Source organism: Phalacrocorax carbo, chromosome 1 (assembly GCF_963921805.1).
Source record: "Phalacrocorax carbo chromosome 1, bPhaCar2.1, whole genome shotgun sequence".
In the NCBI taxonomy this organism is placed as follows: Eukaryota; Metazoa; Chordata; class Aves; order Suliformes; family Phalacrocoracidae; genus Phalacrocorax; species Phalacrocorax carbo.
Window position 1 is genome coordinate 1,016,034 of NC_087513.1, and position 272,508 is coordinate 1,288,541.

At 67.0% G+C, this 272,508-nt stretch overlaps 10 protein-coding genes across 10 annotated transcripts in view; 4 read left to right on the forward strand and 6 right to left on the reverse strand.

Moving 5' to 3' along the window:
- Positions 1-9,402: 9,402 nt before the first annotated feature.
- GCC1 (GRIP and coiled-coil domain containing 1) lies at positions 9,403-17,442 on the reverse strand. The gene is made up of 3 exons (XM_064441482.1): positions 17,357-17,442; positions 14,695-15,753; positions 9,403-13,334 (listed from the first exon to the last, which is right to left on the reverse strand). The coding sequence occupies exons 2-3, from the start codon at positions 15,739-15,741 to the stop codon at positions 12,030-12,032; spliced, it is 2,352 nt and encodes a 783-aa protein (XP_064297552.1). The 5' UTR covers positions 15,742-15,753; positions 17,357-17,442; the 3' UTR covers positions 9,403-12,029.
- Positions 17,443-17,754: 312 nt separating this feature from the next.
- ARF5 (ADP ribosylation factor 5) lies at positions 17,755-21,727 on the forward strand. Its single transcript, XM_064441494.1, has 6 exons — positions 17,755-17,955; positions 18,061-18,141; positions 19,505-19,614; positions 20,023-20,094; positions 20,916-21,041; positions 21,155-21,727. The coding sequence occupies exons 1-6, from the start codon at positions 17,889-17,891 to the stop codon at positions 21,239-21,241; spliced, it is 543 nt and encodes a 180-aa protein (XP_064297564.1). The 5' UTR covers positions 17,755-17,888; the 3' UTR covers positions 21,242-21,727.
- Positions 21,728-23,768: 2,041 nt separating this feature from the next.
- Positions 23,769-26,759, forward strand: LOC135311644 (uncharacterized). The gene is made up of 2 exons (XM_064441700.1): positions 23,769-24,967; positions 25,940-26,759. The coding sequence occupies exons 1-2, from the start codon at positions 23,769-23,771 to the stop codon at positions 26,757-26,759; spliced, it is 2,019 nt and encodes a 672-aa protein (XP_064297770.1).
- A 979-nt stretch (positions 26,760-27,738) lies between these two features.
- PAX4 (paired box 4) lies at positions 27,739-35,298 on the reverse strand. The gene is made up of 8 exons (XM_064441701.1): positions 35,286-35,298; positions 34,553-34,683; positions 34,264-34,479; positions 33,474-33,537; positions 32,932-33,063; positions 32,552-32,634; positions 31,264-31,333; positions 27,739-27,854 (listed from the first exon to the last, which is right to left on the reverse strand). Exons 1-8 carry the CDS (start codon positions 35,296-35,298, stop codon positions 27,739-27,741), a joined length of 825 nt encoding a protein of 274 aa, XP_064297771.1.
- Positions 35,299-49,734: 14,436 nt separating this feature from the next.
- Positions 49,735-198,263, forward strand: SND1 (staphylococcal nuclease and tudor domain containing 1). Its single transcript, XM_064441520.1, has 24 exons — positions 49,735-49,898; positions 54,206-54,355; positions 55,678-55,798; positions 59,050-59,128; positions 62,979-63,139; positions 63,356-63,447; positions 64,243-64,401; positions 64,811-64,917; positions 65,202-65,292; positions 71,161-71,274; positions 98,361-98,450; positions 117,589-117,689; positions 131,135-131,245; positions 136,261-136,333; positions 143,189-143,330; positions 161,829-161,938; positions 194,352-194,540; positions 194,782-194,923; positions 195,397-195,520; positions 195,631-195,700; positions 196,472-196,585; positions 196,685-196,888; positions 197,351-197,395; positions 197,883-198,263. Exons 1-24 carry the CDS (start codon positions 49,824-49,826, stop codon positions 197,946-197,948), a joined length of 2,730 nt encoding a protein of 909 aa, XP_064297590.1. The 5' UTR covers positions 49,735-49,823; the 3' UTR covers positions 197,949-198,263.
- On the reverse strand, positions 182,723-185,337 carry LRRC4 (leucine rich repeat containing 4). Its single transcript, XM_009508644.2, has one exon. It carries the CDS (start codon positions 185,198-185,200, stop codon positions 183,242-183,244), a length of 1,959 nt encoding a protein of 652 aa, XP_009506939.2. The 5' UTR covers positions 185,201-185,337; the 3' UTR covers positions 182,723-183,241.
- Positions 198,264-230,670: 32,407 nt separating the features above from the next.
- On the forward strand, positions 230,671-231,914 carry LEP (leptin). The gene is made up of 2 exons (XM_064452859.1): positions 230,671-230,815; positions 231,558-231,914. The coding sequence occupies exons 1-2, from the start codon at positions 230,672-230,674 to the stop codon at positions 231,912-231,914; spliced, it is 501 nt and encodes a 166-aa protein (XP_064308929.1). The 5' UTR covers position 230,671.
- Positions 231,915-233,106: 1,192 nt separating this feature from the next.
- RBM28 (RNA binding motif protein 28) lies at positions 233,107-240,746 on the reverse strand. Its single transcript, XM_064441530.1, has 18 exons — positions 240,582-240,746; positions 239,176-239,492; positions 238,990-239,065; positions 238,784-238,876; positions 238,596-238,667; positions 238,181-238,427; positions 237,844-237,974; positions 237,562-237,643; positions 237,276-237,385; positions 237,113-237,186; positions 236,518-236,653; positions 236,357-236,421; positions 236,097-236,255; positions 235,197-235,331; positions 234,437-234,511; positions 234,056-234,348; positions 233,786-233,882; positions 233,107-233,579 (listed from the first exon to the last, which is right to left on the reverse strand). Exons 1-18 carry the CDS (start codon positions 240,706-240,708, stop codon positions 233,445-233,447), a joined length of 2,424 nt encoding a protein of 807 aa, XP_064297600.1. The 5' UTR covers positions 240,709-240,746; the 3' UTR covers positions 233,107-233,444.
- Positions 240,747-242,417: 1,671 nt separating this feature from the next.
- PRRT4 (proline rich transmembrane protein 4) lies at positions 242,418-249,148 on the reverse strand. The gene is made up of 5 exons (XM_064441702.1): positions 249,105-249,148; positions 244,977-245,638; positions 244,779-244,877; positions 243,383-244,554; positions 242,418-243,299 (listed from the first exon to the last, which is right to left on the reverse strand). Exons 2-5 carry the CDS (start codon positions 245,608-245,610, stop codon positions 242,418-242,420), a joined length of 2,787 nt encoding a protein of 928 aa, XP_064297772.1. The 5' UTR covers positions 245,611-245,638; positions 249,105-249,148.
- Positions 249,149-253,346: 4,198 nt separating this feature from the next.
- IMPDH1 (inosine monophosphate dehydrogenase 1) overlaps positions 253,347-272,508 on the reverse strand; it is a 21,435-nt gene continuing 2,273 nt past the window's right edge. The window contains 15 exon segments of the mRNA XM_064441540.1: positions 253,347-253,494; positions 260,687-260,709; positions 260,711-260,771; positions 261,863-262,006; positions 262,080-262,224; positions 264,358-264,501; positions 265,479-265,574; positions 267,030-267,120; positions 268,468-268,602; positions 268,604-268,668; positions 270,475-270,562; positions 271,490-271,566; positions 271,569-271,680; positions 271,776-271,850; positions 272,492-272,508. The exon segment at positions 272,492-272,508 is cut by the window's right edge and continues 85 nt beyond it. Coding sequence (XP_064297610.1) covers positions 253,473-253,494; positions 260,687-260,709; positions 260,711-260,771; positions 261,863-262,006; positions 262,080-262,224; positions 264,358-264,501; positions 265,479-265,574; positions 267,030-267,120; positions 268,468-268,602; positions 268,604-268,668; positions 270,475-270,562; positions 271,490-271,566; positions 271,569-271,680; positions 271,776-271,850; positions 272,492-272,508 — 1,295 coding nt within the window. The 3' untranslated portion in view covers positions 253,347-253,472.

Here is a 272,508-nt window from a genome sequence, read left to right on the forward strand (position 1 = left end):
ACGGCCCCACCACCCCCCGCCGAGGGTTGGTCTGCACACAGGTGACGGTGCTTGAGCACTCCCAGCCCTCAAGTCGAGGGGGTACGAGCGAGTGTTTGGGCTGACTTTAACTTGATGGTGAAGCTGGGGCCTGGCGGGAGGCGGAATCACCCCCAGCCACGGCTCCTACATCTCCGCTGGCACGGCCTTGGCCGGGAACCTTCCCCCAGAGCAGGAAGGAGGCACGAGCCGCCTGGCTCCCCGCCTGTTTCTGTTACTTATCTGACAGCAGCAAAGCCCAGGAGCACCTCAGCCATAGCACCTTTATTTGTAAGCACCTTCTCCCGAGCCCTGCGGAGGGATTTGGATTGCTCTCTGGCAGAAAGCATAACACTGAAACAAGACCGAAAAAATAGAGCTGCCACCTTCCCCGGGGTAGTCGCTGTCGATGTTGAGTTGCTGGAAGCTCTAGGGGTTGCCAAACGGTGTGCGTGGCACCAGCCCCCTCCCACAGCACGCCGATGCTCAGGAGCCTGCAGGGCCCTGCTGCTGCCAACAGCCGAGCCGTTCGTGCTGCAGAACAGGGGCATCCTTCTTCCAGAGAGCTCCTGTCCCGCCTCCCATGGTCCATCTCCTGTGCAGCATCCGCCTGTGGTTGTGCTGCCTGCATGGTGCAGGCGGCGGGAAGTCAGGCTGCCTCCAGCAGCGAGGGGCTTCTGGTGGGCTTCCCACCGGGGCAGAGCCACTGCAGCCCCCCGCCGCGTCGGAAACCTGCCCAGCGCTGCCTGCGCCTTGCTCGAACCTTTCCGGGCACGAAGGGCCAAGTCCAGAGGGATCCTGCCTGGCTACGGACGGGCTGCGGGGAACTGCCGGGGATGCGCAGATCCTGCTGAGGCTTTGGCAGCCCCGAGGCACCAGGACGAGGTGGCAGCCTAGGGAACGGCCCCCAGGGACTCGTCGTAGAAAGCCTTGAGGCCCCGGGGGTGCTGCAGGGAAGGTCTCTTGCCCACCGCCTCCTGACGGAAGTTTTGCCTCAGCCAGCCGTAGACCAAACTGTGCAGGAAGCCCTGGAGGGAGACGGTGAGGGCCTGCGAGAGAGAGGGCAGCGGCGAGGGCTGCCTTTACCTGCCCCTGGGCCGCCCTGCGCTGCAGGAGCGCGGCAAACCCCGTCCGTGCCAGAGAGGAGCCGCGTGGGATCAGCCCGCGTGTGCGCGCAGGCAGGGCGACGCCGGGGCACAGGCGCTGCCCGTCCTCTTGGCACGGTCAGCTAAAACTAGGGAGGCACCTGGGCAGAGCCGAGGAGCGAAACACCAACCACCAAACCGGGGGGAAAGAGCCCCGGCAGAGCCGGGCTGGGACCAGGAGGGGCCTTTGCCCCGTGTCCGTCCCGGGTGGCACCTGGCCGGGTGTCAGCGGCGCGGTGGCAGCACCCGCAGAGCTCACCCTGCCCAGGGAGGCATCACGCTGGTTTGCGGGGAGCGGTGTGCTCCCAGTCCCCTCGCCCAGCACGGCGGCAGCACAGCTCTCCCAGCACCCCCGTTGCAGAGGGGCCCCCCCCATCACTGCTCACACATCTGGTGGGGACAAACGTCCCAGCTCCGGAGCCCGGGAAACAGGTTTTTACTTACTGTAGCAACATAGAGGATGAAAACCGAGGCAGGTTTGATGCTGGTGAAGGAGAGGAGGGTGAGGAGGAAGGCTGCAGATGGAAGACAAAAGGGCAGCCCTTGGTCTCCCTCTCTCTGATAATGCTTCATTTGCAGTTTCCCTCTCCAAGCGGCAAATGCCCTTGCCCTGTCACAGCCTAGCTCCCATGGCACAGGGGCCACGAAGGACAAGCACGTGTGTGTACGACGAGGTCATAGAATCACTAAGGTTGGAAAAGACCTCTAGGATCATCAAGCCCTTCCCAACGCACTCCCTCGGGGAGCATGAGAATGCCACAGGTTTCTGTAAGGCTGAAAGCCCAAATGGGCCCCCAAGGGCATGAACTATTGCTAAAAAGCGGGTCCACTGAACACGATCCACCCTCCAGCTCAGGATATACCGCTGGGAAAAAAAACTCATTCTATGAGCAGGGTGGGCTAAGCCAGCCGCTGGTCGGACTCGGTGGCGGTGATCGGGGCTGGCTCTCCTCTCGTTCTGGGTCTGCCCAGCCACGGGGTCCTGCAGACACCCGGAGGCTTTGCAGTTATTCAGTCTAAGCCTCTTGTCTTGGACCTGGGTGCTGCCTCAGCCCGGGGACGAAGGGGCTGGAGCAGGAGTTGTGGCAGCTCCTGCCTGCCTGGGCTGCGGGGCATCCCCACGCTGACTTGCCTGGTGCCCAGCAGAGCAGGAAAACCAGCTGGAAGTAGTGAGAGACTTTGCTGACGCTGCGGATGCTCCTGCCGGCAAAGCCGTCCTTCTCCAGGGTCAGCAAGGGCGCCGCGGCATTCCTCTGGCACCAGAGCTTCACCCTGCGGTAGAGGAGCTGAGCGGCGGGGAGCAGCGTCAGCCGGGGCGCGCTGGCTGCTGCGGCTGGACCCGCTGGCCGTGCCGCGCCGTGCCGTGCCGCCGGCTTACCGTGCAGCAGCTGAGCACCAGCAGCAGGTAGACGAAGAAGATGATTTTCCCCTCCAGGCCCACGTCCTTCCTACCTACATACTGAGAGGCGAGGGGAAATCAGCGGGGCCACGGGCCAGCCCTGCCCCGAGCGGATCCTTCCGCAGGGCCAAGCTGTGCCACAAGCCCCGGGGTGTGGGAGCAGCAGCGCCGGGGCACTGCCAGAGCTGGGAGCTGCCCCTCTGGCTTTGCTCGAGCAGGGACACCCCTGCCCCGTGCCCCTGGCGGCATCTGCCCACGCACCGCGGACCCGCTGCCTTCCCAGTGTCCTTCCAAGCCCACCCGCCCTTGGCAGCGCCGGGCAGCGGCGTCTGCTAGATGGGGAAAGGGAGCAGTGGGACGGACAGGCACCGGCAGCGCTCACCTTGTAGCAGATGTCCTGGGCACGGTGGATGAGGAGCAGGCAGCTGAAAGGACAGAGGGTGCTGGTGGCGGTCCCCTAATGGCCCAGCATCGTCCCTGGGGCATTTTTTGATTTCTTCCCCCACGCCAAAGCCTCCACCACACAGAGGTGACCCTTGCAGGGCTGCGGCGTGCCCAAGCCCGTTGGGAAGGGAGGGGATTGCCCACGGCCGGCTCCCCTCCCGGGGTCGGGGTGGCAGGACGGCGGCGTACCTGGAGCAGTAAAGGCTGTAGGTCTCGTGGGAGCCGTTTCCTTTCCACGGCACGACGGGCTCGATGGGCCTCGGCGCAATGTCGGTGAGGGACGTGCCACGGGCGATCAGCTGTCCCAGGAGCGTGAGCACCGGCACCAGCCTTGCAGGGAGAGGCGGAGGTGAGCGCATCCATCCCACCCTGGAGAGCTGCCGCTGTGCCGCAGCCCTGCTCAGGGTGGAGGGGGGCCGGGGCCGGTGGCTGGCACCTACCAGGCCAGGATGTAGGGCAGCCCCTGCCACGCGCTCTCCAGGCACCCGCTCCTCTCCTGCAGGGAGCAAACCGCCGGTGACCCGGGGCTGCAGGTCTCACAGCCGCTCGAGGCTCCAGCCCTGCTCCGCCAGGACACGGGGTGCAGGGGAAGGCACCAAGGCCCAGGGAAAGGGGTCGGCCGCTGTTCCCCGGGTCCTCACAGGGCTGGCATGGCTGTGCGTGGGAAGGGCGATGCTCGGCATCACCACATCTGGGGGTCACCCACCTGCAGAGCTGCCACGTGCCAGGCTCTCCAGCCGTGGACAGTGCGGTAAGCTTCATACGCATAGACCACAACCATCAGGAACGAGACCGCGTAGAAGGTCTGGGAGAGGAGAGGAGAGCAGGATCCTGCTGTGCCCAGTGCCCCAAAGGCACCTTCTCCCCTCCCTCCTCGTGCTCTGCACCCTGACATCCTGCTGTGCCCGCAGCAGCCACGCAGCAAGGGAACGGCTCTGAGACACACAGCAAACGGCCTCGTGCTCTCCCTGCGCCCACCCCGGGGAGGGGGACCAGGCGGCCTCTGTCCGGTGGCTTTAGCAGGGCAGGCGGCACCGACCACCCGGGTCCATCTGTCCGTGCTGGGCTCGAGGTGGCACAGACAGGGCTCTGCCCCTGCGTCTGCTCAGCAGACCTGCGACCGCGGTGATGGCTGCCCTGTGTGCTGTGCAACCAGGCTGGCGCAGAGCTGGCCCCGCGACGCTGAGCCCCTCCTGGTCCCTGTCCCTGTGCGTGGCTGAGGCAAAGGCCCTGTGACCCGCAGGATGAGCCTGGGGCAGGAGGGAGGCGGCACTGCCCGCTGCGGGGTTTGTGCACCAGGCAGGGCGGGGAGGAGCCGGTGGAGCCGCAGGTGCCGGGTGAGTTTGGGTACGACGGCGAGAGCAGATCCGCACCGGTGAGAGCCGTGCTCTGCTTTGCTCTGGCACACGTGAGCGGCTGCATTTGGGTTCACCCTCCCAGAGCTGGCAGCAGGGCACGGCGGGGTGAGTGGATGCTGCTGGGGGGATGCGGCACTTGCCTCACCGGGGCTGGGGAGAAACACTGGGCATGTTTCCCCAAGGAACCAGCCGTGGTGGCTCAGGGCAGTGATGGGGAACAGGAGCCATTTCTTGGCAGGAAAAATTGTTCCTCACCCAGGGGCTTCCCCAGGGACACTCCAGCCCACAGGAGGGTCTCAGCTCTCATGTGAGCCATGGTGCGAGCTGACTCTCTTACCGTGGCCAGCATCAGTCCGTAAGGGCAGGCAGCGTACGCTGGGATGAAGAGCGGGGCTGGCAGCAGCTGGATGGTGGCTGTGCTCAGCACCACAGCAGCGGCCAGGAAATCTGCCAGGGCGAGGAGGAAAAGGGGGCGAAGCTGGGGGACGGGACACAGCGTTAGCTCTGACTGGCAGCATCACCCCGGCAGCAGCAGCCCCCCCCCAGCTCTGCAGAGCTGCCGTGGCCCTCCCCAGACCGTCCGAGAGCAGAGCTGGGACCGGCTGCTCTCAGGGGAGGCTGGTGCGAGTGTCCTGCATCTCCTGCCCCCTCCCCGAGTCCCACTGCGCATTAAGCCCTGCTGCGGCGGCTCTGCCTCCAGCTTAGCTGGGGCCCAGACCTGTCCCTGCCCCCTGGGAGCTGGCTGTGCTCACCTGGATGTGGCAGCATCGCCTCCGCCGGGAGGTGACAGCGAGGACTGATCCACTGCCCAGGAGGCTGGAAGAGACCAGGCTGCCAGTTAACGTCCCGGCAGAGCAGTTGGTGCCTCAGCACAGCAGCTTCCCACTGAACCCATCCCGGCGGGGATCCTGTGCTCAGCCTCCCCTGAGACAGGCAGGGGCTGGCAGGGGGAGGGGGTGGGTGGGCAAGGGGGGTCCCCTCCCTACAGAGGCAATGGGGTGGGGCAGAGACCCGGGCTGGTGCGACGCCAGAGCCCCACGTCCCAGCGTTGGGGTCCAAGCAGCTGCAAGTGCGACAAGAGGCCACGTGCAGGCAGGGCTACGGCTGCTGCTGCCCCCCAGCACTGCAGGGCTCAGCCGTGGCCACAGGGCCGGGGGGCACGACCCACCTCAGCAGCGAGGCCGGCAGGTAGATGCACGTCAGCACGAAGACCTGAGGGAGAGAGACGGAGAGAAGTGTGGGCTCCGGCGTCCTGCGGCGGGGCCACAGCGGGAGCCTCGGCTGCCCCACGGCGTGGGAGGACGTGGAGCCCCAGGCATGGCCAACTCACTCCCACCAAAGCAGCAGCGGGCGGCTGGTGCCATGTGTCACTGTGGCACGGGCAGAGCCGAGGCAAAAAAGGTGTCTTCCCCGAGAGGCTGTGCCCAGGGGCCGGAGCCCTTCACTGGTGGTGGGCAACCGGAGGGGCCAGTGGCTTGTTCCCTGCCAGCCCCACGGTGCTGCTGCATGGGGCAGGCCCGGCGGCGGCGGCTGCGTGAGCAGGTTTCCCTGCTGCATCCTCCTGAGCTCGCCTCACCGCAGCACCTGGGTTTCCCTCGCCCAGGGCTGGGGAGCGCCAAGAAGCTGCGTCCCGCTCCGGGCCGTGCTGCTGAGATCAGCTCCCCGAGAGCCCAGCGTGGGGCTGCCGTGGAGGGACTGGTGAGAATGCCGGCGCCGGACGGCTCCCAGGGCCCGGTGAGTCACGCAGAGGCAGGCGAGCAGGAGCAGCCGCCCCGGGAAGCGTCGCTCAGGCACCAGCAAGCACAAGCCTGCAAAGCCCCGGGCCGGGCAGCTGGAACCCCTTTGCTGGCAGCTGTGGCTGCCTTTTGCGGCACCCCCAGAGTGCTGCCCCCCATCTCTGGCGTGAGTGAAGCCCCCTTGGCCAGAGCTCGCAGGGGAGGCCTGAACAGGGTCTGCAGCATTTTGCAGCAGCTCTCCCTGGTCTCCGCAGAGGGTTTCCCGCACGCAAACCCCTTTACCTGGTTATCTGAGAGAGCCGACGGGTGCTCCTCGTCGTTCGCCATGGCCGGGCAGCTCGGAGCCGGGCACCTTCCCGCCTCCCCTCTGCCACCAGGCACAGCCTGGAGCCCGGCCGGCTGCACCGGAGCAGCTCCCGCAGCCGCTGCCGGCTGGGTTCCCTCCGCACCCCGTCTGCGAGGCCACGGCGGCGGCTCTGCCTGCACGGCGCAGCCGGAGGAACCTGCCTGGCTGGGGCGGCAGGAGCTTCCCCACCGACGCGCGGGCTGCTGCCTGCAAGCCCTGCGAGCAGGGATCAGCCCCTCGTGCTCACGGAGCCCAGGCAGACACGCGGCAGCCTCCTTCGCACCTCCCTCCCGCGCTCTGCGGGGTGTGAACGCAAGAGGCTCGGCTCCCGGTGGGTGCCGGGGTGCAGGCGTGAGCCTGGCCCTTCTCCGTCCCCTGCGCCTCGCGGCTGCCTCGTCTGCTGCCAACCAGCACGTGGAGCCAGGGACAGGCATCCCCTCATCTGCTGCTACAGGCGCGGGCAGGCTTCTCCTTGCTAAAAGGATAAACTGAGGCACAGAAAAGGGCTCCGCCAACACCAGGTCAGGCACGAGCAGGGAGCGGGCGACAGGAGGGCTCGGCGCAGGTGCCTCCGCAGGATGCGGCCGTGACGCAGCCCCGCTGGTTGCTTGCGGCAGGCAGCTCTGCGAGGGAAAGCCCACATGCACACAGGAGGTGCTGCCGAGAGCAGCAGAAAGGCTGCTGGAAGGGGGAAAGGTGCCGGCTGGGCCAGCTGCCCCGCAGGCCACCGCCACGCCGGGGAGGGCAACCGCAGCCGTGGTGGCCCCCGACAACACAAGGGGCTCAGATGTGGTACGAAGGAACTTGCTGCGCCTTTATCCAGAGGGATGCCATCAGCAGGAGCTGGCACACAGCTGTGCAGACACATGAAATACTGGTAAAAACGTTCCCAGCGTGGGGAAAGGGCGCTCGCGTGGCGCCGAGGTGAGCTGGGGTGTGCAGGGAGTGGGGCCGAGCTCGCAGCAGGGCTGAGCTCGCTGCCCCCAGCGCCACAGCCCCGCCACCTCCTTCCACCCCGGGGCAGCTCATCAAACCCCCTCAGAGGGAGAGGGAAAGGCATTTCTTACAGCCCAGCAGCAAATGTAACACGCTGCTGCTTGCACCGTGCTTTGAGGGCGCAGCAGGACCCCGAGAGAAGGGGGTCAGGCCCCCGGGGCAGCCGGTTGCGGCGGCGTGCCGAGGGAAGCCGAGGGCAAAGCTGCGTGAGCACACGCCGGCAGCCAGCCCACGCGCGGCTCAGCTCTGAAACCGCAGGGCACCAAACAGCAGACTTACCCTTCAAAGAGGTTTTTTTTTTTGTTTTATTTTGAATGGTATTGGCTGGATGAAGAAAGAGGGAGGGATGTGGGGGAAGGTCTGAGGGAAGAAGGAGTCGGGAGAGGGGCTGCAGGGGAACAGAGAAAGGAATTGCACCGGGGGAGCTGCACAAGGTCGACAGCAACACAGAGGACCTCCCTTCGGCAGCGCACGGAGGTGTTCCCCCACAGCTCCCAGCTGCCTCCTTTGTAGCTGCTCCCTTTTTCCTCCATCAGGTGAGGAAATGCTCCTCAGGCCCTGGTGGCCACTGAGCAGCGGCTCGCGTGGCCCCAGCTGGACCCGTTTGCTCCCTCCTCATCCTCCCCGCCGCGGCTGCAACCTCCCTGCCGGCCCGTCTCTCTCCAGCTTGGCTCGCAGTTTTTCCTGCCCAGGACCACAGAAGGACCCCAGACCTGCGGGTGGGCAAGAGCCACCTCACAGTGCTCCTGGGACAGCAGGGTGGGTCCCGCTGCATCCGACGACCACCAGAAAACCCAGCGCCGCTGGGGATCCCTTCTGGGTTGCTTCATTCTCCGGGCAGAGGCTCTTCCAGAGAGCACAAGGCAAAGGGGGGGCAGGGATCCCCTCAGCCTGTGCAGCGAAGCCGAAGCAGGAGGAAGCACCATCATCCTCAGCCGTTGTGGGAATGGCTCCCACTCCTGAGCAACGCCTGCGGTTTCAGAGGCACCACTTGAGTTGAGCTTTTCAAACCGGGGCCAGAGACCGGGCTCTTCTCAGCAGATCTCGGCTGAGCCAACGCACGCGTCATTGACAACTGCTCAGAAGCCGAGGAGCCCAAAACCAAACACTCCCTGGAACAAACTCTCCAATTTCTATCCAGTTGCCTTCATCAGAGCAGCACGTGGAGCCTGCGCGGGACCAAGCGCTGATGCTCTCAGCCTGGCCTCTGCGCAGAGGCGAAGTCCACGCCAGCACGAGGAACTGCTGGCTTTGCCATCCCCTCCCGAGACCTCCGGCAGGCGCAGCTCCTGCCTGGGGCATGCCTCCCCTGAGGAGTTTTTGAGGAGAAATTGGCACCAGGGTTGCGCTAGCCGGAGCGCTGCCCTCGCCTCCAGCGAGGTGGGATTTGTGGAGCGGCCTCCAGGGAACTCGGCCACTGACAGGACAGGGAAAGGACCGCTGGCACAGCACTGAGAGGGGAAAAGACTCCGTCCTGCTCAGCTGCTAAAGCTCTCCGCGCATCCCAGGCACTTGAATTGCAGAGGCACTCGCAGGCTCCCTGTGCCGAGATGCTGCGAGGCGGAGAAGGGTGCAGCGGCTGGGGACCCCCGCTCGCTCCCGCGGCCTCTCGGAGCCCACTTCCTCTGCGAGAGAACCAGCGCACGCCGTGCCGGCCTCGCCACGTGTGCCGGGGCACGCGCCGGTAAAACGGCAGCCGCTGCAGCCGTGCAAGGACCGTGCGCTCAGGAGCGAGCAGCACGTACCCCTGCTGAGCAGCGGGGCTCGTCCGGCCGGAGCAGCGACAGCTCATCGACCCGGTTAGGCTGGTGTGAGCTGCCGACGGCGCTGCCCGGAGGCGCAGCAGCTCCCTCCCAAAGAGCTGCCCAGGCTGCGCCAAGGCCTCCCCGGGCAGCTCGGCATCGAGAGCTGCTAAATCAACCTGTTTAACTCGGCTCTGGGACCTGGGAGAAGCCTGGGGATTGTTATAACAAGATTTAATGTCAGTGTTTACAAACACTCTCCCTGTACTCTGGGACTGGGAAGTTGTGCTTCAGCAGCCAAGCTTTAATTAAAAACAAAGCAGGTGCATGAAAAAAAACCTGAGGTGAGATTTTGCCTACGCAGATGAGAAAGCTCTCGAAGCTTTGGTACAAGCACAGCTGGGAGTAGCCAGTTGCAAGGGCTGCAGGCAACCGCCCAGCATCTCTGGGAGCAAAACATCCCTCCCAGGTTTTCAGAGAGTAGTGACCATCTAAATACCAGCACAAACGCTTCCCAACGGGCGCTTCTCCAGGAGATCCAGTCAGCACGGCTCTTCCGGCCTCACAGAGATGCTCCTTCCCATTTCGGGTGACTTAATGCCCACAGGCAGCACTGGACACACAATAGCTGCTGTGCTCATTTCAATTCCTCCCAACCTTGCAAGACCTTTGTTACAGAAAGCCTCGGCGCCCTCCCCCAGACCTCCGGAGCAGCCAACAGCGTTTGGGACAGAGAGACCCGCCCCGCTGACCCCACAGAATCTCTCCCACCTGCGGGAGCCGAAGCCCCCGCGCGAGCTGCCCTGAGATGCAGCGTTGCCCCCCGGCCATGTGGACCAGGCAGGACCCAGCCTCGGCGGCGGTCGCTGAGCCTCCGCGTGCCACCTGCTGCTCTCCCTGTGCGCCACTTCGCAGAGGCAGGTCCCGTCCCGGGGGAGCAGGCCCTGGCAGCGCCCGGGCTGGCTGCAGCGGGAGGGATGCTGCACCCTAGGGTCCCTCTCCCTGAGGACTGGGCAACTGGTGGGTGCCCTCTAGCGGCCCCGGTACCCAGGGGACCGGCTGGGGAGATCCCCAGGGACTCAGCCTGTCCCTCCAGACAGGGGGCTGCTTCCCTTGTCTCAACCCTCAGCCTGGCAGAGGGGAGACGGAAGGCGAAGGGAAGGCACCAGGGTAAAGCCGGCGGCTGCCCTAGCCCTGCGACCGGTGAAAACACGGGCTTTGAGGGGGAAACAGCACGTTCCCCCTTCTCAGCCTGTCGGCCCTCAAGGCACCCGAGCACAGAGCTCAAACCACAAAAGGAAAGTCAGATTCCTGCCCCAGCAGAGCAGAGAGGAGTCTGCTCATGCCAGCGCTGGCCTTGCACGGAGCCCGCCAGCTGCCCTCCCCAGCTCAGGGGCAGGAGCTGGCAGCTCCGCCAGCACACCCACAGCTGCACGCCGCAGCCCCCCGAGGCCCTGACCCTTCTCTCACAGTCCACTGATATTCAAAACACACGGTCTGGTTTTAAGTCTTGCAACCATTCCCAAAACAGCTGTTACAGCCACCTCGCCACCGAGCCGGGGCTTCCAGCCCAGTCATTCCGGGTCTAAGGCGTCGGGAGCCGGCAGATCCGGAGCACCACCGCACAAGGCAGGCGTGCCAGCGCGGAGCTGACGGCGGTCCCTCAAAGCCTGAGGTGTTTCAAAATATTTTGGCTTCCTTCCTGCCGTGCTCACCAATTCGCAAGGGTTACGCAAAACCCTCAAGGTCTGCGCAGCAGCAGGCCCGATCTTCGCCCTCACGCAGTGTTTACTGCAAGCCCAGGGCACACGCCGCCCCCAGAGCTGTTCGCTTCTGCCCCTCGCTGCTGCTTGCTGCTTCTATCCCAGCAGGGGCAATGCCTCGCTCCCAAAATGCTCCCAAAAACACCACTGCAGAATATCCAAAACCTCACCAAAACTCCCACATGCTCAGAAAATGGCTGCTGAAGGGTCAACGTGCCTATTCCAGCCTTTCCTCTGTTTTCTGCAGCACCATGGTTCCCGCCTCAAAGAGGGTCAGAAGGCTCCGGTGTCTGCTCTAAAGAACTGCTACAGAGCGCCTGCTGGTTTGACCCCGCTGGGGAATCGCTGCTTGCACCACTGCAGTTACAAGGGCTCAGGCTGTTAAACTCTTCGGAGATCTTTCCTCCTTCCCGGGACACCGGTAGCTGCAGAGAGAATCCCCGGTCAACACCGAGGGCACGCCGTAACACGCAGTGCCATCGGATGGTCCCCGGTGCTACGAGGAGCTGCTGTATCCACTGGTATAAATTTGGCTCTAAGTTAAAAAACCCCAAACTTTTGAGAAATTGTTCAAGGTTTTCTGCATTTGGATGATGCTGGTAGTTAAGACTCATCCTTCTTGCGGGGTTTCAGCTCTTTGTCTTATTTTAGCACCATGTTAAGTGCTTCCCCCCTCCCCTTTACATCTTTTGAATCACAAGCCTGTCTGGTGTTTGAAGATACGAGCAAGTTCCACTCTAACCGAGCTCCTCACCCCATGCCTGACAGGTAGGGATCTTTTAAAAATTGTGTTTAAAAAAAAGCATCAGTATCTTCAAATTATTATTTTTTTTAAATCAAGTTCCAACTCAGAGCAAATTCTCCCACCAGAGAGCAAGAGAGCGCTGTGGTCCTACCGGAACAGTTGGCACAATTCTACTTCCAATTAGTGCCAAGAGCACTAGTTTAAGCCCAATTCTTTGCTGAAAGCTCCCTGCTCCATCGCCCGGCTGGAAAGAGGTTACACCACAAGTGAAGCGGTCTTAGTTAATCATCAGAAACGTGTTACTGTGCAAAAGCAGTTTGGAATAAAAGCTACCATCTCATCTCTTCCCAGAAAGCCACCAGCTGCTGTAAGTCGACTGTTTTGTAATAGTCTGCTTTTCTTCTGGGCTGAAATGCAGAATAGTCAATATGGCAGTTAGAGTCTGCTGGCGGCCAAGGGAATCTGGCAGTGTCAAAAATCTATAGACGATGTTCTTGAGGTACTCCAGGTTGGCTCCCTCCCTGCTCTTATCTCTGAAATTCTTCTCAATTTCGCTTTGAAGTGCAGATACCTCTTCCCGGTGCTTCTCCTCCTCAACCAAGATTTTCTCCTGGAGCTGGTGAACTTGCATTTCCAGCTTGTGCTTCTGCTTCCTCAGCGCTACAATCTCCACTTCTTTGCGAGCCAGCTGCTCCGCGTACAAGAAGAAGGTGGGCTCGCTGGTGGCGGAGAGGTGAAGAGCCTGGGGGAGAATCTCCGAAGAATCGTTACCCGATGAGTCGTTGCTAGTAACGTCGGTCCCTGACAGTAGGTAGTTTTTGGATCCTTGAAGCCCGTAAGGCAACATGACAGATCTCAGCTGCTCCAGCTCTTGGTCCTTTTCTGCCAGCACCGCCAGTGCTCGGTCCCGCTGCTTGTGCATCTCCTCCTCCAGCTTCAGTGCCCGCTCCCTGTAGTCCAGCTGACATCGCTCTAACTCCTGCCTATGAATTTGCTGCAGCTGGGACAACTCTTGCTTCTTGGCTTCCATGTCTTGCCGGTGCTGCTTCTCCATTTCATCAGAGGACAGCTGAAGCACAACGTATTTCTCTTTCAGGTCAGCCAGCTGCTCTTGAGCTTCCTCCAGTTCTTTCGCCAGATTGCAGTCTTTGGCCGACTTGTTCTTGAGAACCACTTGTGCCCTCATCTTGTACCTTTCAAACTCTTCCTTCAGCTGCTTCAGCTCCTGCTGATAGTACAAAGCAGTGGCCTTCTCACCATCCCCAGCCTCAGTGCCCTTCGGCAGTTCCAGCTCACACAGCTTCTCGATGTCCAGAGCGGGCTGGCTCTTCTTAGCTGCCGCCTGCAAGAGCTTCTTCAGCTTCTCCATTTTATCCTTTAGAACATTAACGTCAAGATTGGCTTCTTCCACGTGGATATCAACAGGGGATCGGCTGGAGGCAGCGATGGCCAGGGTTTTGTTCTCCAGGTCCAACTGTACAATGCGGTCCTTCAGCTTCTGAATGACCGCTTGGTCTTTCTGCTTGGCTTTTTCGTAAGTCCCGAGTAGTTCTGACACTTCGGAGACTTGGCCCTCCAGGTCGGCCACTCGCCGCTCCTCCATCTGGGCGTGCTGGCGGAGCTGCTCCTCTGCCTGTGCGGTCTGCGGGCAGAGAGACACGGCGGGGTTAGATTAGATTAGCTCAGCGCTCTGGGCGGGAGGGCTGCGGTTTACAGGGGGCTTAATTCCGCTCTGCTGAACTCCAAGTGCAGGGGCAGCCTTTCCCCAGAGTCCCGTACAAGCCACCACACTGGCTTGGCCCTTTTGGATATTTGTTTATTTTGGGATAAAGTGAACGAAAAGCATTTCTGCTTTTGTTCCCTGCTCTGCAGAGTTCCCGTTACCAGCATTCTCTGCAGGGCTGTAGGTGTGCCGGGGGGTGGGAAGCAGCAAACTCACGTCACAATCTGCTACGGGGTTTTTTTAAAACACGTGTGCGCTCTAAAAGCCTTCATACATCTAACTGCAATTTACTTAAATGCCACTTTTTGTTGCACTGATATTAATATAATTCATTGGTTTCTGAGCAGCTACAGCAAACACCTGGCATTCAGTTTTTACAGCTACTTAGTGACTGACTAATAAGAACCCTGGACAACGACAGCACTTGACAATCACCATCGTGAACTAAAACGCAGCCAGAGTCGGGTCACCGTGGCCTCTGTCAGAGAGAGGCTGTTAGCGACCACTTTCAAAAAAGAGGCATTAAATTGCATTAAATCAGCCTGACGCTTCAGATTAGAAAGAAGAAACCTTGCTCCAGAGTGCAAGGAGATGAGGAAGATCCCCATTCCAGAGCGTTTCCAGATGCAAGTTCAGTTACTGGTGCCTCACCCCCGATGCCAGCCCCGGAGCACGTTGCCCCACAACCCACAGAGTTACAAAGGTTCCTCTTTTCCACCACATCCCTCCTTCCTGCTCTTCACTCTCCCCCTGCACGCACACAGGCTAGAGCCTTTCTCCTGTATTTACCCTTCTTCCTTCCCTAGCGCACGCTGAGCTTCACTGGAGAAGGTTAGTTCGAAGGTATTTCCTTTCTATGAGCTCCGGGAATTGTACCTTGCATTGCACTTACGTACTTTACGAGACAAGACCACCCGTAGAGGGTCAGAGGAATGGTCTCTCCTCCCAAGCCCAGGCACTGTCAGGCCGCACGTTAACACGTTCGGAACCAAATGACACCGTGGAGGACAGTCACCACGTAATCACCTCAAAGGCTGCTCCCAGATCCACTGGCCACCGCCCCCTGACTAATGATTTATTTGCTGTATCACAAACAGCTTTTATTTTCCTCAGGGACTATCATCCCATCAAAGCCATGATGCTCTCATTTGTTTCAAATCTCTTGGACTCCGCAGGACCGGAAAGGGGAATTTGTGCTCCTCCAGCCTCAAACCCTGCCCCAATCGCTGCTGATACATCGCACAGAGCAAGCTGCTCCAGGGCCTGGGCAGGGAATTACCTTCCTCATCTCCTGCAGCAGCTGCACTTGGAAGTGGTTTTTAAGGCTGGCCATCTCCTCCTGCAGATCCTGTACCCGGGGGTCCGGCTTGTTGCTCTCCTCCTGAACAGCTTGCAGCTTTCTCTTCAGGTCTTCCACCTCCTGGCTCAGCTGCTTGATCTGCAGCTCGTACCCCTCCGCGCGGTCAGCCATGCACGCCCTGCCGGCCAACGTCTCCCTGGTCTCCTCCAGCTTCAGCTCCGCGTCCTGGCGCAAAGCCCTCTCGTTCTGCAGCAGCTTCTGTAGCTCTCGCAGCATGACGGCGTGGTCGCTCTGTTCTTGGGCTCGGTCATGCTGCTGCGTGATCAGACGGGCTTTGGTCTCGGCTAGCTGTTCCTGGACAGACTTCAGCTCTGCCTCCAGCTTCTCGGTCTCACCCTCTGCTTTCTTAATGGCGTCATCCAGGTCCTGCTTCATCTTCTTCTTGTCTGCTTGGTAGGAGGCTTCCATGCGGGACTTCTCCTGCGTGACTGTTGACAGAGCACTGGTCAAAGTGGCCAGCTGGGTCTTCAGCTGGAGCACTCTTTTATCAGCCTCGCTAGCAGCAGATGGCACATCCCCGCTGCTCGTGCTGACGCCGCTCTCTGAACCGCTCGTCTCTTCTGATTTAAGAGAGGAAGTGGCGGCCGTGGGCTTGTCATCCTCGGGCCCTGGTTCGCCCTTGGTACTGGCCAGACTGGCAGCAGTGTCTGCACTGGTAGCCGTCCCCACGCTATCTTCGCTGTGAACCGAGCTCCTGTCATCAGCGGAATCGGCAAAGGAAGAGCTGGAGCTGGCCACAGATGCAGGCTGAGCACCGCTCAAGCCAATGTCTGCCTCGTGAGACACGGACAGTACTTTCAAGCTGGCTTCCAAGGCTTCCTTCTCTTTAAGCAGGCTCTTGTAGGCTCTGACGACATCCTTCAGCCGAACCTGGTACTGAAGAAGCTGCTTCTTCTGTGATTCAATAGTCTCTAGAAGATCTTTTTTACTCGGGCCACCTCCAAAGTTCATGCCAAACTTCTCCATGATTCAGGCAATCTGAAAGGAGAAAAACAGCACAAAGGCTAAATGAGCAGCAAAGGCACATGTATCAGCACTGGTGTGGCCAGCAGGAGCAGGGCAGGGATGGGGCCCCTGTGCTGGGCCCTGGGGAGGCCCCACCTCGAATGCTGGGCTCAGGTTTGGGCCCCTTGGGACAAGAAGGGCCTTGAGGGGCTGGAGCGTGTCCAGAGAAGGGCAGCGGAGCTGGGGCAGGGTCTGGAGCACAAGTGTGCTGGGGGGCGGCTGAGGGGGCTGGGGGGGTTTAGCCTGGAGAAGGGGGGGCTGAGGGGAGCCCTTCTCGCTCTCTGCAGCTGCCTGAGAGGGGCTGGAGTGAGGGGGGGGTCGGTCTCTGCTCCCAAGTCACCAGTGATGGGACGAGAGGGAACGGCCTCAAGCTGCATCAGGGGAGGTTTAGGTTGGAGATGAGGGAAAATGCCTTCCCTGCCAGAGGGGTCAGGCCCTGGCACAGGCTGCCCAGAGAGGTGGGGGAGTCACCGTCCCAGGTGGGGTTCAAAGGACATGCAGACGTGGCACTTGGGGACATGGCTTAGGTGGCCTGGGGGTGTTGGGTTGTCGGTTGGCCTTGATCCTAGAGGTCTTTTCCAACCTTAATGATTCTATGATCTGCCACTGGCAGAAGTACACAGGTAAGCAGGACCCTCACCCCAACCCCCCCAGGACACCACACAGTTAACGACTCTGCAATGCCGTCACCATGCCTTGAACCCCGCAAAGCGCCCATGTGCCCCAGGTGCCGCAGTGCTTCGTGTGCAGGTAGCGAGGGGAAACGTGCTCCTGCCACAACTCGGATGCTCAACCTTCCCAGCCAAAGCCAGAGAAAACACTTTAACGCCTCGTACAACAATATCTGACCCCACAGCCGCTCCCCCTCCCATCAGTCGGGGGGGGTTTTACATCCTTCAACGGCTCCATTTCTACTTTTCAAGAGAAACAACCTCTTGGCCCGTCCCTCGGCAGCGCAGCTGCGAAGGTCACCCACCCGCTGCCAGCTCCGGGTGCGGGGCTCCGGCTCGCGGGGGTCCCCACGGCAGCTCACGGGGCGGGTGGGGGTGTGTGTCCCACTGCAGGGGGGCTGCCGTGGGGTGCCGGGGTAGGGGCATCCGGGGCCAGAGAAGTCGCAGGAGGAGGGGACACGGTGGGATGGGGACACCGGAGGGGGGGGGGGTTGCTGGGGGTAGCCGTTGAGGTGAAGAGGCTGCGGGACGGTGGGAGAGAGACCTCTGGGGGCAGGAGGGGCTGCGGGGCGTGGACTGGAGGGGCCCGGGGGAGGAGTGGGTGACACTAGTGGACATCGGGGGTCCGTGGGTCAGAGGGGACACTGTAGCTCTCTGCAGTGGCAGAGAGGCCGGCGGGGCAGGGAAGGCTGCGGGGCCGTGGCGGGGACCCGGGGGGAAGAATCACGGGTGGCCGTGGGGGCCCGAGGGGCGGGGAGGGGGTCCAGGGCAGGGCCCTAGGGACTTTGTGCAGTTGCGGAGAGGCCGGCGGGGCAGGGGAGTCGGCGGGGCCGGGGCGGGGGCTGGAGGGTGCGGGGTGTGTCACGAGTGGCCGTGGGGAGCCGCGGCGGTACCGGAAGCCTTACCTCCGGCCAGCAGCTGCAGCCGCCGCCGCGCACGCGCAGAGCGCCGCGCAGCCACTTCCGCCAGACGTCACTTCCACCCGACACCGCCCCCACCACCGCCGGACAGGCACCGCACATGCGCGGGCACAGAGAGGGCGGAGGGAAGCTGGGAAGGGGTGTGGTCAAAGGGGAGGGGCGGGGCTATTAATGATGAAGGCGTGGTCAGGCGACAGAGGGTGTGTCGGAGGGGCAGGGCGGGCAGAGGGGCGTGGCTTACCACTGAGGGGCGTGGTTTGACAACGCAGTAACAGGCGCTGCGCTCGTGTAGGCGGGGCTTGTCCGTGAGGGGCGTGGCTTGATAACGGGGATCCGGGGCGGTGGCCGTGGGGGCGGGCCGTGGGCGGGGCCCGGTGCGCGGGGGCGGGGCCCGGTGCGCGGGGGCGGGGCCCGGTGCGCGGCGGAGCGCGGAGGTAGCGGGGTGGCGGCGCGGCCGTCCCGTCCCGTCCCGTCCCGTCCCGTCCCTCCCGCCGCCGCCGCCGCCGCCGCCGCCGCCATGGGCCTCACGGTCTCCGCCATCTTCTCCCGCATCTTCGGCAAGAAGCAGATGCGGATCCTGATGGGTGAGGGCGGGGGCGGCGGAGCGGGGCCGGGCGGGGGATGGGGGTGGGGATGGGGCCCGGGCACGTACCGGTACCGGAGCCGGTGACACCGCCTCTTCCTCGCAGTGGGGCTGGACGCCGCCGGTAAGACCACAATCCTCTACAAGCTGAAGCTGGGTGAGATCGTCACCACCATCCCCACCATCGGTGAGTGCGTCGGCACCGGGCAGGGTCCCCGTCGAGCACCGGCTACCGGGCAGGGCCCCCCCACCCCGCCTCTGACCGCCGGCACCGGGCAGGGCCCCTCCGACACATGGTGCAGCCTGTGCCGCCCACCCGGGTACCGTTTTCCCGTGGGTCCCCCCGGGCCGAGCCCCGGTGCACCCCGCGCAGCCGGGGGCCGTGAGATGTGCCGCACGACACCCCGGTGCCCCGTCTGCCCAGCTGTCACCCTCCCGCTATCCCCTGCCCATCGGGTGCTGGGGCGCGGCCGCGGGTGGTGCGCGGTGGGGAGCCCAGCTCGCACCCCAAAATGCACCTTGTGGACCCCGGCGTGGGCGTCGGCACAGACCAGCCACCCCGACCTGTGCAGACGGTGCCCAATTTGCCGCCCTGGTTTGCTGCCCTCGGCCTGCCCCACGGCGGCGGATCTCGCTCGATCCGGAGAGTGCAAAGGTGCCTTCGTGGGCAGGAGGTCGCTCAGCCCGTGCCCGAGCCGGGCAGGCTGCTGTCCTGCCAGATCCTGGGTGCGAAGCCTCCGGCGGGGCGCTCGGCACCATCTTCCGCAGCATCTCCCACGAGCCGATGGAGGTGGATTGGGAACGGGCTGAGCGGGTGGGTCGGGGAGGCTGGTCACCCGTGGTGCACCACGCTGGCCAGTGCTGCTGGACGTCTTCGTTAGTGCTGGGTGATGGTGGGGAGCACCCTTGGCAATCTTGCGGATGGTCCCGAGCTAGGAGGAGTGGTTATAGACCAGTGGGTCGTGCCCCATCCAGTGGGATCTGGGCAGGCTGGAGAAATGAGCAGAGGAACCTCATAGAGTTCAACCAGGGGAATGCCAAGTCGTGCCCTTGGAGAGGAACAAGCCCAGGCGTTGGTACCGGTTGGAGAGCAGCTCCGGGGAGAAGGTCCTGGCAGTCCTGGTGGGGAGCAACCCGAGCAAGCACTGGGCATGGGCCCTTGTGGCTCAGGGCCACCAGACCCTAGGCTGCGCTGGGCAGAGCGTGGGTCGGGAAAGGAGCTCCTGCCCCTCTGCTCAGCTCTGCTGAGACACCTCGGGGTGCTGGGGCCGGTGCTGGGCTCCCCGGCGCAGGAGAGATGGGGACATACTGGGGTAAGTCCAGTGCAGGGCCATCATGATGATGATGATGAAGGGACTGGAGCATCTCTCATACGAGGAGAGGCTGGGAGAGCTGGGGCTGCTCAGCCTGGAGAAGAGATGGCTCGGGGGGATGTCATCTGTGTGTTAAAACCTTCATGGGGGGAGTAAAGAAGAGGGAGCCAGGATCTCCTCAGCTGTACCCAGAGGCCGTGGACAGCCTCTCCTCATGCCCCTCCTGCCCCCACGCAGGGTTCAACGTAGAGACGGTGGAGTACAAGAACATTTGCTTCACCGTCTGGGATGTGGGTGGCCAGGACAAAATCCGACCCCTCTGGAGGCACTACTTCCAAAACACACAGGTACGTGGAGGTGGACGTGGGCAGGGCAGGGGTAACCTTCATCAGCTGCGGTGGGGCTGGCCCGGGGTTCCCCAGGGCTTGTGGCCTGATCCTGCGTGAACGGGGCGTGTGAGTGGCAGCAGGGAACGCGTCCCGGTCCCCAGTGTGGTGACCCCACTGGGAGTGCTGGGACCTTGCGTGGGCGTTTGCCCCGTCGTCCCATCAGAGGCAGAGGGGTCTGGCGAAGGAGCAGGTGGGGGGGGGGCAGCACCCTTGCTGGGGTGCTCTGGCTCTGCAGGGGGTGCACGGGGGGGCCCAGGGAGGCAACAGGGCTGCTGTCCCCCTTGTTTGGGAGGTGCTTGCAGCCCGCCTGGGATGCCCCCCTCTTCTCCGTGCAAGCTGCCTGCTGCAGCCTGGTCTCTCCGGCAGGGTCTCATCTTTGTGGTGGACAGCAACGACCGAGAGCGAGTGCAGGAGTCTGCTGACGAGCTGCAGAAGATGGTGAGTGATGGGGGGATTTGGTCTGGCAGGGAAGTGGGCATCCCCCAGCCCTCCTCCTGCTCACCCGGCTCTGCAGCAGCGCTTGGGTGGGTGTGAGGTGAGACCCGGCTCTGCTCTGCCTGCGATGCAGAACTGGGGGCATCCAGCCAGGGACAAGCTTGGGGTCCGACAGCAACTTGTCTGCCAGGCAGAGGCTGGACCTGCAGGGATCACGAGCAATTGTAAGGGGGAAAAATAGCCAAGAAAATGCGGTTCTAGGCTTTACTGAGTCAGGGCTTTGCTAGTGGAGGCCCCAGAGCACGCAGGGAGGAGAGGCAGCGTCCAGAGACAACGTCCAAAAGCCATGGGGGGTCATTAACTCCCTGGCACGGCTGCCTGGGGGTGGACAGAGCATCCTTGGGGAGGGAAGCTGGCACAGAGCGGAGCGTGCCGCAGCCTGAGAGCAGAGAGGAGGGACAGACCGATGCCCACTGCCTGCTTGGTGTTGTTTGGAGAGCATCGTGCCCGCGCTCTTGTGCTGCCCCATGGTGGTCGCTATGCCCTCCCCTCCCCTGCAGTCCCACACTCCAACGCAGGCGTCCCCTCTGTGAAGGTCACGGGTGCTCCTGGAAGAGCATCCGGTGCCACGGACACCTCTGGGCAATGGTGGGGCCAGAAGGGCAGCCTGGAGGTGAGTGGAAGAGCTGGAGAGCCCTCCCGGCTCTTTGGGTCTGTCCAAGCTGGGTCTTGCTGGGGTGCCGGCGCTGCGGAGGCTCATCGAGGGCTCACCGAGAGCTGCCCTCTGGCAGCGCCCGGCTCAGCCGTCCCTGCTCTCCCTGCAGCTGCAGGAGGATGAGCTGCGGGATGCCGTCTTGCTGGTGTTTGCCAACAAGCAGGACATGCCCAACGCCATGGCAGTGAGCGAGCTGACCGACAAGCTGGGGCTGCAGACGCTGCGCAGCAGGACCGTGAGTGGCCGGGGTCTGCTGCGGGAGGGACCCGTGGGGCTGCTCCTGGGCAGCACCGGGCTGGCGACCTGCAGAGCCCGAAGCCCTTTTCTCCATCTCCCTCTGTTTTGCAGTGGTACGTGCAGGCAACGTGTGCGACCCAGGGCACGGGGCTCTACGACGGGCTGGACTGGCTATCACACGAGCTCTCCAAGCGCTAGCTGGGCCAGCAGCACAGGGACTGGATGAGCTGGGGACGTCTCTTCCAACTGCTGTTTTGTTTGGTTTTCGTTGTTTTATTTGGGGGGTGGGTGGTTCCTTTCTCCCCCGAGTGGCCTCGTCTCTGTGTTTATCTGGTAGGACTCGAAAACCTCACGGACTCTTCACGCAGCTCCACTTTGCGGTGTCCTGCCTTCGCCCCGGCAGTGCTGCGTGCTGGCCGTCCTCCCCACCTGCATGTGCCGTCTGCGAGAGCTTGCCCGGACCTGCTGGGGTGGCATGTCCCCAGGCGTCCCCGCTCCTCGCCCGGAGCCGGCGGTGCGGGCTGAGCTTGCCTGGGAGGCAGCCCTGCCACTGCGGGGCAGGAAGGATCCTCCTTTTTATCCTTCGATAAACTTTATAGTTCTTTTTCTCTCGGGGAGGGGGCGTATGGCTGCGTAACGTGCTGTTATATATCGAGTAATTAAACACCACCACTTTGTACCCTGCGCCCGGCGCGGTTCTGGCTGGCTGCGGGTGCCACCTTAGAGCCCCACTCCCCGGCGTGCGTCTTCCACGAGCATCTCTGGGCACGGGGATTTGGGCCTTAATAAAACCCTGCGTGTGCTATGCTGGGACGCAGAGGAGGTGGGCAGGGATTCCGAGATGCATTTGCAAGCTCATTTCCTCGTCCCTTGGTGCCAGGAGGGGGTCTGACCTCTTTTATAGCTGCCGTGGGGTGCTGTCGGGGTCAGTGCTGCCTCCGCATGGTGCTGGTTGCCGGCCCCAGGGGGCTGGGGTCATGCAGGCGGAAAGCCCTGCAGGGTCGGCTCAGGCCACATGCTGCAGGAGTGCTAATTGGGTTGTAATTAGAGTGACTGGGCAAAGCCAAATCCAACAGCGGCTGCGCTCTGGCAGCGAGGGGCTGAGCCGTGGGCGCTGGGAGAAGGGGGAGCAGACTGGTCCTGGGTGCTGCCTCCGAAAGGCCCGAGGCTGGCTGGTGGGAGGCAGCAGGACAGGCGCATCCCGAGGGGACTGGCAGCAGCAGTGCCACGTGTGGCTGGGGTCCGACGTCTCCCAGCAAGGTGCACCGGCAAGCTGCATGCCCTGCAGAAACGTGCTCCCTGTGTGGAGCTGAGCTGTGTGCTGGCTGTCCCTGCAGGGGTGCGCCGCTGTCCCCCCCAGGGCTGTCCCCCCAGGGCTGTCCCTGCAGGGGTGCGCCGCTGTCCCCCCCAGGGCTGTCCCCCCAGGGCTGTCCCTGCAGGGGTGCACCGCTGACCCCCCCAGGGCTGTCCCCCCAGGGCTGTCCCTGCAGGGGTGCGCCGCTGTCCCCCCCAGGGCTGTCCCCCCAGGGCTGTCCCTGCAGGGGTGCACCGCTGACCCCCCCAGGGCTGTCCCCCCAGGGCTGTCCCTGCAGGGATGCGCCGCTGTCCCCCCCAGGGCTGTCCCCCCAGGGCTGTCCCTGCAGGGGTGCGCTGCTGTCCCTCCTAGGGCTGTCCTTGTGGGGTTGTGGGGTTGCCCTAGCTGTCCCCAAGGCTGTCCCTGCAGGGGTGCACTGGCTGTGCCCCCAGGCTGTCCCCTTCAGGCTGTTCCCCCAGGGCTGTCCTTGTGGGGTTGCCCTGGCTGTCCCCCTGCAATGGCTCAGGTGGATGCTCAGTGCACCAGCACCCATCCTGCTGGGGGGCTTCCCTCCACCCCAGGGGTGCCTGGCCAGGGAGTGAGGGGGCAGTGGGGGCTGGGCCAGGGAGATGGGAGCCTGGGGAGCCAAGGGGGGGGACACCCAGACCCACTCCCCTTGGTGGCAGACTTGGGGCTGGCTCTCTGCATGCCCCTTCCCGCCGGGGGCAGCTGGGGGGCAGCCGGAGCCTGAGGACAGAGCTTGCAGGCTGCCAGGGCTCAGCAGCGCTGCCCCAGGGCTCCAGCTCTGCCAGAGGAGCTGATGTAGGTTGATGCCTTTGGTAGAGAAAAGTTGGGGAACAATATGGGATGGGGGGTTCCCCAGTGCTTTGGTGCAAGGTTTCCCCTGAGCACTTGGCTCTGGGGGGCAGTACCGGGGTCCGGACTGGTGCTGGCTTGGCGCGAGGATTGCTCATGGCGCAGAGGCATGAGAGCGGGGCTGCGGGCAGAGCACGGGGGCCCTGGGCTGGGCAAGAGGGAGGTGCACCCGAGCTGGCCCGGTGGTGGAAGGTGGCGGTTAAGCCATCGCCTCTGTAGCACACATCCATCCCACCCGATGTGGGGCACCAGATTTGATTTACAGCACAACTAGACAACCCTTGGGGACTGAGAAAGGGCCGGGAGAAGCCATATCCCAGCTGGTGGTGCATCAGCCGCTGGGCTGCTCAGCTGGGCAGCCTCCCCACGACTGCAGCAGCCTCCAGCCTCAGAAGCCCCTTTGCAGCAGAGGACAAGGTGATGCCGGTGCCTTCGCTTGCTGCCATGGCTCCTGGGGGATGGTTAATCCCTGCAAGGTGGGTGATGTTTCACAGTGGTGTTGGATCACCCGTGCCCGTCAGCTCCCGGTGCCCAACTCCCTCCCCTGGGTCGTGGATGGTCCTGCCAGCACTGGGGGCAGCTGTGTCCCCCCATCTCCCTGGGGACAGCCAGAGCAGCAGCCTGGGGGACACTCAGCTCTACGTCCAACATGCCCAACGCTCCTGCGCCCGGCAGTGTGGTGCGCTGGGACTGGAGCCCGGCTCGCCCCCACCCTCACAGAGCCAGGGAACAAAAGGACAGCCACTCACTGTGAATAATTTAATGCCCCATTTAGCACCAGTCCCTCCAGCCCGGCCTGGACATCACCCTCAGGCTGAGATGAAGCGCCCTGAAAATGCCAGCTGTACAGCCGCGGGGCATCCCTTTGACACCGACCACCTCCAAGGCAGCAGCCCAGGAGTGAACGTGCCATTACGCCCTTTGCAGTCCCGTGGGTTTGCTGACGGCTCTGCCCTGGCTGCCTCCAGCCCTGCCGGTTCCCCACGGCCCCGGCCGCCGGCGGGTGCCCAGCTGGGCCGGAGTCCCCTCTCCTCCAGCGGTGTGGCCAGGACACGTCCCCCTGGCCATGCTGAGGCCCCCGGTTCGCTCAGCGCTGTGGGCGCTGCAGGAGCCTGGGGGCAGGAGAGCGGGCAGGAGAGTGGGCAGGAGAGCGGGCAGGAGAGCGGGCGGGAGAGCAGGCAGGAGAGCGGGCAGGAGAGCGGGCAGGAGAGCGGGCAGGAAAGCGGGCAGGAGAGTGGGCAGGAAAGCGGGCAGGAGAGCGGGCAGGAAAGCGGGCAGGAGAGCAGGCAGGAGAGCGGGCAGGAAAGCGGGCAGGAAAGCGGGCAGGAGAGCGGGCAGGAAAGCAGGCAGGAGAGTGGGCAGGAAAGCGGGCAGGAGAGCGGGCAGGAAAGCGGGCAGGAGAGCGGGCAGGAAAGCGGGCAGGAGAGTGGGCAGGAAAGCGGGCAGGAAAGCGGGCAGGAAAGCGGGCAGGAGAGCGGGCAGGAGAGTGGGCAGGAAAGCGGGCAGGAGAGCGGGCAGGAAAGCGGGCAGGAGAGCGGGCAGGAGAGCGGGCAGGAAAGCGGGCAGGAGAGTGGGCAGGAGAGTGGGCAGGAGAGCGGGCAGGAAAGCGGGCAGGAGAGCGGGCAGGAAAGCGGGCAGGAAAGCGGGCAGGAGAGTGGGCAGGAGAGTGGGCAGGAGAGCGGGCAGGAAAGCGGGCAGGAAAGCGGGCAGGAAAGCGGGCAGGAGAGCGGGCAGGAGAGTGGGCAGGAGAGCAGGCAGGAGAGCGGGCAGGAAAGCGGGCAGGAGAGCGGGCAGGAAAGCGGGCAGGAGAGCAGGCAGGAGAGCGGGCAGGAGAGTGGGCAGGAGAGCGGGCAGGAGAGCGGGCAGGAGAGCGGGCAGGAAAGCAGGCAGGAGAGCGGGCAGGAGAGCGGGCAGGAAAGCGGGCAGGAGAGCGGGCAGGAAAGCGGGCAGGAGAGCGGGCAGGAGAGTGGGCAGGAGAGCGGGCAGGAGAGCGGGCAGGAGAGCGGGCAGGAAAGCGGGCAGGAGAGCGGGCAGGAGAGCAGGCAGGAGAGCGGGCAGGAGAGTGGGCAGGAGAGCGGGCAGGAAAGCGGGCAGGAGAGCGGGCAGGAGAGCGGGCAGGAGAGCGGGCAGGAGAGTGGGCAGGAGAGCGGGCAGGAAAGCGGGCAGGAGAGCGGGCAGGAAAGCGGGCAGGAAAGCGGGCAGGAGAGTGGGCAGGAGAGTGGGCAGGAGAGTGGGCAGGAGAGCGGGCAGGAGAGCGGGCAGGAGAGCGGGCAGGAAAGCGGGCAGGAGAGCGGGCAGGAGAGCAGGCAGGAGAGTGGGCAGGAGAGCAGGCAGGAGAGCAGGCAGGAAAGCGGGCAGGAGAGCGGGCAGGAGAGCAGGCAGGAGAGCGGGCAGGAGAGTGGGCAGGAGAGCGGGCAGGAAAGCGGGCAGGAGAGCGGGCAGGAGAGCGGGCAGGAGAGCGGGCAGGAGAGCAGGCAGGAGAGCGGGCAGGAGAGTGGGCAGGAGAGCGGGCAGGAAAGCGGGCAGGAGAGCGGGCAGGAGAGCAGGCAGGAGAGCGGGCAGGAGAGTGGGCAGGAGAGCGGGCAGGAAAGCGGGCAGGAGAGCGGGCAGGAGAGCGGGCAGGAGAGCGGGCAGGAGAGCAGGCAGGAGAGCGGGCAGGAGAGTGGGCAGGAGAGCGGGCAGGAAAGCGGGCAGGAGAGCGGGCAGGAGAGCGGGCAGGAGAGCAGGCAGGAGAGCGGGCAGGAGAGTGGGCAGGAGAGCGGGCAGGAAAGCGGGCAGGAGAGCGGGCAGGAAAGCGGGCAGGAAAGCGGGCAGGAGAGTGGGCAGGAGAGTGGGCAGGAGAGCGGGCAGGAAAGCGGGCAGGAGAGCGGGCAGGAGAGCAGGCAGGAGAGCAGGCAGGAGAGCGGGCAGGAGAGCGGGCAGGAAAGCGGGCAGGAAAGCGGGCAGGAGAGCGGGCAGGAAAGCGGGCAGGAAAGCGGGCAGGAGAGCAGGCAGGAGAGCGGGCAGGAGAGCGGGCAGGAGAGCGGGCAGGAAAGCGGGCAGGAGAGTGGGCAGGAAAGCGGGCAGGAGAGCGGGCAGGAGAGCAGGCAGGAGAGCGGGCAGGAAAGCGGGCAGGAGAGCGGGCAGGAAAGCGGGCAGGAGAGTGGGCAGGAGAGCGGGCAGGAGAGCGGGCAGGAAAGCGGGCAGGAGAGTGGGCAGGAGAGCGGGCAGGAAAGCGGGCAGGAGAGCGGGCAGGAAAGCGGGCAGGAAAGCGGGCAGGAGAGCGGGCAGGAGAGTGGGCAGGAGAGCGGGCAGGAGAGCGGGCAGGAGAGTGGGCAGGAGAGCGGGCAGGAAAGCGGGCAGGAGAGCGGGCAGGAAAGCGGGCAGGAGAGCGGGCAGGAGAGCGGGCAGGAGAGCTTGCTGCTCGCTTGCTTCTCCAGGAGGGCTTTGCAAAAGTTCCCTGTGCCCCAGTCATTGCACAGTCACAGCAAAGGGAGGGGGAGCGAACGCCTCGGCTGCACCCCGAGCCGGGGAAGGAGCCCCCCACCACGCCACGGCTGCCGGTGAGGGCTCTCTGTGGGACCGCGCCTTTGTATGAGCTGCCGAAGGGCTGGGGGGAGCTGCTGCCCTGCACCCCGTCCCCACAGCCAGGCACCCCGAGGACTGGGTCCTGCAGGCTCCCAGCACCCCACAGCAATTTGGGTGCCCCAGGAGGGCACCTGCCTGACCAGCCCCTGCAAAAAAGGTCCCACAACCTGTAAACAGGCATGTTGGCAGCAGCATCCCTCGCCGGCCGCCAGCCTCTCCTGAGGCCTCTTCTAGTGGGTCCAGCAATTCTGGTTTCAAATGTTTTTGACGGGCTGGGTATCTCGCGGCTCTGCTGCCGAGCGGTGCTGCAGGGCCTGGGTACCGGTGACCGCGGCAGCTCGCCTCCTGCGGCCCCTGGAAAATACACCCAAATCCGGTCAAGTCACTCCAAGTTTCTGGAAGAAAAAGGCTCCTTTGGAGCCACCATGGGACGTTTGGAGGTTTGGGACTCGAGCAGCCGTTTCGCAGCCCCACACCGCCCGCCGCAGCAGGGAGCGGCTGCAGCTTCGGGTATTGCCAGGGCACAGCGGTGGCTGCTGTGCACAGCCCTGGTCTGCTGCCACGGCAGCAGTACCACCCATCCCGTCCCCATCCCCGCTCCTGCGGCTGAACGTGGCTGGAATCCCACTGCCGTGGGCTCCATGTGTGTCGTGGAGCTGCCTGGAGCTGTGCCGGCTGTTCGCAGCCCCGGCTGTGCTGGGTGCGCGGCAGCCCGCAGCATTGCCCGGGCAGAGGGAGCTGCTCGGTGGAGCTGCAGCCCGAGGGTGCCGGGGGCTCGGGGTGGCCCAGGGCATCCTTGCTCACCTCCATCTTATGAGTCTGCTCGGACATCACCGGTGCCCCCATTCCCATGAGGCTTTCCCCATAAGCTGGTCAGTTACACATGCCATGAGTTTGGCAGGTCTCAGCCCAACTCTCCATGGGCAGCAGTGCACTGCCCTAGTCCCGGGATGCTGCCTCAGCTCAGCTGGGTGGCCAGGACAGACAGACGGCCAAAACAGGGCTGGGGCTGGTGCAGCCGCTGTGTCATGGGCGCAGGCGAGTCCTCAGAGATGCCACCAGCATCCCCCAAGACTGAACAATCGGGAGAACACGGCTGCGTGCTCCTGGGACGGCTTTTTTCACTTAGAAAAACCCAGAGATCACTTTTCTCTTACAGAAATTATTTTTTCTTGCTTAAAAAGGCACAAACTAAGCTGGAGCCTGATGTTGTCCTGGGGGAGAGAGGGTCCCCCTGGGGCTGCCCTCAGAGTGGTCTGCTGAGGGTGGGCTCCCAGCCAGGGGCTGTGGGCGCGTGGGGACGGTGACCACTGCGCAGTGTCCCTGCCCAGGCCCTGCAAACGGGGAAAGCCCTCACCTCAGGCCAAGCCCCCCCAGCCAGTTTCCCTTGGCTGAAGAAAACAATAATTTTCCATCAAATAAAACCTGTTCTTCAGCCTGCAGCGGTGCTCTGTGCCAGCAAAGGGTGCCTTTACTCCAGCTCCACTGTTAAATTCCATTTCTAAACAAACAGAAACCCAAAACTTTTTATTTAGACCAAGGATCTGCCACGTGGCCGGGGCTGTCGGCTCTACAAGGTCACGGTGGAGGGACCGGTGTGGGATCTGGGACGACTGGAGCTGCTCCTGGCTGTGCCGCACGGTCCTGCCCGCCAACGTCCCGTCTCTGCACCAGGGTGTGCCGAGGCGATGCCGCGGCTCGGGGGCTCGCCAGCCACTACGGGCAATCACCAGGGGGGCACAAAAGCCACAGCGTGTTTTTTTCCCTCTTGCCCATCCCACGTATCCCCTGTTCCCCCACTCTGGAGACTCTCCAGAGGGCTCCCTCTGGGCTAGAGGTTTCTCCAGAGGTGCCAGGAGAAATCCCCATTTAACAGTGGGGTGCCCCCTGTTCCCACCACCCCCCATCCCAGAGCCAGCGATTCATGGCGCCGCAGCAGGGGCGCAGCGTGAGCCTGGCAGGAGAAAGGGTCCCCCGCATCCCCCCGCGCATCCCCCCGCGCATCCCCCCACGCATCCCCCCGCGCATCCCCCCGCGCATCCCCCCACGCATCCCCCCGCGCATCCCCCGCAGAGCAGCACCCCGGCGCCCGGAGCCGTCACACCCCACGTGTCGGCAGTGGGGAACCGGAGGCTCTGCTGGGAAGAGGGTCTCGGGGGCTGCTCTGGCCAGCTGCCGCGGGGTGGGGGGGGGCCAGGCAACACCTGCCTGGGGCCGAGCCCCAGCTCCGCTCAGCAGTGCTGCCCCGACACCTGGGCAGATGGGCAGAAGCGCCCAGCAGCCGCACCGGTGCCGGTTGCGATGTCGTGCGCTCGCGGCGGGGTGGATGGGACCATGGGCGTTAATTATCCCTCTTCACACGCAGCTAATTACCTTTTCCCCGGGTAATTTAATAGTATTATAAATAGGAGGAGGGGAAAGCTTGAAGTGGATGGAGGGATGCTAACTGAGGTGTGCAGCAGCGAAGTGGGCAGTGACACTGCCCATCCTCCTGCTCTGTCCCAGGGACAGGGACACAGCACTGGGGATGGTGACAAATGCTCCAGCCTGACAAGGGGTCCCCGAGGCGCTCGGCTTCCACTGCCTGACCCCCAACCACAGCTCGAGGGATGCGGTTGTGGTCCTGCTCCCCACAAGCCACCCAAGGCAGCTGAGGAAGAGGCTGGTGGCCGGGCAAAGCCCACCGTGAAGCTTTCCTGCCTTGGGGTAGGCATCACCCCACTGCGGGGAGGGGGTGACACAGTTTGGGGAGCTGCCGGGGGCTGTCCCGGCCGTGCTGTGTCCCAGCCGGGGCTGGGCTGGGATCAGAGTGGGTCTGGGGTGGGGGAGAGGGGAGGGGGGCTGCAGGGTCTGCGGGATGTGTTGAGATGGGGGTGGCCCAGGGGAAGCAGCCAGCTGGACAACGAGTGCGTGGAGGGGCTGTGGGGACGCTGCAGTGCAGACAGCAGGACGCTGGCTGTCCAGCAGCTCCTGGGCGAGCGGCAAGGCATCGTCCCACGCAAAGCCTTGCAGGGCAAGTCCCAGCTCTGCGGGCTGGCAGGGCTGTGCTGCCGCCAGTAGCACCAGGATAAACCCCTCGCCCAGCTGGGAAGAAGCACACTCATCCCCCCAGGTGCCCGCAAGGGTCTGAGCCCAGATAACCCGAGCCTGGGTGGCACGGCAGGACGCTTTCCCCGAGCACCCACCCCTCTGCTGCCCCGCTGGACCCTGCGGGGGTGGGCTCCCGGGAGGGTGACAGGGAGTCCCAGTTTGGAGGGGGGCAGGCAGCGAGGTGTCGGTGACCCAGCTGTCACCAGCACGCACCCGTGCATGGGCGTCCTCAACTCACTGCACCGGAGGGTGTGTCAGAGCCCCCCACCTCACCGGGGACCCTCAGAGCCAGGGGCACCCTGGTGCGTGGAGGTGAGCGAGGGGCTCCGTCGAGCTGGCGTGGAGCGGCAGCGCTGGGGGGCTCAGCGGGGGTCCGGGCAGCAGGCTGGCAGCGGGGTGCAGGTGAGCGCGGGGAGGCAGCAGGGCAAAGGGGGGGCCCTCCAGGGGCTGCCAGGGGACCGGAGGGGGGCTGCTGCAGGGGGCCAAGCCTGCAGGATGGAAATGTGGCTCAGGCAGCGCATGGAGCTGGGGAGCATCGCCCTCGCCCCCAGCCCCACTCTGCCATGGGACAGGGAACACCCACCCCACAGCAACCACCCCCCATCACTGCAGGGCTGGGGCCAGGCAGGGAGGGTGACCGGCTCCCCTCACCCTCCAGCACCCCATGGGCTCCTGCACCCTGCCGCTGCCTCCCACCCTGGCTGTGCCCAGGGGTCCCAGCCACCCTCCTGGCCCTTTTACCACAGCAAGCATCATCCCAGGCGCAGGGGCCGGAGGTGCAGAGGTGCAGCGGGGCCGGGGTGCCGGGGAAGGTGGTGAGGACGTGGCTGTGACCGTGAACACGACCATGGAGGGGCTGCGGCGAGCCGGTAGGGGCGGCCGGGAGGTGCTGTGCAGGGAACAGAGAGCAGGATGTCACGGGGCATCCGTGGGGTTGCACTGGGACCAGACCACCCCAAAGGGGACCCAAAAAGTGTCACCCTCTGGGGTGGCTCCAGAAGCAGCTCCCTGGGGAGGGCAGTGCCTGGAGAGCTCAGAGCAGCCGGGCAGTGGAAGCACAGGCTCCAGAGGGTGTCTAGAGCCCATTGGGGTGCCGGTGAGGCCTCCCCATCACCCCCGGCCACCTCCTACCTGTGTGGAGCCAGCGGTTGTTACAGAGTGGGGAAGAAAAGCAGCCGTGGCCGCCCCACAGGGCAGCATCCAGTCGCACCAGGAGCCTGGGTGGTGAGAGATGGGGAGGGCAGTGCTCCGGGTCAGGACCACGCTGGTCCCCAGCCTTGATTTTGGGGAACTGTACCCTGGCGTCCCCATGCTCAGTGCCAAATTTCAGCCTCACTCCCTCCCAGCGTGGTCCCTTGACCCCATCCCGTTCCCTCCACCCCTGGGCTGTCACCTGCACCGCCAGCCTCCAGCTTCTGCTTGGCCTCACGTCTCCATTTCGCTCGTCGGTTTGAGAACCAGACCTGGGGAGGAGGGAAGGGGCTGAGGCTGCTGGCCCCCACCTCGCAGCCCCCTCACCCCAGGGGGTGCTCCGGCTCCTTGGCACCGCTCCTCCCTCGGGGTCGCGGACTCTTCACACGCCCCCGGGCATGGGCATGGGCACGGGCAGAGGAAGGGGTTTGATCCTGTGTCTTCTCCACTTCGTCAGGCTGCAAGCACGTGCTGGGCTCCAGGGTGCTTCTCCAGCACCAGGCACGGGAGACACGTGCGTGCCTTGCCATGGCGTGGGGTGACCATGTGCGCGGGCAGCCCTGCCCTGGCAGAGGTGGGGACTCGCTGCGGCCACCACCTGGGGCACCGAGATGGCCAGTGATGGTCTGAGGCTGGGACGGGAAGGGCTTGCCACGAGCCTGTGGAGGTTTGCCAGCAGCACAGGGGTGGCTGCTGAGAGCTACCGATGTGCCCTGGGTACGTGTTCAAGGGTGCACGCCGGGGAGCGTGCCGGGGAGTGTGTCGTGGTGCGTGCCACAGAGCATGCCACGCAGTGTGCCACCGAGCACGCCACGGGGCGTGCCACGGCTCTGCCGCGCTGTGCGGTCCTCTCCTGCACCCCTGCCCTGTGGCACCATCCTGGGGTCCAGCAGTGTCCCCACACCCTCCCGGGCCCTGCGCTGGCCCCATGGCGGGGCAGAGCCAGGGAGGACAGAGGCCGGGAGCAGGGCTGGAGCGGTGGCTGCATGGGGACGGGACACGCAGCCGCTCGTGGCTGTGCAGCGCAGGCACGCGTCGTCTCCGACAGAGGTGCTGGGCACAGGGGCTGCTGCCGAGGAGCAGCCTGAGGGTCCCGCTCCCCCGGCCCCAGCCTTGCCCCGGCAGGCAGGAGGGATCAAGAGAGACTGGCATGTCTCGACAGAGCCAGTGCTGTCCCACTCCTGCCTGTGCCCAGCTGTCAGAGGGTAGAGACGCCCGAGCTGGGGATGAAACCTGCTCTCAGGGCTCACCCCCCTTGTCTGCCACATGCATGCTGCCCACCTGAGCCCGTTCCCACCTCTGCCACCACCACCAGCAGCAGTGTCGCGGTTTGGAGATGTCCCTGCATGCCGGGACGGAGCCCTGTCCCTGCCGGTGCTGGCAGGCTGGGCAGCCCCGAGCCCAGCGCCCCCGCTGGGGTGCTTTGGCGGACAGAATCAGGCCAGGCGTGCTCCCGGCGGGCAGCGGCAGCGTGGCGGGTCTCCTCTTACCCTGATGGTTGCGTCGGGCAGCTGGGTGGCCACGGCCAGTCTCTCCCGGGTGACAGTATCCGGGTACTGTCCCCTCTGAAACTCTGCAAGAGGGACTGGGGTGAGATCAGCCTGTCCGGCGCAGCCACCCCCAGCGCCTTGGTGGGCAACGCCAGGATGCACGGCCGCAGCCGGTCCATCGCCGGGCCCCAGTGCCCACAATTCGGAGCGGTTTGGGGCACCGCAGCGATGGCCGTGCCGTGCAGAGGGGCAGGAGCCCATCCAGAGAGTGGCAAAGTCCTCCCCCAGGAATGGCTCTGATCCATCCCGGCACCCTGCGGTAGCGCGGGGCAGGCACACCGAATGCCCCGGCCTCGGCCGGTGTCCTGTGGGAGCCGCACCTTTCTCCAGGGCCTCCGACTGCTGGCTGGAGAAGACCGTCCTGTTCCTGTGCTGGGTGCTCAGCGGGAGCCGCCGGCTGGATGCAGAGCCCTGTGGAGGGTGCTGGGTCCCCGGGGAGACAGCGGCACCGGCTTCGGCAGGTGAGCAGCAGCCCGGGGGGTGCGGGGTGGAGGGGGAGGCGAGAGGGGACGCTGCGGGGACAGAAAGGTAGAATGGGGGGGGGGGGCAGCCCTGGGGGCTCCCCAGGAGGGGCTGGGAAGGGGCAAGGAGGGTCGATGAGCCCCCTTGCTTTGGGGGGCACAGAGTGAGTGCAGGAGTGTGCAGAGGAGCTGTGTGCAGGCACATGCATGGCTGTGCATGCATGTGCACATGTGTGCATGCACACATGGATGTGCATGCAGCCGGGAGGCCGGCGGTGGCAGGAGCTCTCTGCCCGCTCGGAGCAGGTCTCTCCCATGGGGTGCACCCACCCCCAGCCCCTGCTCCCCAGGCCGTTGCCCCCAGCAAGGCTCACCCCGTGGCAGCGGGTCCCTCGCCAGACCCCGCTCAGCCGCCAGCCGCAGGTCGCTGGGCAGGTTCCTCAGCACCCGGTTGATGGAGGAGACCTGGGCAGGGAAGAGATGGGGCTGTGCCACGGGTGCAGGGCCCCGTAAGGGTGGAAGCAAGGGGGGCTGAGCAAAGCCCCCGCCTGTGGTGGGCAGCCCTCCGCTCCCTGCAGGAGCCAGGGACGTGCTCAGGCAGCAGCGAGGTGGGGAGGAATCGAGGCTGATGCCCCAAAGCTCGTCCCCGAGGTGCTCTCCTGCAGCCGCACCTGAGCACATGCCAGGGATTCTCTGCGCCGGGGCCATGCCCATCTGCTCCGCTGTTTGTTGATACAGGCAACCCTTTAACTTCGGTGGACTAACAATATCTGATGTAAGGCAATCTGTACCCTGAGGCTGGAGACTGTGAGATTTATAGGGGTGGGTCTGTCATTAGGAAGCACAGCTCTCCGCACTGACACTGCAGGTTGCATTTTATTGTCCCTGCCGACCAGTGGCACTTGTAACAGACCCACCACAAGTGTCCCAACGCCTGACATGACGACCAGGCTTGCTGGGGATGGCTGGCAGGACTCTGCTTTAGCTGGGAGGGAGCGATTTGTCTTCCCTTCCCTGCCTGCTTCTCCCTCTGCCATCTCACATCCCTGAGCATCCCTGAGCATCCTTCCCATTGCCCACCCCAGCGAGGGACTCCCCCCACAGCACCCCAGCCGAGGGGTCGAACCCCTGTGCAGTGCCTGGCCCCGGCGTCCCCGCAGCCCCCCGCGGCTCTCCCCAGCAGGGACTCACGCTGGGGGTCTTGTTGCCGGCGCAGATGCCCTCGGCGTGCAGCTGCCGACGGATCTCCCAGGCGAAGAGGGAGGGCTGCTCCAGCTTCAGCTGGGCGATCCTGGCCACCACCTCGGGGGTGGCCATGCGGGGCTTGCTCCCCCCGATAGCCTTGGGCTCCACGGCCCCCGTCCGGTAGTAGTGGCCCAGGATCTTGCTGACACAGCCGTTGGACACCTGCGGATGGGGCAGTTGGGGCAGAGGCTCAGCGGGAAAAGGACTTGGAGGAGAATCCCCGACCCAGGCACACCTTGAGGCTGCGGGAGATGTCCGAGGTCCGGACGCCGCATGCCGCCAGCTCGATGATCTTCTTCCTCTTGCAGGTGGGGAGGGGGCGGCCATTCACAAAGAGCCCCCCCAGCTGGTTCACGCCGTTGGGCCCTGGGGAGAGGCCAGGCAGCCGGTGACGGGGGACAGGGCTTGCTGCAAGGGGGGATGCTGCCTGCCCGTCCCTCCCCGGCTCTCCTGGAGGACACCAGGGCCTGAGGCTTTGCAGGGTGAAGGACCGGTGGCATTGGGGACCCCTGTGCATTGTGTGGGGGTTTGGAAGGGGCTGGGCAAGAGGACTTGGAGCTTGGAGCCATGTGGGGCTCATTTGCTGGGGTGTGGGTGCAGGCAGCGTGCGGCAGAAGCAGGCAGGGAACAGGGGGACCAGCCCAGGTGATGCTGGCAGAAAAAAATACCCCATGGAGGAACATGGGGAGGAGGTTCCTCCAGGCAGAGGCAGCAGGGGAAGGCAGCTGCAAAGTGGGGGTGACAGGCTGGGGGGGATGAGGAAGCACTGGACATCATCGGGGGGGCTGGGAGGACTCTGTGGAGCCACAAGCGTAACAGCTACCAGCACCCAATGCAGGCTTTGTGGGGGAAAAGCAGCCTCATTTGTGATGGAGCAGGGACTGACACGGCACCTCCCCAATTCCCCCAGGACCACAGACGCCGGGATGGTGCTCCCTGAGCCGCCCCGGTGCAGCAGCATCGCTCACCTTGGTGTTGCATAGCGAGGCTTCACAGGGATTTCGGGGCCTGGGAATTGCCAAGAGGAGACGGCTGCTGTCGTGAGGCCAGATAAATCAGTGACGGTGCCCAGGGCTCAGCCACGTCCCCTGCCCACCCTCCTGCGAGAGGAAGGGGGAGCAAGGGCAGAAATACCAAGCAGCAGATGGAAACGCTTGAGGGCATCTGACTGCTTGGGAAATCACTGCAGTGGCTCAAAGGGAGCCAGGCTTCAAGGTGCTCACACGGCTGCAAGAGGCACTGGGGCTCTGAAGTGTCTGGGGAGATGCTGGGAATGCTGCCTGTCCTGCCTGTACCCAGCAGCCACTGGTGTGCGCCGGAGCTGGCTTGGCTGAGCCGTGTCCCAGTGCCCGCATGCGCTGCCTTGGACGAGCCACGGGGAAAGGAGGGCTTCCCAGTGCCCACCCTGCCACGGTGGAGCGCCAGCATCCTGCAGGGTGTTGGGGGGCCGGGGGGCAGGAGGTGGTGGGAGCAGAGACAACAGGATCGGGAGCTCTGGGTTTGCGTACAACAGCTTCGGTGCCGGTTCGTGGGCCATTTATCACCTGCTTTAACCCTTCCCTGCTGCCTCTCCAGTGGCTGCAAGCACAAGCACCTGTCCATGGGATCACCGCTTCCCCCTCGTGTCCTTGCCAGCAGCATTGCTGTCTCTGGGTGTATTTATTTATTTCAGAGGGAGCGTCTGGCCCCACACTCCCGTTGCCCCGCTATAAATCCGGAGCACCTCAGCTGCAGCCGATGGCGTGGGGCTGGGTTTGCAGCACCAAGAGCCTAACCCAGCCAAGGAGAAATTGGCAAGCGATAACTAGGTTAGCAGGAGCCTCCCCTCCTTTGGCTGGAGACGCTCCACCGCTCTGCCACCTCCTCTGCCAGCTCAGAAGATCAAGGCTGGGATTCCCCACATGCACGCACACACACGCCAGAGCCCCTGCACTTCTCCCCGTCCCCAGCACCCCACACACCTTCCCTCGCTCCAGATCCTGACCTAAGGCAGCCCCACAGATTTAGCCACCGATGCCTCAACTATGGGACACCACCAGCACCCCTGGAGCGAGCACTGTCCCCCATTCCTGCTGCCATGTCCGTCCTGCCCCCCAGCCCTCCCGCTGCTCTGCTGGGGTCTGCAGGGTGAATGCCACCTCCTCCCACCCTGGGGATTTACCGGCAGCCAGGAACACAACGGCAGCAGGTCCCACAGGACACCTGGAGAGAGACGAGTCCCGGTGGTGCCTCTGAGGCCACCTGGGACCGCGACGGGGTGAGAGCAGCAGTTCCTCCCAGAGGAGATGGCCCTGGCAGGAACCAGGGCAGGAGGGGCTGGTCACCACCGGCTCGTCCCTGGAGTCACCAGAGACATGGGAGGTTTCAGCCCCGTGGAAGCAGGAGGAAAGGCAGCTCCAAGCGCCAGGCATCAGCAAGGGGTGCTGCGGCACCCGGGGCAGCACCCTGCCCCATGAAACAGGGCAGAGGGGACATTTCCCCAGGGGTGCTGGTGCCAGCCCTTCTCTCACGGAAAACCCCGCTCCCCCTGCTGCCTGCTCAGGCAGAAACACTCGTGGTAATTAATGAGCAGCACGCCGAGCCGCAGAGGTGCCACGCAGCCTGAGGGCTGCTGCTGCCACCGCTGCCTTGCCAGAGCCCAGGCAGCCTGGCTGGCACCCCTGGTTACCCTGGGATTTCAGCTGAAACACCCTAAAAACCCCTGGGCACCCCCAGGGTGGGGCTTTCCCTGCTGCAGCCCCCAAATCCCACTGCAGCCTTGGCGCTGCTTCCCTGCACACCTTGAGAATGTCGTTTGGAGACACTGACCCTGATTACGAAAGTCAAGAAAAGCAAAATAAACCCAACGGGACCAACGTGGCGGATTTTGCGCAGGTGAGAAGCGAACGTGTGGTGCCTGCAGTCTCCCTCTGGAGAGGAAAGGGACGGATTGCCCTGGAGCAAAGCCCCCAAGGCTGCGCTGGGAAGGAGGGAACAAGCAGGGCAGGCAGGACGCCTGTCCCCTCGGGGGCCAGCACAGCCCCCACCAGCATTCCCTGGCTTTGCCCCAGCCGAGGGCTTGGCCTGTGCTGTGCTGGGAGGCGGCACGGGCATTTCTTTCCCCACGGAGTGGGGAAAGCCAAGTGAGTTGGGAGCCCATGGTCCCTCTCGGGTCCTGCTGGGGGATCTCGGAGGTGGGGTGAGCTTGGTCTTTGTGCAGGACGCAAGGAAAGGAGTAAACGTGATGGGACTCGACTAGGCTAGACCAGAGCAGCTCATCCCTGGAGGAAGTCTGAAGCCTTCCCTGTGTTAAGGCACCTTCACTGCCCAATTCCTACTGGGAATTGCTTCCCGTGGCTGCGCAGGACAAGAAATCACACACCCCCCTGCCCCAGAGCAGCCCTCCCGCGCCTGAGGTTGCGACGCACCAAGCGTGCACGGATGCCTGCGCACACGTATCCGTGCGTGCACGCACATGCTCCTTCCTCCGCGTGCCCACCTGCACACACGTGTGCGCGCACGCTTTTGCACGCGCCCACGCCGCCGCGTGCCCATACACACGTGTGTATCTGTGCACGTGTGTCTATACGCATGGGACTGAGAGCAGGGGTGCCCGGAGGGGTGCGAGGGGGTACCTGTGGAGCCACGAAGGAGCTGAACCGGATCGTCCTCGGAGCCAACCGGGTGCTGCCGTGCCAGCGTCGTGCGGGGCGGTTGATGAGGGAGCGGGGCCGTGATGTCACGGGGCAGGAGGAAGAGGAGGATGGGGTGGAAGGGGCGGCCTGATAGGGAACGAGCTGCCGCGCCCAGCACACGCCCTGCCCCGGGGGGCTCTGTCGGGGATGGGAACCGGCACCGAGCCCGACGGAGCCACCCCTGGGCCGGGCGGGGAGTCGGTACCGGTGTTGCCTCCGGTATCTCAGCACCGGCGCCCGGCGGAGAGCACGGGCATCCCCGGGATCCCCGGCGGAGCCTCCCGGGGGGCTTCGCTCCCGCGTCCCCGCAGAGCAAACAGGGGCAGGCACGGCTGCCAGATGGTGAAGCGCTTGGGATTCAGTCATACATCCAGATTCGGTTTTATTACATCGATTTAATTTTTTTGTTGTTGTTGTTGTCGTCGGGTGTTGAACAAATAGAAGGCGGCCCGGGGTGGATGTGCGCCGCGGGGACTGCCCCGGTGTGCCACCCGAGGGCCCGGCACAGATGGCCCCCCTCTTCGGAGATAAAAAAAAAAAAAAAAAAGATAAAAAAAATAAAACACCACGTTGTAAACCTTTCAAGTAAAATATTTGACGAGCAAACATTAGCCAGCGGGGAGCCCAGCACCGCGGCCCTCCGCGCCCGGCCCCGCGAGTAATTGAGCGTTATTGGCACCCCGCTGCCGGCCCCCGCGCTCCGCGCGCAACCGCCCGCCTTTGCAAAATACCATATGCTCCGAATTACACATTAACCACAGCCCCGCGGGGCCCGGCCCCGGCCCCCGGGGAGCCGCCGCGCCGCCCCCCGCCGCCCCCGGGGCGCCCCGGCCCCGTGTGTGTCCCCCCCCGTGGAAGCGGGGCCGGGCTCCCGGCGGTGCGGGGAGCGCTGGCAGCCGGGGCCGGGACCCCCCCCAGCTCCTCCCCGGCCGCCGGGGAGCCCCGAGGGAGCCCCCGGGGCGGGCGGGCCCCGTGCGTAACGCGGCACCGGCGAGCGGGGCGCGGGGCGCGGGGCGCGGGGCCGGGGGGGGGGGCCCGGCGGCGGCCGGCCGGTCCCGCCGCTCCCCCCGCCCCGGGCCGGGCGGCGGGGGGGGCGCGGGGGCGGGCGCGCGGGGCCGGGCGGGCCCGGGGCCGGCCAGCGCGGCCCCCCGGGGCTGTGCGCACCGGGAGCGGGCGCGCCGCGGCGGGCGGGGAGCGGCGCTCGGGGCGGCGGGGCGGGGGGAGAGCGGGCCCGGCCGGGCCCCCGGCGGCGGGGGTGGGAGGCCCGCGGAGCCGCCCGGGGCCCGGGGAGGCCGGCGGAGCCCTGTGCGCCCCGGGGAAGCGGGAGCGGCGGGCGGCGGGTCGTGCGTCCCCGGCGCGGCACCGGAGAGACAACGGGGAGCGGGGAGCGGGCGGGCACGGCGGGGAGGCGGGGGAGGGGAGGTGGGGAGACGGGGAGTTGAGGAGGTGGGGAGGTGGAGAGGTGGGGAGCAGGAGAGATGGAGAGGTGAGGAGTTGGGAAGATGGGGAATTGGGGACGTGGAGAGGTGGAGAGCTGGGGAGGTGGGGAGGTGGGGAGGTGGAGGGGTGGAGAGGTGGGGAGTTGGGGGGGTGGAGAGGTGGGGAGTTGGGGGGGTGGAGAGGTGGGGAGTTGGGGGGGTGGAGAGGTGGGGAGTTGGGGAGGTGGACAGGTGGAGAGACAGGGAGATGGGGAGTGGAGGGATAGAGGGATGGAGCCATGGAGAGGTGGAGAAATGGAGAGACGGAGAGCTGGAGAGCTGGAGGGCTGTGGTCATGGCGATATGGAGGCAGGGAGATGGAGGCATGGAGACATGGAGAGATGGAGAGGTGGAGACAGAGATATGGAGAGGTGGAGAGATGCTCCAGGTCCCATCGTACCTGCATTCCATGCTTGCTTGCACGTCTCCTCCCACCCACCTTCCTCCACACCTCAGAGAAGAGCTTTTTGCAGATATTTTTTCGCGGTGGGAAGTGCAGCCGGTGCCAGCGTGCAGCACGGCGGAGCAGCCTGGGCAGGGACGGGACCTGACAGGATGGGGCCGGGCAGGAGCTGGTGAGGGGTGATGCCAGTCCCTCCTCTCCTGCCTTTCCCTGGGGCTGGTCAGGCACCTCCTGTGCTGGGATTTGATGGTGCACAGGGGCCCTGGGTCAGGTTCTCCATGTCCCCTGCTCCAGGACCCCACAGGCCTCCCCACGCTGTGACCAGAGCTCAGGAAGCGCCACACAAATGCCCAGTGAGGCCCCACACCTCAGGGACCCACTCCAGAAAGCCAGGGGTGGCTTTTCTGTCTTCGTGCCTCCGTGTTAGCCGTGGGTGGTGGGATGAAGGACTTATTCCTGGTGAGTTTGGCTGTGCCATGGGCTCTGCTGTTCATCATCGTGGTGTAATTACTGTTTCTCCAAGCTGGTGCTTCATTTCAAAGCAGAAAACGGCTCACTTCAGCCTGGCCCCCGATGCTGATCCCAGGACCTCGGCTTTGGTTTGGATCTGTCTTCACGAATTTGCCCCTACACGGTGGGCAGGGAGCGGCCGGGGAGGGAGAGGGTTTAAGGGTGCTGCCTGTGGCTGCTCAGCGGATGCATCGCTGCCGGCACAGGTATGGCAGCAGGAGGGCAGCTCCCTCCCTGCCCGTCCTCACCTGCCCGAAGGACCAGGCGGTGCCTCCCTGCCGAATGACAGAGTCATAGAATCATGTAATGCCCTGAGCTGGGAGGGACCCACACGGACCATCGAGCCCAGCTCCTGTCCCTGCACAGGACACCCCAAATTCACACCGTGTCTCTGAGGGCCTTGTCCAAGTGCTTCTGGAATATCGCCAGCCTTGGTGCCGTGATGCCTCCCTGGGGAGCCTGTGCCAGGGCCCCACCACCCTCGGGGGGAAGGACCTTTCCCTAATGCCCAGCCTAACCCTCCCCTGGCACATCTCCCTGCCATTCCCTCGGGTCCCATCACTGGTCACCAGAGAGCAGAGACCAGCCCTGCCCCTCCTCCTGCCCTCGGGAGGGGGCTGCAGAGCGCCATGAGGCTGCCCTCGGCCTCCTCTGCTCCAGCTGAACAAACCCAGGGACTCCAGCCGCTCCTCGTACGGTTTCCCCTCTAAACCCCTCACCAACTCCATGGCCCTGCTCTGGCCACTCTCCAGTAGCTTTATACCCCCAATGTCCTGCGGCGCCCAACGCTGCCCGCAGCACTCGGGGTGAGGCCGCCCCAGCGCGGGGCAGAGCGGGACAATCCCCCCCCTCGCCCGGCTGCGATGCAGGGCGTGACTTGAAGAGCAAGTGGAAGATGCCCTGGCAGCCCCACTGGCGACGGGTGCTGTGAGCCACTGAGCCGGGCTCCCGCTCTCCCGGACTCTCGCTGCCGTGACCATGTCACCGGCCCTCGCTGCAGCCAGCACCAGCAGCCTTTGGGCAGCACCTTCACCCCACGGGGAGTGTAAATGCAAACGCCTGGGGGGGCTGGAGGAGGGGTGGTGGGGCAGGGGGATGAGATGTTGGGGTGTCCTGGGGAAGGTTGGGGATGCTGTGCTGCCCTCAGGCAGGAGGGGGACTCTGCTGTTCTGGGACAGGACAGGGAAGCTGAGCATCCCAGGGGCAGGGTGGGGATGCTGAGCATGCTGGGGGCAGAATGGGGGTGCTGTGCTTCCCAGGAGTGCTGAGCATCCCAGGGGAAGTATGCTGTGCTTCCCAGGAGCAGGACAGGGATGCTGGGCTGCCTGCATTTTCAGCAGCTGGCACATGGTGGTACTGGCCCTGTGGCCTGGGGACCTTGCTGGCTGATCCCCTCCTGACCGTATGTGCCATCATACACTGTGGTGGCTGGTGGGCACCAAAGTCTCCCCTCTCCAGCTCCTGATCATCCCAGCTGCCAGGAGAGCTCTGTCCCTGGAATGCAGGAGTCCCAGGGCAGAGCTGCATCAGCCAGGCCAGCCAGCCAGGAGCACAGAACCCCCTTCCCCGCCTTCGTTTTGGGCCTCGCTGCAGGGAGGAGGGATGTGGGGTGGGTGCAGGACGGGACTGGGTGCAGCAGCGAGGGCGTGCAGGGGCTGGCCAGCATCGGCGGGCAGGGCTGAGACGTGGATGGGGGTGGAGAGGGGGCCGGGGGATTTGCTGCTGCTTCTCACCATGTATGAGCATGGCACGAGCGTGGCATGAGCGTGGCACGAGCGTGGCACAAGTGTGGCACTAGTGTGTGGCATGAGCGTGGTGAGGCACTCCCTGTGCCCAAGGAGACCCTGTCCCTTGCAGGCAAATACTGCAGGTATTCAGGGTGAGCAGTGCCCAAGGTGCTGCTTAGTGCAGAGGGAGAGGGAGGCAGAGGGAAGGGAAGGCAAGGCAAGGCAAAAGGCAGGGAGTCAGATGTAGGAAACCCAGGCGAGAGGGTTTTGCTGGGTGTTCTGGGCTTTCCTCTGCTGCAGGCTCTGTCCCAACCTTTGCTCAGACACGCGGGCAAGGGTGTTTGGAAGAGCAGCAGCTGCTCAGGCCTCCAAAATCCGTCATGGAGTCCCTGAAGCCTCAGTCCTTCCCTGCAGCTGCCCCTGGTGACACCCTCCCCAGCCTCCTGCTGCGTGGCTGGAGGAATAAATCCAAACACATGAAAAAAACAGAAAATTAAATACCTGGCCCCAGGAGAAGCATCCCTTTGCCAGGGATAGATTGTTTCCCACCTCTCTGATAACAGACAATTTTCTGCCTGCAGCGTTTGCCCAGTGCAAGGGTTTTGTTGCCGGAGGCTACTGGTGCTGCCAGCTCCGGGCTGGGGCACGGGAAGGGGCATGGGGGCTGTGCTGGGGGGGCAACCGGCTGCCCTGGGGGATCGCCACCCTGCCATGAGGCTCTCCAGGAGTTGCCTCCTTCCTCCTGCATCCCAGTGGCTTACAAGGACCAGCACGCAGGGAGCCTGCGCTGCCGCAGCCCTCCCTGTGCCCCCAGGTTTTTCCAGCTTCCCCAGCTCTGGCGTTATCCGAGGCAGCCCCAGCACACGTAGTCTGGGGCAGAGAAGGGGTAATTCCTGCTCGCTGGCAGTCATGCCCCATCCCTGCAAGCTGCTGCACCCTGGAGCAGACCTCGGGTCTCCCCAGGGCCCTGAGGTAGAAGAGCAGCTCCGGGTCTGTGCTGGGACGCTGCCGGACACGGGGCGACGCTGAGCGCCCTTGCAGGCAGGAGACCTGCCCAGGCTGCACAGGAGCTGCTGGGGAGCTCTTGGCTGCCCACAGTCCCACCGGAGACCCTGCTAGCTCACCAGGCTGCGGGCCTCTTCCCAAAGCCGCCATCTCCCCAGCAGCCCCCCTCCAGCCCCCCGGGGCTGTCAGAGCCTCTGGGGGTGCCGCGTCCCAAGGGGTCCCCTCTCAGAGGTTGCACGGGGCAGGGTCTGGCTCGCTCGCACGCAGGATGGCTCCGCTGCCTGCAGCAAGCCAGTGCCTGGCTCTCCTGTCCCAGGGGAGCACCCACGGGCACCCAGGTCCCCACTGCCACCACCGGCAGAAGGAGGGATATGTCGGGGGCACTGGGGGCTGCGGAGGTGGGTGCAGTATTTCGGATGTCCCAAAGGGAGGGTGGGTCCCAGGAAAGGTGTTGAGGTGCTGGTTTGGCACCATCTCAGCAGCGAGGTGGTGCCTACCACGGCTGCTGGTGTGTTGGGGTGTTTGCATGGGACAGGCGTCCAAGCGATCTGTTGTCTTCATCTCCATCTCCTTTTTTAAGTAGATTTCAGGTCTGTCTGATAAAGACACCCGTGTCGATAGAGGGCAATTGGATTTCTGCAAGGCATTTCACTTAGCTCAGCACGACGGTTTGATTAAAGCCCTCTTGCCATGTGAAATAAAGCGAGCATGTGTTAGGCAGACGAGAAGCTGGCTCCCGACTAACGGGGAATGCTGTTCGTGGGGAGCCAGCCCGCAGCGGAGCAGCACAGCAGGACCCTGGGGACCGGCTGCAGCCACCGACACCGTATTTTCTGAGCGGTGGCATTCCCAGGTGACACCAGTGGCCCATGTGGCAAAGCGGGATGAGGACAGGCGGGTGCACCTGGGACCAGGGCTGTTGGTGACTGCCACGGGCCAGGGGATGTCTGGGAAAGCAGAGCCCCAAGGCTCACCCCAAAGCCTGAGCTCTCTGGGCAGACACGAGCTCTGATGAGCCGTCATTAACCCATAGTTGCAATCACACATAATTGCAGGTAGCTGGGTGTTACTGAGCTCTTTCTACCTGGGGCAAGAGACCCCTCTGTGCCCCTGCCAGCCGGATTTGGGGAGTTTAACCGGAGGATGCTCAGCAGCTGGAGCACGGGGCTGGAGTGAGGGTTCTGCCCTGTCCTGGGACCAGCCTGGGGCTTGGGGAGCTCCCTGGGGAGATGCAGCCTGCGAGCAAAGTGGGTGATGGTGGGGCCCTGAGGATGTGCTTTCAGGGCCCTCTGCTCCCTGCGTCTGCCATGCTGTGCCGGTGGGAGGAACGGGGGCAGACAGCCCTGCCCAGCACGGCTGTGGCTTGGGGCAGAGCAGCTCTGCATGGCGGGTCTGAGCCTCTGTCAGTGGGTCTGGGGCTGAACAGAGACATAGGGACCCGTTGCCCTCCCAAAGTCCCATCCTTGATCCCACTGGAGACGTCTGGAAGGTTTTTCCTCCTTTGGGAGCTGGCAGCGGGCTGGAGACAGCCTCAGTCCGGGGAGGGAATGATGAGCGGCTTCCCTGTGCCTGGGAGCGTGGGTGATGCTCGTCAGTGCTGAGCCAGGGCAGGGAGCAACGGCCCCTTGGCCCCCACCCTGGGAGGTCTGTGCTGGTGACAGGTGCCTGGGCTCGCAGCGAGGGAATGGGAACGTGTTGGGTTTGGGGTCTCAGAGCATGCGCTGGGAAGGGACATGGGAAAGTAAACAGGACCCTGCGGGGACAAGGGATGAGGAGGTGGGAGGACGGAGGGGACCAGCTCCCTGCAAGCAGAGCTCGCAGTCATTAATAGTGCCACGGGCACTGCACGGGAGCAGGGACGCAGAGGGAGGGGAGCAGGGAATGCAATTATTACACGAGATTTTTAGCAGCAAGACGTTCCCTCGCCATTGCTTGTACCTGGGGTTTTGTCTGGCTTCCTGCCCAGGTACCACCGCCAGGAGAAGGAGCAGGAGGGGCAGAGCCCCCGCCCCACGCAGACCGTCCGCCGCCCGTTCGAACCAACGAAGCACCAGGAGACGATTAGCGCTGTCGCGAGGCTGCACCCAGGGTACCGGGGCTCGAGCACAGCATGCTTCGGAGTGCGCTTGGGGACTACTTACCACCCCTGGCAAGAGGAGACCAGGTCGCTAAGGTGTTCCAACACCTAGTTACGGATTTTCCCCCTCCTCACCCTGGCTGAAAGCCACCTCCATGCTGGTCCCGGGGGACGTGGCCGGGAGGGGCCGAGCATCACCCACCACAGTGGGTGCTCTGCAGCCAAGCAGGTGGTGGCACCAGTGGGATCCTGTGCAAAGCGCTGGGATGCTCCGAGGTGGGGCAGAGGGGCAGGGGGGTGAAGCGCAGCTCCCCCGGGATGGCTGGGCCAGGGGGGCATGTTGAGCCACCAGGCATTTCCAGGAGATGAGGGTGGACTGGAAAGCCCTGGTGGGAAAAGTGGCCCTGGTAGGGGAGGGAGAAGAGGACAAGCCTCGCATCCAGCCCTGCTGATGGCTGGCTGCGATGTTGGGTTGGCTGGGGAGTTGGTGCACTGCAGGGTTGTCCTGGAGGTCAGCATGGGGCCCCTGGCACTGCCGGGGGCAGTGGGACACCCCACTTCACCAGCAGCAGAGCAACCTTTGGCTGTACAGCCCCTCCTGGAGCCAGGGACGTGCCCACAAACCTCATTGTGCACACAAGGGGGTGCATTTCAGATCACCGATGTGCTTGTGCAGGAGGCTGGAAACCCTTGGGGCTCTTCAGGGAGCTCATGTGTGGTGCCCACTCCTGCACAGCCGCACGGTCCCCGGCCAGGTCCCTTCTGGCACCCGGTGTCACAGCGATGCGCCCAGCCCGTGAACTGCTGGGCTCCCCGGGGGGCTCGGCTGGGCTTCGCACGCAGGACCCTGGGGAAGCAACCAGCCCTTTCCCACAGCGTTATTTCCCCCCCACACTGGCCAGCCCTGCTCTGGCACCCGTGGTGCCGACCTGCTCTGCCGGCACGGCCGTCCCAGGGCTCGGTGCCTCTCAGCCATGCCACCTCCACCCCAGTTACTTGCAAAACGCATCACTCTGCGTTGTATTGAAATGTCAGCGCTTGACATGAAATATTTACGGGGTCTGCATTGAAATACAGCCTGGGCGCTCCCCCGCTGTGCAAAGGACACGGTGACGGCACCGGGAAGCCATGGGGCACGGAGCAGGGCTGGGGCATCGGTGCGGTGCTGCAGCAGCATTGGGATGGCCGGGCAGGAGCGATGAGGGCAGGTCCCTCCCCGGGGACCCTAATTGCCACCCAGGCTGAGTGACAGTGAGAGCGGGTCCCAGGTCTCATCTGACTGTGGTGGCAGTTCAGTGAGGTGGTACAGAGACCCTGCAGCGATGGATGGGACCTCCCATCCCATGCCGGGACTGAAGCTGGGAGCTGGGGCAGGTTGGGGTTGGTTCAGTTACCCCAGAGCCAACCCCGGGCATGGAGAGGTGCTTTCCCCTCCTCTTCATAGCTCCTTTCTACGTGTCTGGGGCTGTTTTGCATTTTGCTGGGCTTTCTCTCTGCAGCAGGTGACCCTGTTCCTCACTTAGCACTGGGGATGGCTGGAAAAAAATCCTTTCTTTTCTCCTCCAGAAAGCACACATGGAAGTTAAAAGCCCAGATGACTCAGCCAACCAAGAAAACCTAATTTATCTAAGTATTTCCACCTACATTTTAACTTTTCTTTCGATCAAAAAGATGATTATTAAAATATTCTGGCTAAAAGAGGCAATCTTGGGGCTTGAAGACGCCTTCACCGGAGCCGGTGCTGGAGCACACGCTGTGCTCCTTCGCCTCCCTGGTACAGCCTGGTGGGATGCAGCTGCAAGCTGGGACAACAGCACAGTGAGCAGCGGCCCCAGAAATGCCATAAATCAGGCTAACAGAGAAGCTCTGCCAGGATTTTGGGCAGAGGAAGAGATTTCCTGCCCTTCGTGCATGAGCTCTTGCCCCAGTGCTCATGAATCACAGTGCAAAACATTAAAAAGGAAAAGGGGGAGAAAACAAATAAATAGTCTTAAAATGAGGTGGAGCAAGAAAATATAAAGCAGTGGAGGGCTGCCGCAGGTGGGGAGCGAGCCAGATGGAGGATCCTGCTCAGCCCAGCCGGGGTGGGAGACCTTGGCAAGGGCAGTGTTGGGGTGAAATGTGGGGAGCAGGACCTTGGGGACACCCCAGCAGAGGGGCCAAAGGCTGCGCCGCTGCCAGGCTTCGCCTGTAAGAGCCAAACCCTGCATTACAGGAACACCAACAGGAGGGTTGCAAAATGTGCCCTGAACAGGTAGAAGTTGCCAGCAGGGTGGCACAGCCCTGATCCCCGGCGGGACGGCCCCGACACCCAGGCAGGAGCCAGGCTCCTCCGCAGAGCCCCGATGCATTCGGTGCAGCCGCGGGGGGCAACGCCGGGACCGGCAGACCCTGGCAGGGCACCCGGGCAGTGGCGCCCGTGCCATCGGCATCGCCTGCCCGGCACACCCCTGCTCCCGAGGCAGGAGCGCCGGGGTGCCGTGGCGCCGCCCAAGCTGGGAGCTCGCAGCTGGAGGCAGGATGGAGGGACGAGCTGACACCGCTGCTGGGGGGCTGCCCCGCAGCACCGAGGTGGCCCCCGCGGCACCCAGGGGCCGGTGCCCGCTCCCCAGGGGCCGGCAGGGAGACGCTTCCAAAGAGCAGCTCGGACATCCTGGCCAGGCAGCGCGGGTGTGCCCCCTCCCACGCTCGGGGGGCTTCGGCACATGGTGCAATGAGGTCCAGCTGCCCAGTGGAACCGGGACCACCCTCACAGCAGCAGCAACGCCTGCAGCCGCTCCCGCCAGGCCGGTGAGGGGGCCCGGTGCCGCTCCGCTCCCCGGCGCGGGGATTGCGGAGAGATGCAATTGCCTGGATTCCCTACGTGACCACTCAAAAAGAGGATAATCATTTTCTACCACCCACAAATGACACGACTCAGTACCGGGCTGGCAGTTCCTGAGCTGGCAGAGGCAAGCGCTGAGCTGCGCGGCGGCTGCGGCAGGGTGTGAGGAGCCACCCCTGCCCCACACCGTGCCCCGACACCGCGGTGAGGGGCACAACGCAGGGCTGCCACCGAACGCCGCAGCGGGCACGCTGGGGAACGGCCACGGATGGCATCTCCGTCCAGGTAAGCACTGGGGGCAACTCCGAATCGCCTCCCAGGAGGGGCAGAGCGTTTGTCCGTGCATGGACCACCAGCCAGACCATCGCTTGCCGGCTTGGGTGCCGTGCCAGCAACGCGGCACGCTGGGGCAGAGCAGGAGCGACCCCAGGTCCCAGCCCGGCACTCACTCCCTGGGCCCCTCCGCTCCGGATGGGGAATTTGGGGGTCACCTGAAGACGTGAGGTCTGTACCCACAGCCTCGTCTGAGAGAAGGGCGGCCGCACCGTGCCGGTGTTCCCGGTGGGACGACAACCCGGAGCCACCGGCGGACCACAAGGCCCCACTGCCAGGACACGATGGCGATGGGTGACCTCGGACGGTGGCCGACGCCACGGGGCTGAGGGACCCTGCCGTGCGGTGCCGGTGCCCCCGGTCGCCTCGCAGGACGTGGGCACCGCAGGAGCTGTGGCCTCTTGGTAGGGCGTGGGTGTCCGTGGGTGGCCTTGGGGGTGGGGTGAGCCATGCATGCTTATAGCCAGCCCATGGGGTGCGGGGACTGGCCCTGCTGCTGCGCACCCCAAAACTGGCCGAAAGCACCCCTGGGGGAGCGGCTGAGCAGGGGAGCAGGTGGGGGGCTCCGTTCTCCTCCCATTTTACCCCAAAACTGCTGCTCGGGAGATGGCATGAGCTGCTGGGGGACGTGGCTGGGCTGTGTGCGGGGCCTGGAGCCTCCAGCAGCCCCGTGGGTCTGCCCCGGCATGGGGGGATCCTGTGACCCCCTCTGTGGGGCTGTGCCGTGGGTCCCCCTCCCGATTCCCCCGTGGGGCTGTGCCGTGGAATCCCCCACCTCTCCTGAACCGCCCCCCGCCGTGGGGCTGTGCCGTGGGCCACCCCTCCCGACTTCCCCGTGGGGCTGTGCCATGGGTCCCCCGCCCCTGACCCCCCCCCGTAGGACTGTGCCGTGGGATGTCCCCCGATACTCTCGTAGGGCTGTGCTGTGAACACCCCCCTGCCCTCCCCCGACCCCCCGTGGGGCTGTGCTGTGAGACCCCTTCCCTCTCCCGTCCGCCCCCCCCACCCGTGGGTGTCCCCGGCGCTCGGCGCTGCACGCACGGCGGCGTGGGTGCTGACGTAAGGGGCGTGTCCCCGCCCGGCCCCGCCCCCTCGCGGCGGGAGGCCACGCGGGAGTGCGGGCGGCCCTTTGCCGACGTGTCCCTGGCGCCGCGTGCCCCGGAAGTCCCGCCCCCCCTCCGCGGGGCGGGGACTCCCGTGACGTCACCCCCCCGCAACGGCCTCTCGGGCCGGTTCTGCGGCTCCGCGCGTCGCTATTGGACGGGGCGCGGCGGGGCGGGGCGGAGCGGGCGGCGGGACCGGCCTCTCGTTGGCCGTTAGCCGGGCGGCTGGGCGGGGCGGCGGCGAGGCCCCGCCTCTCCCCGGGCGCGGCCACGCCCCTTGCTCCGCCCCGCCCCGCGGCTCCCTTCCGCGCTCGCGCCGGGCAACCTCCGCTCGCTCCGCGCTCGCCCCGTCCGTCCCCCCCCGACCCCGCCATGGCCTCCGCGGCCGCCCCCGGGCCGGGCGGCTCCGCGCCGCCTCTCACCGTGCAGCGCGGCATCGTCAAGATGGTAAGGGCTGTACCCGCCGGCCTGCCTCCGCCCGACGGCCCGGGACCCCCCCCCTCCGCTCCCCGGGACCCCTTCTCCGGCCCTCGCCTCCCGCCCCGGTAACAGGGATCCCCCCTCTCCCCCGGTGCAATCCCCGCTCCGGGCTCGGGACCCTCCCTTCCCTTTCCGCCTCCCCGTCCCGGGACCTCCCCGCCGCCCCGTGACCCTCCCCCCCGCCACCCCCCGTGCTTCCAAATCCGACCCCGCGGCCCGGCCCCGCACCCCCGGTGCTGCTCCCCAGCTGCTGCTCTTCCCGCCCCCTCCTCGGTAGCCTGGGGACCCCTCGCTGCACCCCAGGACCCTCCCCGGGATGGGGTGTTGGGGGGGGCTGTGCCCAGGGCTCCTTGTCCCCTCCTGGGGCCGGGGGCGAGGGTGGCCCGGGGGCCATTTCGGGCTTTTGGGCCCCCCCGCACGTCCCGGGGCTGGCCCGTGTCCCGGGGAGCCGGTGGTTGTGCTCTGCTGCTGTCCCCGAAGCCCCCGCGGCCCAGGGGAAGCCCGGGATTCCGCGGGACCGTGGGCTGGGACATCCCTCGGGGTGCCCCATCTGCTCCTCTCCCTCCTCTTCCTCCTGCACCCGTGGTGTCCCCACGGGAAGGAGTGGGGGGGGACGGGGTCCCTGAGCCCCACCGCATCTGACCCCCACGTGTGTCAGCAGCGGAGACCTGGAGGGCAAAGGTCGGGATCCGGCGGCTGCCGCTGGGATCGGGCCCTGGCACCGCGTCCAGGCCGTCCCAGTGCCTTTTTGGCCCCTCCTGGTTACCTGCCGTGTCCCCCCCCCGCCACCGCCTCGGTGAGGATTTGGCTGCAGGCTGCTGCTCCTGCCGCCCGTGGGAGAGGACGGGCCAGTGGGATCCAGCCGTGCTCCCCACGTGTCTGCGTCGAGCTGGGCTCGTGCGCCACGGCCCCGGCTCCCTTCTGCAAGCCCGTTGGCCACTAAAGGCTCCTTGTAGTGCCGAGTTGCCCAAACACAAGTTTTTCTTGTGCCCAAATACATTTTTTTTCTCGAGGTTGCAGGTGACCCCCACCCCTGGCAGGCGACAGGGCTGGTCGCAAACCCCACCGCTGCCTTCAGAACGTGACCTTCGCTCAGGGCATCGCTTCACCGCAGAGCCCGATGTGGTGGTGGGGATGGGGCTGGGTGCTGCTGGAGGTTTGGGGCTGGGGCTGGAGGTCTGGGGGCGCTGCCTTCCCTGTGCTTTAGCTCGCCAGTGGTGTGGGGAGCCATTCCTGGAACCTCCTGCCATTTCGTGCCCAATAAGTGAGATCTTGGGATGCTGAGGAAAATCCTCGTCTGGCGGCTCGTGCCGGCCTGGCTCCGTGCGAGGGGATGCGGATCCGGAGCGTGACTTTGGGCAGGACGGTTGGTGTCTGCCGGCTGCGAGGCGGCCGTGCATGGCAGGCACCGGCTCCTGGGGGCTACATGCTGCCTCGGTGCCCTGGACTGGTGGGTGGGTGCTGTGGGATTGCTGGCTGGGCACCCCAGCTGCTTCCCAGGGTGTGCCCCGTGGTCCCCCTTTCCAGCCCAAAATCCCTGGCCGGGGGGGCACCCCAGAGAGGTGGGGGTCCCTGGCTCTCCGCGGTCGCTGCTCTGCTTCATGGTGGTACCACAGAGCCGAGAGCTGCCAGGGCCAGCCGGAGCGGTGCCGGCTGTGTGCTTCGCTGCGGCAGCACAACTTTTTGAACTCGAAAGTTTGGGGTTTTTTTTTTGCACCTTCCTGATGCACAGTAGCCCCTGAAATCACAGCAGGGATGCAAGGTTTGGGAGCGGGGTGGGGGCTCTGGGTGCAGCAGAGCAGGAATGGGGGGGAAGAGCGGGAGCAGGGAGGTGATGGGGGCTGGGGCCCTGCAGCCCCTGGGTGCCCCCGGCTGAGAGAGGCACCAGGAGCCAGGCTGGGGCTCTGCCCTGTGGGGTGGGATGGGGTGGCAGCAGGCTCCTTTTTGGGGGTCTTGAGGAGCTGGGGGAGCATGCGGGGTCCTGGGGGGAGGTAAGGTATGGTTGGGCTCAGGGCAGCTGGGCATGCTGGGGTCTGGCTCTGCTCTGGGGTGCCGGTGGCTGGGATGGAAGGAGCATGGTGCAGCATGGCACAGCCCTGGCTGGCAGCACGGGGACCCCCAGCTTGGAGCCGAGCTGGGGCTCTGCGTTGGTGAGTCTCCGGGTAAAGAGCTGGGACACTGGCTGCCCTTCTTGCTGCTGCCTTGGGACCCTGCCTGTGCTTTTTGTCACCTTCCTCCCTGTTCCTGCAATGTTCCCCGCGACGCTCGGGGGACCTCTCTGCCACAGGACCTGGGTCTGTCTGACGCGCGTCCCGGTGCCGTGCCCTGGCCTTGGTGTGTCTGTCGCGCTCGGCTCTGAGCCCACGCTAACTCCTGTGTCAGCAATACAGCTCTTGTGGCCCAGTTTAAGCCTGGGTTCCTCCATCCGGAGCACGAGGCAGGGCTGTTGGGGTGCCGGGGTTCCTCTGTCCGGAGCACGAGGCCAGGGTACGGGGTGCATGCACCCATGGAGCACAAAGCAGCTCTGCTAAGGAATCTGTCCCCTTCCCAGGACCCAGGGTTTGTATTGGTAATTGGATAAAAGTTACAGCATCTGACTTGTTTCTCCATGCCCTATAAATTAAAGATTAAGGTTAATTACAGCGATGAAACCTCTAAGTCCTTAAGTATCGAGCACTGAGCCTTTGCTGGGGGATCGCTCTCTGTGCGGCTCAGGCTTAATTTGAAGCTCAATTCCCAGTAGCTCACGGAGCATGCCAGTCTCTGCCGTGGGGCCGGGCATGCAGGAGGCGGCGTGGAGCAGCGAGCGTGATGCTGTGGTGCAACCAGACCCTCGGGGGTCAGCACGGTGGGGCTCGTCAGTGCAAGCTGGTGTCCCTGGCGCTGGGTACCCTGTGACAGGGTACGAGTCCTCTGCCTTTGGGATGTGCTGTGAGCATCCGTGGGGGATTTCAGGTGGGCAGAAAGCCAGGGCATGTGCTGAAATCCAACCTGGAGGTTTTTTTGCAAGCGCTTCAGCAGCATCAATCCCACGTGCAGGGAGCCAATGCCGATTAAAACGGGAACAGGGTGATCCCCGGCACGCTTGCTCTGCCTGGCCAGGGCCCAGCTTGGTGGCTGGAGCTGGCCCTGCTGATGCTGTGGCTGGCGGGCGGGTGGCCTTGGGTCTTGTACGGAGCCGCCGAGAAACCTTGGGGTTTTTGCAGAGCACGATGATGCTGGTTACTGTAATCGAGTTGGGTGCAAGGAGGAGAGGTCCAGTTAGGGTCTCTGGTTTCTGGGGATTCTCCCAGCAGTTTTCCCCGTAAGAGTTTGTCTGACCTCAACGCAGTCTCTTGGCTGGGATGACCAGCTGTGGGGGCAGGGTGCGGCCAGCCCATTGATGGTGCCCATGGCCCCTTTGCTCCTAGCGGGTCAAATCCCCCGGTAAAAGGTCTTACAAGCACCTTCTCCGAGCCTGCTCCTCGCTCCTGTAAGCCTCGCCGAGGCCGTGCTGCACAGCCCAGGTGGTCAAAGCCCTCGTGCCGAGAGCAGTGTCCCTCCGGGCTGGCTGGCTGTGGGCATGTTCCCCCTCTGCGTGCCCTGTCGGGGAGGCTTCCCTGGGGCAGTGGCGGTGGCAGCTTTTCCCCGCCTGCACCCTCCTGTGCTGCGCCAGCAGCTGCACGGAGCCCCTCGGGGTGCTGTGGGCACAGTGCCCTCCTGAACACGGGGGTCCCCCTGCAGCAGTGGGGAGCGATGGGGCTGCCGGAGCCCTGGGAGGTGGGTGGGATGGGACAGGACTGCCCAGCGTGGCCGTGTCCTGCCTCGGAGCACTCAGCAGCCAAAGCAGCAGGGGTGATGGCATGGCTGGGCTCATCTGATGGGTCGGCACAGGGAGTAAAATCCCGATCTGCCAAGCCCTTTGTGTTATCCGCCACACTTGTCGCCTCGCATGCCCTTGTGCTGCACTCTGAAGGAGGGGTGGGATGTTTGACATGTACGCCGTGAAGGTGCGGGGTGCAGAGCCCAGCTCCATCCCACATGTCCGAGCAGGAAACCTGGGGCCGTGCCTGACTTTTCCAGGGCCATGAGAAATTGTGCCCTGTGGTGCCAAGATTCCCATGCCCTGCCTGGGGCAGGATCCATCCCTGGAAGTCTCTCCTCACAGCATCACCTGCCTGCCTGCCAAGCTCTGTCACCTCTTGCCTCCCCAGCCTCCTGGCTGCTCTCCTTTGCCACCTGCTACCGAGGGGCTGCTGCCGGGGACCCCCTGTAACCCCTCTACCTCCCTGCAGGTGCTGTCGGGCTGCGCCATCATCGTCCGTGGGCAGCCCCGAGGTGGGCCACCCCCCGAGCGCCAGATCAACCTCAGCAACATCCGTGCCGGGAACCTCGCCCGTCGCGCTGCTGCAGGCCAGCCGGATGCCAAGGACACCCCAGATGAGGTGGGTGCCTCCCGTGAGCGGTGCCATGGGACCCTCGTGCCCCGATCTCGCAGGCTAAGCTGGGCAGGATGCCTCCAGGCTGCTGCCCCAGCCCTGCGGGCTGCAGCACCCTCAGCTCGGCCGTAGCAAGAGGCATTGCCCATTCCCAAACCTGCTGCTGCGGTACGCAGGCAGCTCCCTCCTCGCCAGTGTTGCCCCCCTCCCCGGCTCGGGGGCACGCAGGGTGCTGCAGCTGCAGGATGCAGAATGAAACAGCCCTTTCGATCATCCTTTAAGAGATCCTTTCCCAGCTCCAGCCCTGCAGTGTGGGTTTTGGGGCAGAATTCTTCCTCGCCCTGCTCCCCAGGTGGGATGGGGATCATCTGCTGGTGAGGGCCAGGCGTGGCTGGGCAAGGTCCGCAGGACCAGGGGAAGCTGGCGGTGCCTCCAGGCTTCTTCTGCGGGGCTTTGCCTGCTCCGGAGCTGGGGGCACGGGGGGCAACGGAGGTGTTGCTTTGGCAGATTAGGTGCAGGCAGGGCTGCCTGTACCGGCAGCGGGGTGCCGTGGTTGGGAGCGCGGTGGGTTTGTATCGGGGAGGGGAACCCAGCACCGGCCACCCATCCTCCCAGCCCTGGGGGTGGTGCAGAGCATTAGCAGCTAATTGCTCTCCCTGGGGAGTTTGTCTTCTAAACACTGCTTCAGCCTTTAAATGTCAGTCTTTTAAAAAATTATGCCTGTCAGGTTTGCTAATTGTTTATGAGCACGTCATGTTCTCTCCTCCGGACCGCGTTCCCCACCCACCCGCTGCGGTGGAGTGGGGCTGAGCTCGCCGGGGCTCCGGTGCGTTCGTGCTGCGGTGCAGGGGGGTGTCGGGAGGGACGCGAGAGCCCGCTTCTCCCAGCCGGGCACGGCCGCTGCGCTGGTCCCGCTCTGCTCCTTCACCACGGACACCTGCACGGCCTCGGGCAGGAGCCGGAGGAGCCCCCGCCGTGTCCCTGGGAGCTGGGGCTGCTCCAGCCCGCGATGTTGCTGCAGCTCCAGCCCTGCTCCCTCTGTGCCAGGAGCCTTCCTGGGCTCGGCCGGCTGAGGTCTGGCTGTGCTCGGGGAGCACGAGGCTGGCTGGAAAACCAACCATGACCCCTTTTTGGGGGACGGAGGGGGAGAGAAGGAGTGGTACTCCTGCAGAGTAAAAGGGTTGATTCCTCTGCAAGTTTGTGGGCTGCAAATGGACTCCATCACGTCCCTGGGCTAATGGAGAGCACGAGTCCCCTGGGGTGGGGAGGCTCTGGGCTTCCCCAGCTACGTTTGACCCATCGCCTCATGCCGACTTCTTTCCCTCCAGCCCTGGGGGTTCCCAGCTCGCGAGTTCCTGCGGAAGAAGCTGATCGGGAAGGAGGTCTGCTTTACCGTGGAGTACAAGACCCCGCAGGGCCGGGAGTACGGGATGGTGTACTTGGGCAAAGGTGAGCGCAAAGGGGTCCGTTGGGAGCCTAAAGGGCTGGCGGGGAGCGTGTGTTGCTCCTAGCGAGAGCGTGCGGTGCTCGCAGCCAGAGCTACTGTCCCGAGAGGGTGGGCTGGGAAGCAGCAGAAGGATGCGTGCCCACTTTTTGGTGGAGCACCAGCTTTTGGAGGGCAGTGATGCCCAGTGGTGGTCCCGGCTGGCTGCGGGGCTGTGCAGAGCTGGAGCACAGCTGCGCTCTCTGGAGCTGCAGCTGCTGGTTGATGCACCGCAGCACACAGATGCAGGCTGTGGCGTTAGGTGAATTCTCACAAGTTTCCCCTTGCCATCCTCTTTGTTATAAATCTCTCGCTCATATCTGGCTGAAATCTCCCAAAAGAAACCAGCTTACCGGTGGCCTCTGAGGATGTGGCGGGGTGCCGGGAGCGAAGCTGCTCAGCCCAAATGCTGCGCAGTGCCTGCAGGCAGCGCTTTCCCTGGCTCAGAGCAGCTTGGGGCAGGGCAGCCTTTTTGGTGCTGGTGCAGGTGGGCTTTGGCTCCGCTTAGGTCCCCACATGGTGAGCACCACACCGGACTGCGCTCTGCCGGGTGCTGTGTTCCCTCTGCCTTCAGCCCTGGCTGATTTTTGGTTCCAGCCATGCTGGTGGATGAGTTTTTGGGCTCTTGCTCCCCATGGTTAGCCCTCAGTCGTTGCCCGGTCTGGTGAGAGTAACAGAAAGCGGCTGAGAGGTGACCGCATCCTGCTGCCGGCTTCTGGGCTGCGCCGCTCTGCCGGGCTCGGCTCCTCGTTAGACTTCCCATGCCCTCGGGTTTCAGGAAGGGGGACGAGACCCGCTCGGTGCAGGTGGGCTCCTGGGAAGCGGCTGCTCACCAGGACCCAGTTTGTCCTCCGGTGCCGCCCAGCTCAGGGTTACCGGGGCAGATGGATGCGCTGGCTCGGCACGGGGCAGGAGATGCGCTGGGTGAGCAGTGCACCTCTGTGCTCGCCGGGGAGTCGGTGCGGGGCCAGGGTGGCCCCATGGCTGGGGTGTGTGAGATACGACCAGTGTGTAGGTCGGGCTCAGCCACAGCTCCCTGGCAGCCTCCTCTCCCATGGGAGGCTCAGCGGGGTGACTCGTTGCAGGTGGGGCAAGGAAGGAAGGAAGGACGAGGTGCGTGCAACGGGCTGTAAAGGAGCTCAGGGGCTGCTGAATTTTGGGTGTGCGTCCCCTGGGGTAGCTCCAGCACAGGCTGGGGTGTTGGGTGCCCTTGGCCCCGTGTCCCTGCAGACTTCGCTGCCGGTGACTTTGCCATGCAGGGTCAGGATGGAGAGTGTGAGCTGGTGCTGTGGGGCATCCTTGTCTCTAGACCCACACCCTGGCATTGCTGTGGGGCTCAGGGCCTGTCCTGCGGCGGAAGCGGGAGGTTGGTTTGAGCAGCAGAAGGCCAGGACTTGCTCGCCACCGCAGATGGGGTTTGTCACGAGCCAGCGTGGCACAAACGGAGCAAGCGGGGTTTGCACGGAGGCACAGGGAGAAAGGAGGTGGCCCATGATTTGGGGGTGAGGCTCCCTCTGGGTCTGTGGCAGGAGTTGCCCATGTCTGTGGCTGGGCAGGGCGAGGACTGCCGGCCATCAGCTCTGCTGGGTGGCCAGAAAGCCCAGCATCGCTGCTGGCTCCTGATTGTCTGCTGCAGAGGATCGGCGGGTGCATTCACAGCCATGCAGCATCCCGGGGAGGCTGGAGCTCTCTCGCCAGAGAGAGCGTGGCCTGGAGTGGGCAATAAGCCCTGCCTGGAGCCCCTTTTCATCACCTTGTTGCTGCTACGGGGGAAACCCAGGGCTGGCTTCCCATCACCACCCGTCCCAGCACGCTCCAGGCAGCATCTCCCACACCCCTGTGGGGGTTCCCCTTCAGCACGGGAATGCAAGACCCCCATGGTCCCCAGGCTGCGAGAAAGGGGAGCGGGGCCCTGCGTGCTGCCAGGATGAGCCTGGACCCTGAGACCACGAGTAACTGGATATCGAAGTTACCTCCATGCTCGTTCCTGAGCTTCCAGTTTGCTCATGGGCTGGGGGACTGGGAAGCCCTTTGAGATGAGGATCCCCTCCTGCAGAGTGGGGGGATGATCGTTTTGGAGAACTGCAGCTCTCTGCTTTCCCACCCCGTGGGCTGCCCGTCAGCGGGAATCCTGGCAGGTCCCGACAGTGTTGTCTGCAACAAATAAACCTTGAAAGGGGTTTTGTTGTTCGGTGACACCGCGATCAGTAGAGTGCTCTCTTTCAGTCATCTGCAGCCTTGTTGTCTGCCACATTAAGGACTTTTTTGCGTGCCTCCCGCGTAGCTGTCGTCCTTATTGTTAAATCCCAGCCTGTCACACCGCGGAGGTGAGAAATGAAGCATAAAATGTTTCCTGATGAAGTTTGTCAAGGTTTAAATACTATTAATATGGAAACGCTGCGACAGCTTCCCTGGCAGCGATGCAGCAGCTGTCTGCGCCTCCGGGCTTTGGAGGGGTGGGGGTTTGCCATCGCTCGCCCGTGGTGGCAGAGCTGGAGCAGAGGTGCTGGGGAAGGGTGGGGGTCCTGGCAGTGCCCTACACCCCCTCCCTGGCTACCCCCTGCTGCTGCTTGGGGCCGTGCAACCCTGCGTCCTCCCTTCTGTGTGGGCAGCTGAGGGTTTCTCCTGGGGGATTCTGCCCAAATCCTCCTGCTTATTGGCTCTCCCTGGCCGGAGATCCCCCCTGGACCGTGGTGTTTGGCCCCCACCTCCCTGTGGGCTCCAGCTCCCGGTAGCCATGAACCCCCCCCACATTTCTGCAGGGGCAGGTTGTCTTGTGCAGAGGTGGCCTTTGCGGGTCATGCTGGTACTGCAGCCTCTGCTGGAAATCCAGAGAGCCCCTTTGGTGCTGGGGAGGGTGTTACCTGTCTCCCGTGGGTGCTGAGGATGTCCCCTTCCCACGGAGGTGGTTCTGGGTGACAGCAAGCCTTGCAGCCCAGGGGTGCATCGGCGCAACATGCCACCTTCCCACTTGCCCCTTGGTCTGGGGGAAATGGTGTCCCCAGGAGAGCCCTGGGCTGCTCTGCTCGATGCATCACGATGGCCATGTGCTGCCGGGACACCGGGCCGGTGACGGGAGCCTTTCGCTCCCGGATTGCTCTGGCTTTTGTTAGCTGGAATTGTCTTGGGAGTGTCCAGGGCTGAGGTCTGTGTCCCTCCAGGCTGCCCCACACGCTGGCGGCTTGTCTCACTGACTCCTCTCCTCTTCTCTCCGCAGACACGAGTGGCGAGAACATTGCTGAGTCCCTCGTGGCCGAAGGGCTGGCCTCCCGCCGGGAAGGGATCCGAGCCAACAAGTACGTATGCGGCGGCGCTCCTGCGCTGCCCCGGTGAGCCCACGCTGCGTGGCTTTGCCGGTCCTCTGTGTTTATTTACTTGGGCGCAGAGCCGTTGGGTTCCTGGGCTTTGGCCAGGCACCCATCCCTCCTCCAGGGCTCTCTGCGGTGCCCAGGTTTCGCAGACATCGGTATCCCAGCACGGCGACCCCTTGTCTTTAGGGTTGGGGTGGTGAGGGGTTGCGGAGGGGGAGCTGGGTGTCTCTTTGCCCTGGATGCTGAAGCACCAGAGCTGTGGCCCTGGGCTGCAGAGCAGAAAATCTTCTGAAGCTCTTGGTCGCTGGAAAATAATGTGTGGTGTGTAGTTGAGGGGCTTTAATTCATGCTAGAGAGGTGGTGATGTTATGTTCCTGCCCCTCGTCCTACGTCCGGGCGGTGCGATGCCCGTGCCAGTGCCATTGGAATCGATGCCGATGCTTTGCCCTGGCCCTGTTGCATCCCGGAGCAAGGGAGAAGCCTGGCCTTGGCTGCCGTGTGCCGGCGTCCCTGTGTGCATCCCTGGACGCCAGCTATCCTGTTCTGGGGGTGCGAGTTGGTTCTGTGGCGCTGCTGTAAATACCGGTCAGACGCTATTTCCATCACGGCGCCCGCTGGGCTGGAAGCTTGCCCGTGTCGCTTCCTAAAACTGTTCCTGGCACACTTGGATGCTTTCCAGCCAGTGTTTTCGGTAGTGCAGCCTGTAAACAGGTATGTTGAGTAAATAGAGCGTGCATTGCCAAGGGCGTGGACGGGTTATTTTATGCCTGGGCTTGCCAGTGCTGAAGCCTCTAGTGCCGGCGGGTCCTGCCTGCTGCCCTCCCGGAGATGCAGTCCCTGTCCCGAGCCCTTGGGGAATGTGCTGCCTGCCTGGTGCCGGTGGGCTCTGGGTGCTGTTGACAGAGTTCAGCGGCTCTGCTTTGGCACAGCTGGGGACCACCGCAGGGCGATAATGCCTGGGAGAGGCACGAAAGCTGCTGCGCCCAGGCTGGAGGGGCTGCAGAAGCTGTCACCCTGCAGGGCTGCTGGGACTGGGGGCGAGGAGCTGCCGGGACAGCGGGGGCAGCACCGGCGGTGGAGCCTGGCGAGGACCAGCAGCATTCGTAGGGTGAATGGGGTTCAGCTGGGGTCGGTTCTTGCTGCTCCGTTCTGGTTCTGCACCTCCTGCATAGCTCTTGAGCTGCGGAGGTGGAGTGAAGGAGGAAAGCCTCCGCCTGCTCGTCTGCTGGGGTTTTTGCACTGACTTTCTCCTGCTTCCCGCTGGAAGTGTCCCCCGGGAGCCCTGCAAAGGGGACCGCGAGCCCACGCAGGGCTGGCCGCGAGCAGCCGTGCTGTGCCGGCTGTCACCGCTGGTGGCTGTGTGACACCCACGGGAGGCTGTGCTCGCACGGTGGAGGGGCGGCGTTGGAGACCGCCGGGGCTGGTGCTGCCCCAGGCGGCTGGAAGCCAGGGTGATGGGCCAGGCAGGACCTTGGCTCTGACCTGGCTCCTGTTGTGCTTTAACCCCCCACCCCAGCGGGATGGGGAGAGAAGAGGGAGAGCAGAAGTAAGAAAACTTGTGGGTTTGGATAAGAACAGTTTATTATTACTATTTTATTTTAATTACTAATGATACTAGTAATAATAATATAATGAAAAGGAGAGTAACGAGAGGCAAAACCCAGGGAAAAAAAAACCCAAGTGATGCAACCATTCACCACCCGCCGACTGATGCCACTGGTCACTGAGCTGTGATCACTGCTTCACCAGGCCAGCTCCCCCCAGTTCATATACTGGGCATGATGTCATATGATATGGAATATCCCTTTGGCCCATTTGGATCAGGTGTCTTGGCCGTGCCCCCTCCCCTCCCGGCTTCTTGTGCACCCGGCAGAGCCTGGGAGGCTGGAAAAGTCCTTGACTAGAGTAAGTGCTGCTCGGCAACAGCTAAACCAGCTCCATGTTATCAGCGGTGGTTTTAGCACAAATCCAAAACACAGCCCCGTGCTAGCTACTGTGAAGAAAATTAACTCTATCTCATCCAAAACCATTAGAACCACACAGCTGCTCGCTCACCCCCCCCCCCCGCCCCGGGATGGGGGAGAGAATCAGAGGGGCGAAAGTAAGAGAACTTGTGGGATGAGAGAAAAAACAGTTGCGTAATTAAAATAAAATAATAATGATGATTTTAATGAAAAGCAAAACAACGAGAGAGAGGTGAAACCCAGGGAAAAAACAAGTGATGCAACCACTCACCGCCTGCTGACCGATGCCACCAGTCCCTGAGCCCCAGTCGTGGCTCCCCGTGGCCAACCTCCCACCGTTAATGTACTGGGCATGACGTCATACGCTCCAGAAGGGTCCTTGGGCCAGTTCGCATCAGCTGTCTTGGCTCCGGGCTTCTTGTGCACCTGGCAGAGCATGGGAGGCTGGAAAATTTGACTAGTGTAAGCGCTGCTCAGCAACAATTAAAACAACACTGTGTTATCAACATTATTCTCACGCTAGATCCAAAAGCCAGCACTACACCAGCTGCTAGAAAATTAACTCAATCCCAGCCAAAACCAGGACAGTTCCTCTGCTCATCGCTGCTTTCCAGCCTTCCCTGCCGAAGCCCCCTCCCCTGGCTCCAGCGCAGGAGCCCCTCGCCGCGGCCGTGCCGCTGATCTCGCCGGCGGACGGTTGCGTGGTGGCTCAGCTCGGGGAGCCCCTCGCTCCGGCCAGAGAGGTGACCGAGATCCCCCGTGCGTTTGCTCTCCGGGACTTTTCAGGTGCTTTTGGACTGGCTTGTGCTGCAGGGAAGGAAATCAGGGCACAGGTTGGGTTTTGTTGTCCACTGCTTGTGCTGGGGGGACCTAGGCAGCCCCTTGGGGACTTCCTAGTGGCTTTGGGCTTGCGGGATCTGCTGCTCCGGTCCTTCAACCTCTTCCTGCAAGCGCAGCCAGCAGGCAGCATGCCTGGTGAGGCCGGTCACCCTGACCCCCGTAACGACAGTGTGGGAGCAGGACACGCAGCCCCCCGGGCTGGGCGATGCCGCTGCCGCGAGCTCCATCACCCGCGCAGCTGGGGCTGGTGCAGCGCAGTTAGCGCAGGCCTGAGCGTCCCGCAATTAGATATCGCCTGGAGCGCGTTGCTGCTCTGCGTTTGCTCTCCTAATTCAAAGGGTGGGTTAATTAACGGGTGCGCGAGGTGGCTCTCGGCCGCGCGCTCGTCACCGGCTCAGAACTCGGGATTCATCGCGTTGCAGCTTTGCCCTGAGTTGAAGAGTGCTAAAACACAAACGTGACCGCGTTCGCCTACCGGGTTAGGAGAGCGCGTGGCGGGGCTGGCCGCCGGCGCTGGGAGGGGGCTGCCGCTGTGCCCTGCGTGTGCAGGGCCGGGGACGGTCTGTGGTTTGGTACGGCACGTGAGCGGCGCCCCTGGCCGCGCCCTCCCTCCCCTCCCAAAGCGTGCTCTGCCACGCCGGGAGCGGGGGCTGCCGCTGCCCGGCTCCCCGGGGCTGCCTTTCCATCGCGGTGCGCAGAGCAGCCTCTGAAAGGGTCGCGTGGCCTAAACCTCCCCGGTCTGTCAGAAGCGGGGCTTCCAGCGGCGGGTATCCGGACCTCGATGGTGCAGCCTCCGTGCCGTGATGCCGGAGAAACTTACTTTGATTTACTGCGCGTTGCTGTCAGCGGCACAAAGCATCGCTCACCAGCTCACCCAGGCGGTGCCTTTTCTAGACGTGAGCGGTCGAATTGCTAAAGCATCCAGAGAAGTGCCTGGAAGATGGATGTTCTCGGTAATAAAACATGCAGGGCCCGGCAGCGTCCTGCCTGCCCCAGACCTGGCCTCACCCCGTCTCGTCCTGTCCTTGCAGCCCCGAGCAGAGCAGGCTGGCGGAGCTGGAGGAGCAGGCCAAGAGTGCCAAGAAGGGGATGTGGAGTGAGGGGACGGGCTCCCACACCATCCGGGATCTCAAGTACACAATCGAAAACCCCCGGCATTTCGTGGACTCCATGCACCAGAAGCCAGTCAACGGTAAGCTGGCACCAGCTCTGGCCCTCGCTGCGGGGCCCTGGGGTCACCCCTGCCCTCTGCTGCCTGCCTGCCCGCGGCCCCGGGCCCTGGCTGCCTGCACTGCACTGCCTGGGTGCTGTTCCCGGCACCCTCTCGCTGCAGAGAGCTGGCTCCGGCTCTGCGGCTCCCGCCGAGCCCCTCCACAGCAGCACCAACCTCTCTGCTTTTGCTCTGCAGCCATCATAGAGCACGTCCGCGACGGCAGCGTGGTGAGAGCCCTCCTCCTCCCTGATTACTACCTGGTCACCGTCATGCTTTCGGGGATCAAGGTGAGGCTCAGCTCCTGGCCACATCCCCAGCAGGCTCAGCAGTCCTCTTTGCAGCGAGTTCCCTCCTGATTTTGCACTGTCATTCACTGTGCATGCTCCTGGGCGCCTTTCGGCACCGGTGCAAGCGTGCAGGGCTTGCACGCCTACCTGCCTGCTGCCCTGGCCCCTGGGCTCGTGGGCAGGCAGGGATGCAGCTGCCTTGCTGCCCACTGTGTCATCCTGTGTGCGCCTTCCAGTAACAGGCTGCTGGCAGCCCGTGGTTGCGTGCATGCTGGCGCGGGGTGTCGCTGCCAGGGATGGGGACGGGTCTGGGTCAGGTGGGTACCAGCCACGCGCTGCCGGGCCTGACAGCTGCCCGAGCTCTGGGCTGTCAGACACCCTGCAAGGATCCCCTGGTTGCTGGGTGGGTGGTCGTCCCCGCTCTGCTGGCATCCGCGTGGCTGCTGGTGCATGGGCTGGAGAGCTCGGCCACCCAGCGTGGCAGGAGGCTGATGTGGAGGGTGGCTCGTGGGCTGGGGCTCCTGGGGCGGCTGGGATCCACCCTGGACTACACTGGGGGTTGGTCCCCACACCCAGGTTTGCTCCCAGCGGTGTTTGCTGGGGCGGGTAACGGGCTGTGTCAGTGCAAAATGGCATGAAAGCATCGGTACGTGCAGCCCCCCAGCCTGTCTCTCCCACAAGCTACAGCCGGAGCACGGGGGCTGTGTGCAGCCTTCCTCCCTGAGGAGGTTTCCCCCCCGCTTGCCAAGGTTTTAGGGGCCAGCACGTGCCCTGACCATCCCCTCTCTGCCGCAGTGCCCCACGTTCAAGCGGGAGGCGGATGCCCCCGAAGTCCCTGAGCCGTTTGCAGCTGAAGCCAAGTTCTTCACGGAGTCGCGGCTGCTGCAGAGGGACGTGCAGATCGTCCTGGAGAGCTGCCACAACCAGAACATCCTGGGCACCATCCTGCACCCGGCAAGTGGGGCTGGCAGCGGCAAGGGTGGGAGAGGGTCCTGGCAGGCTGTCGGACTGTTGGTCATCGCTTGCTGGAGATGCTGAAGGTGGTTGCAAGGTCCAGGTGCTGCCGGTGGGGGCTCAGTGCAGCTGGGAGTCATGGGCTCTTTACCGGTGGTTGTGGGAGACCATGGTCCATCCGAGGAGAGCAGAGCCCCGTGGGTATCAGTGGGGTGGTCCCTGAAAACCCTGGGGGCAGCAGGTGCTGTGGCCAGGCCTTGCAGGGCTCTTTTGGGACCTGCGACATCTCGGGGGCTGAGCAGGGCGAGCGAGCTCCAGGGGGAGGCCAGCTCCTCTCGGGGGTGCAGGGGTAGGTGTCGATGCCGCGTCCCCCACAGCTGAGCGCGCGCCTCCCTCCCCTTCTCCGCAGAACGGGAACATCACCGAGCTCTTGCTGAAGGAGGGCTTTGCCCGCTGCGTGGACTGGTCCATCGCCGTCTACACCCGCGGCGCTGACAAGCTGCGCGCGGCCGAAAGGTGAGTCTGGCGCCGGGAGCCGCAGGGCTGGGTGCCGGGGCGGGCGCGCTCCAAGCCGCAGCCACGGGGTGCCCGGGCTGACTCCGGCCCCATCCCCCCATCCACGTGTGGGGTACCCCCAGTGCCCTCCCAGGTGGGACGTAGATGCGATCTCTCCTTGCGAGTCTGCGCCAGCCTCGCTGCCTCTGCCGGGGTTTTGCTGGATGATTTAATTGGCGGCAGGTCCGTCCCTGCTGGGGATGCCTGCCTGGGCATCGCGCCTGACCGTGTGTCCCCCCCGCCAGGTTTGCCAAGGAGCGCAAGCTGAGGATCTGGAGGGACTACGTGGCCCCCACGGCAAACCTGGATCAGAAGGACAAGCAGTTCGTAGCCAAGGTGAGTGGTTGGCAGAGCAAAGGAAGGGGCAAGCAGGGTCTGCGGGTGCAGGGGTGGAGGGCAGGGTGCCTGGCTGCCCTTAGCTCACCTCTTGGACAAAACCCCAGAGGGTTTTCCCTCTTCTACATCCTCACCACGGACCACAGTGCACGAGCGCCCAGGCACACGCTGGGAATCTCGGGCAGGCCTGGGGTGGGAAGAGGTGAAACAAAGCGGAGGGCAGGGGAGGGGCCCACGGTGCGTGGGGAAGGGCTGGTGGATGCCCTGGAGCTTCCCCCCAGCTGGCCAAGTCCAGAGATGCTCTGACCCTGCCTGCCGCTCTCCTGCCTGCAGAGGGCTCCTTGGGCTCAGCAGAGTTCTCTTTCCCTCTCCTGCCTGCGTTTCCAGCGTGGTGTCACTGTCCCCATCCCGGGGGTTGCTGGTGTGGAGCCGTGGGGCTGACACCTCCCTGCAGCTCTGGCCCAGCTCTGGGGCCGCGTTAGCCCCACGCACGCGAGAGCAGCTCCAGGGCTGCCCCACAGCAGCGGTGCCCACGTTCCTGCTGCACAGAAACCATGCCCGGCGCTGCCCTGGCGCGGTTTGGAGAGCCCAGGTGATGCAGAAGGCGAGCGGGGCTGACCTGGTGCTGCCGCTGCCCTGGGTGGCGGATGGCCCTGCGGAGGAGCATCTTGCCCGGGAGCGTGGCGGTGGGCTGCGGCAGGGCTCGGGGGTCCGGGCACAGCTCAGGGGGAGCAGCCCACTAGATGGTGCTGCCGGCTCGCCCGGCGCAGGCAGCCGGGGGCTCCGGTTCTGGTGGGCACCCTGGGAAATGTGCAGCAGCCGGATTTCTTGGAAATTCAGCTTAACCCCTGTGCTCACCCCGTGCCCGGGTTGGGTCCTGCCCTGGAGCATCCTTGCAGCTGCTCCATCCCTGCCGCGGAGAAAGCCGGGGTTGTGCCTGGGCACCTCTGCCTGCGAGCCCGGCTGCTCCTGGGGGGCTGCTCCTTCCCTGGCTGCCCCGGTGCTGCCGGCTGCGGGGTAGAGCGGGGCGGCAGCGGCAGGGCTTGCGGCAGAGCACGCCTGACCCAGGCGCTGGCTGGGGGAGCTCTGGTGCTGCCGGGCAGGGCAAAGCCAGGAGCTCTTACAGCCAGTCCGGTCTCAGCCGTGCGGTGCAACCGGCTTCATTAGCTCATCCGCGCGGTGCTGTCGGCGGGGTCTGCGTGGCAGCCCCTGTCCTGTGGGGTGAGGCTGGGGAGGTGCTGGCTCCTGCATTAACTCTGAGATTATGCCCTTCTCTGCAACTGCCTGTTTGTCCGCTCAGATGGGGCTGGTAGTAGCGGCAGCGGAGGTCCCCCAAAACCCCCCAGGCAGTGGAGGGTTTGCTGGGCTTTTCCTTGTCGAGTGGCTTATGAACACAGCCCAGATGCCAAGCCCAGAGGGTCTCTGAGAAGGCCAGAGGTGAGAACACATCCCCGGGGAGAAGGGCCGTGTTCGGTCCCTACCCAAGATGCTGCCGCTACGGTGACAAATAACACCTGGGCAGATGCCCCTGCGGGCATGGGGATGGCCGTGCGAAGGAGCTGGCGTGCTGGGAAGCGCCATCCTGCTGCTGGCAGAGGCTGCCACCGGAGACCGCGCCAGGAGCCGGCACGGGGGCTGTTAGTCATGCTTTGCTCAGCAGCTTGCGGAGGTCTGGTGGAGGGGGTGGGTGGACGCTCCTGGCATTTCAAAGATGCCCGTTATTTTGCTGAATAGCTCGTGTGCGGGGCTGGGATGCTGGCGGAGAGCTGCGGCAGGCAGGGCTCTCATCCTGAGCACCCCCCGGCAAGGCAGCAAAGGTGGTCTGTGGTGGGTTTGGGGCTCAGCGGCGTCTCCAGCCCTTGTGCTGCGCGTTGCCGTGGGGCAGCCGTCCCCCTGGGAGCGGTGGGAATCCACCCGGGTGCCGTGGAGCGGAGGGGACCCCGATGTGGAGGCTGCAACCCACTTAGGGCTCCAGGGCAGAGCATGCAGGATGGCTCCCTGGATCTGGGCGCAGCCCCTCGCCCTGCTGGGCTCACCCCAGGACTGGGAGCGCTCAGTCCCCTGGCTTGTTGCAGTCGGGGTCCGCTCCGGCATGGTTTGGCTGCCCTGGCTCTGCAGTAAGAGCCCCCAAACGCAGTGAACGCTATGGTGTTGTCCTGCTTCCTGGGGAGGAGACGCAGAATTTCTCTGCCTTCAGTTAAAACCTGCTTTTTATGCAGGCTCGTGCAAATCAGCATTTAGGGAGCTGTCAGCCGAAGCCCCCCCGGGCGCTGTTGGTTTTGCAGTGTCAATTTTTGGTCTTTTTCCCTTGCCAGGAATAGTAAGTGACAGGGAAAATCAGGACAAATGCCCGCACGCCTTGGAGTGCCGGAGCTGAACTCAGAGCTGGGCACGTGCCCGGCTTCCCCGAGGGGCCCTGTGAGCCCCCATCCGTCCTCCCAGTGCCCTGCAGAGGGGTCTGAGCACCTGCAGGCAGGCAGGCAGCAGGCAGGCAGCGATTGCTCCAGCGCTGAAGCCGCCTCCGTGCTCGGCAGAACGCCGAGGTGCTCGTTTGCAGCGGCAGAGCTGACGTAGGAGCTGCCAGGGGGCGGCGGGAGGGGGGGAGGAGGAGGAGGAGGAGGAAGATCCCAACCTGTCTTTGCACCGTTGAGCAACCGCAGCAAATCGGCTCCGGCTAATTTTGGATCCCGCTGCTGTCGTGGTCAGCTGCCGGTGCTTTGAGCGGAGGTGTTGGTTTGGGGAGAAATTAAGGCTTGGCCTCGATTGTGGATTTGATGCCTGTGAGTGGCAAGAAGAAAAGCGGTGGAATAAAAATGTGAAGAGGCTGGAGGCTTTCTCCTGAATTCCCTATGTCAGCTTGTCTTAGAGCACCCAGGAATTTGGGACAGCGCTGCTTAGAGCTGAATACATTATGCTGAAAGCTATCCTCTGCCAAAAGCTGTTTATAATACAGCTTTGTATGTGGGGCTCGGAGGGCTGTGCGAGGCTGTGTCGTCCCGTCTCCCTGCTGTGGGGCAGGATCAACCCCCTCGGGGCCGGGGGGAGCGGGTGAGGGCAGCAGCTCGCTTGGGGTGCATCCCGGCTCGCTGCCTGGGCTGTGCGTCGCCTGCTGCCACGCACCGGCTCCAGCGCTTTGCAGGCTGGAGGAGGCGGTTGTGGATGAGCTGTGCCCATGTCTTTTTATTTTTTTTTTTGTTGTTTCCCCTTTTGCAAAATGCTCGGAGCCTTTGTCATGGCCAAGTCATCTCAGATCTCAGTGGGATCTGCCAGCACCAGCCCAGGAGCTGCTCTTCTGCTGAGCTGAGTGTCAGACCCTGCCAAAACCCCTCAAAAAGCAGTTTTTCTTTTGTGGGCAGCACCAACCCCTCTCTCAGCGCTGGCCGCCAGCTCCCAACGCGCCACCGTCCCTGCCTTGCAAGGTCGGGGTGCAGGAGGTCGCTGCCTTCGGGGGTGCTCCCCGTGCAGCAGCCTGTCCCTGAGCCCTCCCCCAGGAGATCTGACGAGCTGCCCTCGTTACCACCAGGCAGGGAGCGCAAGGGCGGCGGGGGCAGGCGCGTGGGGCGAGCAAAGCCCTGGGGTGGAAAATTGGAAACCTCGTTGGGATCAACGTCCTCAGTGAGAAAAAGTTATCGCGTGAAAAATACCGACAAGGCACCGCTCTGACCTTCTTGTCCCTGGGGAGCAGTGATGGGGTGAGGGTGGCAAGCCTGGCCGGGGCTCGGCTGCGGGTTGCTGGAGCCCATCTGCCCGCAAGGGCATCATGCAGCCCTCCCATCACGCACCCCAGCTGGCAGAGCCCGGGGCGAAGGCCGAGTCCCCGGAGGGGTTTTGGGGAAGCGGCACCAGAGCACGCAGGCTCTGCAAGAAGCAGCTGCAGAGATTTTGTAAAAAAAAAAAAATCCTTTCAATCCGTTTATCAAAGTGCCTTTCTGAGGCAGGTGAAGCCACCATAAATATTGGATAAAGGAAGCTGCCCACAGCAAGCTGAGAAATTGTTAGTAAGAAAAATGGCACAGCCTCTGAGGCTGCGCTGTCTCCGGTTTTGCTGCCGCTGTCCCCTCTGTCGCCGTGCCCACCTCCTGCCCGCAGGGTCCTGGGGAAGGGGCTGCAAAGCGCCTTCTGCTGCGTCCCTGCGTGGGGCGATGCTGCCGAGCTGGGGCTGCGGCTCCTGCCTGGAGGAGGGGAGTGGGTGCCCGAGGAGGGGTGGGCACCCGATAATCACCCTTGGCTCCTGCTGCCGCCCTGCCCTGTCCTGCCTGGGACTTGCAGCCCCCCGGGTGCCCCGTCCCCAGGACCATGTCCTGCAGCATCCCATGGCCCTGCAGAGACCCATTGCAGGCGGGTCAGTCTGGCGAAGGGCTCTGCAAGGTAATTCCTGCCAGGAAAGGGGATGCTCAGGGCCGGGGGGGCTTGGTGAGTCCCTGGCGCCAGTCGTCGGCTCCTGCACGAAGCCGGGCTGTGCCAGAGGCCGGGGTGCCAGGAGCTCGTGGCTGCCGGCTGGCAGGAGCCTGCCCTGCTGCTGCCTCCTGCCAGAGAACAAATGAGATCTGACCGCAGCTCCTGCAGCTCCAACATGGAAGCGCGGAGTGCGCGTGATGGATGCGTAATGTAGCGCGGGATTCGCCCCCGGGTCCGACCCGCAGCTCCCCTGGCTGCAGTATCTTATCTTCGCATCTTGCCTTTTTTGAAGCCTTCTGCAAGAGGGAAGGGATGGATGCCCACCGTGCTGCTGGGGTCCCGTCCTGACCCCTCCAGCGGTGAGGATGCCCTGAAGCATGAGATTTGATTACTCCATTTAGCATGCAAACTGCTTTGGGCTCGGTTCTGCCTATGAAAAACAAAGGATCTGGGTCCCGGGAGAGGCCAAGTCTGTGGGTAGGGATGTCCCCTGGGGGGGTTTGCTGTGCCGAGAGGATCCCCGACAATCCTCAGTGTCTGCTTTAATTTTAATTCCTATAATCCTGTTATCCCTTTGGCTAAGCACGTTTCGAGGGACTGATGTGCTTGCTGGGGCAAAAAGTGCTGCAAGGGGAGCAAGTCTGTGCCCCCCTGCCTCCGCTTTCCCCGAGCTCTGGCTTGGCTCTTGCGGGGATGTGTAGGGCTGTGCTTCCCAGGATCTTCATGGTTGAGCAGCAATGGGGACCTTTTGCCCTGGTGTGACTGGGGGGACTGGTTTTGTGCTGGGAGCAGGCAGGGGAAGGTCTGTGCCCTGCCAGTGGGAATACCTGGGTGCCTTGTCCGGCTCTGCCGCTCGATCTGGGCTGGAGAGCAGCATCTAATGAAAACTGAGAAGATTAAAACAGCGTGCCCTGAGCCCTGCTGTCCTCCGCCTGCCTGCACAGCCCTGCCTGCCTTTGCCACCAGTTTTTCTAATTAATTTGCTCCCTGGGTGTGTGGAGAGCCACCAGCGAGGGCATGCTGTGTGGGGTGGAAGACTCCACTGCAGGCTTCGCTCGCTCCCTCCTCTTTGCGTGCTTGTCCATCATCTGGTATCGATGCCTGTGGTCCAGACCCCTCTCTGGTTTTGTTTCTGGAGTGAAACCCGGGGGGCTGAGCCCTAGTGCAGGACGCCGGGCAGCCGGTGATGTACTCATGTGCGGTGGCATTGCCGTCCAGGGACCTTGGAGGGCTCTGACCAGCGCTGAGCTCCTTGGGCTTGGTGAGCAGGACCGTGGATATGCCAGCAAGCCACATTTGCTCCAGTGCCCCACTGGGCACCTGGCATGGGCTTGGAGCCACTCGCTCTGTGCCGGGAGCCGGAGCCGGGGTGGGTTAGGGTGTGTGCCAGAGCTTGGGCAGCGTCGTGGTGGTGCCTGGCCCTGGGGCTTGGTGGGCATGGTGTTCATCTCGGCCTCTTTCCCTCCCCAGGTGATGCAGGTGCTGAACGCAGACGCCATCGTGGTGAAGCTGAACTCTGGGGACCACAAAACCATTCACCTCTCCAGCATCCGACCCCCCCGGCTGGAGGGGGACAGCACGCAGGTGACCGTGGGGACGTGTGGCGGGGAGGTGACCATGGGACAGGGAGGGTGCTCTGCTGTGCTCCCCAGCAGCCCGGGCAGCAATCGCTGGCATCTGTAACCATCCCTGGATGGAGCCCCTTCCTTATGAGGCTCCTCTTCTACCTGCCCTGGCCTCCTCTGGCCAAGTACCCCCTCTTTCTTCCTGGGGGAGCCCCATCTTGCGGGCTGCAGGAGGCTTTGCGGGGAGGGTTTGGGCGTGCACTCTGATGGCTGCAGGGAGACCGATGCCTGCCTCAGTTTCCCCCTCGGTAGTGCGGGTGCCATGGCGGCTCTGTGCTCTGGGGAGGTGGGAGAGCCCCGTTCCCAGGGCGTGGAGCGTGTGCGGTGGGATGCTGCTCCGGCACGTGCTGGCGGATGGGTGACCCGTCCCTGCGGACTCGTGCCCCTCGTTGGCCGGGCACACAGGCGGCGGGGGAGCTGCTGCTCGGCGTCCTCTGGTCCTTTGCCAGCCGCAGGCTGGGGGCAGGGGCTGTTCCTTTGCTTGCGCGGCGCAGCAGCAGCTCTGCTCTCCCCTTCCCCTGCGCCCGATGTTTGCCCATCGCTGGGGGGAGAAGCAGGAGGCTGCGGGGCCGCTGGAGATGATGTGAAACCCTTTGGCTTTCCTTTTCCTCCCTGCTGTGCTGTTCAGCGAGGTGCTCGGCCATGCTGCCCTGAGCATCCCTCCCCTCTGCAGTGGGGCTGTCTGGGGTTGGGGAGTGCTTCCCTCCTTCCTCCTCGCCTCTTGGAGGAGCGGGCTTCTGTTCTCTGGCTTGAAGGGATGCTGGGGTCTGGCTCGCGGTGACCTGCAGTGTCGGGATCTGATGGAGAAATCCCAGGGACTGAAGTCTTCGGAAAGTGCCGCATTGTTCGTGCACAGTTTGGTCTCTGCTGTGCTTGGTTTGAACGTCTTGCAAGCCGACATGTGATGGACCTTGAGCCCTGCACTCGGCAATGACATGAAAGTGCTGAAAATAAGCTCTGCCGCGCGGCTGCAGGTCGCATGCCGAGTCCCCTTCACCTCTGCTCAAAGCGGCTCTGCTGGGCCAGGAGCCGGGGCGCCGGTTTGATCCCCGTGCCCCTCTCTCGGCGTGGGGCGGGTGGCAGCAGGGGCAGCCGGTACCTGCCGGCAGGGCTGCGACCTGCGGCGTGGGCACACGAGCCAGCACTGCCCGGCTTCACCTGGCAGCAGCTGATGTGAAACCATCCAAAAGCTCCTTAGGGCAGGGATTTATCTGCTTGCTGCTTTTCTTTCTTTTATTTTTCCCACCCCACAATGGTTGATCCGCTCGAGAGCTGCTGAGACACCCGCCGAGCCCCCACATTGCTCCTAGCGGAAACCTCCTCCTCATCCAGTGCCTCTCGAGATGGCGAGGAGCGCTCCCGCCTGCGAGCGAGAGGAGGGCTTTCCAGCCTGGACCAGAAAGCCAGCCTTCACCCAGGATTACACAAAAACCGCCTTTTCCAGGGCTGGTTTTTGGTTTGTTTTTCTTTTTTGCCGTACGGCACCGATGCACCGAGTGCCGGCTTGGCCTGGCCTCGCCGCGCTGGCGGGCGACAGCACCGCGTGCCACGACTCCCCGAGCTGTCGGTGCGCGCAGGGGCCGAGCCCGGGGTTGCTGTGGGAACGGTAATTCGGAAATTCCTCCCTCCTAGGATGCCGCCTTGTTTTGTACACACTGAATTATGAATAACTTCCCAGATTAGCCTCTTCCTCCCGCTGTTTCTCTGGCGTCAGCGCCGGGGGGACGGGAGCTGCCGCGAGCTGAGCGGCACGCTGGCACGGCGGGGAGGGCACGGGGCGGCTGCAAAGCGGCCACCGGTGCCGGCGGGGGGGACCTGCTCCCTCGTGCCCCGCCGGCACTGTGCGGCGCTGCCGGGAGGAGCGTGGTTTCTTTGCCGAGCGGTCGTAGTCTCCAAGGAGACTGCAGAAAGGCGGCTGCCCCCCGCCGCGCTGCCGGCTCCCCTGGCAAAATCCTTTGCTTGCTTTGGCACTGCAGCCCCGGCGCGCGGGCGGTTGCCTTCTCGCTGCCGGCCCCGCTGCCGTGCGCGGTGCTGCTGGGGGATGCCCTGAACGCGGGCTCTTCCCCGCACCGAGCCTGGGGCCTCGCCGCAGCCCCTCGCCGTGTTTCCCCTCCTGTTTCCCCACACTTCAGCATGTTTACCGCGTCGGGGGGCGCGCTCGCAAGCGCGCTGCAGATGCGCCGGCGCCCCGAAGGATTGCAGCCACATCACTAATCCGCGGTGGGCTTCTCGTTTCGGGAGCTCGCTCTATGGAGTGGGCTTGGTATTTGGAAACATCTGCACCTTTACGTTGCATCCAGGGTTTGCAGGTGCCAGGTCCTGCTGCCAGACCCTCTGGTGATGTGAAGTTAGCTGTCCTCACGAGCGTGGCCTGGCCAGCGCGACGCCGGGCCATGCAGCACCGCTGCAGAGCAGGAGCTGCTTCCATCTTCCTCCTCTCCTTCCTTCTACGAGAGCTGGGGGGGCAGCCGGTGCGCCAGAGCCCATCCTGCCCCGGGCTAGGGGGGAGCCTGCGTGGCTGTGACGGCTGTAGTGATGAGATTCAGAAAATAACCCATTTGGGCATCCCCAAACCAGGAGGGTTTTGGGCCCCGGCGCCGGTGTGAGCTCTCCTGCCCTTCGTGGTCTCCCCAGCGCTGCTTGTGGGTGCCTTCGCCCCGTGCGGGAGCGAGTTCGGCCACCCTGGCTTGTGGATGCCTCAGTTAAACCTCCTTTATTTCTCTTTGGCTTTTATCCTTCTTTAGGTCCTTCTGCATTTTCATCTCCGGCTCTGCTTATGCATTTGCTTAATTACCTGTGAAGGCAATTAATGAAATGTTAACCCCCCATTCCAGATCATTAGTTGAAAATAAAATAAAATAAAAAGAAACCCCAACGACCAACCAAAAAAGCCCCATCCAGACAAACTGGGCACCTAGCTCAGCTCTGTGCCCCTCTCGCCCATCCCTGACTCGGTGCTTTGCTGCTTGCAGGGGGATGCTCTCTGCCCCCCGAGCTCCCCCAGCCCCGCAGGGGACCCTTGGATGCTGCTGCTCCCTGTTAATCCCCGCTCCAGTGCCTACGATCTGGAGCCTTCTGCGCTGGGGGGCTCAGTGTGGGAGACCCCGATCGTAGGTGCCCTTGCAAAGGTGCAGTCTGAGCTCGAGGTATGCGCACACACACACATATATATATATATATCTAGGGTCGTTTGGGGCTGGGGGCTGTTCTGGACGGCTTTACCCGCGAGGTGCTGCGTGTGGCTCTGGCAGCGCCGCGGCAGAGCGCTGGGGCTCGGCAGCTCAGGTGAGCTGCTCTGCCTGCGGTTGGGGCTAGACGTGTACCCACCGTAGTAAGTAGCACATAGTTAGCGCGGCTCTGCTGGGGAGATCCATCTCCATCCCGCTGAGTGCAAATTGGTCCCAAGGCACCTGATCGAGTAGATGGGAAATGACAAACTGAAAATTCAGCATAATAAAATCCTACAGCCTTTCATCTCCCGCCTTCATCACCCAGCGCGAAATGAATCCTGAGAGCAGGAGCTGATAGCATTTAATATCTCTATTGCTTGTCTCTGTCGAGGAACACAGCGTATTCAGATGAAGATACATCTCCTGACGCTGCCCAGGTGCTGGGTCTGCAGGTGCAGTGCTGGTGCTGGCCGGAGCCCCTCACCGGGCCGGCTGGAGCCCCTCGGCGGGCCGACCCCCTTGGTTCGGGGGCAGCATCTCTGGAGCAGGATGCAGCATGGCTCCTTCTAGCTGTGGAGCCTCAAAAGCCAAACGTTCCCGGCAGTCCTTCCCCAGGCCGTGTCCTGCCACCACCGTGGGCGTCGTGGCTCGCCGGGACGGAGGCTGAGCTCTACCACCATGCTCACCGCGGCCGGTGCTGTGCTCGGCTCCGGTGAAATGGTCCGGTCCTTGCTTGGCCGGGCTGGAGCCAGGCCCGGTTTCTGCCGTGTTTAACCCGCCCCAGCCTTGAAGCACAAGCCTGTTTTGCAGCAGGACCTCATTTCACAACTGTGGTCCATGTGTGGGGCTTGAAACGTGGGGTGCTCCAACCTTTGGGGTGAGCGAGGCGTCTCCGGGCACAGGGAAGCCCTTCCCCACCGCTGCAGCTGCTGCCCATCGCTCCGGCGTCCCGCACCCCTCGTACCCCGTGGTGGGGTTTGTTCTCCGTCCGTCTCAGTGACGGATCTGGCCCTGCTGGAGCAGGTCACGGTGCGTCGGGTCCCACCAGAGGCAGAGCAGCCGCACACCGGTGAGCGTGGGAGCAGAGCCCTGTCTGGCAGCGCCGCTGGCGTGTGTTTCCATGGGATGGGAGGAAGAGGAGACCCCTGGGGGGCGACGAGCGGTGGCTGCGAGGGGCTCTGACCCGCCGGATCCACTGCCCCATGCGCTGCCTGCTGCGGGCAGCAAGCGGTGGCTCTGGCTTGGGGGCCGGGGCTTTCCTGGGTGTCGGTGTCACCACCGTTCCCAGCGTTCGGGAGGTTTCAGCTTTGCTTTTTTGATCAGAAATTCACTCCCTCGGACAGCTAAATTACAGAATCTCGTTAGCGGTTCTGTGCTCTAGCAAGCTGTATTTGCCTTGTTGATGTAACGGCAGTACAAATCTGTTCCGATCCCGCAATTATCTAAATTGATATCTTAATTGGTAATACTCTCGGAGTGGGGGTGTCAAACACATGGACCCTGATTCAAAGAGAAAAAAAAACAGGGAAAAAGCCATCCTGCTGGTGGTGGGTTGGGTTTTTTTTGAAGTCTCAAAGTGGGGCAGTGTCTCCCCCGGCCGGAGCGGGGCTGTGGGGAGGGATGCGATCGCTGCCGGGGGGCTTGGGGTTTTGGCAGCGCTGGGGCCCCTCCTCGGCCCTGGGAGCCGGAGGGAGGAGGTGGAAGGGGAATCGGGGAGCAGAGACGTCCCAGCTCCTTTCCTGGCTGTGCCGCTGCTCCGGGTCTCGATGGTCCCTGCTCCTGCCTGCGCAGCAGAGATAAGGCTGACATTGGCGGTGTCAAAGACATCCTTTCTTCAAGGATTGTCTGGACGGCCCTGGGGCACCCTCCAGCTGTATTTTCTGAGGACACAAAGCCAAGGCTGGCTGGTTTTCCTTGTTTATCCTGGGCACTGGCTCACGCCTGTCCACCCGCCCTGCACTGGTGCCTGCGGTGGGGTCCTGGGGGCTCTTGGGCACCTTTGGGTGCCTCCAGCCCCGTCGGGCCGGCGTTGCAGGGTGGTGGGTCTCTGCAGGAGCAGGACCCCGGTGCTGTGTCCGGGGCGCGCCGGCCGCCAGCGTGCTGCTGGAGCGATGGCAAGCCTCGCGTCTGCTGGCAGTGCCTTTGGCACGGCGGCAGCTGATTGCGAAGCTGACACGAGCGTCGAGGCTGTTGCCGCACCGGGCAAAGTTAGAGGAGCAGGCGCTGCTGCAAACAGAAAGCAGTGAAACACAGGGAAGCTGGAAATGGCTTCAGAAGGAAAAACAGATGGATTTGGGCTTGGATGTTTTTTACCCCCCTCTTCAAACGGGTTTGTGCACAGGTTCCTTGGCTTTCTGATGTGTTTCCAAAAGCAGATGAGGGATTAGCCAGCCCCCTCGCCCACCAGCCTCTGGAGAGCGGGAGCTGGCACCTGCAAGGGGTCCGTGTTCCCGGCCGGTGGGGACCCTCGCAGCCAGGGATCAGCCCTGCAGGGAGGATGAGCCCACGGCCCCCGGCTTGACCCACCGGGCGGTCTCAGCATCTCTGCTCAGCTGGGATGCAGGGTCCCGCTTCCCGTCTGGTCCAATGGAGATGCTGGGCAAAACGCACGCGGCCCTGTCCCTCTGTCCGTCCAGCCGGGCACGACGTGTCCTGCCGCAGAGAGCGATGATGCCGGAAGGTTGGTGCCGGGGCAGCCGGGTGGCTCTGCGGGGCTTCGGCTCCTCACGTGGTGTTTGACTGCAAACCGCCGGCTCCCAGGGGTGCCGATATTTAAGTCCTGACAAGGATTTTCCTCTGCCTTGAATCTCACGTCCGATCTGTCTTCCAGCGGCGTGCCCCGGTGACCTTCGTCACCGCCTCGCCGCCGGCGGTGAGGAGGAGTGCCTGGATGAAGGCAGAGCATCGGCCGTGTGGCTTGAGAGGGGGTGATGGACGGCGGCCCCCGGCAGCACCGCTGCTCCCGCTCCTCATCATTCTGCCCCGCAGACGCTCTGCCACGCTCCAAGCAGACTTTAGAAAGAGCCATATTTTACCCAAACCCCATCAAAGCGCAGTACTTTCTCTCTGCTCCTTTCTCTGATACTCGCTGATTGCGGGGATATTTACGTGAAAATGGAAGCCCGTTGTAAGAATGACTTGCCCAGCTTGCACCCAGCCCTGGCCGGCGCTGCCGGAGCTGCCAGGGGCTTGGGAAGGGCAGGGGATGGACCTCAGGGTCAAGGGCAGCCCGCCCCCCCCTCCCAAGCTGCTGGTTTTTGCTGTTTGAGATGGATTTAAAACCCTGTTTGAGATCTGGGGAACGAGCTGTTCAGGAGGGATCCCGCCACACCTGTTTTTAGCAATCGCAGCTGCTTTATCCCTGGAAATGAGCTTTTTCTTCCAATGTTGTGACACTTCGGGGTACCCGATGGCGCGCGGGTCTCGCTGGCAGAGCCTCGGGCGCCTGTGGGCGCCGTGTCCCGCTCGGCCCCTCTCGGTGGGAGCCGCCCGCGGTCGGTGCCGCGCTCAGCGAGGCGAGGGCTGCTCGACAGATGGTTTGCAGGTGTCTGCCTGGTGCTTTTCTGCATCAAGCCGGATTTTGGAGAGAGGGCGGCTGCGCTCGGCTTGGCAGAAGTTTGAACGTTAGCTGTGAATGCGGATCGGTTCCTCCTGTCCCTGCAGAGGCTCTTCTGGCATCCTCGGCTCGGCAGGCTCTGGGGAGCGCGGGCTGGGGACCGTGGCCCCTGCCAGGAGAGGCGGCGTTGCGGCACGGCGCGGCTGCCTGCACCCGCGCCGCGCTGCCGGGCCGCTTGGGAGTTCGGCAGAGGCTGCTTGGGGGTGGCACGTTGGCCGGCGAGCAAAGCGCTCGGGTTGCTTTCCAAAGCCCCTCCGGAGCTGTTTGGGTGACGGCCCAAATAACGGTGGTTATGATGCCGATGGCACGGCAGCCCAGCCTTGTTCAGTGCCGAAAACAGGGGAGCCGCTCGCTACCCCGGCTTGTCGCCTCCGGCCCCTCTCCGGTTCGGTCCTGGTAGCAGCTCTGCCACCAAGCTCCGGCTTTCCTGGGGCAGCACCGGAGCTGGGGTGCAGGGGTGCTTTTCCTCTGCGGCTCCCACATGCCTGCCAACGCGCACCCCTCGCAGGCAGCTCCTGGGAGCTGGGCTGTGCCGGCAGGGCCATCTCCTCCTGCCCTGCTCTGCCTGCTCGGGGGCTCCCCATCGCTGCCAAAACCCTTGGACACAGCTTGGGGTCCCCCTGGGCTTCTCCAGTAGCTTTCTGCAGGTTATTTCGTGCCTCCCTCCTTCCCCCCCTTGCCCGTGAGCCCCTGGGCGCGGCGGTGGCAGCTCACACCGGTGTCCCCGGTGCAGCGATGTGTCCGTTGCCGCAGCCTGCCCAGGCTGTCAGCGTGGTCTCTGAAGGCGTTTCGGTGGCTGGGAAGGAAAGAGGAGCGCCTGGATCTGCCAGCCTGGCGGGAGGCTCGTTGGTGGGCTCCCTGGAAATCCCCCTGGTAGCCAGAGCCGAGGGCTGAGATGGGAGCGCGGGGAAGGGGAGCTGCGCTGGGACTCCCCGAGGCACTGATGACACGGGACGTGCGCCCTCGACTTTCCCTTCTGGGCGATTTTAGGGCAGCCGCGATGTGTCCGGGCTGATGCTATCGGACGTCCGCTCTCTGTTGTTTTTAAAGTCTCTGGTACCAAACTCACCTCCTGTTGTCCATCCCAGGGAGGCATTCAGGCTGCTCCCAAACTCGGCAGGGGTTTCCATCCCTTCCCCAGGAGGATCCCTTGTTCCCTTGGCTTGTCGCCCGTCTGCTGGCGTCTCCCCTTGCTTTGGGCTGTTCTTGGCACCTTCACCCTTCTAGTAATGGGTGGCTCAAGGCGACCAGCCTTGGAGGAACCTGGGGGTCCCTCAGCTCAGCCAAGCTCCCCCGGGACATCCAGCTTGTCACCATGAGGACGGTCCCTGTCCGCAGCAGCTCAGAGCCTGCGGGGGGTGCCCGGCTGGCCAGGGTCTCTGCGCCGGAGCTGAATTAGTTGAATTCAAGGCCCTGCCTGGTGAGGGATGCCGTACGGCCCCGTGGCGGCAGGCAGATCGCCTGCGAGGGCAGCGGGGTCCGCGTGGAGGGAGGATCTTGTTTCCCTATTTGTTGAGCAGGGTTTGTACTACAAAAAGCGCGCCGCACTCAACAAGCATAAAAGATTAATGAGGAACAAACCCATGAACCCATCAGTGTCTCATCTCCGCTAAATTACAGTTACAAGGATCATCGTAGCTCATCCATGTATTGTGTAACAGAACTGATTGCCGGCGTGGATGGGGCACGCGGCGAGCCCTGCCGCGCCGGCGGAGCAGCGCGGCGTAAAACGCTAAGTGCTCGGGCATATGGCCTTAATGCATTCTAAATATTGGCAGAGGAGAGGTGCATCTGAGGAGAGGCGGGAGCACAAAGTGGGGGCACTGGAGTTCCCTGATCAATATTTAATAGGGGCTGCAATAGCTTCCAGGGAGAAGACATATGAAGTCAGCATGTTCTTGCAACCTGTTTTCTGCCCTCTGGGTAGTGTGTTTTTTCTAGTGTAAAAATGATTATCTTGCATCTCTCCCCACTGTTCCTCTCTCCTTTCTCCCTAAGTCTTTCCACAGTGGGAAAGCAATTGTTTGGCATTTGATCCGGGACTCCAGATTGCTGAGATACAGCTCCCGGCAGCGCAGGGTGCTAAATTCTGGGCTCAGGGCTTTTGGGAGGCTTTGGGCTGATCCAGACTCCTGGTAAAATACCGCTGCTTTATCGCAGGAGGGTTTTCCTGCCCCGGCTGAAAGCAAACGTGCAAATACGCGACGGCAGAGCCGGAGCCTGGCTCCCGGGGGATCTGTCGGGGCCAGGTACGAGGCCTGATCCAGGTTGGATTACTTTGTGAGCCTGCACAGCTGGGTTCCTGCATGGATTACAGCTTCTCGCATCCCAGGAAATTGCTCGTGGCTTAGACAGGAAAAGCTTAACAGCGAAAAAGAAAAGAAAAAAAACCCCAAGCAGTAAAGCAGCAGCGTGGAGGAGCAGAGGCCGGGCCGGTGGCGGGCTGCGGGCAGCCGGCCAGCCCTGGAGCCGTGGCTGATGCTGGTTTGGGGAGATGGGCAGGAGCTCGCAGGCAGTTACGGAGCAGCCTCTCTACGAGGCAGTGGCTCCGTGACCGCAGGCAATAGCTAACTCGCGCTGCGTGGCTCCAGGGCCCGTGTCGCCAGGAGGAAGATGCAGCTCCAGACCATATGCTCTGTGAATCTCAGCGGCGCTGAAGTGCTTGGTCTTACTGATGCCGTGTAAGTAATAAGCCCCAAAGATTCGGCTGTGCTAAAATACTTCCCAAACAACTTACATTTAAGTGTTGTAATTCTTCTGACCCAGCAGAAGTGCCTGGTGTTTTGACACTGATGCTTTGAGGAGGATCCAGGCACCTGCCAGCTCGCATTTAGGAGGACGACACTCCAGCCGGGCTTTGCATCGTGCTCTCTGGGAGCTGCTCTGCTCAGAAGAGGCTTAATCATCTCCAGTGCCTGCAGTCCAGAAGCGTTAAAGCAGAAACGGGCTGACCTGGTGTCCTCTGCGCGCGGCCGCCCGGCTTCTAGGGATGGCTGGGTCTGACGCCGTGCGAAGGCTGTGGCAAATGCTTCTTTGTCTGCTGGGTGAGGGTGAAAACAGTGATGGGAGAATGAAGCTTTGACCTTTTGATCTCATCAGGAAGCTACTGCGAATCCTCTATTGACGGTTAAATTGCACTAAATTAGAGAGGAGCTGTGCAATTCTGCCACATTGCTGAACTGTGCAATTAACGTCCTGCCTAGCAACAGCACCCTTGTGTCTCGGGAAACTTAAGCCCGTGATTTTAGGTATGTGATGAACCTGCCTTGGCACAGGCTTGATTTTTTTTTCCCAGCAGCGTATGGCTTTAGGAGCCTGTCTGCTCCATCTGGGGGCAGCCAAAGCCACCCCTGCCGTGCTGCCGCGTCCTGCACGGAGGGTGAGTTTGGTGCTTGGCACGGCTGCAGCGAGGCTCTGCCTCCGCACCCGGCATCACCCCGGATCCTGGCCTGTGACCAGTGGGATCGCCCCTTGGATCCCTCAGGGTGACCGAGGGGACGCTGGAGGGCTCGGCTGGGGCACACATTGGCTCAAGGGCACTGCCACGGAGCTGGCATCGCCTTTGCTGGCTTGCTCCGGCCGGCTGATGGGGTACCCCCACCCCAGCTCCCTGGGGCGGTGAGGGGTACCGGGAGCTCCGTCACCGCATGGACCCGCTGCGGCGTTGGGCTGGAGGCAGGAGGGGGAGTCTCCCCTGCCGAGAGCCGACCCAGGCTCATGTCCTCGTCCCACCGCCTCGCTCCTCCTCCTGCACTCAGCTTGCTTTAGAGCTGGTTACTGCAAAGCACGCTGCTGCCTGCGGGTCAGGGCTCGGCTTTTATACCTCCAGCCGGGAGCATGACAAAGGCATCCCTCTCCGCAGAGGAGGGGGATTGCTGGAGCGGGGAGCTCGGTGCCTCCCCCAGCCCCCCTTGCATCACTTGAGCATTTCAGCTGTGTTAACACCTCCCTCCACGCACCTCTCCCAGCGCTGCGCGACGCTCTCCTGGCTCAGAGTAATCATGAATATTCCCCCTACCATTAGCACCGGCTGCTGGAGATCTCTATTTAGCCGCTAGACATTTGAAGATGTGCCGCAAGGGATGGTGCATGTCCCTCGCTGGCACCTGCAGCTCACCCAGCTCCGTTGCCTGCGGGTGGGCTGCAGGGAGGGGATGTTTCTGCACATGTTCGTGGACCCTTGCTGGCACTGGTCATCCACGGAGACTCCTGGTCCCACGCCACAGAGCAGAGGGGACAAAGCTTTGCCCCTGCACCGAGCTCCTTTTGGTGCAGCCCCAGGCTGGCTCTCGCCTCCGGACACTGCCGTGTGGGCAGGCTTTGCTGGCGCCCGGCTGCGGCAGGAGCGCTCGGGTAGTTGTCACCACCCCGCCACGTCGTACGTGAGCAGCTCCTGCCTTGGCGCCTCCTGAAATCCCCGGTGCAAAGGGCAAAGCCCTTTGGAAACAAGCTTCCCGTGGAGGAGCTGCCCTGGATCCGCAGGTGCCGGCGAAGGGCTCGTCCCGTCCGGGTGCAGGGCTGCCTTGGCACGGCGTAGCCCGGGTGTCACCCGTGGGCGCGCTGGCGGGGACACGCGACGTGGACCGCACGCGATTTGCTGCCTCTCGGGCTCCACGGAAGGATAAACCTGCTAAATTTTATGGAGGCTCCGTCTGCCGGGCCGGGGGCTGCCGGGGCTGCGCTCGGTGTGCCGGGTGAAGGGCAGCAGCCGGGCGGGACGGACGTCTCTGCCCGCACCAGCCCCGGTGCCTCGGCTCCGCAGCCTCCCCCCACTGCTAAAGGTCCTGGGCGCGGGACAGCGAGAGAGGATGAGGGATGGTGCAGGACAACCCCCTCGGGCACTTTCCTACCCCGACCCTCTGCTGTAGGGTCTGAGGACAGACCCTGCCAGCGCCACGGACCCTTAAGGCAGCAGGCGGCTTCCCCGGGGCTGGCGAGGGGGTCGCAGGATGGCCTGCGAGCAGGACAGGGTGGCGGTGGTGCTGGGGACAGTGACAGCTCAAGACGTCCCCTCTCCCGGGCCCCGCGGAGGGGATGGCAGCTCCATCCTTAAAAGCTTTTTGCCTCCCTCCCCTGTCCTAGTTTTCGCTGGCTGCTATTCTTCCCCTCCGTCACGTGCGGGTTCGGCACGGTGCGCTCGAATACAGCTTCATCTTCTGCTGGCTTCTGCGGGTGGCTCTGAGCTGGGCTCTGAGCTGCTCCCACGGCTTAAAACACCCCTCAGCCTGGCACCCGGGGCTGCCGGTGCATCGTGGGGCTGTGCTTCACAGGCTGGAGGATCAGCAGAAATTAAATCCCCCAGGACCAGGGATGCTGTCAAAAGGGGATACGTGCGTGTCCCCTCCCATGCTCCGAAAGGGGCTGCGACCCCGAAGCCAGGGCAGTGAGGTCCATCGAGTGAGAGCCCCGGGACTCGTCCCTTGTGGCTTGCAGTTATCATCTGAAATTTGGGTTAACGGTGTCGAAAGGGTGGAGGTTTTTCCTTAAGTCCTGAAATGGCTGCCACCGCCCGAGACGGGGAGCCTGCCAGCAGCTGCTGGCTCTTTCCCTCTGAGCAGAGCCCATCCCCGTTCCCTCAGGGACGGTTTTAGGGCTGTGCTGAAAGGAGGCAGACGCATCTCCTGGCTTTGCAGAGTCCCGTGGCCACGCTTTGGGTCTGAATCAGCCCCATTCTGAGACCAGTGACCCTGTTTTCACTCTCCTTGTGAGCAGATCAGCCAAAATGCTGCTCGAGACCTAAAAGCCGCATGACCCCTTGCTTGATGCCCCACGGTGTGGGTGCCCGCAGTGGTGCCCCATCCCAACGCCTGTGCGGCTGGATTTCAAGCTGCTGAGCCTCCCATACCCGCTGCCGGCTGTTCTGTCCCCGGCTGCTGGTGCGGCATCACACCCGCTGCACCCAAAATGCCGGGGAAGGTGTGAAATGCCAGCGCTGAGCCTTGGGGAGCTGCCACGACAGCGGAGCTGGAGGAGAGGCGGGTTTGGCTGGGAGCTCCGGGGAGCTTGGGGACACATGGGCAGCACCGGGGACCCCGCAGGGCTGCCCGGCTTCAGTCAGGGGTAGCCCAAAACCACCATCTCTTAACCGACGTGGGTTTTGCCCGTTATCTGTCAAACTCTGCTCAGTCCTCAGCCCTGCCTGCAATAAGCTCGATGCTCCGGGGTAGCCCCAGGCTTTGGCTGGGGCATCGGGGGAAATGCAGCGTGGGGACGTCCCCACGTGGGGTCTGCAGCATCAGCGGTCGGGGGGTGCAAGCGTTTTCCAGGCTGGGGGTGTCCGTCCTTCACTCTCCCTCCCCTTCCCACGAGGGCTGCAGGGAATAATCCCTCCTCCGGCAGAGTTAGCTGTGCCAGCTGCCGGCGCTCGTACTGGTTGGGACAGTTAGCATATTGAATCACTTTCCTCTGAGATTTTAGAAGATTAATTACTTTTTGGTCAAAAATAATAAGTCCCATTACACGTGGATGGAGAGGTTTGCGGAGCCGGGGCTGCTGCTCTGCCGGGGTTCTGGGTGGCTTAATGCATTTGGGAGCGGCTGGGTGGGATGGGTGCTGGGGGTCTGTGCCTGTGCCAGCCACCTCCCGTCAGCGCTTTGGGGACAGAGGGGTGACAGAAGGGACCCCCAGGGTCCCCCACTGCGACTCGTGGCAGGGATGGGTGCTGCAGCGAGGAGGGAGCCGGCTTGGTCTCGCAGAGCCCACCGGTGAGGGGCAGCTTTGCACGAGGCTGCTCTGGGCTCTGCTGCCCAGCACGGTGTCGGGGGGTGCCCAGGGTTAGTGGGGTGCTCTACGGCGCACCAAGGCGTGGGTCTCTTTCTGGAAAAGTGCCGTGTTTAGGTGATTTTTGCAGCAGGCGTTCTCTCGTGCTCTGTCCTGCAGAGGGGACCCCGCGGCTGGCTCAGACCCCCGCTGCCAGGGCCGGCAACGCGGCGCAGGGTGCCGCTGCCGCCGTCCTCCCCTGCAAATCCCCAGGGATGGCTGACGTGAGTCAGGCTGGCGAGAATCCTCCTCCAGCACCGCAAGCTCCCTTCCTTCGTTTCCCTCTGGCTTGGAGAGCAGTGTGGGAAGCACTGGAGTCAGTGTGGTCTGGCAGGGCGCGCTGTCCCAGAGCCCTCCTCCAGCAGGCAGCGGGGACGGGGACGTTGCCTCGTCTGCCCTGATCGAGCCTTGCTGACAGTTTGTGGGCGGGCAGGGGCAGGGCTGGCCCCCTTTGGGGCAGGAGCCGTGCCGTGCCGTGATTTTGTCTCCTCCCGCGTCGGGTCCCTCCTGCAGCCCCGTGCTCCGAGCATCACCCTCTGCTTGGGGCTGGGTCATGGCAGGGCTTGACTTTGGCGTTGCTGAGGGTGGGGACCCCCCCCCGGGGTCTGTTCCCGGGGGTCTGTCTCCTGGGGGCTCCCTGGATGGGGAGCAGCCCCGATGGCCCCCCAGGATGGTGTGGGCATGCTGCTGGGCGGGGGGGCTGGTCCTTGGCTGGCATGGCGGAGCCCCCGGGGCTGCGCGGGGCGATGCTCGGACCAGCCCCGTTCCCTGCTGCCATCCTGCGTGGGGCGTGCTGGGGTCTCCGCCGCCACGTCCCACCGTGGGAGCTGCGCAGGCCAGGGACCCGGGGACGGATCGATCCCCCCGTGCCGCAGGAGGGGATGGCTTGGGGCATGTGCGGGATTTGCCCTGCCTCGGATGAGGCGCACGGTCCCTGGAGCAGCAGCTGGGCAGAGCGCGGTTTCTGTCCCCTCAGGGAGCGTAAGTTCTCCATTTTTTCGGACAAAAGCACACCTGGGGAAGACACACGAGCTGTGGGTGGACTAAATCTGGTGTTGGAAGGAAGAACGCTTTGAAACCCAACGCCTTGTCTCCTGTTTCACTGTCCCTTTCAGGGAAAACCTGGGCTGGTCCGGCGTGCGCTGGGAGGGATGCTCCTGGCTGCCCTTGACCGTGCTCGGGGCTGTCAGCTCCCCGAGGGCCGCTGATGCCGCTGGTGCGTCTCCAGCACGTAACGGTGCAGCCGGTAATGGGCTAGATCAGCTTTCCCAGTGGTCTTGGCTGGGAGACGTTCAGAGCGTCTCACACTGGGCTGCTTTTCTGGTGCTCTCGGGAAAGTCAGGGTCATTTAAGATAGAATTCAAACATTGCGGTGTTGTAAAATTAAAGAAAAAAAGAACCAACCTTCTGAAATTACCAAGTAATTTAATACATCTCAATTTCCTCATTAGCAGCGACATTACCTCCTCGACCGCAGAGAGGGGGCTCTTTGTGCGCGTTGCCAAAGCGCCGCCGGTTAATGAATTCCCCACTGACGGGTAACGTCGTGCTCGGGTGGTTTCCCCGATTCGTTCCTAGGAAAGGGCGCTGCCTTCCCTGCCGCTACCTGAAGACGCTTGTAGCCAGGCAGAGGTTACAGCAGAGCCGTGAGACGGCCCTTCAGACGCTCTCGCTCCAGCACCAAAGCCTGAATCTGGGAGTTACTCCCCAAATATTCCTCAGCCAGAAATAGTCTCCAGTGCCGGCGAAACAAAAACTTCAGTTGCTCAGAAATTACTTTTTCCAAGGATCTTGATGGGTTTAAGCAGAGGCTTTCCTTACAAAGGGTAATCCCTTTTTTAACGAGGTAATTTATAGTTGCTGATTACAGCCCCGAACGGTCCTGCGTGAGCAAACACGCTGGAGCAGTGCACGCGCTATCTGCTGGCGACAGGCTCCCGCGGGTCGAGAGTTGAGAGGGAGATATCCGAAGGATGCCTGTAATTAGCCCGAGCGTTTAATTTAATAAAACAAGTGACTAAAAACATAAGCGTGCTGTATTCTAAAAGCGTTGCACATAATTACAAATTATCTTAATTCCGCGCTGGCACAGCCAACTTGGTAATCACCTCATAAATAACTTTCATTAGCTGATTTCAGCATCCGCGATCGGCGCTACCTCCGAGGGTACCGGTGATTTGGGGGGGATTCAGGGAAGGAGGGGGCTCTGTGGGGCTGGTGTCGGGAGCACGGCTGCGTGGCATCCGTCTGCAGGGCCGGCACCGCCGCGCTTTGGCCGCGGCACCCGCCGGTGATGCCCCTCCAGGCTCAGGTCTGGGAGATCGCAAGGGGATGCTGCCGCGGGAGCCCCGGGGCATCGCTGGGCGCGTGTCCCCAGCCCGCAGGGCACCACCTCTGCCTTCCCAAAAGCGCCCGTGTCACCCCCGAGCCCTGCGCGCCGGTGCCCATCTGCTGATATCTTGTGCTGAAACGACGTCTGCAGCTTCGCCTTTTATTTTCATGCCGGGAGAGAGATGATGATTGTTATCGATCGCGCCGTTTCCATTTGTCCTGTGGCTTTTCTGCTGGGGCTGTTTTATTTCTCCGCGAACAGGAGCAGCAAAGGCTTCACCGTGGCTGCGTGCCATGAGCTTTCTGCTGCCCTTGTCCCCGGCCCTGATGTTGCCCGGCCCTCCTTCGCCGGCCAGGCTGACGGCTGCGTGAGCGCTGCCTCGGAGCGAGCGGGGAGCGAGCGCCTGCCACGAGAGCACCAGCCCCTCGAGGAACCGAGGGCGAACCGCTCCGGGGTGCCGCGGGGGGAGCATGTCCCTGTATTGGTGTCTTCCAGCTGGGGGCTGTGGCTGCGTGATGCTGAAGACATCGAGCTCCTCCCCGGGGATGAGGAGGGTCGCTTACGGCAGCGGGGATGCTGTAGTGGGGCAGCACCAGCGGCAGAGCCGGCTCGTCCTGGGCAGGATCCGGCTTGTGGCTGTGCCGCGGGACCGCGGCTCCCGAGGGGGTGCTTGTTCAACGCGTAGCACATGCTGACAAGACAAACAACTTTATTAATTTAAGCCCGCAGCTAATGCGATTGCAAGCAGCCGTGCAAAGGAGGGTTGCGGGGGCACGGAGCATCCTCCGCCTGGAGCGGCTGCGGCCAGCGTGGCCACCCCGGCAGAGGAGCCAGCGGGCACGGCGGGTTTTCTTCCTCTGTAAAACCACGTTCTTGTGGGTGACGAGCAAAGCCCCGGTGCGGAGCCTTCAGAGAATTAGGGCCACAAACAAAATGTGCTTTCTGTACCTGATTTTGAGGAGTTAGAGGCACTGAGCATGGGGGGAACTGGAGATACGGGCTCTGCTCTCGCCAAGCAATTAGAAGTACGGCGGCCTTGGTCTTGGCTGTGCCTGGGCTTGGTTGTGAGCCCAAAGAGGGAGTGGGGAGAGTTTCCCGGTGCAGGCGGGAGTTGCCGGTGTTGCACACGCCGTTTGCCCCAGGGATGCTGCGGCGTTGGCTGCTGAGCTGCTGTGTACTCCTCGTGTCAGCATGTGCCCCGGCTGCATCCCTCTGGGGTGCAGAAGATGGAGGAACAAGGCTGGGGACCGCCGGGGACCCGCTGCAGGTGCAGAGCAGCACGTGCTGGGTGGAAGGCGCTAACTGCAGCGATGGAAATTCCTGCAGAAAATGCTGTGTCCCGCTTCATCTGCTGCTCCATCAGGCGAGAGGAGCCCCAAGGTGACTGGTTATGTCACCGTGCTTGTCCTGTGCGCACCTGGGACGGGCTGTGCCGTGCTCTGAGCGCCGCGGTGGGTAAGCCTCTCTGCTGCTGAAAGCCGCCCCGCGGTGCTGCCTGCATCCCAAGAGCCACCTGCGTCGTGCGGCACCGTAAGCCCCGCTCCGCTCCGGGACCGGACCCACCGTGGCAGCCTCGGGTGCCTCTTGCAGGTGGTGGGTTCCTGGAGGGAGACCTGGAGGGTTTTGGGTGAGATCCAGCCTGCCACCAACTTCTGCTCTGGTCAAGGAGCTCCCAGCTCAAACAGCTGCTGGTGCATCCAGAGAGGATGGAAACCTTTCCTTTCCTCCTTTGGGATCCTGTTAACCTGGGGTGAGGGTCCCTCCGGGGATGCCCGTGGCTTGGCATGACTCTGCTTTTGGGGTCACCTCTTGTCAGCACCTTCCTGGTGCTGCCACTCGTCCGTGGTGTCCTCCAGGGGTGGCGACTCCCCCACCTCTCTGGGCAGCCTGTTCCAATGCCTGACCTCTCTTGCAGTAAAGATATTTTCCCTAATATCCAATCAGCCTCAGCCCATCGATCCAGCCTGCCCGGGTCCCTCTGCAGAGCCTTCCTGCCCTCCAGCAGATCGACACTCCCGCCCAGCTTGGTGTCACCTGCAAACTCACCGAGGGCGCACTCGATCCCCTCACCCAGACCATGGATAAAGACATTAAACAAGGCTGGCCCCAGCACTGAGCCCTGGGGAGCCCCGCTGTGACCGGCCGCCAGCTGGATTTAGCTCCGATCACCCCAACTCTCTGGGCTCGGCCACCAGCTGGTTTTTTACCCAGCCAAGAGTCCAGCCGTCCAAGCCATGAGCCGCCAGCTTCTCCGGGAGGATGCCGCGATGAAACGGGCTGGCAGAGGGAGACGAGCAGGCAGCGTGTGGCAGCAGGCAGAAGGTTTAAATTAGGGCCTCTCTCTAACGTGATTAATAGGTGCCTTCAGGCTTGATGGAGATTGATGGCTGCTGGCGAGGCTGCAGGAGCGAGCCCAGGCGCGCGGTGAGCGCAGCCCCGATGCCCTGGGGAGGAGGCCGGGGCGGTGTGCGCCAGCAACACCATCAATACCGGCGTTGGGATCTGACGGGTTTTATGGAGAAGGCGGAGGATGGATACAGGATAAGGCAGCAAAAGACAGCGGCTGGGATGGAGCCGCCTTTCCCCCTCCTGGCAGCACTCCCACAGTTGTTCTTGTGCCCTGGGCTGGTTTTGGGAAGGGGACTTGAGGATGCAGGAAACTTGCTCCGTGCTGTAGGTGGTTCAGCCTGGCTCCGTGTCCAGCTGCGGGCCCGGCTCCGCGTTGAGGGGGATGGTGGAGAAAAGCGAAGGGCGACTGCCGGCGAGCTCAGCCGTGGCTGGGGCTGCCGCCACCGTGCAAGGTCCCTGCTCCCGAGGGGGTCAGCGCTGTACCCACAGTGCTGAGCAGGTGCCGGGGTGCGGGGGCACCTCGGGCTCCCCCCGCCCTGGGTCGCGGGGCCGGGGCCGGGGACCCGAGGGAAGCGTTCCTGTGAGCCTCTCAATACGCTTTGATAAAATGCAAATCGCATTAAAATGGTCGACTTCCAATTACAAGGCTCCAGCGGGGAGCCTGTTTTGATAATGAAAGTGATTAAAATGGGGGCCTCTCTTTCTTGTTTGGGTATGGATGCTCAGCTCAGGAGGAGTTTGTTTTTCTGTCTTTAATTGGACTCTGCTAATGATGTTTGAGTAATTCCTGGGCCTGAGATGCTCTGATACCACCCAGGGGCTGTGCAGGACTTTGGGGAAAGCCTTCTACCCCTGGGGTGCCGGGACGGGGTCAGTGCAGCCGCCGCGCTCGCTCCTTGGGGCATCTTCCCACAGCTCCAGCACAGTTGGTGCCGGCAGCACCGCACCGGCGCTGCTGCCCTCCTGCCTCACCGTGCTCTCCGCCGGCAGTGTGCATTAACATCCCCGTGGGTGCCCGTGCCATCCCCGTGGCACCCCCGGGCAGCGCTGCCTTGGGCCGAGCTGGCCCAAAAGGACGACTCGGGTGGGTGCAGGGTGACCTGGGCTGGCACCGGGGTGAGCACCCGTATTGCTGAGCTCGGGTGGGGGGAGCGACCAGCCGGGGCTTTTGAAGCTGCCTGCTCTCACTGCAGGCGGGTGATACAGAAGGAGGTGGGAGCCGTCCTGTAGCAGCAGCCGCAGGATAATGGGCTTCCAGGGGGAGCTTCTTCCTGACCCCCATTAGTTCGGAGGCATCCTTCTGTGTGAGTATCAGAGAGCTCGTGTTAATCCTCTTAGGGCTGTAACTCTGGCCGGTCTCGTTAGCTGAAGCGGTGGCCGCTGAGATGCTCTGATCTTCCCTGTGCCCTCCCTAAGCACAGCTGGAAAAGAGCAGCTCTCCCAGCCTGGCGGGGGGCTACCAGGGGGCTGCCAGGGGGCTGCCAGACCTGCCTGTGCCCCTCAAACTCGTCAGCCCTCGGCCGCTGCCGCAAACGACTCTGCTCCTGCGCGGCCCCTGCCTGAGACCAGGCTGCGACTGATCCCCGCAGACTGACTGCTGCGGCTGGGGGTGCAACCAGGAGGGGCCGGCGACCCCCTGGGGTTGCCCGCGGGCTCGCTGGCAGCAGGGCAAGGCAGGGCAGGGCAGGGCAGGGCAGCCCTCCCCTTTCAGCCAGCACTCGGTCACTCCGGCGAGCTCTCTGGGCACGCACTTTCTCCCTTATTGCCATTTAAAAATGCTCTCCAGCTCTGCCGTGGCCAGCCGGCATTTATCACTCAAGTGGTTCAGGTGCGCGCAGTGCCTTGGTATCAAGTGCCTGCTGCCAGAGAGGTGCTCTGCAGGCAATGAGGGAGCGGAGAGCACTTCTGCAGGAGAGCAGGCAAGCGGCAGAGCAGGCAGAGCGCTGGAGAAGCTGAATGCACACTTCACGCTTTGCATCCAGGCATTGGCACCTGCTTGCGTGAGACGGGGCTGCCCGAGCAGAGGCGCTGCTTAATTCCCTGGTGCGGTGGGAGCCCCTCGTCCTTGTTTCCTCGCTGCAGCACGTGCCTGTCATCCTCAGGGCTGTTGCTTTCCTGTAGCTGTTTCTGCTCCCGGTGTCATCCTTTTCCTTGCAGAAGCGCTGCCCGGCTCCTGGGACAGGCCCGTGAGCGAGCTGATGCTGTTTGTAAGATCATCGCCCACGTGCGTGCCGTTAAACCAGATGCGTGCCTTGCCATTTTTCACAGAGCAGGGCTTCGATGCGCTACGGAGGCTTTGATATGGAAAAGCCTGTCCCCAAACGCTCGGCAGCAGCACGCTTCTGCTCGCCAGCTGCAGGCTGCTCTTGGAGCCCTGCGCCGGGTCTGCTTGTTACACCAGCACGGAGCGAGCCACCGTGTTTGCTGTCACCGCCTCACCGGCCTCTGTGATGGATTTCCCACTCGGCACATCCCCTGGCGAGCCGAGCGTGCCGGGTTCAGCCGAGGATGCGCCGGGGTGGGAGGGCTGGGAACCGCGGGCGCGACACTGCTAACGAACCGTCTCCCCTTCCCTCCTTCGCCTTCCCCCTCGCCGCGCAGGGGGGCAGCGGGAGCTGACTCCCGGCGTTTGCCACGCAGCCCAGCTCGCCCCCGCTGCCGCCCCGAGGATTCCCCTGCCTGCGGGAGGGAGTCCCGCTCGCTCCAGGTCGGATCCTTCCCCCGCTCAGCCTCGGAAAGGGGCAGGTTCCCCCCACTCCGGGGTCCCTGTGGGGCTGCTGCGTCCCCGAGCAGCCCCACGGCCGCCGTGCCCCAGGGATGCCGGGCACGCTGCTGGCGCTGTGTTCGGTGGCAGCTGGTAATCTCCACCTCGGCTTAGTCTCGCACGTCGCTTCGAGTTGATTTGCTATGCTAATGGCTTTACAAATAATAAGCTTCCCTAATAGCGCTGGCAGGGAAGGGGAGAGCTCTCCCCACCTGCAGTCCTGCGGCACCGCTGGGCTGCAGGTCCCGGCCCCTCGGCTCTTTTGGGGTCCCCTGTGAGCGCAGGCACCCACAGCATCCCACACCAGGATTCTTGGGAGAAACCCCAAAATCCTGCGCTCGGGGAGCTGGGACCCCCCGCTCGTCCCTGGCGGGTTGGGCCGACCTCCCCTGCTCTGCGAGCCGGCGAGCGCCCTGGGACCGATGGGGTGTCGGGAGGTGCTGCCGGCACACCGGGCTGCGTTTCGCCAGCTAGGGTCTCGGAGCATTTCCAGCTGCCCTGAATGTGCCCACATCCATCGTCATCCCCATCTTCTGCCCCTGGGAAGGGGGCCAGGGGGTGGAGCGGGACCCCTGGGCAGTGGGGAACTGAGGGGACCCGGTGTTTAACACCCCCCCCACGCAGCCTTCACGGCAGATATGGGCTGCTGCTTTCCTGAAAATAGACCTTAATTGGCTGCGGTACGACATAATGATGTTAATTTGACAGGAGAGCTGTAATTCACTCAGCCTGTTAGGTATTTAAAGCCACACAGGGGTTATTTAAGGAGGAGGGAGGTTGGGGCTGCCGGCGCCGGCACTCACCGCCCTTTGCCGGGGAGCGCAGCCAGCGCCGGCCCCGGGAGCAGCACCCTCTTCCGAGATGCTCCGCTTTTCATTTTAAACAAAAAGCTGGCTTCTTTCCCCGGGCTCCCCGGCACGTATCTGTGGGCAGCCCGCGAGGAAGCAGGACGTTCCCATCGATCTCTGGATTGAAATCCCCGTCTCCGCGTCCCAGGAGGGAGGGCGAGCAGTTCACCCTTCCCCTCCTCCGGCAACTCTCCGAAGATGAAGCTCCACACATTGACTTTCTTGCTAATAAATGACTTCCCCGTCGCACACCTTTAATTGAATGAGGGTAACACGCTGCTTTTTTTTTTTTTTTAATTATTTTTTGAGTGGCTGATGGCTCTCCCCGGCAGCCGGGGAAAGCCGGGGCTGGCGCTGCAGCACCCGCAGCTCCCGCGGAGCGATGCCATCCCTCTCGCCCGTCCCGCTCCCGCGGCAGGGCGCGGCCGAGGACGTCGCTTCTCCGTGCACCGTGAAATGCTGTGTCCGGGAAGGCCATGGGAAAGACGGCTTAGAGGGATGCTGCTGCGGTTCGAGCTCTCGGCTTGAAAAGCAGTTTAAAAAAAGCAATATCTTTCTATGTGCCTGTAATCGCTGGGTGTTTGACGGTCGTAGAATTTAGTTAACAACCTTACCGTTATATTGATTTTTAATGTTTATTTGCAAAACCTCAAACGTGTGTCCAAGCTCTTGAATGGCTTCCCAGAGTGATCTGCCGGGCCACTTCCCCTCCGATACGAAATACCATTTTTACAGGCCAGCAAAACGGTATTTAATGGTGGCTGACAGGGCAGTGGTTAAGGGCGATATGTATTGGACACTTACATGTTTCTATTTTCTGACTCCTGGCACAGCCCATTGCATTTTACTTGTGCTGGGAATTGCAGAAGGGTTTGCATTTTTCATCAGCATCACGACGACGACGCGGCCTCGGTGAGGACTCGGCCCCCGCCTCTCCGGCTCCTCCGGGGCCCGCGTGATGGCACGGCACGGGGAGGGCGGCTGCTCCGGTGGCGGGGACGGTGCCATCGCTGGGGCGCCTGTGCCCCTGGGCCCCTTTTTGGGGTGGTCCCACGTGGCTGCAGACCTGGGAGATGCTCTGAGGTGGCTGCGTTGGTTTTTTTTAAGGCAAACATTTGCTTTTGTGCGATGTCGGGGCCGCTGCCGCTGCGCTCGGAGAAGAGGCTTTTAAGCGCTTGAGTGCTGCTTCCAGGGCAGGCATTTCCCCTCTTCTCATTAATGCAGCCGCAGGGTTTTACACAAACCGGGTAAATCCCTGGCTAAGCGGCGGCAGAGGAGCCTGCCCAGAGCACCAGCCCCACGCCAGCGCCGTGCCGGGACCCCCGGCTGCACCTTGCCAGCGCCGTGCTGGCTGGGATGGAGGGTGCATCCCGTGGGAGCTTTGAAAGCGAAGGTGGGGCATCTTGGGGAGCAGCTCCCGGACCCTCCTCGTGCCGAGGCTGCCGAGCTGCTCTCGGGTCACTTCTCCACCGATGTGATCGCTGCTGGCACTTGAGCCTGCCGGCACTGCACCGTGGGCTGGGTGATGCCGGGGCCGCCCAGGGCTTTGCCGCTTGCTCCCGCCATCCCCCTTCCCGTGCTCCAGCGCTGTGCAGGACGGGACTAGGGACTTAACAGCCTGTGCCAGATAGACACTTAAATAAGCAATAAATTTGGAGTTTGTTAGTGAGGATTAATTAGTGTTTGCACAGGGCTTTGCCCCTGCAAAGCAGCAGACAGGAGCCTGAGCAGCGTTATTTATCTTGAAGCTTCACCGTGACCTTGTCGAGGTTGGGAGAGACTCGTGGCCCAGGTCCCATCAGATCCCACCGTGGCTGTGCTGCGAAGGCGAGCGGAGGAAAGCCCAGCGTGCTCCCGGCTGCGGGATCCGGGGCTGCGAGCCAGCCCCCGGACCTGGGGCCAGGGGATGCTCCGGGAGCCCGGCAGGCAGAGCAGGCAGCCGGGTGCAGGCAGCAGCCGGCTGCGGGGCGTCCTTGCATCGCAGAGCTGCTCAGAAGCAGCAATCCCAGGATCGGCTGCAGGGGAAAGGCAGTGTTCGAGTGCAAGCGTTTATTTTGGGGGCTCTCCTGGGCTTTCGGGGGCTGTCCTGGCCCCGCAGGGAGCAGGGGTTGGCAGTCAGGAAGAGGAGCTGGTGTTGGGCTTCGGCTGTGTTTGGGAAGGGGCGGAGGGGGAGGCCGGTGGGTGGCCCAGCCTGCTCTCTGCTTTGGGGTGCAGGCAGGGGGGCAGGAGGTGACAAAGCGGGGAGCATCGGTACGCGCGGTGTCGGAGGGCTGAGCCCACCCTGTGTCTCAGCCCCTTGGCTTATTTCTCCGTCTTCACACGGTGATTTTTAAGCGAAGCAACGGCCGTGGCTGTACGGCACCGCTTTGCAGCACTGGACTGTGAAATGAGGAGTTAGTCATCCCTGCTCCTCCGGCTCCGCGCTGCCGGGGCCCTGCCGCGAGGGGACGGGGAGGGGGTCATGCGTGCTGCTGCGGGGATGCCCCGGGGGTCCATGGGGGGATGCCCCAGGAGGAGCAGGCAGCCCCCCCGCCGGCAGCCCCGCTCAGACCCCGCTCCCGGCGCTACAGGGTTTAATCACACGGCTTGACTCCAGCCGTGGCGCGGGGCCAGGAGTTTTTCTGGCACCAGCTAAATAACAGAGCCACCTCCGTCCCCACGCACCTCACCGGAGAGGGGAGCGGCGTGAATAACGCGTCGTCCCGCGGCGCAGCCGGGCCTGGCTGCGGGGCTGAGACGGGGCCAGCAGCAGCGCCGGCGTTTCCCAGGGCGGCAGCACGTTCGCCGAGCCCTTTGCTGGGGCATCCCTCGGGCCACCCGCCAGCTGCGCGGTCCCCATGCACTCAGCCGCAGCTTTATTTTATATGGGGCGAGGAAAAAGCTCTCTCCATGCCAGAAAACTGGCTTCGGGGCCGGCTAGCTGGCACCGTGTCCCGCGCCGGCCTCGTCAAGCCCACCTCATTAGGTGCCAGGAAGCTTTTCTGTGCCACGAGTGATAGCAGGGTGATGCCTGGTGGGCGTAAAAGCACTTTTCCAGAAGAAATGCCATCTCTGCCAGTCCCGCACCCTGCCAGGCTCAGGACTTGCTCTCGCCCTGCCTGCAAAGGGGTTTTTGGCCACTGCAGGGAGCAGGCGCCTCCTCCGGCGATGGTTTTGGCGCTGGGGGCAGCACCGGCTCGCTGCCGCGGGTGGGGATGCCCTCGCGGGATCTGGCCCGCTCCCATCGCCGGCGCTGGGCAAGCGGCGTTGCGGGTGGAGGAGGGAACGGCTCCAAGGAGCAGCCTGGGAACGGCGTCGAGGACATAATAAACGCTATCAAAGCCTCATTCATTACAGGAGAACATGGAGCACAAGTGCCGGCGTGTCTTTGTTCGCTCGCTCCCTCTCCGATCTGATTCCTCGCCTTCATTTCCTGCTGCTTTTGCCTTATCTCCCTCTTTTCGGTGTATTCCTCCCCGGCTCGGCGGGGCATGCAGGGCGCCGTGCCCCACAGCACCACGCCGGCGAGCAGAGCCGTGTGCCAAGGGCTGTCCTCCACCGGCGTGGGCTGCGATGCTCCCAGGGCTGGGTTGGCTTCTCCCTCCCTCCCCTCGCATGCTGGCAGGGCCCGAAGGTGCCGTGTCCGTAACGGTGTGGGCGCATCCAACCGCAAAGTGTTCCCGAAGCCCAGCGAGGGAGCAGGGTGTGCCGGGGGAAGCCGCGCCGCACCCTCTGGGGACGGTGCCGAGCCGCGGCAGCTTTCAAAGCCACGTTCACCCTGCCCCCACACCGCGTGCCGTGTCCGGGGGTGGTGGTGGAGGGGGACAAGCCCCTTGGGGTTGGTGGCTCCGAAACCACCGTCTCTGGCCCGGGGATTGCTCGGTCCCCAAAGCCTCGTCACAGGGAGGGTGACCAGGGACGCTGCTGCGCGCTGCCCCGTGCTCCCGCAAGGCACCTGCTTCGGCCGCTCTCGGGGAGGGACCCCAAGAGCAAAGCCAGGGGTTGGGGGACGCTGTTCCTACCGCTGGCACTCCTCGGGGGGGGGATTGCCAGCCTCGCTGGCAGCGCAGTCCCCACCCTGGCTCTCTTCTGGCTGGCATGTGAGCCCCTTCCCGTGCCGTCGGGCGATGCACTGCCGTGCCGTGCCACGGAGCCCATCGGCGTGCCGCGGGGCGCTGGGGGCTCGCAGGGGCGGAGGGTGGCCCGGGGAGGGTGAGCAGCACCCCGTCTCATATATGGATTATCTTACACGTCTTATATATGATCTTATCTAGCTCACCGGGCTCGCTGCTGCCAATCCTCCTCCACGAAACCCGCCGCAAAGCTCATGCGGGCGCAGCCGCACCGTGCGGTGCGGTGCAGCTCGAGCCCTTCCCCGGCCCCGCGTCATCCCCAAATCCTCACTGCCATTTCCACTGGAAAAATCCCCTTTTTGCTCAGCCTTTGAAGGGGTTTTATCACTGCGACAGACCCCGAGCAGCTGACGGGCAGCGAGCAGCCAGATGTCCTCTGGTTCCCTTTCCTGGGCATCTCGTCCTGCAAGTGCCGTTAATCACTGGCTGATAACGAGCGTGTCTATAATGAGCAACTTCTGTGCAGGAGCCTGCGTGAGCAGAGGCCGCGTACCTGGCTTGCACAGCTCTCTTAATTACAGAGCTTCTTGAGCTTTATTTTCCCCTCCCGCGGGCAGGGCAGGCAGCGGGTGCGTGGGGAGAGGGTGCTGTGCGCAATGTTTTGGGGAGATGAGACAGAGATCCCCAGCACTGAGCTGCCTGGCACGGTGTGAGTGGGGCTGGGGGGCTGGCGAGAGGGGCTGGGGTGCTCGGTGGGGGCGGGCGGCTTGTTGGAGGGACCCTGGCCATCTCCCCCCACCCCAAATTCCCCTCCACCCCTTCCCCTTATAGAGCTGCCACTTAACCTCGGAGGAGATGCTCGGCCTGGCGCTGTGAGGTGACTGCTGGCACAGCCCCGTGGGAGGGTGTGCGTGTCTGCCGGGGGCTCCCCTCAGGGTTTCGGCAGAGCCGGGGCTGCGGCGATGCTCGGGGAGCCCACCCTGGGGTGCAGGAGTGGGAGGGCACCCATGGGAGCGGGCGAGGGGTGCTGGGTGCGCTAGCTTTGGGGTGTCCACTCCGGAGCGGGAAGCAGGCTGCCTGCCCATAGGGATGCTCATCACTGGGGGGTTTTGGGGCGCTCCCCTGACCTGTGCCCCCCCTCTGCCCCCGCTGCAGGACAAGAACAGGAAGCTGAGGCCCCTCTACGACATTCCCTACATGTTCGAGGCCCGGGAGTTCCTGCGCAAGAAGCTCATCGGGAAGAAGGTATGGAGGGGACGGGGCTGGTGGCGAGGTCCCCGCTTGTCCCCGGTGCGGGTGGGTGCTAAGGAGGGGCTGGGAGGCGGCGTTGTGGGGTGCACCCGAAGCTGGAGCACCCTTTGACCTGGGCCCTCCGAGGGGTTGCTTTCAGCTGCGCCCATTTCCCAGGAGTGCTGTGTACCTGCGTCGCTTTATATTTCCCTTTGTTTCCCCGGCATATTTTTCTAGGCTGGTTTAGAGCAATTCAGGGGAATGAAGAATATAATGTGCACTTAACTACTGAAGCACATGCTCAGGATGCAATTTTCAAATGCTCATAAAATGGTCAAATAAAATCAATTTCCCTCATAGCGAGGCTGCTCGCTGCTGCTCATTGAGGACTATTTCCATGCCTAATTGCATCTTTCCATTTCAGAGCCCTGTTTATATATTTAAAAAAAAAAAAAAGAAAAAAAGAAAAGGAAAAAAATAGCAGCTTGCGAGACTTTTCTAATGGGAAGCCTGTCACTTTGTGTAGTCAAAAGCAGCTGCGAGGATGTTGCTGGGACTTGTGAAAAGAGCTCCGCTCTCTGAAATGGAAACCCAGTTGTTTCCAGGAGGGTCCTGGCCAGGCTGCACCATGGCAGGGTCCCAGTCTGAGAGCTGCCGGCCACCCCGGGGGTTACTGGCACCGGTTTTCCTCCAGCCACTGTTGCTCTGCAGTGCAGTGGAGTGGGGTTTGCTGTCTCCCACCCTGCCATGCTTGGCTGTTGCTGGAAACCACCCTTTTCCTCCCCAAACCCATTCATGTTCACCCTTGCATGCTCGCAGGCAGGAGCCGAGGCACGGCTGGCCGAAGCCCCGGCTCCGGTCACCGGATCCCCACTGCGGGAAGGGCTGTGGCACTGCCGGAGCCCCTGGTGCTCGTGGTGCTGCCTGCACCGGCCCCGTGACCCCCGTGCCCAGCCCCGAGGCGCTGGGGGAGCCGGCCCCACGCGGGGCGGCCCCAGCCTCCAGCCACCCCCGAGGCTGGCGGCCGCTCTCTGCATCCCCCGTGTCCCCACAACCACATCCAAGCGGTGCCGGCGGGGAGGGTGAGGGTCCTGCCTTCCTCCCAGGACCCCCAGCACGGTGCTGCGGCATGAGGCACCATGCTCCAGGCGCCCAGAGGTGTGGGCAGCAGGATGATCCCGTCCGGAGGGACCGGCAGGAGCGGGCGGCGGCGCACCCTCGCTGCTCTGCTGCCGCTGGACGGCCGTCAGCAGCAGGAGGAGGGGAGCGGGACGGCAGCCAGCTGCCGCCGTCCCCGTGCCCGGAGTGTCTGGTCGGGAGCCAGTGACCCCCAGAAATAGAAGCAAGAAGCCGTTTGGCTGCGAATGCCGCCAGCCTCCACACTTAAAGCTCCCCATAACCTTGCGGCGCGCTGCTGGGGCTCCTGCCTTCGTCGTTTCGGTAACCTTGGGAGCTGGGCGCCCGCTTGCCTTTCATGTTGCCTCGTTTGCTTTATAAATATTTCCTTTGTCAGCTCCACGTTTTTCACTTCAGATTAATTTGATTGAGGAAAGCGATGAAAAAATCCTTTCCGTTAATGATCAAAACAGTCCCTCGAGGTTGGTGGCGCGTTCTGATTTGAAATGACAGCCTTGCACGGGGTGGCTCGCCCTTGCCTTCTCGCGGCTCGCTGTCAGCATCAATCTTTGCGGCAAAATCCCTCTTTTCCCACCCCCTTTTTTAATATACTTTTAAAGCCCACCCCGGCGGGGAGCTAGCGACTTCTGAGAGCTGTCTGCTCGCGGGGAGATCAAACGGGGTGGGCTGGGACCGATGCGCAGCACTGCCCGCGGCGTCGGCGCGGCTCCAGCTCCCTGCGTGTTTGCAGGGGTGCCGCGGGGGAGCCCTGCCTGCCCGCCCGGGGGGAGCCCTGCAGAGCCCAGCCCGATCCGGGGAGCCCAGCCGTCCTCCGAAGGGTGTCCCTTCCTGCAGAGCCCCGGGTTCGGCTGATCTCCCGGGTCCTCGGCAGATGGGGATCTCCCGGATCCCCGGGCGGGTCCAGCAGTCAGACCGGTGCCGACTGCTCCGGCCTCGCTCCTGGCGTCCGCGGCGCAAGCGCCCGTGGGCTGCGGTGGCCCCTTGAGCTGCTGCCCCACCACCAAGCACCCTCTGGGCCCCTTCTCCGCCCCTCTCCTGCGTGGGCCTGAGGGCGCTGAGCATCTGTGGCCGTGCGAGCGTGTCCCCGAGGTGCGGTGGATGTGGGGACCCTCCCCATTGCGGGGGACTCGAGGTTTGGGGTCTGCCCCGTGCACCCCCAGTGCTCACCCCAGCCTGTCCCCCAGGGCCGGGGCTCCCCTGCCCGGCTCGGAGCTGCCTCCTCCCTTCCCGCTGCCTTTCGTTTGCCTGGGAAGAGCTGGCATGGCTCAGCGGCGTGACAAGCCCCGGGAGGGATCGCCGCTGGCAGCTGCTCCGGCAGAGCGTGATCATCCCCTTCAAGATTGATGAATTGAATATTAGGAATAATTAGGCCAGGATGAGTTTTTGGTCTTGCTGCCGGTGCTTCATCAGCTGCCTCCTCGGCCGCAAGCACCGTGTGCCTGTCGGGCTTGGCCGTGCCGTGGCCGCTGCCTGCGGGGACGTGGCTTCAGGCTTGCCTCATGGGTGCTGTCCCTGTGCCGTGGGGACCCTCCTCGTGGGTGCTGTCCCTGCACCTTGGGGACCCTCCTCGTGGGTGCTGTCCCTGCACCTTGGGGACCCTTGTCATGGATGCTGTCCTTGCACAGCAGTGACCTTGCCTCATGGGTGCTGTCCCTGCACCTTGGGGACCCTCGTCGTGGGTGCTGTCCCTGCACCTTAAGGACCCTTGTCATGGGTGCTGTCCTTGCACTGCGCCGTGGAGGCCCTCCTCGTGGCTGCTGTCCCTGTGCCCTGGGGACCCTCGTCGTGGGTGCTGTCCTTGCACAGCGGTGACCTTGCCTTGTGGGTGCGCGGTGGCAGCTCTGGAGGGTCGGTGTGACACTAGAGGGAGCTGCACTGTAGGAATTACGGAGCTGGATGTACCCCCGTCCCACCCCACCCCATCCCACCCCATCCCAAGGGAAGCGGCACCCACCCTCGGGGAGCAGGACCTGCTCCCGGCAGCCTTGTCACCCCCCGCCGGGGATGGCCACTCACACCCCATCGCTGTCCCCTGCCCCCCGGCGGGCAGCACAGTCCCTTTGCCACCCGGGGACACGGAGCGGGGTCACAACAAGCCGTCCCTCGCCCACGGGGGTGTGTGCTCGGGCAGGGACCTGCTGGGCTTTGCACGCGCGTGTGTAAGAGACAAAGCGGGGGCTGCTGGGGCGCTGGCTCCCGAGGTATCGGCAACCCCGACTCCCCTGGGCCGGGCAGCTGGGGCACCCCGGGACCGTTGCCTGCCCGTGCCCGGCGCCGCAGGAGGGCACCCCCTGCCCAGCCCCTGCCCAGCCCCTGCCCAGCCCCGGCTGCTCTGCTCCCGGCACGGCAGGGGGGACGCGTATTTTGCCAGCAAGGACAAAAAGTCCTCTGGCTGCAGCGAGCCGTCTGTCCTCAGCTGCCCTCCTGTCCTCGTCCTGACACCTCCCGGTGCACGTGCTCCGGCTGTGCCGCAGGCAGCCTGCGGTCCGGCGCAGGCAGGAGGGCTGATGCCGTCAGTGCAGGCAGGAGCGCTGATGGTGCCTGGCGCAGGCAGGAGGGCTGATGGTGCCCGGTGCAGGCAGGAGGGCTGATGGTGCCCGGCGCAGGCAGGAGGGCTGATGGTGCCCGGTGCAGGCAGGAGGGCTGATGGTGCCCGGCGCAGGCAGGAGGGCTGATGGTGCCCGGCGCAGGCAGGAGGGCTGATGCCGTCAGTGCAGGCAGGAGCGCTGATGGTGCCTGGCGCAGGCAGGAGGGCTGATGGTGCCCGGCGCAGGCAGGAGGGCTGATGGTGCCCGGCGCAGGCAGGAGGGCTGATGCCGTCAGTGCAGGCAGGAGCGCTGATGGTGCCCGGCGCAGGCAGGAGGGCCGATGCCATCGGTGCAGGCAGGAGGGCTGATGGTGCCCGGCGCAGGCAGGAGGGCTGATGCCGTCGGTGCAGGCAGGAGGGCTGATGGTGCCCGGCGCAGGCAGGAGGGCCGATGCCGTCGGCGCAGGCAGGAGCGCTGATGGTGCCCGGCGCAGGCAGGAGGGCTGATGGTGCCCGGCGCAGGCAGGAGGGCCGATGCCATCGGTGCAGGCAGGAGGGCTGATGGTGCCCGGCGCAGGCAGGAGGGCTGATGCCGTCGGTGCAGGCAGGAGGGCTGATGGTGCCCGGCGCAGGCAGGAGGGCCGATGCCGTCGGCGCAGGCAGGAGCGCTGATGGTGCCCGGCGCAGGCAGGAGGGCCGATGCCGTCGGCGCAGGCAGGAACGCTGATGGTGCCCGGCGCAGGCAGGAGGGCTGATGCCATCAGTGCAGGCAGGAGGGCTGATGGTGCCCGGCGCAGGCAGGAGGGCTGATGGTGCCCGGCGCAGGCAGGAGGGCTGATGCCATCAGTGCAGGCAGGAGCGCTGATGGTGCCTGGCGCAGGCAGGAGGGCTGATGGTGCCCGGTGCAGGCAGGAGGGCTGATGGTGCCCGGCGCAGGCAGGAGGGCTGATGGTGCCCGGCGCAGGCAGGAGGGCTGATGCCGTCAGTGCAGGCAGGAGCGCTGATGGTGCCTGGCGCAGGCAGGAGGGCCGATGCCATCGGTGCAGGCAGGAGGGCTGATGGTGCCCGGCGCAGGCAGGAGGGCCGATGCCATCGGTGCAGGCAGGAGGGCTGATGGTGCCCGGCGCAGGCAGGAGGGCTGATGCCGTCGGTGCAGGCAGGAGGGCTGATGGTGCCCGGCGCAGGCAGGAGGGCCGATGCCGTCGGCGCAGGCAGGAGCGCTGATGGTGCCCGGCGCAGGCAGGAGGGCCGATGCCGTCGGCGCAGGCAGGAACGCTGATGGTGCCCGGCGCAGGCAGGAGGGCTGATGCCATCAGTGCAGGCAGGAGGGCTGATGGTGCCCGGCGCAGGCAGGAGGGCTGATGGTGCCCGGCGCAGGCAGGAGGGCTGATGCCATCAGTGCAGGCAGGAGGGCTGATGGTGCCCGGCGCAGGCAGGAGGGCTGATGCCGTCAGTGCAGGCAGGAGGGCTGATGGTGCCCGGCGCAGGCAGGAGGGCTGATGCCATCGGTGCAGGCAGGAGCGCTGATGGTGCCCGGCGCAGGCAGGAGGGCCGATGCCGTCGGCGCAGGCAGGAACGCTGATGGTGCCCGGCGCAGGCAGGAGGGCTGATGCCATCAGTGCAGGCAGGAGGGCTGATGGTGCCCGGCGCAGGCAGGAGGGCTGATGGTGCCCGGCGCAGGCAGGAGGGCTGATGCCATCAGTGCAGGCAGGAGGGCTGATGGTGCCCGGCGCAGGCAGGAGGGCTGATGCCATCAGTGCAGGCAGGAGGGCTGATGGTGCCCGGCGCAGGCAGGAGGGCTGATGCCATCGGTGCAGGCAGGAGGGCTGATGCCATCAGTGCAGGCAGGAGGGCTGATGGTGCCCGGCGCAGGCAGGAGGGCTGATGGTGCCCGGCGCAGGCAGGAGGGCTGATGCCATCGGTGCAGGCAGGAGGGCTGATGGTGCCCGGCGCAGGCAGGAGGGCTGATGGTGCCCGGCGCAGGCAGGAGGGCTGATGGTGCCCGGCGCAGGCAGGAGGGCTGATGGTGCCCGGCGCAGGCAGGAGGGCTGATGCCATCGGTGCAGGCAGGAGCGCTGATGGTGCCCGGCGCAGGCAGGAGGGCCGATGCCATCGGTGCAGGCAGGAGGGCTGATGGTGCCCGGCGCAGGCAGGAGGGCCGATGCCATCGGTGCAGGCAGGAGCGCTGATGGTGCCCGGCGCAGGCAGGAGGGCCGATGCCATCGGTGCAGGCAGGAGGGCTGATGGTGCCCGGCGCAGGCAGGAGGGCTGATGCCATCAGTGCAGGCAGGAGGGCTGATGGTGCCCGGCGCAGGCAGGAGGGCCGATGCCATCGGTGCAGGCAGGAGTGCCAATGCCATCAGCGCAGGCAGGAGTGCTGTGAAGTCAGCAGGGGCTGTGTTTGGGGTCAGACACCTCAAAGGCACCCTCTTGGCATGATCCATGAGATCCCATGATCCTCCTCTCCGGTTTGGGGGTCATCGCCCCTAGTAGCTCCAGGCGGATTAAATTAATTGGAAATTAATAAATCCTCCTGCTGCATACTGCTCTCCCAGTATATCACGCTCCTGGCTGAGTGGTGGCTCCCATGGGATGTCCCTCTCGTTGCTGGGCCCACAGGGAAGCCCGCACTGGTGCATGGTGCTGTGCCCAGCCCTGGCTCCGGGTGGGCAGTGGGAGCCTGGAGCTGTGGGATGGGCTTTGTCACGACTGCTTTTGTGGGTGTCTGCGGGCATTCGAGGGGAACAGGGGCTCGGGGACCCGGAGGCCGCTTGGCCGGGGGGTGGCTGTGGTGCCGACGGTGAGCGCGGCAGGGCTGCGGTGAGCAGGCAGGCAGGCAGCAGCCCGGGTCTCCCGCCCCACGGTCGTGCCCCACTCTCACCGATGCCCGTGTGTGCTGGCCCTGGGCAGCAGCCTTGGGGGCGGCAGGTTTGCTGGGGTGGGGGAGCAGCCAGCCCTCCTGGTGCTCCCAGGCACCCTGCTGCCTGTCCCACCACCTGTCCATCTGTCCCACCATCCCTAAGGGCTTTGCAGCTCCGGCTGCTTCCAGCACAAACCCCAGTTCATGGCCGGGAGAGCCTGAAACCCAGTCAGGGGCACTGGGCTGCCGGACGCTGCCAGCCCGGCGCAGCGGACAGACGCCTTTGCTCTCGCCACCCGTTTTCTGCCTTTTCTGCCTCCTTCCCGGCCGCTCGCCCCCCACTCCCTGCCCTGCAGCCCTGCTGCATCCCCCGCCGATGCGCCGCCTCCCCGCGCCGCGGCACGGAGCTGCCCGCGCCGCCTGTCCCGCAGAAACGCAGGGGCAGCGCGATAGCTTCCCGTGGGCCCCGGCGGTAAAAATAAACCGCGATTGCTTCCAGAAATAGTCCCCCCTCCCTCTGGAGAAAGCACCGAAAGGAGAAGAGGCACAAACATCCCCACGGCCGCGGTGGCCCCTTCGCTTTCGGTTCGTGCAGCACTTATCACGTTAGGAGGGGGGCCAGCCCGCGGGGAACCGCATCTGAATTCCCAGCGCCCCGGAGGTAGATGGAGTATAATATATTTTCTCTCCTGCCCTTCCATCAAAGCACCGTGAAGTTTCTGAAGCTGGGATTTTTATGGCGCTTTGCTTCTCCCTTTAACAGACCCGATTTGTTTTCTTCGACTCTTCCGCCAGCTTTCGCTGTGCCCGTGCCGGCTCCCTGCGCTGCCGCGGCACGTGCCCGGTGCAAGAGCTGCCGTGGCTCCTGCAAGGGAGCTGCACCCTCCCGGCAGCCGCGGGACTGACCCAGGACGGTGGAATTTGCCCGGTGGCACGGGATGAACCGGCTGCTGCGACCCCGGCCCCGCTGCAGCGCCCGCCGGCGTTTGGCTGCTGTGCCCCGGTATGGATTTGTCTCCCGCGGTGGAGCGGGGCACATCGGGGCAGGGACGGCTCCCTCCGCACAGACGCTGCCCATCGATTTCAGCGCCGGGCATGCATTGCCGTTAAGCCGCTTTTTTTAATTATGCCATCGTGCAGGCAATTCAATCGAGCCTAAATGGGTGCTCTTGGCCCTTTCCTCTAATTAGCTGAGGGGGATTAATCATTCGGATGGAGGGAGACGGCACGAGATAACTCAGGGAAAAATATCCCCTGTGCATGGAGGCGATTCAGTCCCTTGCTTAAGCCTGCTCTGCAGCCGGTGGGGGGACGGTGGGCAGAGGGGCGGCTCTCCCTGGGGTGCCCGAGCACCCACGGGTGCCCGATGGGCTGCAGCCGTACGGATGCAGGGCTCCGTGGTGCAGCAGAGTCCTCCCATCCCTGGCACCGCCGCACTCATCCCCTCCTCGGGGTCCAGTCCTGCTGCTGGGGGCTGTGAGTTTGGTGGGCACCCAGTAAGGTCTGTGGGGGTGCTGAGAGGTGGTGACACTGGGGTGAGCCCCATTGCCTCCCCAGGCACCGGGCGGGAGGGCAGCAGGCCCCCCCCCGATGCCAGGCTAGAGGTGGGGGTGCCCCTTTCTCACCCCCCTGCCCCCCATCAACCATGTGGCTGCGAGGGGAGGCTTGTGCGTGGCCAGGGCGAACCCCCAAAGCTGCACCGTGCTGGTCCTTTATTTTTTATGCCTCTGGCCCCGGGGATAATTCCACCCGTTGAGCCAGCCCCGGTGAGACGTGTGTTCCCAGCGGTGCTGCCCGATCCCCCGGCCCCAGCCCCGCACCCCGGCCCCGCGGGCGCGAGCACCCCGCTCCCGCCACGGCAGAGGGGCTGGCGCAGAGAGCCCCGGCGCTGCCGCGGCGCAAGGGCCGGCGGTGCGCGGTGTCCCGGTGCGTGCCGTAGCCAGGCCCTGGATTGGCAGGGGGTGCAGTCGTGCCGTGGTGCCGTGCACGGTTGTCCCCGGGTCGATGGGGCGGTCGATAACTGGAGACCGGCGGGCTGCGCGTGGCCGGTGCCAAGGGACGCGAGGAGGAGTGTGTCTCAACCGCGGCCGTGCCTCGTCTTCCCCGCTCCCGGGCAGGGGGGCGCGCGGGTGGCCTGCCCTCGCCTCCTGACGCCTGTGCTCATTTATCTGCAAAGCTTCAGCTTATTTTTAATGCCTGGGGATTTGTTAGCGATGCAGCTCAGGGACGGAGGCTCATCAAAGGGAAGGGCTGACAGCGAGCTGATAACACCTCTCGTCCGCGAGAGCCTGCGAGTACGAACCCGAGCCCCCAGCGTACCTGGAAAGCAGCAGCTGGGGGTTTCCCTGCAGTTTTCCAGTGCGTCCGGTCAGAGCGCGTGGCTCAGAGGACTGGGGCGCTTCCCAGGATGCTCCTTTTGGGGTTACCCAAAGCAGCGTTCCCAGTGCCCGCACCGGCGGCAGACCTGGGAGAAACGGGGTTTGACTGGGGGAAACGTTTCCCCGCTGAACATCATCCCTCTCCCCGGATGAGGGAAGGCTTTTGCAGACCTTTGCAGATTTTTGTGCTGATGGGCAATTTTCAGCGCGTGCTACCGGCAGCCTGCAAACTCGGGGGGAGCCGGCGGCGCGGCGCGGCGCGGCGTGGCAGCAGTCGCCTAGCGCGGCGACGGTCGGGGCGCAGCCGGGGGTTTTTTAAGAAGGTCCCGCTTTCTGCAGGGCGGCGCGGCCGGGAGGGGTGGGGACGGTGCATGGTGAGGGGATGCTGGCCACGTGCCGGAGCCGGGACCCTGTGCCGAGCAGCGTGCCGGTGCCTGCGAGGCTTTGCAGAGCGCCGGCTCCCGAGCTTCGCGGGAACGCGCTGCGTCATCACCGCTGCTTTCCGGCATGTGAAGTTGGGGAGGATTTTGCTGTTCAAAGCCTTCTGGAGAGCTGGCTGCTCCCCAGTGCCGAACTCGGGAGGGATCTTCTCCCGACTGTGTTCTGCTTGGAATAAACAGTGCACGCAGATGCAGATGAGCAGGAGGGGAGAAGTCTGCTGGCGTGCTCAGCTCCGGTCGCTGCAGCGGCCTGAAATGGCTCCCTGACAGCAGGGGAGGGTGAAGAGAGCAAATGTGGTGGTTCCTGGCATAATGACCAGAAATTCAGGGCCATTTCCTCTCTGTGCATCTATTTTCCTCCTTCCAACACTTCTTCAAAGGTCTCTGCTGGGCACTTCCATTGCCAGGCTGCAGCCCTGAGTTATTCCTGGCTCCGGCAGAAGCTGCCCCAGCAAGGTCAGTCCTACCCCGGGGCTGCTCGTTCGGCTCGGCTGGGCTCGGCTTGGCTGGGCTGAGCTCAGCTGCCCCAAGGCTGCAACCCAAGGGGGGCTCGGTAGCCCCGCTGCTGCCGGAGCCCGTGGGGAGGAGGGAACGCGGGGCCCCTCGGCCACCGCAGGCTTCGCTTTCGGCAAGGATTGAGGCTCTGCGGGCTCCGCGGGGGCTGCTCTGCAGCGTGGGGGCTTGGAGCATCCCCCGTGCCACATCCCGGGCTCTTTACACGCCTTCCTAGGAGGGACCGTGGTGGGAGGGTCTGATGAGGAGAGGCAGAGGGGGTTAACAAAGAGCTTGGTGAAGCTGAAGGCAAACTGAGCTGGCTCCTGCTTGCTGTTCCCAGCAAAGCACCCCTCCTGCGGCCGACGGGTGCTGAGGCTGGGCTGAGCCGGCTCACAGGGCGTCCAGGCACGTAGGACCCGCTCTCCAGCCCCGTCCTTCCCCGCTTGCTCTGTTTCATCTCTCGCTTCACTTGCAGCAGATGCCGTCACCGCTCTGCTCCGGGACCCCGCGTGCCGGAGCGTGGCGCGTCGAGAGTCCGCCGGTGCCTCTCCGCGGTGTCCTGCGGTGCAGAGCATTCCTCTAACGGCACCCTCCCCGGGGCAGCACCCCGCGGTGGGTCCCGGGGCCAGGCTGGGGGGCTCAGAGGGGACTCTCCCCTGCCGCGGGGACAGAGGGCGCAGCAGGGAGGAGGGGGCCTGGCTGCGGCGGGTGGGCGCAGGGTGGGTGCATATGGCAGGGGTGGGTGGCAGACCAGACTTGCTCTGCTATAATTACTGTCTGAAACGCCTGCGGATCTCCCAGCCCTTCTTCGTCACAAACTCACAGGGACTATTTTTACCACCCCAAGAGCTCGTGCCGCGTGTCAGGGCCGTGAAGGGGAGCTGGCTGCCCCCCACCCCCGCCTCTGAGGCCAGGAGGATGCTCCCAAAGCATCCTCCTGCGAGCGGCAGCCCGGCACCATGTGCTGGGGGACCACATTGCTGGGACCGTGATGGTGGGGACAGTGTGCCGGGGACCACGTGCCGGTGACCACACGCTGGGGACGCTGCACCCGTCACCACGTGCCGGGGACGCGGTGCTCGGCACCCCAGGCACCGATCCTCCTCCTGCCGTGAGCGTGAGCGCGGGTTTTTGGCACCGACGGCCCCGCAGCTCCCAGGGGCCGTGTCCTCCCCGCACACCCTCGCACGAGAGCCGGTGGCGAGGCGTGGGGCACGTGGGGATGGGGATGGGGACAGGGATGCGGCTCGCCAGCCTTTCCCCTCGCCCCGCGCCAGGCTGCCGGGCACTGAGCTACGGGCGAGCGCGGGCCGGCAGCTCCGGTGCAGCCCCGGCTGGTGGCGGCGGAGCCGGGGTGGGTGACATTGAACGCGTTGGCTGCACAAAGGCATGTGAGTCTCTGTAGTGCCATTCTTCTCGGGGCTGGATCTCCTCCAGGGAGGAGAGCTGGCGGAGTGATTTAATTCATACTGACTGCAGCTGACCTTGGAAACCCACCGATAGATGGCCGCCATCGATGCTGGCTGGCGTTGGGAGGGAGCGAGAGGCCGCTGCGGGTCCCATGGGTGCGGGAGGGATGGAGGGAGCCAGGCGGGGACCCCGCACCATCGGCCGGGCACCCCACGTCCCACCCTGGCGCCGGCCACCCCCTGCCCTCCTGGCCCCTCAGCGGTGCTGGCAGGCACTGGGAGCTCTGCACGTCGCGCTCTCTGCTCAGGGACCTCTTTGCTTTTCGTACCCCTGTGGAACAGTGACTGAGCTGCAGGTCTGCGGGGTGCCGGCGGCGGCCGCTCTCGCGTGCGCCCGGTGCCGGGTGGACCTGGCTCACGGCCACCCGCGTGGGACCGTGGTGGGTCTGTGGCCGGGTGCCCCGGGGCGCTTTCCCTGCAGCTTCAGGTCCCTGCGGGTGGCAGATGGGCGAAGCCGGGCTCGGCACAGCTCGGCGGGAGCCCGGAGCAGAGCCCCCAGCGCTGGGCGCTGCTGCTCGCAGTGTCCCCTCGTGCTTCTGGGCTGGGGGTCTGGGTCTGTCGCAGCTGAAAGCGGTCAGGTGGGGCTGGGCTGGGCTGAGCAGCTCCCCGAGTTTGGGTGTACAGCTGCAGGAGGTGCCTGACCCCGGGCTGGGGGTGCAGGAGGTGCCCGACCTGGGGCTGGGGGTGCAGGAGGTGCCCAGGAGAGGACTGGGGGTGCAAGAGGTGCCCAGGATGGCACTGGGGGTGCAGGAGGTGCCTAGGAGAGGACTGGGGGTGCAGGAGGTGCCCAGGATGGGGCTGGGGGTGCAGGAGGTGCCTGAGCCAGGGCTGGGGGTGCAGGAGGTTCCCAGGAGGGGACTGGGGGTGCAGGAGGTGCCTGAGCCAGGGCTGGGGGTGCGGGAGGTGATGGAGGTGCCTGAGATGTGGCTGGGGGTGCAGGAGGTGCCCAGGAGGGGGCTGGGGGAGCAGGAGGTGCCTGAGCCAGGGCTGGGGGTGCGGGAGGTGCAGGAGGTGCCTGAGCTGGGGCTGGGGCTGCAGGGGTTGCCCGAGCCAGGGCTGTGGATACTCTCAGGAGTTGATTCTCCACTGGTGAAAACAACATGCCCGAGGTGAGCGTTGTCCCTCCAAGAGCATGCACGGGGGAAGGGGAGCACCTCTGCATGCACCAAACCGCCTTCCCAGTGTCGTTAGCTCCGTCGAGGCGCTGCAAACTACAGCGGGGACCTGCGCCGGGCGGGGGGAAGCTGCCCAGCAAGGTGGGATCGCGCCGTGCTCCCTGCCTGTCCCTTCCGCGCCCAGGGCCGGCGCGCGAAGCTGCTGCCAGCGGGTGCTGGGACGGCAACAGGGGTTGGCACAGCAGGGGCGTCCCTTTTCTTGCTGGGACGTGAGGAGCAGGGAAGCAGGACGCACCGCGGGTGCGCGCTCCTGCCTCTTCGCTGCCTTTAACTGCTCCGAGGTGGCAGCCGGGGAGGGGACGCTGAGGGGGCAGCTCTGCCCCGGGGCCTGGGGTACACGGAGGAGAGGGATCGAGGTGCTAATTATGGGAAGGTTTTAATTCCTGGTTTGCAGCTGGAACCGGCTGCTGTTGTGCTGCTGGCGGCGGCTCCGGGAGCCCCGTTTGGGTGTTTCGATGCCCCGCGGCTCGGTCAGGGTGCCATGGGCGCTTTCACGGCACCTTTCATCTCAGGAGCACCCGGGGAGGTGGGCGAATGCTGCGGCCGGGGCTCGGCGCCCCACGGAGCCAGGAGTACGGGAGGCTGAGCCCCGGCGCGACCCGGCGTGCCGTGCCGCGCCACGCTGTGCCGTGGGTCTCCTTGGGTGGGTCTGTGGGACCGGCTCCTGCCAGCCCTCCCCCGTGGGCACCGGCCCTGGGGGGGGACCTGGCGTTCGCTGGCGCTGCTGGGGCCGGGCTGCTGGGGAGGGTGGGGACGGGGCTGTCACATCCCGGCCTCCCGCAGTCCCGCTCGGCCCAAGTGGTGGCAGCGGCGACGCGGCAGGTTGGAGTCCTTTCCTGCTGAATCCATCGGGTGCTGCGAGTGTGCTTGTTCCTGCCCCGGGAAAGGGAGTTCTGCGTTTGCGACTTGTCAGGTGCAGCGGTGCTGGCATCACCTAGCGGGGGACGTGCCAGCTCTGTCACCGCAACTAGCCTCAGCTGCATCTGTCCTGGGGACGCAACGCTTCGCAGCGCAACACTTGGCGATGCGATGCGATGCGATGCGTCACGGTGCAACGCAATGCAACGCTGCCGTGCAGTGCGACACAACGCGACACTTTGTGATGCAACGCAGCACAAGGCAACACTTTGCAGTGCAATGCAGCACAAAGCAACACTTTGCAGTGCAATGCAGCACAAAGCAACACTTTGCAGTGCAATGCAATGCAACAAAACACTCTGTGATGCCATGCAACACAATGCAACGCAACGCAACGCAACGCAATGCAACACTGCAGCGCAACATTTCACAACACTGATGCAACGCAGCACAAAGCGACACTTTGCAGCGCAACACAACACTTTGCAGTGCAACGCAACACTTTGCAATGCAATGCAACACTGCAGTGCAGCGCAATGCAACACAACACTGGTGCAATGCAGCACAAAGCTACACTTCGCAGTGCAACACAGCACTTTGCAACGCAATGCAAAGCGATGCTATGCAATGCAACATGATGCAACGCAACTTTGCAGTGCAATGCAGCACAAAGCGACACTTTGCAGTGCAGTGCAATGCAACAAAACACTCTGTGATGCCATGCAACATATGCAACGCAATGCAATGCAACGCAATGCAACACCGCAGCGCAACATTTCACAACACTGGTGCAATGCAGCACAAAGCGACACTTTGCAGTGCAACACAGCACTTTGCAACGCAATGCAAAGCGATGCTATGCAATGCAACATGATGCAACGCAACTTTGCAGTGCAATGCAGCACAAAGCAACACTTTGCAGTGCAATGCAATGCAACAAAACACTCTGTGATGCCATGCAACACAATGCAACGCAACGCAACGCAACGCAATGCAACACTGCAGCGCAACATTTCACAACACTGATGCAACGCAGCACAAAGCAACACTTTGCAGTGCAACACAACACTTTGCAATGCAATGCAACACTGCAGTGCAGCGCAATGCAACGCAACACTGGTGCAACGCAGCACAAAGCTACACTTTGCAATGCAACACAGCACTTTGCAACGCAATGCAAAGCGATGCTATGCAATGCAACATGATGCAACGCAACTTTGCAGTGAAATGCAGCACAAAGCAACACTTTGCAGTGCAATGCAATGCAACAAAACACTCTGTGATGCCATGCAACATATGCAACGCAATGCAACGCAACGCAATGCAACACCGCAGCGCAACATTTCACAACACTGGTGCAATGCAGCACAAAGCGACACTTTGCAGTGCAACGCAGCACTTTGCAACGCAATGCAAAGCGATGCTATGCAATGCAACATGATGCTATGCGATGCAACGCTGCAGTGCAATACAGCACAAAGCACCACTTTGCAATGCAACGCAACACTGGTGCAACGCAGCGCAAAGCTACGCTTCGCAGTGCAGCGCAGCACTCTGCAACGCAATGCAAAGCGATGCTATGCAACGCAACATGATGCAACGCAACTTTGCAGTGCAATGCAGCACGGTGCAAGGCAGTGCAACACAGCACATCGCTTCCCCGCTGCAGGCCTACGTGTGACGCCCAGCCCGACCCCTCCGCGCTCTTCCCCTGCCCGTGACGCTGCAGGGTCCGAGCCGGGGCTGCGGGGTGCCCCGCGCCCCGTCCCCCCCCGCCTCCGTGCGAGCTCCTCGCCAGCCCTTTTGCCCACGCTTTGCCTAATTCCAGGCAAGGTGTTCCCGAGTGGAGCCCTGCCTCGCTGCTGAGCCAGATGACATTTCAAAAGCCCTGTAGTAGCTTGAATTTCCTAACTTGCCTCTTGGAGTAATCCTTGTCTTTTTTCCCCCTATAGTTGTTATGACAATACTTTCGCTGGGAGGAATTGCTTTAACCTCTCCCCTTCATTGGCTCTTTGCTGCCAGGGCCCCCCTCTTTTGCTGCTGCAAACCTTGAGTAGCTCGGCCGTACGCGGGAGCGAGCTGACGGCGGGGGTTTGCCAGGCAATCGTACCTTTTTTGCATTTTTATGCTCATTTTAAAAAAGCCAGGCTTGGGAAGAGCCGGCAGTCGGAGAGGGTTTGCCTTTGCTGCCTCGCACCGCGCGAGCTGGGAGCCTGTCCGTCTCCCTTCGGCTCAAGGAGCGGGCACGGCGCGGTGCGGCGGCACACCTGGAAAAGAGTCTGTAGCGCCTAAATACAGCCCCGTGGCTGGGCCAGGGCGGGGGGAGGCAGCGCCAGGACTTCCCTGGGGACCCCCGTGTCACCCCCACGTCCCCCTGTGCCTCCTCCAGCCCAGGGCAGCCGCAGCCTCCCCCGGCTGACGCGAGGAAGGTGCTTTTCTAGGGGAAGCAAGGCGGCGGAATTGGGTTGGATTTGCATAGAAATGGCGCGTACAGATGTGGGATCGCATTAAGTGTTTGAGCGCTCGGGCTTTAACTCCCGATTTCTTTTCCCCCGCTGTTTATTGCATGGCCGTGGCCGGGGGTTGCAGCTCCGTGTTGCTGTGCCGGCGGGTGCCGGTGCTGCCGGTGCTGCTGAGGCTTGCAGGGGCAGCGCTCCCAGCCCCGCATGCGGCCGCCCCACAGCCCACAGCCGTCCCTACCCCTGCCCCACACACACCCGCCCCGCAGCCGTCCCTACCCCTGCCCCACACACACCCGCCCCGCAGCCATCCCTGTTCCTGCCCCGCACGCGGCCGCCCCACAGCCGTCCCTACCCCTGCCCCACACACACCCGCCCCGCAGCCGTCCCTACCCCTGCCCCGCACACACCCGCCCCGCAGCCGTCCCTACCCCAGCCCCACACACACCCGCCCCGCAGCCGTCCCTACCCCTGCCCCACACACACCCGCCCCGCAGCCGTCCCTACCCCTGCCCCGCACGCGGCCGCCCCACAGCCGTCCCTACCCCAGCCCCGCACACACCCGCCCCGCAGCCGTCCCTACCCCTGCCCCACACACACCCGCCCCGCAGCCGTCCCTACCCCTGCCCCGCACACACCCGCCCCGCAGCCGTCCCTACCCCTGCCCCACACACACCCGCCCCGCAGCCGTCCCTACCCCTGCCCCGCACACACCCGCCCCGCAGCCGTCCCTACCCCTGCCCCACACACACCCGCCCCGCAGCCGTCCCTACCCCTGCCCCGCACACACCCGCCCCGCAGCCGTCCCTACCCCTGCCCCACACACACCCGCCCCGCAGCCGTCCCTGTTCCTGCCCCGCACACACCCACCCCGCAGCCGTCCCTACCCCTGCCCCGCACGCGGCCGCCCCACAGCCGTCCCTACCCCTGCCCCACACACACCCGCCCCGCAGCCGTCCCTGCCCCTGCCCCACACACACCCGCCCCGCAGCCGTCCCTGTTCCTGCCCCGCACACACCCACCCCGCAGCCGTCCCTACCCCTGCCCCACACACACCCGCCCCGCAGCCGTCCCTGTTCCTGCCCCGCACACACCCGCCCCGCAGCCGTCCCTACCCCAGCCCCACACACACCCGCCCCGCAGCCGTCCCTACCCCAGCCCCACACACACCCGCCCCGCAGCCATCCCTACCCCTGCCCCGCACACACCCGCCCCGCAGCCGTCCCTACCCCAGCCCCACACACACCCGCCCCGCAGCCGTCCCTACCCCTGCCCCGCACACACCCGCCCCGCAGCCGTCCCTACCCCAGCCCCACACACACCCGCCCCGCAGCTGTCCCTACCCCAGCCCCACACACACCCGCCCCGCAGCCGTCCCTACCCCAGCCCCACACACACCCGCCCCGCAGCCGTCCCCACCCCAGCCCGGGGGGCGAAGCTGCGAGAGCGGCCGCAGGTTCGGGCGGCGCTGCAGGACGTGCGCCGGAGCCGGGGCCCCCCGATCCCGGGAGCGGGGAGGAGGGTGGGCAGCGCGGGTGGGATGGGAGCGGTGCCGAGGACCGGGATGTGCGGGTGGAGCAGCGCTGCTTTTCCAACCCCGCCGGGGAACTGCGGCTCTCCGGAGGGGACGCTGATGGCTTTTCCAGCCCTCCTGCCCCACACGTGCTGGGACAGAGCCCCCGACACAGCCTCCTGCGACCTTCGCTGGCCTCGTCACCGAGCCCTGCTCATGGGGATGAGAGGGCTGGGGAGGGGGCAGGTATGGCAGCACCTGGTCCGGTCCGGTCCGGGGGTCTGGGCTGGAAATGATCCTATTAGTGCGGCCAGCAGGGGCCGGGCAGGGATGGGGCCCCTGTGCTCGGCCCTGGGGAGGCCCCACCTCGAGTGCTGGGCTCAGGTTTGGGCCCCTCGGGACAAGAAGGGCCTGGAGGGGCTGGAGCGTGTCCAGAGAAGGGCAGCGGGGCTGGGGCAGGGTCTGGAGCACAAGCGTGCTGGGGGGCGGCTGGGGGGGCTGGGGGGGTTTAGCCTGGAGAAGGGGGGGCTGAGGGGAGCCCTTCTCGCTCTCTGCAGCTGCCTGAGAGGGGCTGGAGTGAGGGGGGGGCTGGTCTCTGCTCCCAAGTCACCAGTGATGGGACGAGAGGGAACGGCCTCAAGCTGCGTCAGGGGAGGTTTAGGTTGGATGTGAGGGAAAATGCCTTCCCTGCCAGAGGGGTCAGGGATTGGCACAGGCTGCCCAGAGAGGTGGGGGAGTCCCCGTCCCTGGGGGGGTTCAAAGGACATGCAGACGTGGCACGTGGGGCCATGGTTTGGGAGGCCTGGGGGTGTTGGGTTGGCGGTTGGACTTGGTGATCCCAGAGGTCTTTTCCAACCTCAGTGATTCTGTGATTCTATAAATGGATGGAAATTCTGCTCGCTCATAATGGGCACTGGGATGTGATGCCCGGGAGCTGCTGGGGGGTGACGGCCAAGAGCTGCTGGGAGGGTGATGCCTGGGGGCTGCTGTGCCAGGAACGCGAGCCACGGTCTCACCCACGCGCATCTCTGCACCCGCCAGCTCATCCCAAGCCCTGGTGCGCTGGGAGGTGCAGTTACCCTGCAAAAGTTGACCCCCCCAAGGTGGACCCCCACTAGGTGACGTGCACGAACGCCCCTGTCTGTGGGAGGACGGGGGCGGTGGCGGTGCTTGTTGCCGGCACAGCTGCGTGCCGGGTGGGTGATGCGGGGCGGGCGGGTGGCGGTGGCATGGGGGCAGCACGCCCGGGGGCAGCGCAGCTCCGCGCCGGGTGCACGGCCGGGTTTCTGGGGTGCCCGGGGGCTGCTCTCTGCCTCACCAAAGCGTTTTGCAAACCGGCCTCCGCGTCCCGCTCGGCACGGTGCCGGCGACACTGATGCCAGCTGACAGCTACAGCTTAGCAGGGAGCTGTGCTTTCATCTACCTGCAGGTACAGACAAGCTCTCTTAGCAGAGGCCAAAACGTGATTACCCATAAACAAGGAGGCATCGGGGCTGGCTGCACGCTCGGGATCCCTGCCACGGCTCTCCGGCAGATGGGGAGCTCGCCGGCGTGCCTGGCAGGAGCCGGGGTGCCGCCGGCAGCACGAGTGCCCGTACCAGGAGCCCGGGGCGGCAGCTCATCTGCCATGGGAAGCTCCTGGTTTAACATGCCCAGCCCTGGCTCACGCGCTGGCAGTGCCATCGGCGCCAGCAGCTGGCTGGCAAACGGCTCCTTCACCTGGGCACGGGGAGGCGTGGGGCCTGGCCGGCCGACAGCGGGGGCTCTGGGGCAGGGGGGGATGGGGGTATGCAGGGGAGCCCCTGGGCTGGACTGACCCCCGTGTCCGTCTGTCTTGCCCAGGTGAACGTGACGGTGGACTACATCCGACCGGCCAGCAGCGCCACCGAGACCGTGCCCGCCTTCTCCGAGCGCACGTGTGCCACCGTCTCCATCGGAGGAATGTAAGTGTGGAAGCGGGGAACGGGGCGCGGCGCCCCGGCCTGGCGCTCGCCGGGGCTTCGCGGGGCTCTGCCGTGCGCCGCGGGGGCGCCGGGGGGCCGAGGGCGGCTCACCCTCGCTGTGGGGCTCGGTGCCGGCGGCTGGGCGCTGCTGTCCCGCTCCACCCGCGGCCCTGCGCTTGCTGCCCCCAGCTCCGGCAGTTTGGGGGTGCTGGGCTGGAGGACCCCGCCGCAAGCCGGTCGCCTTGGGGAGCAGCGTGGCTGGCGGTTTGCTTGGGAGGAACCATCTCTCTGCTGTATGTCCCTGGGATGTCTGTCCTTTCCCAGGGGACATCGCCCTCCCCGTGACGCGGCGCAGCGGTGCGGGGTCTGCCGGAGCAGCCCCCCCTCTCCAGCCCTGCCCCCCGTTTTCCTGCCACGGGCAGGATCGGTGGCTTTACCCCAGGACCCAGGGGTGTCGGGCTCCTCCAGCGCGGCCCTACGGAGCGGTTGTGCCGACGAGGCGCGCGTCCGGATGGCAGCACCTCCAGGAGCTGCGTAGGGATGATTTGTCATAGGCCATTTGCTTGCTTTTTCCTTTTTTTTTTTTCCCCTGTAGCAGCTATATTGGAAAGCAACCAAAGTGCTGCAGCGCTGCGCTTTCCTTCCCCTTAATCCAAGGTCTGGGAAAGCTGCGGAGCTTCGCGCTGCACGGGGAGACACGGCTCCGTGACACCTGGGAAGCCGGAAAGCTCCCTGTCACCCCACTCCCCTCTGATTAAGGCACTCGTGGAGTGACCTTCGGCGATGCTTATCTCATGAGTGGGATTGATTTCCACTCCGGTGGCAAAGGGGATCCAGCCCTGCCTGTGACGGGGCTGGGGCTGCTCCACGCCCGCTGCCAGGCCGTGCCAGGGTGCTGCTCCCGGGATGAAACCGCGGCAGCGGGAGCCTAAAGGGCTTTCCTGGATGGAGACGCTGGGTGCGGCGGAGCCCAGCGGAGCAGCCCTGCTCTCCTGCGCTGCCTGCACCAGCTTTAAACCCACCCGGTTTATTCAGTGGGTCCCCAGGGAGTTAATTCTCCAGCTGAGTGTGTCTCACCAGGTTTTTAGGAGGGACAGCCCGGTCGTTGTGGTTTTGGGGCTGTTTGTAGGAGGATGAGGTCTTGGGTCATTGGCAATGCACGAGGAGGGGAACGTGCGGTGCAAAACCCGCCGGCCTCTCCCCGTGCCCGGTGGCCGCAGTGCTGCCAGCCCCGGGAGGCTCCCGGCAGCTCTTGTGCCGTGCCCGGCACGCTGGAGGGGCAGGATTTCCCATCTCAGGGGCATCTCGCCGAGCGCTGCCGCCTGCTCTTAACGTCTCCAGCTGCAAATTGCTTTCAAATAGCTCCTGAGTCGCATCCCTGTTTTGGGAGGAAACCTGACGTGAATTTGCAGGGCAGCTGCTCGCGTTGACTTCATTGCCATAATCAGGCATCAGCGGAGCGAGCCGAGCGAGCGCCGGAGCGTCTCTGCGGCGTGCAAGCCTCGGGGGCACGGCGTGGGGCAGCCCCCTTGCTCCTGGCCGCCCACAGCCCCGCGGTGCGGGTCGGCGCTGGGCACGGGGTCCTTCGGCTGCCCCGGCGAAGGTGTGGGCGTAACAGAGCAGGGTCTGTGCCGTCCGGCCCGCGCCGCGCTGGGGACAGAGCGGGGAAGAAAGCCTGGCTTGTCCGCCTGGCATCTGGGCTGGGCTGAGCCTGCTTGGCAGGCTGAGCACGCCGGCAGCTCGCTGGGGCGGCCAGCCCAGGCAGGGGGCTGACCCCCGCCTGCCTCCTGGAGCTCCAGGGCCCTGGTTCCTGCCTAGCTGCTGTTGCACTTGGTGCAGGCAGGCGGTGGTCCTTCAGCCCCCTGGCCGTGCTGGTTACCCGTCCCCTTGCATCTGCTCGCCTCGAGGCGCTGGGTGGGTTTGCGGAGGGCAGCAGAGCAGCTTCTCCTGCTTCCAGCTCAGAGCAGACACCGTGCCACGTGTCCCCCTGCGCTGCAAGCTTGGGGAGCTGGAGCACAAACCCATCTTCACCTGCCTGTACCCCCGTCCGTACCCCTGCCCGACCCCCACCTGCGCTGCCTCACTCGGTGTCTCCCGCAGGGGGGCTCTGAGCTGGCAGCGCCAGCTGCCCTCGCTGGGTCCATCACGCTTCCCCCTTCCAGCTCCCCAGCATTTTCAGCTTGATTTGTGCCCGGGGAACGCCAGTGCCGCTGCCTGGCAAGGCTCTGCCCGGTGCCGGCATGCCGCAGCCCCCCCATCCCGCTCCGCCGGTGCTGGTGCACCGCGTGCCTTGTCAGCGTTTACCGCCGCTGCCGGCACTGCTCTTCCCAGCTCGTGTTTTCCTGCTGAGCACAGGTAAGGCCAGAGGTTTGTGCTCGGCTGTCACAACAAAGCCGTGCTGACATGGAGAGCAGGGTGGAGGGGCAGCTGCCGGGACACCGGGAGCCCCGCAGGCACCTCCTGTGCCGCTCTGGGCTCGCAGGGCTGGCTCATCCCACCACGGATGCTGTTGGGAGGGTGCCCCCGCACCTCGGGCACGATTAGTGTGGAGACACCCGCAAAGTGGTGGTGGCAGGACCTGGAGACGGTGAGGAAGGTCTGCTGTGACCACCGGGAGCGGGTGCAGATGAGGGCACTGGGTTCTCATCAGCCTTTGCTCTTTGGGAAGCTCCTGGCATCCCGCGGCATCCCATAGCATCCTACAGCATCCCATAGCATCCCTCAGCATCCGGCAGCATCCCATAGCATCCCTCAGCATCCTACAGCATCTCATAGCATCCCTCAGCATCCGGCAGCATCCCATAGCATCCCTCAGCATCCTACAGCATCTCATAGCATCCCTCAGCATCCGGCAGCATCCCATAGCATCCCTCAGCATCCTACAGCATCTCATAGCATCCCTCAGCATCTGGCAGCATCCCATAGCATCGCTCAGCATCCCACAGCATCCTAGAGTATCCCACAGCATCCTATAGCCTCCCATGACATCCCACAGCATCCCATAGCATTCCTCAGCATCCTACAGCATCCCACAGCATCCCATAGCATCCCTCAGCATCCGGCAGCATCCCATAGCATCTATCACCATCCTACAGCATCCCATAGCATCCCTCAGCATCCTACAGAATCCCATAGCAACCCTCAGCATCCCACAGCATCCCAGAGTATCCCACAGCATCCCATAGCCTCCCATGACATCCCACAGCATCCCATAGCATCCCTCAGCATCCCATAACATCCTACAGCCTCCCATGACATCCCGCAGCATCCCACAGAGGCTGGCAGCAAACTGCAGCATCCCACAGCTTCCCGTCACATCCCACAGCATCCCCTCGTGGGCAGCAGGCGCAGCGGGTGTGGGCTGCGGGGTGGGAGCCCCGGGGTGCCCGGCTGCAGGGCTCGGGGCTCCCCAGGAGCCCGGCTCCCTCCTGGGGAACGCGTTGGGATGCAGGGAGGGGATGCAGTCCCCAGCCCACCAGCGAGGCTGTAACTGGGGAGCCGGGGCACCCCATAAATCAGCCTCCTCGGGTCGGCCGCGGGCGCCGATGCAGGGCCGGCGGCTCCTGGCAGGAGCCCACTGCTGCCGCGGGGACGTCCCATGGGGTGGCCCCGGACCCCCTTTGCCTACACCTGGATTTTCAGCCGGTTCGTGGGCAGAGCCTGGCTGTCACCGTGCGGCGAGGGGTCCCTTACTGTTCTGTTAGGGGTCCTGGGGGGGCTGGGTCCCGCTGACACCCCAGAGGGGACTTGCTCCGGGGGTCCCGTCCCCGCAGCCCTTCCCCGGGGGGACTCAGGCTGCCGCGATGCCAATCGAACAAATGCGTGGAAGAAAAAGCTACTAAAAATCATTAAAAACAAACTTAAGGAAAGCCCCGAGCTATAAATCCATGCCGGGGAGGGAGGGCGGTGCTTCCCCTGCAGGCAGCAGGGCCGGGATGCTGCGTTTTTGGGGCTAATTTGGCACAAATGGCGAGTTTTGGTGATGCCACCTCTGGGCGCGGCGGGGGGTCTCATGCGGGGCTGCTTTTGGCAATGCCAATCTGTGCCAGGCAGCGGGAGCCTGAGAGGTTTCGGTGGGTGAAAACACAGCTGAAAAACCTCCTTTCTGGATTTTCGGGGGGGTGAGGGGAGGGTGGAGAAACTGTGAAATGAGTTTCGGTGCTGCCGGGGGAGCGGGCGGGCGGGGCGGGGGGAAGCTTGCAAATAGCCATTTTTCACTCCGCCGTTCTTTTAAGTGGCAAAAACTGTATTTCACGGCCTAATAAGATTTTTTTCCACAGCGAAGAGCTTTTCATCTGCGTTTTCATATTCCCATTCTTTAATCTGGGTTTAACTGGGGGGTGCGTCTTCCCTCCGTGCAGCAGCTCCAGCTCTTCTCCCCAGATGCTTTTATTTGAAGTGGGGGGGCTGCGGTTCCCCCCCTTCGCCATGCAGGGGCTGCGGGGAGAGGAGCAGGGAGCAGGGCTGGAGCACGATATTTAATTCAGAGTCAGGAAATTTCTTCTTTAAGCGGTTATCCCTGCTCCCCTCTTCCTTGTCCTTTCCTAGCGGCAGGAGGGGGGGTCGGTGTGGGTGCAGCGCACCCGCTGCAGCACGTGCACTGCAGCGGGTGCGCTGCAGCGGGTGCATTGCAGCCAAACCGGTCATCGCTGAACCCTCCTCGGTGCACCCGCTGCGATGCACCCGCTGCAGCGAACCCGTCACGGTGCGCCCGGCGCGCTTCGCTGGCTGCTCAGCACCCAGCCGAGCGCCAGGATCAGCCCCCGGCGGCAGTGCTGCCATGTCTGGGCCTTAAAAGCTCTAAACCTGGAAAGAATTGGGGGTTCTCCCAGGATTTGAAGCCCTGGGAGGGTTTTTTTTTTGCACTTAAGCAGCAGGATTTCATGCTGGTGTGGTTGGTGGTGCCGGGATGCCGGCACGGCTCAGGGTGTCGTGACTGGGGTGGTTGGCGGTGCCGGGATGCCGGCACGGCTCAGGGTGTCGTGGCTGGGGTGGTTGGCGGTGCCGGGATGCCGGCACGGCTCAGGGTGTCGTGGCTGGTGTGGTTGGTGGTGCCGGGATGCCGGCACGGCTCAGGGTGTCGTGGCTGGTGTGGTTGGCGGTGCCGGGATGCCGGCACGGCTCAGGGTGTCGTGGCTGGGGTGGTTGGCGGTGCCGGGATGCCGGCACGGCTCAGGGTGTCGTGGCTGGTGTGGTTGGTGGTGCCGGGATGCCGGCACGGCTCAGGGTGTCGTGGCTGGTGTGGTTGGCGGTGCCGGGATGCCGGCACGGCTCAGGGTGTCGTGGCTGGGGTGGTTGGCGGTGCCGGGATGCCGGCACGGCTCAGGGTGTCGTGGCTGGTGTGGTTGGCGGTGCCAGGATGCCGGCACGGCTCAGGGTGTCGTGGCTGGTGTGGTTGGCGGTGCCGGGATGCCGGCACGGCTCAGGGTGTCGTGGCTGGGGTGGTTGGCGGTGCCGGGATGCCGGCACGGCTCAGGATGTCGTGGCTGGGGTGGTTGGTGGTGCCGGGATGCCGGCACGGCTCAGGGTGTCGTGGCTGGGGTTGTTGGCGGTGCCGGGATGCCGGCACGGCTCAGGGTGTCGTGGCTGGTGTGGTTGGCGGTGCCGGGATGCCGGCACGGCTCAGGGTGTCGTGGCTGGGGTGGTTGGCGGTGCCGGGATGCCGGCACGGCTCAGGATGTCGTGGCTGGGGTGGTTGGTGGTGCCGGGATGCCGGCACGGCTCAGGGTGTCGTGGCTGGGGTTGTTGGTGGTGCCGGCACAGCTCTGCAAGCCCCAGCAGCTGCTCTCAGAGCATCCAGCGTCTCCGGTGGCCCAGGGAGGGTGATAAGGGGATGCTTTTTCACTCCCCTTTCCAGGAATGAAGTAGGAGCATCCAGGGAAGCTGCTCAGAGTTGGGATCAAAGCACGGGAGGGTGGATCTGGGGTTGTTTTCGACGCAGTCTGTGGCACTGCTTCCCCTGGCCGTGTGTCGGGGTTCCGGGGGTGCTGGAGGCTGGAGGCAGCCTGCCCAAGGTGGGAAGCAGCGTGGGCTGGTCCTGCTCCGTGCTGCCGCTGGGAACGGGGCGCTGGGCAAGGTGCTCCCACCCGCCGCGGCTGCTCCAGTGTCCCGGCGCTCGGAGGCTTTGCAGCATCGTGGCCGCGCACGTCCCTGGTCGTGGGTGGGAGGTTTCGGTGCTGGCAGGGGAAGGCAGGGAGCTGCTCGCATGAGGATGTGCGGGGACAGCCTCCTGCTGCAGGGTGTGGGACAGGCACCCGCTGCAGCCACGCGAGAAGCATGAGCTGAGCCCGTGGGAGCATTTTGGGCAGGAGCCGGGCGTGGAGGCGATGCTCTGAGCTGGGGGGCACTGGGGGCTGTGGATGTTTCCCTGCCTGGTGCAACCTCAGGGTTTTTTGCTGTGCAGTGGATGGTGCTCAGCTCACCGAAGCTCAAGCCGCTCCGGTTTGGGTGTCTGAACGTTTCCAGGACATGCATACAGAAATGTGAAGTATAAAAAGTTTAAAAATATGCACAATCCCATCTCCCCGAGTCCCCTAACAGCACTCGGACCCATCTCTGCAGGGCCGGACTCTGCCCTTCTCCTGGATGGGGTTGTGCGGAGCAAGGCTGCGTGCTGGAGGGCTGCGGCGTTCCTTGCCCACGCAGAGCCGGGGCCGTGCGAGCACCGGGAGGAAGAGGCAGGATGAAGGGCTGGTTGCAGCCGTGGAGGCGGGCGCGGGGCTGCTGTTCCTCCCCGGTGTCTCTCTCCTCACCCAAAAAGCCGGGTGATGATCCTGACCTTTGCAAAGTGCTCTTTGGTGCAGAGCTCGGGAGAGGACCCGGCGAGCGGTGGGGAGAGGACCCAGCCGGGGGCTGCTGGTGCGGGTGACGGGGAGGTGAACGCATTTGCAAAGCAGAGGGGCGAGCGGGAGCCCCCGGGGGACCGCTGGTGCTGGGTGACGCTGGTGGCCACGCCACCAGCTCCACGCTGTCCCCAGGCTGGGTGGCAGCCAAAAGCCGTGGGATGCATGCTTTCCCTTCCACGAGGAAACCCAGCCCGGCTTCCCGGGGCGAGGGGCAGCTGCGAGCCCGAGGCGGCTCCACCGCCAGACGTGCCGGGCGAGCCGGCGGCGCGGCACAGGGTATTTACCCACCCCGGGGTCCCGCGGGGCCGGAGCGGGGACCAGCTGCCAGCACTTTGCTGTTCGCAGCGGAGCCATGTGCGCAGCGAGCTACCTGCGTGGGCTGCGGTGCCAGGGTAAAGCTGGGCTCGCGCCCAGGAGCTGTGTAGGTTTTTGCAGCCCGAGCCTCTGGAAAGGAACCAGATTTTGCTGCTGCTTTGCAAGCTGCTCCCTCCTACGGGGAGGAGGTGTCCGCCGCCAGCCTCGTCCCCAGGAGCTCGGCCGTGAGGATGAGCTCGGCGAGGTTGGCAGCGGCTGGCTGCGGGCTGGCAGAGCTCGGCGCCCGGCCTGGTGCTGGCAGGGGCCCGGCTGGGCACGGAGCGGGGCGGCTGCAAGCTCGGGGACTTGGAGTAAAGCCACTCGCACCCTTAAATGGTGCAACCATGTGCTGCTGTCCCCGAGCCCCTCTCCCGGCTTCGATGCGATACGGTCAGCCCTGGGGAGGAGAATTCTCCCCGGTACTGTCGTTCCTGCAGGCAGGAGGCGGCCGGACGCTGCGGTGCGTGGCGGGGGTTTGCTCCCGGTCACGCTGGGGGTCCCCCAGCACTGAAGTGCCTTCTGAGGGCACCGGTGCCGAGATGGCATGAACCAGCGCCGGAGCTGGCTCTGCCGGGGCCCTGGTCGCACCGAGGGGTTGAAGGACGTCGTGCTCCGCGCTGGCAAAGCACCGTCCCGCGGTTCTGTTGCTGCAGAAGCTGCTGAGGGTGGCACAGCCTGGGGCGGAGGGGTCTGAAGCGCTGCAGGAGGGAAGGGCCGTGGGGAGCTCCCCGTCCTCCTCGGGGCTCTCCCTTCTCCCCAAAGCACCCGTGGCTGTTGCAGGCTGCAGCCAGGTCCGGGCTGAGCCGTTCCGCTCTTCCGAGACTGGCCCTTTCGCCCTGCCTGCAGCGGCCAAGCAGAGCCAGCACCTTCCTGGCCTCGGCTGCACCCAGCCCGGTCGTTGCACGTTTGCTCCTTGACCGGATCAGAGCAAGCTGCCAGGGCGTTTCGCTGCCGCTGGGAGCAGCCCGGGGCGGTGGGAAGATCGCCTCGCCGGTGCTGTGCGGCTGCCAGGGATCTGCAGGCAGCAGGCACCGATTGTGTGTCAAACCCGGGGGAGGAGGAGAAGCTCCCTCTCTTATCTCGCCCGCGCGTGCTAGAGCCGAGCTGCTTGTGCGTGCGACCAGAAGGAGCTGGCATCCTTTCAGGAGCGGGGCTCAGCATGTCGGGGGGACACGAGCGCCGTGCCAGCCGGCTCCTGTGCCAGGAGAGGCTCACAGAGCATCCCACGAGGGTTCGGAGGGATGCAGGGCACCGGTTCAGCCCGCCTCTGGTCCCTTGCGGTGGCTGGGCTGTGCTGGGGAAGGGCTGCCGTGGTGCCGGGCAGCGGACGCCGTGGTGCGGGGGACCTCAGCAGCGGGCGAGCCCCCGGGTGGCAGCCCGGCCCCTCTGCTTCGGGGTGGTGGGTTTGATTAGAAATCGCACAGGTTTACATAACGCCGCGTAAAAACCTCATCTTTGCGTGATTTAGCCAAACTTCCCAAATAAAGTCCTGTCAGCGTCGTGATACGCTCCCATCCGCCCAGCAAGGAGGATGAGGGGTGGATGAAGGAGCAGAGCCTGGTGCCTCCGCCGCCCTCCCCATGGCGGCTCAGCTAACCCCCTCTGAAATTGGGATTTGTTTCCTTCTAATCAGGCTGTGATATATGACAGGCTCACCCGGCGCTGTGGTTGCAGAGGTGGTTTAACATTAGATTTTTAATGATCCCTCCATTAATCCCGGTATTCTGGGATTTAATGCTCGCTGCCCTTTGACCACTGGAAATGATGAAAACTTTGATTTCATGCATATTGGATACTTTTGGAGTCTGGTGCCAGGAATAGCTGCTTATCTGCTCCGAGCGGAGGGGATTAAAGCGCTGGGGGATGGGGCAGGGGTGGGCATGGGTGGCTGGGACGGGGAGCGGGATGCGGCTGGGATGGGGAGTGGGATGCGCTGGGATGGGGAGTGGGATGCGCTGCGATGGGGAGAGGGTTGCAGCTGGGATGGGGAGTGGGATGCGGCTGGGATAGGGAGTGGGATGCGCTGGGATGGGGAGTGGGATGCGGCTGGGATGGGGAGTGGGATGCCCTGGGATGGGGAGTGGGATGCGCTGGGATGGGGAGTGGGATGCGGCTGGGATGGGGAGTGGGATGCCCTGGGATGGGGAGTGGGATGCGCTGGGATGGGGAGTGGGATGCTGCTGGGATAGGGAGTGGGATGCGCTGGGATGGGGAGTGGGATGCTGCTGGGATGGGGAGTGGGATGCGCTGGGATGGGGAGTGGGATGCGGCTGGGATGGGGAGTGGGATGCGCTGGGATGGGGAGTGGGATGCGGCTGGGATGGGGAGTGGGATGCCCTGGGATGGGGAGTGGGATACGGCTGGGATGGGGAGTGGGATGCCCTGGGATAGGGAGTGGGATGCACTGGGATGGGGAGCGGGATGCTGCTGGGCTGGGGAGCGGGATGCCCTGGGATGGGGAGTGGGATGCGCTGGGATAGGGAGTGGGATGCGCTGGGATGGGGAGTGGGATGCGGCTGGGATGGGGAGTGGGATGCTGCTGGGATGGGGAGGGACACGGCTGGGATGGGGAGTGGGATGTAGCTGGGATGGGGAGGGACACGGCTGGGATGGGGAGTGGGATGTGGCTGGGATGGGGAGTGGGACACAGGTCTCTGGGCTTGGTGGGTGTGTGAAGGAGGGGGCTGATGCCCTTGGGGGGACAGGCCCCATGGGGTCTGTCGCCCCCATCCTCCTCTCTAGCAGGTGAACGTGAGGGCCTGGGTCACGCTGCCCAGCGCAGCCGGGTGCAGGGAGGGTGCCCTCGCCCCGTGGGTGGGGGATGCAGGCGGCTTTTCTCCTCCCCATCACCCCACAAAGCAGAGTTGCCGGGTGCCTCTGACCCTCCCAGACCCATTTGGGCTCTCGGGTTAGGGAGGATGGAGGCAGGGATGGGGGGGTCTCCCTGCAGCCCCATGCCGGGATGGGGTTCCAGCCCGGCTGGCTGCGGGCTGCGTCGCACCGGGGAGCCCATGTGCTCGCTCCAGGTTTAGCGTTCCTGGGGTGGAGGCGGCTTTTCCTTTTGCTGGAGGAGCCCAAACCAGGGCGAGAGCTGGTCCTGGGCTGCGGGACCCCCTGCCCGGGGGAACGAGGGGGTCTGGGCACCCAGCACGGGCAGCGCCGGGGCAGGCGGGGTGCCTGGGGGGTTCACCCCTGCTGACAGCACGGGGTTAGATAACCCCTCGTTGGGCTCATTCTGCTCTGCAGATGGTACAGGGCTCTGCGGCGGAGCAGACGCATTTGCTGGGGGGAACGGCTGGTGCTGGAGCCGTGCAGCGCCCCGGCACAGCCCGAGAGGCTGCTCAGGGAAGGGAAACTGAGGCAGCCGGGTGCAGCAGCATCCCCGCAAGCCCTGCGGCCAGCTGGCACCTCCCGCTTGCTCTCGGTCCCCACCAGCCACGGGAACGCTGTCTCTGAAACCTTAACTGGAGCCAGGCTGCGGCAGAGCGGGAGCTGGTGCCGAGGAGGGGTCCCCCTGCTCGGGGGGGGGGGGCAGCAGCCCGGACCAGCACCTTTTGGGTCCGAATCGGTGGTCGGGTGTCTCCGTCCCCTCTTGCAGAGCCCGTTGGGGACCGAAAAGCCGGGGGGAGCACAGCTGCCCTCCCTGCGCACAGCCCCGTCCCGTCCCGGCTCCTTTAGGACCCAGCGGCGCGGCGGGAGCAAACGCTGGCAATTTTGCTTGTCTTCTAAAAAGCCATAACCATGATATTGCTGAATAAATGAAGCCATCAAACAGAGGTGGCAACAAGATTACAACACTTCACGAGTGCTGGGGGCAGAATAAAATTGTCCGTTTAGTGAGCAGAGGGAGCGCTCGCTGGCACAGTTGCTTCCTGATGCTTTTCATGTTGGGTTTTAACCTCCTTTGCTCTTCCCAGATCCTGTCCCCCCACCCTGCCTTGCTCCGTTCCCCAGAACTCAGGGGCTCGGGCGATGGCTGGGGATGGAGCAGCCCGGCCGGCGCAGGGTGCAGGGCAGGCAGGGCTGGGCATCTCCTCTGGAGGCTGCAAATGGGGGGCTGATGGGACCCCCAGCCCAGATGCGGCCGGGCTTTGCATGAGCATGGAAACCGCGCCAGGGCTGGAGGGCTGCCTGCTCCGGAGCCCCGGGGTGGGGTCGTGGGACACAAAGGGGTGCCCCAGGCTGTCTGCCCGTGCTCGGGGGGGATGTGACCATAGGGGAAGGAGCTGTCCTGCCCCAGGGCTGGTGGTGGTTGTGTCTGGGGCTCGTCCTCGTGGTGGGTCGGGTTGGGGACATGCTGCAGATGTGCTGCTCCGGGGGTGCAGCTGCAGCTCCCCGGTGTGGGGGTGGGATGGAGGCGGCGTTTCTGGGCGCACCACCCGCTGAGCAGCAGGGGCCAGGTGGGCAGCTCTCCCCAGCGCGCCCATCACCAGAGTCTCTGGCCTCAGGTTCGCTCGAGCATCTTCCCCCGGCGTGTGTTGGGCAAAGCTCCTGGTGACGCATGTCCCCGCTCGTGCGCTGAGCGATGCTCGGGGCCGTGGGGCGGCGCAGAGGCACGATGGCGAGTGGGAAGCACAGTGGCACACAACAGCTCGCCCACCCCAACCCCCATGGAGCCAGGGCCACCCCACGCTCGCCGGCGAGGACGTGTGCGTGGCTGGAAGTGTCCATGTGGGAGCAAAGCCAGCTCCCGTTGGAGGCAGCCGCCACCGGCTCGTCCCTCGCGTGCTCCCCCCGTGCCAGCCCTCGCACAGCTGCTCCCGTCCCCGCTCCGGTGCTGTGCGCGCTGCCAGCCCCGGCGCTTCGCTCTTGGGAGGGGCTGCGGCTGCCCCCCCACGTCCCGCAGCTCCTCGCCACTTCGGCTTGGCCGCAGACGGCTGCGGGGCCGCAAACTCCATCCCAGCTGGGGGGGCTCCCTCCGGCAGCAGCCTCGGCTGCTCGTCCCGGCACGGGGCACCGTGTCCTCCCTGGCAGAGCCGGGCTGGCACCGAGCTGCTGGGGACGTCCGGATCTACCAGCACCCATCAGCAGGCAGGAGCCCACCGGTTTTGGGGTGCTGCTGCCTCTCACCTCCAAACGGCCCCGTGGCTTTGCAGCTGTACCCCAGGGAACGGATGGATAGGGACCGGGGCAGGTGTCCCTGCAGCTCATCCCTACCGGGGTCACCTCCTGCCCGTGGCCGTCAGGCTGTGCCCCACTGCTCCCGAGGCGCTGGGGACCCGGGGACGGAGCCTCGCCCCCAGCCCTGCCCAGCCCCAAACCTTGCCCTCCCCCGTCGGGGCAGACCGCGGTGTCGGGGGGCCGCTGGGACGCCGCGGGTGCCACCAGCCCTGCGCTCGCCTCCCCCCGGCGCAGCCTCCTGTTCGTGCCCAAAATAGCTGTAGGTGCTTATTCCTGGTTGCTTGGCATTTCAAGCACTACCTCTGCAGCTGCCTCCTGCTGCAGCTTATTTCCTCGTTTACGAATCCTTATTTTTCTTTTTTTTTTTCTCCCCCTGCTCCGAGGCGAGACCTATTTTCAGCTCCCGGTGCTGGCTCTGCCCTTCCCCCTCTCCAGGGCAGGGGGTGCTCCCGGGGCTTGCGAATGGATCAGGCCCCCCTCCATACATATATATATATATATATGCTTTTTTTTTTTTTTTATTAAGTAGTGAATTAGCAGTCCATGCCCTGCCTGTGTAATTGGAGGAGAATTACAGATGCGCTCAGCGAAGTAGAATTTATGAATTTGTTTAAAGCAGCAGAGTGTAATGGCAGCCAATTTGCTGCGCCGCCTCGGCACGTGGCGCCCGTTGGCAGCCGGCCCCCGCGCCCGGCCAGCGCCCACCTCCCCTCTCCGACGAGGGGATGGCAGCGATAAAAAAAGCAATAGGAAGGTAAAAAGCAAGGAGGTTCCCAACAGCCCAGGGGCGCTGACCCTTCTGGTTTTGGGGAGTAGTGGCGGGGGTTTTGGGGTGCTGCCGGGAGGCCCCTCGCCGCAGAGGTCTGGCTCCTGCACGCTCACGCGGGGACCCCCTCGGCTGTGCCCAGAAGTCCCCGTTAATTGTGAAACGTTGCTCCAAGCACCGTCCCATGGCCAGCGGCGGGAAACGGAGTGGGGGTCTCCTCTCGCCCACCCCGGCAGGTCTGACCCCCTCCGGCGTCAGGGACCAGCGCGATGCAGGGGGTCGGCCGCGGTGGGTGATGGGGGAGATGGGCCCCTCCGCCCCGCCACCGGTGCTGAGCCCCCCGCTCCTCTCTCTTGCAGCAACATCGCCGAAGCGCTGGTGAGCAAAGGCCTGGCCACCGTCATCCGCTACCGGCAAGACGACGACCAAAGATCCTCGCACTACGACGAGCTCTTGGCGGCGGAGGCTCGGTGAGTGCCGTGCCGGGGCGGTGGTGCTCCCGCAGCCGCGCGGTGCCCGTGCCGCCTCTCAGGGTGTCTCGCGGGGAGGTGCAGGGCTGCACCGCATCCCCCCCCATCCCATCCCTGCCGCGTCCCCATCCATCCGTCCGTCCCCGCTGCTCGGCGCGGCCTTCCTGCCCCGCATCCCTCCTGCCCGGGGCGAGCGTCCTTTCCCCTCCGCAGGCTCTGCAAGGTCCCTGCTCCTGCCTCCAGCTCCCCCTGACTCCCCGGCAGCCAAAATCCTCCCCGAGTAGGGCCCGGCTGCGTGTGCCCGCCTCAGCCCCGACCTCCTCCATGCTGCCGGCGCAGCGCTGGTGCCGCAGACGGGCTCGGGCTCAGCGCTGGCGGAGGGCCAGGCGTGCCGTGAGTCAGTGGGAAGCATCTCGCTGCGTGGCGGGTTCTCCATGTTAATGCCGGAGCTGCCTGTAGGCAGCTGAAGGCAGATAACATTTGCAAAAAGCCTGGGAGGTTGTTTGGAGTCTCACGGCCCATTGCGTGCATCACGCCGGGGTTCAAAGGGCCCCGCGCCGCTCCTCGGGGCGGCGAAGCCCGGCAGGGCGCTGCCGCAGCCTTCCTGCCCCGGCCTGTCTGCCAGAGAAGTAATTGCATTTAAACCCTGTGACGTCCGAGCCGATCCGAAGGACTTGAGGCACTTGAGGCCTCCTGTAATTAGGTTGAGGTTATCGTGGTGAGAAAAATGCGTGCGGATGCTTCCCCGCGCCGTGTCCTCGGCGGAGGCAGCAGAAACGCTGATGCAGGCAGGGGCGCTGATGCCTGCCTTCTCCTCTGCCAGCTGGGAGGAGCGGGAAGGGCTACTCTTTCTGCCTGACCGGGCAGCCCTGCCTGCTCTGCTGCCTGCCTGCACCTCGCGCGCGGGCAGGGGATGCTCCCGGGCGCGTTGTGTCGGTGCCCGCAGCCGGGCGGCGCTTGTACGTCGCTCGGGCGGGAGGGAAGCGCAAAGCTTCCTCGGGCGCCCGACTTCCCGAGCGCCTCTCCTGGGGCGCACGGACCCGGGGTGCACGGTCCAGGTGTGCTCCGTCGAGGTTGCACGGTCCAGGTGTGCACAGTCGAGGTTGCACAGTCCAGGTGTGCACAGTTGAGGTTGCACGGTCCAGGTGTGCACAGTCGAGGTTGCACAGTCCAGGTGTGCTCGGTCAAGGTTGCACGGTCCAGGTGTGCACAGTCGAGGTTGCACGGTCCAGGTGTGCTCGGTCGAGGTTGCACGGTCCAGGTGCGCACAGTCGAGGTTGCACGGTCCAGGTGTGCACAGTCGAGGTTGCACGGTCCAGGTGTGCTCCGTCGAGGTTGCACGGTCCAGGTGTGCACAGTCGAGGTTGCACAGTCCAGGTGCGCTCGGTCGAGGTTGCACAGTCCAGGTGTGCTCAGTTGAGGTTGCACGGTCCAGGTGTGCTCAGTCGAGGTTGCACGGTCCAGGTGTGCTCGGTCGAGGTTGCACGGTCCAGGTGCGCACAGTCGAGGTTGCACAGTCCAGGTGCGCACAGTCGAGGTTGCACGGTCCAGGTGTGCTCAGTCGAGGTTGCACAGTCCAGGTGTGCTCGGTCGAGGTTGCACGGTCCAGGTGTGCACGGTCGAGGTTGCACAGTCCAGGTGTGCTCGGTCGAGGTTGCACGGTCCAGGTGTGCTCGGTCGAGGTTGCACGGTCCAGGTGTGCACGGTCGAGGTTGCACAGTCCAGGTGTGCTCGGTCAAGGTTGCACGGTCCAGGTGTGCACAGTCGAGGTTGCACGGTCCAGGTGTGCACGGTCGAGGTTGCACAGTCCAGGTGTGCACAGTCGAGGTTGCACGGTCCAGGTGTGCACGGTCGAGGTTGCACAGTCCAGGTGTGCTCGGTCGAGGTTGCACGGTCCAGGTGTGCACAGTCGAGGTTGCACAGTCCAGGTGTGCTCGGTCAAGGTTGCACGGTCCAGGTGCGCACAGTCGAGGTTGCACGGTCCAGGTGTGCTCGGTCGAGGTTGCACGGTCCAGGTGTGCACAGTCGAGGTTGCACGGTCCAGGTGTGCTCGGTCGAGGTTGCACGGTCCAGGTGCGCACAGTCGAGGTTGCACGGTCCAGGTGTGCTCGGTCGAGGTTGCACGGTCCAGGCATGTGTGACCCAGCTGTGCATGGTCCAGGTGTGCATGATCCAGCTGTGCACGGTCCAGGCATTCGTGGTCCAGGGTTCATGGTCCACGCATGCGCAGTGCAGCTGTGCACGGTCCGGGGTGCACGGTTCAGACATGCAGGGGCCAGCTCCCTGCAGGAGGTGACCGCGTTGCTCAGCCCCCCTTGCGGCCCAGTGCCCCCTGCACCAGGGCTGCGTCCCTGCGCCCCGTCTCTGCACGGAGAGCTGCGCCCGAGCCTTGCAGCTCCGCGGGGAGGGGAAGCCCGGAGCAGGCTGCACCCCATCCACCTCCTGCGTCCCGTCCTACCCAAGGGTCGCATGGCGTTGAGCAACGGGCACCCCTTTCCCGGCGCCGCTCCCCTCCGGCTGAGCTGCCGCCCACCCTGCGGTTCCCCCCGGCGCTGCTCCCGTGCCCCCGCGGGCGCTGGCCCGGCTCTGGCTGCACCGGAGGCGGTGGCACGGCTGGGCCCAGCGGGGCGGTGGGATTTCAGCTCCTCCTCGGCAGCAAATCTGGCAGCAGCTGACGGCGCTGTGCCGACAGCAGAGGAGAGCAGCTTTGAGGGGGTTGCGGCGTGGTTTCTGCCAGCCCGCTGTGCAAGACTGTGCTCAGTTTTACTGCAAGCCTCTCGCTTTTGAGGGGGAAGGTTGATAAATGGGCTCTCGCGCTCCCTTTCCCCACACACCCCCACCACCACCCCGCATGGCGTGGGATCGGCGGCCGGCAGCTTGCTTGGGGCCTCATTGCCGAGCCATGGGGACGTACCTTGTCGAAAGCCGAGGTGCCTGGTGTTAAATCGGCATCTCGGAGGGCTCCGATGTCGGCGATCCTGCAGCCGGGCACCAGGATACCTGGGGTTGGATGAGGCGGATGGAGCCCACAGCCGCGCTCCGGGCATGGAGGGGGGTGGTTTCGAGCTCAGATGTCCCAAATATCAGGGTGCTCGGATGTCCCTGCTCGCTCCCCGGTAATGCCGGGGGCAGAAACAAGCTCCCAAGGGGAACGGGAGGTTTGGGGTGAGATCGGGGTGCGGGCCCCGAGATCCCCCTGGAGGTGGGCTTTGGGCAGTCTGGAGATGATGGCTGCTCGGGGTTTGCAAAACCCCTTTAACCCTCCCAGCTCCTTAGCAAAGGCCGGAGTCGGCGTTGCCTGCTTGGTCCCTCCCTGGGGTATTTAGAAAGGAGGTGATGAGTTTTCCCATCCCACCAGGTTTTCCTGGGGGGGGGGGTGGGGGGGTGGGGTGGGTGCCCCCCCTGCATCCCCCAGCCTTCCTTTCCAGCACGGGGCTGCCCCAGGCCCACGCACCGATGCCGTGCCGCCCTGTGAGCCTGCTGTGGGCAGGGCTGCCTGCTTCTGCCCCGGGCTCTGCCGGCGTCCCTGCCTGCCCCAGCCTCGCAGGGGAAGGTGCCCTTTCCTACTCCCCGTGGGAAGCCCTGCGGCAGGGAGGAGAAGCTCTGGAGCTGGCCGGGGGTGACTGCGGGGACACAGAGCTCGTGCATGGGGTGGCCTCATCCCGGGGGGAACCACCACACTGGGGGTGAAAGGTGGTGAAAGGAGGCTGGACCGTTGCCGGCTGCCATCCTGCTTGGGGACGGGGAACCAGGGCTCTGGGCATCCTTCGGGATGAGCCGAAGGCTCCGCCTGGCCTGGCTGCAGGCGCTGGCAAGCCCGAGCTGTGGGCACAGCATCCTCCGGGAGATGTGGGGCAGGGACCTGGTTTCCAGCCCTGCTTGGGCTGCTGGATTCTCTAAAAAAAGCCCCAACCCAAAAAAACGCCGGGCAGCGGGCTGGGGGCGGCCTCGGGGGCTGGCGCCGGCTGTGCCAAGCGTGCTCGCCCTCGGCGCGGCACAGGCAGGGCGGCAGCGGGCGGCAGCTCCCCGCTCGCTTCTGCGCTGTGCCGCTAACACCTGGAAAATAAGCTTGGCCTTTGGAAGCTGGAAAAGGACAAACCTGTCAGGGGAAGGAGCTCTAATGAATGTCTGCTGCCCTTTCACCCGCCGCTGCCAGCCCTTCCCACTCAGCCTGGCCGAGGGCAGCGCTGCCGCCGCTCCCTCCCGCACCCGGCAATAAGCCAGCCCGGCCGTGAACTGCATGAAAACCCAATAAATCTGCCGCCGGATCACCGGTGCGGCTGCCCTCGCCGTCCACCCACCGAGGCGACAAGCCCAACGCCGGGGCAGCGCGCACCCGGGTTCTGCCCGTGCCGCTCGGCTGCGCGCCGGGTGCCGGGGCGGTGAGGGCCGGCAGCGCTGCGGTCCCGGGCTCTGCTTTGGGGCGCTCGGTCCCAAACCGACGGCCGCAGCTCTGCTGGAGAGCGGTGTCCCTAACCCCCTCCCGGTTGATGCCATCCCGGTGCTGCACCCTCCCGCGCAGGCAGAGCCGGCTCGGCACCGCGCCGCAGAACCGGCTCCGGCATCAGTTCTGGGGAACCCACTCATTTTTCAGCCACGAAGTGCCCTCCTTGGTGGCTTCATTCAGGCTTCTCATCACCTCGGTATTATTTTAACCTGGTAGGAACTTATTTCCATTAAAATTGGAGCGTTCGCCGCGTATTTTGCATTTAAAATGCTCCATGTGATGAAGCGCTGAGAGAAACACGTATTAATTTTGCATCTTGCCGGGGCACTCGCCTTCCTCTTGATCCCTCCGTTTGTGCGGGGAACAAAATAATTTAATTTGGTAACGGGGGCGAGCGGCCCCGCTGATCAGGCACGTGCTGAGCTCAGGTGAGCCGCCCAAGGATGCTCATTGGGATTAGCAGGCCAACGAGTCGGCCGCTCTCTCGCCGGGCGGGCGCGGGGGGCAACGCCGGCCCTTCCAGCCGCCGCGGCGGGCGCTGACGGCTCGTGCCACCTCTCTTTTGCAGGGCCATCAAGAACGGCAAGGGGCTGCACAGCAAGAAGGAGGTGCCGATTCACCGGGTGGCTGACATCTCCGGGGTAAGGACCTTCTGGGGCGCGGCGTGGGGCGCGGCCGCGCCGGCTGTGCCACGGGCCGGGTTGTTTGCCGGGATGGGGTGCGTGGAGCGGAGCCGGGGAGGTGCCGGGTGCTGGCGCACCTGCGCGGCCCGTGATCCTGCTCGTTGCATGAGGGAATTCTGCAGCTCTGCCGGGGTCTGCCGGAGCAGCCGGGACCCCCAGCTGGGGATGGCACGAGGGAGTATTGCAGCCCATCATCATCCTCCGACGGGGCTGGCGGCCCCCCAAGTGCCGCTGCAGAAGGCGTTTGTCACCACCCGGCGCACCCCGAAAGGGTGAAATGAGATTTCTCCCGGGGTTTCTCTTCTCCGGGGAGCAGCGGGGTGGTCTCACCGCATGCCTCGTGCTGGCGTCACCCCAAGCACCGGCGGCGACGGTGACCCCGCGGTGCCGCAGGGTTTTGCAGCGCGGGGCTCCCGCGGCAGCGCCGGAGCTGCGTCCGTGCGTCCATCCTGGGTTTGATGGCCTGGCTCTCGAGAAGGTCCTTTGTGCCCTCGGGGGGGTCGGAGCTCTGCCTTGGGCACCCCAATTCCCGCCTGCACAAGCCTCCCGCCCTGCTTTTCATTGCTGGGGTGGGGTCTGCTGCTCGTACAAGACGGAGACGTCTGATCCTCCCCAGGTGAACCCCTCGCGGGGTCCCTGCGGATCGGGCGCGGCGAAGGGTGCCAGGGGCACCCCCGCGGCACGGCCGCCGGCTCCCCAGGGCTCGGTTACCTTTTAGGCTTCTGAAAAACACAGGCTGGTGTGATTGCCCTCGCAGAGCGAGACGAACCGGCGGCGACGGCGGCGGGGTGTGGGGACGCCCCCACTCCAAGCCCCCCAGCCCCAACCCCGGCAGGGTCCTTGCGCCGGGACCGTGCTGCTGCCGGGATCCTTAGGAGCCCCCGTAACTCAATCAGGGCAGCGAGGAAAAGGTTTGGAGCCGGATGGGAGGGCCCCTGCAAACAAAATTAGGCTAATACATCATGGCTTTTATGAAGATTTGTTAATCTTTTTAAATCTTTAATAGTTTTCTGTAAATTGATCCCGGCCTTAGTTAGCCGTGTGTCAGCAGTTGTGCGGCGTGATGGATGCGGGCGCGCGCCGAACTGACAGCGGGTGCTTTACCACTGCCAAAATAATTCAATGCGAATTGGCGGCGCCGCGCTCCTCCCGCTGCCTGGGCGTGCGCCAGGCTCGGCGAGCACCCATGCCCGGGGTCCCACGGGGCCCAGGGCAGCGGCGGGGTGTGCTTTGCGATTCCCCGGGCTCTGCTGTCCCTCCCGGCCGTCGGTCCCAGCTCCCCAGCACCAAACTGGAGCCGCTGCGGTGCCATGCCACAACGGGAGGCAGGAGCCAGGCGGGGTGGGGGGTGGCGGCGATATATTGGGGTGCCGGTGACGCCAACGGCAAGATTTGGCCGGTGATGCTGTGGCAGTGAGCCACCAGGCAGCAGTGGCTGTGCGCGGCGTGGCACCGTGTCCGTCCGTCCCCTCCCAGCCGTGTCCCCGCAGCCCCCGTGCTGCTGGTGCCATGTGTGCAGGAGCGGCGCTCAGCCCGGCCCCCCGGGACCTGGGGCGCCTGTCGCGGTGCGGTCGGCCCCACGTGCCGCAGCGGGGTGACCGGGACCCCTGCAGCGGTTTGGGCTGGGGCTGGGCAGGAGGAGGAGCGGTGCCTCTCCCGCTCCGCACCCGGGCGGCACCCGAGGTGGAGGGCTCGGACCCCCTGCGCGCTGCCGGCCGCGGCGCCGGTTTGCCCGGCAGAGAGCAGGCGGCATCGCTGCTGAGCTCCGCGTCGCTCTGGCAGAGCAGCACCGGCGCTGGCACGGCACTAGCGCCGGAGTGGCTCGGGTGGCGTTGCTCTGGGTCCCTCGAGCGCTGGAGACATCCCCGTCCCCGGGCTCGTCGGTACCCGATGCGCCTGCGGTTTTGCCCAGCTGTGCCCGCTGCCCTTTCCCGGCGCGGCACCTCCCCGCGCCCCGGCACTCTGTGGGGAAACGGTGTCGGGAAAACACAGGCTTTGGGGTGTTTTGCCTTTCAGATCATGGGGACAGGGTGACAGGACCCTCGGTGCATCCCATGGGGCGGTGGCAGCACACCCCTCGCCCATGGATGTCAACCTGTGCCATCCACCAGCATGGCACCATCACTGTGTCCTTGTCCCTGGGTCGTCATCTCTGCCCCCACCCTGCCAAGCTGCCGGGGCCCAGCTCTGCCTTACCCCGCCTCCCCATTCCTGAGCCCCCCGGCCGGCTTGGCAACTGGGATGCGAAAGGCGGGGAATTAGCTCAAACACAAGATTCAGCCCAGTTTTCCTGGCTCCGCCGCAGCCTCCTGTCCTCCCGCCCAGGCTTGTGCTGGGAAACGTCCCTTCCCTGTGGTTCGAGCCATCCGACGGTGGCTGCCCTGGCATCCCTCCAGGGCCCGGGGACACCAGGGCATCCCAGGAGCATCCTGCTCCTCTCCGACACCCCAAACCCTCCCCGGTCCCTCGCCTGCGCTGCCCACAGACGGGCATTCCCTGCGCGCCGGGAGCTGCAAAGGGAAGCAGCATCCCTCCTCGTGGACCTGCGATGCTGCAGGCAAGAAAAAATCCCCCCCCCCCCGAAAACAGAGGAAAAGCAAAGAGGGGAGCGCAGCCGCAATCCAAAGCCACGCTAGCTCGCTTCTCCCATTCGCGTGCGCTCCGGCACGGGAGCGCGGGCAGGCGCGCGGCAGCCCAGCCGCCAGAAAGCCTCCTGTCCTTGTGGAAAGACCTTGAATAATTTTGCATAATTGGCAGAGCTTCACATAAAAGTGGAGTTAGGAGGATATTTTTTTCCTCGCCGTATTTATGCATAATTTTCCTTCAATTCCCAGCTAATTAGATGCTCGAAGTGTTAAAATAATAGTAACAGGGGTGGTACCACCTGGGTGGGAGGGGTGGGCAAGGAGCAGGGCGGGCAGAGCCGGCAGCACCCTGGTGGGGTGCCCCGGTCTGTTGTGAATTGGGGAGCCCTGAAAAGGGGTGGGATGGGGGTGCCGGGGGGGTTTGCACCCCCCACGAGGTCAGTGCATGAAATAGGGTGGGTGGGTCGTGCCCTGGAAGCGCCTGTTTCTCCCCAGAGGCAGCGAAAGGCGCCTGAGCTGCCAGCTCGGTGGCAGGGGATGAATCCTGCGCGAGCCTGGGCACCGCTGAAGGTGGGAACCAAGGCTCAGCGCAGCTGGGATGGGGAGGGGGAGTTGCCAGCATGGTGGGGATCCCCCACATCCCTGCCCCGTCTGGGTTTAGCTGCTGATGCCTCCCCCACGCCCGGCAGATCCAAGAGCCTCTGTCACCACGTCCCTGCGCAGGCACGTCCGATTACATCCCTCCCCAACCCTTGATGGGATAAGCTGGGTGGGCTGGGAGCATCCCAACCCGGCACCCACCACCACAGAGCTGGTGCTCCGCCACGCTCCCGGTGCCATGGCCCCTCCGGAGGCTGCCAGGCCGGCTCCTGCAGCGGGATCGGTGCGGGCTGGGGGCCGTTTGTCTGTCCCAGGCTGCTCGTGGGGCGGCCGGGACCTCGCTGTCCTGTGCCCGAGCATGGGGTCGCTGGCCCTGGAGAGCAGACCCAGGGTAGGCGGGTCTGGGAGCTCCTCGTCTCCATCCCCTCCAAACCACAGCGCCCATGTCCGTCTGTCCCCAGGGCACCCGCTGGGTCCCTGCCAGAGCTGGGGACAGCGGCATGGCACGCTCGGCTCCTTCCCACCGCAGAACCCCGGAGCCGGAGCCGGCCCCGGCAGCGAAGGGCGTCTGCGCGTGTCCTGCAGCACGAAGGCAAAGGCCGGACGCGGCGGCAGCGCCGGCTAATCTGGGCGGCCGCCAGCTCTCCGCACCGGCTGCCGGCCACCCCTAAGGCCGCCCGCCCTGTAGCCACGCACCGTGTGCCAGGCTGGCACAGCAGCTCGGACCTGTGCCGGGCAGCGGCGGCTGCCCCGACCACTCCCAAAATTCACTCCCAGAAGTTGCTCCCGGCATCGGCACAGCCATCCCTTCCGCCAGGATCGGCTCCCCCTGCTCCTGCCCCGTCCCGCCGGCTGCTCGGCACCGCAGCTCCCGGCCCCTCGGCGGGCGATGCCCGGCACGTGCCATCCCAGGGGATCCCGTATCCCCAGCGTTAAACGCTGCAACCCAGCATCTGAGCCCGACCTCTCCCCGCTGCCACCGTCTCTGTTTCGGTGGGCGCCGTCCCCTCGCCGTGCACCGCGGGGCGGCCGCCGAACACCCTCGGTGGGGTCTGGGTCAGACCCGGCGGTGGCTGTGAGGGGGAGCAGAGGCCGGCGTGGCCCCGTTTTGAGGAGGGTCCAAAGGGACCAAGGCGTCAAACCCCCAGCCCTTGCATCGTGCCCAGCTTTTCCTGGCGCCCATGGCGAGCGGGAGACCTGTGCCCCCACCACCACGGCAGAGGCGGCGGTGCTGCACCGGGGAGCAAGGGCGCTTTGCCAGGCAAGGGAGCAGGAAAGGCTCGAAGCAACCCAGAGCATCCTCCCAGCAGCGCGGCTCCCCTCCGCCTTAATGCCAAAACCCCAAATAAACCTGCCCTAACAGGGACTTGGGGAGCGAGCGGACGCCTGTCCCCGCCGTGCCGGGCCGCCTCGGCTGCCGGCGCACCTCGCCGTGCAGGAATCGCCGCTCTCCGCTTATCATTCCACGGTGCCGGTGGGCGCTGGCACGTCTCTGCCCCTCGTGCGGAGGAGCTGCTTTGTCTCGTGCAAATCCCGGTGGATTTTTAAGGTCATTCTCCAGCATGTTGGAACGTCGCCGCCTCCTTCCAATGCTGACGGCAGCCGGCTCGCGGGGTTGGTCTTCGGCGCCCAGCTCTTCCTGGCTGCCTCCCCCACCCGCTCGGGGCAGCTGGGGGGTCTCCCCGAGCACCCACTTTTGGGCTGGAGCACAGAAGCCCACCCTACGGTGGGCTCCTTCTTGCAGCTCTTTTTTTTTTTCCTTAAGCTAATCAAATCGAGACTGTACAGCGATTACCACTAATTAGTAGCCTTCATTAACGGCTCCCATTTTAGATTTGCATATGTTAGACCTAAGTGGTTAACGCCGGGTAATGTGGTTTTTCTTTGCATGCAGATTGCACTTACATGTGTTGTATTAACTTCTTGACTGCACATCTGCTAAAAAACCCTCCCCGGGTTGCTTTGCGCGCGGAGCACACGCGGCGGCGAGCGATCCAGCGGCGAGCGCGGCGGGGGGTGATGCGGCGGGATTTGAGGGGGGTCTTCGTTTGCCAGCCCTGCCCCGGGCAAGCTGCTGGGGGGCGTTGGGTTTGCCTGGGACCCCTTGGCGGCTGGGCGGGGTGGGTGCCTGCAGCGAAGGGAGCTGGGATGGCGGTGTGAAGGTGCTGGTTGAGGCCGTGCTGCTGGGTGGGCGTGCTGCCGCCCCGAGCCTTGGGGCACCCCCCAGGCGCTGGGAGGAAGATGCCGAAGCACCGGCGTGGCGGATGACGGTGTCCTTCCCTGTGCCGAAGCCGGAGGGTGGCAGCGCTGGCACTCGGGGACCGCTGAGACCTGCGCCCGCTCGATGCACGGAGTGGCTCCAGGTTGGGCACCGGCAGCACCTGGGGCCGCCGCTGCGGCACGGGCCGGCTCCGCGCAGCCGGCGGCTGCGGGTCGCACACGTGAGCAAGCCAGCAGCCGCCCGCTGCCCCGGAGCAGGTTAAAATGGGGGTGCACACAAAACACCGGCCCCCCCTTGCTCGTGCCGGTCCGCGAGCTGCTCGTGCCGCCGGCACTGATACCTGCCGGAGCTAAGGGGCAGAGCCGCAGCTCCTGCTCCTTCGGCTCCCCATGCTCGTGCCGCGGCTCCCCCGTCCCCGGAGGGGCACTGGGATTTGCCTCTTCTGCCGCTGCCATCTTACAGCCTGCTCTGGAAGCAGCTCCGTCTCCTCTGCCAGCAGATGCCAGCGCCTTCCCCCTCCCGCCCTGGCTCCCAGCCTCTGCTCCAGAGATTTACAGCCGCCTCCGCTTGCCTGCCTTCCCCGGCCGAGCCCCTTCCCTCCCCGCGCCGCTGCCTTTCCAACGCCAGCGGCTTCCATTGAGCTTAATAAAAGTTATTAAGCCCCGCTCCGGCCCTGCTGCCACGGACCAGCTCCTGCCTCCGGCCCTGCCTGGGGGAGCCGGCTCCAGGTCCTGCGAGAGCCGCCTGGTTTTGGCCGTGCCACGCTCCCCTCTGCACCTCATTTTTCTAAATTAAGGCCAGAGTGAGATTAAAAAGCCACCTGGCCGCCTTTTATTTGGGGAGCTGCTTTTTTTTATTCCCCTTTCTTCCTTGGGTAAATACATTGGGAGGTTGCGACACGGACCCCGACACCCCCTTGGAGCCCCGGCCTCCTGAGCTACTTGGCAGCTCGTTAAGTTTTTATTAATGAACGTGCCTGGATTTATTCGCAGAGGCTCGCGGCTGGGGAGGGAGCAGGTGGCGTGCGAAGGGGGGTTTCCCGGGAGTCACGGACTGCTCCGTTATGGAAGGGAGGGACGGGGCAGGAGCCGGCCTGCCTGCTGCTGCCTGCTCCTGCCTGCTCCTGCCTGCACCCAGGCAGCTGTGCCCACACCGGAGCAGCCCCTGCCCCTGGGATGTGGGTGCAGGCGTGGGGTGCTCAGTCCATCCCGAGCTGGGAGAAGTCGGGTCCCTGCCCGCATCCCGCATCCCACCCCAGCGGCACGGGGCAGGCGAGACCCATCCGAGCCTGCAGCGAGGAGCAGCCGCTGTCCCCACCGTGAGGGACGTCGCGGTGCCGGCGGGTCGCCGGACATCGAGGGGGGTGGTCAGAGCCCCCACCCTGACCCCCCGTTTCCCTCCCTGCAGGACACCCAGAAGGCGAAGCAGTTCCTGCCCTTCCTGCAGCGCGCCGGCCGCTCCGAGGCCGTGGTGGAGTACGTCTTCAGCGGCTCCCGGCTGAAGCTCTTCATGCCAAAGGAGACCTGCCTCATCACCTTCCTGCTCGCAGGTGAGCCCCCGCCGCGATGGGGGGGATCCTCGCCCCGCTCGGGTGCACGGTCCTCCCTCACCCCCGCGGGGCTGCGGGTGAGGTTAACGCCGGTGCTGCCGACGGGTCAGGATCGGGGGGGTGGGGGTGGGGGGGCGTTCATTGAGCTGGGGAGCACTAATTGGAGCTGACCAGAGGTTTTGGGGCACCCGTCCCGCGCGTGGCGATGCCCTGTGCTGTGGCTGCTCGCCCCCTCTTCCCTGCGGGCAGAGTGCTTGGCTGCAGCGGGGGGGCGGGGGGCTGCTCTGAGGGGCAGCAATGGGGGGCCTGGGAAGGCCCCCTCTCCTCCGCCCAACCCGGGAGGAGGTGGTGGGGCTGTGGGACCCCCCACGGGGCGACACGTGGGGACGGGGACGAGCACGAGCGTCTCTTGCATCACCCCAGGGGCTTGCCCGTGCAGCAGGACGAGGGCGCGCATCCCCGCACGCACGCGGCGCTCGTTTTGGTAGGTCCTACAAAAACCGAAGCGTTCCCCAACTAAAGCAGCGCTTGCGGCGCCTATTTCAGCCGAGGCTTCGCCGCGGAGCGGAGCGCGGCAGGGGCATCGTTTCAAGGTGCCACCTCCTAGGCTGGCGGCGGGACGGGCGGACGGTGCCGGGACAGGGAGGCCCGTCGCCGGCGAGAGCGGTGGCTCGCAGAGCCTCTGCCGGCGCTGCCGGATCCCTCGATGGGAGAGGATGTGGGGCGGCTCATCTCTCGCTCCCGTTTCTATGGCAATAACCGTGTATAAAGGATGACCCTGAACGCTGATCGTTCACAACTTGGTTATGAAAAATTCAATAAGCATATAAATAGATCTTATACGGGGATAAAAACACCAAGGTTTCTGTAAGCAACAGCTCTTGCCGCTCCCACCGAAGGAATATTTATCCTGGGGGGGAGCGTGGGGGCCGGGGTGGAGTCGGGAAGTCTTTGTCCGCCCCTTTGTTCCCGCAGCCGGGGACCAGCGCGTTGAGCTCGCAAAGCCAGCGCGCAGCTTACCTGCCCCCGGTGCCTGCGCCCGCGCGCCGCGGAGCGGCCCTTCGCCGTGCCCCGAGGCCACCGGCCCCCCGGCTGGGGAGCACCGGGGGCTCTGGGGAGCGGGAGGGACCGCGCCTGCTCCCGGCGAGACTCCAACTGCTGACCCAGGGAACGACGCCGCGGTGCCCCCCTTGCCCACCGGCTCGCTCTGGCGAGCAAACCCCAGCCCCTCGCACCCCGCAGCCCTTTCCCGTGGCACCCAAAGGCGCAGATCCCTGCCGGAGCTCTGGGTGCCGGCAGACCGCTCGCTCCGGCCACCTGCTCCTCGTGGTCTGTGGGACACGGCCAGCCTGGCCGGAGACCCCCGGTCCCACCGGTGACCGTCACCGTCACCCTCCAGTGACCAGACCCCCCCAGAGCGATGCTCTTGCCTGGGGATGTCCCGTCCCCACGGCCGGCCGGAGCACGAGCATCCCCAGCCCCGCTCCAGGCTGGCTCCTGCCATGCGGGAAGCGTGTCCTAAACCTGTCCTTCTCCGCGTGCTTGTGCGTATAAATAGTCACAGAGTCTTATTTATAATTAACCATTCTTAAAGTCAGCTGCAAAAGACGGGGAAACGAGACTCCCCCTTGCCTGCGACTGAGACATTAAAATTTTAAGAAGCGATAAAACTCCCACGTGCTCGGGAGGAGGAATTTAGATGTATTTAAATATTTCTGGTTTAAGAGGCTGCCGCTGGGTTCAGCTGTGTTTCACACACAAGAATCCTGCCGGCTCCTCCGAGCGCTCCCTGCGAGAGGAGCTGGCGGCAAAGCGCCGTCCCGCTGGGTCCGGCATCGGCCCCGGCTCCCGCCGCCACGCTCCGAAACGTGCTCCCCGCTTTCGGGTGGGACTTGCTCCGCTCCCGCCGGTTGAGCGGCCGCTTCCCAGCGTTGGCGGCGGCGGCCCTGCGTGACCCCATCCTCTTCCTCGCCAGTGGGACGCCCGTGGCTGGGGACGTGCAGCCCAGGTCCCACGGGGCCTCCACGGGGTCGGGGGCGATGAGTCCCCTTCCCACGGCGGGATGAGCAGGCTCCCGCCGTCCCTCCCCGGGGACCGGTGGTTAAACACACCCGTCCCTGCCGGTGACGGTGGTTCTCGGCCGCTGCCGGTGACTCGGGGGGGCTCTGGCTCGGCCTTTCCGCTTAGTCGGATAATTTTTAAATTAAAGGGGAGGGGGCGGGGAGGGCACTGGGGTGGCCTGGAAATGGATGCTCCGGGGGGAGCGCGCTTGCTGCAAGTTATATTTAATCCCCGTTGCTGTGGAGACCGACTGGCTGTCGTCCGCTTCCAGGGGCTGATTTGGCTCCAAAAAGTTCCCCAAAGTGGTGAATAACCCCCCAACCCCGGCCGCCGCAGGGTGCCCCGGGGGGACCCAGAGCTATTGGGGGTCCCTGGAGCAACTGAGGACCCGCTGCGCCCACAGGGTGCCGGGGGGTGCAGCGGGCACCGACGGTCTGAGTCACGCCGGCCGCCTCCTTCGCCACCCCCGCGCTGCCCTGGAAATAGCGAGGGGGCGACTCCCCGCCTGCCGCGGAGCGGCCCTGGGGCCGTGCTCCGGAGCGAAGATTTTGGGGTGTCTGGTGCCAGGGGACTGGCGTGCCCGTGGGCAGCTGCGGCCCCCCAGGAAACGCAGCTGCACCCCTTTGCAGCAGCCTCTGCATCACCTGGGGTGTCCCGCATTGCGCAGGAGCATCCTGCATTGCGCAGGAGCATCCCGCATTGCACAGGACAATCCCACATTGCACAGGAGCATCCCGCATTGCACAGGACAATCCCACATTGCACAGGAGCATCCCGCATTGCACAGGACAATCCCACATTGCACAGGAGCATCCCGCATTGCACGGGAGCATCCCGCATTGCGCAGGAGCATCCCGCATTGCACGGGAGCATCCCGCATTGCACAGGAGCATCCTGCATTGCACAGGAGCATCCCGCATTGCACGGGAGCATCCCGCATTGCACAGGAGCATCCCGCATTGCACAGGAGCATCCTGCATTGCACAGGAGCATCCCGCATTGCACGGGAGCATCCCGCATTGCACAGGAGCATCCTGCATTGCACAGGAGCATCCCGCATTGCACAGGAGCATCCCGCATTGAACAGGAACATCCCACATTGCACAGGAGCATCCTGCATTGCACAGGAGCATCCCGCATTGCACAGGAGCATCCCGCATTGAACAGGAACATCCCACATTGCACAGGAGCATCCCGCATTGCACAGGAGCATCCCGCATTGCACAGGAACATCCCACATTGCACAGGAGCATCCCGCATTGCACAGGAGCATCCCGCATTGCACAGGAGCATCCCGCATTGCACAGGAGCATCCCGCATTGCACAGGAGAATCCCGCATTGCACAGGAGAATCCCGCATTGCACAGGAGAATCCCGCATTGCACAGGAGCATCCCGCATTGCACAGGAGCATCCTGCATTGCACAGGAGAATCCCGCATTGCACAGGAGAATCCCGCATTGCACAGGAGCATCCCGCATTGCACAGGAGCATCCTGCATTGCACAGGAGAATCCCGCATTGCACAGGAGAATCCCGCATTGCACAGGAGCATCCCGCATTGCACAGGAGCATCCTGCATTGGACAGGAGAATCCCGCATTGCACAGGAACATCCCGCATTGCACAGGAGAATCCCGCATTGCACAGGAGCATCCCGCATTACACAGGAGCATCCCGCATTGCACAGGAGCATCCTGCATTGCACAGGACAATCCCACATTGCACAGGACAATCCCACATTGCACAGGAGCATCCCGCATTGCACAGGAGCATCCCGCATTGCACAGGAACATCCCACATTGCACAGGAGCATCCCGCATTGCACAGGAGCATCCCACATTGCACAGGACAATCCCGCATTGCACAGGAGCATCCCGCATTGCACAGGAGCATCCCGCATTGCATAGGACCATCCCGCATTGCACAGGAACATCCCACATTGCACAGGAACATCCCGCATTGCACAGGAGCATCCCGCATTGCACAGGAGCATCCTGCATTGCACAGGAACATCCCGCATTGCACAGGAGCATCCCGCATTGCACAGGAGCATCCCGCATTGCACAGGAACATCCCGCATTGCACAGGACCATCCCACATTGCACAGGACAATCCCACATTGCACAGGAGCATCCCGCATTGCACAGGAGCATCCTGCATTGCACAGGAGAATCCCGCATTGCACAGGAGCATCCTGCATTGCACAGGACCATCCCGCATTGCACAGGAGCATCCTGCATTGCACAGGAGCATCCTGCATTGCACAGGAACATCCCGCATTGCACAGGAGCATCCTGCATTGCACAGGAACATCCCGCATTGCACAGGAGCATCCCGCATTGCACAGGACAATCCCACATTGCACAGGAGCATCCCGCATTGCACAGGAGCATCCTGCATTGCACAGGACCATCCCGCATTGCACAGGAGCATCCCGCATTGCACAGGACAATCCCGCATTGCACAGGAACATCCCGCATTGCACAGGAGCATCCCGCATTGCACAGGAGCATCCCGCATTGCACAGGAACATCCCACATTGCACAGGAGCATCCCGCATTGCACAGGAGCATCCCGCATTGCACAGGAGCATCCCGCATTGCACAGGAACATCCCACATTGCACAGGAGCATCCCGCATTGCACAGGACCATCCCGCATTGCACAGGAGCATCCCGCATTGCACAGGACAATCCCGCATTGCACAGGAACATCCCGCATTGCACAGGAGCATCCCGCATTGCACAGGAGCATCCCGCATTGCACAGGAACATCCCACATTGCACAGGAGCATCCCGCATTGCACAGGAGCATCCCGCATTGCACAGGAACATCCCACATTGCACAGGAGCATCCTGCATTGCACAGGAGCATCCCGCATTGCACAGGAGCATCCCGCATTGCGCAGGAGCATCCCGCATTGCACAGGAGCATCCCGCATTGCACAGGAACATCCCACATTGCACAGGAGCATCCCGCATTGCACAGGAGCATCCCGCATTGCACAGGAGCATCCTGCATTGCACAGGAACATCCCACATTGCACAGGAACATCCCACATTGCACAGGAGCATCCCGCATTGCGCAGGAACATCCCGCATTGCACAGGAGCATCCTGCATTGCACAGGACAATCCCGCATTGCACAGGAGCATCCCACATTGCACAGGAGCATCCCGCATTGCACAGGAGCATCCTGCATTGCACAGGACAATCCCGCATTGCACAGGACCATCCCACATTGCACAGGAGCATCCTGCATTGCACAGGAGCATCCCGCATTGCACAGGAACATCCCGCATTGCACAGGAGCATCCTGCATTGCACAGGAGCATCCCGCATTGCACAGGAGCATCCTGCATTGCACAGGACAATCCCGCATTGCACAGGAGCATCCCGCATTGCACAGGAACATCCCACATTGCACAGGAGCATCCTGCATTGCACAGGAGCATCCTGCATTGCACAGGAGCATCCCGCATTGCACAGGACAATCCCGCATTGCACAGGAACATCCTGCATTGCACAGGACAATCCCGCATTGCACAGGAACATCCTGCATTGCACAGGAGCATCCTGCATTGCACAGGAGCATCCCGCATTGCACAGGAACATCCCGCATTGCACAGGAACATCCCGCATTGCACAGGAGCATCCCGCATTGCACAGGAACATCCCGCATTGCACAGGAGCATCCCGCATTGCACAGGACAATCCCGCATTGCACAGGAACATCCCGCATTGCACAGGAGCATCCCGCATTGCACAGGAGCATCCCGCATTGCACAGGAGCATCCCGCATTGCACAGGACAATCCCGCATTGCACAGGAACATCCTGCATTGCACAGGAGCATCCTGCATTGCACAGGAGCATCCCGCATTGCACAGGAGCATCCTGCATTGCACAGGAGCATCCTGCATTGCACAGGACAATCCCGCATTGCACAGGAGCATCCCGCATTGCACAGGAGCATCCCGCATTGCACAGGAGCATCCCACATTGCACAGGAACATCCCGCATTGCACAGGAGCATCCCGCATTGCACAGGAACATCCCGCATTGCACAGGAGCATCCTGCATTGCACAGGAGCATCCTGCATTGCACAGGAACATCCCGCATTGCACAGGAGCATCCCGCATTGCACGGGAGCATCCTGCATTGCACAGGAGCATCCTGCATTGCACAGGAGCATCCCGCATTGCGCAGGAGCATCCCACATTGCACCAAATCATCCTGACTTGCACAGAATCACCCTGCATTGCACAGGAGCATCCCGCATTGCACAGGAGCATCCCGCATTGCACAGGACCATCCCACATTGCACCAAATCATCCTGACTTGCACAGAATCACCCTGCATTGCACAGGAGCATCCCGCATTGCACAGGAGCATCCCGCATTGCACAGGACCATCCCACATTGCACCAAATCATCCTGACTTGCACAGAATCACCCTGCATTGCACAGGAGCATCCCGCATTGCACAGGAGCATCCCGCATTGCACAGGACCATCCCACATTGCACCAAATCATCCTGACTTGCACAGAATCACCCTGCATTGCACAGGAGCATCCCGCATTGCACAGGAGCGTCCTGCATTGCACAGGACCATCCCACATTGCACCAAATCATCCTGACTTGCACAGAATCACCCTGCATTGCACAGGATTGTCCCACGGTGCACGTCCCAGAGCAGCGGCATGCTGAGCTGGGCTAACAGTGCTGCTGGAGATGCTTCTTTGTTGTTGGAGCAAACTGTCCCACTCCCTTCCCGGTCCCCTTAGCACCAGGAGCATAGGCGGCTGCTGCTCTCCCTCCCTGGCTCTTCTCCAGGGAGACCTTCCCCAGCTGAGGCTCTCTAATCAAGTTGTACACATTAATTACGGGCTAAAAAGGCAGGTAACATGCCAGTTAGCGTGGAAGATGACGCGCGCCTTCTGTCTTCCCCTGCTGCAGACCCCGCACATCTGCCAGCGTGGGTATTCCTGGGCTTCGGCCGGATTCCTCCCCTCTCCTGCCGGCAGCGCCGGGAGCCGGCACGGCCAATGCCGGCGAGCTCGGTGCGCCAGCCCCATGCCACCTCGGCCCGGCATGTGGGGTGATTCGCCCCCAGTTGCTCCGGCCGGCGGCAAACCGTGAAGCAAGAGTCAGGCTGGCCCCTTCCCCTGGGGGGTGGGGGTGCCGGGGATGGAGGTTTTGGGGTGCCCCCGAGCCCAGCAGGGCTGTGCAGGCAGGGCTGGCCGGAGTGGAAGCCGGGCGGCAGCGGCACGGTGGGATGCGGCGCGGGAGGGACGGGGTGGGAACGGCGCTGGACTCCCCGGCTCTCCTCGCTGGGAGCCAGCACCTGGTGTTACCACCCTGCTGCTGCGTTACCTCTTAACTGGGGTGCTGGTCATGCTGGCAACTCGAACACCTCCCCAGCCCCTGCCGCCTCCCCCGGCTGCGCCGCAGGGGCGGTGGGTGCCCGGCCGGGCGCTGCCCTTTGGCGGCAGGGCCGGTATGCCGGGCACCGCCACGTCCCGCTGCGCGACAGAGGCGGGCGGTTTTGGGATCCCACCCGCATCCCCAGCCGCCCCCACGGCTCTCGGGAAAGCTGCGGGGGAGCTGCCGGCACGCACCGGTGCGCCGTGCCCGCCGCCGTGCCCGCGGGAGCTGCCGGGGGAGCCTGGCACCCCTCCCGGCGCTGGGAAATTACACTTTTACCCTGAGTAAGGCAAACTTGGTTATTGAAGCAGCTCCACCTCTAACGAGCCCCGCGCAGCCCTGATCAATTATTCAGGGAAAGAGCTAATGAGAGGTCAGGTGGCTGGGGGGACTCTGTGGCTTCCCACACCTCGGGGGTTTTTGGGGGGGGTCTCTGCGGTGAGCTGCTGGTTGCGCCAGGAGGGTGAAATGGGGGTGAGAGGAGAGGGGGGGCTCCTGCTTGGGGGGACGCCCTGTGCATCAAGCTGAGCTTACGGGCAGATCAGCCAGGTTGTCCCCCACCTCCGAGCGTCGGCACCCTGGGGGGTCGCCAGCCCCTCAGTGGCGGAGCCTGCGTCTGGCTGAGCCCTGCTCCGTGGGGTCCTGGCTCCATGGGGTCCTGGCTCCGTGGGGTCCCTGCTCTGTGGGGTCCTGGCTCCATGGGGTCCCTGCTCTGTGGGGTCCTGGCTTCGTGGGTGTTCCTGCTCCGTGGGGTCCTGGCTCCGTGGGGTCCCTGCTCTGTGGGGTCCTGGCTCCGTGGGGTCCCTGCTCCGTGGGGTCCCTGCTCTGTGGGGTCCTGGCTCCGTGGGGTCCCTGCTCCGTGGGGTCCCTGCTCCGTGGGGTCCCTGCTCTGTGGGGTCCTGGCTCCGTGGGGTCCCTGCTCCATGTGGTCCCTGCTCTATGGGTGTTCCTGCTCTGTGGGGTCCTGGCTCTGTGGGGTCCCTGCTCCGTGGGGTCCTGGCAATGTGGGGTCCCTGCTCCATGTGGTCCCTGCTCTGTGGGGTCCCTGCTCTGTGGGGTCCCTGCTCCATGGGGTCCTAGCTCTGTGGGTGTTCCTGCTGTGTGGGCTCCCGGCTCCGTGGGGTTTCAGCTTCACGGGTGGTCCTGCTCGGTGGTCCTGCTCCATGCAGGTCACTCCTCTGTGGAGGTCCCTGCTTCTGGTACCATGGTCCTCTGTGAGGGTTCCTGCTCTGTGGTCCTGCTCCCTGCTCCTGCTCCGTGAGGGTCCCTGCTCCAGCTCCGACCCTGCTCCTGCTCCGTGAGGGTCCCTGCTCCAGCTCCGACCCTGCTCCTGCTCCGTGAGGGTCCTGCTCCAGCTCCGACCCTGCTCCTGCTCCGTGAGGGTCCTGCTCCAGCTCCGACCCTGCTCCTGCTCCGTGAGGGTCCTGTTCCAGCTCCGACCCTGCTCCTGCTCCGTGAGGGTCCCTGCTCCAGCTCCGACCCTGCTCCTGCTCCGTGAGGGTCCTGTTCCAGCTCCGACCCTGCTCCTGCTCCGTGAGGGTCCTGCTCCAGCTCCGACCCTGCTCCTGCTCCGTGAGGGTCCTGTTCCAGCTCCGACCCTGCTCCTGCTCCGTGAGGGTCCCTGCTCCAGCTCCGACCCTGCTCCTGCTCCGTGAGGGTCCTGTTCCAGCTCCGACCCTGCTCCTGCTCCGTGAGGGTCCTGCTCCAGCTCCGACCCTGCTCCTGCTCCGTGAGGGTCCTGTTCCAGCTCCGACCCTGCTCCTGCTCCGTGAGGGTCCCTGCTCCAGCTCCGACCCTGCTCCTGCTCCGTGAGGGTCCTGTTCCAGCTCCGACCCTGCTCCTGCTCCGTGAGGGTCCCTGCTCCAGCTCCGACCCTGCTCCTGCTCCGTGAGGGTCCTGTTCCAGCTCCGACCCTGCTCCTGCTCCGTGAGGGTCCCTGCTCCAGCTCCGACCCTGCTCCTGCTCCGTGAGGGTCCTGTTCCAGCTCCGACCCTGCTCCTGCTCCGTGAGGGTCCCTGCTCCAGCTCCGACCCTGCTCCTGCTCCGTGAGGGTCCTGTTCCAGCTCCGACCCTGCTCCTGCTCCGTGAGGGTCCTGCTCCAGCTCCGACCCTGCTCCTGCTCCGTGAGGGTCCCTGCTCCAGCTCCGACCCTGCTCCTGCTCCGTGAGGGTCCTGCTCCAGCTCCGACCCTGCTCCTGCTCCGTGAGGGTCCCTGCTCCAGCTCCGACCCTGCTCCTGCTGCCTGAGGGTCCCTGCTCCAGCTCCGACCCTGCTCCTGCTCCGTGAGGGTCCCTGCTCCAGCTCCGACCCTGCTCCTGCTCCGTGAGGGTCCCTGCTCTGTGACACCCCAGTGTCATCGTCCCCCCCTGGAGCTTCCCCCAAGCCTCCAGCCCTCCTCCCAGCCTCTGCTCACTCCCAGCAGCTGGATTTTGGGGTGGCCTCTTGGCTCCCCCCTGCTCCCCACCCAGCGTAGTCCCAGCGTGTGGGGGGTGGTCTTGTGGGGTGGGGGGGAAGGCGCCTTCCTCCCCCCACGGCAGCTTGCTTCGCCCCCCCCCCAGCACTCCTCATCCTCCCCGTACACATCCTTCTGCGCTCCCTTGGTTTCACGGGGCGGACGGGGACCTGCCCGGGGGTGGGGGGACCTGCCCGGGGGTGGGGGGGACCCGGCCGGGGGGGGGTGGGAGCTGCCGGGGGGGGCTCCTGCGCCGCACCCCAGGGGGAGGTTATTCCTCAGCTAATTGATTAACTGCCAAAGTATTTACGTCCTATAAAATCACGCGGGCGGATGCTGGGAGGTGGCGGGGGGCCACGGCGCGGTGGTGGCACCGAGCCCGGCGTGGGCTTCAGGGCCGGGGGAGGTTTCACCCTCTGCTCACACTCTCTTTTTTTTATTTTTTCCTACTCTTTTTTTTATTTCTTCAGTTTTCCAGCCAGTGCCATTCCCGGCAGCCGCTTTCGGTGCTCGTGAGCGGAGCAGCACCGTGGCGGCCGCTGCTCCCCATTCCCTCTGCCCGCGCCGCACGGTGCCACCACCCATCGCTTAGAGCCAGGAATATGATAAATATCTGCATTTTATCAATGCCGCCTTTTTTTTAAAATATATATATCGAATGCAAATGAGCATCATAAAGAGAAGACAGGTCCCTTGTAAATGTGACTTCAGGGATGCTCTCCAGGGAGCCTCATCCCGTCTTCCCAGCTAAAATATATATGTTTGAGTGCTATAAATATGTGCAAATAGAGAGGCGCTAATTTAATCCCGGGTTCCTCTTTCCCGGCGAGACGCTGCAGCCTGACGCCTTCTCGGTGCGGGGGCCGGCGGCAGCGTTAGCAGGATCCCAGGGGAGAGCACGCCCCGAGGGGCGAGGGGGGCCGTGGTGCTGCACCCCCGGTGCTGCTGGGGTGCGGGTGCCGCCTGCCCCCGGGGGTTGGGTGCCCCTAAATCTCTCAGAGACGGCGGAGCTGTGTATTTATGAGGCGGGGCTGGCGATATCGACATTTATCTGCGTGCGCCCGCGAGGAGGCTGATGTATATCCGAGGAGGCTGATGTATATCGGCGTGTGCGGGCTGCGAGCGGCTCCCCGGGGAGCGGCCGTAACTCACCGCCGCCTCGCGAGCAGGCGAGACCGGGGGGAAGGGGCTGCCCGTGTCCGGGGTGGGGGGGATGCCACGAGGAGCCGTGCAGCCCCAGGGTGCCAAGATGGGGCGTACTGCCTGCTTTTGGGGGAAAAGGAGGTGAAAATGAGGTTGCAGGGTATGGCTGCAGCCCCCCGGGGTTGTACCCGCTCCATCCCATGCTCCCACCCCACAGCCCACCCTGAGCGACCTCCCAAAGCCCTTTCCAGCCTGAGTTACCCTACGATGCCTCAGCTTTTGGGAACTGATGTATTTTTTAGGGTGATTTTTGTGTTTTGCATCATTTTTTCACCCCGGCTTCGTGCAGGGGGATCGCAGCCTCGCCGACTGCCCGGGCTGTCACCGGAGCTGGGGTCTGTCCCCATGGGAGCCGTGCCGGCGGGGTGCTGCTCCCCACCTGCTGCCCACGGCAGAGGGGCCGCTGCGCGGGCAGCGGTGCCTCGCGGTCCCCGGCGCGGGTTCCCCCCGTCACGGCTGAGCTCGGCGGCGGCGGCGGCGGCGGCCTGGCCTGTCCCGCTGCAGGAGGCACCAGGGTGGTGCCGTCGGGGACCCCCTTCCCCCCGTGGGGGCACGTCCTGGGGACATGGGGCTCTGCTCGGGTGCCCGGGCGCTGCTGCTTGGCCGTGGGGCGGAGCATCCCTGCCGGCGGGGGGGCGTTGTTGGGGTGCGGGGACCCCAAATGCTGCGGGGGGATGGTGTTGGGGTGTGGGGACCCCAAGTGCAGCGGGTGTGCAGTGTTGGGACACGGTGACCCCAAAGGCTGCAGCATCTGGGATACAGGGACCCCAAATGCTGTGGGTGTGCAGTGTTGGGGTGCGGTGTTGGGGTGTGGGGACCCCAAGTGCTGCGGGTGTGCAGTGTTGGGGTGTGGGGACCCAAAATGCTGCGGATGGGTGGTGCTGGGACACGGTGACCCCAAAATCTGTGGCCCCATGCAGCAGAACGGCCGGTCCCCGCGTCCGTAAGTCCCTCTGTCCCAAGGCCCTGGGCAGCCGGGGCTGTGACGAGCTGAGCGTCGCCGCTGGGAGCTGCGCCCCTCCGCCGGCGTCCCGGCAGCGCGGTGCTGGGCCGGGGGTCCCCGGGCAGCCCCCGGCTCCGGGCTGCGTTACAGGAGCCGGCGTGGTTCGGCAGCGCCCGGCCACCTCCCGCCTCCCCGCTGCCGTCTGTTTCCCTGTTCCCGACGGCCTCTATTTTGGTAGGGACTAGTGTTAAAAATACGCCGCGCTCCCACACGGGCTCCGCGGCAGCAGCCAAGTTGCCATCACGACTCGGAGGCCCGCCGGCGGCCAGGGAAGGAGGGGACGGCAGCGGCAGCCCCCCGGCATCACCACCAGCGCCGGCTCGACTCCCCTGGGGACGGCGGCATCGTCCTGCCCGGCGCTGCTGCTTGCAAGGGCGGGATCCGGCCCGAGGCCTTTGGGCCGGTGCCGCGGCAGCGACTCGCACCCCGCTCGCGGCGCAGCCGCCGGCATCTGGCGCGGGTCCTCGGCGTCCGGGTCTCGCTCCGGCGTGCTGCCCGCAATTATCGGGCGGCTTCGTTCCGGTGACTGATGCTACCGCGCGGCTCTTCTCCTCCCTTCTGCTCGCCTCCTATTTCTCCCGAAGTCCATCAATCCTCCCGGAGATCGATCTCGGGCGTTCGGCGCCCGCGCAGGCGCTCCCGGGCAGGCGAGCCTCGCGTGGTGCCGTCCCCGCTCCCCGGCTCACCGCGCCGGTCACGGCACAGCAAGGGGGGAAGAAGGTGTTTAGAGCCCAGAAATGAGGGCTGGAAAAGCCCCCGCTCCGGGAGTGATGGGAGGTCAATGGTAAATCAGGGAAATTTTCCCTGGAGAAATAGGAGAGAGGTTTTATTTACGAGCTCCCGGAGGGAGGGGCGATGCCGGTGCCGTGCCGTGCACGATGGCTGCCCCCGGCTGCCGGGGGTGCCCAGTGAGGCCGTGAAGTTGGCGAGGTCAGACTTTTATTAGCAGCTTCGTGGCTGTTTATCCGCTGACAGTCAGTGCTCTTGTGTGTATAGACATATATATAAAATATTATATCTATGGAATAATATATAGATACAGTTTATTATCCATATTATCTATACCAGACCCAGCGTGGCGTGGGAGCACCGAACCCCCTTTATTACCCGTTGTGAAAGCCTCGGCACAGTTCCCCGCTCGCCCCACGGCGCCCGGGTGCTGCCGTTACCGGGGCGGAGCCGCATCAATACGCCCCAGAAACGTAAAGGTGCCGGGACGGCGCGAGGCTGAACTGAATCCCGGGCTGCCGGCGACCTGCCTCGTGGGGGGATCCCCAGCTGGGGGGTGCCCTGGGATGCTGTGGGGTACCCCAGGGTGCTGTGGGGTGCCCGGGGATCCTGTGGGATGCTGCGGGGTGCCCCGGGATGCTGCGGGGTGCCCCTGGATGCCGTGGGGTGCCCCAGGATGCTGTGGGACATCCTGGGATGCTGTGGGGTGCCCCAGGATGCTGGGGGGTATCCCGGAATGCTGTGGGGTGCCCTGGGATGCCCCAGGATGCTGTAGGGCACCCTGGGATGCTGTGGGACACGCTGGGATGCTGTAGGGTGCCCCAGAATGCTGTGGGATACCCTGGGGTGCTGTAGGGTGCCCCGGGATGCTGTGAGATACCCTGGGATGCTGCGCGGTGCCCCGGGATGCTGTGGGGTATCCCAGGATGCTGTGGGGTGCCCTGGCATGCTGTGGGGTGCTGTGGGGTGCCCCAGGATGCTGTGGGAAACCCTGGGGTGCTGTTGGGTGCCCCGGGATGCTACGAGATGTTTGTCCCCAGCCCTCACCCTCCCTCCGTCCCCACGCGCTGGAACAGGGACGGGGCCAAGGTCGGAGCACCCTCCGCAGCGCCGGCAGCCGCCCCCCTCCGTCCCCGCCGCGCTGCCGGCCCCGGGGCTCGCTGCCCGGCAAGAAAACGTTTAGCACCAGTGATTTGTAGCGGAGCTCTTCCGAGACCCCAGGGGAGAGCGGTGGCAGCCGCACGCTGCAGCATTTTAAACCGCATCCCTCATCTGCGCAGATTAATACATTACGGCTTCCCGGGAAGAGCAGCGGAGCCGCGGCTTCGGGTTTAGTTATTTTATGGTTTTTTAAAGTGCTGGGTAAGTTTGCCGGGCTCGCTTAGCTCCCGGTGAGGGCCGAGCGGCCCCCGCCTCGCCGGACGGCAGCCGGCGCCTTTCCGAGGCCAAGCGCGCTCATCCCATCCCTTTTAGGCTTTCCTTTTCCAAAAGCAGGCTCGGCTCCTGTGGGTTTAGGAGGCGTCACATGCAGGGAGAGGAGCCGAGGTGGCATCCTGAGCTGCCGCGCAGCCCGTCCCGGGTCGCAGCGGGCCCGTGGGCCAGGGTCCCCCGGCAGCGCGGGGCCGGCAGCCCTTCGCCGCACTGTAAAAGCGCTGCGCTTTGCTTTTTTAATTTTATTTTATTTTATTTAAGGACTCGGACACTTCCTCAGCTGCTTCTTCCAATTATTTTCTGTAGAGAAACGTTGCCGTCGTGGTGCATAAGCCCTCGCGGCGGCTCCCTTCCCCCAGCTCGCTCTGCGGAGGAGGAGGAGGAGGAAGGGAAGACACGCTCTTGGCAGCTCTGGCTCCTCGGTTCCCCCTCCCCGCGCGGTGCTGGAGGATGCGCCTCGCCGGAGCCGCTGGCAGCGCTTTCGCACGGGATCCGCGGCGCGGCCGGGATGCGTGCCATGGCCTGGCCGCAGCGCTGGCGGAGCCGTGCCGGAGCCGTGCCCGCCTGCTGCCGCCCGCTGCCAGCGTGCCGGGAGGAGGAGGAGGAGGAGATGTGTCTCTGCTCCTTCCTCCCACTCACAACCCGGGTCTGCCTGTCCGCTCTGTGCACGGCGCCGGGCCGGTTTCGGGGTCTGGGAGCTGGGGGGGGCCCGTCCCCCCCCTCCCCTGCCTGCAGCCCCCAGGCTGGAGGGGGGTCCCCTGTCCCCAGGGACCTGCCCAGGGTCCCCCTGGCTGCACCGCGGGAGGGTCTGGGTGCTCCTGGGGTGGTTCTGGGTGGGGGGAGCCTCCCGGCCGCCGGCGAGCTTCGTTACCAGGCTGCCGGTTTCACGCTCGGTAACGAAGGTCATGGGATTGCCCACGCTCCCCACCCCCCATTTTCCCAAGTTTCCAAAATTCTTCCTTCCTCACCCCGAGGATGGGGTGAGGATGAGGATGGGGACTGGGATGGGGATGGGGATGGGGATGGGGATGGGGATAGGATGGGGACAGGGATGGGGATTGGGATGGGGATGAGGATGAGGATGAGGATGGGACAGGGATTGGGATGGGGATTGGGATGGGGATGAGGATGAGGATGGGGATAGGACAGGGACAGGGATGGGGATTGGGATGGGGATGAGGATGAGGATGAGGATGGGGATAGGACAGGGACAGGGATGGGGATTGGGATGGGGATGAGGATGAGGATGGGACAGGGACAGGGATGGGGATTGGGATGGGGATGAGGATGAGAATGGGGATAGGACAGGGACAGGGATGGGGATTGGGATGGGGATGAGGATGAGGATGAGGATGGGACGGGGATTGGGATGGGGATGAGGATGAGGATGGGGATAGGACAGGGACAGGGATGGGGATTGGGATGGGGATGAGGATGAGGACGGGGATAGGACAGGGACAGGGATGGGGATTGGGATGGGGATGAGGATGAGGATGGGACGGGGATTGGGATGGGATGAGGATGAGGACGGGGATAGGACAGGGGCAGGGACGTGTCCTGCGTTGCAGCCTGGCTCCTGCACCCCCGGCCAGGCTGCAGCCACGGCACCACCTCGGTGGGGTCCCGTGGGGAGCCGGAGCAGAGCCGGGGGCGGAGGGCAGCGGGGCAGCTTCCCAAAGCACCAGGCTCCTTCTCTGGGTGCTCCATGGTGCTGAAGTGGGGGGTGTCACCCCCTCTCTGGTGTTTTGGGGCCTGTGAGCACCCAGGGATGCCGCTGGTCCCTGCAGTGGGGCTGGGGACCCCATTGTGACCCTGTGGTGGGGCAGGGGACCCCACCGTGACCCTGCAGCGGGACTGGGGACCCCGCTGTCACCCCACAGCAGGGCTGGGGACCCCACCAGTCCCAGCTGGGGTGGCCGTGCCTCTCCCAGGAGCGATGTAGCGGGGAGGGAAGCGGGGGCTCCCCCAGCTTCCCTCCCCTATAGCCCCCCGCACCCCCTACCATCGCCCCTAGCGCAGGGGTTTCATTTCGCGTGATGCAAATGACCCGTTTTAATCGTGAGCTAAATCGTCCAGCGCGGAGCCTTCATTTCACCGGGCGCTGCTCGTCCCCGGCGCCTGCGCCGTGGGGTGAGCCTGCCCCGATCCCCCACCCCGGGGGGCTTGGGGGCGGTGGGGGGCGCGAGGTTCTCTCCACCTGCTGGGGGACAGCTCAGCACTTCAGCCATGTGCGAAACCAGCACTTTGGGAATTACTCATTAATTGCTTAAGCGAGAGCCGGTCTCCCTTCCCGGTTCGGCGGTGCGGTGCCGGCGGTGCCGTGCCGGCGGCGCGGATGTCACCGCAAGCTTTCCCGGTGCGACCCCGGCTGTTCCCAGCCAGAGCAGGGCAGCATTTTATCCCTGCCGTGTCTGCGGGTGCCAAGCCGGTGGGCGCCAAGCCGGTGGGCACCGAGCCGTGACGCCGTTCTGGCAAGCCGGTGAGTGCCGCCGCTCCAGCCGCCCCGGTGCCCAAAGCAGCCGCCCGGTCCCTGGCGCAGCCGGGGGTCCGCACGCCGCCAGACCTCGGAAACCCCTCAGCCATGGGTGACGGGTGCGCTGGAGTCCCCCCCAAAGTGCTCGGCAGCCACCGGCCCCCCTCCCCGCCTCGCCGGCGAGGTCAGGGCTGCCGTCACCGGTGCCGTGGGGACGCAGTGACACAGGGACCTTGCAGCTGCAGGGTGGGCTCCCGGTGCTCGGGGGCCGCTCCTCGGGGGCGGGGTTGTGTCCCCTGTGCCCCCCAGGGTGACAGCAGCACCGCATCAAACCCGCTGCCCTGGGGACACCCCACCGTGTCACCGTGGGGCTGGCCGGGCCGGCGGCGTTTACCGCGGTTCTCTGAGGATGCGACAGGCGAGGGGGGCGCATCGTTAATCGTCGGGTCCCCCCTTCTCCTCATCCTCATCGGCACGCGGCCGGCGGGGAGCGGGGCCGCGGCGTCCCCGGTCGGTGGCAGGCCCGGCGAGCTCCCCCGGCCCCTTTGCCATCAGCTGTGCCGCGAGCGCCGGGCTGAGCCGCGCGGTGCGGTTTCCCCCCCGCCGCCCTCGCCGGGACGCGGGCGTTGCTGCTCCGTCGCGGGCCGAGCGCTCCGGCAGCCGCCGAGTGTAATTCCCGGCACTTCATTAATAACGAATTATGTAAAATAAAATTAATAATGCAGGGCTTCCCGGTTTGATAACCGGTGCCACCGCCGGGGCTGGCAGCGCTTTGCCAAAGGGGAGCCCGGGGTGGTCGCCTCGGTTTGCAGGTGGGAAACTGAGTCGGGGGGCGGGGGGGGGGTGTCCGGACGTGGGGCGGCGCGGCCGCTGCAGCGCTCGGCCTCGTCCCCTCCTGGTTTTGGAAGTATTTTAACGTTTAATGATGGTTTAGAGGGCGTCGGGGGCTGGGGTTTGGCCTCCCTGGCTGCGGGTGCTGCGGGGTCTGCGCCGCGGCGGGGGTGGTGGTCTCTGTGTAGCTGGGAGAGCCTGGGGCTCCCCGTGGCATGGCAGGGGTGGGGTGTCGCACCCCAGCTGCGCCCTGGGGTCCCCAAAACTACCCCCGGCGAGGCCAGCTGCAGCAGGGAGAGACCCAGGCGAGGCGACTCCCCACGTCCCCATCCCCACTGGCTCTTCCCCTCCTTGTCCCCATGTTCCCCTCCCCACTGGCTCTTCATCTACCTACTGGCTCTTCCCCTCCTCATCCCCATCCCCACTGGCTCTTCCCCTTGTCGTCCCCATCCCCACTGGCTCTTCCCCTCCCCACTGGCTCTTCCCCTCCCCACTGGCTCTTCCCCTCCCCACTGGCTCTTCCCCTCCTCATCCTCATGTCCCCTCCCCGCTGGCTCTTCCCCTCCTTGTCCCCATGTTCCCCTCCCCGCTGGCTCTTCCCCTCCTCATCCCCATCCCCACTGGCTCTTCCCCTCCCCGCTGGCTCTTCCCCTCGTCATCCCCATCCCCACTGGCTCTTCCCCTCCCCGCTGGCTCTTCCCCTCCTCATCCCCGTGTCCCCGCGGCCCCAGGGCTGTCCCCGGCTCTCCCTGCCCCGGTGCCAGGGAAGAGCCAGCGCCGAGGACCCTCCTGCAGCCCCTTTCCTCCCCAAAACATTTCTGTCAGGTGAGGTCCCCAGCAATGGCCTCCCCCAACACCTCCATCTCCTCTTCCTCCTCTTCCTCCCGCAGGCATCGAGTGTCCGCGGGGAGCCCGGAACCTGCCGGGGCTGGTCCAGGAGGGTGAGCCCTTCAGCGAGGAGGCCACGCACTTCACCAAGGAGCTGGTGCTGCAGCGAGAGGTAGGGATGCTCGGCGGCGCCGGGGCTGCGGCACGCCGGCGGGTGCCGCTGCGGGAGGGGCGCGGGGCGCGCCGAAGGGCTGCGAGCAAGGGCAAGGGGCGCGGGGAGCTTCCCCGTGCTGCTGAGCCGCAGCCGCCGCGTCCCCGGTCGCTGCCCAGCCGTTTGGTGCTCCGGGGAGAGCCGCGCCGGCGAAGCCTCCTGCGGCGCCGGGGCCGGCTTTGGCCGCCGGGGCGCTGCGGGTGCTGCCCCCCGAAACCTGCCCGCGCCGAAGGCAGCCGTGGGCGAGGGCGGGGGGCGGGGGCCGGGTGGGCCGTAGCTCATTGATTTGGTTTGCTTTGGTTTATTTTGGGTTATTTTGGTTTGCTTTGGTTTATTCTGGATTATTTTGGTTTGCTTTGGTTTATTCTGGGTTATTTGGGCTTGGTTTATTTTGGTTTCACTTGGTTTAATTTGGTTTATTTTGGTTTGCTTTGGTTTATTTTGGTTTAATTTGCTTTGGTTTATTTTGGATTATTTTGATTTGGTTTAATTTGGTTTATTTTGGTTTAGTTTGGTTTGCTTTGGTTTCTTTGGTTTGCTTTTCTTTATTTTAGTTTGCTTTGGCATAGTTTGCTCTAGCTTGGTTTGCTTTGCTTTATTTTGGCTTATTTTGGTTTGATTTGGTTTACTTTGGTTTATTTTGCTTTGGTTTCTTTGGTTTGCTTTGCTTTATTTTAGTTTGCTTTGGCATAGTTTGCTCTAGTTTGGTTTGCTTTGCTTTATTTTGGATTATTTTGGTTTGATTTGGTTTACTTTGGTTTATTTTGGTTTATTTTGCTTTGGTTTCTTTGGTTTGCTTTGCTTTATTTTAGTTTGCTTTGGCATAGTTTGCTCTAGTTTGGTTTGCTTTGCTTTATTTTGGATTATTTTGGTTTGATTTGGTTTACTTTGGTTTATTTTGGTTTATTTTGCTTTGGTTTCTTTGGTTTGCTTTGCTTTATTTTGGTTTGCTTTGGCTTATTTTGTTATTTTGGGTGGAAATCAATGCTGAATCACGGTCCCTGCTCCGAACACGACGGCGGCGGCGGCTCCGGTGCGCTGTGCTTGGCTGGCCTGGCCCTGCCTTCGCACTCCTCCGCGCCGCCGGGCCCGTGCCGGGGAGGACTGGGGAGGACTGGGGAGGATGGGGGGCAAGAGCGGTGACCCCAGAAAGCACCTGGCGGGTGGTGCCTGCAGAAGCCAGGCGAGCAGAGAGGCGATGCAGGAAAGGAAAGCGCAGAGGAAGCAGGACGTGCCGGGGGCATCCGTCAGCCCGGGGGGGAGCTTCGCTGCTGCCTCGAGGATGAGGAGGGACCCGCCGCTGTGGGGCGCCTTCCCCCGTGCCCCCCATGCGAAGGGGCCGTGCCAGGGTGCAGCGGGGTCGCGGGGCCGTCCGAGCGGACGGGGTGTGCTGGGGTGGTTGGAGCAGCTCCGGGTCCTCCGCAGTGCTTGGCTTTGCTCCCCGCAGAGCTGCCGTGCACGAGGGACGCCGGGCGGGAGCGGCGCGGATGCGAGGTCGATGCGTGGCGGATGCAGGGCGGGCGCACGGCAGATGTGCAGTGGTTGCACGGAGGATGCACAGCGGATGTGCAGTGGTTGCACGGAGGATGCACAGCAGATGTGCAGTGGTTGCACGGAGGATGCACAGCAGATGTGCAGTGGTTGCACGGAGGATGCACGGCGGATGTGCAGTGGTTGCACGGAGGATGCACGGCGGATGTGCAGTGGTTGCACGGAGGATGCACGGCGGATGTGCAGTGGTTGCACGGAGGATGCACAGCAGATGTGCAGTGGTTGCACGGAGGATGCACAGCAGATGTGCAGTGGTTGCACGGAGGATGCACGGCGGATGTGCAGTGGTTGCACGGAGGATGCACAGCAGATGTGCAGTGGTTGCACGGAGGATGCACGGCGGATGTGCAGTGGTTGCACGGAGGATGCACAGCAGATGTGCAGTGGTTGCACGGAGGATGCACGGCGGATGTGCAGTGGTTGCACGGAGGATGCACAGCAGATGTGCAGTGGTTGCACGGAGGATGCACAGCAGATGTGCAGTGGTTGCACGGAGGATGCACGGCGGATGTGCAGTGGTTGCACGGAGGACGCACGGCAGATGTGCAGTGGTTGCACGGAGGATGCACGGCGGATGTGCAGTGGTTGCACAGAGGATGCACGGCAGATGTGTGGGGTTGCACAGCAGATGCGTGGTGGTTGCACAGCAGAGGTGCAGCAGATGCACAGAGGATGCACAGAGGATGCACGGTGGATGTGTGAGGTTGCACAGCAGAGGTGCAGCAGGTGCATGGTGGATGAGTGCTGGTTGCACAGCAGCACAGTGGATGCATAGCAGATGCACAGCAGATGTGTGGGGTTGCACAGCAGCAGCACAGCAGATTCATGGTGGATATAGGGCAGATGCACAGAGGATGCACAGAGGATGGATGGTGGTTGTGTGGGGATGCACAGCAGAAGCACAGTGGATGTACAGCAGAGGCACGGTGGATGCATGGGAGATGCACAGCACATGCATGGTGGATGCATGGCAGTTGCACAGAGGATGCACAGCGGATGTGTGGGGTTGCACAGCAGAGGTGCAGCAGATGCACAGAGGATGCACAGAGGATGCACGGTGGATGTGTGGGGTTGCACAGCAGAGGTGCAGCAGGTGCGTGGTGGATGAGTGCTGGTTGCACAGCAGCACGGTGGATGCATAGCAGATGCACAGAGGATGCACAGCGGGGGTGTGGGGTTGCACAGCAGATTCATGATGGGTGCACAGCAGACATGTGGCAGTTGCGCAGCAGTTGCACAGCAATGCAGAGCGGATAGATAGTGGATAAGTGGTGGCAGAAGAAGAGCAGATGCACAGAGGATGGATGGTGGATATGTGGCGGTTGCACAGAGGATGCACAGCAGCTGTGTGGGGTTGCACAGCCACAGACAGCAGATGCATGGCAGATGCACGGTGGATGAGTGGTGGTTGCACAGAGGATGCACGGTGGCTGTGTGGGGTTGCACAGCAGCAGCACAGCAGATGCACAGCAGAAGCATGGTGGATGCACAGCGGCAGATGCACGGTGGATGTGTGGCAGTTGCACAGCAGATGCACCGTGGATGCACGGTGGCTGTGTGGGGTCGCACAGCAGAAATGCAGTGGATGCATGGTGTGCGTGTGGTGGTTGCACAGAGGATGCATGGTGGCTGCATTGGAGTTGCACAGCAGATGCACAGTGGATGCATGGTGGATACAGTGGTGGATGCACAGTGACTATGTGGGGTTGCACAGCAGAAATGCAGTGGATACGTGGCAGTTGCACAGCAGATGCACGGTGTATGAACAGCGGAGGCACGGTGGATGAACAGCAGATGCTCGGTGGATACAGGGTGGCTGTGTGGGGTTGCACAGCAGAAATGTGGTGGATGCACAGCAGAAGCATGGTGGTTGCACAGCGGATGGATGGTGGATGCACAGTGGCTGAGTGGATTTGCACAGCAGAAATGCAGTGGATGCACGGCAGATGCACAGCAGAAGCACGGTGGGTGCACGGTGGCTGTGTGGGGTCGCACAGCAGAAATGCAGTGGATGCACGGTGGTTGCACAGCAGAAATGCGGTGGATGCACAGCAGAAGTGCGGTGGATGCACGGTGGTTGCACAGCAGAAATGCAGTAGATGGACAGCAGAAATGCAGTGGTTGCACAGCAGAAGTGCAGTGGATGCACGGTGGTTGCACAGCAGAAGTGCAGTGGTTGCACAGCAGAAGTGCAGTGGTTGCACAGCAGATGCACGGCGGCTGAGCGGGAGTGCACAGCAGAAATGCAGTGGATGCATGGTGGATGCACAGCGGATGCACGGTCGATGCACGGTGGCTGTGTAGGGTTGCACAGCAGAAATGCAGTGGATGCATGGTGTGCGTGTGGTGGTTGCACAGAGGATGCATGGTGGCTGCGTGGGGTTGCACAGCAGATGCATAGTGGATGCACGGTGGATGCACGGTGGATACAGTGGTGGATGCACAGTGACTATGTGGGGTTGCACAGCAGAAATGCAGTGGATACGTGGCAGTTGCACAGCAGATGCACGGTGTATGCACAGCGGAGGCACGGTGGATGCACAGCAGATGCTCGGTGGATACAGGGTGGCTGTGTGGGGTTGCACAGCAGAAATGCGGTGGATGCACAGCAGAAATGCAGTGGTTGCACAGCAGAAGTGCAGTGGATGCACAGCAGAAGTGCGGTGGATGCACGGTGGTTGCACAGCAGAAATGCAGTAGATGCACAGCAGAAATGCAGTGGTCGCACAGCAGAATTGCAGTGGATGCACGGTGGTCGCACAGCAGAAGTGCAGTGGTTGCACAGCAGAAGTGCGGTGGTCGCACAGCAGAAGTGCAGTGGATGCACAGCAGAAGTGCGGTGGTCGCACAGCAGAAGTGCAGTGGATGCACAGCAGAAGTGCGGTGGGTGCACAGCAGAAGTGCGGTGGGTGCACAGCAGAAGTGCAGTGGATGCACAGCAGAAGTGCGGTGGGTGCACAGCAGAAGTGCGGTGGGTGCACAGCAGAAGTGCGGTGGATGCACAGCAGAAGTGCGGTGGGTGCACGGTGGTCGCACAGCAGAAGTGCGGTGGGTGCACGGTGGATGCACAGCAGAAGTGCGGTGGGTGCACGGTGGTCGCACAGCAGAGGTGCGGTGGGTGCACAGCAGAGGTGCGGTGGGTGCACGGTGGATGGGTGGCGGTTGCACGGCGGATGCGCAGCGGCTCCGTGGGGCTGCGCAGCAGCAGCAGCAGCGCAGCGGGTGAGCGGCAGACATGCGGTGGGCGCGCAGGGCGGCCCAGCAGAAGCCCCGTGGATGCGGCGGACGCCGAGGGGACGCGCGGCGGCCTCGGCCTTCCCGGCACGAGGGACGGGCAGCTCCCGGCTGCTCCCCGGGGCGGCCGATTTGGGTGCTGCTTTGGGCTTTTGCTGCCAATTCTGCGGGGGGAAGGCGGGCGAGGCTGGGGGGCGCTGCCGATCGGCTGCCGAGCGCGCGGGGGTCCGCCGCGAGCCCCCCCTCCCCGCCTCCCCCTCCCCGGATTTATCGTGCTCTCATTAAGGTCTCTTGATATTAAAATTCCCGAACTCGTGCGACTTCCCTGATTGAAGCTTCTGTGTCGCCGGAGCGCGAGATCCATCTCGTGCAATTACGCCGTGATTCATAATTTCAGTATAGGGTATAAAAGTGCCCTCCGCAGCCTTTCGCCGAGCGGCTGCCAAGGTAAAACTCGGCAATTTCTGCACCGATGACTCTGCTTTTCCCCGCTCTCACCCCGCCCCGGCTGCATTCACGCCCTCGCGTCGGTGCTGCCGGTAATTCCTCGCTCCGTTTAAATGAGCCGCGGCGGTGCGGGAGCGCGGCCCCCCTCGGGCCTTCGGCGGGTCGAGGCGCAGCCGTCGGTGGTCCGCGGTGGGGTCCGGCACGGCGCGGTGAGCGGGTGCCGGCGCCGGCGGCTGCTTGGCGCGGGGGTTCTGCCACCGGCATCGCGGCTGCCGCCCGGGTGTCGGGGTGCCCTTGGCTTGGGGTGGGGGTTTAAATACCAGGGTGACTAAATGAGCTCCCCCCTCTCCCCCCCCCCCACCCAGGGAATGGGGGGCTCCTGGCGTGGGGTGCAGACCAGCGGCGGTGCTGTGAGGGGCTGCACGGGGAGAGGCAGCACCTTCCCTCGGCCCGTCTTGGGGGGCTGGGGCAGGAATGGGGGGCTGGGGCAGGAATAGGGGGGCTGGGGCGGGAATAGAGGGGCTGGGGCAGGAATGGGGAGCTGGGGCAGGAATGGGGGGGCTGGGGCGGGAATAGAGGGGCTGGGGCAGGAATGGGGAGCTGGGGCAGGAATGGGGAGCTGGGGCAGGAATAGGGGGGCTGGGGCAGGAATGGGGAGCTGGCGCAGGAATGGGTGGCTGGGGCAGGAATAGGGGGGCTGGGGCGGGAATAGGGGGGCTGGGGCGGGAATAGAGGGGCTGGGGCAGGAATGGGGAGCTGGGGCAGGAATGGGGAGCTGGGGCAGGAATAGGGGGGCTGGGGCGGGAATAGGGGGGCTGGAGCAGGAATGGGGGGGCTGGGGCAGGAATAGAGGGGCTGGGGCGGGAATAGGGGGGCTGGGGCGGGAATAGAGGGGCTGGGGCAGGAATGGGGAGCTGGGGCAGGAATGGGGAGCTGGGGCAGGAATGGGGAGCTGGGGCAGGAATAGGGGGGCTGGGGCGGGAATAGGGGGGCTGGAGCAGGAATGGGGGGGCTGGGGCAGGAATAGAGGGGCTGGGGCAGGAATGGGGAGCTGGGGCAGGAATGGGGAGCTGGGGCAGGAATGGGGAGCTGGGGCAGGAATAGGGGGGCTGGAGCAGGAATGGGGAGCTGGGGCAGGAATGGGGAGCTGGGGCAGGAATAGGGGGGCTGGAGCAGGAATGGGGAGCTGGGGCAGGAATGGGGAGCTGGGGCAGGAATGGGGAGCTGGGGCAGGAATAGGGGGGCTGGAGCAGGAATGGGGAGCTGGGGCAGGAATGGGGGGGCTGGGGCGGGAATAGGGGGGCTGGAGCAGGAATGGGGAGCTGGGGCAGGAATGGGGAGCTGGGGCAGGAATAGGGGGGCTGGGGCAGGAGTGGGGAGCTGGCGCAGGAATGGGTGGCTGGGGCAGGAATAGGGGGGCTGGAGCAGGAATGGGGAGCTGGGGCAGGAATGGGGAGCTGGGGCAGGAATAGGGGGGCTGGGGCAGGAGTGGGGAGCTGGGGCAGGAATGGGTGTCTGGGGCAGGAATGGGGGGCTGGAGCAGGAGCAGGGAGCTGGAGCAGGAATAGGGGGGCTGGGGCAGGAAAAGGGGGGGCAGGAATGGGGGTATGGGGCAGGAGCAGCCAGCTGGGGCAGTTGAGCTGCCGTCTCCCCGGCAGAGTGTGGGCAGCAGCGACGCGGCGAGGGGTTCCTCCACTCGTGCACACTCCATCTCTGCGCCATGGCCTGGCTTCCCCGGCCTCCTCCTCCTCCTCCTCCTCCTGCCGAGCCTCGAGCAGGGGACGGGGCTGCCGGGACCCCGCTGCGCTGCCCGCCCTGCACCGCCCCGCTCGCCCCTCTCGGCCGCGGGGCGATGCAGGCGGCTGAGGGGGTCGGGAGAAGCGAGGCCCTGCGCCCACCCAAAATGCCACAGGTTGGTGGGCGCCGGGACAGGGGGACACCAGGATGCAGGGACAGGGGGACACCAGGATGCAGGGACACGGGGACACCAGGGTGCGGGGACAGGGGGACACCAGGATGCAGGGACAGGGGGACACCAGGATGCAGGGACAGGGGGACACCAGGATGCAGGGACAATTGGATGCAGGGACACAGGGACATGGGAATGCAGGGACAGGGGGACACCAGGATGCAGGGACACGGGGACACCAGGGTGCGGGGACAGTTGGATTCAGGGACACAGGGACATGGGAATGCAGGGACAGGGGGACACCAGGATGCAGGGACACGGGGACACCAGGGTGCGGGGACAGTTGGATTCAGGGACACAGGGACATGGGAATGCAGGGACAGGGGGACACCAGGATGCAGGGACACGGGGACACCAGGGTGCGGGGACAGTTGGATTCAGGGACACAGGGACATGGGAATGCAGGGACAGGGGGACACCAGGATGCAGGGACACGGGGACACCAGGGTGCGGGGACAGTTGGATGCAGGGACACAGGGACATGGGAATGCAGGGACACGGGGACACCGGGATGCAGGGACACGGGGACACCAGGGTGCGGGGACAGTTGGATGCAGGGACACAGGGACATGGGAATGCAGGGACACGGGGACACCAGGATGCAGGGACATGGGGACACCAGGGTGCGGGGACAGTTGGATGCAGGGACACAGGGACATGGGAATGCAGGGACAGGGGGACACCAGGATGCAGGGACACGGGGACACCAGGGTGCGGGGACAGTTGGATGCAGGGACACAGGGACATGGGAATGCAGGGACACGGGGACACCGGGATGCAGGGACATGGGGACACCAGGGTGCGGGGACAGTTGGATTCAGGGACACAGGGACACAGGGACGCAGGGACATGGGGATGCAGGAACATGGGGACACTGGGACGCAGGGACACCAGGAAGCAGGGACACTGGGACATTGAGATGCAGGGACACAGGGACACAGGGACGCCAGGATGCAGAAACACGGGGACACAAGGACATGGGGATGCAGGGACACGGGGACACGGGGACACAGGGATATGGGGACACCAGGATGCGGGGACAATTGGACGCAGGGACACAGGGACACCAGGCCACAGGGATGCAGGGACACAGGATGCAGGGACACTGGGACACGGGGACACTGGGATGCAGAGACATGGGGACACAGGGGCTGAGGGACACGGGGACACAGGGACACCAGGACACAGGGATGCAGGGGCACTGGGACACCAGGATGCAGGGACACTGGGACACAGGGATACTGGGATGCAGGGACATGGGAACACAGGGGCTGAGGGACAGGGGGATGCAGGGATGCAGGGGCTGAGGGACGCAGGGACACAGGGACGCAGGGTCACAGGGACACCGGGACGCAGGGACACAGCAGGCATCTCCATCCCTCCTCAGCCTCTTGCGGCGTGCCGTCGGCTGCTGTAAACTGCTGACCCGCGTCCCGGGGGCATCGCTGGGCTCCCTTCGCGCATCCTGGAGGCTGCGGCGCAGCCGGCGCTCACCGCCCCGCACCAGCCAGGCCCTGTCACGTCCCATCACCTCGCTCGCCCGCCTGCCCGCGCTTGAGGGGGTCCTGCCCGCCGGCGGGGCGGGGGGGTGGGGGGTGAATCTGCCGGTGTGGCTTTCGCAGCCCCCCCAGCCAGGACCTCTCAGGAGGGCGCCCACCCGGGGGTCCGGGGCTGGCCGTGGGGGGCACAAGGGGTGCTGCGGGCAGTGCGGGCGCCTGCCCCCCGCCCTCGGCGTCGCTGCCTCCCCGGCTGCGTTTCTCCTTCCTGCGTCGACCCCTTCAGTGTTTCGCCCCATCTGGCCTCGATGCACGTGGAATTTCGATCGGGGCTCTAACAAAGCCGCAGCTGCTGCCTCGCCGGGCTGAGCCGAGCGGGGTCTCGGCACTGGAAAGCACCGAGTGGGGGGGTGGGGGCCGTGCTCCGTGTCCCCCAAAGCAGCCCCCAGCCCCGGTTGTGGGGTGGTGGCGGCAGGACGGTCCCCTCCCGTGGTGCCGCAGCGGTGACAGCTTTGACACCCTCCGCAGCCTGGGATGGACGTGGCACATGGTGGTGGCTGCTGCGGGTCTCATCCTGCTCCGGGCACGGCCGATGGCACCGGGCACGGCGTCCCCAGGCCGGGAGCAGGGCGATGCCGGCAGCACCGGGGCAGTGGCGCCTGCCCGGCGCGGTGGGCACGGCTGCGGGTCACCCACTGCCGCGCTGCTGCCGCTGCGGCTTTTCACGCGAGCCGGGCAGGCGCTGCCGGGGTTCCCGGGGGACAGAGGGGTCTGGTTTGGCTCACGCCTTCATCAGCGGCTCGCAAAGCCGGCACGGCACGGCCCAGAGGTGTCGGGCGCCGGCGCTGCCCTCCCGCAGCAGGGCCGAGAGAGGGACGAGCCCCGCGCTGCCGGCTCTGCGTTTTGGGGTGCAGCTGGGGTGGGACCTGGGGCGTTTTGGGGGAGCCCCTGCAGGGGGTCGGGATGCAAATGGCCCTTGGGGACATTTCCCGGACCCTTCTCTCTGAGTCGGGGCGAGGTATGCATGGTGCGGGGCTGGCAGCAGGGCAGGGGTCTGCCTGTACCCCTCTGCCCAGGGCCGTTGGCTGGAGGAACCCCCAAATTCCACGGTCCCCGCAGGGAGCAGCAGCCAAGTGCCCGGAGACTGCGGCAGCTTAATCCCTCCTCTGAGGACGGCGGCTAAATAGGGTGGCTTGAATAAATTTTAAAAAATCTCTCCCGAGGAGGATTAAGGCGCTGCGATCCCAGGGTGCTGCCGGGGAGGGGAGTGGGTGATGGGCACCTTCATTTCGGATTCGCTCTGGGTGGCTCCTGCCATGGCGTCCCCCCCATCCCGCTCGGTGCTGCCACCCCGGCTTGGCTTTGGTGCCCACCCACGTTCCCAGGTGTCCCCAGGCACGGTGGGGCTCTGAAACCATGGCAGCCCCCTCCTGGGGTGCAGTGGGGTGGCAGCCCCCTCCTGGGGTGCATGGGGACGGGGTGGCAGCCCCCTCCTGGGGTGCAGGGGTGGGCGCTTTCCTCGTCTGTGTCCCTGCTGCTTTCCTGGAGTGTGGGGGCGTTGGGGGGGGTGTCCCGGGGTTTTGCTTGGAGGTTCTCTGGAAGGTGATTCCCTTCAGTTTCCACGGCAACCGGATGATGGGGACATCCCCCATCTTCTGCCCATCCATCCCTGCGTCACCATCACCGCTGTGGGGGCTGCCCGGTGGGGTGGGGGTGGGGAGTCACAGCTCCAGCCCCCCCATCGCCCCCCCCCACAAACCCCCCCGGTGCCGTAATCATGGGAAATGGGCCCAAAATGTCCCCTGTGCCCCAGGACATTGGGTGCTCTCCACTGCCTGCACCAGCCCCCCCAACCCCTGCCAGCCCCCCTCAGCTCCTGCCAGACCACCCCCCAGCCCCTGCCAGCCTCTGCCAGCCCCCCCAGCCCCTGCCAGCCTCTGCCAGCCCCCCCAACCCCTGCCAGGCACCTGAGCCCCTGCCAGCCCCCCCAAACCCCTGCCAGTCCCGCTCAGCCTCTGCCAGCCACCCCCCGCCCCTGCCAGCCCCCCGAGCCTCTGCCAGGCCCCCCAGCCCCCCCAGCCCCTGCCAGCCCCCGGCTCTTGTTGCAATGCAGCAATTCCCATTCCCGCTGATGGATCCGCAGCTCGGGGCCGATTTCGCTGCCAGCGGCGGGTGCCGAGCGGTAATTTTAGAACAGGGTCAGGCCTATATTTTTAGAGCGGGGGCTGGCGTTCGGCTCGCCCTCCCCACGCACAGCCTGGCACGGGCAGCACCCGCTGCCCGCTCACCCTCTTCCCCTGCCCGCATCCCCCCAGCCCCTCCGGCCCTTTGAAGGTTTCCTCGCCGTAATCCCGGCTGCCGGCGCGTGCCGGGTCAGCAGGCTTTTAAACTCCCCGGCTAAATGCTTGAGTCCTCCAGGAACTGAGCAGAAAAGGAGCCTTTTATATTTATTCCCCTTTTTATTCCTCACCTCTTTCACTTGTGCGCTTCAAACGGGAGGTTTTAAAGCAAGGAGCGGGGGACGGGGACAGGAGGTGACATCCCGGACCTGGCTCCGAGCTCCGAGGAGGGGGAGTTTGCTCCTCGGCGAGCAGCCTGTTCGCACCCCGTCCCCAAACGCGTGGCGGGTGTGCAGGCGATGTGTCGGGGCCGGCACGGCGCTCGGTCACCGCCGGCATGTTCCCGTGGCCTCCCCAGGCCGTGGCGGCGTGATGGCGCGGGGTGGAAAGCCGTGCCGGCGCCGAACGGTGCCGTGCCGTGCCAGCGCAGCGCCGGTGCTTTGCAGGCACGCGGGAGATGCCCCGAGCACTGACGCCCATGAGAACCGCGGGGTGCAAAGCTCGGCTCTGCCAGCAGCGCGACCCCGGGACGGTGGTGCCGGATGAGCCGGCGCTGCTCCGGCACGGCGTGCGGCTCGGCCGAGGCTTCCCGGGGCTGGTGCTGGGGACCTGGCTGAGAAGAGGAAGGGAATTATTCCGTGCCGTTAAGGATACTGCTCCCCTCGCTGACCTCTCCAAGTCATTATATACAATCCATTACACGGAATAGCGGATTTATTCCTTTACGGCACCCGGGGGCACGTTGGGCACGCAGCCGCCGACACCGCAGGCAGCCCACTTCGTTATTAGCGGGCGATGATGGGGCTTAACGACCGCTGGTGGCTTGGGGTGGGCGGCTGCGTGCCCAGGGGGCTTGGCCCTTCCCCACTACCGGTACCCAGCACCCGCCGGGGCGGGACTCCCCTCCCGCAGGGGTGCAGCAGCCGCCCGAACACCCCGGGATGGGGGTCCCCTCCTGCCCGCCCCAGCCCTCCTCCTCCATATCCCTGCCTTGGGGCAAGGAGTCCCTGTTTTCCCCCAGACTGTAGGGGTCCAGCTGGAGCCTTGGGGGGGGGTGTCACCCCTCCCCTCGCTGATGGAGAGAAAAGCGTTGGGCAGCGCTCGGGCAGCTCTCACAAAATCCTCGCTGTGGTGCCGGCTCTTCCCCCCCCCTCCGGCCCCCCGCCACGCGGCTTTACCCCACGGGGAATTGCAAATCCCACCACCAGCATCTTGATACTGGCTTTCTCAATCTCCCCAGGACAGGGGGTCTGAGCAACCCAACCCCTGCGGGGGGGTTTTGGTCCCTTCTTCATTGCCTTGTAGCCCCCATTTTTCCTTTATCGTGATGGTTTTAACAAGAGGCTCCAGCTGCTGTGTCAGCAGTTTGTGGGAGCCCTGGAGGCTGCTGCTCTGAGCGGAGCTGGGAAGGGGCAGGCGCTGCTCTGCAGAGCAGGCAGAGAGCCTCCCCCGCTGCCTGCCTGCCTGCATCCCTGCCTGCCTGCCTGCCTGCCTGCAACCCTGCCTGCATCCCTGCATCCCTGCCTCCCTGCCTGCCTGCATCCCTGCCTCCCCCTGCATCCCTGCCTGCCTGCATCCCTGCCTCCCCCTGCATCCCTGCCTGCATCCCTGCCTCCCTGCCTGCCTGCCTGCATCTCTGCCTCCCCCCTGCATCCCTGCCTCCCCCGCCAGCGGCCTACACCCCTGCCTGCCTGCCTGCCTGCATCCCTGCCTCCCTGCATCCCTGCCTGCATGCCTGCCTGCATCCCTGCCTGCATCCCTGCCTCCCTGCATCCCTGCCTGCATCTCTGCCTCCCCCCTTCATCCCTGTCTCCCCCGACGGCGGCCTACACCCCTGCCTGCATCCCTGCCTGCATCCCTGCCTCCCCTGCCGACGGCCTGCATCCCTGCCTGCCTGCCTCCCCCCTGCTGCCTGTCTGTGTCCCTGCCTCCCTCCTTCCCTGCCTGTGTCCCTGCCTGCCCCTCGGCGCTGCCTGCCACGTGCGGTGGAGCCGGTAATGGTCCCTGCCGGCCCTGGGCTCTGCCGAGCTCCTCCCAGGGACGCGGGAGCCCTCCGGGAGACGCGGCTCTGGCTGGGCGCTGGCAGGGCTCGTTAGGGACTAAACGAGCCTTTGCCAGGGGGTTTTAACGCCCGTCTCCTTGACGGAGCCTTCGAGAAAGAATGAGGCTGGAGACCACGGACCGAAGAGTGGGAGAGCATCCCCCCGAGCACCCCCCGAGCACCCCCCTGAGCATCCCCCGGCTGCCGCCAGGCTCCCTGGGGACAGCATCCCGCCGACGGCACCGCTTGTGGAACCGTGGGCAAAAACCTGCCTCTTGCCGAGGCGCGATGCTCCCCCCTCCCCGGAGGCACCCCCCTGCCGTCATAGGAGGGTGTCACTCTGGGCGGTGGAAGCCGTTGAAAAACCCCCTCGGTGATGCCAGAGCCGCTGCGACGGCTCTTGCCTTTGGGTGCCGCGGTGCCGGCGGGTTGCCACGGCCCACGGGGCGGCCGTGCCGCGGCCGTGCCGGCGCCGTCACCTCCTGGGGATGGGGACAGAGGGTGCGCGGAGCGTGGCACGGGACAGGACCGCGGTGCTCCGGGGCGCCGGGCGTTGGACGGGAGAGCTCGGCGGCTGCGCCAAGGCAGCGCCGCGGAGGTTGCGGGAGCCCCGTCCCACCCCTTCCCCCCTTCGTGCTCACGTTGTGCAAATGAGCAGCCTGATTTTGACAAGGTGCCTGATTTAATTACATCGGCCGGGCTGCCGGCTCTCCCCAAGGTGCAGACTATTTTGCGTCTACCCGGCACCAGCTGCACACGGGGTCCCGCCGGGCAGTACCGGCGTGACGCGGGGGCCGCTCGCCCGGCACTGGTGCGCTCCACCTCCGGGAGCCGGGCCGTGGCGGCCGGCACGTGGCCGCGGCGAGGAGGCCACGCGGATGCTGCCGGGGGACGTCGTGGCGGAGCTTGAGAGCCGCAGTCACGCCGCGCCGGCACCCTGAACCCCCACCCGAACGCTCAGGGCTCCGTCCCGATGGGTTTTCGGAGCCCTGGGGGACCCCGCGTGGGAGTGGGGAGGGGGGGGTCCCACCGCCAGCGGCACCGTGCCATCCTCCTGACCTGCTTAACCCAATTTAGGAGGTTCCACCCCATAAGGCCGATTAGCAGGGACGGCGCAGCAGCGTGTTTATGCCAACCCGGCAGTGCTGCAATCCTAATTACCCTGGGGGGGGGAGGGACAGCAAATAAAATCCTCTCCCCCCTTAAAAAAAGCACTTGCTGGTTTCAGGCTTGGGGAAGAAAAACCAAACAACCAGGAAAGCGGCCTGGCACGTGGCGGCAGCTCGGCCGGCGCCGGCACAGCCCCGCGGCGCTGCCGGGGAGGAGCGGGCAGAGGCGGGATGGAGCTCAGCGGGGCTTGCCGTGCCTCAGTTTCCCCACCGGCCCCGTCGGAGCCCGGTGCGGTGCGTGCCCGGTGCGTGGCGTGCCGGGGGAGCTGACGGCTGCCGCTCGGACGAGCTTCTTGCTTCTGGGTATTTTTAGTCTTGACAAGGACGTCCGTCCATCCGTCCACCCACCCAGGGCTGCCGTGCTGCCGGTGCAGCCCTTGGCCCACCCGCTTCCCTCCACCGCCATTGCTCATCATCCTCCTCCTCCCCGCCGAGCGCCTCGTGCCGTGCGTGGGGGGGGCTCTGTGTCGGCCGTGGGGAGCCTGTGCCAGGTCCCCGTCACCCCCGGAGCCGCGATCCTCCTCCTCCTCCCGCTGCCTTCTGCCCCGCGGGGAGGGCAGGTACCCCCAGAGACCCCCCGCAGCCACAGTCTGGAGACACGGGTGGCACTGGCAGGCTCCCACGGTGGCCTGGGGAGGGGGACACCCACGCCGGGGTGGGGAGCAGCCAAATTTTTCCGCACCCCGGGAGGCTGAGGGTCTATTTTTAACCCAGCAGCTCCGGCTGCTGCTGACTCACCGGCCAGGTGAAGCCAGTGGGACGGTGACTAACCCACCCCGGCTCGTTTTGGGTTGGGGCTGGCAGCGGCCGCGGTGCTGCCGGCGATGCTCCGGGAGGATCGATGCCTCACGGCCCTGCGCTCGGCTAATCCGGCAGCAGCGGGACCCCCACGCCAGGGTGCCCACCCCAGCCCCGGTGGGCGATGCGGGGGGGGTTATCTCCCTCTCAGCACCCCGGCAGTGCCGTGGTGGCCGCCGCACCCGTCGCGGCAGGAGCCGCCCGGTCCTGCGGGACTGCCGGAAAATTGCCCCGTGCGTGGAATTTCTCGAAATCCAATGTGGGTTTTTTTGATGAATCAAGCCTTAAATTACCGGTCGTTAAATCTGCGCGCCAGCGTATCGCCCCGCTCCCGAGAGCACCGGTCCGAGGCGGCGTTACGGCACGCTGCCGCCGCAAACCCACCGGGCTGCAAAACAACAACGAAAATAACCCCCCACCCGTCCGCAGCACCGGAGCCAAAAGTATCCGCAGCGATAAGAATAATTAAGGGGACCCCCACGTCGGGTTGGGTGCCGAGCGGCTGGGACCCCGCGCCGCCGCAACGGCCGCTGGCACGGCTGCCCGTGGCACGGTGCCGGTGACACCGGGGCGGGGACCCCCTCTCTGGGGGTGCCACCGTGGAGCCCCGCGCAACGCCCAAGGGGTGGATGCCCCGCGCTCGGTGCTGGCAGGAGGCTCCGCTGACCCTCCCACGTGTCCCACCGCGTCCCCGAGCCGCAGCGGGGAGCGTCGCCCCCACCCCAGTGCCACCGCCGCGGGGGGTTCTCGGCAGCTGCTGTGACATTTGCTTTTTTCCCTCAAACTGCGTATACTTATTTAGTAAATATTTGCCTTTTCCCAAGCAAGGCAGCTAATTACCGAGCTGCTCTTACCGAAACCCGCCGCTGCCATGTGCCGGCACGGCAAGAAAAGGCCCCGGCACCGGGTCACCATCCCCCGCCGCCAGCCGAGCACCCCAACCCCGCACCCACCCCAGCCGGGGGAACCAGCAGGGACCCCCCGGCCGCAGCGGTGCCGGGGATGCGCCGTGGGGTGCCCCACAGGGCTCTTGGGGTGCCGGCAAAGCCACCGGCACCCTCTGGCACGTGCCAGCGTAGAGGCCGGTCCCTGCCGAGGAGGTTGCCATAGAAATTATCCTTAACAAGCCTATAGGTTTTAATCACGGGATGCTGCAGCTGCGCGGCCCCCGCTCCCCGCCGGGGTGTTTTCCTCATTAAACCTGCCGGGATGGGGAACCCGCCGTGGGGCAGCCGTGGGGCAGCCGTGGGGCGGTTTGCAGGGGGTACCCGGACGCTGGCGGGGTTCGGCGTGGGGCACCCCCGGCCCTGCCAGCCCCCCGCAGCCCTGCCCGCTGCCGCCTGTGCCGGGGGCCGGCGTGCCCTTGCCGGCCGGGCTGGCTGTCGCTGAGCGGCAAAGCATCTCCGGCAGCTGAAATCTCCCGTTTCCCCCCCAAAAAAAGCGCGAGGGGTGGGCGGCGGGCGGATGGCGTGTGTGCGAGGGGGGGCCCCGTGCCTGGCATCGCCGCCGGAGCCGCCAATGAAAGGCTTTTATATTCCTGTCGCTCCGTTTTTCGCATGGCTCTGCGAAGCCGGTGACGAAGGCATTCGCACGGGGCTGCCTGCAAATACCCACCCGCCCTCAGCCGGACGGCTGGACGGCCGTCTGTCCCTCGCCTGGCAGTGGCGGCTTTCCCCTCTGTCCCTGCAGCCCATGACCTCCGCTCCCGGCCCCCTGCCCGCTCTGCCGGCCCCCTGCCCGCTCTGCCAGACCCCTGCCCGCGGAGACGGTGGGAGACTCGGGCGGGAAAGTTTCCCAGCGCTGGGAGCAGGGACCGGCCAGCTCCGGTGCTGTGGCCCTGCCCCGGCCTCCCCCGAGCATGCTGCGGCCCCCCGAGCACACTGCGGCCCCTCTACCCCATCGCACTGCAGCCCCCAAGCATGGTGCAGGCTCCCCGAGCACGCTGCGGCCCCCCAGGCACGCTGCAGCCCCTCTACCCCATTGCACTGCAGCCCCCTGAGCACGCTGCAGCCCCTCTACCCCATTGCACTGCAGCCCCCTGAGCATGCTGCAGCCCCGCTCCCCCATCACACTGCAGCCCCCTAAGCACAGTGCAGGCCCCTGAGCACACTGCAGCCTCCCCCGAGCACACTGCAGCCCCCCAAGCATGCTGCGGCCCCTCTACCCCATCACACTGCAGCCCCTCCAAGCACAGCATAGCCCCCCCGAGCATGCTGCAGGCCCTCTACCGCATCGCACTGCAGCCCCCGAGCAAGCTGCAGCTCCTCTGCCCCATTGCACTGCAGCCCCCGAGCATGCTGCAGGCCCTTGATAGCACTGCAGCCCCCGATGGCATTGCAACCCCTCACACTGGTCACACTGCAGCCCCCCTGTTCACGCTGCAGCCCGCCACCCCACCGCATTGCAACCCCTCGCACTGATCCCACCACAGCCCCCCAATTGCCCTGCAGCCCCTCTGCTCGGACCGCGGCCCCCTTACGCTGGTCGCGCTGCAACCCCCCATTGCATCACACCGTGGCCCCTCGCATCGATCGCACTGCAACACCCCTGATCACGCTGCAACCCCCCGGATCACCCCACAGACCCCTGATCATGCTGCAACCCCCCGGATCACCCCACAGACCCCTGATCATGCTGCAACCCCCCGGATCACCCCACAGACCCCTGATCACGCTGCAACCCCCCGGATCACCCCACAGACCCCTGATCACGCTGCAACCCCCCGGATCACCCCACAGACCCCTGATCATGCTGCAACCCCTCCGTCGCATCATCCCGCAGCCCCCCGTCTCCCCGCAGCCCCCCGCTGGTCCCGCACATGCCCTGGCCACCCGCAGCCCCTCCATGCCCGCCGCAGAGCCCCCCCCACACCCCCCACGCTCCCCTCCAGCCATTTTTGATAGCAGCAGGAAGGTGATTGACTCGGGCGCTCTAATTTAAGGCTAAAATTAAAGCAAAGTGCTTAAATAAAAATCAAGGTGTCACTTCAAGCCCTTCATCCCCTCCTGCCTCGCTGCCGAACTAAAGGCTCGCGTGGGATGTTTGCCCGGCCGGAGGCTGGCGCGGCGAGGAGGAGGAGGAGGAGTGCGGAGGTGCCGGCGGGGAGGAAGGCCCCCCCCAGCAAAGCCGGGGCTGGGTGGGAGAGCTCAGCCCGCCGTGAGGAAGAGGAGAGCGGTGTTTGCATTGGCAGATCAGCCGGAGTGATACAAGCCGGTAATAAAGAGAAAACCAGACATATGTTTTGATAGAAACCTTCCCGGATTTCGCCAAAAAAAAAAAAAAAAACCCAACCAAAAACCCCAAAGCTTAAAAGAAAAAAATCCCTTAAAATCCCGACGTGAAGCTCCCGCCGCGATAACCGCGACAGCGCTGCGGCGGCTGGGCGCTGCGCGGCGGCTCGGTCCCGGTGAAGCGGGGTGCTGGGGGGGGTCTCCTCCCCTCGGCATCCCCGGGCTGGGCGATGGGGTCCCCCGGGGGGCGCCGGTTCCGTCGCCGGTGCCGGAGGGAGCCCGCGGCCGCAGCGACGGCACAAGGGTGGCCCCGGGGCCGCCGGCGGGCACCGTCACCCCGCGCTGCCGCAAGGGCTGGGGTGGGGGGGTGGGGGGTGGCACCTCGGGGACCCCGCTGCCCCCCCCCCCGGGGGTCCCCGCCTCCCCGCCACCAGCACGCGGGGCACCCCACGTCCCTGCCGCCAGCGCCCGGGGGTCCCCGCGGAGGCGGGGGTGAGCTCGCGTGGTTGGGGGTCCCCGTGTCCCGGCGCAGCCCAGGGACCCCGCGGAGTCGGGGGGTCCCGGTGGAGCCGGGGGGTCCCGGTGTCCCCACCGCGGTGCCGGGGCCGGCCTCCGTCCCCCTGCCCCTGCCCGACCATCTTGGAGCGCCGGGTCCCGCTGCCGGTGATTCATCCCCGGCGTTACCCTCCCTGCTCGGCGCCCGCTCCCGCCTTTAATGGCGAATTAAGGTTTTCCAGCCATAAATCAGAGGGGTAACAACCCTGCCCCCCCGCCCCCACCCCCACCACAACCCCTGGGGGGGGTCCCGGGGGTGGGGGAGGGGATGCACCGGCATCTCCACCCGGGTGCCCGCCGCGATGCCGGGGGTCCCGGCGCAGCCGCTCGGATGCCCACAACTCGGGGGGGGGGGCCCAAAGCTCCTCACCCCCCCCACCCAAGCACATTTCCCCCTCCCCCGCCCCCAATTCGCGTCGCCCCCCGCCTCCTCCCTCCACTTGCCTCCCCGCTTCCCCCTCCGCGATTTTTTTTTTTCTTTTTTTGGAAGCTTTTTACTGCTGGAAAGACCAAAAAAAAAAAGAAAAAAGGCAGCAACAGAAACCCTTTCAGGCCGCTGCCTGCCGGGGTGGGGGGTCGTGGCAGCAGCCCCCCCCCTCGCAACCCGCCGCTTTAACCCCTCAGGGACACGGCATTACAAATTTTGAACAATATTTATTAAAATACAAAAATACACTTGTTTTTTTTTTTATGGTTTTTTTTTTGTTGGTTTTTGTTTTTTTTTTTTAGTCGTCGTGGTGGTTCGTTCGGGTCTCAGAGTACAGTCAGACCGTTCCGGCGTTTATATAGAGAGATATAGATATAGAGAGAACTTCCCGACGCCCCCCACCCCCCCCACCACGCCCCCCCACCCCCAACCCCAATTTTAGTTCAGATTTGACACCCTCCGGTAAATTTTAAAGCTAAAATAAGAAATTAAAGTAGTTCCAGTGCCCGAGCGGCCGGGGAGGACCCCCCCACCACTGGCTGGCCCTGCCTGTCCCCCCCCTCCCGGACCGCCCCCCCTTGGGAACCCCCACGAGGCACTTGTTGTCCCCGCTGGGACCCCCCCCCTCGGCGGCCACCTCGGATGCTGGTGGCCCCCCCCGGCCCCCTCCCATCGCCAGGCCGAGCCCCCCGAGCCCTTAAATTCTCCTGACACCCCCTCCCTATTCCATGAGAAGCCCTTGGGGTGGACTTGGGGGGGGGGGGGAACACCCCCAATCCTCACCCCCACCTAGGGAAGGGAAATGGGGGGGGTGGGGGAAAAAAATACACCACCCCCCCCCCAGAAGAAATAAAAATAAAGGACTAAAAACCGCAGCGTGTCGCTGAAGGTGGTCTACAATCATATGTCAGGTCTCCCAGCGGGGGGGGGAGGCCCCCCCGGCCCCCCAGGAGCCTTAGCCCTCTGCCGCCGGTGCCCGGTGCGGCGGCGCACGCCGGGGCCTGCAGGATGTGGTGCAGTGTGGAAAGGGGGCGCGGAGCAGAGCGGGGGGCACCCGCTCCTCGCCCCCCGCCCGCCGCCGCACCGGCCCCCCCCACGCACGCCCAGCACCCCACCCGCCCGGCGGCTCGGTGGGGGTTTTTTTCCCCCCCCCTCCCCTTTTCTTGGGTTTTGTTAATTTGTTTTTTGCTTTAATACATTGCAGGTGTCCATCCCCGGCCCACGGGCTGCACCCCACCGCCCCCCCCACCCCCCCCCCCCCAAAAAAAAAAAACCCCAAAATTAATTTCTTTATTGCATTTGGAAGATTTTGGCACAGCGCGGCGGCTCGGACCGCCGTCCCGCTCCCTGCTCCGCTTCGAAGCCGGCGCGGCCGGTGAAGGCGACACGCGGCCCAAGGGCAAGCGCCGTGGGACGGGGGTCCGGCCGCATCCTGCCCCCTCCCCCCCAAACCCTCCCTTCCCCCCCCAGCCCCCCCCCCCCCAAAAAAAAAAACAACCCCAAACCTAAAATCCCACCCCACCGGGCTTCTCTCTGCGCTCCCCGCTACGGCGTCTCCCCCGCGCCGCGCTTGCACCGCGCTGCACCGCGCACGGGGCCCTGCCACGCCGCCGCCGCCGCTCCGGTTTCGGCAAAATCGGATTTATTTTCCTGTTTGTTTGTTTTTGTTTTCTCTCCCTCTTTTTAAATAGAACTTGCGAGTTAGAAAATAGTTTTTGTGGTTGGTTTGTGGGGGTTTTTTGTTGGGTTTTTTTTTTTTTTGTATTTTTTTTTTTTAATTTTAATATAATCTGCTTCTCTTATCGGCCCATAGATTTAATATATAAGCATGTACAAGAAAAAAAAGTCTCTCCCCCGCTCTGTACAAAAGTTGCTGTCTATATATATATAATTTTTTTTCCTCCTTTTTTTTTTGTGGTTTTTTTTTTTTTTGTTCTGGTTTTGTGCATTCTATTGCATTTGTAATTTCGGGGGGAGGGGGAAAAAAGCAAAAAGCCCCAAAAAAAAGTCATATCTGGGTTTCCTGTACTTTCTCCTTGGTGTGGGTCTGAATTATATAGGGTTCAGAGAGGGTGGTCCCGGGGGGGTGCAGAGAGTTCCCCAAGCTGTTCTCTGTCCAGTGGGCCCCGTGTGCCGGTTTGTAGGTGTTGTAGTTAATGTGGTCGTGAATGGCGGGCAGCACGACTGCCCCCTCACCTGATACGCCGGCGGGAGCCGCCGCCGCCGCCGCCGCCGCCGGCGGGATGTCCTCGTCCACCTGGATGATCTCGACCGTCCGGGCGGCCGTCACGGTGCTGCGTTGCTGGTGTCGCTTGCGGAGTTTGTAGAAGACGATGAGCATGGCCGCGGCCAAGAGCGTCACCGCCACGAAGCAACCGATGATGATCTTGGTGGTCTTCATCACCTCGTCCAGGCTGGTTTGCATCTTGTCGCCGGAGTCGGCGGTGGGTACCGCCACCTGCTTGGGCGTCCGCGTGGTCTGGACCAGGACGGTGGTGGTGGTGGTGTACGCCGGCTGGTAGCCCGTCGACGTGGTGGGCACGGGCTTGGTGAACTTGGGGGAGATGTCCTCCGGGGAGATCTCGGTGGTCTCCACCGTGACGGTGGTGAAGAAGCTGTAGTTGGAGGTGTTGAGCTCGGCCGTGCTCACGTTGAGGTAGGCCGAGGCGTTGGAGTTCCCCGCCACGTTGGTCACCATGCAGGTGTAAACCCCGGTGTCCGTCAACAAGACGTGGGAGAAGTTCAAGGTGCCGTCGTTGAGGACGGTGATGCGCGGGTGGCTGGACGCGTGGCTCAGGACCGTCCCGTTAGGCAGCAACCACCTAACGGAGGACATGGAAGGAGTTCGACACTTGAGCTCGGCCACCCGCCCCTCGGAGATGTTGAGGTCCATGGGGGCGTCCATGATGAAGGGCGCCGAGCACTGGAAGGAGGTCTGGTCCACCTCCACCAGGAACCTGCCCCGCATGTGCAGGGGGGCATGGCAGCGCCCGCAGCAGGTGGAGTTGGTGGGGATGTACTCCCGCAACCACCACGACAGCCAGAGGATGTCGCAGTCGCAGTCCCAGGGGTTGTGGTGCAGGTGGAGCTCCACCAGGTACCGCAGCGGGGCGAAGAGGTCGTGGGGCAGGGAGGAGAGGTTGTTGTGGGCCAGGTTGAGCTCCACCAGCGCCGTCAGGTCGTCGAAGGCGTTGCGTTCGATCAGGTTGATCTGCGAGTTCATAATCCAGAGCTTTTTGAGGGACTTGAGCCCGTGGAAGGAGCCCGGTTTGATCTCGGGGAAGTTATTGCCCGACATCTCCAGCTCCTCCAGCCCCACCAAGGGCGTCAGGTTGGGCATGTCCTTAATGTTGCACATCCCCAGGTTGAGGTACTTGAGGTTGTACAACCCCTCGAAAGCCCCCTCGGAGATGTACTCCAGCTTCTTCAGCTCGCCCAGGTCCAGGCGCATGAGGGAGGGCACCCGGTTGAAGGCGTACGAGGGGATGCTCTCGATGGGGTTGTTCCTCAACCACAGCTCCCGCAGCTTGGAGAGGTACTCGAAGGCCCCGCTGGGGATGACGGTCAACCAGTTGTCGAAGAGCTCCAGGGTGTTGAGGCTGGCCAGCCCATTGAAAGCCCCCACCTCGATCTGCCGGATGGCGTTCCTGCCCAACTGCAGGACCTCCAGGTGATGCAGGTGGCGGAAAGTATCCGCCTGGATCATCTGGATGTTGTTCTCCATGAGGTTGAGGTACCGGGTGTTGGAGGGGATGCCGGCGGGGACCTCGGTGAGGCTGCGACGGGTGCAGACCACCTTGCTGAACTGGTTACTGCAGGAGCAAACGGAGGGGCAGCTCTGGGGTCCGGGGGAGGCGGCGGCGACGTATAGGATCCACGCGTGTACGGTCAGGTAGGAGACCAGGGCAGCTCTCCAGGCGCGGCGGCGGCGGTGGTGGTGCACAGTTACCTGCCACAAGAGCTTCATGATGTGGCACGTTCATCGTTCACCATCGTCTGGGGATGTCGGCGTGAAAAGGAGAACCGGCTCAGGGCCCCCCCCCTCTCCCGGCTCCGACAAGCTGGGCCCGGCTGGCCGGAGTTGGGGGGGGGGGGGTCGCGGTGCTGGGGTGAGGGGGGGGGGCCGCGGATGGAGGGGGGGGAAGGAAAAATGAAAATTTAGCCCAAAAAAAAGCGCGATAATAGATGCCGGTGGGGGAGTGGGGTGAGGGGGGGAGAGGAAACAGGCGCCCCCCCTCCCGGCCGAGCCCCCCTCTCCAGCCGTACCTACCTGGGGAAGGGGCGGGGGGGCGCTCCGGGGGTGCTCGGCGCCGCGCAAGGGGGGAGCGGGGCCGGGGCGGGGGGGGCCGGCTCCGGGAAAAAAAAAGACAAAATGGCTCCTGGAGGCTGCGGTGCAAAGGGGGGGGGGGTTGGGGGGTGGGGGGGCGGGGGGGGGCGGCCCGGCTAAGCGGGGGCCCGGCAGCCCCCCGCCGCGGCGAGCCCCGCCGCCCGAGCCTCGCACCTCCGCCCGTGGGGCCGCCCCCCCGGCCGGCCCGGCATGGCGGGACCCCCGCCCGCGGGGGCGGCGCGGGAGGGGGGCGGCCGGGAGAAAAGGGGAAAAATTGGGGGGAAAAAAATTCAAAAATTAAAAATTGAAAAAAAAAAAATGGAAAAAGGAAAAAGGAAAAAAGAGAAACTGAACGAAAATGAAAAAAATAAGGAAAATTAAAATGGGGAAAACGGCGCAAAGCAAATGAAAAGGAAAAAATTAGAAAATAAAACGGGGAAAAAAAAGATTTAAAGGAAACAAAAATTCAAAAAAAAATTAAAAAAATAGCTATCGGAAAATAAATAAATAAATAGCCGAGAGCCCCCGGAGGAGAGGAAAAACCCCCGGTCCGAGAGGGGAAAGGCCAAGGGGGGGCCGGGGGGGGGGAGCCCCGCCGCGCCGCCCGCGGGAGCCGCTCGCCGTTCCCGCCCGGTCGGTCGGGGGGGGGGGGGGGGAGGTGTGCGGGGGGCGGGGGGGGGGGCGGGGGTCCCGTTCACCCTCCCGCGTCTCCTTCCCGCGTGGGTCGCGTCCGGCTCTCAGCGCTGGGCGCCGCGGGGCGGCGGGGGGGCGTCCCGGGGCGGGGGGGTGGCGGCGGGGGGCATCCCGCGGAGCTGGGGGGCGCGGGGGGCGCGGGCGGTGCGGGGAGCAGCCGCGCAGGCGGCTCTCGCATCCTTTTGTCCTTCAGCGGGAGCGCGGAGGGATTGCTGACGCATCCTGCCGGCAGCCCGGCGGCGGGGGGGTGCGGAGCGCTCCGACACCCCCCGAACCCCCGCCCCACACCCCCCCCGCCCCCCCCCCCGCCGCCCACCACGCTCCGGAGGGGCCCCACCGGCCCCGCTCCCCCGGTGCGGCGGCCGCGGCTATTTTCGGTCTCGCTGCTCCGGGAGGAAGATGCGGGATGGGCTTCTTCCTCCTCCTCCTCCTCCTCCTCCTCCCTCTTCCTCCTCCCTCCTCCTCCTCCTCCCTGCCCGCAGCCCCGCTCCGGGGGACCGCGCTGGGGATACTGGGGGGGGTTCAGAGCGAAGCCCCCACCGCCGACCGCGGGGTGAGGACGGACGGACGGACGCGGCGCTAATGGAGCAGCTCGGCGGCTTTAAGGTGATTGGGGGGGGGGGACGCGGCTCCGTCCGTGGCTGGTGGCCCCCCCTTCTCCCCCCCTCCCCCCCCCGCAGCGCAGGATGCGGTGCCCAACCGAGCAGGGGGCCGCGGACCCCCCCGCCCCTCCCCCAAACCCCGGCCTCAAGGCTGAGACCGGACACAAGCTGGGACACTGATGGGGGCCGAGCCCGGCTCCGCAGCAGCAGAAAGGGGAGGGGGGGCTGCCTGCTTTTTGGGGGTACGGGCTAGGGGGGGGTTCGTCTGCCTCCGTCGCCACCTCGGGCCCCCCCAACCCCGGCCGCTGCAGGGTGGCCCAAGGCGGGTGGATAATTAGCGCCGGCCAGGTAACGAACCCCCGCGATTGTGGGGTGGGGTGGGGGGGGCCCATGGGTGCCATCACCGGGGCGGCCCTCCCCACAACGCTGCGAGGTGGGTGACACTCCCAGTGCGCATCAGCATGGGGTCGGGGGGAAGACGGAGCAGGAGCTGGGGTTGCTGCGGGGCGAGCTGTGCCCCCCCACCCTGGACCCCCCCCCAATGTGGTTTTGCACCCCCCGTGGAGCCGCTGGCGGCCGGGGGCTTCGCCGGCAGCACCGAAGCGTCCCAAGCGGCAGCGTCGGGGTTTAATTAATAAAAGAAAATGAGGACGTGGGTTGGGGGGGGCCGGGGGCGCCCCCGGTGCAGCACCCAGCTTGGCTCCCCCCCCACCGGGGCTGAGGACCCAGCAGGATGCGTCCCTGCGGGATGTGGGGACCACAGGGCCACCAGCAGCGTCGGGGGTCTCACAGGCTCCCTGAGATGGGGGGTGGTCCCCAGGGTGCTGAGGGAGGGGGGAGGGTGCCCCGGCCCCCCCAGGCTGGCAGTGAGGAGGTGCCTGAGGTGGGGGTTCAGGGTGAGGCGATGGGGGGACCCAGGAGCTTGTTTCCTTGCGGAGGGGAGGTTAAAATGCACCCCAACCTTATGTGGATTCTCTGGTGTCTGATCGAAGGAGCCCCCACTGGGTGGGGGTCCCTGTGCAGGATTTTGGGGTCTGTGGGGCGCCTGCCCCTGTGTCAAGATGAAGTGGGGTGGGATGGGGAAGGGGGGCTATGGGACGGGGATGCGCCAACAGCACCCACCCAGACCCCCTGCTCCCTCACCGTACCCTCCGGTGGCACGTGAAGCCGTCACCAGTGGGTGCCCGCAGCTGGCCGGGCACCTCCGTGGGGCTGGCGGGTGCTCAGGGTGGCCCCGTGGGGACACGGTGTGCGGCAGCACCCCCGGGGACACGCTCCTGTCCTTGCTCCCTGCGGGGTGCCCGGTCCCACCTGGGGGTCCCAGTCCTGGGTGCTGGTGGCACATCCCCAGGCGCCGCAGGGCCCGATGGCCTCGTCTACCCCCGGCGTGGGTCCCGCGTGGGTCCCCCATGTCCCCCCCGGACAGGGAGCACCGGTTGCGTCCCCGTCCCTGCCGAAGCAAAGCTCTTACGGCGCGTCCGTTACCGTCCCGCTCGTCCCTTCGCGGTGACCCTCCGGCCATGGGGCGGCACAGGGACGCCTTTACCGCGGCGTCGCGGGGTGTCCCACCTCACGCGCGTGGGGTGCTGCTCCCCCGGCGACCCCCTCGGCCAGAGGCGCACCCCTGGGGCTGGCGGGTGACCGGGGCGGGGGGCGGGGGGGGCCTCATCCTGCCCCACGGCGTGCCAGCAGCACCGGGCCGTGCCGCGCACGTGCCGTGGCAGGTGCCGTGCCGGGGGGCCCGTGCGGTGGAAGGGAAGAAGGACGCTGCGAGGCTTCTTGAAGCGACGGGGAAAGGTTGGGACGGGATTGATGAGCTTCGGGGTGGGAAAACAGCTCCGTGTCCGGCAACGCCGGCGCCAGACACGATTAACCGCGCGGAAGGCTACGGCGGGGTAATCAAATGATGGCACCGTGGCACCTGTAAAGCAGCGCGAGGGCCCATCCATCTCCCGCTCGCCAAACCTCGCCTCTCCTCCGACCCCGGCGGGGAGCGGCACGGCCGGTGCCTTCGGCCACGCTCCCGGCCCCGGCGTGGGCCGTCCCGGCGGCCCCGAGGGCCACGGGCCAAACGCCGCCCGGTGCTGCGGCTCCGGCGACTGGAAGGGGCTGCGGGAAGATGAGGACCCTCTGCCCGTCCCCGGCAGGTCGGCGGCGCCGAGCCGCCCACCCAGCGCCGCTCCGCAGCTGGCCGCCGGCCCCGCTGCAGCTCCGGGCGTGCGGCGGCTGCCAGCCAGGCGGGTGCAATGAGCAACCGGCCCTTGACGAGGGATCGATGGCGGAGGGATGCGGCCGGTGCTCCGGGTGGCGGAGCGGAGGTCGGTGCAGCGCCGGGAGGCCTCGCGGTGCTGCGGCACCGGGGGGGTGAGGGGGGGTGGGGGTCGGTGCTCACCGGAGCAAGCAGATGCTCCCCGTGCCGTGCACGCGGTCGCTTGTGCTTTGCTCGCGCGCGTGCGCTTGTGCCCGCGTGTTCGCCCCGTGCGTGTGAGAGCTCGGGCGCCCGCTGCGCGCACCCATGGGTGCCCCGGCTCCGCCAGCACCCGGTGCACCGTGAGCGGTTTGGGAAGGGGCTGCCCGGGGCGGGGGGTGGGGGGTCCGGTTTGGCCGGGGCCGAGGCGTGCGGTGCCGCACTGGCTGCGCGGTGTCCCGCTGCCGTTCGGTCCGGCTGCCGCTAGATGGAAACGCAGCTTCGTGCCAGAGGCCGCGGCGGAGCCTTGCTCCGGGCGTTACGGTCCGGGGGTCGGGGGCACGGCCCCGGCGAAGGCCACAGCCTGGGGACACGGCACCGCTGCCCGGCCTCGCACCCGGCACCCACCGCGGTACCGGGCGAACAGATTTCTGGGTTGCTGGCAATGGTGCTGCTCGCCCAGGAGCCCACCGGCGTCGGGCGCAGCCCCTCGGGCACAGCGTGGCACACCGGAGGGGTCCGGCTCACCGGGGGGCTCCGGGCTCCCTCCTCTTCCTCGCTGGCAGGGTGGTGATCGGCATGCCGGGTGCGTGCGGGGAGCCCTGGCCCGCTGCCGCCCCGCGGGTGCTCTCAAAGGGGCTTTATGTGTGCTGAAGCTCCGGGGCTCGGCCGGCCCCCCACCCCATGGCTGGTACCCCCCCCGGGGGGACAGACCCTTTTTGGGGTGTGCTTCATGCCAGGGCTCAGCAGGGTGGGCCTGGGGGGGGGGGAGGCAGCGGACCCCCACCCCGTGCTGGACATGGCACGTCCCATGGGCTCCATCTGCAGCAGCTCCTGCGCGCCCACCCCCAAAGCGCAGGGGGGCTGCAGCCCCCCGGTTTCAGGGACAGGGGGAGCGCCAGGGGGCACCACGCTTGTCCCCAGCCCGGGTGACGCAGTTGTCCCCTGTGGCCCCCCACTGCTGGTGCCTGGGTTTGGCATCGGGCGGGGAGGGTCGCTGCCTGGGGACTGCATTGGGGGTCTCGGCAGTGCCCGTGCCCCCCTCCCCGTGCAGCCGCCCCCCTGTCACCCGCACACCCCGTGAGATGCCGGCTGACGCCACGCGCTTTGCAAGGAGCATTATTTTGCAAAACCCACTGGTTTTGGGGGCTTTAACTCCCATTATGGGTTTAACAGAGGTCACCGGCCTGCCCCGAGCTGCCGAGGCGCTAACGGGTGCCACTGGGAAGGGGGACCCCAGTGGGTTTGTCACGGGGTGGTGGGGGGCACCCACCGGGAAGGGAGACGTGGGGGTCTCTGGGGGTCCTCGCCCATCCCCGGCTCAGAGCAGGGCACCCTGCAGAGGTGCTGGGTGTTGTCACTGAATTTGGGGGCAGACACTGCCCCACGTCACGAGGGGGGACCCCGGAGGTCGCGGGGGCTGTGGCAGCATGCTGTTGGGGTGCCCAGGGGTGTGCAGGGTGCTTGGGGGTGCCCGGGGGATGCGCCCTGACCCCGGAGCATCCCGATAAACCTCCGTGCAGCTGCGGTGGCGCAGAGCTGCTCTTCCCCTGCTCCCAGCTGGCACCCCGGCAGGGCCGGCAGCCCCCCCGGCAGCCCCCCCGGCATCCCACCCAGCAGCCCCCCCGGCAGCCCCCCGGCAGCCCCCCCGGCAGCCCACGGCGTGACGGAGGGTCAGAGCCCAGGGCCAGGCGATGGAAATAACCCGCTGGCCTCGGAGGTGCCAGTGAAAGACGTCGCAGGGCCCCCACGGCCTGGCAGGGCGGCGGGGTGCGAGCGTGCGAGGCGGCAGAGCTGCCTGCAGTGGCCGGTTTGCACGCCCCGGCCTGCCCTCACTGGCTTGCACGCCCTGGTTTGCACACTCCGGTTTGCTCTCTCTGGTTTGTCCACGCGGGTTTCCTCTCAGGTTTGCTCTTACTCGTTTGCACACTCCAGTTTCTCGCCTGGTTTCCCTGCTCTGGTTTGCACACTGAGGTTTGCTCTCAGGTTTGCTCTTGGCTTTGCTCTCTCTGGTTTGCACACTCCGGATTCCCCGCTCTGGTTTGCACACTGTGTTTTTTTCTCTGGTTTCCCTGCTCTGGTTCGCACACTCGGGTTTGCTCTCCGGTTTGCACACTCCGGATTCCCCGCTCTGGTTTGCACACTCCAGTTTACTCTCCAGTTTGCCCACTCTGGTTTGCACACTCCAGTTTGCTCTCCGGTTTGCACGCTCCGGTTTTTTCTCTGGTTTCCCTGCTCTGGTTCGCACACTCGGGTTTGCTCTCCGGTTTGCACACTCCGGTTTCCCCGCTCTGGTTTGCACACTCCAGCTTACTCTCCAGTTTGCCCACTCAGGTTTACACACTCCAGATTGCGCTCTCGGGTTTGCACACTCCAGTTTGCTCTCTGGTTTCCCCACTCAGGTTTGCACACCAGTTTGCTCTAGGGTTTGCTCTCCGGCTTGCACACTCGGGTTTGCGCTCTCCAGTTTGGACACTCCAGTTTACTCCCCGGTTTGCACACTTGGTGGTGCCGTGCAAGCGCCGGCCCCTTCCCGTGGCAGGCAGAGGCCGCAGGACGGGGCACCGGCAGCGCCACGGCACAGGCAGTGCCCGTACCACGGGTGCTCCAGCAGCGCCGGGCCGGGGGCGCAGGCTCCTGGCACCCCCCCGGGGGCGGGCAGGGCGCGGGCAGGGAGCTCGAGGCGAGGAGGTGCCGTGTTCCTGCCCGCGTCCCACGCACCGTCCTGCCCTCGTGTCCTCTGGGTTCCCTTCCCTGGGCATGGCCGGGAGCAGAGCGGGGTGCCAAGGGTTAGAGCTGGGTGCCCAGGGATCAGAGCTGGGTGCCCAGGGATCAGAGCAGGGTGCTCAGGGATCAGAGCAGGGTGCTCAGGGATCAGAGCAGGGTGCTCAGGGATCAGAGCTGGGTGCCCAGGGATCAGAGCTGCGTGCTCAGGGAGCAGAGCAGGGTGCTCAGGGATCAGATCTGGGTGCCCAGGGAGCAGAGCTGGTGCAGCCCAGGGAGCAGATCTGGGTGCCCAGGGATCAGAGCTGGGTGCTCAGGGATCAGAGCAGGGTGCTCAGGGATCAGAGCTGGGTGCCAAGGGTTAGAGCTGGGTGCCCAGGGATCAGAGCTGGGTGCTCAGGGATCAGAGCTGGGTGCTCAGGGATCAGAGCTGGGTGCCCAGGGAGCAGATCTGGGTGCCCAGGGATCAGAGCTGGTTGGCCAGGGATCAGAGCTGGGTGCCCAGATATCAGAGCTGGGTGCTCAGAGATCAGATCTGGGTGCTCAGGGATCAGAGCTGGGTGCCCAGGGATCAGATCTGGGTGCCAGGGATCAGAGCTGGTTGGCCAGGGATCAGAGCTGGGTGCTCAGGGATCAGAGCTGGGTGCCAAGGGTTAGAGCTGGGTGCCCAGGGATCAGAGCTGGGTGCTCAGGGATCAGAGCTGGGTGCCCAGGGATCAGATCTGGGTGCCAGGGATCAGAGCTGGGTGCCCAGGGATCAGAGCTGGGTGCCCAGGGATCAGAGCTGGGTGCTCAGGGAGCAGAGCTGGGTGCCCAGGGATCAGAGCTGGGTGCCCAGGGAGCAGATCTGGGTGCCAGGGATCAGATCTGGGTGACCAGGGATCAGATCTGGGTGCTCAGGGATCAGAGCTGGGTGCCCAGGGATCAGAGCAGGGTGCTCAGGGATCAGATCTGGGTGACCAGGGAGCAGATCTGGGTGCTCAGGGATCAGAGCTGGGTGCCCAGGGATCAGAGCTGGGTGCCCAGGGATCAGAGCTGGGTGCCCAGGGAGCAGATCTGGGTGACCAGGGAGCAGATCTGGGTGCTCAGGGATCAGAGCTGGGTGCTCAGGGAGCAGAGCTGGGTGCCCAGGGATCAGAGCAGGGTGCTCAGGGATCAGAGCTGGGTGCCCAGGGATCAGAGCAGGGTGCCCAGGGATCAGATCTGGGTGCCCAGGGATCAGAGCTGGGTGCCCAGGGAGCAGATCTGGGTGCTCAGGGATCAGAGCTGGGTGCTCAGGGATCAGAGCAGGGTGCCCAGGGATCAGAGCAGGGTGCTCAGGGATCAGAGCTGGGTGCCCAGGGATCAGAGCAGGGTGCTCAGGGATCAGATCTGGGTGCCCAGGGATCAGAGCTGGGTGCTCAGGGATCAGAGCTGGGTGCCCAGGGAGCAGATCTGGGTGCCCAGGGAGCAGATCTGACAGCCTGGGGAGCAGATCTGGGTGCCAGGGATCAGATCTGGGTGCTCAGGGATCAGATCTGGGTGCCCAGGGAGCAGAGCTGGTGCAGCCCAGGGAGCAGATCTGGGTGCCCAGGGAGCAGAGCTGGTGCAGCCCAGGGAGCAGATCTGGGTGCCCATGGGGATCTGGGTGCCCAGGGAACGGATCTGGATACCCAGGGAGCAGAGCTGGGTGCCTGGGGAGCAGATCTGGGTGACCAGATATCAGAGCTGGGTGACCAGGGATCAGATCTGGGTGCTCAGGGAGCAGATCTGGGTGCCAGGGATCAGATCTGGGTGCCAGGGATCAGATCTGGGTGCTCAGGGAGCAGATCTGGGTGCCAGGGATCAGATCTGGGTGACCAGGGAGCAGAGCTGGGTGACCAGGGATCAGATCTGGGTGACCAGGGAGCAGAGCTGGGTGACCAGGGATCAGATCTGGGTGCTCAGGGAGCAGATCTGGGTGCCAGGGATCAGATCTGGGTGACCAGGGAGCAGAGCTGGGTGCCAGGGAGCAGATCTGGGTGCTCAGGGATCAGAGCTGGGTGACCAGGGAGCAGAGCTGGGTGCCAGGGAGCAGATCTGACAGCCTGGGGAGCAGATCAGGGTGCCCGTGGGGATCTGGGTGCCCATGGATCAGCTCCGTGTGCCGTGGAGGAGAGCAGTGGGGACCCCGCCTGCCAGACCCCACGCCGGGCTGCCTTTTGGCCGGGCCCCCACTGGTCAAACGCCGCTGTTACCCAGCCATTCATTTGCTTGCTGCCGGCTGGCGCGGCGGGGGGGACACGACGAGCGCTGGGGGGGGCGAGGCGGGGTGGGGGTGGGCGCATCCTGCCCGCTGCCGAGGGCGCGGAGGGCTGACGTCCCTCCCCGCCGGGGGCACCCGCAGGTGGAGGTGGAGGTGGAGAGCATGGACAAGGCGGGGAACTTCATCGGCTGGCTGCACATCGAGGGCCTCAACCTCTCGGTGGCCCTGGTGGAACACGCTCTCTCCAAGGTCCACTTCACCGCCGAGCGCAGCCCCTACTACAAGGCGCTGCTGGCCGCCGAGGAGGCCGCCAAGCAGAAGAAGGAGAAGGTGAGAGCGGGCAGGACCGTCCCCGAGGGGTGTCCCCACCTTGAGGGGTGTCCCCACCCCGAGGGACATCCCCATCCCAAGGCACATCAAGGGTGCTGGGGGCCAGGGATGCTCCGGCGGCTCGGTACCGGCACGGCCACCCTCCCCGCTCCGCTCCCGGCCGCTCGCCGGTGGCATCGTGCGTGGCCACGGGGTCCCCTGGCCAATGTGTGCGTGTCCCCCCCACCCCTGCTGATGCCAGGTGTGGTCCCACTACGAGGAGACCCCGGCGGAGGAGGTGGTGCCGGTGCTGGAGGAGAAGGAGCGCACGGCCAACTACAAGCCTGTCTTCGTGACGGAGATCACCGACGACCTCCACTTCTACGTGCAGGACGTAGAGACGGGTATGGGGGGGGGGCTGGGGTCCCCCCCTTCCCTCCCACCCCCCAAACCCACCCTGTGGGTCTCACCCCACCCCTGCGATGTCATTTGGCTGCTTTAAGGGAACGGGGAAGGGGATGGGGGAGGGCTCATCCCTGGACCCCCAGCCTGGCACAGCACCGGCTCCGAATCCCACCCACCTCCCAGCCATGCCCGTGCCATCGTGGGTGCCCACCCGGCGGGCGTGCAGCACCCTGGGGACCCCCCACCCCCCCGCACTGTGTCCCTGAGGTGAAATTGTAAGGCATCAGCACCCGCTGAATTATTAACACCACAAATACTGACGGCGCCGCACCGCCGGCACCCATGGGTGTTCCGCCACCCGCAGGCGCGAGGGGGGGCCGGGGTGAGGAGGCTCGGTTTCGGTGGGTGGCCCCAAAAACCCCACGTTTCCCGGGTTAACCCGGGTGCTGGATCGGGCCCCCCCGCCCCGCAGGCGCCCAGCTGGAGAAGCTGATGGAGAACATGCGCGCCGAGGTGGGCAGCCACCCGCCCGTGGAGGGCTCCTACGCCCCGCGCCGCGGAGACGTCTGCATCGCCAAGTTCGTCGACGGAGAGTGGTGAGGCGGGGGTCCCGCTCCCCACCCCCCTGCACACACGTGGGGGGCGTTGCCCTGCGATCAGGGGCGTTTTGGGGTGACCGTCATCCCCCCCCTCCCCGCCCCCCCAGGTACCGGGCCCGGGTGGAGAAGGTGGAGTCGGCCGCCAAAGTCCATATCTTCTACATTGACTACGGCAACGTGAGTGCTCGCCGCGGCGGGGGCACCCCGGGGTGCCGGCCGGAGCCCCCCGGTGCGGGTGGGGGGGCTGGCTGTGACCCCCCCCAGGTGCCAAGCTGGTCCCAGGGGCAGCATCGTGCCCCTGGGACCAGGGGGCTTGGGATGCACGGCCATCTGTCTGGCCGTCTGGCCGTCCCTGCGGCTGGGTGCTGGTGTTTTCCTCCCTCCAGGAGGCACCACAGAGCCCATCACGGGGTGCCTGGTACCTTTGGGGGCCCTCCCAACGCCATCACAGGGTGCTCAGCACCCCTGGGTGCCCTCCCAACCCTGCCATCGGGGAGCTTATCATGGGTGATTGTCACCCTTGGGTGCCCTCCCAGCCCCAGTGCCAGGGACCCCATCATGGGTTGCCCAGCACCCTTGGGTGCCCTCCCAGACCCAGTGCCAGGGACCCCATCATGGGTTGCCCAGCACCCTTGGGCGCCCTCCTAACCCTGGCACCGGGGAGCCCGTCACAGGGTGCCCAGCACCCTTGGGTGCCCTCCCAGACCCAGTGCCAGGGACCCCATCATGGGTTGCCCAGCACCCTTGGGCGCCCTCCTAACCCTGGCACCGGGGAGCCCGTCACAGGGTGCCCAGCACCCTTGGGTGCCCTCCCAGACCCAGTGCCAGGGACCCCATCATGGGGTGCCCAGCACCCTTGGGCGCCCTCCCAACCCTGGCACCGGGGAGCCCGTCACAGGGTGCCCAGCACCCTTGGGCGCCCTCCCAGCCCCCTCTCTGCGCCCGCAGAAGGAGACGCTGCCCGCCACGCGCCTGGCCGCTCTGCCCCCCGCCTTCAGCACCCGCATCCTGCCGGCGCAGGCCACCGAGTACAAGTTCGCCTTCATCCAGGTGCCCCAGGACGTAAGTACGGGGCGGGGGGGGCGCCTGGGGAAGTGGGGGGGGGGGGGGGCTCCGGGTCCCCGGCGGGACCGCGGGGTCCGACGCCGCCCGGTGCCGCAGGACGACGCGCGGGCGGACGCGGTGGACAGCGTGGTACGGGACATCCAGAACACCCAGTGCCTGCTCAACGTGGAGCACCTGGGGCCCGGCTGCCCCCACGTCACCCTCCAGTTCGCCGACTCCAAGAGCGACGTGGGGCTGGGGCTGGTCAAGGAGGGGCTGGTCATGGTGGAGGTGCGCAAGGAGAAGCAGTTCCAGAAAGTGGTAGGTGCTGCTGGGTGCTGCTGGGTGCTGGGGAGGGGGTCCCTGCCGTGCTGCTGGTGGGTGCAGCAGGGCGGGCTCTGCCCTGCGGGCGACCGAGCTGTGAGCCATCGACCCCCGGATCATCTGATGCCACATCGATCTGGGCTCGGTGCCTGTGCCGGGGGGGTCAAGGGAAAAGGGGTGGGGGGACCCCCGAAGTGCTGGGCACCCCCACCCGGATGCCTGGGTTCCCTCTTGGGGGTCGAGCTGGGCAGGGGTCCCACCTCCCCACCCGCAATGGGGACCCCTTCCGCCACCCTAAGGTGCAGGTAATGGGTGCTACGGCGGGGGTCCCACCCGCCATGGCTGGGCAGACCCTGCTGGGGGTCCCTGGGGTTGCGCCGCCCCACACCCCACCCCCCCAAGCTCCCCCGGGGGGCAGGGGAGGGGGCGTGGGGTCACCCCCAGCCTCTGTCCCCGCAGATCACCGAGTACCTGAACGCCCAGGAGACGGCCAAGAGCGCCCGGGTGAGTGGGGGGGGGGGGGCGGCGGGAGCGGGGGCCAGGGGGCCCCTTGTCTGCCAGGGTGACAGATGCAGCCCCCTTGGGTGGGGGGCGGGGGTGTGGTACCCCCCTATCGCCGGGGTGATCCTGGAGGCAGCCCCCCCATCTCTGGGGTGATGCTGGGTGCGGTACCCCCATCTCCAGGAGGATCCTGGCTGCAGCCCCCCCCAATCTCTGGGGAAGATGCCTGGTGCAGCCCCCTTGTTGGTGGGGGTGCTGGATGTGGTACCCCCCCCCCATCTCTAGGGGAGTTGCTTAATGCAGCCCCCCCCCATCTCTGGGGTGACGCTGGGTGTGGTACCCCCATCTCCGGGGGGATCCTGGATGGAGCCCCCCCCCCCCGTCTCCAGGGTGGCACTGGGTGTGGTACCCCCATCTCCGAGGGGATCCTGGATAGCCCCCAGCTCCGGGGGGGCGCCGGCTGCCCCCCATCCCGTGCCCTCTCTTGCAGCTCAACCTCTGGCGCTACGGCGATTTCCGAGCCGACGACGCGGACGAATTTGGCTACAGCCGCTAAGGGATGCTTCGGGGCCCGCGTCCCCCACCCCCGCCGCCACCACACTAACGTCCCGCGTGTCCCCCCCACCCCAGCCCGTCCTGTCCCATCCCACCCTCCCCCACCCCCGGGGGGCCGGGGCAGCCGAGGAGGGGGGGGTCGCAGCTCCGTGCCCCGGGGATGCCGGGCTTGGGGGGGCGGCCCTGGCCCCCCCCCCACCCCCTGCCTTGGTCCGACTGACAGCTGGATGTGCCCCCCCCGCCCTGCCCGCAGCCAGTGCCGCCCCCCCGGCCTGTATTTAAAGCTTCGGAGGCCCAATAAAAGTAGTCAAGCGTCCGCCACCTCTCCCTGATGGGGGGGGTCCCCCCTCCATGGTGGTGTCACACCCCACCCCACCCACACCCCTCCCCCCCCATTTGCCTCGTCCACAGGGGCCAAAACTGCACCCCCACGTCTGGGGAGGGGGAGATGCTCTGGGCACAGGCACCCCCCTCCCTGTGGGGGGGGGGCTGCATGGGGGGGGGGGCCCCGAAGCCATCCCAGGAGCAGGGAGGGCTCATCCGGCCCCGGTGAACTCGGTGCTGGCTGGGGTGGGGGAGAGGGGGGGCTGCCCCTGGGGCTACGGCAGCGGGGCAGGGTCCGGGCCAAGCCCCTCCTGCAGCCCTGGGTCTCAATGCAGGGTCCCACACCTGGGACCCAACCCTGGGACCCCCCACACCTGGGACCTCCCAAAACTGGGACCTCCAACCCCAGGACCCCCCAACCCTGGGACCCAACCCCTGGGACCCCCTACCCCAGGACCTCCAACCCTGGGAACCCTCCAACCCGGGGACCCCAGCCCTGGGATGCCCAACTCAGGGACCCCCAATCCTCGGACCCCCCCAAACCTGGGACCCCAAACCAGGGTCCCACCCCGGGACACCAACCCTGGGACCCCCCAAACCTGGGCCCCCAACCCTGGGTCCCACCCATGGGGCTCAACCGCAGGTCCCAAAAGTGCCCCCGGCCCTGACCCTGAACCCCCCAAGACCCACCCACGGGCCTCAGCCCCCACCTCCCAGCCCTGGGCCCCAGCCCTGCCCCCAGCACCCCCCAACCCGAGCCAGGCAAGGGGGGGGCGGCAGCGCCCCCAAAGAAGCCCCCTGGGCTCCCACCGCTGCCAAGACTGTAGCAATGCCAAGCGTGTGTCCGTCTGTCTGTGGGGACACCGGTGGATGGCACCCACGTGGTGGGTGATGGTGGGGTCGGTGTGGGGAGACCCCACCCCCGGCAGCGACGCCCCCGCTCCTGGGGAGCTCGTTACTGGGCCGCGCTGATTTACTTTGATCCCAGTGCGGGGGGGGGGGGGGGGGGGGGGGCGTTAGTGCAATAATTAACAGCAGCAAAACGGTCATAATTAAAGGAAGAGTAGGTGGGGGTGGGGCCAGCAGGGCTGTGGGGTGGGGAGGGGGCTTTGAGGGTCCCTGGGGGTCTCTGGCTGGATCGGGAGGGGCTTTGGTGGTCCCTGGGGGTCCCTGGCTGTACCTGGGGGATGCCAGGGGACTCTGGGGTGTAACTGAGGTCCTGAGAGTCTCGGGGGGGATCCTTGAGGGTCATGCTATGGTGTCCCTGGGGGACTCTGGGGACACCCCCCTCCAAGGGCTACTTCAGGAGTCTTCGGGGTTCCATGGGATGCCCTGCGGCTCCAGCCAGCCTGGGCGCCCATATGCCCACGGGGGGACCCCCTCGAGGTCCTGTTCCCTGGGGAGACTTCCCTGCCTGTACCCTCCATGACAGGGCCCCATGTCCCCAGTGCCACCAGTTAGGAGACACCAGACCCATCCCAGCACAGCCCCATCCCAGCACAGCCCGTCCCGACACAGCCCCGTCCCGGCACAGCCCCGTCCCAGCACAGCCCGTCCCAGCACAGCCCCGTCCCAGCACAGCCCGTCCCAGCACAGCCCATCCCAGCACAGCCCGTCCCAGCACAGCCCGTCCCGGCACAGCCCGTCCCAGCACAGCCCCGTCCCAGCACAGCCCCGTCCCGGCACAGCCCGTCCCAGCACAGGCCCGTCCCAGCACAGCCCCGTCCCAGCACAGCCCCGTCCCGGCACAGCCCCGTCCCAGCACAGCCCATCCCGGCACAGCCCCGTCCCAGCACAGCCCCGTCCCAGCACAGCCCCATCCCAGCACAGCCCCATCCCAGCACAGCCCCCTCCCAGCACAGCCCCGTCCCGGCACAGCCCCGTCCCGGCACAGCCCATCCCGGCACAGCCCCGTCCCAGCACAGCCCCGTCCCAGCACAGCCCCATCCCAGCACAGCCCCATCCCAGCACAGCCCCGTCCCGGCACAGCCCCGTCCCAGCACAGCCCCGTCCCGGCACAGCCCCGTCCCAGCACAGCCCGTCCCAGCACAGCCCATCCCGGCACAGCCCCGTCCCAGCACAGCCCCGTCCCAGCACAGCCCCATCCCAGCACAGCCCCATCCCAGCACAGCCCCGTCCCGGCACAGCCCCGTCCCAGCACAGCCCCGTCCCGGCACAGCCCCGTCCCAGCACAGCCCATCCCGGCACAGCCCCGTCCCGGCACAGCCCATCCCAGCACAGCCCCGTCCCGGCACAGCCCCGTCCCAGCACAGCCCCGTCCCGGCACAGCCCCGTCCCAGCACAGCCCATCCCAGCACAGCCCATCCCGGCACAGCCCCGTCCCAGCACAGCCCCGTCCCGGCACAGCCCCGTCCCAGCACAGCCCATCCCAGCACAGCCCATCCCAGCACAGCCCCGTCCCGGCACAGCCCCGTCCCAGCACAGCCCATCCCAGCACAGCCCATCCCAGCACAGCCCCGTCCCGCAACAGCCCGTCCCAGCACAGCCCCGTCCCGGCACAGCCCCGTCCCAGCACAGCCCGTCCCGGCACAGCCCCGTCCCGGCACAGCCCGTCCCGACACAGCCCATCCCAGCACAGCCCCGTCCCGGCACAGCCCGTCCCGGCACAGCCCCGTCCCAGCACAGCCCGTCCCAGCACAGCCCCGTCCCGGCACAGCCCCGTCCCAGCACAGCCCATCCCAGCACAGCCCCGTCCCAGCACAGCCCATCCCAGCACAGCCCCGTCCCGGCACAGCCCGTCCCGGCACAGCCCGTCCCAGCACAGCCCGTCCCAGCACAGCCCATCCCAGCACAGCCCGTCCCGGCACAGCCCCGTCCCGGCACAGCCCCGTCCCGGCACAGCCCATCCCAGCACAGCCCCGTCCCGGCACAGCCCCGTCCCAGCACAGCCCGTCCCGGCACAGCACGTCCCAGCACAGCCCGTCCCAGCACAGCCCATTCCAGCACAGCCCCGTCCCGGCACAGCCCGTCCCAGCACAGCCCCGTCCCAGCACAGCCCCATCCCAGCACAGCCCGTCCCAGCACAGCCCATCCCAGCACAGCCCGTCCCAGCACAGCCCCGTACCGGCACAGCCCCGTCCCAGCACAGCCCCGTCCCAGCACAGCCCGTCCCAGCACAGCCCCGTCCCAGCACAGCCCCGTCCCAGCACAGCCCATCCCGGCACAGCCCCGTCCCGGCACATCCCCGTCCCAGCACAGCCCCCTCCCAGCACAGCCCCCTCCCAGCACAGCCCCATCCCAGCACAGCCCCGTCCCGGCACAGCCCATCCCGGCACAGCCCCGTCCCAGCACAGCCCCGTCCCGGCACAGCCCGTCCCGGCACAGCCCCATCCCAGCACAGCCCCATCCCAGCACAGCCCCGTCCCAGCACAGCCCCGTCCCAGCACAGCCCCATCCCAGCACAGCCCCGTCCCGGCACAGCCCCGTCCCGGCACAGCCCGTCCCGGTACAGCCCATCCCAGCACAGCCCCGTCCCAGCACAGCCCATCCCAGCACAGCCCCGTCCCGGCACAGCCCATCCCGGCACAGCCCCGTCCCAGCACAGCCCATCCCAGCACAGCCCGTCCCAGCACAGCCCCATCCCAGCACAACCCCGTCCCGGCACAGCCCCATCCCAGCACAGCCCATCCCAGCACAGCCCGTCCCAGCACAGCCCCGTCCCGGCACAGCCCCATCCCAGCACAGCCCGTCCCAGCACAGCCCCGTCCCAGCACAGCCCATCCCAGCACAGCCCCGTCCCAGCACAGCCCATCCCAGCACAGCCCCGTCCCGGCACAGCCCCGTCCCAGCACAGCCCATCCCAGCACAGCCCCGTCCCAGCACAGCCCCGTCCCGGCACAGCCCCGTCCCGGCACAGCCCCGTCCCAGCACAGCCCATCCCAGCACAGCCCGTCCCAGCACAGCCCGTCCCGGCACAGCCCCGTCTCAGCACAGCCCGTCCCGGCACAGCCCCATCCCAGCACAGCCCGATCCCAGCACAGCCCGTCCCAGCACAGCCCGTCCCAGCACAGCCCATCCCAGCACAGCCCATCCCAGCACAGCCCATCCCAGCACAGCCCGTCCCAGCACAGCCCGTCCCAGCACAGCCCATCCCAGCACAGCCCATCCCAGCACAGCTCATCCCAGCACAGCCCATCCCAGCACAGCCCGTCCCAGCACAGCCCATCCCGACACAGCCCATCCCAGCACAGCCCGTCCCAGCACAGCCCATCCCGACACAGCCCATCCCAGCACAGCCCATCCCAGCACAGCCCATCCCAGCACAGCCCCGTCCCGGCACAGCCCATCCCAGCACAGCCCGTCCCGGCACAGCCCCGTCCCAGCACAGCCCATCCCGACACAGCCCGTCCCAGCACAGCCCCGTCCCAGCACAGCCCCGTCCCAGCACAGCCCGTCCCAGCACAGCCCCGTCCCGGCACAGCCCCGTCCCAGCACAGCCCGTCCCGGCACAGCCCGTCCCAGCACAGCCCGTCCCGGCACAGCCCCGTCCCAGCACAGCCGCATCCCAGCACAGCCCGTCCCAGCACAGCCCATCCCAGCACAGCCCATCCCAGCACAGCCCATCCCAGCACAGCCCATCCCAGCACAGCCCCGTCCCAGCACAGCCCATCCCAGCACAGCCCCGTCCCAGCACAGCCCATCCCAGCACAGCCCATCCCAGCACAGCCCCGTCCCAGCACAGCCCATCCCAGCACAGCCCCGTCCCAGCACAGCCGCATCCCAGCACAGCCCGTCCCAGCACAGCCCATCCCAGCACAGCCCATCCCAGCACAGCCCATCCCAGCACAGCCCATCCCAGCACAGCCCCGTCCCAGCACAGCCCATCCCAGCACAGCCCCGTCCCAGCACAGCCCATCCCAGCACAGCCCATCCCAGCACAGCCCCGTCCCGGCACAGCCCCGTCCCAGCACAGCCCGTCCCAGCACAGCCCCGTCCCGGCACAGCCCCGTCCCAGCACAGCCCGTCCCGACACAGCCCATCCCAGCACAGCCCGTCCCGGCACAGCCCCGTCCCAGCACAGCCCCATCCCAGCACAGCCCCATCCCAGCACAGCCCCGTCCCAGCACAGCCCCGTCCCAGCACAGCCCCATCCCAGCACAGCCCCGTCCCGGCACAGCCCCCTCCCAGCACAGCCCCATCCCAGCACAGCCCCGTCCCGGCACAGCCCCATCCCAGCACAGCCCCATCCCAGCACAGCCCCGTCCCGGCACAGCCCCCTCCCAGCACAGCCCGTCCCAGCACAGCCCGTCCCGGCACAGCCCCGTCCCGGCACAGCCCCATCCCAGCACAGCCCCATCCCAGCACAGCCCGTCCCGGCACAGCCCGTCCCGGCACAGCCCCATCCCAGCACAGCCCCATCCCAGCACAGCCCCGTCCCGGCACAGCCCCGTCCCGGCACAGCCCCGTCCCAGCACAGCCCCATCCCAGCACAGCCCCGTCCCAGCACAGCCCATCCCAGCACAGCCCATCCCAGCACAGCCCCGTCCCGGCACAGCCCCGTCCCAGCACAGCCCATCCCAGCACAGCCCATCCCAGCACAGCCCCGTCCCGGCACAGCCCCGTCCCAGCACAGCCCATCCCAGCACAGCCCCATCCCAGCACAGCCCCGTCCCAGCACAGCCCCATCCCAGCACAGCCCGTCCCGGCACAGCCCCCTCCCAGCACAGCCCATCCCAGCACAGCCCATCCCGGCACAGCCCCGTCCCGGCACAGCCCCGTCCCGGCACAGCCCCGTCCCAGCACAGCCCGTCCCAGCACAGCCCGTCCCGGCACAGCCCCGTCCCGGCACAGCCCCATCCCAGCACAGCCCGTCCCGGCACAGCCCGTCCCAGCACAGCCCGTCCCGGCACAGCCCCATCCCAGCACAGCCCGTCCCAGCACAGCCCCGTCCCAGCACAGCCCGTCCCGGCACAGCCCCGTCCCGGCACAGCCCATCCCGGCACAGCCCCGTCCCGGCACAGCCCCGTCCCAGCACAGCCCGTCCCAGCACAGCCCATCCCAGCACAGCCCGTCCCAGCACAGCCCGTCCCGGCACAGCCCGTCCCAGCACAGCCCATCCCAGCACAGCCCCGTCCCGGCACAGCCCGTCCCAGCACAGCCCCGTCCCAGCACAGCCCCGTCCCGGCACAGCCCCATCCCAGCACAGCCCCATCCCAGCACAGCCCGTCCCGACACAGCCCCGTCCCGGCACAGCCCCGTCCCAGCACAGCCCCGTCCCAGCACAGCCCCGTCCCGGCACAGCCCCATCCCAGCACAGCCCGTCCCGACACAGCCCCGTCCCGGCACAGCCCCGTCCCGGCACAGCCCCGTCCCAGCACAGCCCATCCCTGCACAGCCCCATCCCAGCACAGCCCCGTCCCAGCACAGCCCCATCCCAGCACAGCCCGTCCCGGCACATCCCCGTCCCAGCACAGCACGTCCCAGCACAGCCCCGTCTCAGCACAGCCCATCCCAGCACAGCCCGTCCCAGCACAGCCCCGTCTCAGCACAGCCCCATCCCAGCACAGCCCATCCCAGCACAGCCCGTCCCAGCACAGCCCCGTCCCAGCACAGCCCATCCCAGCACAGCCCCGTCTCGGCACAGCCCCGTCCCGGCACAGCCCCGTCCCAGCACAGCCCCCTCCCAGCACAGCCCCTCCCAGCACAGACCCCTCCCGGCACAGCCCCGTCCCGGCACAGCCCCCTCCCAGCACAGCCCATCCCAGCACAGCCCCGTCCCGGCACAGCCCGTCCCGGCACAGCCCCCTCCCAGCACAGCCCCCTCCCAGCACAGCCCCTCCCAGCACAGACCCCTCCCAGCACAGCCCCGTCCCGGCACAGCCCCGTCCCGGCACATCCCCGTCCCAGCACAGCCCCATCCCAGCACAGCCTCATCCCAGCACAGCCCGTCCCAGCACAGCCCGTCCCGGCACAGCCCATCCCGGCACAGCCCCGTCCCGGCACATCCCCGTCCCAGCACAGCCCCGTCCCGGCACATCCCCGTCCCAGCACATCCCCGTCCCAGCACAGCCCCATCCCAGCACAGCCTCATCCCAGCACAGCCCGTCCCAGCACAGCCCGTCCCGGCACAGCCCATCCCGGCACAGCCCCGTCCCAGCACAGCCCCGTCCCAGCACAGCCCGTCCCGGCACAGCCCCGTCCCAGCACAGACCCCTCCCAGCACAGCCCCGTCCCGGCACATCCCCGTCCCAGCACAGCCCATCCCAGCACAGCCCCCTCCCAGCACAGCCCGTCCCGGCACAGCCCCGTCCCAGCACAGCCGTGTCCGTGGACGGCCCCCCCGTGTCCCACGGTGCCCCCAGCGTTGGCACTGGTTGCACCGTCCCTGTCCCTGTCCGAAGCCCCGGGTGAAAATTACACCCCGTGACGTGGGGTCCCCGCCAGGCCCTGCGTCATCGTGTCTCCTTGTCACCCATATCACCCATATCACCCGTGTCACCTTGTCACCCGTGTCACCCTGTCACCCGCTGCCTCAGGGGGCTGTGCCGGTGGTACCGCGGCCCCACGCCGTCACCCGACCCTGGAGGTGGCGAAGGGGGTGATCGGGGCACACGAGTGTGTGTGAACAGGCGATGCGGGGTGTGCGGGCGCAGGCGTGGGGGTGTGCACAGCATGTGCTCTGTGTGTGTGTGTGTGTGCACGGGGGTGTGGGGTGTGCGCACAGTCGTGGGGCCTTGGGGGTGGGGGTGTGCACAGCCTCTGTGTGTGTGTGTGCGGGTGCTTCACAGCGTGTGTGTGTGCACAGTGTCCATGTAGCGTGCACGGTGCGTGTCTGTGCGCGGGGGGTGTGCGGGTGCACAGGGTGTGTGTGCACGGGGTGTGAGTGAGTGCACAGTGAAAGAGTGTGTGTGTGCACACAGCCCATGCACAGCCCGTGCACAGCGTGTGTGTAGCGTGCACAGTGTGTGTCCGTGCACAGCGCGTGTGTGCACAGCGTGTGTAGCGTGCACAGTGTGTGTCCGTGCACAGCGCGTGTGTGCACAGCGCGTGTAGCGTGCAGTGGGTGTGCCTGTGTGCAGTGTGTGTGCACAGCGCGTGTAGTGTGCAGTGTGTGCCTGTGTGCAGTGTGTGTGCACAGCGCGTGTGTAGCGTGCACAGTGTGTGCCTGTGTGCAGTGTGTGTGCACAGCGCGTGTGTAGCGTGCACAGTGTGTGCCTGTGTGCAGTGTGTGTGCACAGCGCGTGTGTAGCGTGCACAGTGTGTGCCTGTGTGGCGTGTGTGTGCACAGCGTGTGTAGCGTGCACAGTGTGTGCCTGTGTGGCGTGTGTGTGCACAGCGTGTGTAGCGTGCACAGTGTGTGCCTGTGTGGCGTGTGTGTGCACAGCGTGTGTAGCGTGCACAGCGTGTGCCTGTGTGGCGTGTGTGTGCACAGCATGTGTAGCGTGCACAGTGTGTGCCTGTGTGGCGTGTGTGTGCACAGCGCGTGTGTAGCGTGCACAGTGTGTGCCTGTGTGGCGTGTGTGTGCACAGCGTGTGTAGCGTGCACAGCGTGTGCCTGTGTGCAGTGTGTGTGCACAGCGCGTGTGTAGCGTGCACAGTGTGTGCCTGTGTGCAGTGTGTGTGCACAGCATGTGTAGCGTGCACGGTGTGTGTCCGTGCACAGCGCATGTGTGCACGGTGGGTGTATGCACGGGGGGGGTGTGTGTGTGCGCAGTGCAGGCGTGTGCACAGCGCGTGTGTAGCGTGCACAGTGCACGCCTGTGCACAGTGTGCGTGCACAGGGCAGGTTGTGCACAGCGCGTGTGTGCCTTGTATGTGCGCGGGGGGGGGGGGGGTGTGTGCACGGTGCAGGTGCGTGTGCACAGCGTGTAGCGTGCGCGGTGTGTGTCCGTGCACAGTGCGTGTGTGCGTCGGTGCAGGTGTCTGTGCACAGCGTGCGTGCAGGGGGGGTGTGCGGCGCACACGCAGTGCAAGGGGGGTTGTGCACACTCGTGGTGGGGGAGTGGGGGGTGGGTGTGCGTGGTGCACGCACATGAGCACCCAAGTCCTGTGCCCCCGTGGGTGCCCGGGGGGGGGGCGGGGGGGTCACCTCCTGCTCCCGGTTGCGGTGCTGGTGCAGGGCCAGCCCCACGTCCCCCTGTCCTCATGTCCCGCTGTCCTGCTGTCCCCAGCCACACACCCCCCACACAGCCCACGGGCGGGTGTCGACCCCCCCACACCCAGGGACGCAGGGGCGCAGACGGGGGTGTCTGGGGGCGTTGACCCCCCGTGGGGTGTCCCCCGTGGGGTGCTGGTGTCCCTCCGTGATGGAGCCCCCCCATGGCTGTGACCCTCGTGGGCGTGGCAGTGTCTCCTGGGTGGGTGCCCCCCGTGGGGGTGCCCTCGTGGGGTGTCTGTGCCCCCCCCGGGACCGATGTCCCCGTGGGGCGCCTGTGCCCCCCCGTGGCGGTGTCCCCCGTGGGGGTGGCGGTGTCCCCGTGGGGCGCCTGTGCCCCCCCGTAGCGGTGTCCCCCGTGGGGGTGGCGGTGTCCCCGTGGGGCGCCTGTGCCCCCCCGTGGCGGTGTCCCCCGTGGGGGTGGCGGTGTCCCCGTGGGGCGCCTGTGCCCCCCCGTAGCGGTGTCCCCCGTGGGGGTGGCGGTGTCCCCGTGGGGCGCCTGTGCCCCCCCGTGGGGGTGTCCCCCGTGGGGGTGGCGGTGTCCCCCTGGGGCGCCTGTGCCCCCCCGTAGCGGTGTCCCCCGTGGGGGTGGCGGTGTCCCCGTGGGGCGCCTGTGCCCCCCCGTGGCGGTGTCCCCGTGGGGCGCCTGTGCCCCCCCGTGGCGGTGTCCCCCGTGGGGGTGGCGGTGTCCCCCTGGGGCGCCTGTGCCCCCCCGTGGCGGTGTCCCCCGTGGGGGTGGCGGTGTCCCCGTGGGGCGCCTGTGCCCCCCCGTGGCGGTGTCCCCCGTGGGGGTGGCGGTGTCCCCCTGGGGCGCCTGTGCCCCCCCGTGGCGGTGTCCCCCGTGGGGGTGGCGGTGTCCCCGTGGGGCGCCTGTGCCCCCCCGTAGCGGTGTCCCCCGTGGGGGTGGCGGTGTCCCCGTGGGGCGCCTGTGCCCCCCCATGGCGGTGTCCCCCGTGGGGGTGGCGGTGTCCCCGTGGGGCGCCTGTGCCCCCCCGTGGCGGTGTCCCCCGTGGGGGTGGCGGTGTCCCCGTGGGGCGCCTGTGCCCCCCCGTGGCGGTGTCCCCCGTGGGGGGGCGGTGTCCCCGTGGGGCGCCTGTGCCCCCCCATGGCGGTGTCCCCCGTGGGGGTGGCGGTGTCCCCCGTGTCTATATTTATCCCTTTGTCCCCAGAATAGCGGCAGCCGGCGGGGGCGAGGGGGGGCCGCTCCCCCCTTCCCCCGTCCCGCCCACCGCCCCCCCCTTGCCGAGGCTATTTTTAGCTCTCGCGTGTTTCCAGGGGAACCCTGATGACGCAGTGACGTCAATGCGGGTCAATCGCCGCCGCCAGGGCTCGCGCCGCCGCGCACCGGCCCCCCCCCCCCCCCCCCCCCCCGCACCCCCGCACCCCCGCACCCGGCGCAGCGCGGCGGCCACCGCAGGTAGGACCGGGGCGGGGAGGGGGGGGGAACACGGCGGGACACGGGGAGGGGGGCGGCTCTGGGGTCCCCCTGCTCCCCCCCGCCTCCCGCTCCGCCCCCCGGGGCTCCCCCCCCCCAACGCGGGACTCCCCCCCCCCCGTGACACCCCGCAGTGCCCGGGGATGCCCGGACCACCCCCACCCCGCATCCCCCCGCCCCATGCACCGCACATTGGGGGGGGCACCCCCCGCCACAGGGACACCCTGCACCCCGCGCCCCAACCCCCGGGACCAACCTCCCCCCCCCGCAGCACCCCGAGGCCCCACGCGCGGCACCCCGGGGTCCCCGCACCGCCCCCCCCCGCACCCTTCGATCCTGTGAACCGCACCCCGCTGTGTCCCGACCCCCCCCCCCGCCCCCCCCCGGTGCCACGCACACCGGGGCCACCCGTGTCCCCGGGTGTCACCCCCCCCACCCCCGGCACACCCACGCACTGCTCACGGCCCCCTCCCCGTGCCGCATCCCTGTGCACCCCCGATTTCCCACCCCACAGCGGGACCACCCATGCCTCCCCCCCGCAGTGCCCCCGGGGTGCACCTCCCCACCCCACAGACCCCCCGCACCCCGCTCCCCACATCCCTGCACCCCCCTACCCGCGGTGCCCCCCCCTCACCCCCACCCAGACCAGCACCGTCACGGGGGGCGCGGAGCTCCCCCAGCTCCCCGCAGCCATCCGGGGGGGGGTCACGGCGACCGGCCGACCCACGGGGGTCCCCACACGGCGGGGACACGGGGCGTGGGGAGGGGGGGTCCGTGGGGTGCAGCCCCCTCCCCGCACCGGTGCCATGTCGGAGGAGCCAACGGGCCCCAAAACCGGCCTCGGAGCCTCGCGGCGATCTAGAAAGGTCTGTGCCGCGCACGCCACGGGCGCAGGCACCGTCACGCCGGCTCGCACGCCCGCACCCACCCGTGGGTGCCCGCCAGCCCCTTGTGGCTGGGTCCCCCCTTCCGGGGGGGTCCGGCAGGGAGGAAATGGGGGGGTCTGGGGGCCGCAGGGTGGGCAGCGGGGCAGGATCGGGTCCCTGCTCCCACGGGGAGGGTCCCCGGGGTGCTCAGTGCGGCGCTGGCACCCCCCCAAGGACACCCGTGTGTCCCCACCCCGGTGCCCACAGGGTGCCCACGGGTGCGGGTGAGCCTGAGCCCCTCGCCCGCCCAGCATGGCTCGGCACCGCCACGGTGGTGTCCCCCCCGTCCCCCCCGAGCTGGGGTGGGAGCCGGCGGTGAGCGGGGACCACCGGGAGCGGGGTCCTGGCACCGTCCCCCCCACCCCCGCAGCCGCCGCCGGGATTATTCATCAATAAATGAGGAAGGGGGCGATGGCACGGCGCAGCCGCGGCCCCCGCCCGGGCCCCGGTGTGGGCGGGGAGGGGGCGCAGGGACAGGGTGTTGTGGCCCACCCGGTGTCACCTTCCCTGCAGGCTGTCACCCCCCCGCCCCCGTCACCCTGCTCGTGGGACGGGGCTGCGGATGGAGACGGCCGCGGGATGGGGGTGAGGGTGGGATGGGGATGATGGGGGGATGAAGGAGATGGTGGGATGGGGGTAAGGGTGGGTCGGGGATGATGGTAGGATGGAGATGGCAGGATGAGGGTGATGGTGGGATGAAGGAGGTGGTGGGATGAAGGAGGTGGCGGGATGAAGGAGATGGCGGGATGAAGGAGGTGGCAGGATGAAGGAGATGGTGGGATGAAGGAGGTGGCGGGATGAAGGAGATGGTGGGATGGGGGTGATGGTGGGATGAAGGAGGTGGCGGGATGAAGGAGATGGTGGGATGAAGGAGATGGTGGGATGAAGGAGGTGGCGGGATGAAGGAGGTGGCGGGATGAAGGAGATGGTGGGATGAAGGAGGGGGCGGGATGAAGGAGATGGTGGGATGAAGGAGGTGGCGGGATGAAGGAGATGGTGGGATGGGGGTGATGGTGGGATGAAGGAGGTGGTGGGATGAAGGAGATGGTGGGATGAAGGAGGTGGCGGGATGAAGGAGATGGTGGGATGGGGGTGATGGTGGGATGAAGGAGGTGGCGGGATGAAGGAGATGGTGGGATGAAGGAGGTGGCGGGATGAAGGAGATGGTGGGATGGGGGTGATGGTGGGATGAAGGAGGTGGTGGGATGATGGTGGGTGGGACGCGGAGGTGGCCGTGGGATGGGGAAGGGGCCGCGTTGCCGGCGGGGGCCGGTGGCGCCTTGGCTCGGGCTCGGCGTGGTGCCCACTGAGGAGCTGGGCTCGGCCCCGTGGCTCCGGGAGCCGCTTTTCCCGGCCCTTCCCAGGGGTTGGCACCGCCGTGGCCCCGGTGCTGCCGCGGGGGTCTCCCGAGCGGGCCGGGGTCCTGCCGTGCCACCGCCGGGGACTCCCTGCCACCGGGACCAGCGGAAGCCGCCGGTACCCTCAAAACCTCCGACGTCTTTCCGGAGAGCCGAGCCCGGAGGGACCGACACGGCCCGGCCCCGGAGCCCCGGACCCCCGGCCTCACCCCCCGCCGGCCCCACGGACGCAGCTCGCAGGCGCAGAAATTCGGGCAGCCCTCGCCGCCGCCGAGGACGGGCTCCTTCGCCGGCAGCACCTCCGGAGGACGGTGAAACCCGACAGCCCGCGGTAACGCCGAGCACCGGCCGTTCCTGCTGGCTCCGGAGGGTCTCCCTGGGCCCGGCTGGGTTTTCCGGGAGCCGAGGAAAAGGAGCTGGGATTTGCCCGTGGCGTCGGCGGTGCCGGGAGCGTCGGCACGGGTCGCTGCGGATCACGGCTTGTCCTGGGCTTGCAGCAGCCGGTGGGTGTCCGCCACCAGCAAAACCTCGTCCATGATGGGATCCTGTGCTCCCCTGACTGCATCCAAAGGGATCCCGCACCCTCCTGCCTGCATCCGAGGGGATCCCACACCCTCCTGCCTGCATACGAGGGGATCCTGCACTTCCCTGCCTGCATCCGAGGGGGATCTTGACCTTCCCCACCTGCTTCCGAGGGGATCCCACACTTCCCTGCCTGCATCCAAAGGGATCCGGTGCTCCCCTGCCTGCATCCGAGGGGATCCTGCACTTCCCTGCCTGCATACGAGGGGATCCTGCACTTCCCTGCCTGCATCCGAGGGGATCTTGACCTTCCCCACCTGCTTCCGAGGGGATCCCACACTTCCCTGCCTGCATCCGAGGGGATCCTGCGCTTCCCTGCCTGCATCCAAGGGGATCCCGCACTCCCCTGCCTGCATCCGAGGGGATCCTGCGCTTCCCTGCCTGCATCCAAGGGGATCCCGCACTCCCCTGCCTGCATCCGAGGGGATCCTGCGCTCTCCTGCCTGCATCCGAGGGGATCCCGCACTCCCCTGCCTGCATCCGAGGGGATCCTGCGCTCTCCTGCCTGCATCTGAGGGGATGCTGTGCTCCCCTGCCTGCATCCGAGGGGATCCTGCGCTCTCCTGCCTGCATCTGAGGGGATCCCGCACTCCCCTGCCTGCATCCGAGGGGATCCTGCGCTTCCCTGCCTGCATCCGAGGGGATCCCGCACTCCCCTGCCTGCATCCGAGGGGATCCTGCGCTTCCCTGCCTGCATCCAAGGGGATCCCGCACTCCCCTGCCTGCATCCGAGGGGATCCTGCGCTCTCCTGCCTGCATCTGAGGGGATGCTGTGCTCCCCTGCCTGCATCCGAGGGGATCCCGACCTTCCCCACCTGCTTCCGAGGGGATCCCACACTTCCCTGCCTGCATCCAAAGGGATCCGGTGCTCCCCTGCCTGCATCCGAGGGGATCCCGCACCCCCCTGCCTGCATCCGAGGGGATCCCGCGCTCCCCTGCCTGCATCCGAGGGGATCCTGCGCTCCCCTGCCTGCATCCGAGGGGATCCTGCGCTTCCCTGCCTGCATCCGAGGGGATCCCGTGCTCCCCTGCCTGCATCCGAGGAGATCCCGTGCTCCCCTGCCTGCATCCGAGGGGATCCCGCACTCCCCTGCCTGCATCCGAGGGGATCCCGCGCTTCCCTGCCTGCATCCGAGGGGATCCCGCACTCCCCTGTCTGCATCCGAGGAGATCCCGACCTTCCCTGCCTGCATCCGAGGGGATCCCGCACTCCCCTGTCTGCATCCGAGGGGATCCTGCGCTTCCCTGCCTGCATCCGAGGGGATCCCGCACTCCCCTGCCTGCATCCGAGGGGATCCTGCGCTCTCCTGCCTGCATCCGAGGGGATCCCTCACTCCCCTGCCTGCATCCGAGGGGATCCCGCACTCCCCTGCCTGCATCCGAGGGGATCCCGCACTCCCCTGCCTGCATCCGAGGGGATCCTGTGCTCCCCTGCCCGCAGGCAGGGATCTGGTGCAGGCAGGGGCTGCTCCTGCCTGGGGTTCATCCCCCCCGTCTGTGTCGCAGCCCCACCGGCCTGGGTCACGTGTGCCCCCCTCAGCCTGCGCCACGTCCCCCCCGTCAGGGCCGTGCCCCCCCGCTCTGCGCAGCGCCGGCGGTGCCAGCGTCACCCAGCACCCAGTCGTCCCAGTCTGGGGGGGCCCTGAGGGGCTGGGGAGCACTGGGACCCCCCACCTGGGTGCGGTGCTGGTGGCTGGGGTGCTCCGGGGACCCCCAGGGAGAGTCCCCCCACCTCCTGGGGTGCCCGCGCCGCAGTGGTGCACCCATGGGGCTCACGCGTGTCCCCGTTCCCACGGGGGGGGGCGGGGGGGGGGCAGCATCCCCGGCGCACGGGTGACACCGGCCACCGTCACCCCCTGCCCTGCACAGGGGACAGCCTGGGGCTGGCGGGACCCGGGGGGTCTGCGCAGCATCCCGGCCCCCCCCGCCACCCTCCCGGTCGCCTCCCGCCGCCGGCGGTGCCACCGCGGGTGCCACCGTGGCCATCCCTGTCTCTCTCGGGTCTTTTTGCGGTCTGGGCTTGCTGTTCCTCCCGCCAGCCGTCAGGAAGCCCTTACCCCAAAAAGTATCTGCGGGGGATCACGTCAGCGGGGAGGCCTGGGGGGAGCCGCGGCCCAGGTAAGTGTGGGGGTGATGGGGGGGGGGGGGCTGCGGGGACCCCCCCTTCAGCCCCGGGGATGGAGGGGCAGGTGCAGAAATGGGGGGGGGGTGCAGAAAGCTACCTGCCTCCCCGGCACGGCTGACCCCCCCACCGGTCATTGCTGGGCGGGGGGCGGCACTGACCGGGTGCGGTGGGATTTGGGGGGGGGTCTCACCGTGGGGTGACAGCTCTCATCTGGATGGGGACGACCAGCTCGGACCTGGGGCGGGGGGGGGGAGCCATTCCTCCTGCCCCCTTTCCAGAGGGGATCGCGGCACCCTGTCGTGCTGGGGGGGGCGTGGGGACCCTGGGTGGGGGGGTTGTCCCCGGGACTCGCTGCCACCGGGCACAGCCACCCCCCGGGGCGCATCGGCTTCCCGTGCGAGCGTCGTGGTTTAACCCCGCGCGGTGGCAAAGCCAAACCCAGCTCGTTCTCCACCCCAACACGTCCCCATCCCCCCCAGTGGGAATCGATGCCCCCCTCCCCCTAAAACGCCCATAAAACATCCCCAAATGCCCACGGGGTTTGTTTAGTCCACGGCGTGGGGCTCCGTCGGTACGGGGGGTGACCCTGGGCGGGAGCGGTGGGTGCTGTGGGGGGGGTCACTGGGCACCCCAGCCAGCGCGGGTCGGGTCGCTGCTCCTTGGAAGGCTTTTCCGCTGGTCCAGGTGGTTCCTGCTCGGGGAATTCCCATAAAATGCGACTCAAATCCCACCTTACAAGAAGTTAAAGGTGTTTCCACGACAATCTCCAGACTGTCGGGTTGACCGTGGCGACGAGCCCCTGCGCCGGCGCGGATGCACCCGCGGGCTGCAGCCCCTTCGGGGCGTACCTGCTCCAAGTGGTGCCTTAGCTGGTGCCACAGGCTCTCCGGGGCTGTACCTGCTCTGGCGTGGGATTATCCACATCCACGGACGCTTCAGGGCGTCCCACTCCCCTGTGGGATCATCCACCCGTCCCAGTCCTCTTGACCGGAGCTCGCGCCGGCGCCCCAGCCTGCCCAGTACGGCAGCACCAGCGAAGCCCCGGCCGCATGCCAGCCCGGCCCCGGCGCCGCTGCTGTCCCCGGAGCGTTCCCAGGCGCGGCGGTGGGCGGCGAGAGCAAAGCGCAGCCACAGCGAGCCCCCGGCCCCACGGCGCAGCACAGGGGGCAGCCCCACGGCGCACCGGGGAGCCGGCCCGGTCACAGCCTAAATCCCAGCGGCAGGTGCCGATCCAACCCGCCGGAGCTGGCGAGCCCCGCTCTGGGCACCCCCAAGGCCTGGCGTGGTTTAAGCCCGGCCGGCGGCTCAGCCCGGCTCCCCCATGGCGGGACGGGGGGGAGAACGGGGAGGGTCACAGTGGGGAGACGCGTGGGCTGAGGTAACGGCAGTTAAACGGAGAGCAAAAGCCACGCGTGGGCAAAGCAAGGACGTCCCCCCCCCCGCCCCACGGGCAGCCCCGGGGGGAGCCGGGCTCCAGCACGCCCAGCGGTGACTGGGGAAGGCAACCGCCATCAGTCCCACGTGCCCCCTTCCTCATCCTCCCCCAGCTCCATGTGCTGAGCGAGACGCGGTGTGGTGTGGGACAGCCCTGGGGTCAGCGGGGGTCACTGTCCCGGCGGTGTCCCCCCGCCCCGACCCCTTAGACCCTCGCCGGTGGGGTGGGGTGAGGGGCAGGAGAGGCCGTGGCTCTGCGCAAGCCCCGCTCAGCAGGAGCGAAACCGTCCTTGTGTGCACTGAGGGGGTGCAACCCCGGGTGTGCAACACCAGAGTGTGCCGAGGGATGTGCACGGGGCACAGAGGGGGGTCACGGCCCCAGGGCACACACACGGGGTGCGCACGGGGCACAGAGGGGGGTCACGGCCCCAGGGCACGCACACTTGGGGTGCGCACGGGGCACAGAGGGGGGTCACGGCCCCAGGGCACACACGGGGTGCGCACGGGGCACAGAGGGGGGTCACGGCCCCAGGGCACGCACACTTGGGGTGCGCATGGGGCACAGAGGGGGGTCACGGCCCCAGGGCACGCACACGGGGTGCACACGGGGCACAGAGGGGGGTCACGGCCCCAGGGCACACACACTTGGGGTGCGCACGGGGCACAGAGGGGGGTCACAGCCCCAGGGCACGCACACGGGGTGCGCACGGGGCACAGAGGGGGGTCACGGCCCCAGGGCACACACACTTGGGGTGCGCACGGGGCACAGAGGGGGTCACGGCCCCAGGGCACACACACGGGGTGCGCACGGTGCACAGAGGGGGTCACGGCCCCAGGGCACGCACACGGGGTGCGCTCGGGGCACTGAGGGGGGTCACGGCCCCAGGGCACGCACACGGGGTGCGCACGGGGCACTGAGGGGGGTCACGGCCCCAGGGCACCCACACGGGGTGCGCATGGGGCACAGAGGGGTGTCACGGCCCCAGGGCACACACACGGGGTGCGCACGGGGCACAGAGGGGGTCACGGCCCCAGGGCATGCACACGGGGTGCGCACGGGGCACAGAGGGGGTCACGGCCCCAGGGCACGCACACGGGGTGCGCACGGGGCACAGAGGGGGGTCACGGCCCCAGGGCACACACACTTGGGGTGCGCACGGGGCACAGAGGGGGGTCACGGCCCCAGGGCACACACACAGGGTGCGCACGGGGCACAGAGGGGGTCACGGCCCCAGGGCACGCACACTTGGGGTGCGCACGGTGCGCAGAGGGGGGTCACGGCCCCAGGGCACGCACACGGGGTGCGCATGGGGCACAGAGGGGTGTCACGGCCCCAGGGCACACACACGGGGTGCGCACGGGGCACAGAGGGGGGTCACGGCCCCAGGGCACGCACACTTGGGGTGCGCACGGTGCACAGAGGGGGGTCACGGCCCCAGGGCACCCACACGGGGTGCACACGGGGCACAGAGGGGGGTCACGGCCCCAGGGCACACACACTTGGGGTGCGCACGGGGCACAGAGGGGGGTCACGGCCCCAGGGCACACACACAGGGTGCGCACGGGGCACAGAGGGGGTCACGGCCCCAGGGCACGCACACTTGGGGTGCGCACGGGGCACAGAGGGGTGTCACGGCCCCAGGGCACACACACTTGGGGTGCGCACGGGGCACAGAGGGGGGTCACGGCCCCAGGGCACACACACTTGGGGTGCGCACGGGGCACAGAGGGGGGTCACGGCCCCAGGGCACACACACAGGGTGCGCACGGGGCACAGAGGGGGTCACGGCCCCAGGGCACGCACACGGGGTGCGCACGGGGCACAGAGGGGGGTCACGGCCCCAGGGCACACACACAGGGTGCGCACGGGGCACAGAGGGGGTCACGGCCCCAGGGCACACACACGGGGTGCGCACGGGGCACAGAGGGGGGTCACGGCCCCAGGGCACACACACGGGGTGCGCACGGGGCACAGAGGGGGGTCACGGCCCCAGGGCACGCACACGGGGTGCGCACGGGGCACAGAGGGGGTCACGGCCCCAGGGCACACACACGGGGTGCGCACGGGGCACAGAGGGGTGTCACGGCCCCAGGGCACACACACGGGGTGCGCACGGGGCACAGAGGGGGTCACGGCCCCAGGGCACACACACGGGGTGCGCACGGGGCACAGAGGGGGTCACAGCCCCAGGGCACACACACGGGGTGCACACGGGGCACAGAGGGGGGTCACGGCCCCAGAGCACCCACACGGGGTGCGCACGGGGCACAGAGGGGGGTCACGGCCCCAGGGCACACACACGGGGTGCGCACGGGGCACAGAGGGGGGTCACGGCCCCAGAGCACCCACACGGGGTGCGCACGGGGCACAGAGGGGGGTCACGGCCCCAGGGCACACACACGGGGTGCGCACGGGGCACAGAGGGGGGTCACGGCCCCAGGGCACACACACGGGGTGCGCACGGGGCACAGAGGGGGGTCACGGCCCCAGGGCACGCACACGGGGTGCGCACGGGGCACAGAGGGGGGTCACGGCCCCAGGGCACGCACACTTGGGGTGCGCACGGTGCACAGAGGGGGGTCACGGCCCCAGGGCACACACACGGGGTGCGCACGGGGCACAGAGGGGGGTCACGGCCCCAGGGCACGCACACGGGGTGCGCACGGGGCACAGAGGGGGGTCACGGCCCCAGGGCACACACACTTGGGGTGCGCACGGGGCACAGAGGGGGGTCACGGCCCCAGGGCACACACACGGGGTGCGCACGGGGCACAGAGGGGGGTCACGGCCCCAGGGCACACACACGGGGTGCGCACGGTGCACAGAGGGGGGTCACGGCCCCAGGGCACACACACGGGGCACAGAGGGGGGTCACGGCCCCAGGGCACGCACACGGGGTGCGCACGGGGCACAGAGGGGGGTCACGGCCCCAGGGCACACACACGGGGTGCGCACGGGGCACTGAGGGGGGTCACGGCCCCAGGGCACGCACACGGGGTGCGCATGGGGCACAGAGGGGTGTCACGGCCCCAGGGCACACACACGGGGTGCGCACGGGGCACAGAGGGGGGTCACGGCCCCAGGGCACGCACACTTGGGGTGCGCACGGTGCACAGAGGGGGGTCACGGCCCCAGGGCACCCACACGGGGTGCACACGGGGCACAGAGGGGGGTCACGGCCCCAGGGCACACACACTTGGGGTGCGCACGGGGCACAGAGGGGGGTCACGGCCCCAGGGCACACACACAGGGTGCGCACGGGGCACAGAGGGGGTCACGGCCCCAGGGCACGCACACTTGGGGTGCGCACGGGGCACAGAGGGGTGTCACGGCCCCAGGGCACGCACACGGGGTGCGCACGGGGCACAGAGGGGGTCACGGCCCCAGGGCACACACACTTGGGGTGCGCACGGGGCACAGAGGGGGGTCACGGCCCCAGGGCACACACACGGGGTGCGCACGGGGCACAGAGGGGGTCACGGCCCCAGGGCACACACACGGGGTGCGCACGGGGCACAGAGGGGTGTCACGGCCCCAGGGCACACACACGGGGTGCGCACGGGGCACAGAGGGGGTCACGGCCCCAGGGCACACACACGGGGTGCGCACGGGGCACAGAGGGGGTCACAGCCCCAGGGCACACACACGGGGTGCACACGGGGCACAGAGGGGGGTCACGGCCCCAGAGCACCCACACGGGGTGCGCACGGGGCACAGAGGGGGGTCACGGCCCCAGGGCACACACACGGGGTGCGCACGGGGCACAGAGGGGGGTCACGGCCCCAGAGCACCCACACGGGGTGCGCACGGGGCACAGAGGGGGGTCACGGCCCCAGGGCACACACACGGGGTGCGCACGGGGCACAGAGGGGGGTCACGGCCCCAGGGCACACACACGGGGTGCGCACGGGGCACAGAGGGGGGTCACGGCCCCAGGGCACACACACGGGGTGCGCACGGGGCACAGAGGGGGGTCACGGCCCCAGGGCACACACACGGGGTGCACACGGGGCACAGAGGGGGGTCACGGCCCCAGGGCACGCACACTTGTGGTGCACACGGTGCACAGAGGGGGGTCACGGCCCCAGGGCACGCACACGGGGTGCGCACGGGGCACAGAGGGGGGTCACGGCCCCAGGGCACGCACACTTGGGGTGCGCACGGTGCACAGAGGGGGGTCACGGCCCCAGGGCACACACACGGGGTGCGCACGGGGCACAGAGGGGGGTCACGGCCCCAGGGCACGCACACGGGGTGCGCACGGGGCACAGAGGGGGGTCACGGCCCCAGGGCACACACACTTGGGGTGCGCACGGGGCACAGAGGGGGGTCACGGCCCCAGGGCACACACACGGGGTGCGCACGGGGCACAGAGGGGGGTCACGGCCCCAGGGCACACACACGGGGTGCGCACGGTGCACAGAGGGGGGTCACGGCCCCAGGGCACACACACGGGGCACAGAGGGGGGTCACGGCCCCAGGGCACGCACACGGGGTGCGCACGGGGCACAGAGGGGGGTCACGGCCCCAGGGCACACACACGGGGTGCGCACGGGGCACTGAGGGGGGTCACGGCCCCAGGGCACGCACACGGGGTGCGCACGGGGCACAGAGGGGGTCACGGCCCCAGGGCACACACACGGGGTGCACACGGGGCACAGAGGGGGGTCACGGCCCCAGGGCACGCACACTTGGGGTGCGCACGGGGCACAGAGGGGGTGCGACGGCCCCAGGGCACACACACGGGGTGCGCACGGGGCACAGAGGGGGGTCACGGCCCCAGGGCACACACACGGGGTGCGCACGGGGCACAGAGGGGGGTCACGGCCCCAGGGCACGCACACGGGGTGCTCACGGGGTACAGAGGGGGTCACGGCCCCAGGGCACGCACACGGGGTGCGCACGGGGCACAGAGGGGGGTCACAGCCCCAGGGCACGCACACGGGGTGCGCACGGTGCGCAGAGGGGGGTCACGGCCCCAGGGCACACACACAGGGTGCGCACGGTGCACCGAGGGGGGTCACGGCCCCAGGGCACACACACGGGGTGCTCACGGGGTACAGAGGGGGTCACGGCCCCAGGGCACGCACACAGGGTGCGCACGGTGCACCGAGGGGGGTCACGGCCCCAGGGCACACACACGGGGTGCGCACGGTGCGCAGAGGGGGGTCACGGCCCCAGGGCACACACACGGGGTGCGCACGGGGCACAGAGGGGGTCACGGCCCCAGGGCACACACACGGGGTGCGCACGGGGCACAGAGGGGGGTCACGGCCCCAGGGCACACACACGGGGTGCGCACGGTGCACAGAGGGGGGGTCACGGCCCCAGGGCACACACACTTGGGGTGCGCACGGGGCACAGAGGGGGTCACGGCCCCAGGGCACACACACTTGGGGTGCGCACGGGGCACAGAGGGGGGTCACGGCCCCAGGGCACGCACACGGGGTGCGCACGGGGCACAGAGGGGGTCACGGCCCCAGGGCACGCACACGGGGTGCGCACGGGGCACAGAGGGGGGTCACGGCCCCAGGGCACACACACTTGTGGTGCACACGGGGCACAGAGGGGGGTCACGGCCCCAGGGCACACACACTTGGGGTGCGCACGGGGCACAGAGGGGGGTCACGGCCCCAGGGCACGCACACGGGGTGCACACGGGGCACAGAGGGGGTCACGGCCCCAGGGCACACACACGGGGTGCACACGGGGCACAGAGGGGGTCACGGCCCCAGGGCACACACACGGGGTGCACACGGGGCACAGAGGGGGTCACGGCCCCAGGGCACACACACGGGGTGCACACGGGGCACAGAGGGGGTCACGGCCCCAGGGCACACACACGGGGTGCACACGGGGCACAGAGGGGGGTCACGGCCCCAGGGCACGCACACTTGGGGTGCGCACGGGGCACAGAGGGGGGTCACAGCCCCAGGGCACACACACTTGGGGTGCGCACGGTGCACAGAGGGGGTCACGGCCCCAGGGCACACACACGGGGTGCACACGGGGCACAGAGGGGGTCACGGCCCCAGGGTACACACACGGGGTGCGCACGGGGCACAGAGGGGGTCACGGCCCCAGGGCACACACACGGGGTGCGCACGGGGCACAGAGGGGGGTCACGGCCCCAGGGCACACACACGGGGTGCACACGGGGCACAGAGGGGGGTCACGGCCCCAGGGCACGCACACTTGGGGTGCGCACGGTGCACAGAGGGGGGTCACGGCCCCAGGGCACCCACACGGGGTGCGCACGGGGCACAGAGGGGGTCACGGCCCCAGGGCACCCACACGGGGTGCGCACGGTGCGCAGAGGGGGGTCACGGCCCCAGGGCACACACACGGGGTGCGCACGGGGCACAGAGGGGGGTCACGGCCCCAGGGCATGCACACGGGGTGCGCACGGGGCACAGAGGGGGGTCACGGCCCCAGGGCACACACACGGGGTGCGCACGGGGCACAGAGGGGGTCACGGCCCCAGGGCACGCACACGGGGTGCGCACGGGGCACAGAGGGGGGTCACGGCCCCAGGGCACCCACACGGGGTGCGCACGGTGCGCAGAGGGGGGTCACGGCCCCAGGGCACCCACACGGGGTGCGCACGGTGCACAGAGGGGGGTCACGGCCCCAGGGCACCCACACGGGGTGCGCACGGTGCGCAGAGGGGGGTCACGGCCCCAGGGCACCCACACGGGGTGCGCACGGTGCACAGAGGGGGGTCACGGCCCCAGGGCACGCACACTTGGGGTGCGCACGGGGCACAGAGGGGGGTCACGGCCCCAGGGCACCCACACGGGGTGCACACGGGGCACAGAGGGGGGTCACGGCCCCAGGGCACACACACTTGGGGTGTGCACGGGGCACAGAGGGGGTCACGGCCCCAGGGCACGCACACGGGGTGCGCACGGGGCACAGAGGGGGGTCACGGCCCCAGGGCACGCACACGGGGTGCGCACGGTGCGCAGAGGGGGGTCACGGCCCCAGGGCACCCACACGGGGTGCGCACGGGGCACAGAGGGGGGTCACGGCCCCAGGGCACGCACACGGGGTGCGCACGGGACACAGAGGGGGGGTCACGGCCCCAGGGCACACACTTGGGGTGCGCACGGGGCACAGAGGGGGGTCACGGCCCCAGGGCACGCACACTTGGGGTGCGCACGGGGCACAGAGGGGGGTCACGGCCCCAGGGCACCCACACGGGGTGCGCACGGGGCACAGAGGGGGGTCACGGCCCCAGGGCACACACACTTGGGGTGCACACGGGGCACAGAGGGGGGTCACGGCCCCAGGGCACACACACTTGGGGTGCGCACGCCCCCTGCACACACTCGGGGTGCAAACCCCGTGACCCCGGCTCACTCGGGGTGCGCAGCGCGTGCCAAGGGGCCGTGCTGGGGGCAGACCCACGGTGTCCCCAAGCCCCGTGTCCCCTGGTCCCCGAGACAGTGCGCGGCCCCGGGGCACCTCCGGCCACTCGTGTCCTTTGCGGCTAACGCCGAGGTGCCACCGGATCGATCACCCTGTCCCTGTCCTCGACCCAGTGACACCCTCTGTCCCTGCGGGCTGGCAGAGCTCCCGGCAGCGGCGGGGGAGGGTGCCCAGCACCCACTGCTCCCAGTCTGCGCACCCAGTGCACGAGTGACAGTGGCTGCGGGGGGACAGGGGCTTGGGGACATGAGTGGGAGTGATGCTGGCTGGGGAGGGGACAGGGCTGGGGACACGAGGGATGGTGGCTGGGGGGGGGACAGGGCTGGGGACACAAGTGGGAGTGATGCTGCCTGGGGAGGGGACAGGGCTGGGGACATGAGTGATGGTGGCTGGGGAGGGGACAGGGCTGGGGACACGAGGGATGGTGGCTGTGGGGGGGACAGGGCTGGGGACACAAGTGGGAGTGATGGTGGCTGTGGGGGGGACAGGGCTGGGGACAGGAGGGATGGTGGCTGTGGGGGGGACGGGACAGAGCCTGGGGACACAAGCAGGAGAGATACTGGCTGGGGTGGGGAAGAATTGGGGACACAAGTGACGGTGGCTGGGGAGGGGACAGGGGCTTGGGGACAGGGCTGGGGACACGAGGGATGGTGGCTGGGGAGGGGACAGGGCTGGGGACACGGGGGATGGTGGCTGGTGGGGGGACAGGGCTGGGGACACGAGGGATGGTGGCTGCAGGGGGCCAGGGCTGGGGCCACGCGCGCTGGCCGCTGCAGGGAGGGCCGGGGCACGGTGACCCCCCGTGCCGGTGGCGGGGGACCCCGCTCGGCGTCGCGGGGTGGCTGCGGGGCCCTGCCAGCGCCTGCCCGGCAGCCGGTGCCGCCGCTGCCCTTTCCTGGAAGGGTTGTGTCAACATTCGTGGGGTCAACACGCGCCCCAGCCGCGGCACCGGCCGGCACGGTGACAGCCCCGCCGTGGGGACCCTCTGCGGCACCCGGCTGGGCACGCTGACCCCCCCGCCCGGGCACCCCGTGGGGGCTGGGGACACCCAGGGGGCCACACGCTCAGTTTGGGGGTGCCGCGGTGCATGGGGGTGCCGCACCGCGCATCTCGGCCAGGGAGGGTGACAGGGACGGGTGATGGGGACGTCGGCTGTCCCCTGCCCACGGCTGTGTCCCCAGGCTGGCTCCGGTCCCCTCACCGACACGGGGGGGGGTGTCTCCCTGCCCCCCAACACAGCCCCACTCCCCTGTGTGTGTGTCCCCCCGCTTGACCCCATCAGCAGACCCAGGGACTGGACCCTGCGGGTCGGGGGGCTCCAGCACCCCTGGGGACACCGGCCACCCTCCAGCCCACTGCACCCAGGGCGCAGAGACACCCTTGGGGACCCCCGGGACCCCCACTGAATGGGTGTGAAGCCCCTGGGTGGCCTCTGTCCCTCTTCATCACTGTCCCTGGCTTCGCAGCAGGGAGCGACCCCGTGTCCCCATGTCCCCCTGCCTGTCGGGGACCCCGCGCCGGGGCTGGTGTCAGGCGGGGTGAGCCCGACCGCAGGAATGTGGGCGCTAACCCGGGCCGGCCGCGGGCTCCCCTGGGACCGCTGGGCTCCGCGGGCCGCCGGCAGAGCCCCGGCTCCGGCCAGCCCGTAAACGCCATCAAGCAGGCAGGGCTTCTCCCCACCAAAAATAACACGGGGGGCGGCAGGGGGGGGCACCAGGAGCACCCACAGGGATGGGGGTCGCCGGTTCCCGCACGCTGCCCTGCGGCCCCAGAGTCCCTGGGGGGGGGGGGTGAACATGGTCCAGGCCCTGAGGGGGACCTGGGTCTGGGGGACCATCCCATGCTGAGGGGTCCTGGAGTGCGAGGGAGGGGGACGGGGGGGACGCGGGGGTGTGGGGACGCAGGGGCGTGGGGAGGGGCAGCAGTCTAAGACCACCCCTGAGCGGGTAGCCGGGGTGCTGGGATAGCCTGGGATGTCAGTCAGAGCGGGGGGGGGGCAGCCCCAGCCCCAGCCCATCCCTTTCCCATTCCCATCCCATCTCTACCCACTCCCGATCCCCCTCCCAGTCCCTTCCCAGTGCCCAGCCCATCCCCATCCCTTTCCCACCCTGCTCCCCATCCCCATCCCCTCCCTATCCCATCCCCGCCTCATTCCCATCCCTTCCCCACCCCATCCCTTCCCATCCCCGACCCATCTAATGCCATCCCATCCCGTCCCAACCCCATACCATCCCTCCCATCCCATCCCATCCCCACCCCATCCCATGCCATCCAATTGCATCCCTCCCATCCCCATCCCAACCCCAACCCCATCCCATCCCTCCAACCCCATCCCCCCATCCTATCCCGTCCCCATCCTGGGGCAGGTGACACCGAGCTGTGCGGGGGCAGGTGACACCGAGCTGTGCTGGGGGCAGGTGACACTGAGCTGCGATGGGGCAGGTGACACCGAGCTGTGCTGGGGGCAGGTGACACCGAGCTGTGCGGGGGCAGGTGACACCGAGCTGTGCTGGGGGCAGGTGACACTGAGCTGCGATGGGGCAGGTGACACCGAGCTGTGCTGGGGGGCAGGTGACACCGAGCTGTGCTGGGGCAGGTGACACCGAGCTGCGATGGGGCAGGTGACACCGAGCTGTGCTGGGGCAGGTGACACCGAGCTGTGATGGGGCAGGTGACACCGAGCTGTGCTGGGGCAGGTGACACCGAGCTGTGATGGGGCAGGTGACACCGAGCTGCGATGGGGCAGGTGACACCGAGCTGTGATGGGGCAGGTGACACCGAGCTGTGCTGGGGGCAGGTGACACCGAGCTGTGCTGGGGCAGGTGACACCGAGCTGTGCGGGGGCAGGTGACACCGAGCTGTGCTGGGGCAGGTGACACCGAGCTGTGATGGGGCAGGTGACACCGAGCTGTGCTGGGGCAGGTGACACCGAGCTGCGATGGGGCAGGTGACACCGAGCTGTGCTGGGGCAGGTGACACCGAGCTGTGCGGGGGCAGGTGACACCGAGCTGTGCTGGGGCAGGTGACACCGAGCTGTGCGGGGGCAGGTGACACCGAGCTGTGCTGGGGGCAGGTGACACCGAGCTGTGATGGGGCAGGTGACACCGAGCTGTGCTGGGGCAGGTGACACCGAGCTGTGCTGGGGGGCAGGTGACACCGAGCTGTGCTGGGGCAGGTGACACCGAGCTGTGCTGGGGCAGGTGACACCGAGCTGCGATGGGGGCAGGTGACACCGAGCTGTGCTGGGGGGCAGGTGACACCGAGCTGCGATGGGGCAGGTGACACCGAGCTGTGCTGGGGCAGGTGACACCGAGCTGTGCTGGGGCAGGTGACACCGAGCTGCGATGGGGCAGGTGACACCGAGCTGCGATGGGGCAGGTGACACCGAGCTGTGCTGGGGGGCAGGTGACACCGAGCTGCGATGGGGCAGGTGACACCGAGCTGTGCTGGGGGCAGGTGACACCGAGCTGCGATGGGGCAGGTGACACCGAGCTGTGCTGGGGCAGGTGACACCGAGCCGTGCTGGGGCAGGTGACACCGAGCTGCGATGGGGCAGGTGACACCGAGCTGTGCGGGGGCAGGTGACACCGAGCTGTGCGGGGGCAGGTGACACCGAGCTGTGCGGGGGCAGGTGACACCGAGCTGCGATGGGGCAGGTGACACCGAGCTGTGCTGGGGCAGGTGACACCGAGCTGTGCTGGGGGCAGGTGACACCGAGCTGTGCTGGGGCAGGTGACACCGAGCTGTGCTGGGGGGCAGGTGACACCGAGCTGTGCTGGGGGGCAGGTGACACCGAGCTGTGCTGGGGCAGGTGACACCGAGGTGACACCGAGCTGTGCTGGGGCAGGTGATGCCAGAGGGACACAATGGCATCCCCGGGGACCGGGACATGCTGGGGGGGGGGCTGGGAGAGCCCCATGAGGTTCAGCAAGGGCAAGTGCAGGGTCCTGCCCCTGGGCCGGGGCCACCCCCGGGATCCCCACGGGACGGGGGATGGGGGGATGGGGAGCAGCCCTGCCAAGACGGACTCGGGGGTCCTGGGGGGGGGGCGTGAAAAGCGGGACACGAGCCAGCCGTGTGCGCTCACAGCCCCGACCCCCACCCGTGCCCTGGGCTGCATCCCCAGCAGCGCGGGCAGCAGGGCGAGGGAGGGGGTGCTGCCCCCCTGCCCCGCTCTGTGAGACCCCCCTGCAGCGCCGCCTCCAGCTCGGGGCTCCTCAGCACGGGACAGACACGGGGCTGTTGGAGCGGGGCCAGAGGGGGCACAGAAATGCTCCGGGGGCTGGAGCCCCCCTGCTGCGAGGCCGGGCTGGGAGAGCTGGGGTTGTTCAGCCTGGGGCAGGGGAGGCTGCGGGGAGACCTTATTGCGGCCCCCCAGGGCTTAAAGGGGGGCTGTGGGAAGGGTGGGGGCGACCTCTTTAGCAAGGCCTGTTGTGACAGGACAAGGGGGGATGGTTTTAAATTAAAGGAGGGGAGATTTAGACTGGATATGAGGAATTTTTTACACTGAGGGTGGTGAGAGCCTGGCCCAGGCTGCCCCGAGAGGTGGTCGATGCCCCACCCCTGGGGACATCCCAGGCCGGGCTGGACGGGGCTCCTGCTCTGGCTGAAGATGTCCCTGCTCACGGCAGGGGGTTGGGATGGATGGACCGGATGGGATGGGATGGGACGGGATTGGGACAGGGCTGGGAGGGGGCTGGGGACTGGGAAGTGACTGGGAGGGGGATGGGGGGGTGGTAGAGAGGGGCTGGGGATGGGGCTGCCCCCCCTGCTCTCACAAAGAGCCCCTGCCAGCCCCAGAGGGACGGGCCCCCCAGGTGCGGGAAGGTGGGGGCTGTGGCCGGGACCCCCCCGGGATCCCCTCGGCACCCACCTGGTGGGCAGCAGGTGCTGCTTGAGGGTGGCACCGCCCAGGACCTCCCCCCCGGCGGCCCCTGGAGGGTGTTGGGGGAGTTGTGTGTGTGGGCACGGGGGGGGATCCCCAGAGTGCGTGGGTCGGGGGGGGGCACTTGCACAAGCACGCATGGATGCGGGTGCCCAGATGTGCAGGTGCCCAGATGTGCAGGTTCCCTGAGGGGCCCCGCCAGCCTGGGGGGGGGCGGGGGGGCAGGGGGGCTTGCAGTGGGTCCTACCCCCACCCCCCCCACAGGGCTCAGGGTGCTGAGGGTGGCGGCTGTCCCCTCCCTGGGGTGGGGTGGGACCCCCATCACCCCCACCCCCCCGTGTGCCCCCCCATAGTTTGGGGAATCTGGAGCAGCTTGGGTTGAAAAAGGGGCAGTTGAGGAGGGTCACAGGGCGGGGGGCGGGGGGGAGCACTCCGTGGGGAGCGCCGGGAGGGGGGTGGGTGTGTGTGTGCACGTGTATGTGCAAGCGTGCACGTGTGTGTGTGTGCGTGTGCGCACGGCGCTGGCGTGTGCGGATGTGTCACCCCGCACACGGGCAGGCGCTGCCGCTCCGCCCGGGCACGTCTGCTCGCGGGGGGTTCTGCTCGGCCGTGGGGCTGGCCGTGGGGCAGGCCGTGGGTCACGCTGTGGGGCTGGCTGTGGAGCAGGCCGTGGTCGGTCACGCTGTGGGGGAGGCCGTGGGGCAGGCTGTGTGTCACACTGTGGGGCAGGCTGTGGGTCACGCTGTGGGTCACGCTGTGGGGTGGGGTGCCTCTGCACAGTTGTGTTGGTGTGGGGGTGCCCCCGGCTCTCGGGGCTCCCCAGTCCCAGCCCCCCGGTGCAGCTCGTCCCCTGGGGCCCCTCGGGAACCCCCTTACCCCGGGTCCCCCCCCCGTGCCCCGGGCCCCCCCGCCCCGTGCCCGGTGCATCCCCGGGCCTCCCCCCCCGGGTGCTCCGGGACCCCCCCGCGGTGCTCCGGGTGTCCCCGGACCCCCCCAACCCCGGCTCGTTGCAGCCCCGCTGGGGCCGCGGGGGGGCTGCAGCCGGGGGTGGGGGGCCGGGTCGGCCGGACAGCCGGACAGCCGGCCGGACAGAGCGACAGCCAGCCGCCGGGCCGGGGGCGGGCGGGGGCGGGGAGCGCCGTTGTGCAACGGCCCCGCTCCGCTATATAGGGGGGGGCGGCGGGGCGCGGGGGCCACACCACGACGGGACGGGACCCACGGGGTGACCCAGGTAAGCGGGGACCCCCCCTCCCCCCCCCCGCACCGCAGCCCCCTCCCTTCCCCAGGGACCCCCCTTCCGTGAGACCCCCCCACCCCGGGACCCCCTTCCTCAGAGACACCCAACTATGGGACCCCCCCTTCCCCTGGGACCCCCCCTTCCCCTGGGACCCCCCCTACCGTGGGACCCCCCTTCCTTAGTGTGACCCTCACTCCAGGACCCCCCACCCCGGGACCCCCCCATCGTGGCCCCCCCCGGCTCCCCACGCTGCTGACAAGGGGATCAGGGCTGCACCGCCCCAAGGGACCCCCCCCAAAGCCCTGTGGGGTGCAGGGCCGGGGGTCCCCCGTCGTGTCGCCCCCCCGGCCCCGGGGGACGCGCAGGGACAGTGCCGGGCTTGTCCCGAAGCCCCCCGGGGGGGTCCGGGCACCCCCTTTCCCGGGGCAGGCGGGCACAGCCCCGCTCGCTCAGCACCCCGGGGGGGGGGGGCGGACACACATCCCTGCCCCCCCCCGCACCCTGTCCCCAGGCGGGGGTGACAGGGGGGTCCTGGCGGGGGTCCCCTCCCCCCCCCGGCACCGGCTCTCTCGTTCCAGGCTCAGCGAGCAGGTGTGAGTCTCCGGTGAGTGCCGGGCTGGGAGCCCCCCGTCCCCCCCCCCCGACCCCCCGTCCCCCCGTGGGTCCCCGTGTCACCCCTGTCCTCCCTGTCCCCCCTGTCCCCCCGTGTCCCCCGTGTCCCCCCTGTTCCCCCCGTCCCCACGTCCCCCCGTCCCTGCACCCCCATCCCCACTTACCCCTGGTTCCCCCGTCCCCTTGTCCCCCGTCCCCACATCCCCCTGTCCCCGCGTCCCCCTGTCCCCACATCCCCCTGTCCCCACGTCCCCCTGTCCCCCTGTCCCCGCGTCCCCCTGTCCCCCCTTTCCCCCGTGTCCCCCCCATCCCCACGTCCCTGCATCCCCATCCCCACTTACCCCTTGTCCCCCCATCCCCCCGTCCCCACATCCCCCTGTCCCCCTGTCCCCGCATCCCCCTGTCCCCACGTCCCCCTGTCCCCGCGTCCCCCTGTCCCCCTGTCCCCCCTTTCCCCCGTGTCCCCCCTGTCCCTGCATCCCCATCCTCACTTACCCCTTGTCCCCCCATCCCCTTGTCCCCCTGTCCCCTTGTCCCCCTGTCCCCGCATCCCCCTGTCCCCCACGTCCCCCTGTCCCCACGTCCAGCAGCGGGTGACAGGGACACGTGCCACCCCAGAGAGAACGGGGGTCCCTGGGGAGCAGCCTCAGCGCTGGGGGGGCCCAGCACCCACCCCTGGCCCTCCGAGACACCCCCCCCACACACACCCCCGAGCGGTGTCCCCCGGCCACGTTGTCACCAAGGCCCCGGTGGCAGCCCTGCACGGTCACGGCCGCGGTGGTGGCCCCAGGCGGGGACCTTGGGCCGTGGGTGGCCGTGGGTGGCCCTTGCGAAAGGGCAGCTCCGGGAAGGCGTCGGGGGCGCGGCCGCGCTGGCACGTGCGCCGGGGGGGGGGACGCGTCGGGGCGGTGGCGCGGTGACGAGGGCCCGCACGCGGTGACACCGACACCGCTTCCCCGCCGCGGCCTTGGGCATGTCACCGCGGCCTTCCGCCTGCTCCCACCTCCCGGGGGGCGCCCGGAGGGGGGACACACAAGGCTCGGGGAACCCCTACGCCCCCTCCCCACGTCACCCCGCTGCGGGTGGGCGGGTGGGTGCTCCCCGCGGGCGGGGGGTGGCACATATCGGAAGGAGCGCCCGGTGTGGGGTCGGAGCACCCCTCGTGTCCCCTCCTGGGGGGGGTGGGGTGGGGGGGTGGGACAGAGGTGGCATTTCGGGGGTGCCCTGACCCCGCGCCCCCCGGCGCAGAGCCCGGCGCCATGCGCGGCCCCGCCGTGTCCCCCTGGGGTCTCCTCTGGCTGTGGCTCCCGCTGGCCGCCGGCCGCCCCGGCCGCCTCGACAAGGTGCAGGCCGACACCCGCAACCTCACCCGCACCCTCAGCGCCCGCATCCAGCAGCTCCAGGCGAGCCCCGGGGGGGGGGACACACACCCCCACCCACCCAGGGACCCCCCACCCACCCAGGGAGCCGCGGGGGGCCGGGGCGCTGCAGCCGCGTCCCGTCTCACCCGAGGGAGGGGGGGTGTCTGTGCCTCGGGGGGGTCCCTGGGGGGGGACACACCCAGTTCAGGGGTGGGGGGGGGGCTGTGATCCGGGTGGGGGGTGTCTCCAGGGAGGGGCAGCTGGCACAGGGTGTCCCCCACATGGAGAGGGGTGTCCCCAGGGCTGGGTGGGATTGGGGGGGGGACTCGATGCCATAGTTGGGGGTCCCCATGGGGGGATGCTGGGTGGGGGGGCATGGGGGGTCCTCTGGGACTGGGTGGGGTTGGGGGGCTCCACACCCCAAATGGGGGGGTCCCCAAGGAGATAGGCCGAGGGATGAGTGGGATTTGGAGGTGGAGTGGGGGGGCCCTGTGACCTAGATGGGGGGGGTCCCCGGGGGGTCACTCGAGGGTGGGTGGGATTGGGGGGCGGGGGGCTCTGTGCCCTAGATGGGAGGGTTCCCTGGGGGGCTCTACACCCCAAACGGGGGGTCCCCAGGAAGGGATGCTGGGGGTGGGGACGCTCTGCACCCTGGCTGGGGGTCCCCTGGGGCGGTTGCCCAGGGCTGGGTGGGGTTGGGGGGGGCTCTGCGCCCCAGCGGGGGGGGTCTCCCGAGGTGGGGGGCCGTGCCCTGACACCCCACCCCCCCTTCGCCCCCCTCCAGCTCTTCCCCCTGAGCCTGAAGATCAGCGGGCTGGAGGCCATCCCGGGGGAGGGGGCTCCGGAGGGGCTGGGGGCCATGGACCACCGCCTCCAGCTCTTCCAGCGCCTGCTGGGCCGGCTGGCGGCCGCGGGGCTACCGCTGGCCCAGATCGCCAACGACATGGAGAACCTGCGCAGCCTCCTGGGGGTCCTGGGCGCCCACCTGGGCTGCAGCCCCCCCCGCGCCCCCCCGGGCCCCCCGGCCCTGCCCGACCCCCTGGCCGAAGCCCCCCACACGGCCGCCGGGCTGGCCCTGGCACGGCTCCGCGTCTGCCTGGACGGCATCGCCGCCCGCCTCGACGGGCACCCCGCCTGCTAGGGGCACCCCGGGGGTCCCCACAGCCCCGGGGGGGGTCCCCACAGCCCCGGGGGGTACCCCACAGCCCCGGGGGGGGGTCCCCACAGCCCCGGGGGGTCCCACAGCCCAGGGAGGGATCCCACAGCCCCGGGGGGGGTCCCACAGCCCCGGGGGGTACCCCACAGCTCCGGGGGGTCCCACAGCCCAGGGAGGGATCCCACAGCCCGGGGGGGGATCCCACAGCCCCGGGGGGGGGACCCTACAGCCCCGGGGGGGACCCACAGCCTGGGGGGGGACCCCACGGCAAGCCCCCAGCCGGCACAGCCAGCCTGGCACAACCGGCATCGGAGAACGCCGGGCACCCGCTTTCCTCCTTTTCTATTATTATTATTATTATTTATTGCTATTATTATTACCATTATTAGTATTATTATTACTATTATTAAGTATTTATATTTATTCCTCCATTAATTTACAATAAAGGCACCGTTCCAGCACCCCCGGCTCATGCCGCGCGCGGCCGGCGTCACTGGGGTGGGGGTGGGTGGCACTGGGGGCTGCCACGGCCGTGGCGCAGGGTGGGGTGGCCCTGTGACCCCCACCCCCAAAACCATGGCGCTGCCCCTGGGACCCCCCAGGGAGGGCTGGGGACCCCCCCGGCCGAGGGACCCCGGGGACACGGGGGCGTGCGAGGACGTGGCCCGGCTGACTCAGGCCCCGCCGCGGTTTATGAGGCTCCTGGGCTGGGCCCCCCCAACCCCCCCCCCCCCAGCGCCTCCGGGACACGGGGGGATGCGGGGGGGGAGGTGGGCAGAGAGCCCCCCCCGTCCTGTGGGGTCCCTGGGCCTGGGGGGGGGTGTCCCAGGGGTCAGAGTGTGTGTGGGGACACACACACAGCAGGGGGGGCTGTGGGGCACTGACCCCCCCCCCCCCCATGGCTGGGGACCCCCACACACCATAGGGCCCTTCTCAGCCCCCCAAACCCCTCTGCCCCATCTCTCTCCCCCCACCCAGGGGCCCCCACCTCCCCTCACCCCAGGGGCTCCCCCAACACTGCTCCCCCCTCCCCTTCCCACCCCCCCCAGGCCATGGGACTGTGCCCACCCCCACCCAGCCCCGGGGTGGGGGGGCTCAGGGGTCCCAGGGGTGGGTAGAGGGGGCCAGGGGGATGCCAGGGGTTGGGAGGGGGGCTCAGGGACCCCAGAGCTGTGACTTTTTCCTCCAAAAAGCTTTTTATTAAAATATATTCCTCTATTTTTACAGCACCCTGTCCCCAACAGGGTGGGGGGTGCTGGCAATGGGGGGCACCCACCCCTCCCTCCAGCCCCCGGGGGTCCCAAACCAGGCGAGACCCCTGGGAGAGGAGGAGGGACGGGGGCCCCCCCAAATCCCGGGTCGGGGATGACGGCAACAAGGGGCGACCCAGGACTTGGTCCTTCCCCCTGCTGAGAGCCCCGAGGCTGAAGCAGAGACCCCCCAGGGGGTCCCTTGACTCCCCCCATGAGGTCCAGTGACCCCCCACCCACGGGTGGGGGTCGGGGGAGGGTGGTCTCAGCTCTCGAACCACTTGCCCCGTTTGGGCGCGGGGGCGTCGCTGCCCAGGATCTTCCTCTTGTAGCGCTCCACCAGCTCGCTGAAGCGGGCCTCGGCCCCCCCGGCCCCCCCGGCCCCCCGCTGCCGCCGCGCCTGCGGGGGGAGGCGAGGGGGGGCTCAGGGGGGGCCTCTGGAACCCCCCCAACACCTCGCCGGGCAGAGCCAGGGCCAGGAGCACGGGGGGAGGGAAGGGAGCCCCCCGTTGCACCCCTAAATTAGGGCGATTTGACCCGAGGGATTTGGGTGGGGGGTGTCTCACCTGGGTGGGGGGTGTCTCACCTGGGTGGGGGGTGTCTCACCTGGGTGGGGGGTGCCTTGCGCTTCTCCTTGCGCCGCTGGGCTTTGGCCTTGGGCTGTTTGGTGGGGAGGGGCTTCACCTTGCCCTTGTCGCGCTTCCTGGGGGAGGGGGAGAGCAAGGAGGGGGGCACCCATGGGTGCTCGGTACTCCCGTGGGTGCCTGAGGGACCCCAGCCAGGGCCCCGGGGGAGGGCAGAAGCCATAGGGACGGCGGGGAAGGGGGGTGAGGGCCCGGCGGGGGGGCGGAGGAGGGGGTGCCCCCCACCCCGTACCTGATTTTGGGCCCGCGGTGGGAGGGCAGCGCCAGCACCCTCCTGCGGGTGGTCCCGTCCGGCAGCTGCACCCGCTCCCCCCGCGCCTCCGTGCGGAAACCGGACCAGGGCACGGCCCCCGCCGGGGGGGCTGCGGGGCTCGGGGGGGCCGGGGGGGCCTCCTGCCCCACCGCCGGGGGCCCCCCAGAGCCGCGCGCCCCACCGGAGGCCGGTTTCTTCCTCCCCTGATGTTTCTGTGGGGGTCGGGGGGGCTCGGCCGCGTCCTGCTCCGCCGGCTTCGCTTTCAGCTTGAGCTGCGCCAGAGTGGGGGGGGGGTCAGTACCGGGTGGGGGACACCCCCCCCCCCAAAATGGGGGTGCAAAGGGGGGGACACTCCCCTACCAGGCTGCGCTGGGCTCGCTGCTCCTTCAGCTTCAGCTTGCGCCGGTCCTCGAGCGAGAACTCCACGATGGGCCTCTGCGGGGAGAGCGGGGGGGGCACTGGGGGGGGGAGCCCCCCCAAGTAACACCGGGGGGTCGTGGGGAGGGGGGGAGCCCCCCACTAACACGGGGTGTGGGGGGGTCATGGGGAGGGGGGAGCCCCCCACTAACACGGGGTGTGGGGGGGTCATGGGGAGGGGGGAGCCCCCCACTAACACGGGGTGGGGGGGGTCATGGGGAGGGGGAAGCCCCCCGGTAACACGGGGTGGGGGGGGGTCATGGGGAGGGGGGGAGCCCCCCGGTAACACGGGGGCGGGGGGGGGGGGGGTCATGGGGAGGGCGGGAGCCCCCCGGTAACACGGGGCGGGGGGGGGGGGGGGTCATGGGGAGGGCGGGAGCCCTCTGGTAACACGGGGTGGGGGGGGGGTCATGGGGAGGGGGGGAGCCCCCCGGTAACACCAGGGGAGCACTGGAAGGGAGGGGACCCCCACAGGGCTGTAGGAAGCTGGAGCAACCCAAAAGTGGGGGGACCCCCCCAGGGGGCCCTGCAGGGCAGAGAGGGGGAGACCCTGGCGCTTGGGGGGCCCTAAGGGGGTGCAGGGGAGTGATGGGGAAGACCCCAGGAGAGACATAGGGTTTTGGGGGGCCTGGGGATGCCCCCCCGCCCCATGGTGGGGGGGGTTGAGCCCCCCCAAAGGCTGCACGCGGCCGGGGGCACCCACCTTCTGTGCCCCGAAGAGGTGGGGGTTGTTGTTGAGGCCCCGCAGCGCGGCCAGCGCCTGCTCGTGCTCCCCGAATTCGGCGAAGGCGTAGCCCAGGGACTGCCCCCTCCCCCGCAGGTCCCGCATCACCCGGCACTGGGGGCACGGGGGGAGCCCCCCGCCCGTCACCGACCTGCGCCGGGACCCCCGCCCCTCCCCTGCACCCCCAAACCCACCCTAGGGGGGACACCCACCGCCTCTGCACCCCCAAACCCACCCTAGGGGGGACATGGGGGGGACACCCACCATCTCTGCACCCCCAAACCCACCCTAGGGGGGACACCCACTGCCTCTGCACCCCCAAACCCACCCCAGAGAGCACATACAGAGACTCCCACCTCCTCTGCACCCCTATTCACCCCCAAACCCACCCCAGAGGGACATGAGGGGGACACCCACCTCCTCTGCACCTCCCTTCACCCCCAAGCCCTCACCAGAGGAGACATGGGGGGACATGGGGGGACACGAGGGGGACACCCACCTCCTCCGCACCCCCAAACCCACCCCAGAAAAGACGTGGGGGGACACAGACAGGGGACACCCACCTCCTCTGCACCCCTGTTCACCCCCAAACCTACAATAGAGGAGACACGGGGGACGACGACATGGCGGGGACACGACATGGGAGGGGGACGACACGGGGGGACACACCCACCTCCTCTGCACCCCTATTCACCCCCAAACCCACCCCAGAGGGACATGAGGGGAACACCCACCTCCTCTGCACCCCAAACGCACCCCAGAGGGCACATACAGAGACCCCCACCTCCTCTGCACCCCTGTTCACCGCCAAACCCACCCCAGAGGGGACCCAGAGCACAGGGGGAGGGGGGGGGGACACAGACACGGGGGGACCCCCACCTCCTTGATGCGCACGGCCCTGCCGCCCCCCGCCGCCCGCAGCAGCAGGCGCCGCAGCCGGGCGCTGTCGACGGCCTTGGGCAGGTTGTGGACGCAGAGGCGCGTGCGGGACACGAAGATGTTCTGGTCCCGCAGCTTCTGGTACTTGAGCTCCTCAAACTGGGACAAACTGGGCCGTGAGGAGGGGGCCGTGCCCCCCCCCCACCCCCCACCCCAGGAAGGGGCGCAGGCGCCGGCCCCCGGGGGCTGCTCACGCTCACCCGCGCTCGCTTGGCCATGTCGGCGTCGCTCACGCCCTCCGCAGCCTTCGTCCCGGCCCGGATCACTGCAGGGGGGAGAGATGGGGGGCGTTTGGGGGTGCCAGGGGAGAGGAGGGGGGTTTGGGGGTGCCCGGGACCCCCCCCCGAGGGCCGGTACTCACAGCCTTCGCGGGCCAGGTAGAGGTTTCGGGTGCCCGTCGGCTTCTTCGCCTTCTGCCCGCGGAGTTTCCGCGCCTCCTCGCGGCTCACGGCCGGGTCGATGCGGAGCAGCCGCCCGTCCAGCCGCAGCCCCCCGCCCTGGGAAGGGGCACAGCCGGGGCTGGGGGGCACGGCTGGGGGCGGGGGGCGCGGCGGGGACCCCGCACGGGCCCCGGCAGGGGGTCCCCAGGGGCTGGAACAACCCCGGAGAGAGGGGGGACGACGCCGGTGGCAGCCCCCAAACCTGAGGCAGGAGGGCTGGTGCCATCCCCAAGCCCCCGGGGGGGTCCCTCATAGGGACCCAGGGGGTCCCTGGTCTCCCCAAGCCCCCCGGGGGAGGGGCCTCATAGCCACCCGGGGGGTCCCCAGACTCCCCAAGCCCCCGGGGGGATCCCCTGTAGCCCCGTGAAGCGTCCCTCATCTCCCCAAACCCCTGGGGGGTCCCTTGTAGCCCCCAGCATGTCCCTAGTCAAGCCCCTGGGGGGGTCCCTCGTCTCCCCAAGCGCCTAGGGGGGTCCCTCACAGCCCCCCAGGGGGGTCCCACAGCCCCCCACCCACCTCGCTCTCCTCCTGGGCAGCCTGGAGGCATTTCTGTGCGGCTTCTTGCGTCAGGAACTGGGCAAAGGCGCAGCCTGGGGACGGAGGGCGGCTCAGAGGGGGGCTCGGAGGGGGGCTGGGGACAGGAGGGGGCGTCCCGCCGCCCCCCCCCGCTGCCGCTTACCCTTGGAGTGCTCCGTGTCGGGGTGCAGCACCACGCGGACGTACTTGAGGTCCCCGAATCGCTGCAGCAGCTCCCCCAGCGCCTCCTCCTCTGTGTCGAAGGAGAGGTTCCTGCCGCCGAGGCGGGGTGGGGGACACACACACAGACTGTCGCGGGGGGGACACACAGACCCCCCCATATCCTCCCTGGCGTCCCCCCGGCCCAGATTCACCACCACGGCAAAGGGGGGACCCCCGGCTCAGCCCCCCGGGGCCAGCCCCCCACCGGCGCTCGACGCGGCACTCACCGGACAAAGACGGTCCTGCCCTCGCCCACGTCCGAGGGGGGCTGCTGGCCCCCCCGCCGCCGCTTTGGGGGCGCGCCCCCCCCTGCAACCACAGGGAGCCACTGAGGGGTGCCCGGGGGCTGCACCGCAGCGGCCCCCAGGCCCCAGGGACAGCCCCCCCCCCCCCCCCCCCCCCCCCCAAGACCCCAAGGAAGGACCCCCCAGACCCCGGGGATGCGCCCCGAGGCACCCTGCCTGCAGCAGCCCACCCTGCCAGCCTCCTCCACCCAGAGCAAAACAAACCTTCCTCCTCTTCTTCCTCATCCGAGTCCTCTTCCTGCTCACTATCATCCTCCCCGGTTGCTTCCTCATCAGCTTCATCATCATCGTCCTCCTCCTCGCTGCTGTCCCCGGCCGCCGTCCCCTTCCCAGGCCTGTGACAGCCAGGGCAGAGCTGGCCCGGCCCCACAGCAGCCCCGGGGGGGGCACAAAGGGCTCGGGACGGGGGGTCCCACAGCACAGGGACAAGCCCGGCGGTCCCATGGACACAGGGGAGGGGGCTGCACCCTGGACCAAGGCCGAGACCCCCCGGGATCAGCCCCATCCCCCCCCGAGGGGCACAACCTCTCCCCTCACTCACGGGTCTCGTGTCCGGGATGAGGAAGGTTTGATCTTCTTCTTTCCAACTGCTTTTTTATCTTTCTTCTCTTCCTCCTCCTCGTCCTCTTCCTCCTCCTCCTCGTCCTCCTCGTCCTCTTCCTCGTCCTCTTCCTCCTCCTCGTCTTTTTCTTGTTGTTCCTCCTCCTCCTCTTCTTCTTCCTCCTCTTCCTCTCCCCCCCCACCCTTGCTCCGCTCTCGGGCCGCCCCGGGTTCCTCCCCTGAGCTCCCTGCGGGGTGGGACGCACACGGGGACGAGAGGGGACAGTCACTGACCCCGTCCCCCTCCCCAAGAGCCAGCACTGGGGGGTGCCGGGACACAGGGGGCTGCCCCCCACAGCGGGGGGCACCCAGCCAGGCCCGGAGCCATGCTGGGGTGGGGGGGCTGGGACCCTCACCCTGGGGCTGGCCCTCGTGCGTCGCCCGGTATTTGTCCTTAGCCACGGCCCAGTCCACCGCCACCGGCCGTCCTGCGGAGGCAAAGGGACGTGGGGGTGCACCGTCAGCACCCCCCCTTTCCCCGAGGCGGGGGGCACCCCCCAGAGCCCCCACAGAGCAGGGGAAAAGGGAAGAGGCAGAGCCAGACCTTTGATCTCCTTCATGTTCATCCCCCGGAGCGCCTTGGCCGCTTGCAGGACGTTTCCGAGCTGCACGAAGGCAAATCCTCGCATCTTCCCGTCTGCAAGAACGGCGAGAGCTGCTCCGCGCCCGCCCGCGGCTCTGCCCCCCCCGCCCCAGACTGCCACAGCGCGGGGGCCAGCACCCCAAAATCCCTCCCCGGGCGGGGCTCACCTGGTTTCCTGGGGATGTTCACCTCCAGCACGGTGCCGAAGGGCGAGAAGAGAGAGCGCAGGTCGTCCTCGGAGCACTGGGGAGACGCCGGCGGGTGAGGGAAGGGGCTGGGGGGCTCTGGGATGGCCCCCCGCGGCGGGCAGGGCGGGACGTGGGGGTCACCCCAGCCCTGGTGGACCCCAGTACCTTAAAGCTGAGGTTCCGGATGATGAGCCGCGCCTTCCTGGAGGCGCCTCGGGGCTTCTTCGGTCTCGGGGGGGCAGCAGCGGCAGCCTCGACCCCCAGCTCACCTGCTGCCGCTGCTGCTTCATCCTTCTTCTCCTGCTGCTCCTCCTCCTCCTCCCCCCGGCGCCGCGGCTTCCTCCGGCCGTCCCTGTGCCGCTGGCGGGCCGGCGTGACGGCGAGGCGGCGGCCGGCGAGGGTGGGGGCCTCGCGCAGAGCCCGCTGGGCGTCCTCGGCCAGCGAGAAGGTGACGTAGCCAAAGCCGCGGCTGGTTTGGGTGCCTGGGGGGGCGGGGGGGCGGTGTGAGGCCCCTGCACCCCCTCCCTCCCTCCCTGTGTACCCCACTGTGCCGCCTCCTCAGTCCGGACCCCCCCAAACGGGTTTGCTCCCAGCGTACGCACCCTCCTGTGCCCCGCCCCAGACCCTCCTAGCCCATGGCTCCGGGTGACCCCACAACCCCCAGATCCTGCCCCCCCACCCCTAGGCTTCCTCTGTGCTCCCCCCCAGACCCCCTCAGCCACCCCCAGACCTTGATCCCAGACCCCGATCGCAGACCTCCTCAGCCCACCCAGCCCCTGATCCCAGACCTCCTCAGCCACCCCCAGACCCTGATCCCAGACCCCGATCCCAGACCTCCTCAGCCCATCCAGCCCCTGATCCCAGGCCCCCTCAGCCACCCCCAGACCCTGATCCCAGACCCCCTCAGCCCATCCAGCCCCTGATCCCAGGCCCCCTCAGCCACCCCCAGACCCTGATCCCAGACCTCCTCAGCCCATCCAGCCCCTGATCCCAAACCCCCTCAGCACCCCCCAGACCCGTCCCAAGCCATCTCAGGCACCCAAAACCTCTTCAGCCCCCACCAGACCCCAGTCCCAGAAGCCCCTGGCTCCCTCAGGCCTCAGCGCCCCCAGACTCAGACTTCCCCGACCCCAGGCCCAGGCCTTGGCCCCCCCAAACCGCAGCCCTAGGCTCCTTTAGTACTCCAAGACCCCTCAGCCCCTGGTCCCAGACCCTCTCAGGTCCCCCCGGCCCCCCCAGACCCTCTCAGGTCCCCCTGGGCCCCCCAGACCCCCTCAGCCCCTCCAGACCCCGGTCCCAGGCCCCTCAGCCCCCCCCACCAGGCCCCAGTCCCAGACCTTCTCAGCCCCACTCATCCCCCCCAGACCACCTCATCTCCCCCAGGCCCCAGTAGAAGGCCCCATCAGCCCCCCCAGGCCCCAGTCCCGGACCCTCTCAGGCCCTCTGGACCCCCCAGACCCCTGTTCCAGGCCTACTCAGGCCCTCCCAGGACCCAGGACCCCTCACACCCCCCAGACCCCGGTCCCAGCCCCTCTCAGGCCCTCCCAGCCCGGGTCCCCCCAGGTCCCGACCCTTCTCGGTGACGACGAAGCAGCGGCGGAGAGGCCCGAGGCTGCCGAAGACCTGCTCGAGGTCGGCGCCGGTGGCGGCGGGGGGGAGGCCCCGCACCAGCACCGTGCGGCCGCCGGCCGCCGCCATCTTGGGCAGGAGGGGCGGGGAGGGGCGGGGCAGAGCGGCGCCGGCGGGGGCGGGCGGCGGAGAGCGACCCCTGGCGGCGCGGCGGGAGCGGCGGGCCGGGGGGGTGCGGGTATTGGGGAGTTTCGGGGAATTTGGGGGGGTTTCGGAGGATTTGAGAGTTTGGGGAGGGGTTGGGAGGTTTGCGGGTTTGGGGGGTCTTGGGGGGTTTCGGGGGATTTAGGGGTCTTGGGGGGCATGGGGAGGTTTGGGAATTTGGGGGTTGGGGAGAATTTGAGGGGTTGGGGGGGATTTGGGGGCATTTGGGGGGACTTGGGGGATTTGAGAGGTTGGGGCTTTGCGGGTTTGGGGTAATTTGGGGTAATTGGGGGGATTTGGGGCATTTGGGGGATTTCGGGGAGTTGGGCAGATTTGGGGGTCTTGGGGGTTTCAGGATCCCATCCCAGGGCTGGGGGGTTTGGGTGGATTTGGGGGGTACGGGGGGATTTGGGGGTCCCACCTTGGAGCTGGGGGGTTTAGGGGGATTTGGGGGTCCCACCCCAGGGCTGGGGGTTTGAGGAGATTGGGGGGATTTGGGGGTCCCGCCCCGGGGCTGTGGGTTGTGGGGTTGGAGGGGTTTGGGGGTTCCGTCCTGTGGGCATGGGGTGGTAGGTGGGGGTTAGGGGTCCCCCCCGGAGCTGGGGGGGGTCGCGGGCGTCCCGCGGGGTCACACTCGCATCCTTCACATGTGGCACTTTATTGGGTACAGGGGGGTCTGGGGGGGCCACGACGGGGGGACCCAGCCCCCAGTGCCCCCCAGTGCTGGGGGGGGAGCTTGGCAGAGGGGGGCCCTGGGTTACAATGGGGAGCTTGGGGGTCTCTGGCACATGGCATGGGGGGAGGGGGGTCAGTGATGTGGTGTGGTGCTGGGGGGGTCCCGAGCCTTGGCGGGGGGAGACGGGGGGGCTCAGGGACCTGGGGGGGGGGGGGCCAGGTTGTCACCAGCACTTTGAGGGGGGTCTCACGGACTTGTGGGTCCCCAGCTTGTCACTGGGACTTGGGGGTCAGGGTCCTGGGGGGGCTCAGGGACTGGGGGGATCCCCAGGTTGTTCACCCGTACTTGGGGGGTCTTGGGGACCTGGGGGGGCTGCTGGGCGGTCCCCAGGTTATCATCAGCACTTGGGGGTCTCAAGGACATCAGGGGACCCCAGATTGTCACCCGTACTTGGAGGGCTCAGGGACTGGGTGGGGTCCCCAGGTTGTCACCAGCAATTGGGGAGGGGGGGTCTTATGGACTTATGGGGTGGCTGGGGGGGTCCCCAGGTTGTCACTGATACTTGGGGGGCTCAGGGACCTGGGGGGACCCCAGCTTGTTCACCCATACTTGAGGGTCTCAGGGACCTGGAGGGGTGCTGGGGGGGTCCCCAGGTTGTCACTGGTACTTGGGGGTCCCAGGCACCCGGGGGCGCTCAGGGACCGGGGGGTCCCCAGGTTGCTCACCCGTACTTATGAGTCTCGGAGACCTGGGGGGCAGCCGGGGGTCTCTGGGGATGTGGGGGGGGTCCCCAGAGTACAGCAGGCATCTGGGGGTCCTGGGGGGGTCCCCTGACCAGGCGGGGCCGGGGGTCCGGAGCAGCATGCCGCGGGGGGCCGGGCCGGGGTCTCTCCGTTGCTCCCCTGGGGGGGGCTGGCCCCACTGGGGTCCCACGGGGGGGCCGGGGCCACCCCGCGCCCTACAAGTCTATGGTGTCGCTGCCCAGGCTGCGGCGGTCGGCGCTGGGGTCCCCGGGGGGCTCGGGGACCCTCCCCACGGGCCGCCCCCCCTCGGCTCGGGGGGCTGGCGGGGAGCGGGGTGTCCCCCCCACCCAGCTCCGGGAGGGTCGCAGAGGGGGGGCTGCCGGGTCGGGACCCCGCCGGGGGGGACCGGGGGCTGGCACCACCGCCGGCCGCCCCCCCCGGGACAGTCCCTGGGGAGAGGGGCTGCCGCCTCCGGGGTCCCCCCGCCGGCCCCGCGCCCCCGGGGACCCCACGGAGCCCCCCCCACAGGAGGCGGCACGCTGCAGGGCCGGGGGCCGGGGGGGGCCCGCGGTGGCGAGAGCCGGGGTGCCGGGGGTGCCGGGGGTGCCGAGAGCCGGGGTGCCGGGGGTGCCGGGCTCCGGGGTGCCGGGGGTGCCGAGAGCCGGGGTGCCGGTGGTGCCGGGCTCCGGGGTGCCGAGAGCCGGGGTGCCGGGGGTGCCGGGCTCCGGGGTGCCGGGGGTGCCGAGAGCCGGGGTGCCGGGGGTGCCGGGCTCCGGGGTGCCGGGGGTGCCGAGAGCCGGGGTGCCGGGGGTGCCGGGCTCCGGGGTGCCGGGGGTGCCGAGAGCCGGGGTGCCGGTGGTGCCGGGCTCCGGGGTGCCGGGGGTGCCGAGAGCCGGGGTGCCGGTGGTGCCGGGCTCCGGGGTGCCGGGGGTGCCGAGAGCCGGGGTGCCGGTGGTGCCGGGCTCCGGGGTGCCGGTGGTGCCGGGCTCCGGGGTGCCGGTGGTGCCGGGCTCCGGGGTGCCGGGGGTGCCGAGAGCCGGGGTGCCGGTGGTGCCGGGCTCCGGGGTGCCGGGGGTGCCGAGAGCCGGGGTGCCGGGCTCCGGGGTGCCGGGGGTGCTGGGCTCCGGGGTGCCGGGGGTGCCGGGCTCCGGGGTGGTGGTCGTGCCAACACCCGCCGTACCGGTGGTGCCCGGCCCCGTCCCGGCGGCCGCGCCGTTCGCGGGGGCGCCGGGGCCGGGCCGGAAGGTGCCGGGCCGCCCTCCCAAGGCCTCGTCGATGCTGCGGCGCAGGTCGATGGGCGAGGGGGGCCGGTAGCCGGCGGTGGGGTCCCCGTCGGGCTCGGGGGGTTCGGGGGACACCCCGCAGAGGGGCAACGCCTCGGCCCGACCCCGCGACCGGGGGGGCGCAGCCGTCGGGGGGCTCGGGGGGGTCCGCGCGCCGGGGCGGGGGGGTCTCCGCCAGCGCCAGCGCGGCGAGGGGCAGCCCCATGGCGGCCTCGGCCAGGCGACAGCCCAGCTGCAGCCCCCACCACGCCCAGGGGCCGGGGGGCGCCGGCCCCCCCCACCCCAGCTCCTGCAGCGCCCCGAAAACCTGCAGCCCCGCGCTCAGCACGGCCCCCGCCGCCGCCGTCCCCAGCGCCGCCGCCGCGCCCCCCCCCGCCCCGCCCTTGCCCCGGGGACCCCCCCGGGACCCCCCCCCCGCAGCGGGGCAGCGCCCACACGGCGAGGGCGGCCGCCAGGGCGGCGAAGAGCCCCCGCGGCAGCAGCAGCAGCCCCGGCAGCCGCCCCGACGCCGCCACCGCCCCGACGGCGCCCACCGCCCCGGCCGCGTGCAGCACCCCCAGCGCCGCCACGGCGGGGGTCCGGCAGCGGGGCGGGGGGCGCGGCGGGCGCAGGGCCAGCGCCAGCCCCCAGCCCAGGCAGGGGAAGGGCAGCTCGAAGAGGAGGCGAGCGGCGGCGGGGGGCAGGCGGCCGCGCCGCTCGTAGGCGTCGAAGAAGAGCGGGAAAGCGCGGGCGGCCCCCGCCGCCGCCAAGAGCCCCCCCCGCAGCCGGGCGGCGGCCGGGCGGCGCCGGGGGGCCCCCACCAGCACCAGCAGTCCCAGTAGTCCCAGTAAGGCGAAAAGGCATCCGACCCCGTAGACGTGGGCGTCCCAAGCCGGGCCCCAGGTGGCGGCGGCCGCCGGCCAGGGGGTCTGCAGGGCTACGAAGTGGGGGGGCCAGGAGAGGAGGGCGCCGGGGGGACCCCCGGGGTCCGGTCCCCCCGAGCCACAGGCGGAACCCGGGGTGCAGGCGGAGGCGGCGGCGGGAGGGGGGGGCGCGGCACCCCGGGAGGGCTGGCGGCCGGGGGGGTGGGCTGCGGGCGAGGAGAGGTGGGCAGGGTTGGGGGGCGGGATGGGTGGCAGCGTGCACCCCCACATCCTTCCTGGCCCCCCCCCCCCCGCACCCCCATAGCACCCGTGCCCAGTGGCTCCCCGTGCACCCCCTGCCCCGGTGCTCTGCCCCCCAACCAGGGTCACACCGGCCATTTTGGGGGTGGCAGGACCCGCCCCCCCCCACTCCCAGGAACCCCCCCCTCACCTGGCTCAGCGCCGCTGCCAGCCTGCTCCTGCTCCTGGGACCCGTTGCCCCCCGGCCCCTCATGGCCGAGCCTGGGGGGCACCGTGGGCACCAGGAACCCTGTGCGGGGGGAGGCACACACAAAAAGGGGGGGGGTCCCTCAGCATGGGGGGGGCCGTGGCGGGGGACCCCAGCCCCCCTCGGCTGCAGGGCACTCACCGGCAGCGCCGAGTTTCTTGGCCAACTCCGAGATGCCGGCCTTGATGCCGGGGATGAGCGGGATGGGGCGGTGGGGGCCGGGGGGGACCCGCAGGAGGCTGGTGGGGGGCACGGCCCCCCCCGGCCCCGCTTCGGGGTCCAGCCCCGCCGTCAGGTCGATGGCGATGTCCAGCTCCAGCTCCTTGTCCCGGTCCCCGGCCGGGGATGCCGGGGGGGTTGGGATGGCACGGCTGGGGGGTCCTCCCCAGCCCCCCGATTCCTCCGGGGGGGTCCCGGAGCCCGGCTCGTCCCCGGGGTCAGGCCAGCCCGAAGCCGACGGCGGTGGCGGGGCGGGGGTCCCAGGGGTGCCGGGGGTCAGCGGCGCGGGGCGGGGGGGTCCCGGGGGGGCAGTGGGGGCGGCGGGGCGGGGGTTGCCCTGGCTTCGCACCTTGATCTTGAAGTTGAGGCCGAGGTTGAGGGAGAGGACGGGGGCTTCGCTGCGAGGCGCGGGGGGTCCCGGCGCCGTCCCCGGGGGTCCCGGCAGGCCGCTGGGTGCCGGGGGGGGCGGCGGGGCGGCAGCGGGGGGGGCCAGGCACAGCAGGGCCAGCAGCAGGCGGGGGGCAGCCCCCGGCCCCGCGGGGGACGGCGGGGACATCGGCGACGGAGGCACGGCCGGGGCGGCGCTGCGGAGAGGGGCACAGGGGAGGGTTACCCCGGCGTGTGGGGCACGGCCGGCCCCACGGCACGCAGCCTGACCCACGGCACAGCCAGCCCCACGGCACGCAGCCTGACCCACGGCACAGCCAGCCTGACCCACGGCACAGCCAGCCCCACGGCACACAGCCTGACCCACGGCACACAGCTTGACCCACGGCACACAGCCTGACCCACGGCACACAGCCTGACCCATGGCACAGCCAGCCCCACGGCACGCAGCCTGACCCACGGCACGCAGCCTGACCCACGGCACAACCAGCCCCACGGCACGCAGCCTGACCCACAGCATGCAGCCTGACCCACGGCACGCCGCCTGACCCACGGCACAGCCAGCCCCATGGCACGCAGCCTGACCCACGGCACATGGCCAGCCCCACAGCACACAGCCTGACCCACGGCACGCAGCCTGACCCATGGCACAGCCAGACCCACGGCACGCAGCCTGACCCACGGCACAGCCAGCCCCACAGCACGCAGCTTGACCCACGGCACGCAGCCTGACCCATGGCACAGCCAGCCCCACAGCACGCCACCTGACCCACGGCACACAGCCTGACCCACGGCACGCCGCCTGACCCACGGCACAGCCAGCCCCATGGCACGCAGCCTGACCCACGGCACATGGCCAGCCCCACAGCACACAGCCTGACCCACAGCACAGCCTGCTCCATGGCACAGTGGGCCCCACGGCACGCCGCCTGTCTCATGGCCCAGCCAGCCCCACGGCACATGCACAGCCCCACGGCGTTCAGACAGCCCCGTGGCACCCTCAGCACAGCTGGCCCCGCAGGGCTCACCCAGCCCCATGGCAACAACCCAGCCCCACGGCCCCGTCCCCGCCCCAGCGTCCCCAGCAGGACGGTGGCCCGTCTGTGCCGATGGCACTGGGGCAGCTCTTGGAGGGGGGGCCACGACCGGGGGTGTCAAGAGGGCAGGATGGGGACAGGAGGGTCCCTGGCAGGGGGGGACAGGAGCACCCCGGGCGCAGGCAGCCTGCCCGCACCAAGCCCTGCCCGCACCAAGCCCTGCCCGCACCAGCAGCCCCCGCCCAGCCGGGTCGGGCAGGACGGACAGACGGAGCGCACTGGGCTCCCCCCGCACCCCGGCACAGCCCTGCCCGGGGGGGGCCTGGCACCCCCCGCCCCCGGCTGAGGGCAGGGCAGTACAGGCAGGGCAGGCAGGGCTCGTCCCACCACGCTCCTGCCACCCTGGGGACGCGCGGTGGCACATGGGGATGGGGGGGTCTGTGGGGCAGCCCCCTCCCGCGGGCCGGAGGGGGTGGGGGGGGGCTCCCCCGAGCCGGGGCCACCCGAGGGAGCGGGCGCCCCCCCCCCCCCCCGCCCCCGGCCCGACGCCAGGTCCCTAATCTTTGTGACAAGGCCTGTCTCCGCGGTGTCACATCGGGGCCCGTCAGGGCGGATGCGATGTGACGGGGGCTCACGGGGCACGCGGGGACCTGTCACTGCCGCCACCGCCGCCACCACCGCGCCCCGGCCCCCCGCACCCCGCCCCCGGGCCCCCCGGCACCCACCGCCCCGCCCCCGGGCCCCCCGGCACCCACCGCCCCGCGGGGCTGCTCCCCCGGGCTTTGCGCACCGGGTCACGCTGGTGCGGCACCCCTGGGTGGCACCCACGCCCCCCCCACCCCCCCACGCCGCCCCCGGCCCCCGGGTGTGCACACGCGTGTGCTGCGGGGATCGCGGCGTCTCCCCGGCACGTGGTGTCGCCCCCGGCCAGCCGGGCCGCCCGCACCCACGGAGCCCAGTGTGCGCACCCCCCTTGCACGCCCCCGACCATGCACCCCCCCTTGCACGCCCCCGACCATGCACACCCCTTTGCACCCCCCCTTGCACACCTCTGAGCATGTGCACCCCCCTTGCACACCCTTTGCACCCCCCCTTGCACACCTCTGACCACGCACACCCCCTTTGCACACACCCCCTTTGCACACACACCCCTTGCACGCCCCTGACCCCGCACCCCCCCCCCGCACCCCCCCGCGCTCCTGTCACCCGCTCCCCCACCTGCCCGGCGCAGCGGACACGAGCGTGTGCAGGTGCGGGGCACGCGTGTCGTCGCGTGTGAGCACGTGTGCGTGAGCTCAGCCTGCGTGACGGGGGCACGACGGGGGCTCTGCGTGTGCATGCATGTGCGTGTCCAGGCGTGTGCGTGTCCGTGTGTCCGTGTCCGTGCGGTGCTCGGCTCAGCCCGAAGCCCTGGCTTTTCCGTACGGGGTGCACACTCACACTCACACTCACACTCCCCCACCAGCTCTGCTACACCCACTCACACACCGGGCACACGCGGGTCCCACACAGTCCTGCTGCCCCAGCACCCCCGGCACCCCCGGCACCCCCAGCACCCCCGGCACCCCCAGCACCCCCGGCAGCCTCAGCACCCCCGGCACCCCCAGCACCCCCGGCACCCCCAGCACCCCCGGCACCCCCGGCACCCCCGGCAGCCCCGGCACCCCCGGCATCCCCGGCACCCCCGGCATCCCCGGCACCCCCGGCAGCCCCGGCAGCCCCGGCACCCCCAGCACCCCCGGCACCCCCGGCACCCCCGGCAGCCCCGGCAGCCCCGGCACCCCCAGCACCCCCGGCACCCCCGGCACCCCCGGCACCCCCGGCAGCCTCGGCACCCCCGGCACCCCCGGCACCCCCGGCACCCCCAGCACCCCCGGCACCCCCGGCACCCCCGGCACCCCCGGCAGCCCCGGCAGCCCCGGCACCCCCAGCACCCCCGGCACCCCCGGCACCCCCGGCACCCCCGGCAGCCCCGGCAGCCCCGGCACCCCCAGCACCCCCGGCACCCCCGGCACCCCCGGCACCCCCGGCACCCGCGGCACCCCCGGCATCCCCGGCACCCCCGGCACCCCCGGCACCCCCGGCACCCCCGGCAGCCTCAGCACCCCCGGCACCCCCGGCACCCCCGGCACCCGCGGCACCCCCGGCAGCCCCGGCACCCCCGGCACCCGCGGCACCCCCGGCACCCCCAGCAGCACCGGCACCCCCGGCACCCCCGGCACCCCCGGCACCCCCGGCACCCGCGGCACCCCCGGCACCCCCGGCAGCCTCAGCACCCCCGGCACCCCCGGCACCCCCGGCACCCCCGGCACCCCCGGCAGCCTCAGCACCCCCGGCACCCCCGGCACCCCCGGCACCCCCGGCACCCCCGGCAGCCTCAGCACCCCCGGCACCCCCGGCATCCCCGGCACCCCCAGCACCCCCGGCACCCGCGGCACCCGCGGCACCCCCGGCATCCCCGGCACCCCCAGCACCCCCGGCACCCCCGGCAGCCCCGGCAGCCTCAGCACCCCCGGCAGCCTCAGCACCCCCGGCACCCCCGGCACCCCCAGCACCTTCGGCACCCTGTGTCCCTGCATCCCAGGTACCCCAGCGCCCCTCCATCCCCGCTCACCCCCGCACCCACCGGCCTCCGCGGCGGCCCCGACCCGACACCGGCGGCGGCGGCGGAGCAGCGCGGGGGGGCGGGGCGGGCCGAGCCCCCTCCTCATCCTCCTCCTCCTCCTCCTCCTCCGCCCCCGGCCCCGCCGCGAAGGCTCGGCTGGGCTCGGGACTGGGCGGGACTGGGGTCGCTCCCACCGCACCTCGCGTGGAAGCACCGCACGCGCCGCTCCGTGCGCGCCCCACGCACCCCCCTCACTGCCCCCCCCCACTGCCCCCCCCACTGCCCCCCCTCACTGCCCCCCCCCGCAGCCCCCCCCACTGCCCCCCCTCACTGCCCCCCCCTCACTGCCCCCCCCCGCAGCCCCCAAACGTGGCGGCTCCCGGGCTGTGAGAAGCCCCCGCCCGCAGCCCCAGGGTGGGTGACATGGGGCGCGGGGGGGGCGGGGGGGCGCGGAGGGGGGGCGGGGGGGCGCGGGGGGGGGCCGTTGTCACCAGGTCACTGCTGCCCCCCGGGACCACACAGCGGGGGGACATCGCGGGGGGGCGGGGAGCCGTGGGGGGCCTGCGGGGGGCCGTGGGTATCCATAGGGGGGCTGTGGGCTCAGTGAGGAGCAGTGGGCTCTGGGGGGGGCTGTGGGGCTCTGGGGGGGGCCTTGGGGTCTGTGGGGGCAATGGGGGGGCCACAAGGCTCAGCAAGGAGCCGTGGGGGCTGTGGGGGTCCGTGGAGGGCTGTGGGGGGCAGTGGAGGGCTGTGGGGGTCCGTGGAGGGCTTTGGGGGGCTGTGGGGGTCTGTGGGGGCCCGTGGGGGGGGCGCGGTACCGCTGGCGCTGTGTGAGGCATTCTGTAACCACGGCCTGGCCTAATCCTGGCACCCACCCCCACCCCCACCCCGGCACCCACCCCCACCCCCACCCCCACCCCGGCACCCACCCCGGCACCCACCCCCAGCCCCACCCCGGCACCCACCCCCACCCCCACCCCGGCACCCACCCCCAGCCCCACCCCGGCACCCACCCCCACCCCCACCCCCACCCCCACCCCCACCCCGGCACCCACCCCGGCACCCACCCCCAGCCCCACCCCCAGCCCCACCCCGGCACCCACCCCCACCCCCACCCCCACCCCCACCCCGGCACCCAGCCCCACCCCCACCCCCACCCCGGCACCCACCCCCAGCCCCACCCCGGCACCCACAAGTGCCTGTGGGACACAGGGCTGCCCGCAGGGTGGGGGCAGCGTGGGGAGGGGGTGTCCCCGTGGTGGGGGGTCCCCATGGCGGGGGGGGGGGTCCCGCGGTGGGGGAGGGTCCCAGCCAGGCCTGGAGCAACACGAGGTGGGGGTGGGGGACACACAACAGACCCTGCCCGCGGGGGGGGGGGGGGGAGGGGGGGCAGCAGGGCGGGACCCCCCTCCCATCCCCACTCCCATCCCCCCGGGGTGCTGGTGCTGCCTGGCAGGAGTCGGGGGTCCCTTATTTGGGGCGGGTCCCCTCGCTTGGGGGGGGTGTCCCACATTTGGGGGGATGCCCCTCATTTGCAGGGGTCCCTCATTTTGGGGGGGTCCCTTATTTGGAGATATCCCTCATTTGGGGGGGTCCCTCATTTTGGGGGGGTCCCTCATTTTGGGGGGGTCCCTCATTTGGAGATATCCCTCATTTGGGGGGTCCCTCATTTTGGGGGGTCCCTCATTTTGGGGGGGTCCCTTATTTGGAGATATCCCTCATTTGGGGGGTCCCTCATTTTGGGGGGGTCCCTTATTTGGAGATATCCCTCATTTTGGGGGGTCCCTCATTTTGGGGGGGTCCCTTATTTGGAGATATCCCTCATTTGGGGGGTCCCTCATTTTGGGGGGGTCCCTTATTTGGAGATATCCCTCATTTTGGGGGGTCCCTCATTTTGGGGGGGTCCCTTATTTGGAGATATCCCTCATTTGGGGGGTCCCTCATTTTGGGGGGGTCCCTCATTTTGGGGGGGTCCCTTATTTGGAGATATCCCTCATTTTGGGGGGTCCCTTATTTGGAGATATCCCTCATTTGGGGGGTCCCTCATTTTGGGGGGGTCCCTCATTTTGGGGGGGTCCCTTATTTGGAGATATCCCTCATTTGGGGGGTCCCTCATTTTGGGGGGGTCCCTCATTTTGGGGGGGGAACCCACATTTGCAGGGGTCCCTCATGGGGTGGGGTGTGGGGACGGTGCCAGGTGCTGCGGCGGGGGCAGCGCCTGGTGGGGCGCCCGCGATGGTGGTGCCGGGGGTGCCAGGGGTGCCGGTGCCGGTAGTGCTGGTGGTGCCAGCGCTGGTACTGGTGGTGCTGGTGGTGCCAGTGCCAGTGGTGGCGGTGGCCTGGCCACCCGCCCGCTCCTGGTCCACGCCAGCTCCCGCACCACCGGCAGCGCCAGCGCCCGGCTCCATTTCGGGGCGCCGGGGGCAGCCGGAGCGGGCGCGGGGGTGCCTTCCCCAGCCCCCCGCTTCGCTGCCCCCTCCTCCTCCTCCACAGCCTGGACGACACGCCAAGCTCTAGCCCTGGGGGGGACACACGGCACCCCAGGACAGACGGACGGACGGCTGCTCTGCCCCCCACGGCCGGGGCGCGGCTGGCTGCGTCGGCGCAGGGGTGCAGAGCGGTGCCCGCGGTGTGCGAGGCTGCACCACGGCGTGCAAACCCGCGCCACGGCGTGCAAAACTACGCCCACGGTGTGCAAAGCCAGGCCCACGGTGCGCGATCCTGCGCTGTGGTGTGCAAAGCTGTGCCCTCGGTGCACAAACCCGTGCCACGGCGTGCAAAGCCCTGCCTGTGGCGTGCAAACCTGTGCCACGGCGTGCGAAACCCTGCCCTGGTGCACGACGCTATGCCACGGCGCGCGAGCCCGTGCTACAGCGTGCAAAGCTGGGTCCACGGCGTGCAAACGTGTGCTGCGGTGTGCAAAGCCAGGCCCACAGCGTGCAAAGCTGTGCTACAGTGTGCAAAGCCCTGCCCAGAGTGTGCAAAGCCCTGCCCAGAGTGTGCAAACCTGTGCCATGGCGTGCGAAACCGTGCCCTGGTGCACGAAGCTATGCCACGGCGCGCGAGCCCGTGCTACAGCGTGCAAAGCCGGGTCCACGGCGTGCAAATGTGTGCCACGGTGTGCAAAGCCAGGCCCACAGTGTGCAAAGCTGTGCTACAGTGTGCAAAGCCCTGCCCAGAGTGTGCAAAGCCGTGCCCAGAGCGTGCAAACCTGTGCCATGGTGTGCAAAACCGTGCCCTGGTGCACGAAGCTATGCCACGGCGTGCGAGCCCGTGCTACAGCGTGCAAGGCTGGGTCCACAGCGTGCAAATGTGTGCCGCGGTGTGTGAAACCCTGCCTGCGGCGTGCAAACCTGTGCCTAGGGTGTGCAAACCCATGCTACAGCATGCAAAGCCACGCTGGGGTGTGCAAACCCACGTCCTTGGTGCACGAAGCTATGCCACGGCGTGCGAGCCCGTGCTACAGCGTGCAAAGCCGGGTCCACGGCGTGCAAACGTGTGCCGTGGTGTGCAAAGCCAGGCCCGCGGTGCGCAAAGCCGTGCCTAGGGCGTGCAAACCCATGCTACAGCGTGCAAAGCCGGGTCCACGGCGTGCAAACGTGTGCCGTGGTGTGCAAAGCCAGGCCCGCGGTGCGCAAAGCCGTGCCTAGGGCGTGCAAACCCATGCTACAGCGTGCAAAGCGTGCAAACCTGTTCCCGGGCGTGCAAACCCACGCCCTCGGTGCACAAACCTGGGCCGCGGCGTGCAAAGCCGTGCACAAACCCACGCCCGGGGGCACGAGGCCGGGGCGGGGGGGACACGCGCGCAGGGTCGCCCCCCCCCGGCGGTGCCACGCGTGCCGCGGAGGGGTGGGGGGACACACGGGGTCTCGGGCAGGGCCCCCGCTTGATGCTCCGATGCTTTATTAATCCCTGGATACAGCGCGGTGCCGGCCCCGGCGCCCCCCCCCCCCCCCACCTGCCGGGGGGGGGGCCGCGGGGTGCAGGGGGTCCCCCCAGATGCAGGGGGAGCCGCCGCCCCTCCATAACCCCAGGTTTGGGGGTGGGGGGCACGGGGCAGCCCCCCCGTGACGGCAGGGAGCCCCGGCGGGGGGGTCCGTTGGGGGGGGGGGGGTCCAGTCCCTTCTTCCCCCCCCCCCCAGCAGGGACAAAGTGGGGTTCGGGGGGGGGGGCACAAGCAGCGGGTGCTACGTCCTACCCACCCCTAGAGGGTGCAGCCCCCCCGAAAGCCCCGGGTGGGTGCGGGGGGCCCCAGTGCGGGGGGGCTGGCCGGGGGTCCCGCCCGTAGTGCAAAACCAGCCCCGGCGCGGCACTAGCGGTGGGTGGGGGGGGGGCGCCGGGGGGGGGCCGGCGGGGGGCGGGCGGGGGGTCCCGGCGTGCGCCCCCTCCTCAGTACAGCCGCTTCTCGTAACTGCGGGTGGAGAAAGAGGGGAGTTAACGGGGGGGGGGTGGGGGGGTGGGTGGGGTGTCCTGCCCCCCCAACCCCATGTTTCCCCCCCCCCCCCACGCCCCCCACCCCGCTGCTGCCGGCACCACGTCAGATCCTGGCTGGGGATTGGAGGGGAGCCCCCCCCCACCAGCACCCCACCCCACCGTGTGTCCATCCGGGGGGCTGCGGATCCCCCCAGCAGTGGCAGCCCCCTCCCCCCAGCACCCCGAGCCCCCCCCCGGCCACCCCGTGGGAGGTGGGGGGGGGGGGGCACGCGCCGGTACTTACGTGGCAGAACCGTAAAGCTACGGGGGCGGCATGGGCAGGAAAGAGAGAGAAGGTTACACGGTCACCCCGGCACGGCCCGCGGCACGGCAGCCCCCCGGTGACCCCCCACCCCGCCCCGATGCACCGGCACCGCGGTCCGGCCAAACCACCCATCACGGGCACCGCGATCTGGCGGGATGTCACCACCGGCGCCCTGCCCGCCCCGGCCCACCCGGCGATGCCGCCCGAAGGCGCCGCGGCCCCGGAGCTGCCGGCGAGGTCGTGCCGTCCCCAGTCGCTGCCCGGCTTCACCACGCACGGTGCCGGCAGCACCGCGACAGCCCCGGGCGGAGCCGGCCTCGTCTGGGCACGGCTCATGGAGAGCACGGCCAAGGCGGCCAACCAGCACCTGGCCAACAGCCAGCCAACCAGCATCCGGCCAGCCAACTGCCAGCCAACCAGCATCCGGCCAGCCAACCGCCAGCCAACCAGAATCCGGCCAGCCAACTGCCAGCCAACCAGCATCCGGCCAGCCAACCGCCAACCAACCAGCATCCGGCCAGCCAACCCGCCAGCCAACCAGCATCCGGCCAGCCAACTGCCAGCCAACCAGCATCCGGCCAGCCAACCCGCCAGCCAACCAGCATCCGGCCAGCCAACTGCCAGCCAACCAGCATCCGGCCAGCCAACCCGACAGCCAACCAGCATCCGGCCAGCCAACCCGACAGCCAACCAGCATCCGGCCAGCCAACTGCCAGCCAACCAGCATCCGGCCAGCCAACCCGCCAGCCAACCAGCATCCGGCCAGCCAACCGCCAACCAACTACCATCCGGCCAGCCAACCCGCCAGCCAACCAGCATCCGGCCAACCAACCCGCCAGCCAACCAGCATCCGGCCAGCCAACTGCCAACCAACCAGCATCCGGCCAGCCAACCCGCCAGCCAACCAGCATCCGGCCAGCCAACCTGCCAGCCAACCAGCATCCGGCCAGCCAACTGCCAGCCAACCAGCATCCGGCCAACCAACCTGCCAGCCAACCAGCATCTGGTCAGCCAACCCGCCAGCCAACCAGCATCCGGCCAGCCAACCGCCAACCAACCAGCATCTGGCCAGCCAACCCGCCAACCAACCAGCATCCGGCCAGCCAAACGCCAGCCAACCAGCATCCGGCCAGCCAACCCGCCAGCCAACCAGCATCTGGCACCTGGCCAACCGCCAGCCAACCAGCATCCAGCCAGCCAACCCGCCAACCAACCAGCATCCGGCCAGCCAACCGCCAACCAACCAGCATCCGGCCAGCCAACCCGCCAGCCAACCAGCATCCGGCCAGCCAACCCGCCAGCCAACCAGCATCCGGCCAGACAACTGCCAGCCAACCAGCATCCGGCCAGCCAACCCGACAGCCAACCAGCATCCGGCCAGCCAACTGCCAGCCAACCAGCATCCGGCCAGCCAACCCGACAGCCAACCAGCATCCGGCCAGCCAACCCGACAGCCAACCAGCATCTGGCCAGCCAACCCGACAGCCAACCAGCATCCGGCCAGCCAACCGCCAGCCAACCAGCATCCAGCCAGCCAACAGCCAGCCAACCAGCATCCGGCCAGCCAATCACCAACCAACCAGCATCCGGCCAACCAACCACCAACCAATCAGCATCCGGCCAGCCAACCCGCCAACCAACCAGCATCCGGCCAGCCAACCCGCCAGCCAACCAGCATCTGGCCAGCCAACCCACCAGCCAACCAGCATCCGGCCAGCCAACCCGCCAGCCAACCAGCATCCGGCCAGCCAGTTGACCAACAACATCTTATCCAGCGTCTTGGCCAACGAGAAAACCAACCGCGGCCAACCAACCGCGGCCAACCAACCGCAGCCAACCAACCACAGCCAACCAACCGCGGCCAACCAACCAACCGCAGCCAACCAACCGCAGCCAACCAACCGCAGCCAACCAACCGCAGCCAACCAACCGCGGCCAACCAACCGCGGCAACCAACCGCGGCCAACCAACCGCAGCCAACCAACAGCAGCCAACCAACCGCAGCCAACCAACCGCGGCCAACCAACCGCAGCCAACCAACCGCAGCCAACCAACCGCAGCCAACCAACCGCGGCCAACCAACCGCGGCCAACCAACCGCAGCCAACCAACCACAGCCAACCAACCGCGGCCAACCAACCGCGGCCAACCAACCACAGCCAACCAACCACAGCCAACCAACCGCAGAGAAACCAACCGCGGCCAACCAACCGCGGCCAACCAACCGCGGCCAACCAACCGCGGCCAACCAACCGCAGCCAACCAACCGCGGCCAACCAACCACGGCCAACCAACCGCGGCCAACCAACCGCATCCCGGCCAACCAACCGCAGCCAACCAACCGCAGCCAACCAGCATCCAGCCAACCAACCGCAGCCAACCAACCACAGCCAACCAACCGCGGCCAACCAACCGCAGCCAACCAACCGCGGCCAACCAACCGCGGCCAACCAACCGCATCCCGGCCAACCAACCGCAGCCAACCAACCGCTGCCAACCAACCAGCATCCCGGCCAACCAACCGCAGCCAACCAACCGCAGCCAACCAACCGCAGCCAACCAACCGCGGCCAACCAACCGCAGCCAACCAACCGCGGCCAACCAACCGCAGCCAACCAACCACAGCCAACCAACCGCAGCCAACCAACCGCATCCCGGCCAACCAACCGCGGCCTACCAACCGCATCCCGGCCAACCAACCGCAGCCAACCAACCGCAGCCAACCAACCGCAGCCAACCAACCACAGCCAACCAACCGCAGCCAACCAACCGCAGCCAACCAACCACAGCCAACCAACCGCAGCCAACCAACCGCAGCCAACCAACCACAGCCAACCAACCGCAGCCAACCAACCGCAGCCAACCAACCGCAGCCAACCAACCGCGGCCTACCAACCGCATCCCGGCCAACCAACCGCAGCCAACCAACCGCAGCCAACCAACCGCAGCCAACCAACCACAGCCAACCAACCACAGCCAACCAACCGCGGCCAACCGACCGGAGCCAACCAACCGCGGCCAACCAACCACAGCCAACCAACCACAGCCAACCAACCACGGCCAACCAACCACAGCCAACCAACCGCATCCCAGCCAACCAACCGCAGCCAACCAACCGCAGCCAACCAACCACAGCCAACCAACCGCGGCCAACCAACCACAGCCAACCAACCGCAGCCAACCAACCACAGCCAACCAACCGCAACCAACCAACCGCAGCCAACCAACCACAGCCAACCAACCACAGCCAACCAACCGCGGCCAACCGACCGGAGCCAACCAACCGCGGCCAACCAACCACAGCCAACCAACCACAGCCAACCAACCACGGCCAACCAACCACAGCCAACCAACCGCATCCCAGCCAACCAACCGCGGCCAACCAACCACAGCCAACCAACCACAGCCAACCAACCACGGCCAACCAACCACAGCCAACCAACCGCATCCCAGCCAACCAACCGCAGCCAACCAACCACAGCCAACCAACCACAGCCAACCAACCACGGCCAACCAACCACAGCCAACCAACCGCATCCCAGCCAACCAACCACAGCCAACCAACCACAGCCAACCAACCGCAGCCAACCAACCGCGGCCAACCAACCGCGGCCAACCAACCGCGGCCAACCAACCGCAGCCAACCAACCGCGGCCAACCAACCGCAGCCAACCAACCGCGGCCAACCAACCGCGGCCAACCAACCACGGCCAACCAACCGCGGCCAACCAACCGCGGCCAACCAACCGCGGCCAACCAACCACGGCCAACCAACCGCGGCCAACCAACCGCGGCCAACCAACCGCGGCCAACCAACCGCGGCCAACCAACCGCAGCCAACCAACCGCGGCCAACCAACCGCGGCAACCAACCGCGGCCAACCAACCGCAGCCAACCAACCACAGCCAACCAACCGCAGCCAACCGACCGCGGCCAACCAACCGCGGCCAACCGACCGCAGCCAACCAACCGCAGCCAACCAACCGCAGCCAACCAACCGCGGCCAACCAACCGCGGCCAACCAACCGCGGCCAACCAACCACAGCCAACCAACCGCGGCCAACCAACCGCAGCCAACCAACCGCAGCCAACCAACCGCGGCCAACCAACCACGGCCAACCAACCGCGGCCAACCAACCACAGCCAACCAACCGCAGCCAACCAACCGCGGCCAACCAACCGCGGCCAACCAACCGCGGCCAACCAACCGCAGCCAACCAACCGCAGCCAACCAACCGCGGCCAACCAACCAACCGCAGCCAACCAACCGCGGCCAACCAACCGCGGCCAACCAACTGCGGCCAACCAACCACAGCCAACCAACTGCGGCCAACCAACCGTGGCCAACCAACCGCGGCCAACCAACCGCAGCCAACCAACCGCGGCCAACCAACCACAGCCAACCAACCGCGGCCAACCAACCACAGCCAACCAACCACAGCCAACCAACCGCGGCCAACCAACCGCAGCCAACCAACCGCGGCCAACCAACCGCGGCCAACCAACCGCGGCCAACCAACCGCAGCCAACCAACCGCATCCCGGCCAACCAACCGCAGCCAACCAACCACGGCCAACCAACCGCAGCCAACCAACCGCAGCCAACCAACCACAGCCAACCAACCACAGCCAACCAACCGCAGCCAACCAACCGCAGCCAACCAACCACAGCCAACCAACCACAGCCAACCAACCGCGGCCAACCAACCGCGGCCAACCGACCGCAGCCAACCAACCGCAGCCAACCAACCGCAGCCAACCAACCGCGGCAACCAACCGCGGCCAACCAACTGCGGCCAACCAACCACAGCCAACCAACCGCGGCCAACCAACCGTGGCCAACCAACCGCGGCCAACCAACCGCGGCCAACCAACCGCAGCCAACCAACCGCGGCCAACCAACCGCGGCCAACCAACCACGGCCAACCAACCGCGGCCAACCAACCGCAGCCAACCAACCGCGGCCAACCAACCGCGGCCAACCAACCGCGGCCAACCAACCACGGCCAACCAACCGCGGCCAACCAACCGCAGCCAACCAACCGCAGCCAACCAACCGCAGCCAACCAACTGCATCCCGGCCAACCAACCGCAGCCAACCAACCACGGCCAACCAACCGCAACCAACCAACCGCAGCCAACCAACCACAGCCAACCAACCGCGGCCAACCAACCGCAGCCAACCAACCCGCATCCCGGCCAACCACCCGTGACCAACCACCGCTGCAGCCAACCAACCAGCAGCCCCCCTGGCTGGCCAACCAGGAGCCTCGGGACAGGAACCCGCCACCCAACTGGCCAACCAGCGGCCAACCAACCAGCCAACCAGCTCTGCTAACCACCAGAAGCCCCGCCCACTCGCAGAAGCCCCGCCTCCCCACCACTCCCCAATCAGGGCGGGGACAGCCACAGGCGAAGCCCCCCAGGACAACCAGGCGCCCCCCAGGTAGGGGTGGGGCGCTGGGGGGGCCCATGGGTGCTCCCCTGCCCCTGTGCTGCACCCCATGGGGTGAATTAAAGCGACGGCAGCACCCTGCCTGCGCCCCGAGTGTCGTGGGGGGCACCGGCCCCTGGCGGGGGGGGTCTCCCCTGGGTGCAGCCCCCCCCCCCCCGTGTGTCTCGGGCTCCCTGTTCCCTGAGGCAGCTCCCCCAGTCCCAGCACAGACCAGTACCCCCAGTACCGGGGTGTCCCCACAGTGACACAACAGGGGGGGGCCCCTACCCCATGCGGGGGCGATGGGGGGTCCGGGACCCCCATACTTTGCACTGGGGCCATGGGGGGGTGTCACAGACCCCCATACCCATTGGTGGGACGCTGGGGGGGTCTGGGACCCCCAGTACCCGGTGCTGGGGCAATGGGGTGCTCCCCTCCCCCAGTACCTGCGCAAAGGAGGGCCGGGGACCCCCGACACCCCGAAACAGGGCGATGGGTACCTGACACCCCCCCCCCGCACCCAGCACTGGGGCAGCTGGGTGCCCCCCCATAACTGGTACTGGGGCAGCTGGGTGCCCCCCCATATCTGGTACTGGGGTAACTGGGTGCCCCCCCATAACCGGTACTGGGGCAGCTGGGTGCCCCCCCCATAACCGATACTGGGGCAGCTGGGTGCCCCCCCATAACCGATACTGGGGTAACTGGGTGCCCCCCCCATAACCGGTACTGGGGTAACTGGGTGCCCCCCCATAACCATTTTGGGGCAGCTGGGTGCCCCCCCATATCTGGTACTGGGGCAACTGGGTGCCCCCCCATAACCGGTACTGGGGCAGCTGGGTGCCCCCCGATATCTGGTACTGAGGTAACTGGGTGCCCCCCCATAACCGGTACTGGGGCAGCTGGGTGCCCCCCGATATCTGGTACTGAGGTAACTGGGTGCCCCCCCATAACCGGTACTGGGGCAGCTGGGTGCCCCCCCCATATCTGGTACTGGGGCAGCTGGGTGCCCCCCCATAACCGGTACTGGGGTAACGGGGTGCCCCCCCCATAACCAGTACTGGGGCAGCTGGGTGCCCCCCATAACCGGTACTGGGGTAACCGGGTGCCCCCCCCATATCTGGTACTGGGGCAACTGGGTGCCCCCCCATAACTGGTACTGGGGCAGCTGGGTGCCCCCCCATATCTGGTACTGGGGTAACTGGGTGCCCCCCCATAACCGGTACTGGGGCAGCTGGGTGCCCCCCCATATCTGGTACTGGGGTAACTGGGTGCCCCCCCATAACCGGTACTGGGGCAGCTGGGTGCCCCCCCATATCTGGTACTGGGGTAACGGGGTGCCCCCGTGCCCTGGGGGGGTGGGGGGGTGTCACACAGCCAGATCTGACGTGGCGCCTGCGCAGCGTCCCCCCGCCCCCCCCCCCGCCCCCACTTACGAGTGGAGCCCGTGGACCCCCCCCCTCGATCTGCGCCGCCATGGTCCTCCTCTCGAACTTCAGCTCCCCCGAGTACATCATGGACCTGGGGGCGGGTGGTGGGGCTGGGTGACCCCCCCTCGCCCCTCGCCCCCCATCCCCTGCCTCCCCCTGCCCCCTGGCCTCCCCCACTTGCTCCCCTCCATCCCCTGATCCCCCCCGACCCCTGGCCTCCCCACCTTGCACCCTGACCCCCCCCTTGCCCCCTTCTCGCCCCCTGCATCCTCCACCTCATCCTCTGTGTCCCCCCTCCATCGCCGCCTGCCCCCCCCCCCCAGTCCCTGCCCCCTCTCGCCCCCTGGCTCCCCCACCTTGTCCTCTGACCCCCCCCATTCCCTGACCCCCCCGCCCCGCCCCCTGGCCCCCCCACCTCGCACCCCGACACCCCCCTGCTCCCCTCCTTGCCCCCTATTGCCCCCTCTCACCCCCTGCTCCCCCAGCCCCCTGCCTCCCTCTCACCCCTCACCACCCTTTCACACCCCCCACCCCATTGCCCCCCGAACCCCTCTCACCCCCTGCCCCCGCCCACCCCTGTCCCCTCTCACCCCCGTCCCCCCACTCACCCCCGCCCCCCTACCCCCCACCCCTTCTCACCCCCCACCCCTTCTCACCCCCCGCCCCCGTCTCACCCCCGCCCCCGTCTCACCCCCGCCCCCCTCTCTCCCCTGCCCCCTCGCCCCCGCCCCCCCGCCCCGCTCCCCCCCGCCCCCCTCTCTCCCCCTGTCCTCTCTCACCCCCGTCCCCCCACTCACCCCCGCCCCCCTACCCCCCACCCCTTCTCACCCCCCACCCCTTCTCACCCCCCCGCCCCGCTCCCCCCGCCCCCCTCTCTCCCCCTGTCCCCTCTCACCCCCGTCCCCCCCACTCACCCCCGCCCCCCCACCCCCCACCCCTTCTCACCCTCCGCCCCCCTCTCTCCCCCTGCCCCCCTCACCCTCCTCGCCCCCCTCACCATCCGCCCCCCTCTCACCCTCCGCCCCCACCCCCCAACCCCCCGCCCCCCGCCCCCCCACCCCCCCTTCTCACCCCCCCGCCCCCTCCCACCCCCCGCCCCCCTCTCACCCCCCGCCCGCCCCCCGTCCCCCCACTCACCCCCGCCCCCCTCCCCCCTGCCCCCCCCGCCCCCCCGCCCCCCACCGCAGCCCGGAGAGGCTCCTGGCGCCGATGTCCCGGCAGCCGCGCTGGATCCCCGCGATCAGGGGCGGCACGAACTTGTGGACGGAGCCCTTGTCCCGGGCGGAGCCCGGCCCCCCCGGCGCCGCCGTCACCGCCTCCCCCTCGCTGCGGGGTGGGGGGGGGGGTCAGGCGGGCCGCGGGGACCCCCCCGCCCTCCCCCGCCCCCCCAGTGCCCTACCTGAAGTAGCGCTGGTGGCTGCCGCCCCCCTCGCGCGCGGCGTCGGGGGAGCCCCTGCCCCGGTACTGCTTCAGCCGCCCCCCCTCCGAGAAGAACAGCTCCCCCGGCGCCTCCGTGGTGGCGGCCAGCAGGGACCCCAGCATCACTGCGGGGGGGGGGGCGGCCGTCGGACCCCCGGCGCCCCCGGGGCGGGGGGGGCTCCCCTCGGGGGGGGGCACGGCGGGGGGACCCCCGGGAGAACCCCTGTGGGACCGCTCTGGGGGCGGGGGGCGATGGCTGTGGGACCCCCGGGGTGGGCACCCCTCCGGGTGGGGGAGGTGATGGCTGTGGGACCCCCAGGAGCCCTCTGTGGAACCCCCTGGGTGGGCACCCCTCCGGGTGGGGGAGGTGATGGCTGTGGGACCCCCACCAGCACCCCTGTGGGACCCCCGGGGTGGGCATCCCTCTGGGTGGGGGAGGTGATGGCTGTGGGACCCCCACCAGCACCCCTGTGGGACCCCCGGGGTGGGCACCCCTCTGGGTGGGGGAGGTGATGGCTGTGGGACCCCCCACCAGCACCCCTGTGGGACCCCCGGGGTGGGCACCCCTCTGGGTGGGGGGAGGTGATGGCTGTGGGACCCCCACCAGCACCCCTGTGGGACCCTCGGGGTGGGCATCCCTCTGGGTGAGGGAGGTGATGGCTGTGGGACCCCCACCAGCACCCCTGTGGGACCCCCGGGGTGGGCATCCCTCTGGGTGGGGGAGGTGATGGCTGTGGGACCCCCACCAGCACCCCTGTGGGACCCCCGGGGTGGGCACCCCTCTGGGTGGGGGAGGTGATGGCTGTGGGACCCCCACCAGCACCCCTGTGGGACCCCCGGGGTGGGCACCCCTCTGGGTGGGGGAGGTGATGGCTGTGGGACCCCCACCAGCACCCCTGTGGGACCCTCGGGGTGGGCATCCCTCTGGGTGGGGGAGGTGATGGCTGTGGGACCCCCACCAGCACCCCTCTGGGACCCCCGGGGTGGGCATCCCTCTGGGTGGGGGAGGTGATGGCTGTGGGACCCCCAGGAGCCCTCTGTGGGACCCCCTGGGTGGGCACCCCTCTTCGTGGGGGGGTCATGGCTATGGGACGCCGGAGGACCCCTGTGGGACCGCTCTGGGGGTGGGGGGTGATGGGTGGGGGGCGATGGCGGTGGGACCCCCGGGATGGGCACCCCTCTGGGACCCCTGGATGGGGAGCCCTCTGGGTGCGGGGGGCATTGGCTGTGGGACCCCCAGGAGCACCCTGGGTGGGCACTTCTCAGGAGGGGGGAGACAGCCGTGGGACCCCCGGGAGAACCCCTGTGGGACCCCCTGCATGGGCACCCCTCTGGGTGGGGGGGCAGTGGCCATGGGACCCCCCAGGTGTCACCGCCGTGGGTGCTGGCCATGGGACCCCTGCGTGGGCGCTGTAGGACCCCAAGGTGTTGCCACTGTGGGTGGCTGCTGGCCATGGGACCCCCAAGTGGGTGCTGAGGGACCCCCAGGTGTCACCGCCGCGGGTGGGTGCCGTCTGTGGGACCCCCAAGTGTGTGCCGAGGGACCCCCAGGTGTCACCGCTGCGGGTGGGTGCCGTCTGTGGGACCCCCAAGTGTGTGCCGAGGGACCCCCAGGTGTCACCGCTGCGGGTGTGGGTGCCGTCTGTGGGACCCCCAAGTGTGTGCTGAGGGACCCCCAGGGGTGACCGCTGCGGGTGTGGGTGGGCGGTGGCCATGGGACCCCCATGTGGTGCACCGTGGGACCCCTGGGTGTCATCGCTGCGGGTGCGGATGGGTGCTGGCCATGGGCCCCCCCAAGTGGGTACTGTGGGACCCCCGGGTGTCACGGCCGCGGGTGGGTGCTGGGACCCCCAAGTGGGGTGCCAAGGGACCCCCCAGGTGTCACCGCCACGGGTGGGTGCCATCTGTGGGACCCCCAAGTTGGTGCCGAGGGACCCCCAGGTGTCACTGCCGCGGGGGGCGGGTGGGGTGCTGGCCATGGGCCCCCCAAGTGGGTACTGTGGGACCCCTGGGTGTCACCACCACGGGTGTGGGTGGGCGCTGGCCATGGGACCCCCATGTGTGCGCCGTGGGACCCCTGGGTGTCACCGCTGCGGGTGGGTGCCGTCTGTGGGACCCCCAAGTGGGTGCCGAGGGACCCCTAAGTGTCACCGCCCCAGGTGAGTGCCGTCTGTGGGACCCCCAAGTGGGTACCGAGGGACCCCCGGGTATCACGGCCGCGGGTCGGGTGGGTGCTGGGTGCCCCCACCCCCGCTCACCGGTGGAAGCCCCCAGCGCCAGCGCCTTCACCACGTGCCCCACGGTGCGGATGCCGCCGTCGGCGATGACGGGCACGCCGAAGCGCCGCGCGTACTCGGCCACCTTGTACACGGCCGTGCCCTGCGGCCGCCCGCACGCCATCACTGCCGAGAGCGGCACCGTGGGGCGCCCCACAGCACCGGGGCGCCCCACGGCGCGGGGGGCACCCCCACGGCGCGGGGGCACCCCACCGAGCCAGGGCATCCCATGGCGCGGGGGCACCCCACAGCACAGGGGCACCCCACAGCGCAGGGGCACCCCCACTGAGCCAGGGCATCCCATGGCGTGGGGACACCACACAGCACAGGGGCACCCCACCGAGCCAGGGCATCCCATGGCGCGGGGGCACCCCACAGCACAAGGGCACCCCACAGCGCAGGGGCACCCCACTGAGCCAGGGCATCCCATGGCGTGGGGACACCCCACAGCACAGGGGCACCCCACAGCGCAGGGGCACCCCACAGCGCAGGGGCACCCCACCGAGCCAGGGCATCCCACGGCGTGGGGACACCCCACCGAGCCAGGGCATCCCACGGCGCGGGGGCACCCCACGGTGCAGGGGCACCCCACTGAGCCTGAGGGGCATCCCACGGTGCAGGGGCACCCCATAGCACAGGGGCACCCCACCGAGCCAGGGCATCCCATGGCGTGGGGACACCCCACAGCACAGGGGCACCCCACTGAGCCAGGGCACCCCACAGCACAGGGGTACCCCACCGAGCCAGGGCATCCCATGGCGCGGGGGGCACCCCACAGCACATGGTCACCCCACCAAGCCGGGTCACCCCATGGAGCCGGGGGGGGCACCGCACTGAGCCTGAGGAGCAACCCACTGAGCTGGAGCACCCCATGGAGTTGGGGGCACCCCACGGAGCCAGGGGGACACCCCACCAAGCCAGGTGACACCCCACAGTGTTGGCGCACCCCATCACGCCTGGAGCGCCCTGCCATGCCGCGGGCACCCCACTGCACCAGTGGCAGCCCACCATGCTGGGGGGGGAGCACCCCACCACCCCGGGGGCACCCCAGGGCACCAGGGGGGCACCCCACCACCCCGGGGGCGCCCCACGGCACCACCCACCTTCCTGGGTGACGCAGATGGAGCCGCAGCCCATGCCCACCCGCAGCGCGTCCACGCCGGCGTCGATGAGGTTCTTGGCCTGGGCGGCCGTCACCACTGCGGGGGGGGCCGGGGGGCAGCCGCGCCGTCAGGGCCCCCCACGGCTGGGGGGTGGGTGCCCACCCCCCCACACCCCCCTGCTGCCACGGCATGCCGGGGTGCTGCACCCCGAGACCTGCCCCGCAGCGCCCCGGTTCTCCTCCCCCCCAGGGCTGCGCCTCACCCTGCAGCACCCCAAATCCACACCCCACAGCACCCCACATCCACACCCCGCAGCACCCCAAATCCACACCCCAAATCCCCACCCCAAATCCCCACCCCAAATCCCCAACCCCACAGCACCCCCTGTACACCCTGACCCCCTGTACACCCCCGACCCCCCGCACCCCCCCAGCCCCTGGGCCCCACTTGTACCCCATGGCGCCCCTGTACCCCCCACAGCCCCTGGCCACTGAGGCCCCGCTGTGCCCCTCCCGTACTCCCCCACCCCCCCCGTACCCCTCCATAACCCCTGACCCCCTGTACCCCCCAGCCCCCCGTACCCCCCGACCCCCCATACCTCCCCATACCTCCCTGCACCTCCCTGTACCCCCGACCCCCCATACCCCCGGTACCCCCGGTACCCCCTGACCCCCTGTACCCCCCCATGCCCCCGGACCCCCCGGACCCCCTGTAACCCCCAGCCCCCCGTACCCCCTGTACCCCCCATACCCCCGGTACCCCCCCCCACGCCCCCGGACCCCCCGGACCCCCTGTAACCCCAGGCCCCCCGTACCCCCTGTACCCCCCATACCCCCGGTACCCCCGGTACCCCCCCATGCCCCCGGACCCCCCGTACCCCCTGTACCCCCCATACCCCCGGTACCCCCCCCCCGCCCCCGGACCCCCCGGACCCCCTGTAACCCCCAGCCCCCCGGACCCCCTGTACCCCCCATACCCCCGGACCCCCCCCCGCCCCCGGACCCCCCGGACCCCCTGTACCCCCCATACCCCCGGTACCCCCCCCGCCCCCGGACCCCCCGGACCCCCTGTAACCCCCAGCCCCCCGGACCCCCTGTACCCCCCATACCCCCGGTCCCCCCCCCCGCCCCCGGACCCCCTGTAACCCCCAGCCCCCCGTACCCCCTGTACCCCCCATACCCCCGGTCCCCCCCCCCGCCCCCGGACCCCCCGGACCCCCTGTAACCCCCAGCCCCCCGGACCCCCTGTACCCCCCATACCCCCGGTACCCCCCCCCGCCCCCAGACCCCCCGGACCCCCTGTACCCCCCATACCCCCGGTCCCCCCCCCCGCCCCCGGACCCCCCGTACCCCCTGTACCCCCCATACCCCCGGTCCCCCCCCCCGCCCCCGGACCCCCCGTACCCCCTGTACCCCCCATACCCCCGGTACCCCCCCCCGCCCCCGGACCCCCCGGACCCCCTGTAACCCCCAGCCCCCCGGACCCCCTGTACCCCCCATACCCCCGGTACCCCCCCCCGCCCCCGGACCCCCCGGACCCCCCCCCGCTCACCGTTGCCCCCGATCACCTGCAGCTCGGGGTATTTCTGCTTGATGTAGCGGATCAGCCCGACCTGGTACGTGGAGTTCCCCTGCGAGGAGTCCTGCGGGCGCGGCGGGGGCGTCGGGCTCGGCGGGGCGGGGCGAGGGGCGGGGCGAGGGGCGGGGCGAGGGGCGGGGCGGGGATTGGGGCGCCGCGGGGCGGGGATCCGGGGCGCCGGGGGGCGGGGATTCGGGGTGCTGCGGGGCGGGGATTCGGGGAGCCGCGGGGCGGGGATTGGGGCGGGGCGGGGATTGGGGCGGGGCGGGGCGGGGATTGGGGCGGGGCGGGGCGGGGATTGGGGCGGGGCGGGGCGGGGATTGGGGCGCCGCGGGGCGGGGATTCGGGGTGCCGCGGGGCGGGGATTCGGGGTGCCATGGGGCGGGGATTCGGGGAGCCGCGGGGCAGGGATTCGGGGCGCCATGGGGCAGGGATTCGGGGTGCCGGGGGGCGGGGATTCGGGGTGCCAGGGGGCGGGGATTCGGGGAGCCGCGGGGCAGGGATTCGGGGCGCCATGGGGCAGGGATTCGGGGTGCCAGGGGGCGGGGATTCGGGGTGCCAGGGGGCGGGGATTCGGGGAGCCGCGGGGCAGGGATTCGGGGCGCCATGGGGCAGGGATTCGGGGTGCCAGGGGGCGGGGATTCGGGGTGCCGCGGGGCGGGGATTGGGGCGCCGTGGGGCGGGGATTCGGGGTGCCGCGGGGCGGGGATTGGGGCGCCATGGGGCAGGGATTCGGGGTGCCGCGGGGCGGGGATTCGGGGTGCCAGGGGGCGGGGATTCGGGGAGCCGCGGGGCAGGGATTCGGGGCGCCATGGGGCAGGGATTCGGGGTGCCAGGGGGCGGGGATTCGGGGTGCCGCGGGGCGGGGATTGGGGCGCCGTGGGGCGGGGATTCGGGGTGCCACGGGGCGGGGATTCGGGGTGCCGCGGGGCGGGGATTCGGGGTGCCAGGGGGCGGGGATTCGGGGTGCCGCGGGGCGGGGATTCGGGGTGCCACGGGGCGGGGATTCGGGGCGCCACGGGGGCAGGGATTCGGGGTGCCGCGGGGCGGGGATTCGGGGTGCCACGGGGCGGGGATTCGGGGCGCCACGGGGGCAGGGATTCGGGGTGCCATGGGCGGGGTTTCGGGGCGCCATGGGGCAGGGATTCGGGGTGCCGCGGGGCGGGGATTCGGGGCGCCACGGGGGCAGGGATTCGGGGTGCCGCGGGGCGGGGATTCGGGGTGCCGCGGGGCGGGGATTCGGGGTGCCATGGGGCGGGGATTCGGGGCGCCACGGGGGCGGGGATTCGGGGCGCCACGGGGGCAGGGATTCGGGGCCCCGCGGGGCGCGGAGCAGCGCCGGTGCCAGGCAGGAGCATCACCCATGGCCCGGGCGGGGGTCCCGGCGCCCCCCTCCCCCCGGGACCCGCACCAGCACGACGAGGTCGACGCCGGCCTGCACGAGCAGGTCGAGGCGGTACTTGTCGTCGTCGCGGGTGCCGATGGCGGCCCCGCACAGCAGCTGCTTCCGCCCGTCCTTGGAGGCCAGCGGGTGCTCGCGGTTCTTTCCGCAGGTCGGTGCGCGCCATGATGGCCACCAGCTCCCCGCTCTCGTTGACGATGGGCAGCTTCCCTGGGGGGCACGCGGCGCCGTGGGGCGCCCGCGGGCGGGGGGGACCCCGGGGGTGGGGGGGTGCAGGGAGACCCAGGGTGGGGATGGGGGACCCCGGGATGGGGATGGGGGGACCCCGGGGGTGGGAGGGCGCAGGGAGACCCAGGGTGGGGATGGGGGGACCCCGGGGTGGGGGGGCGCAGGGAGACCCCATGGGTGGGGATGGGGGGACCCCGGGGATGGGAGGGCACAGGGAGACCCCGTGGGTGGGGATGGGGGGACCCCAGGAATGGGGATGGGGGGACCCCGGGGATGGAGGGCACAGGGAGACCCCATGGGTGGGGATGGGGGGACCCCATGGGTGGGGGGACCCGGGGGATGGGAGGGCGCAGGGAGACCCCGTGGGTGGGGATGGGGGGAGCCCGGGATGGAGGGTGCAGGGAGAACCGTGGGTGGGGATGGGGGGACCCCGGGGATGGGGGGACCCCGGGGTGGGAGGGCACAGGGAGACCCCATGGTTGGGGATGGGGGACCCCATGGGTGGGGGGGACCCCGGGGATGGGAGGGCGCAGGGAGACCCTGGGGGTGGGGATGGGGGACCCCGGGATGGGAGGGTGCAGGGAGACCCGTGGGTGGGGATGGGGGGACCCCGGGGGTGGGAGGGCGCAGGGAGACCCCGTGGGTGGGGATGGGGGGACCCCCGGATGGGAGAGCACAGGGAGACCCCGTGGGTGGGGATGGGGGGACCCCATGGGTGGGGGGACCCCGGGGATGGGAGGGCGCAGGGAGACCCCATGGGTGGGGATGGGGGGACCCCGGGATGGGAGAGCACAGGGAGACCCCGTGGGTGGGCATGGGGGACCCCGGGATGGGGATGGGGGGACCCCGGGGATGGGGATGGGGGGACCCCGGGGATGGGAGGGCACAGGGAGACCCCATGGGTGGGGATGGGGGGACCCCATGGGTGGGGGGACCCCGGGGATGGGAGGGCACAGGGAGACCCCATGGGTGGGGATGGGGGGACCCCGGGGATGGGGATGGAGGGACCCCGGGGATGGGAGGGCACAGGGAGACCCCGTGGGTGGGGATGGGGGGACCCCGGGGGTGGGGATGGGGGACCCCATGGGTGGGGGGACCCGGGATGGGAGGGCGCAGGGAGACCCCGTGGGTGGGGATGGGGGGACCCTGGGAATGGGGGACATGGGGGGATGTGGGGCGGCCCGGGATGGGGGGGTGCGGGGGGGACCTGGTGGGATTTGGGGGCACCCCAGGATGGCGGGGTGGAGGGGGACCCCACGGGCAGGGGTGGGGTCACAGGGGGTTGTGGGGGGACCTCAGGATGGGGCTGCGGGGGGACCCTGGGGGTGGGGACGGGGAGATGTGGGGGGACCCGGTGGTGGGGGACATGGGGGACCCCAGGGTTGGGATGGGGGACCCCTGGGATGGGGGACCACGGGGGATTTTGGGGACCACGGGATGGGGGGGACAGAGGGGGGACCCCGGGGTGGGGATGGAGGGACATGGGGGGCCCTGGGTTGGGGGGGCACAGGGGGATCCTGGCAGTGGGGATGGGGGATGTGGGAGGACCCCGGACAAGGGGGGTCCAGGGGGACCCCGGGGGTGGGGCGCATGGGGGGGTGATGATGGGGTGACCCACCCTGTGCAGAGGCGGGGGCAGGGAGTGACCCCAGGCGGGGGCAGGGTGACGGGGGGTGACCTCGGGGGGGGGGCGGGGGTGACCATGGGGGGCAGGGGTGACCCCGGGGGGGGGTGACCCCGGGGGGGGTGTGTGACCCCGGGGGGGGGGTGACCCCGGGGGGGGGGTACCCTTCTTGCTGCGCTGCAGGATCTCGTTGGCCTCCTTGAGGGTGACGCCGGCCGGAGCCACCACCAGGTCGTTGCGTTTCGTCATCACCTGTGGGGCCACGTCATGAAGGGGGCGGGGCGGGACCCTGTGGCCCCTCCCCCGGCCATCAGCCCGGCCCCTCCCCTGCCCCGCCCACCCCACCCCGCCCCACCCATCCCGAACCCCGCCCCACCCATCCCACCCCACCTGCCACACCCATCCCTCCACCCCACCCCCGCCCATCCCGCCTCCTACTGCACCCCTGCCCTGCCCCCACACCCCTGCCCACACACCCCAACAACATCCCCCAAACCTCCATCCCAATCCAACCCCTGCCCCACATCCCACCCCCACCCCACAACTCCACCCCACATCCCATCCCACCCCTGCCCCACATCCCTGCCCCATCATCCCCTCCCACCCCTGCCCCACATCCCATCCCACCCCTGCCCCACAGCCCCGCCCCATCATCCCCTCCCACCCCTGCCCCACATCCCATCCCATCCCACCCCTGCCCCACAGCCCCGCCCCATCATCCCATCGATATCCCCCAACCCCCATCCCACTCCTCCATCCCTGCCCCACATCCCCTCCCACCCCTGCCCCACATCCCATCGATATCCCCAACCCCCATCCTACCCCTCCATCCCTGCCCCACCCATCCCACCCCACATCCCTCCCACCCCTGCCCCACATCCCATCGATATCCCCCAACCCTCCCCATCCCACCCCTCCATCCCTGCCCCCACATCCCTGCCCCACATCCCCTCCCACCCCGCCCCACATCCCATCGATATCCCCAACCCCCATCCCACTCCTCCATCCCTGCCCCACATCCCCTCCCACCCCGCCCCACATCCCATCGATATCCCCCAACCCTCCCCATCCCACCCCTCCATCCCTGCCCCACATCCCCTTCCCACCCCTGCCCCGCCAGCGCCCCCCGCCCCGCCAGCGCAGCCCTCCGCCCCACACCGCGCCCCACACGCGCCCCACCTCGGCCAGGCGGGTGCCGCGGTCCCTCTGGGCGAGGAAGTCGATGTCGCGGGAGGTGACCATGCCCTCCAGCCTGCCCCCAGCCGCCCGTCTGCGTGACAGCCGTGCCGCGCCTTCGCCTCCCACACGTCCCCCACCGTCTGCGTGGGGCTCATCACCACCGGGTCCGTGATGAAACCCTGCTCGAACTTCTGGGGGGGACACACGGGCGCACACACAGCGGCTGGGGGCGGGGCGGGGGGGGCGGGGCGGGTTTTGGGGGACTCCCCCCCCCCCCCCCCCTTACCTTCACCTTGCGCACCTCGTTGGCCTGGAACTCGGGGGTGCAGTTGTGGTGGATGATGCCGATGCCGCCCATCAGCTGGGGGGGGGGTCGGGAAGGGGGGGTCGGGGGGTGCCCCACACACAGAAGGGTGGGGACCCCCACGCTGCACCCCGAAAATCATAGAGGGATGGGGACCCCCACCTTGTACCCCAAAAATCAGAGAGGGGTGGGGACCCCCACCCTGCACCCCCAAGTCACAGAGGGGTGGGCACCCTGACCCTGCACCCATCATGGGGATGAGCATCCCGACCCTGTACCCCCAAATCAGACACGGGTGGGCGCCCCAAGACAGAGATGAGTGAGGACCCCCACCCTACACCCCGACCCTGCACCCCCTACCTAGAAAGGAGTGGGGACCCCCACCCTGCACCCCAATCTGGAAAGGGGTGAGCACCCTGACCCTGCACCCCCAAATCAGATGGGGGGCGCCCTGACCCTGAACCACCCCCCCCGGTGCCCCCCCGCACCCAGGCACCCCCCAGCCCCCCTGGGGAACCCTCCCACCCCCTAGACCCCCCCCAGACACCCCGGGGGTGTCCCCCCCCCCGGCCCCCCCGCTCACGGCCATGGCGGTGGCCATCCCGGCCTCGGCCCCCCCCAACCCCCCCCGCCCCCCGGGAGTGCCCCCCAGCCCGCAGCCCCCCCGGGGGTCCCCCCCCCGGCCCCCCCCCGCTCACGGCCATGGCGATGGCCA

Bases quoted from the DNA above. Each gene is read 5' to 3' on its own strand.
- PRRT4 (XM_064441702.1), bottom strand. From the start codon at position 245,610: ATGTCCCCGCCGTCCCCCGCGGGGCCGGGGGCTGCCCCCCGCCTGCTG. The intron at 244,555-244,778 runs GTGAGGGGGGGG...CCTCGCCCGCAG, and splicing joins TGGCAGCGGCGCTGAGCCAG to CCCACCCCCCCGGCCGCCAG. The intron at 243,300-243,382 runs GTACGGCGGGTG...GGCACCCCGGAG, and splicing joins GACGGGGCCGGGCACCACCG to CCCGGCACCCCGGCTCTCGG.
- LOC135311644 (XM_064441700.1), top strand. From the start codon at position 23,769: ATGGTCCTGCCAGCACTGGGGGCAGCTGTGTCCCCCCATCTCCCTGGG. The intron at 24,968-25,939 runs GCAGGAGAGCGG...GCAGGAGAGCAG, and splicing joins GAGAGTGGGCAGGAGAGCAG to GCAGGAGAGCGGGCAGGAGA.
- RBM28 (XM_064441530.1), bottom strand. From the start codon at position 240,708: ATGGCGGCGGCCGGCGGCCGCACGGTGCTGGTGCGGGGCCTCCCCCCC. The intron at 233,883-234,055 runs GTACGGGGTGGG...CCCCTCCCCCAG, and splicing joins CACCGCGGGCCCAAAATCAG to GAAGCGCGACAAGGGCAAGG. The intron at 233,580-233,785 runs GTGAGACACCCC...CTCCCCCCGCAG, and splicing joins GCAAGGCACCCCCCACCCAG to GCGCGGCGGCAGCGGGGGGC.
- PAX4 (XM_064441701.1), bottom strand. The intron at 33,538-34,263 runs GTGAGTCCCTGC...TTCCCTGCCCAG, and splicing joins CCGGCAACAAGACCCCCAGC to GTCTCCTCCATCAACCGGGT. The intron at 33,064-33,473 runs GTCTGGCGAGGG...CACCTGCCGAAG, and splicing joins GCGGCTGGCGGCTGAGCGGG to CCGGTGCCGCTGTCTCCCCG.
- LEP (XM_064452859.1), top strand. From the start codon at position 230,672: ATGCGCGGCCCCGCCGTGTCCCCCTGGGGTCTCCTCTGGCTGTGGCTC. The intron at 230,816-231,557 runs GCGAGCCCCGGG...GCCCCCCTCCAG, and splicing joins CCCGCATCCAGCAGCTCCAG to CTCTTCCCCCTGAGCCTGAA.
- LRRC4 (XM_009508644.2), bottom strand. From the start codon at position 185,200: ATGAAGCTCTTGTGGCAGGTAACTGTGCACCACCACCGCCGCCGCCGC.
- SND1 (XM_064441520.1), top strand. From the start codon at position 49,824: ATGGCCTCCGCGGCCGCCCCCGGGCCGGGCGGCTCCGCGCCGCCTCTC. The intron at 55,799-59,049 runs GTGAGCGCAAAG...TTCTCTCCGCAG, and splicing joins GATGGTGTACTTGGGCAAAG to ACACGAGTGGCGAGAACATT. The intron at 136,334-143,188 runs GTAAGGACCTTC...CCCTCCCTGCAG, and splicing joins GGGTGGCTGACATCTCCGGG to GACACCCAGAAGGCGAAGCA.
- ARF5 (XM_064441494.1), top strand. From the start codon at position 17,889: ATGGGCCTCACGGTCTCCGCCATCTTCTCCCGCATCTTCGGCAAGAAG. The intron at 18,142-19,504 runs GTGAGTGCGTCG...GCCCCCACGCAG, and splicing joins CACCACCATCCCCACCATCG to GGTTCAACGTAGAGACGGTG. The intron at 20,095-20,915 runs GTGAGTGATGGG...CTCTCCCTGCAG, and splicing joins CTGACGAGCTGCAGAAGATG to CTGCAGGAGGATGAGCTGCG.
- GCC1 (XM_064441482.1), bottom strand. From the start codon at position 15,741: ATGGAGAAGTTTGGCATGAACTTTGGAGGTGGCCCGAGTAAAAAAGAT. The intron at 13,335-14,694 runs GTAATTCCCTGC...CTCTGCCCGCAG, and splicing joins TGCTGCAGGAGATGAGGAAG to ACCGCACAGGCAGAGGAGCA.